The following is a 209,119-nucleotide window of genomic DNA, read 5'->3' as shown; positions in this document are numbered from 1 at the left end:
CCCCCAAATGTTGCTGATAACAATTGTATTTTCACATAAAAATTGACAGTTGACACAACTCGTGCTGTACGAAAAAAAGTTAACTTGTAAACAAAAAATTAACTTGTAGTGGATTATAGACCTAAATATAAAAGCTAAAACCATAAAACTTCTAGAAGATAATATTGGATAAAATATTCACAAACTTGGAGTGGGCAAAGATTTCTTAAAACACAAAAATCACTAACCATTAAAAAATCCCAAACCTCAGCATCACACCATATACCCAAGTAAAAAAGCTGCACATGTACCCACTTAATCTAAAATAAAAGTTGAAAAAAATAATAATTTAAAAAATTTGAAAAATAAAAGTAAAATAAAATAGACATTTGAGTCTTGAAGGACGGCATTAAGAAACTGTAAAGGCAAACTATATTAATAAAGAAAGTATTAATAATGCATATGGAACAGGAGAGTTTCCTGACCTCTTCTTGGGACTTGTGACAAGAGTGTGGCTTGCTTGCTCTGCCACCACACATTCAAACACCTTACAGGAAGGGGAGCATACAGATGGGCAGGTGCAGGAGCTGGGGTGAGCGCTTTTGGGCTCCTGCCCCATGGTAGCATCTAGGAGTATGTTATGATTAATGCTCTTTTAGCAGTTACCATCTGTGTATGGCTAAATGTTAAACCAGCTCAGTGGAGTGTCAGGGTGACAGTCTTTTACACATTGCCCTCTTGGTACCCGGATCGTTTTCTGGCATCCAGGAAGAATCAGGTCACATGGACTTGATGAGTGGTAAGTGTGGGGATTTTATTGAGTGGTAGAAGTGGCCCTCAGTGAGATAGATGGGGAACTGGAAAGGGGTGGGAGTGGGAAGATGATCTTACCCTGGAGTTCAGCTGTCCTGCAGCTGACTCCTCTCTGATCGTCCCCAGCCAAACTCCTCTTGATATTCAGATGCTCCTTTCCTTCTCTCCCTCTCTGCCATGTTGCTCTGCTGCTCTTCTGCTCTTCTGTTGGTCTCCTCATAGATCCTGGGGTTTGGGGTTTATATGGGTACATGATAGCAGGCATGGAGGGTCAAAAGGCAAGAGTTGGGTACAAAAACAGGAATGTCTGTTCCCATTTAGGGCTGTGTGTTTCCAGGCTTGAGGGTGGGGCCTTTGCTGGGGATTCACCTTCTTCTACCCAGTGTTTCTCTGCCTCCTGTCTGTATCACATACATCTAACAAAAAGTTTGTGTACAGAATATGTGTGTGTATCCATGTGTGTATATTACAATATACATATATGTATCATGTGTCTGTGTGTATACACATACATTAATAATGCATATATACTTTTATATATATACACATATTCACATGTTCTGGACACAAACTTTTTGTCAGATGCATGCATTGCTAAAACTTTCTTTTTGTATTATAAATATATAATATAAATCTTTGATAATCTATAATTTAGATTAAATTTTTAATCTATTATAATAATTATAATTATTAAATTTTAGATTATAATCTATACTTTAATCTACTTATTATTTACAATATTATAATCTATTTATCCATGTAAAAATCTCATAAAAATGGGGAAAAGATGGAAATAGATGCTTTACAAAAGAAGATACATGATTGGCTAAAAATCACATAAAAATATTACCTTTTGTCAATAGGTAAATGCAAATTAAAATCATAAGGAGATACCACTACAAATCCACTACAATGGCTAAAATTTTTAATGCCAAATATTGGTGAATTTGTGGAGAAATTGGAACTACCATGCTGAAGCCCTAACCCCCATGTGATAGTATTTGGAGATGGGGCTTTTCAGATGTAGTTGGGTTTCAATGGGGTCATCAGGGTAACGACTCATGGTAGGATTGGTGCCTTTGTAAAAGAGACATTAGAAAGTTCTGCTTTCTCTCTAATCATGTGCACACACTGAGGAAAGGCTATGTGAGGACATAGCAAGAGAAGGTAGCCATCTGCAAGCCAGGAAGAGAGCTCTCACCAGAACCAGACCATGCTGGCACTGATTTCAACTTTCAGCCTCCAGAACTGTGATAAAATAAATTTCTGTTATTTAAATCCCCCAGTCCATGGTATTTTGTTACGGTTGCCCAAGCAGACTAATACAGTTCTCACTGCTTCCACAGTTTGCTAACACTTTTAGAAATATATTTTTTGCAATTTATTTGGCCTTTTCCAGTTGTTGCAGTAGGAGGATTGGCATGACATGACCTGATTTGTTGAACTTTTAAACCAGGCTTTTATATTGCTTTCAATAAGTAAATTATTTCATTGGTTTTACTACACACTTACTGTTGTCTCCCAATATCCATTCTTCTCTTCTTCCATATTAACAGAAATATCATCTGTTAGCTGGGTATGTGGTTGCCCAGAATAAAGTACATTCTCCAGTATGCTCTGCAGGTAGGTGTGGATATTTTACTCCCATTAGGATGTGGGCAGTAATTATGTGGACAGCTGCCTGGTGATGATGCAGGATTTTTTGCTCCTTAGCTCAGCTAATCTGGGTTCTCGTCTCATGACCAGGAAGAATTAGGCACATGAACACATTGAAGGATGAGGACAGCAGAATTTATTAAGCAAAAAGAAACTTCTCAGTGAAGAGAGGGGGTCCTGAGAGCAGATTTCCACCTCCCCCATTGAATACCAGGGCCACCATACTGAAGCTGAAGAGGCCAGCTTCCTCCCCTGCATAAGGTGTGAATTCCTGGTGGCTCCACCCCATTGTCCCAGTGCCTGTGGGCCTCTAGTCTGCTGCAGGCATGCCCAGGCAAGCAGCATGTGTAAAGGCCCAGAGGAATGAAACTATATGGTAGGCCCAAGTAGCTCACCATGGCTATCGTGTCAGGCACATATGAAAAAGAGGCAAAGAACAGATCATGAAGAATTGTTGGGACCAAACTAAAAATGTTGGATTTAAAATTTAAATTTTTTAAATTTAAATCTTTTTAAAAATACCATAGGGCACAATGATGCCTTTTAAGCTGAGAAGAAAGGCAAGGAAATTTGCATTTTATAAGGATCACTTGGGACCAATGCATAGTAAATAAATTGGAGAACAACAAGAGTTGAGTCAGGAGAAAATTAGGAGGTTATTACAGGATTCTAAAAGTTTAACGAGGGCCTGAACTGAAATGTTGTCAGTAGAGATGGAGAAGCTATAGGATTTAAGTATAATTTAAAAAGTAGAATCAATAGGAAATAGAGATATATTTGTTGTGGATGTGACAAGAGTTGGAAGGATAAGATGTCTCTCAGATTTCCGACTTAGGGAGGTAGTAGATATTCGTGCTGAATATGGAGATAGGAAATACAGAAGAGTATAACTTGGGGAAAAGATGGAGAATTCCATGGTGTACCTGTTGAATTTGGGGGTAAGATAATCTCTAACATTTTGGATATGTTTACATTATAGATATCTATCAGAATCTATTGAATAAGCCTTTGAATATGTGGGTCTGAAATTTAGGAAACATGTTGCAACTATAGATATAGATTTTATTATTATTTTGAATCCCCTTTGAAGATCCCATTTTATTAATTCATCTTACCGGCTCAAAATCTTTCCCCATACAATAAGATAAAGATTCATGTTTATTAACTTGCCAGGATGACAGGGCAGTAGGATATTATTCTTTATGTATGTAATAATGTTGTGATAGACGCATTATTATCAGGTAATGAAAATAAACCAACACTTCACTCCTGTTCCTCTTCCTACTTTACAAATACTAATTAACATTCAAATCACTCATGCACGGTGAATAAGAGCATCACAGAGATTATTAATATACTTCCTGGTTGTTGGGGATCTAATTTATCTCCATAGTAGATTGAGCACACAGGAAGTGACTAACACATGTATTAAGTTGCATGATAAAATAAGCAAACCAAGCACAATTCCCTGAGTTGAAAACTTATAAGAGAGGGAAAAAAATATCTCCCTCTGGAATAGGTGTTCAGATAAAGTCCAGAGCTTGATTATCTAGTTTGTGGCTTCTCTGATATATATGTCTCATTTTTCTTCTTGTTCCAACTTTGTGGCTATTTGCAAAAAAAGACAGATTCTGTGATGTCATTCATTTATTCAGGTGTTGTGCTACTACATATAATCTGTACCTCCTTGTTTCCTGCGTCCTAGACATAAAAAGTGAGGGAAAATTTTAAGCACACCATGCTCTTTCTGAACTCAAGAACATCCTAGAAATATTTTCATCACCACCTCCAATTGTCCTAGATCTAGACTAGGTCTTTCTCATCCTTGGATTGGGGAAACTTTCCTCCCACCATGCTATCTTTATTCATTCACCTAAGTTATTTTTTCATCATAGAATCCTGTTTGCTTCCTTCTTAGAACTGAGGAAAATCTGTCATTATCTATTTATTTTTTCTTAATAAAACTAAATAGGAGTTTAATTTTAGTGATATTTTCCACTTGGATTTTCTTATCTTTTGATTTTTTAGCTTTACATTTAGTAATTGTTGCTTTTCTGTCTTAAGATTTCATCTTTCTAGCTCTGTTAGTTTATTTTGTTGAGCCTTTTCAATGTTCTTAAGATTTATACTAAACACTCCCTCCTTTTTTATTATTTCTTCTTTAATAATTGAAGTGTTTAAGACTAACGCTTAACTTCTTTGGTATAGCTTTTGCAGCAGTGTATTACTTTCTAGATAGTTTGTAATTTGCTTTGAATTTATTTTCAATGCAATAGTTATCTAGTAATATATTTTCCAGTGTCTAAGTAGACTTTAAACACATTTTATTATGTAATATTTGATGCTCTCAAAAGACTATATGTAAAAATTGGCACCCATCAACCAAACTAAAAAAGAGGAACATAATATCATTGAAGCCCATCTGTGTGCTTTCTCTTCTTGTCTATTCATCAGCTTCACTAACTGTAAAACAAACCACACTATGTTATTATACTAGCTTCACAACTTTTAATGACTGTTATATTAAGTCCACCATATTTCTATTTCTTAAAACATGTCTGAGAAATAGCAGGAAAAACAGCAAAGAAGGGAACTTCAAGAGCCTGTCCCTTCACAAAAGCACTGAAAAACTGGCAAAAAGTGTTAGAATCAATTTTATCAGAACTTTGGAAAGCAGTCAATGGTTTATAGCAACCAAGCAAATACAATCAAGAAAAGGGAAACTGAAACTTGGTAGTAAAAATTTGTGGTGCTTTAACTTACCCTTGTCCTATTACTCTCTCTCCCAGCTTGGTAATCTGGAAAATGACAGCTTTTGGAGGGAGCAGAGCTGATCTTGTTTTCAAAGACTTATGGTTAATTGTTTGGACCTGTCTGGTCACTCCCTGAAGGACTAATGCAAAGAGCTTCCCCATTTTTAATCTAACTTGGAACTCTTTTAAGACATAGGAGCTGCTATGTAGAGAGACTTTACAAAAACCTTTCAAGGCAAATGAATTACTTGCTACCAGCAGTGTCTAAGTGTACCAGTTGACTAAAACAATAGACACTTTTAAAAGCCTTTGAGAAAGATTAGGAAGTGAGATATTGTGGGAAATAAGAGCTTTGAAAATCCTTTACTTATATTTGGCAATCTAGAGGGCTACATGCATGTCCCAGATAGGGGGCATGCTCAGAAAACACCTCAGAAGGTCCTCTGGATGGCCTTTCAGTTCTTCACATGAAGGAAGTGAGACAAAGGAAGAGTTTCAAACTGCCCAGCGAAGTGTTAAAATCATGCCTCAACACACACACACACACAGAGTCCGGCTGCAAAGACTGCAAGATGTTTTGGCTCTGGGCATTTAAGGAAATCTCTGTGAAATCACTATCTTACCACTAGGCTAGTGGAACAGAGACTTCAGATACCACATATAACAAATAATACAGACTTTATGCAAGTAGTTTAGAAAAGTCACTGTACAAATAACCAAAGTCCACAAAAAGCACCAGCAAAAAATTTCTGGGAGAAGGGAAAATGCAATTTTCAGAGTTATCAAATTACAATATTCCAAATGTATCCCTAATTTTCAACAAAAATGATGAGGCATGCAAAAAATACACACACACATGAACACAAGAAATTATAGTCATTACCATGAAAAAAAAATGGACTAAAATTGTCCCTGAAGAAGTTTGGCTATTAGACTGACTAGAAAACGACTTTAAGTCAACTGTCTTTAAAACATGCAAAGAGGAAACCAGGAAAATTATATCTCACCAATTAAAGAATATTAATGAACAAATAGAACTTATAAATAAAGACCCATATAGACATTCTGGAGCTTCAAAGTACAATAACAACAATAAAAAATTTAACAAAGAGGCTGAATGCCAGATTTGAGTAGGCAAAAGAACAAACCAGCAAACTTGGAGATAGGTCAATTGAAATCATCCAGTCTGAGAAGCAGAAATAAAAAAGAATAAAGAAAAAATGAACAGAGTCTAAGAGACCTGTGGGACACCATCAAGCATATGAACATACACATTATGGAAGTCCCAGAAAGAGAAGAAAGAATGAAAACAGAACAAAAATGATGTTAAAAGAAATGATGGACAAAACCTTCCCAAATTTGATAAAAGACACTAATCTATGCATCCAAGCAGATCAATAAACTCTAAGTAGAATACACTCAAAGAGGTACACACCAAAACACACTGTAATCAAACTGTTAAAAGACAAAGGCAAGAAGAGATTTCTGGAAGTAGCAAGAGAGAAGTGACCTGCCATACAAAAGAGATCTTCAATAACATTAACCACTGATTTCTTGTCAGAAACCATAGAAGGCAGAAGGCAATGGAACATCATATTTAAAGTGCCTAAAACAAAACAAACAACAACAACAACAAAAAACTACCAACTGAATCTGCCAAAACTATTCTTCAAAAATGAAGAAAAAACTAAGGTATTTCCAGATAAACAAAAGCTGACAAAGTTTATTGCTAGTAGACCTACTTACCCAACAAAAAATGCTAAATGGAGTCCTTCAGGCAGAAATAAAAACATACTAGACAGAAAACTGAAGCCATACAAATAAATTTTTAAAAGCTGGTTAAATTAACTACTTAGACAAATATAAATGCAAGTATTATTGCATTTTAGTATTGTAACTAATCCTTTTTTCTATATGATTTAAAAGAAAATGCATTTTAAAAATTTATAATTCTATGTTAATTGGTATGCAATTTATAAAGATGTAATTTGTAACAATAACAATATAAAAGGGGAGAAACGAAGTTATATTACAAGCAGAATTCTTGTATACTTTCAAAGTTAAATTCGTTTTACTTCCAACTAGAATCTTATAAATTTAAGATATTACTTATAATCCACAGGTTAAACACTAAGAAAATGACTAAAAAATATTCAAAAAAGGAAGCAAGATGTGAATCAAAATAGTACACTAAAAGAAAACTAAACAGAGAGAAGACATTAATGGCATGACTGAAAAACATAAAAGACGTAAAACAAACAGAAAAAAAATTAAGGCAGAAGTGTATCATTCCTTATTGATAATGACTTTAAATGTAAATGCATTGCACTTCAATTAAAAGGCAGGTACCGGCATAATGGATTTTTAAAAAAACATGATCTAGCTATATTCTGTCCACAAGAAACTTGCATGAGATTGAAAGACGAAGATTGAGTTGTGAGGTGGAAAAAGCCATTACCTGCAAATAGTAACAGAAAGAGAGTAGAGATGGCTATATCAGACAAAATAAGCTTTAAAACGGAAATTATAATAAGAAACTAAGAAGGACATTATATATTTTGAATGAGTCATTCCATCAAGGTGATATAACAATTATAAATACATTACCTATATTTTTATTTTATGTATTTTTTGTTTTTTTAAATAAGTAGTGTACACACCTAACAGTAGAACCATAACATACATGAAATAAAAGGTGACAGAATTAAATGGAGAAATAGTTTTATAGTGATAGTCAAAGACTTAAATATCCCACTTTTGAAAATGGATGGAACAAGTAGACAGAAGACAAAAAAGAAAATAGAAAATTTGAACAATATAAACCATTTAGATCTAAGATATACACAGAACATTTCTCTCAACAGCAGTAGAATACGCATTTTCCTCAGCTGCAAAGTGATCATTCTCCAAAATAGACCATATGTTAGGCTACCAAACAAGTCTCAGTAAATTTAAGAAGACTAAAATTATACAAAGTATGTTCTGTAACCACAATGGAGTGAAACTAGAAATAAATAACAGAAGGAAATTTCCAGTATCTTGAAGTATTTTTTATTTTTTCCTAGTGGTTTCTTCTTTAATCTATTGGTTGTTTAAGAGTGTCATTTAATTTCAAATTTTAAAAAAGTTAATCAACATACTCTTAAATCACTAATGAGTTAAAGAAGAACTCACCAGGGAAAAGGAGAAAGTATTTTAAGACAAATTAAAATGAACAATTTTCAAACTTTTGGCATGAAGAGAAAGCAGCACTTGGGGAAAATTTACAGCTGTAAATAATTACATTAAAAAATAAGAAAGATCTTCAACCAAAAACCTAACTTTATATCTTGAAGAACTAGAAAAAAAAAGCAAACTAAGCTCAAAGCTAGCAGAAATAAATAAATAATGATTAGAAGGGAGATGAATTAAAAAGAGATAGAAAAATAGTAGAATCAACAAAACCAAAAGTTGTTATCTGTAAAGATCAACAAAATTGACAAACTTTAGCTAGACTAAGAAAGAAAGAAGACTCAAATGAGTAAAATCAGACATGAAAGTGGATCATTACTGTATTAGTTTACTAGGGTTTCTATAAAAAAAAAACACAGATGGGTGTTTAAACAATAAAAATTTATTTTCTCAGAGTTTCAAAGACTAGAAGTTCAAGACCCAGGTGTCAGCAGACTTGGTTTCTCCTGAGGCCTCTTTCCTTGGTTTACAGAAAGAGATCACTATCTTGCTGCCTCTTCCATGGTTGTCTCTGTACATGTGCATCCCTGATTTCTCTCTGTGTATCCTCATCTGCTCTTTTTATAAGGACATCAGACAGATTGGATTAGGTACACCATAAAAGCCTCATTTTAACTTAATCACATCTTTAAAAGCCGTGTCTACAAATATAGTCACATTCTGAGGTACTGAGTGTTAAGGCTTCAACACATGAATCTGAGTGAAAGGGGGGATTACTATTACTATTACATTACAGAAATAAACATGATTATAAGAGAATACCATAAACAATTGTATGCCAACAAATTAGGTAACTTAAATAAAATGAACAAATTCCTGGAAACGTACAAATTGCCAAAGCTGACTCAAGCAGAAAGGAAAAATGTGAACAGACTTATAAGAAGTAAAAAGATTGAATCAGAAAAACAAACAAATATTAAACACTTAAAAATTTTCTCAGTAAGAAAAGCTCAGGAGCGGTTGACTTACTGATGAATTCTACCAAATTTTTATTTAAAAATTGACACTAATCCTCAAACTCTTTGACAAAATAGAAGAGGAGATAACATTCTCACCTCATTCTGAGTCCAGCATTATCTTACAATAGTATTTAAAAAAATATAAAATCCTTAAGAATAAATTTAACCAAGAAGGTGCAAAACCTACACCTAGAAAACTACAAAACACTGCTGAAAGAAGAAGACCCAAATAAGTAAAAGACACCCAATGTTTAAGGTCAGAAGACTTAATATTGTTAAGATGGCAATACTTCCCAAAGTAATCTACAGGGTCAATTCAATCCCTATCAAAATCCCAACAACCTATTTTGCAGAAATGAAAAAGTGGATTCTAAAATTCATATGGTATTGCAAGTCACCCTCAATAGCTAAAACAATTTTGAAAAAGAGCAAAGTTGGAAGACACACTTCCCAATTCCAAAACATATTACAAAGCTACAGTTATTAAGTCAGATGGTATAGTATAAGAGTAGACATACAGATCATTGGAATAAATTGAAAGGTCAGAAATAAACCCATAAATCTGTGGTCAGCGGATTTTCAACACAGGTGCCCAAATCATTAAATGGGGAAAGAATAGTTTATTCAGCAAATGGTGCTAGGAAGTTTGACCCTCATCTCACACCATATACAAAAATTAACACAAAATGGGTCAAAGACGTAAATACAAGAGCTAAAACTTGCAAGAAAGGGGTTGTTGTGGGTTGAATTATGCCCCTCATAAAACATACAGAAATGCTAACCCTAAATACCTCAAAATATAACCTTATTTAGAAATAGAATCTTTACAAAGGTAATCAAGTTAAAATGAGGTCATTAAGGTGGGCCCTAATTCAATATGACTGGTATCTTTGTAAAAAGGGAAATTGTGGACATAAAGACAAGCACGCACAGAGAGAATATGATGTGACTACACAGAAAGAAGATGGCTACATGACTGAAGTGATGCATCTGCAAGCCATGGAATGACAAGAATTGCCAGCAAACACCAGAAGCTGGTAGAGGTAAGGAAGGATTTTCTCCTAAGCTGCCAGAAAGAGCATGGCCTGGCCATGCTGACATCTTTGAATCCGTAGCCTCCAGGACCATGAGGCAATAAATTTATTTTGTTTAAGCCACCCAATTTGGTACCTCATTACAGCAGCCTGGGAAAGTAATACAGGGGTAATTCTTCATGACCTTGGATTTGGAAATACTTTCCTAGTGATGACACCAACAGCACAAGCCATAACAGAAAAATATAGATATATTGAACTTCATCAAAATTTAAAACTTCTGTGCATCAAGGACACTATCCAGAGAATAAAAATCAAACTCACAAAATAGGAGAAAATATTTGAATTCATACTTCTGATAAGAATCTAGTATCCAGAATATATAAAGAACTCTTACACCTCAGCAACAAAAGGATGAACAGTCCAATTTTTAAAATAGGCAAAGAACTTAAATAGACGTTTCTACAAAGTATACAAATGGTGAAACAAGATATACAAATGGTCAACAGCACATGAAAAGATATTCAATATCACTAGTCACTAGGGAAATGCAAATAACAAACACAATGAGATAATGAGATACCACTTTACACACACTAGAATGACTATATATTTTTTAAAAGAGAATAAGTGTTAATGAGAATATACAGAAACTAGAGCTTTCATACGTTGCTGGTAGGAATGTAAAATGGTGCAGCCACTGTGGAAGACAGTTTGGCAGTTCTTTAATAAGTTAAACATAGACTTATCATGATCCAGCAGTTTCACTCCTAGATATATACCACGAAGAATTGAAAACATGTGTTCAAACAAAACTTTGTACAGAATCTTCATGGCAACACTGTTCACAATAACCAAAATGTGGTAACACCCCAGCAACTGATGAGTAGACAAACAAATATGGCATAGCCCTACAATGGAATATCATTTAGCCACAAGAAGTAACAAACTACTGTGATGGTTGGTCAACATTGTGAATGCAATAAGTGCAACTGAATTGTTAATTTTAAAATGGCTAAAATGGTAAATTTTTTGTTGCGTATATTTTACTAAAATAAAAAATAAGTGAAACAATTGTATCTGGGTTCATTTTAGGTCATTGCTCCTTCACATAAAATTTTTGGATGGAACTATACATATCCTTGACATCGCTATAGTATTGAATCTTTCTGTCTATTTACACAGTTTATTAAATTATACATTCAGGTTATTATATTCCAGATACTACAATTGTGACTTCTTCTTTGATTCATAAACTATGTAAATATATCTGCTTAATCTCCAAAGATTTGGGGTGCTTTCTAGTTTTCTTTTTATTATTGATTTCTAGTTTAATCCCATTATGATCAAAAGGCATATTCTGTTTGTTTTTAATCCTGTCAAATTTGTAGAGATGTGTGATCAATTGTTTGCTCCATGTACCCCTGAAAAACATGTCACATACATACAAATACAGCACATAGATCTTGTTTGGACTCTGATTCAACAATATGTTTTACAACATCAGAGACATTTGAACATAGGCTAAGCTTTGAATAGGATGATATTAAGTAATCATTAAATTTGTTGAATGTGTTAATAATATCTACTAGAAACACAGACTAAAGAGTTAATGGTTAAATTTTATTATATTTTACACAATTTGTTCATAGAGTAAATTGAAAAGACTGAGAAGTATATTTCCTTTAAGACTTTTATACTAGATACCTTTTCATACTCACAAAATATACATGATAAATAAACCAAGCTGACTGGCTTCACATGGAAAGCTGGTCTGGTATTTTTCAGAGGACTTAATTAAGCACAGATAGAGTCCCTTTTACTGCTAACAGATTATTTTTTTTTCTATTACTATACAAAAATATTTGAACCAACCAATATTTTTGGACACAAGCATCTAGTATACACAGTTGTAGATCTGTGGAAATATTTATAGAGTGTAATTAGAAAACCCATAATAAAAATTTTTATTCAAATTATTATTTTTTTAATGTAGCAAGACTGAGTTGTGGTTTCTGATCAAAATAAATTTGCTAGGACGTCAATTGTCATTACTGCCCAGGGACATGAGTTGGTAGTCTTCAATATAAGAATCAACTAAGGTTTTGAGCAACGAGCCATAAAGGAGAATGCCATTGGGAATGCATTCAACTAGAATTGACCTTTGTAGGCTGATCACGGAGGGGATTTAATGAAAAGAAATAGTTTTCCTCTATTCCATGGGTTTAAAACTACCTCCACATATAGTTTTTGGGAAATTTGGAGAGACACATGAAAAATACCATTTGCTAACTCCCTGAGCTCAACTCCTTGCAGTCAATATGACAGAAACTAATTTTTTTCTGCTATCTGATGCAGAAACTGAAGTTGAGAGATGCTGAAACTTTCCCAAGTCTACACAGCTTGTATAGTGTAATGAGTACAGCCAACAATTTATTGAACATCCACTGTGAGGTGCACAGTAAGCCAAGTATTTTACTATCATCAGCATTCTCATGATGAGCCTGTAAGAAATGTATGATTATATCTATTTGACACATGTGAAAAGTAGGTTTCAGAAAGCTTACATGACCTGCCCAGAGCTTTACACTAAGTGCTGCGCTATTGGGATTTAATCTTGGATCTGTCTGGCTCCAAACCCTGTAATTCTTCCCCATGCATTATAAAGCCATTGACTGCCATGTGTTTCACATTAAAATGATCATTTAACTACATTCATATAGAGTTGTTTTAGAACATATTATCTTCAATTTTTTCCCTTTTTTGCCAATTGTTTTGTCATTAGTTTCTTAAAATGTATAAAAATAATGCTTCTTGTAGTTTTTTTAAGTTTAAATAATAAGAAAGGTATAGAAAAATTTCCCCCTTTCCCATTCCAAATTCTTCCCAGAAATGACTGTTAGATTTCTTACATAGGCTGTTTTATAAAGCTTCTATTTATATTCAAACACACACAAACACACATTTTCTGTTTACTCAGATGAATACATATTTTGCATACTCTTCTGCACATTTCTTTTTTCACTTAGCATATCTTGGATATCTTTCTGTACAAGTATATATAGTTCCATAGTTTCAATTTAATGGCTACATGTATTCATATTTCTTTGTCATATAAGTACTGAGCTCTAACTGATTATACTACTGGAGCTCCTATTCATATTTCTTTGTATGGATTTACACAATCCATGTAACCAAGCCCTACTATGGTTATTTCCCTTTTTAAATTAAATTTAATTTTTTAACTTTTACCTTAGGTTCAGGGGTACATGGACCGGTTTATTATTTAGGTAAACTTGTGTTATGTGGCTTTGTTGTACAGATTATTTTGTCACCCAAGTACTAGCCTAGTATCCAATAGTTATTTTTTTCTGCTCCTCTCCCTCCTCCCACCCTCCATACTCCCATAGGCCCCAGTGTCTATTGTTCCCCTCTCTGTGCCCATGTGTTTTCATCATTTAGCTCCCACTTGTGTGAACACACGGTATTTGGTTTTCTGTTCCTGCATTAGTTTGCTAAAGATAATAGCCTCCAACTCCATCCATGTTCCTGCAAAGGGCATGATCTCATTCTGTTTTATGGCTGCTTAGTATTCCACGGTGTATATATACCACATTTTCTTTAACCTGTCTACCATTGCTGGGCATTTAGGTTGACTCCATGTCTTTGCTATTGTGAATAGTGCTGCGGTGAACATATGTGTGCATATGCCTTTATGGTAGAACGATTTATCTTCCTTTGGGTATATAGTCAGTAATAAGATTACTAGGTCAAATGGTAGTTCTGTGTTTAGCTCTTTGAGGAGTTGCCACACTGCTTTCCACAATGATTGAACTAATTTACGCTGTCATCAACAGTATGTAAACGTTCCCTGTTCTCCGCAACCTCAGCAGCATCTGTTATCTTTTGACTTTTTAATAATAGCCATTCTGACTGGCATGAAATAGTATCTCATTGTGGTTTTGATTTGCATTTCTTGAATTATCAGTGATGTTGAGCATGTTTTCATATGCTTTTTGGGTGCATGTATGTCTTCTTTTGAAAGGTATCTGTTCATGTCTTTCACCCACTTTTTAATGAGGTTGTTTGTTGCTTGTAAATTTGAGTTATTTATAGATTCTGGATATTAGACCTTCGTCAGATGCACAGTTTGCAAATATTTTATCCCATTCTGTAGGTTGTCTGTTTAGCCTGTTAACAGTTTCCTTTGCTGTGCAAAAGTTCTTAAGTTTAATTGGAACTCATTTGTCAATTTTTGCTTTTGTTGAGATAGCTTTTGGCATCTTTGTCATGAAGTCTTTGCACATTTCTACGGCCAGAATGGTACTGCCTAGGTTGTCTTCCAGGGTTTTTATAGTCTTGGATTTTACATTTACGTCTTTAATCCATCATGAGTTGATTTTTGTACATGGTGTAAGGAAGGGGTCCAGTTTCAATCTTTTGCATATGGCTAGCCAGTTATCCTAGTGCCATGTATTGAATAGGGAGTCTTTCCCCATTGCTTGTTTTTGTCGGCTTTGTTGAAGATCAGATGGCTGTAGGTGTATGGCCTTATTTCTGGGCTCTCTATTCTGTTCCATTGGTCAATGTGTCTGTTTTTGTACCAGTACCATGCTGTTTTGGTTACTGTAGCCCTGTAGTGTAGTTTTAAATCCAGTAATGTGAGGCCTCCAGCTTTGTTCTTTTTACTTGAGATTGCCTTGGCTATTTGGGCTCTTTTTTTGTTCCATATAAATTTTAAGATAGTTTTTTCTAGTTCTGTGAAGAACATCATTGGTAGTTTGATAGGAATAGCATTGAATCTGTAAATTCCTTTGGGCAGTATGGCCATTTTAATGATATTGAGTCTTCTAATTCATGAGCATGGAATGTTTTTCCACTTGTTTGTGTCATCTCTGATTTATTTGAGCAATGTTTTGTAATTCTTATTGTAGAGATCTTTCACCTCCGTGGTTATCTGTATTCCTAGGTATTTTATTGTTTTGTAACAACTGTGAATGAGATTACATTCCTGATTTGGCTCTTGGCTTGGCTGGTGTTGGTGTAAAGGAATGCTAGCAATTTTTGTATGTTGATTTTGCATCCCAAAACTTTGCCAAACTTGTTTACCAGCTGAAGGAGCTTTCGGGCTGAGACTACAGGGTTTTCTAGATATAGAAGCATGTCATCTGCAAACAGGGATAGGTTGACTTCCTTTCTTCTTATTTGGATGTCCTTTATTTCTTTCTCTTGCCTGATTTACCTAGCCAGGGCTTCCAGTACTATGTTGAATAGTAGTGGTGAGAGGTGGCATTCTTGTCTTGTGCCAGTTTTCAAGGGGAATGCTTCTAGTTTTCACCTATTAAGTATGATGGTGACTTTGAGTTTGTCATAGATGGCTCTTATTATTTTGAGATATGTTCCTTCTATACCTAGCTTATTGATAATTTTTAACATGAAAGAATGTTGAATTTTATTGAAAGCCTTTTTTGAGAGAATTATGTGATTTTTATCTTTAGTTCTATATATGTGATGAATCACATTTATTGATTTGCATATGTTTGAACCAACCTTGCATCCCAGGGATAAAGCCTACTTGATCATGGTAGGTTAGCTTTTCGATGTGCTGCTAGATTCAGTTTGCAAGTATTTTATTGAGAATTTTTACATTAGTGTTCATCAAGGATATTGGCCTGAAGTTCTCTTTTTTTGTTGTGTCTCTGCCAGGTTTTGATATCAAGATGATGCTGACTTCCTAGAATGAATTGAGGAGGAGTCCCTCTTTGGTTTTTTGGAATAGTTTCAGTAAGAATAGTACCAGCTCTTCTTTGTACATCTGGTAGAATTCGGCTGCAAATTCATCTGATCCTGGGCTTTTTTTGGTGGGTAGGTTGTTTATTACTGATTCAATTTTGGAGCTCATTATTGGTCCAAATCAATTTCTTCCTGATTTCTTCTTGAGAGGGTGTATGTGTCCAGGAATTTATCCATCTTTTCTATGTTTTCTAGATTGTGTGCATGGAGCTGTTTTTAATATTATCTGATGGTTATTTGTATTTCAGTGGGATCAGCGGTAACATCCCCTTTATCATTTCTGATTGTGTTTATTTGGATCTCTTTTCTTTTCTTCTTTATTAGTCTAGTTTGTGGCCTAATTATTTTTCTCAAAAAACCAACTCCTGGATTCATTGATCCTTTGAATGGTTTTTCATGTCTTAATCTCCTTCAGTTCAGCTCTGAATTTGGTTACTTCTTGTCTTCTGCTTCCTTTGCAGTGGTTTTCGCTTGCTTCTCTAGTTCTTTTAATTGTAATGTTAGGTTGTTAATTTGAGATCTTTCTAACTTTTTGATGCGGGCATTTAGTGCTATACATTTTCCCACTTAACACTGCGTTAGCTGTGTCCCAGAGATTCTAGTATGTTGTTATTTTTGCTCACATTAGTTTCAAAGAACTTCTTGATTTCTGCCTAATTTCATTATTTACCCAAAAGGCATTCAGGAGCAAGTTGTTTAATTTGCATGTATTTGTATGGTTTTGAGTGATTTTTTAAGTCTTGATTTCTATTTTTATTGTGCTGTGGTCTGATACTGTATTTGGTATAATTTTGATTCTTTTGTATTTGCTGAGGATTATTTTATGTCTGATTGTGTGGTCAGTTTTAGAGTATGAACATGTGGTGATGAGAAGAATGTATATTCTGTTTGTTTTGGGTGGAGAGTTCTGTAAAGGTTTATCGGATCCATTTGGTCCAATGTTGAGTTCAGGTCCTGAATATTTTTGTTAATTTTCTGCCTTGATGACCTGTCTAATACTGTCAGTGGAGTTTTGCAATTTCTCACTATTCTTGTGTGGGAGTCTAAGTCTTTTTGTAGGTCTCTAAGAACTTGCTTTATGAATCTGGGTGCTTTTGTGTTGGGTGCATATATATTTAGGATAGTTAGATCTTCTTGTTGAATTGAACCCTTTACCACTATGTAATGCCCTTCTTTGTCTTTCTTAATCTTTGTTAGTTTAACATCTGTTTTGTTATTTCCCTTTTTTATTGCACACAAAAATTGAATTAGGTGCTTGCAAAATCAAGGATTAGCCCTTTAAGCAAATTTTGGTTATAGTAAGTAATGGGACAGAAATTTCAGGGACCCAAGAGACTAAGAAACCAGTTTTTAAAATGTATTGTACAATCTCTTTATTCTCTACTCAAGTGAATATCATCCAGAATTCAGATGTTATAACATTGGCTTCTGTTCATTGCTGGTGAGCAGAAGTCTTTCAAACATCTGAGCTCTCTGGACTCACCATGTTTTACCAACATGATCATGGGGGGTTTTGCCTACTGTGAGTGACATCTTCAAAGGGAGAGTACGTTCTGGCTCTTTTGATTAAGGTGGAAATCTTTGTGAGTGCCCCTTTGAGAACTGTTCTAAGAGAAAGTACCTATTGCTAATTTGGTAAAGTGATATTAAACAACGTGCTGGAATAGTTTTTTGAATATAGATTTTCCATAAACTCTGCAATCATTCCATGTTCAGTTTGTAGCAATCATGTGAAGTCATTCTTTTCAGAAAGGAGCATGCAGATCTTGATGTGACTTACTTGAGAATGATTGTTATCTCACACTTTGGTATTTCTGTGTTTCCTTAAGACACACACACACAAAATCAGTAAATAGAGTACCTTAAAAAGGGGAAAGTTCACTAAGGATTTATTGGAATAATGGTGAACTCTCAAAAGTGGAATTGTTTACTTAAATGACATGCCTTTTCAATTTTGTAAATATTGTCAAAATATTTTCTGAAAATATCTTTAAATTTATATTCTTACATGTTTATACTACTCTCACTCCCTCAACACACACAAATGTGCATGCACACACACATACACACATTTTTATCCTGGGCAATATCAGGGTTCTAATTGTGGATAATATAATTTGTAAAATATGGTATCTTGGTTTTCAATTGCATGCTTAAATTATGAATGGGTTTTAGCATCACATATTCTTTTACTTATGACTTCCCTGCCTAATAATTTCTTTTAAGAATTTCAAAACAAAATGGGGAAATCATTTCATGACAGATAAATATGAATGAAGACAAGCCCAAATTCCCTTTGGAAAAAAAATTATCTTTTCTGCAGAACTGCTCAGATTTTTACTACACTTATGTGCACTGTAATTTTTCAAGAGAGAAATGGAAGAGAAAGGTTTGAAGGAAAATCTTCATTTCACACTCTTCTTCCCCTACCTTTCTTACCTCAACAGCTTATAATGATTCCACCTCTGGTTCCTAGATGCTGTAGACAATATTATTTATGAGTATATATTACTGTGTGTAAAAATTATAGAGTGAATTGTTATTGCTATATATAGAGTGAATGGTTATTGCTATATAACTATAGTTAAATATATTTAAGTGAATATATTTAACTATACAGTTATAGTATGTACCATTAAGAACTGTCTTAGATGATGACAAAAGGGGGTTTAGATAAACTACAAAAAAGTATAGAAACTTGCAAAGATGACTACCAAAAATCCATCCCTTCCCAACACCAGCAAGCTGCTCCTCCCATCAACAGTGAAGACCATTTCACCTCCTTTTAACTCCCATTGACACTGTGATTTGCAGCAACTTATAGAATATGATGGAAGTGGTGCTGTGCAAATGCCCAGCCCTTAAGAGATCTGGCAACTTCTGCTTTTACTTGATTATGGAGTGAAACCTGGGGTTGGCCGTAATGTAAGAGAGAGAAAAACAGGCCCATCCAGCTTGCAGCCAACCTAGGTGAAGTGCCCAACATGTGCGAGAAGCCATCTTGGACATTCCAGCCCAAGCCAAGCTCCCAGCAGATTGTAATCACATGAGGGATCCTAGCCAATATCATATGAAGAGGAAGAACCCCAACTGAGCCCAGCCAACCCACAAGACCATGAAAAATTGAATAAATAACAAAGGGAAGGATTGTAACAGTACCTAAATGTTAAAGTAGAGCTGACAATAGTACTGAGAGACAAAATCACGTGAATTGTAGAATGAAAACCAATTGTCAAGACACACGAGCTCAGTGTAGATGGATGGGAGAGGCCCCAGACCAATGAGACAGTACAAAACTCTAATCCTGAGTTAGACTTCAACAGCTAGGACTGATATTTTACAACTGTGTTTCCAGTGGAATTTTCTATGATGATGAAAAAAAATATGTAGCTACTGAGTACTTGAAATGTGACTAGTGTATCTTTGGAGCTGAATTTTTAATTGTATTTAATTTTGCTTAACTATCATTTAAATTTAAATAACCACATGTGGCCAGTGACTACAATATTGGATAGTGCAGATACTACATCACATGCAGGACTTTACTCTGATGAAGGGATAAAAATCTCCAACAACTCACCCCAAAATTGTGTCTTTCCCATGTGCATATCCCTCAGAATTCTGAGAGGAACCTTACTACTTAGACCTTGATCTACTTGAGCTGCTTAGAGTTACCAAATTACCTGTCAATATCTCCATACGCAAACCCAAGAATCAGAAAGCATAAGTAAGACACTCCTCCTTGTGTTCTCCGAGTAAACAGAGATGGGGCTGAAAGTAACGACTTAAATAAAGTCTGTCTCTACCTTTTATACTAAGTCTATAAATAGCCTCGAGGTAAAATCATCTATTATAAAGGGAATTTCTAAGAACTTTAATTAGGGTATTTAAAATTTAAATTCATATATATATAGTGTGCTCCCCAAGCGTCTTTCAGTATAGAAATATTTTGTCTATATGACTGCTATTAACCTCTTGCAGTGGCGGTAAGACACATTTTGGGAAAGCTCTGCTAGAAAACTGCAGAAGAATTTCTATTAAGCTAGGCTAAATGTCATAGTGAAATATTGAAAACTTCAACCATGAATACTACATAACTTTCCAAAATCAATTCCATTTCCTTAATTAGAAAATTAATCATTTGAGATTATTAAACAAATATGAGACAAGATTAAAATGATGATTTTCATTTCCTTATAGGTTAATTTTTAAATATTTAACAAAAATAGAGTAATACCCTTCTCAAAGAAGGCAAAATTGTAGCTGAGACTTAATTTAATTATATGGTAACTAGGCTCCAAAATTTTCAAACACTGATTTTAACATTTTTACCTAATGAAGGCAATATTGACATTTACATGAATAAAATTACCATTTTTCTGTACCTATCTGGCAATGAGCCATGATTTTCCAAAGAGCCAAGGACAAATAACTATTTCAAGGACTCTTTGCTAGAGAGAAATGCTTGTATTCTTAGGAGAATAGAATTTGTTCTGCTTCACTGTCTAATTTAACACCACTGAAATTGAAAATGAAATGTATTATTTCTACTTCCTATGAGTCCTCAAAAATCCTTCTGCCTTCTAGAGTTTGTTCCAATTGGATCATCAAACTAAGGTAAACCAGGAAATTGTTCCAGTCACTTAAAGATTTGGCTAAAATATGAGATGTCTCTTCTCCCAAATTCCTATTCCTGGCATTTTATTTTTGATAGCAGTCCTCAAAGTTCATCTTCCTCCAAGATTCTCATCCTGGATGCATACTGGAATAACTGGGTCTGGGGGTAGCCTTTTGAAAATGTAGATTCCTGGGCCCCACCCCAGACTAATCTCAGCATGGGGAGGAGAGAGTTGGAGGGCCAAGCAAAGACATCCTTAAAACCACTCAGTAGATTCTCATGACAATCACACCATTGGGCTTGTCTATTCTGCTCATTTTACGGACTTGGGAGCCGAGGGCCGGCCAGCTAAGTGAGCTGTTACCATTTCATTTATTCTTCCCAAGACAATCAGGACTGGAGCCGTCTAAATACTTGGTGATTTCCAAGCTTGGGCATGAGCCACCGGGGTTACAAAGGATGTCTCCAGGGTCTCCTTAGAGGGTGAAAGGGGACATGAGGAAGGAGCAGATTCTCATCTCTCACCAGAGAACCAGTCCTAACTGTATACTGGGGTTCTTCATATTTTGTTTGAAAAGAGGGTTCCACTACTAAAATATGCCAAGTCTGAGAAATCACTCCACTAAAACTGTGAACGTGATGTTAATAATGTCCATGTCTGAGATGTTTATCAAAGAATCTTAGGAGCCAGACACCAGTTCAACTAATAATGAAATGTAAAAACACTTCAAAGAACAGAGGAGTGTTTATTCTCAAGTCACATTTTTTTTTCAGGTGTTTGGTGAGCTCTAAGGAGATATGTGAGTTCAAATATTAGCACCCATGAAAAATATGTGTCACAGGTAAGAATCCCAGGTCACAGGTGCAAGTTTATTAAATTAAAAACAATTTTTTTTTTTTGCAACTGACAATTTCTAGTTCATATCTCATTACTCTGATACGTAATATTAAGGGTACTGTTCCTGCCCGTGGTTGGGCCTAATTTGGGGAGGTTAGGCAGTTCCAAGGCATCAGGGAAGGGCTCTGGTCCCTGGTGCTTGTCTGACCTCACTGGCATCCTCTGGGATACCCTCCGTCTCACCGAGCCTCAGGGCATGAGTACACACAGAGCCCTTTCATTCCTAACTATAAAGCCTCTTGGGTCCAGCTTTCTATCAATGGCCTTTGCCTATCGCTGGGTCTCTCTAGAAAGCATCCTACTGCTCCCCCAGCCGTCTGGGTTTTGGGGACCTTGTGAGGGTGTCTCAGGCTCCTCTGTTCAGACACCCCTTTCACCATTTCTACGCCATTGCTTCCCCGCCATACTGCCAAACGGGCATCTGTGAAGCTTGCTGCCTCTCCTAGCTCCACACTGGAAGCAAGGCACAGACCTTCCCTGCTGCTGGATCCCCAAAGCTTTCTCAAAGGAACAGCCCCAGCAGTGGGGACCCAGGCATAGGGTCTCTCTGTGGGAACCATCAGTGTCTATGTATCACCAACTCTCCTTTCTTAAGGAGATTGCATTCAAAGGGGAGGAAAAACTCTAGAACTGAGAACATTGTCTTCTAAAACTATTATTCTGTTCTGGAGCCTTAAGAATCCAGGCTTTTGCAACTCAAAACACTTTTTTTTTTTCTCAAGGCAATTGTTTACAACGGCCTATTTTAAAGCCAAATACAAAGAATTGCCTGCTCGTTCTTCCCTTCTGTTCTATCATTTCTTCCCAGGAGCTGCCCCAGTGGAGTTGAGGAGAGTCACAGGAGACAAAGGAGGATGGGGGAATAAACAAGTTAGTTAATACATCAATATTCTAACTTCCTACACATGCATATTGATCAGGTTCTGTACAAAATAAGGTATAAAATAAAATGTACAAAATAAAAGTGTGAGGCTCCTTGTTCAAAAATTATTAGGTTAGTGCAAAAGTAATTGAGGTTTTTGCCATCACTTAAAAAAAAAAAAGGCAAAACTGCAATTACTTTTGCCCTAACCTGATACAATGAATTTCAAGACGGCTATAGCAGAATGTTAAACCACACACGGGGCCTTCCTTTCTGAATACAATTGCCCTGTATGACCGCATATGTCCACACCCACAAAGCTGGCCCTGTCTTTAGCTCTTAAAACATATTTTTCTTTGATTTTCGTTGGAGTGTTATTGGTACTGTCATCCCTCGGCATTCTTGGGAGATTGATTCTGATCCTCCCCTCATCCCCAGATACTAAAATCTGTGGATGCTTAAGTCCTTGATATAAAATGGTGTAGTGTTTGCATATAACCTATGAACATCCTCCTGTATACTTTAAATCGTATCTAGGTTACTTATAACACCTAATACAATGTAAATGCTATGTAAATAGTTGTTAAAACTTTATATTATACAATTTATATTATTTTCATTATTGTTAAATGTAAACATAGTATTATTTTTATTTTTGTATTGTCATTGTTTATTGGGTTTTCCAAATATTTTTGATCCAAATCCACAGATGCAGAAAATTATCAAAATAATTTGGAGGATAATTTAAGTAGCAATGGGAATTCATAATATAAACTATAAAATATGATAGATGACTATGCAGTTTTTTATAATCATGTGTGGATATTAAATGGCATGGAAAATTATTGCCATGATTCTGTATGTTGGAAATGTTAATATTTCTGCCCTGACTACACCACATTTCCAGAGAAACAGCCCTACCCACCACTCTGGAAGCAGGGCCCTTATTTCACCGCTTGGCTTCTCCCTCCTCCCTCCTCTATCGCTGATTGGCTCAGGTGTGAGTAACAGATCCAAAAGCAACCAATCAGTAGACTTGCCAGAAAGCTCTTATCTATGTGGACATGATGGAAAAATGAAAAGGGCAAAGTTTGAAATGTAGACTAAAAACTCAGAATGTATCAGACAGTAAGGGTAAGGGCTCAGTTATAAAGTCACAAGGTAGAGTTGAAGCTTGAGGAGCCACTGTAAGTAGTAAACTGAAAGTATGGGGGAGCAGAAATTAAGAATAAGTAGAGAAAGCTTGTAGGAAACAGGGCAAGAAGTAGATAGAGGCTAGCCAGCCTTGTTGTCCGCAGGGAGGACTTGGAGCTCCTGTTGCTGAGGTGTTGAGAGCTGCTTCAGTTTCAGACTCACACTCTAGCCCAGCTCCCCCAAGGGACTTATCCTAACCTGAGATCTGTTCTTGGATTTCCAAGACATGTCCTTGTCATTTCTTGTAAATCCTTTCAGTAAGCCCTTTGAATGGACTGCCTTCAGTGAGTCTCCATATTGCAACTGTTATGAAAGACTGTGTAGATTGCAAGCCCAATTTTATATTTTCAGTGTGTGCTTACACATATGCATGGTTATAAAACAGTGTCACATAATTGCCAATAGCATTTTTCAGTGTACCAAGATTAGGTGGCTTCTTTATTTCTCCACTAACTGATCTGATCACCTAAAAGACACTTCCCACTGGCTCCCTGGGACAATTAGACTTGGCAATGTTCCAATCTTCTGTGGCATAAACGTCTCCATTCAGTTCACACATTTATTTAAAGTTTGGCTGGGCATGGTGGCTCATGCCTGTAATCCCAGTACTTTGGGAGGCTGAGGTGGGAGGATTACTTGAGCCCAGGAGTTTGAGATCAGCCTGGGCAACACAGTGAGACTTTGTCTCTACTAAAAACTTTTAAAATTAGCTGGATGTGATGGTGCATGCCTGTAGTCCCAGCTATTAATACTTGAGAGGCTGAGGCGAGAGGATGGATACCTTGCGCCTGGGAGATTGAAGCCGCAGTGAGTCATGGATCATGCCACTGCACTCCAGACTGGGCAACAGAGTGAGACCTTGTCTCAGTCAATCAATCAATCAATAAAAAGTTCAACCCCCTAGGTTATTGTTAAATATATACTTGCATGTGCAGAAAATAACATATTTGTAAGGCTATTCATCACAGTATTATTTGTAACAGCAAAACTTAATCTCTGTCTGTTGATAAGGAAAGAATTAAATAAATTATGAAGCAGCCTTACAATGAAATTACTTTCCGAAAATCAACAAGCAAAATAATGAGTACACTATATACTGATATGGAAATCCCAGTGATATATTTTAAATAGAAATATATTTAAAAGGTCAAAAATACTTATGTTACCATTTACTTAAGAAAAGAAAAAAATAAGAATAAGATTACATGCTCACATTTTTTAGTAATAGCATAAAGAAACTCTGGAAAGATACACAAGAAGCCAATTAAAATGGCATCCTTTGGGAGGCATGGCACTAGGGGACTAGTAATGAGGTGGATGGGAAGAAAGACTCTTCCTGTAAGTCTTTGTTTTGTTCCACTTTATGGACCACATGAATATATTACTATAAAAATGAAGCATGGCCGGGCACGGTGGCTCACAACTGTAATCCTAGCACTTTGGGAGGCCAAGGTGGGCAGATCACAAGGTCAGAGGTTTGAGACCAGCCTGGCCAGCATGGTGAAACCCCGTCTCTACTAAAAATACAAAAAAATTAGCTGGACATGGTGGTGCACGCCTGTAGTCCCAGCTACTTGGGAGGCTGAGGCAGGAGAATCGCTTGAACCCGAGAGGTGGAGGTTGCAGTGAGCTGAGATCATGCCACTGCACTCCAGCCTGAGTGACAGGTGAAACTCTGTCTCAAAAAAAATAAAAATGAAGCATATTTTCAAGTATAATAATCTCTTCTGAGAGTGATTTAAATAGTATCTTTTGTGTGACTCTGGGCAAAATCATCAGTCCCTCAAACTTACCCTAAGTCCCCCTATATAGCATCTGATTAGAAATAAATTAAGTTATCTCATGATGGTAGAGTGAAGGGAACTCTGATCCCTGCTGGTGACCTCTCTTCTCTACCTGGTCATGCTTCATGCTTTCCCTGCTAGCATCCGTAGCTGAAGCTAGCAACTGATATACGTAGTTTACTGTCTGGCTTTTTTTTTTTTTTTTTTTTTTTTTGAAACAAGGTTTCTCTCTGTCACTCAGGCTGAAGTACAAAGGCAAGATCATAGCTCAAGAGATCCTCCTGCCTCAGCCTCCCAAGTAGCTGGGTCTACAAGAGTATACCACTACACCTGGCTAGTTGTTACTTGTTTTAGATATGGGGTCTCACTATGTGTCCCAGGCTGGTCTCAAACTTCTGACCTTGGGCAGTTCTTCTACCTTGGCCTCCCTAATTGGTGGGCTTACAGACATGAGCCACCACACCTGGCTGTCTGGCCTTTCTTAATGGAGTCAGGCCAAGTGGTCCTACCAGGCTGACATGGCTTTATCTTAGCACCTGTTGATGCTCAAGACCTCCTGGGTCTCTTCTATATCCTCCCTCTGGCTCTGCTTTAAGTCCCATCCCGTACCTTCTGCTATACAATCATCCTGCCCAGGCCTGCTGACTGCCACTAAACAATCTCCTGATGTGACTCAAGCCCACCCACCCCCACTCTCCTTTCCCCCAGTTATAGGAACCCCTGGCCCAAGCCCTGGCACATAAGAATTAGAAGAACGCTGGAAAGCTAAACCAGAGTCCTCCTTGTATCTACGTTGGAGAGAATCTCCAAGTTCACACTGATGTGGCCAGTCCCCAGGTTTCTACGGTATGCGGAAAACTTGCAATGCTATCTCCAACCAGAGATCCAAATGTAAAACTAGGCAAAGCCCCTGCCCTTAGCATTCCCCTCCACTTTTTTTACATACTTGGGTTTGGCCCAGAGGGGAAGGACTTTGTTTTATAATTTTTATTTTTAAAATGAGCAAATACTTTCAAGATGCTAATTTTCTATTATCATTGGTGGGAACATGAGAGTTTTATGTACTGTCCTTTGTACTTTTCTAAATTTTTTTCTTATTTTATTTTTAAAATATTTGAAGACAAAAAATTTAATTCAGTCCCAGTTTTAATGATGTTTCAGGACCATTTTTAGAACTATTTTGGGGGAACAAGCTGGGATTTAATTCAACATCATGATGGGTTTAGTTTGTGGGCTCACAACTAGTAAGAAGAAAATTTTAAATGGAAGATAAAATTCTCATCGATACCACCACCAATAGCTCAGTGATGGTTTCTTTTTCTTCTAATAACCAGATAATTGTCTTGGATCACTAGTTTATTCAGCTAGTTCAGACTCAGTCTAGCAAACAGGTAAGAAGGGATAACTTATGTGGCTCCTCTATAACTATCTTTTCTCAGGTCTCAAAATTTAGTCTTTGAAGTCCATACTGCCTGTTCGAGAGAATGCTGACCTTCCTCCATAGCAATAACAGATTTTATTCAAGGTAACAATGTACACAGAAACCACTTCCCCATCTCCTTTGTGGATAATTATGTCCATGTGGCTAAATTCTGGCCAAAAAGATATGAGTTAATGTCATATGGGACTTCCAGTAGAACAACTCAGAGAAAGCTAACTCTCCTTCCCCTTTTCTTTGTCTCATTTCTTGAAATGTGGATACAATATCTGGAGATCTGGCAGCTGTAAAAGGAAAATAAATCTTGGGACCCCAAAATCACTAGGCCAAGGGAAAAGTCAAGCTGGGAACTATGTCAGACAAACCTGCTTTCCATTTTATAAGATAGCTACAAAGACAAAAAGCTATATACCTCCCTCACAATTTGCCCACAAGGAAGTTCCTTGTGGACAAAGGACAGATAGAACTCAAAGTCATCTCTCCAAGGCTCACCTGAGACAAATGTGTATCTGATTGCTTCCTCTGCCTTTTGTTTATGTAAAAATGAAGATTCACTGAGCCAGACTAAATTGTGCATTCAGTGGAAGGCTGATCAAGGACTCAAAAGAATACAACCTTTTGTTTTGTATCTACTTATAACCTGGAAGCCCCCACCTCAAATTGTCAGAAACCAATGTATATCTTAGACATATTGACCAATGTCTTATGTCTCCCTAGAATGTATAAAAGCAAGCTGTACCCTGACCACCTCGGACACATGTCGTCAGGACCTCCTGAGGCTGTGTCACAGGCAAATCGTTAATCTTGGCAGAATAAACTTTCTAAATTGATTGAGACCTGTCTCAGATACCTTTTGGTTTACACAACCATCTTGGATCATAAGATGCATCTTCAAGGACTGTAAGACCTCAAGGTTGAAAGCCACCCCAGAGAAATAGAAAGAAGGAAAGAACCAGGGACCAGGGTCCCTTATGACTTAATGGATGCTCTGTATCAGTTTTCAGTCCTGAAAGTCTGCCTCCAGATTTCTTTCTTGTTTGTTTGTTTGTTTGTTTGTTTCTTTCTTTCTTTCTTTCTTTCTTTCTTATTTTTCTTTCTTTCTCTTTTTTTTTTCAGGGTCTTAGTCTGTCACCCATGCTGGAATGCAATGGTACAATCACAGCTCACTGCAGCCTCAACCTCCCCTGGGTTAGGAGATCCTCCCAACTCAGCCTCCTAAGTAGTTGAGACTATATGCGTGCACCTGGCTAAACTTTGTATTTTCTGTAGAGACAGGGTTTCACCATGTTGACCAAGCTGGCAGATTTCTTTTATGTAGAAACTAACCCTTGTGTTTTTTTAAACAACTTATACTTCGGCATCTTTTAATATCAACCTGGTTTAATGTCTAATGGATATTTAACTGAGTACCTTCATTTTTCTACAAGATAGTTTAATTATTTTTCTCTCCCTTATTTTCTCTTTCCTCCTTTTCTTCACTTCCTACTTAGCTCTTTAGAGATGCAATTATAGCCTTTTACCTCCTCTTCACCAGACACTTCCTACAGGACAAGTTCATCTATGTGCTTAGAACCTCCAGAGCGGATCTCTCACCCACTAGAAGGTTGCCTTGACAAATAACAGTCAATTTATAACCCAAAGTATATCCATGAGAGTTTTTAGCCACCTTTACAACCTATTTCTGCCTATGAAGATGCTAACATTACTGCCCAGTAGATAAGTCACCAAAGTAAGTATGCAGACCCCGCACCTGCTTACTTCCACCTCGGTGCAGGTCTCCCCCTTTAAAAGCACCCACATTCTCTCCAGAAGCAAAGTAATACCCTTAAGGCAGGAATCCTGTACTTCTTCCCATAAGTTATCTTTGCAATACAAAGTCACTTTCTTTGTATTAGCTCTTGCTTTTGTTAATTGGACTCTGCAAGTGGTGAACATTTTGCATTACAGATGCAATCGTGGACAGGAATTTGTTCATTCGTTCAACAGATTATTATTGCACATCCAGGCTCCAGACATTATGCTAAGCATTCAGTATTCTGGTGCCAGGTGCTGGAATAATAAAAATAAAAATAGTAATTATTGTTACTATTATGGATACTGTGTTAGCTTCCTTTTCCACTTGCCCCTCCAAATCCAATCTCCACACACCCCATTTTGTGCCCCTAGGAGGCTGACCTATATGGATACCACGAGTGGGCTTCCTTACCCTTTAGCTCCAGTTGGATGTGGTCAGTGAAGAGAACCAGTGGGAGCTAAAAGGAGAGAGGAGGAAGAGGTTGGAGTGTTTATTCCCCCAGCTCTTGTATTAGTCCATTTTCATGCTGCCGATAAAGACATGTCTGCGACTGCCTAATTTATAAAGAAAAAGAGGTTTAACGGATTCACAGTTCCACGTGGCTGGGGAGGCCTCACAATCATGGCAGAAGGCTAAAGGCACTTCTTACATGGCAGCAGCAAGAGAGAATGAGAACCAAGCAAAAGGGGTTTCCCCTAATAAAACCATTAGATCTCATGAGACTTACAAGAACAGTATGGGAGAAACTACCACGTGATTCAATTATCTCCTACTGGGTCCCTCCCACTGGGAGCTACCTGTGGGAATTATGGGAGCTACAGCTCAAGAGGAGATCTGGATGGGGATACAACCACACCATATCAGCTCCCCACTGCAGGGTTGCTGTAAACTGGCTTTGTCTGGCTTCCAGTCAGGCAGCTCGCTTCACACTATTCTCTGTCTCCAGGTTCTCACAACTGCCCCTTTTCTTCCGTCTGTGGGCCTCAGGTAGTCATTGTGGCCAGCTGTACTGAGCTTGAGTTTTCACTATATTCTATCCATGTCTTTTTTATAAAAAGTCCCTTTTCAAAACACTCTTAAATTAATTCATTGCAATGTGCCATCTGTTTCTTTCTGGGAACTGAAGAACTTCTTATGAAGTGTTTCTTTTTTGGCAGATACTGCTAGGTATACCATTTCATCAAATCTTTACAATCCTGTCTATAGTTTGCCTAGTAAGGCTGAAAAATAGAGAGGCTGAGTGAATCATAACCAAGGTGTTGACTAGGTTCTTTTATTTTCCTAAACTGGACACATATAGAGATAGGCTGGACCTTATACAAAACAATACAAGCAGGATTTATCATGGTGTACCCTTCCATCTTGCTCTCCATCCCAGCTTTTCTCTCTGTGTCTCTTGCTTGCAATATCCTGTTGCTACCCCTTGGAGTTCAAGGATCCCTGTTGTGGTGTCTCTGGTCTGTCATCCCAGCAGTGCTCCTTGCTGTGGTTATCTTCCCTGTGCTACAAGCTCTCAGAACACTGTCCTCCCTTCTCTTCAGTGATGCCAAGTTACCCAGATAATAATACTGAGCTCTGCAGCACTTGCTGATAATTATTCATTGTTACCTCTCCAAGGGTAGCAAGAACTCTAATTGACCAGTTACCTTAATTTAAACAAAGGACTTAACCTGTACTGGTAGTTTTAGAGACTGCTGTGGTGACTAAAGAGACATTTTGGTGGTTATATCGTCATTGACTGCAGACCCACTTGGTATAAGGTGGTCTTGTGCAAGACACAAGAAAAATAATTCATATTTAGTTCTACGAAAAATTCTATGGCAATTCTCCATCAAAGTATTCTGATTTGATTCCCAATATTGTTTTCCCTAATGTATCTTTTAAAATTCTTAGTTATATATTCCACACAAGGAGAAGAATTCTCCAGGAGATATGTGGAATTAGTAGAAGTAAAAAAAAAAATGACTTTCGGTGGTGGAACGAGACTCCTTGATACCGTTCATCTGTTTAGGAAAAGTCCAGCCAAGTCCATTTTATCGGTATCAAAGACAACATATAACTTAGCCTCCTAAACACTTTTAAATTATCTTTCCACATAATAGCACATTTTTTTAAAAGAGTAAGCTGTGTCCAAAAGTGTGTTCAATATATTTCTCCAGACAACAAACATTCTAGAATTTTAACTTATTTGTTTCTGGTATAACTGGAGGCAAGAACAAAAATTCAAATGATTCTAGTTGCATAACAAAGTCTACATACCAGGAACTGTAAGAGTCATTCCCAAAAGCAGCTTTAAACAATGCTTGAGTGAGTTAGCACTTTCTTACTAGAAAAGCCTTGTTTATATTGAAGGATACTGATGGCAAATAATTCTGCCAAAAACATTCTATAGCACAGGTGAAAGTCTTGCCTGAAGGATAGCACTCAAGAGACCCCTGGCATTTGGTTCAGCATGGTACATTTAATCATAATATAAAATTTGCAAGAAAGTGTGGACCCTTGCAATATTCTCTTCCTATGACAGTGGAGAGAATTCTATTACTCTTATCAATTTTTCTTGACTTACGCAGTAAGAGGCAGATTCTAAAGATTATAATAACTTTGATAGTTTTAAAACATGGCTGCAAATTCTGTGACATTCTTCCCATTGAGAGGTGTGGTCTCCATTCCTCCCTCTTGAACCTTGTCAAGCTTGTGAAATCTTAGGCCAGTAGAGTATGGCAGAAGGAATGCTAAGTGATTTCCAGAGCTGGGGCATAAAGGGCCATACAGCTTCTGCCCCATTTGCTGGAAAATTATTCTTGGAGACTTCGGCCTGAGTCTGTCATGCTGGAAAGAACTGGGGTAGGCACTCCTGTTGCCAGTCTCGACTGAGTCCAGGCTTCCAGTCATCCATCCATCCCTAATGATAGGGACAAGAGGCACGGAAATTCTGGGCAGAAGAGGATGGGTCCCCAGCGAGGGCCCTACCCTCAAGCCTGGAACCACAGCCCAAGGTAAGAACATACATCCCTGTTTTCCCACTCAAATGTTGACATTTCCAAAACCACCCATGGCTCACCCCACCCCTCATTGTGTGTCCATAAAAATCCTAGGCTCTGCCAGCAGAGAGAGAAGAGGAAAAACAGTTGGACATCAGAGACTATGTTTGAACGTTGGAGAGAAGCATTTGACTTCAGAGGGACAGCTTGACGGGGTAGCTTCAGAGAGGAGTCCAACCTAGACAACTGGACTCCAGGGGAAGATCACCTTCCTGCTCCATCACCTATTCAGCTCCCCTTCCCACTGAGAGCCACTTTCACCAGCAATAAAATCCCCCACCTTTACCATCTTCAACTCACTTATGTGAGCTAATTCCTCCTGAATGCTAGACAAGAACTTGGGTGCCAAGAGGGTGCATGCAAAAGGTGTCACACTGACCCTACACTGAGCTGCTAACACATAAGCCGTCTGCAGACAGCAATGGTAAAGGATTGCTGACTGTAACACTTCTTTTTGGGCTTAAGGGGGAGTGCCCCCCACTAGATGCTGCTGCAGGCCCCGCATGGAGTTGTGCTCCTGCTGGTGCCCAGAAGCAGTTGCCCCGGCTCCTGCACCCACATGCTCCTTCCCGCGAGGGGTTGAGCACAGTAGGTTCCAGTGAGTGAAGTTTGCCCCTGCTGTTGCTGAAGCAGCTAGCTAGCTCCAGTGCCGGCACTCTAGTTCCTGCCCGCGAAGCAGTCAGGGTAAATTTCCTGTTTCACTGCCAAGAATACAGACATGTGAGTGAAACTCACGTGGACAATCCTAACCAGCCCATTTTCCAGCTGAATACCTTCAAGCAAACAGAAAATTCCTCTAAGGAAACGCTTTGGAAATCCTGACCCACACAATCTTGAGGTGCTATTTCAACCACAAAAGTTTTAGGAAATTTGCTTTCTAGCAATAATCAGAACAATTACTTCCTAAGTTATATAGTCATTGATCAGTACACCACTATTAGGCAGGGTAGTTCTATCTGACAGACAAGAAATGACTTACAAAGTCACGGAGTAATGTAGGGTGTTTTAGTCCATTTTGTGCTGCTATAGCAGAATATCTGAGACTGAGTAATTCATAAAGAACAGAAACTTACTATCTCATATTTCTGGATACTGGGAAGTCCAAGAGGAAGATACCAGCAATTGGTCTGGTGAGGACTTTCTTGCTACATCTTCATATGGCAGAAGACAAAAGGCAAGAGAGAGTGAACCCACTCGTGAAGCCTTTTTAATAACAGTATTAATCCATTCATGAGGATGCAGCCCTCATAACGTAAACACTTCCTGGTAACCATTACCTCCTAACACTGCTGCATTGGAGATTAAGTTTCCAATATATAAATTTTGGGAACATATTCCAACCATAGCTCAGGGGTAGAGCCTGATTCCAACTATCATTGAGAACTGTGTGTTTTTTCTTCACTATGCCATCTTTTCTTGTTGGTCATAAAATTTTCAAACAAGCATCTTAAAATAACTAAGCCCATTGGCTTTCAAACTGTGTTCTCTGGAGCTTGAGAGTTCAAAAAAAGGTCACTGAAGACTCATGCTAGGAGAGGAAGCAGTGCAGGATAGTCAACAAAGAGTAGGAGGGTTTCTGATCTTGTTTGAAACCAAATGTGTTCTCCTTCTAATAGTTGTATAAAGATGCTGATATTCCACGTAAGATATCTTGTTAATATAATGCCCCCTTACTAAAACAAAAACAAACAGATAAAAATATTTTTGAAGTAGTATTCCAGTCCAAGAGACTCATTTTAAAATTTAAAAGCCATGACCTGATAAACAAAGCATCTTGTCCAGTGTTATATTGTTGACCAATTCGGTCTTATGATTAATATTCCAGTGATTTTGCCATGTTTATACAATCTGCCTTTGTCATGCATATTAGCAAGACTCAGGACTGATAGGAGTCATTTTATCCAACCAATATTTATTGAACACCATGCCAGTCTCCACACCAGGTGCAGTATTGAGCATGATGGTCATGGTCATCGATGTGATTGGGGTTATAACTTGATAGGTAATAATTTTCAACCAATAATCCATTTGTTTCCTTTCTGTAAGTAGCTTCAGCTTCTGTCCCCATCTTATTCCTAACAGGAACTATCAACAGAGAAAACATCAAAAGTCATATGATTTAGTCTCTTGCAGAGCACAGGAGTTAAGTTGTGATAGAGGAATAGGAAGGAACTAGGGAACAATAACAATCCAGAAGCAGGAACAATTAGGTACCAAATAAGTGGAGTAGTACTGTTTCTATAAGAGCACCAGTAACATAGACTTTTGAAATTGCTACAAAAAAGCCAAAATGATTTTTAAAGAAGTTTACTCACTTCTTCATGTTATTTTATTTTGTTTAAGAATATTGCTTTAATTATTCCATGAATTTTTTTCAAGCACTACAGTTTTCAAGAAGCATTTTATATAACATTCTATTTAAAGATCAAACTAAACACAAGTAGGAATGTGAGAAAGGTTTTGAAAAATAAGCCACTTGAGAGAGTATATTGACGTGGGTAATTTCTGAGGTTCTTTAGGTATAGAGATAATTGATCAAAATAGGTCATTAATTCAGTTACAAAAATTCAGTCCCTTCAGACAAATCACTTGTAGAACTTGTGAACCAAAGGACTCTAATGATTGAATGAACACAGTGGAGTCTTTATTTTTAAAGGTGCAAGAGGGATATTTTAAACTTTCTATTTTCACTTTAATTTAAATATATAAAGGCTCTGCTTCAACTCTTGAGAAATTCTAGCTGTAGGAACAACCTTTCCAAATCATTTTCTTCTTTAAAAAATTCTAGTTTTGGCAAAAGCATCTTCAGTTTATCCACAAACCATTTACTTTTCATAATCCATAATTTAAACCAGAAAGTGCTTTTCTTTTTTAATAGAGAAAGCTAATTTATCTGACATTGTCATCATGGAATAGTGTGTTGCAAACAAGCTAGAATTCTAGAAAGTGCGATTTTTTTTTTTTTTTTTTTTTTTTTTTTTTTTTTTTTTTTTTTTTTTGTGATGGAGTCTTGCTCTGTCTCCCAGGCTGGAGTGCAGTGGCGCGATCTCAGGTCACTGCAAGCTCCGCCTCTGGGGTTCACCCATTCTCCTGCCTCAGCCTTCCGAGTAGCTGGGACTACAGGCACCTGTCACCACGCCCGGCTAATTTTTTGTATTTTTAGTAGAGACGGGGTTTCACCATGTTAGCCAGGATGGTCTCGGTCTCCGGACCACATGATCCGCCCACATCGGCCTCCCAAAGGGCTGGGATTACAGGCGTGAGCCACTGCGCCCAGCCAATCATTTTTATTATAGATGAATTATTTGTTTTTACATCTATAAAATACAAGCAAAAATATGTCACACAAATGTATACTGATGATTATTTAATCTTTGGTGATTCACATAGCATAGCTGCATCACCTTGTAAACATTTATTCTCATTGTCTGCAATAATAGATACAAATGATGACAAATATTGGGCTGGATCTCTAATAATGCACTGACAAAACTTTGAGGAAGCTTTTAAAATCAATCTTTTAAATGAGATTTTACTTTCGTTTGTCCAAAACACATCTTAAAAACAACAACACACACACACATAGTTACATATACAGTCTCTTACTTTTGACGGTTTGGCTTACAATTTTTTGACTTTACAGTGGGTTTGTTAGTACACAACCTCACCCTAAGTACTTATTTATCTCTCCAAATCAGAGCTGAATTCTTTGTGACTATGGCCTGAAGCTTGACTTCTTGAAGCTCTGTATGACAAGCTACTAACACAGGAGACCAACTGAAAGACAGCACTCAATAAATGTTTATCAAGAAAACATATAATAGACAGTGTTTCATAGCAGTTTACTCATATTGATTAGTTTTGCTTTGTTTTTCACAACAACCTTATGAATGAGGAAAGTCAGCCAAAAAATTGAGGCTTAGAATATGTGTCACTTCTACAGCCATGGTATTATGTGGAGGAACCAGAACTCAGCTCTTCTGACTGAATCCTGTCTTCTTTTCACTCCTCGACCCTATTCCTTTCACAGAAGGAGAAAAAAAAGAAAAAAAAAGGCTTTGAGCAGTTTTGTTGTGTGGTTACTCTGGTGAATTAAACATGTGTTAGAGTGTGTTAGTTCATTCTTACATTCATTTATTCTCCAGCACTGTGCCTTTTTCATTTGCTTCACAATATTTATTACACTTTGCAATTTCATACCTATGTGCATATTTATTTGTTGTCTGTTTCTCCTACTAGACTGTAAGTCCACAGGGGTAGGGAGCAGGTTGGTTTAACTGACAGTGTGTGTTACCCAGAGCCCAGCCCAGTGCCCTACACATAGTGGATATAGGGAAGTTGAAATTTTTCCCTCTGAAGGTTCAAGTCAAAATCTACTGAAGCGAATTGATAATAGATCAACAGGAGAAAAGACATACAAATTTATTAATGCACATATGGACACAGGAATATTTCAAATATGAGACTCAAAGAAGAGCCAGATGATTGAAGTTTTTATACCAATACAGGAAGTAATACAAGCTGGTAGCAGGTTATGGGAGGCAGAGGGGAGAAAAGGCGTGGTGAGCAAAAGCTGTCATGGTATGCAGATGAAACCTCACAGGTAGCAGCCATCAGAAAGAATAGATGGTAGTCTGTGATAGCAGTTTCTCTGTTGGAACTTTTAAAAGTGTCAGACACTTAGTCTTCTTTTTCTGCGATTTAAACTTTCCTAGATCTGGATAAGAAAACCCCGCAGAAAGCCTCTGTCTCTGCTGTTTACTTCACTAATATAGATTTTCTCTACAGATGCAAACCTGCCTTACAAAGGACTGTTTTTAGAGCTGTTTCTTTGTGTGCAACTCATCTGAATATCCATCTCAAAATGTGCAAAATAACTATATTTTGGAGTAGCATATTTTGGTTTCCTTCCTGGGCATTTGTTAAATATTTTTTGAGTATTTGTTGAATGTTACAGAAATCATATCCATTCCATCCTTCATCTCTAAGCTGCAATAGTATTAGGGAGCACATTTCTCCTCAGGAGGAGGGGGAACTGAGTAAAGGGCACAGCCAGCACCAGAACCAAGTCCCTAGGGTTCTACCCTGTATACTAACCATATTCTCAGAGCCAAGTCACTGACATTCAGTCTCAAATATTCACTTTTTACCTCATTAAGATGTTGAATATGACATTTCCTTCCACAATTGACTTCCTAAATAGGAAAAATAAAGTTTAGAATTCTTATTAATTCATAGATGCTTCCTTTAATTGTCTTAAACTTTTTATTTAATTTTGAAAGTAAAACGTACAGTGATACAAAACTCATACAAATAATATATAAAATATAACTTTTCCCCAAACCTGGGCCCATTTCCAAAGCAATTCTCTTTTCAGTTTGTTTTGTTTTGTTTTGTTTTGTTTTTGAGATGGAGTCTCGCTCTGTCGCCCAGGCTGGAGTGCAGTGGTGCTGTCTTGGCTCACTGCAAGCTCTGCCTCCTGGGTTCACACCATTCTCCTGCCTCAGCCTCCTGAGTAGCTGGGACTACAGGCACCCGCCACCTTGCCCGGCTAATTTTTTGTATTTATAGTAGAGACGGGGTTTCACCGTGTTAGCCAGCATGGTCTCGATCTCCTGACCTCGTGATCCACCCGCCTTGGCCTCCCTAAGAGCTGGCATTACAGGCGTGAGCCACCGTGCCCGGCCTCTTTTCAGTTTTTGTACATATTTTCAGAAACATTTTATTTATTTACTTCCATGTGTATATGGGGAGGAGGTGTGTGGTGTGTGTGTGTGTGTGTGTGTTTTCAAGGTAAGTGCTTTTAAAGTGTAATGTAAGTATGTATCTTTTAAACATCAAATTTTAGTATATAGCTACAAAATATGGCAGAAATCTAAGAGGTTGTTACTAGATACCATTCCCAAGCTTTTCTCTCAATTACTTTAGTAAGATAAATCTAAGCAACCTTCACAAACAAAATAAAAACTATTATCTTAAGATAAAAAACCCTGAAGCATTACTTTAAAAGTTTTTATTTTCCTTACTTGCAGTTACCTTCTGTATTAGTCCATTCTCATGCTGTTAATAGAGACATTCCTGAGACTGGGTAATTAAGAGGTTTAATTGACTCACAGTTCAGCATGGCTGGGGAGGTGTCAGGAAACTTACAATCATGGCAGAAGGGGAAGCAAACATGTCCTTCTTCACATGGCAGGAGGAAGGAGAAGTGCTGAGCTAAAGGTGGGAAAGCCCCTTATAAAACCATCAGATCTTGTGAGAACTCACTCACTGTCATGAGAATAGCAGCATGGGGGTAGCCACCCCCATGATTCAACCACCTCCCACCGGGTCCCTCCCACAACATGTGGGGATTATGGGAACCACAATAAAAGATGAAATTTGTGTGGGACACAGTCAAACAATATCACCTTCCCTTCATTTCAGTCCTTTCCACTCACTTGAATAAAGTATTCTCCAAAATACCTGCAAGTGAAAAACTACATGATGTAGTGGAAAGAAGAGTGAAGTTAAAGTCCAATTTGGGCTGATCCTAAAACAGGATTGAGAAGTTATTGTAACACTCTCTTGTGAAAGTCACTGAACTTCTCTCCACTTTCATATTCTTGTCTATAAAGTGAGAATAAGAATTTCTTCTCTACATACCTTATGAGATATTGTGGAAATCAAATCAGACTATACAGTTTTTGTGCTTGGAATATAGAACATGTATTCAAAGAATTTTCAAGACCAGCTTATGACCTCTTTAGTTCCAGCATTCATATCAAGTTCATGCTGGTGTCCTTTACAAGGTGACATTTGGGAAGGGATGCATGAAAAATGTCTTAGAGTTCACATACTATTTTGGTAAAGTGTGTTGCCTTAAGCATTTACAAAGACCAAGTGCAACCTGCCAATTTTACTGAGGATCATCGATTCTTGTATAGCTCTCCCTAAGATTTTTGAGAAATGAATAAATTTCTAAACAATTCCTAAAAAAGAAAATGTTTACATGAAGAAAACCAATAATTGTACAGTAACACCTTTAAGTAGGGTGATGTTATAACTTATTATCCAAACCAAGACATTCTTGATGGTGAAAGAAGATATACTACAGGACAGCAAGTGTAAACCAGGACTGTCCTGAGAAAACCTTAACATAGGGTCACCCAACCTGAAATGCTACCCTCCCTCTAGTAGAGTGAGTCTAGTTCATAACCACCATTGAAGGACCTGATTTGCTGACCTGTCCAGCTGCTCCTTCCTTAAGATTTAGAGCTTAGTCTGTGCAAGCTTTTCAGTGCTCCCTGAGGATATGAGAAGAATTAGGAAACGATTATGAGATTTTTATAAAACTAAACTGATTCCATTTAAATATTTGTATCTTTTATTCTGAGAATATGTCTCTTCCACTTTTGGTACTTAAATATAATTTCAAGTGTGCATAGTCACTTTTTTTTATTTTTATTTTTCAACGTCAGTTCCAGTTTAGAATGTATTCAACTACAAGGAACAACAACCTGCTAAAATAGGTCTAATAAAAAGTTTGGAAGTAGAAGATCAAGGGCTGCTATAAGTGTTCAGTGATGTTATCAAAGACCCAGGCTCCATCTATATGTCTAGTCTACCATCCACAGCACGATGCCTTTCTCCCTCTTGGTAGCAAGACAGCTGCTACAAGTCCAAGCATCACATCAAAGCTCCAGACAGAAAGAAGCAGGGAAAGGCAAGTGCCTTCTATTCATAATGTTTAGTTTAGTTTAGTTTAGTTTTAATTTGACAACAGAAGACTTCCACAGTAAATGGACAGAACAGGGTCAGATGACAATCTTTAGACCAATCACTGACCAGGGGACATCATGACGGCCAAAGAGCTCTTTTTAAAACAAATTGCAAATCATGTCTTCAAATCCTCCAGCAGTTTCCCATTGTAGGTAGGGTAAAAGCCAAAGTGTAGTGGGCCTACACAATCTGACCTCCTCCTACTCATCTTCTGTGTTCCCTGTCTGATTGGGTCTCTTTCTGTTTTCCCCCTCTCTGTTCCAAACCTCCTGGCTTCTTTGCTGGTCTTTGAACACACCCAGGCTGACTTTTCCTCAAGGCCTTCCAGCCTCCAGATACTGGCATGACTCACTCCCTTCTCCTACGGGTCCCCTCTAACCATCCTATGTAAAAGAACCACCATCCCTGACCTCTCAATACATCATTTCCTAGCTCACCTTGCTTAATTGTTCTCCCTAGCCCACCTTCTGACATAGTCTCTTGGCTTATGTACTTAGTTATCGTTCATCTCCTCTCACTAAAATATAAGCTCCTTGAGGGCAAGAACTTTATCTGTTTCATTCAGAGCTGTATCCTTAATGATTACAATTATGCCTGATTCATAGTAAGTACTCAATTAACAATTGTTGAATAAATGAATGAATTACCGCACTAGTCTAAAGTCTCATGATTCACCCTTAGGGTTGAAGAAGAGGCCAATCTTTCCTATGGTCAGGGATCTGTCCTGTCTAACTGAACAAGTCTGACTATTAGCAAGGAAGAGAAGGAGGGAATGGCTACTGACTAGGTAGCTTGTAGTGGCTGCCACAACATTCTTACTTGGGAAGTTGAAACAGTAGAAACATTCTGTTGGTTCCACCCCATTTTTAAAACAACTAAAACCAAAATTATAGTATCTAGAAAACTTCCTGGTAACCAACATTATTGCCACTCTATCTTTTCACCTTTGCCCTTCAACAGGACTAGTGACCTTAGTCCTCTCCCCTTCTGCACTGGATGGTCCTTCCAGGTACATGACACTTCTTAGCTGTCAGCCTTCTCTGCGTTGACTCCCTGAAAGCTTCCACTTCCCAGAGCTACCCTGTGGGCAGTTCCTTTTCCACACCCCAATTCCCACCAGATGTGGAAGATGGAACCCAAAAAATAAGGGGCTCTCCTGTATGTCTTGATCATAAATTCCTAAGAAGCAAACCATTAATAATGGCTTATAGCATGGACTTGAAACAAAATATATTAGAAGGCACATGCAAGAAAACGTTTAGTAACAAAATAATTTCAAAATTATTTAAGTAGAATTCCTAGAAGATAAATTCTCATTCTCTTTATTTACTGATTAGAATCAAGATATCAAGATTTTAGTCCTTGGTCAGCAACTGCCGCTGGAAATGTAATTAGATTCGAAATAACACATTCTAAATTTATCTTTTAACTCTCACAAATTGTATTCTGCCTCTAAACTTTATCCCTGAGCCTCCACTCCTTCTCCCTGGGTTGTTCCAAACTTTCATTTACCTTTATGATTAACCTCAAAAACTTCTCTTTTTAAAGCAAAATGGTGATCTAATGCCAAGAAACTGGGAGCATGGTTCCTGATTCTGTGTTGCATAATTCGAAGAGTGGATGTACCCACAATGTGGAGAACAGTCAGCGGGGTTGTGGGTGGGAAACAAGAGAAAGGAGGACAGATTCCCCTGTCCCCAGCATGCACGGAACATCTGTTCGTTTATATTAAATGGAAAGTCAGGCTCACCACAGCATGGCAACCCAACTTCTGAGGTATAATTGCGTAGTTAATATTCAAAAGAAATAGTATGCTCTGTAAAAACCAACAATTTTCTCTTGGCAAGTGGGACTTTACTTTTGAAATTTTATGTAAGATTAAATAACCACTTATCATCATTTCAGCACTGAATTTCAAAACAGACCTAAAGGTGTTTTGTACTCATTCGGTATTAATAATTAACAGGGAGATGGCCTTCTCATCCCCCGTTCCCTGCTTGGTGCATGTATGCATGGACATGTGTGGTGGACATACATTCATTAAACTAAGAATTGAGTGCCTATGAGTGGGCACTCTAGGTGGAGATGATGGTGTTCAAGATCCATGGGGCCCCTGCTTTCCGAGAGTTTACATTGTGGTGGGAAGTGACAGTAAATAACCATCATACAGGCAGAAAAGTGTCAGATATAGATGAATGACAGGTTCTACAATAAAGGGATATATGTACACTCCCTTGCATGCACATACTCCCCAGCCCCTAACACATGCTATGTTTAGATGTTCAGATAATATGTCTAGGGTTTGATAACACTTTTTCCCCACTTTAATGCATGTTCTTTCTTGAAATTTGGAGGAAAAAAAAAAACCTATAATGAAAAAAAAAAAATCATCACCACTAATCCCACCATACAGATATACTGGATGCCGCCCATGTGCCCCTGCAAATCCACTCTCCTGCTTTCTTCACCCTGTGTTGTCCCCTCGGAGCCTGATCTGTAGGGGCTGCATCAACCAGCTTCCTTGCCTTGTGCCTTCCAGTTGGGCTTGGACAATGGGAGGCACCAGCAGGAGAGTGGAGGGGTGGAGGAGAGAGACTGGGGTATTTACTCTCCTTGTTCACTCCCTACTGCATCTGTCTATGAAAGGGCTCCTGTCAGACAGCCCACTGCACACAGCCACCCACTTGGGTTCTGGCAATCTCTCTCTTTAAATCCTTCTCACATCTTTGTAAAATGTTCCTTTATTAAATGCTTTTCAAAATACCTAGTCTGAGTGTGCTAACCATATCCTGTCAGGAATCTGACTCAAAGACCAGAGATAATATCTTGTATATTTATTTTCTAATATGTTTCTAGTAACAAATATTTATAGTTTAGCTCATGCTTTTGTCACTTAATGTTATATTGCAAACATTTTGCCATATTATTAAATATTATTTTAAAAGATTACTTACATGGTAATATTTATTCCATTCATAATTTAAGCCTTTATGATTATTGAACACTTGGATTATTTCTATTTATTATATAAACAACTGTGATGAATAGCCTTATTTGTATTTTTATTCTGTTTAAATAGATATTTCCCCACACTGAGGCTATGAATACATTCTTCCATATTGTCTTCCAAAAGCTTTATTGTTTTGTCTTTCATATTTAGACCTACAATATAACTTGTAGTTGATCTTTCTTCTGTATAGGCACTCAGGCTGTCCCAGCACCATCTATTTAAATGACCATCCTTTGTCCATTGCTCTGTAATGCCACCTTTTTCATAAATTAGATATCTGTCTATGCATAGATCTATTTCTGGGCTTCAGTCTATTTCATTGGTCTGTCTAATCTTGTGAAAATACCATACCATTTTAATTAATATAACTTTACAATAAGTCTTGATATCTAACAAAATAGAACCTTTCACCAAGTTCTTTCTTTTCAAAATTGTCTTGACTATTCTTTTATTTCTTTAGGAGCATAGGGAGTGCTGGGAGGGTTTTTCTATTTTGTTTTTAATTTTTTAAAAATAAACATGATAATATTGATTTTTTGAAAGAGTATAGTTCTGTGAATTTTGACACAAATATAGATTCATATAACCACCACCACCAAAGTCAGGATATAGACAGTCCCGCAACACCAAAAAAAAAGTCTCATGCTACCCCTTTGTAGTCATATTCTCCCTCAACCCCAACCCCTGGCAAACACTGGACTGTTCTCCATTGACATAACTCTTTCTTCTTAAAAAGATCATCTACATGGAATCATATAGCATGTAACATTTTGAAATTGGCTTCTTTAACTCAGCACAATGTCTTTGATATACACTCAAGCGGCTGTGTGTATCAATAGTTTGGTTCCTTTTTGTTACTGAGTAGTATTCAATTGGATGTTTGTACCACTGTCCTGTTTACACATTCACTTTTTGAAAGGTGAACCACAGTTTTGTTTACCTATTGACCCTTTGGGTGGTTTCCAATTTTAGCTATTATGAAGAGAACTGCTATAAACATTTGTATATAGATTTTTACTGGAACATAGGTTTTCATTTCACTTGGGTAAATACCTAGGAGTGAGATTGCTGGACCATAAATGTATGTTTAATTTTATGAGAAACTGCCAAACTCTTTTCCACAGTGGTTGTACCATTCTGTATTCACACTGGCAATGTTTGAGAGTTTCCGTGGCAGAACATTTAGAGTTTCAGTGGCAGAACATTTGATATTACCTTTTTTTAAACTTCTAATAGCCTTAAAGTGATATCTCATTTGTTTTAATTGGCATTTCCTATGTGTCTAACAATGTTGAGCATCTTTTCATGTGCATATTTGCCTTTTGTATATTTTTTGTGATGAAGTGTCTAGTCAAGTCTTTTGCTCATTTTTTAACTTAGGGAGTTTGCTTTCGTATTGTTGAATTTTATGTATACTGGATACAGGTCTTTTTTGTAGAATATGCGATTTGAAAATATTTTATCTTACTCTTTAACTTCTCTTTTCATTCTCTTAAGTGTCCTTCACAGAGAAAATATCTTTTAATTTTGATAAATAATCATTTATAAATATTTCCTTTATGAATTATGCTTTTGGTATTATATATATATATAATCCATTTTATATATATATATATATATTAAATGGAAAGACAGGCTCACCACAGCATGATAAACCAACTTCTGAGGTATATATATATATACACATATATATACCTATATATATATATACACACACGTATATATACCTATATATATATACACATATATACCTATATATATATACACACACACATATATATGCCTGAGGTATATATATAAAATATAGATATATATTTTTTCCCTACTCCCAAGTCGTGAAGATTGTTAACCTACGTTTCATTCTAAAAGTGTTAGGTTAAATTATTCATTTAAAATTAATTTTTGAATAAAGTGAGAGGTTTAGGTCAAAATTATTTTGCATGATTTTGTTTTATTTTGTTTTTGCCTATAGATCAAATTGCTGCAGCCCCTTTTGTTGAAAAGACTATCCTTTCATCAATGAATTTATTTTGCACCTATGTCAAAAGTGTTATCTGCCTGAATATTCATGAATGGGAGACTACTGAGTAAATTATGCCACCACCACAAAATTGACTACTATGAGGTCATTGAAAGCAGAGTAAGAGGAGAAGGAGGAGCTGGAGGAAGAAGAGGAAGAGATGGAGGAGGAGGAGGAAGGAAGAGAAAGGAGGAAGAATAATATACATATAAAGTTATCTACACAGAAAATACCTGTGAAATTGGTTTTCTCTGGGGAAAGGAACTATCTGGGAAATGAGGTGGAAGGAAGATTTTCACTACATTCCTTTCAGTGCCTTTTGAATTTCATATCACATGCATGTATTACCCATATGAAAAACAGAATAACTTTTAAAAGTTATAGTGCCCTTCATTTTATAATCACAGGCTATTGACGCCTGTTCATGGTGTTTATCCCTTCCATATCTTGCTTTCTTGATTCTCAGAACAAGAAGACAGTGGGCCAAGTCCTCAGGACGAGTGATGCTTGGTTGTTTTAATTGTTGCCTTTTTGTCAAAAGCAGAAAAGCAGGTGAGAAGTTTTGAGCCACCCCAAAGAGAAGTTTGATTCTGCTGGTGCTGTCAAAGATGACTGCAATGATAGTTTTGGCCAAAGCTCCAAAAAGTTCCCTGAGAGACTCAGAGACTTGTGTGTCTGTGGTTGCAAGGGGTTAGCAAAGGGAGCCCTGTATGATGAGAACTGGCCACCCTAAAGGTTTTACCTTCCAAGTGCAGCCCATGCACACCAACAGCATAGAGCTGCAGCCAAGACAGTCTGTGATGAGCAGATTGGAGCAACACTGTCTGGAATTGATACTCTCAACAGAAATTCCCTTAATAGTGTGGGATTCCAAGGAGGGAAGACCCCTTTTGTTCAGAGTGATAAATCAAGGTGAGCTCTTTTATCCCAATATATATTAAATTGTAGTAATTTCTCTTTTTCCTGTCCTGGGTGTTCCACATCACTAACTGAAGCAAGGTGAATATCCAGTTAACTCAGTCCAACCTAAGAACGCTCTGTCTTCCAAAATAATCACTTGAGTTCATCTACAAAAGGTTGAAACTTTCTAATAAGAGCAAATACAAAGACCTGCTTTAACTAACTGTGTGTGCCTTCTCATAGTTTCCTATGTCGGATTCCCAGAGAAAGCACATAATTCCTCCAAATGAGTTTTCTGATCACTTAAACCAATGGAGCATTCCGTTCCTCTCATTACTTGTCATAATGAATATTTTCAAATTAATGTATCACACAGTTAATATGTATGACATTGTTGTTTTCTTATCAATTTGCTGTCAAACTTTGAAATAAACAGTCCCATAACAGCAGAATAACTCTATATAGTTTCAAATGCTTCTAAAGCTCATTCTATTTCTCCCATTCTAATTTCAGAAAGAATAACAGAGGCATAATAACTGCCTCCTTTCTTGAGTATAATTTCTTGAATCTGATAAAAAATACAAGACACAAAAAATCCTAAGCCTCAAGACTGAAATCTTTTAATGTTTATCCCACAAATATTAACTTCTCTCTTATGTTCAAATGTTGACTTTAATAGACATTAGAATTTTGTATAGCCGTTGATGTTGTTTTGGATTATTTAAAAGAGGGGGTCAAGAAAAAGATTAGAATCTTTTTTATTCCTACAGAGGAAGATGTTTTCTAAGAGGAAGTTCAAGATAGGTTTATTCCAAGTTAATGTGAATATTAGGACAGATTTTAGAATAATAGAAGTTTTTAAGGTGGGAGTTATTTTGCAAAAGTAATTTGATAGCATGGCCAAAGTCAAAAGTCAAGATGAAGAATAAATCAGTATTCATTAAATAAAAGATATTAAGAGAAAAAGTGATTAGGCGCCGAGTTCAGGATGAACAGTAACCTGACTCATGTTCTTCACATTTCACCATAGGATCTGTCCCAGAAGACATTTTCTCTCATCAATTTTAACCTTCCTGGGGAATTTCTGTTCCCTTCCTTTCTTCCTCTTCACTTTCTGAACTTTACTGTAGTATATAGAGGGCTACAATGGGGGCTCAGTAATTCAGATTTTCACAATAATTATATTAAATATGTTCTAGCCAATGAGAACACATTGACACAGGGAGGGGAACAACACACAATGGGGCCTGTCGGGGAAGGGCTGGGGTGGGTGGGGGAGAGCATCAGGATAAATTGCCGGGCCTAATACCTAGGTGATGGGTTGACAGGTGCAGCAAACCACTATGGCACACGTTTACCTATGTAACAAGCCTGCACATGTACCACAGAACTTAAAATCAATTTTTAAAAAAGAATGCACTTTTGCTATTAAAATAAAATTTTAATTATTTAAAAATACATATATATATATATATATTATATATATATATATATATATAATATATATATATATATATGTTCCAACATATGGGTAACTGAGTGTGAATGGGCTGTTGAAGCCTCAAAGATCCAAGCTTCAAAGGCAGGTCTAGATAATTTTAGCTTTAAGATGACTTAAGTGTTATCAAAATATATGTCAGCTAAACAAAACAGAACAAAGCAACTCAGAAAGTACCAACTGAACTTTTAACTTTAACAGTGCAGCTTCCTGGAGAACTCACTGAGAGGAAAATAGTAAAATGTTATCTCTAGAAAATAGGCTATTAACTTTAAGAGAGTTAATTTTAAGGGAACATGATTTAAACATTATGACTTTGTTATTCAGTGGTTAGACTGAAGTACAAGAAGTTGTAATAGAATAATCAGATTCTAAATCTATAAAAAAAACCTTAGAACACATTTAAAAGTCCAATCCTGACTACCCTTTCTTTACTTCTCAACCCACCCACTGTTTATTTTGTTTTGTATAGACAAGGTCTCAGTATGTTGTCCAGATTGGTCTCAAACTCTTGGCCTCTAGCAATCTTCCCACGTTGGCCCTCAGAGTGCTGGGATTACAGGTGTGAACCATTGTGCCCAGCCCTGTTTATTTTTGATGAGAAAACAGAGAGGCTAGAAAGCTTGTTCAAGTCCAAGAGTTGGAATTAGCCGATAATTAGCCAAATACACCAAAAGTTCACCTGCCCATCTGATTTTGCTCATGGTGTCCTCACTAACACAACTTTCTAAAACTCAGTAGTCCTCTCACCCACTCTTGGAAGGTTTCATGAAAACTTTCACTCACCCCTAGACTGAGGTAGATGCCCCTCTTCTTCCTTTCCTTTGCAAAACCACGACACACAGTGCACATGCATTCATCTGCTGCATTGTAATTACGGATTTCCCTCTATCTCCCTTGTTAGACTAGAAGAGCAGGTGCTCTGTGTTTTCATGTCTGTATCTGCAGCACTTACCTAATACTCAGAATACATTAGAGTTTAACGATGGATGTCTTTAAAAGACTCAGTAAACAGAACCAATGTCTCTCTACCACAATTCTGCTTTTTTCACTCTGTGTCCTATACTTAGGCAACGTAAACATTTATTTGTTTATTTTTATTATTGCACTGAACATCTGGGACTTTGTTTGCTGATTTGTTTTATCTACAGAGCATCTGCCTTCATTTTTCAGTTAATGACATTGGGAAATAACTCCACTCTCTGTGTGGTTTGGGTAGGATGGGCCCCCACCTCTAGCTCTGGGAGTGATCTGGAGACCCAGTCATTATATTTTGTGTATGTGGCCAGAGGGATAGTTTCAAGATCTCAAGTATGGAACTGAAATTGGATGAACTGACTAAATCCTAAAACTGCTCTAGAAATATTTTTGGAGGAAGAAGCTCTCTTTAGGCTGACACTGATATCAGTAAATAGGATATTATTAATAGTTTGAACCTGCCTGGGGCCACTAACTAGGGCCTAATAATGAAGCCAGCTCTGAGGAATACAGAGTTGACAGGAAGAGAAAAGATTTGGTAATATCCGTTAAGCTTCTGAACCTAGCTATGCCTCAAGTCAACAATATTAGAATTCATTTGGCTGCGAATAACAAGACATTCCATTAAAAGTGAACATTTATTTTGCTCATATAACAAAGAGTTCATCAGATAGGGTTTTCCAGCACTGATTCAGTAGAACAAATCAAGGCTTTCAGCACACACCTCTTATCCAATTACTGCAGCATCATAGCCTCATGTAATCATCTCCAAAGACAGGAAAGAAAAGTGAATTTTCTTAAGGCCTTTCTCTTTTAATCAAGTAGGAATGTCTTTTCCAAGGGTCCCAAATTGACTTCTTATGTTTCCTTGGCCAGGATTGGGTCGCATATCCATACCCTAGCTGCAAGGGAGGCTGGAAAAGTGCAGATCTGTCATTTTCCATCTCCAGAGTGAGAGGCAGGTTGTTCCAGCAAGGAAAAAGGTGGTAGGAGGGGAAGTCGACCATTAGCAGGATCCATTACATTGATTTTCAATGGATTTTTTTGGTACATAAAGAAAAGTAGTTCACTTATTCAAGACACTTTGAGCCAGGTTTCCACCCCTCACAACCAATTGTGTACAATAAAATATTTTATTTTAAAAAATGTATCTTCTATTAAAAATTTTAAAATGTTTTAAGGGGCCAGGCATGGTGGCTTACACCTGTAATCCCAGCACTTTGGGAGGCCAAGGCAGGTGAATCACCTGAGGTCAGGAGTTTGAGACCAGCCTGGCCAACATGGTGAAATCCCGTCTCTACTAAAAATACAAAAATTAGCCAGGCATGGTGACGCATGCCTGTAATCCCAGCTACTCAGGAGGCTGAGGCAGGAAGAATCGCTGGAACTTGGGAGGCGAAGGTTGCAGTGAGCTGAGATCACGCCACTGCACTCTAGCCTGGACAACAGAGTGAGACTTTATCTCAATAAATAAATAAATATAATAAAATGTTTTAAGGGAAATTTCTTAGAAATCAGTGTACTACTACCAAAGAAGTAAATATTTAGAAAAGTTCTTTTGTTTTAGAATATGAGTTTGACTTCTTTATTTTCATATAGCTTGACCCAGATAATCATGCATTTTAAGCAGAGCCATTCATGCTGAATAATTGAGCCATTATCTCACAAACAGGGCTTTGGTACAATGTCAACATAAAATCACTTACTATTTTGTAGAGTCCTTCATCTTTATCTTGTTTTCAATCTTTGAGATAAAAATATTTTTGGAGTTTAACATTAATATGCTCTTGTATCCACCACACATTCTCCAAACGCATGTCATTTCATCGTTCACTGTTTCAAAAAAGATAATTTATAGAGGATAAAGACATAAAAACTGCACTTAGTTGATTGGGAGAATTGAAACTAAGACATTTTCTTCTCTTCAGCAAAAGATGGAAGAAAAACCTAGCCTACTTCCAGTAAAAAATATATTTCTTTAGTGCACTTTTTCTTTTTTCTTTTCTTTTTTTGAAACAGAGTCCTGCTCTGCTTCCTAGGCTGGAGTGTAATGGTGCGATCTCGACTCACTGCAACCTCTGCCTCCCAGGTTCCAGCTATTCTCCCACCTCAGCCTCCCAAGTAGCTGGGATTATAGGCAAGTGCCACCACACCTGGCTAATTTTTTGCATTTTAAGTAGAGACAGGGTTTCACCATGTTGGCCAGGCTGATCTAGAACTCCTGACCTCAGGTGTTCTGCCCGCCTCGGCCTCCCAAAGTGCTGGGATTACAGACATAAGGCACTGTCCCTGGCTGTGTGGAACATATTTTGATCCTGGCTCATACAAACAAAGTATTATAAACTATGCAACAACAAGAGAACTATGAACACACTGAGTGGATATTTGATGACAGTAAGGAATATTGGAATTATAGGAGTATGGTTATGTTCTTAAAGAAAACTCTTTCATCTTTTAGAACACCTATGAAATACTTTGAGAAGAAAAGATATGCTGTTTGAGATTTGCTTCAAATTGATCCATGGCTTGGATCAATTTGGCTTGGGCTGGGAGGAGGGGAGTAATTTAGATAAAACAAGATTGGTTATGGGTTCACAGTCTTGAAACCAGATGATGGGTTTATGAGAATTTATTTTAATCAGTCTTTTTACTTTGGATTATATTTTACATTTGCCATAATACAAATTTTAAAAATATTTAGACATGTCTTTTTAAATAATTTTAGGGTCATACACTATCCCTATATTAATGGCTTAATTTTTTCAGAAAGAGTGATTTATTAATTACTAAGTTAATTGCCCAAAGGAAAACACAATGCATTTGTTTTAACTTAAGTTGGCTGACTCTGTTTATCAACTTTAAAAAGTGCTGCTAAATTGCTGTCTTATATTAAGTAGACAGCAAAATATGGCACGGTGCCCAGTGCAGCAGTGTTCTAGTAGTGCCCACCACCAACCCTGGGCTTCCACAAATATTTGATTCACATTTCACCTTTTACATATTTTCTAATTATGTTTAAAACTGTCATTTTAGGCTGGGAGCGATGGCTCTCGCCTATAATCCCAGCACTTTGGAAGGCCGAGGCTGGTGGATTACTTGAGGCCAGGAGTTCAAGACCAGACTGGCTAACATGGCGAAATCCCATCTCTACTAAAAATACAAAAATTAGCCTGGTGTGGTGGTGCCCGCCTGTAATCCCAGGCTACTTGGGAGGCTGGGGCATGAGAATCGCTTGAACCCAGGAGGCGGAGGTTGCAGTGAGCCGAGATTGCATCACTGCACTCCAGCCTGGGCAACAGAGTGGACTGTCTCAAAAAAACAAAACAAAACAAAACAAAACAAAAACCGTCATTTAAAAAACCCAGCTCGAAGAATTACCTGCCTGTTACCATGTATGCAGGTTAACTCAATTTTCCTGACTAAGAAGTAAGTTTATTTCTGTCATCACTGTTTAATTGAATAAAGAACATCCTGAGATTGCAAGGTGAGTGGTTGGAAAGTAGTACACAATTCGTCTTAACTAGTTTATGTGAATCTGAGTTTTCTCAACATTTTATAACCCTCCAAAATTTTGAATGTTTTAAGTGCTTTATGACTATAACTTACAACCATAATATCCAAATATTAATTTTTTGTTGTTATCTTTGAGCAACATAATAGCTATGGTCTGAATCTTGGTGTTCCCACCCTCCACTCCAAATTCATGTTGGAACCTAATATCCAATATCCAGTATGATAGCATTAAGAGATGGGAACTTTGGGGAAGTGATTAGGTCATGCAGGCTGTATCCTACTGAATGACGTTAGTGTCATTATAAAAGAGGTTGCAGGGAGCTGCCTTGCCCCTTCTGCCATGTGAGGATACATAGAAGGTGCCATCTACGAAGAACAAACAGATCCTCACCAGACACCAAACCTGCTAGTACCTTGATCTTGGACTTCCCAGTCTCTAGAACTGGGAGTGCTAAATTCATATTGTTCATAAATTACCCAGTCTAAGATATTTTGTCCTACAACCTGAACAGACTAAAACAGAAATTGGTAACAACAGGTGGGTTGTTGCTATATAACAAATACCTAAAAATGTGGAAGCAGCTTTGCAACTGGGTAATGAATAGAGGCTGGAAAAATTTGGAGGTACATGCTGGAAAAAGCCTGGCTTGCCATGAATGGACCATAAAGGTGATTCTGGTGAGAGCTCAGAAGAGGAGAGCTGTAGAGAAAAGCCGTGATATTCTTAGAGATTACCTAAATGCTTGTGAAATAAGAAACATGTTGTTGGAAACTGGAGGAAAAGCTATCCTTGTTATAAAGGTGCAAACAACTTGGCTGAATTGTATTGTGTCCAAGAGTTTTGTGGAAGGCAGAACTTGCCAGTGATGAAATACAAAATCTGGTAGAAGAAATCCATTCTATTTTATTCTATTCTATTAATTAAAAAGGTAGTGCAGTACGTTCTAGAATCAAACAGATCTGGTTTAAGTCCCAGCCAGGTTGGTCACTTGCAGCTGTTTGAGTTGAGCAAGTTTTTTTAAACTTTTGAGTCTTTGTGGCTTCCTTTTCTGTATTTACCTGCCTCAGGGTTGTAAGGATTAAATTAGATAGAACATATCTAACCACCATGACAGCAAAATAAAAAAAAAACTAAATATTAACTGTTTCTGCTATTGTTATTACATGTAAATTCTCTAATTCATACTTTATATCATACTAAAAAGATTTAGTTACCTAAGTGAATAGACTCCAATTCCATTTTCAAATGAGAATATTTAAGAGGTGAAGAAAATACTTCGAAGGTGGATATGCTTTTGGCTTATCTCTACTAAGATCCATAGAAATAATTTAAGAGAGGTTGCATAAGCTATGAAATCAAAACCATTAGGACAAAAATACTACTTTTTAGTAATGTAGGTAAAAAAGGAATTGAGTCCAACTGAGTTACATGATAAACTTTTTAAATTTTTTTTTGAATTTTATTTTAAGTTCCGGGGTACATCTGTAGGTTTGTTACATAGGTAAACGTGTGCCATGGCGGTTTGCTGCACAGATCAACCCATCACCTAGGTATTAAAATCAGCATCCATTAACTATTCTTCCTGATGCACAGTAAGAATTGACTGGCAGAATTTTTTAAAAAAGGATTGAATTTTCAGGATAATAACTTTGCTTTATCTTTGTTCTGTAGTTATTTTCAGTTGTTTGACATTTTAACATTCACCTGTGACTTAACAATTGCAAAATGAAGTGTTAAATTCTACAAATGCAAAAGGGGAATGACTTTTCTCAAATATAGTAACCACGGAAGAAGCTTAACCCTTTGTCAGAAACCCAGCATCTTTTCAATACACCTAAGATTCAAAGGTTTAATTTATACTCAACATTGTTTTAATCATATTCCTTTTATTCATTTTATTTTACTTTATTTTCATAGAGACAAGGTTTCCCTTTGTTGCCCAGGCTTGTTTTGAACCCCTGACTTCAAGCAATCCTCTGGCATTGGCCTCCCAAAGTTCTGGGATTACAGGCATGAGCCACTGCGCTTGGCCCATACTCAACATTTCAAATCTGTATTCTTTACTATAGCTTCCTAGATAATATGACTCTTGCTCATATATCCTCTGCTAAATAAAAATCAAGGAGTTTGATTCTTAATCTCTTGGATTCTTGCTTAAATCAATGAGAAATTTGTGTACCTAATATTGAGTCGCAAAGATCCAAATCAGGAACAAAATGATTACAAAGTTAAAGACATGAATGTTCCCTTTCTATACTTTTAGCTAAACATCTTGAAAAAGAGCTTCTCCTAACCAGTAGTGTAATAATGAGAGGGATGTTTGTACTATGAAGTCAAATATGATTAATTTGAGAATAAATCCATTTTTACAAAATGTATTAGAACTAATAAAATTACTGCAGTACTATTATATTAGTATATTATAATTAAAAAGAAAATGAGCATATCAAATTTAAGGGATGGAAACATGATTTATAATATCCATAAAGATTAATAACTTATAAGAGAATAACTAATTCTTTTAACCATTTTGATTTATTAAAAAATAGAAGTGTGAAATCACTAGGACTCATTTCATATTGACCTATTTTAGAAAAAAAGTAGGTTGATTATTAGGAAAGCAAATGAGAGCCAAGATAAATAATCCATAATAATTGATCATTAATTAATTTTGAGTGGTTATTCTTGCTAGACATTTGTATGGAATTATTAATACTGAAAGTACTTCAATCAATTTAGCCAAGTATTTGACATAAGTTATTTTAATGACACATGAAAGATATCTTGTTAACATTCTGGATGAATAATTTTATTCAAACAAGCATAAATATGATGATCATAATAACAGAATCAGATTTGTAGTCTTATTTTTTAAATTGATGACTATGGTATCAAACACTTACTGTTGTGTCATCTTTTGGCATTAATCTTGTTAATTTGAAGTTTGCAATGCAATGCAGCCACAGAAATAAATAATGGTGATCATGGAAATTATTTAATTCAACATATAGAACTTTACAAAGTATATGTAAGTATGAGGCTGAGAATGGAGATGGTAGGACTTTTCATTGCACTTTTCATTTGAAAAATTTAAGACTCACAATTCAGCAGATGATATCATTTGTTTGGTTATACTACTAACAGTAACCTTCCTCTAAAGAAAGCTGAAAATGAACTTAGCAACATTGAGACTGACTCTTGGCTTTAAAGAGATAGATGTGACTATTGTTCAAGAGCTGTATCTTAAGAGATTTTGCTTTATTTTTGAAGAGAAAAATTGCTGCTACTGCAAGGAAGAAACAAATGACTTTATCAGTGGACAAATGAATATATTTGTTCTGTGGTGGGTGCAGCTGTACCATACTGCAGACATGGCATCATCAAGGAAGCATTTTATTTAAAAGACATTGCAGCTGTCATGACCACTGAGTTCCCAGTTGGTTAATGAATTTCATATAAATGGTGACAATTGGGTATGGGAGGCAGAAAAACAAGTAGCACACCAGGATCCTCAGCACTGGGCATCTTTCTTTCTCAGTCTCTTTTCTTCCCATTTAACTGTCTGTTCCTCCAATAGCACTTACAGCTTTTAGGCTCACAGCTGGAAAGACAAACTGCACCAAGAGTCTTTCAAATGTTGCTGCTGTTGAGAGAGGAATATAAGGGGATGGGCCTTGAGGACATAATGTACCTGGGCAAAGTTTTTGCCAATACTGTGAGCAGTCATTTTTAAACAATGGAAAAATATAGTGGTCGGCAGCCATTAATAACCAATTCATGTCCTTTAATAAATGCTGTCATGGAAAACACCACATCAGAAAACCACTTTGTGAAATGTTCTTTTATCAGATACAGAAATCGTACCTGAAGATGCCATAGAGTATACATCAACAATTACAGGAATACCATAGTAAGTGGAAGCTAACAATTTATCACATTACTAAAAATATTTTGTAATTATTTGTTGATTATCACCATGCCCCTGCAGCAGACTAAAGGTACTTAATAAATAGCAAATTATTTTGTTATTTTAAATAACATTTTATAATGATTACATTATATCTACTCTCTTCTAGAAAAGTGTGGTATAGAAGTAGGTAAATACTCTCCAAGGCTTGTTCTAATTTATAAATACTATGATTGAATCTTTTTTGCTTTGAAAGTCCTGTAATACATTTTCCCATGAGTCCTAAAATTCTGATCTAATTAAGCCATAAAGAAATGACATCAAACTAGATCTTTTATGCTAAAATTGTTGCACAGTAGGTTTTATTTTGTACCTTAGAAAAACAGCATAACATCCACTTTGTACATGATAATAATTACTAAACCATTCTCATATTCAAAATATATATAGCAAAATCTTGTATTTATTTAACAAATCTAACCAGTCATTATATTAAAATGAATTTTCTAGTACAACCTAAATTTGCAATTTTCCCTAAAAGTTTTTAGGGGAAAATATTTTGTTTGACTAATGAAAGGTGATAAACAACATTAGTTTCTCCTTTTGTTTCCCATATTGATTTATTAAGAAATAGAAAAAAAATCAGTAAAATATACTAAGGGATCTTAAGAATTGTATTATTCCTTTCCACAGACAATTTCAATTTATAAACTCATTCTTATTAAAACAGCATTATGTTAAAAAGTGATTTATGAATATCATGATTTCTTTAACCATCCTTTTATTTTATTAATTTTATGAATTTAAAACACCAGTAATTAAAAAAAATTAGTTTCAGTAAATAAATAAGTAATATCCGAAAAGGGGAAACTAATTTTATTTTAGATAATAAAATATATATCATTTTGTATATAATTTCTATAATGAGCTTGAACATAAGAAACTATTAAGTAAAGAAATTCCAAGTAGAATTCAGTTAAATAAAAACTATAGAGAAAAATGTAATATTGGACATTGAAGAGAAAATTTTTTAGAAGTGAGATGACCTGGTCTTTTCTATTAGAAGAGATCGTCAATATGCCCCAGTAGTGTGCTTTTACTACTTAATAAACAGTATTTTGTTACTTTTATAACATTTTATAACAATTACACTATATCTACCCTCTAATATTTATTAAGTAGTAGTTGTTTCTGGGCATAGCAACATTTTAAAAGCATGTTTTGCTTCAACACTTTTCACATATGAATCAAGTACATGATTAATATACACAATTCTTCAAAATATTTAAAACTACACATTAAGCAACATACATTGAACCTGCAGATAAAATCTCATCTTTTATTTATATACTATGCTAGAAAGGAGTGATGTTGTTAAATAAACTTCCACGAATTCATATAAATGAAACAAATTCATATAAATGAAAGCAAAGAAATGAAACGCCAAAAGATGAAGAAATTGTTAGGACACAAAAAATAAAGGCATATATGTGATGATACATTCTCTGACATGCACAAATGTCCTTTGAAATAATTAAAGCCAGCCTGGCACAGCGGCTCACACCTCTAATCCCAGCACTTTGGGAGGCCGAGGTGGGAGGATCCTTTGAAGCCAGGAGTTCCAGACCAGTCTGGAAAACGTGAGACCTCCCTTATCTCTACAAAAAAGTTAAAAAATCAGCCGGGTGTGTGTGGTGGCAAACACTTGTAGTCCCAGCTCCTCAAGAGGTGAGTGTGGGGGATTGCTAGAGCCCCAGAGGTCAAGGTTGCAGTGAGCCATGATCATGCCACTGCACTCCAACCTGGATGACAGAGTGAGACCCTGTCTTTAAAAAAAAAAAAAAAAAAAGTGAGAGCCACATTATTTGGGTAACGGCTGGCAAAAAACTCTTTGTTGATAGTATAAGCTATTTTACACTCTATTTCAACTAAAGAATTTATTGGGTATTTCAGAAATGAATGATTGCGTTTTCTAAGTGACAGAAAAATGGTTTGATGAAATTATATTCATGGCGGATTTCATAGATGGAAAAAATTAGAACAGTGACCAGCAAAAAGCAAGCTTTCCTTTAGCATTAGAAATTATTTAACACCAGGCTCGTCGCAGTGGCTCATGCCTGTAAACCTAGTGTCTCCGGAATTGGTGGGTTCTTGGTCTCACTGACTTCAAGAATGAAGCCGTGGACCCTCGCGGTGAGTGTTACAGCTCTTAAGGTGGCGCGTCTGGAGTCTGTCCCTTCTGATGTTCAGATGTGTCCGGAGTTTCTTCCTTCTGGTGGGTTCGCCGTCTCGCTGGCTCACGAGGGAAGCTGCAGACCTTGGCAGTGAGTGTTACAGCTCTTAAGGCAGCGCGTCGGAGTTGTTCGTTCCTCTCGCTGGGCTTAGGAGTGAAACTGCAGATCTTCGCGGTTAGTGTTACAGCTCATAAAAGCAGCGTAGACCCAAAGAGTGAGCAGTAGCAAGATTTATTGCAAACAGCGAAAGAACAAAGCTTCCACCGCGAGGAACGTGACCCGAGCGAGTTGCCAATGCCGGCTAGGGCAGCCTGCTTTTATTCTCTTATCTGGCCCCACCCACATCCTGCTGATTGGTAGAGCCGAGTGGCCTGTTTTGTCAGGGCACTGATTGGTGCGTTTACAATCCCTGAGCTAGATACAAAGGTTCTCCACGTCCCCATCAGATTAGTTAGATACAGAGTTTTGACACACAGGTTCTCCAAGGCCCCACCAGAGCAGCTAGATACAGAGTGTCGATATGTGCATTCACAAACCTTGAGCTAAACACAGGGTGCTGATTGGTGTGTTTACAAACCTTGAGCTAGATACAGAGTGCCAATTGGTGTATTTACAATCCCTGAGCTAGACATAAAGGTTCTCCACGTCCTCACCAGAGCAGCTAGATACAGAGTGTCCACTGGTGTATTTACAAGCCCTGAGCTAGACATAAAGGTTCTCCACATCCTCACCAGAGCAGCTAGATACAGAGTGTCCATTGGTGCACTCACAAACCTTGAGCTAAACACAGGGTGCTGATTGGTGTATTTACAATCCCTGAGCTAGATATAAAGACTCTCCACGTCCCCACCAGACTCAGGAGCCCAGCTGGCTTCACCTAGTGGATCCCACACCAGGGCTGCAGGTGGAGCTGCCTGCCAGTCCCGCGCCGTGCGCTCACATTCCCCAGCCCTTGGGTGGTCGATGGGACTGGGTGCGGTGGAGCAGGGGGTGGTGCTCGTTGGGGAGGCTCGGGCTGCACAGGAGCCCATGGAGTGGGTGGGAGGCTCAGGCATGGCGGGCTGCAGGTCCCGAGCCCTGCCCCGAGGGAAGGCAGCTAAGGCTGGGTGAGAAATCGAGTGCAGCGCCGGTGGGCTGCCACTGCTGGGGGACCCAGTACACCCTCCGCAGCCACTGTCCCGGGTGCTAAGTCCCTCTTTGCCCGGGGCCAGCAGGGCTGGCCGGCTGCTCCGAGTGCGGGGCCCGCCAAGCCCACGCCCACCCGGAACTCCAGCTGGCCCGCAAGCGCCGCACGCAGCCCCGGTTCCCGCTCGTGCCTCTCCCTCCACACGTCCCTGCAAGCTGAGGAAGTGGGCTCCAGCCTTGGCCAGCCCAAAAAGGGGCTCCCACAGTGCAGTGGGGGCGCTGAAGGGCTCCTCAAATGCCACCAAAGTGGGAGCCCAGGCAGGAGAGGTGCTGAGAGCAAGCGAGGGCTCTGAGGACTGCCAGCACGCTGTCACCTCTCACTAGCACTTTGGGAGGCTGAGGCGGGTGGATTGCCTGAGGTCAGGAGCTCGAGACCAGCCTGGCCAACAAGGTGAAACCCTGTCTCCACTAAAAATAAAAAAAAATTAGCTGGGCGCAGTGGCGGGCACCTGTAATCCCAGCTACTCAGGAGGATGAGGTAGGAGAATCACCTGAATCTGGGAGGCGGAGGTTTCAGTGAGCCGAGATCTGGCCATTGCACTCCAGCCTGGGCAAAAAAAAAGTGAAACTCCATCTCAAAAAATAAAATATAAAAAAAAAAAGAAAGAAAAAAATTATTTAACACCTATAATCAGTAAAATTTGTACAGCTCAAAATGAAACCCGAATATTTTAGGCCTCCCAATGCAAAACTAGAAAGGACAGAGATAAGTAATTCATTCCAGGTGTCTAATACGAGAAGGAACTCAGAGTTTCGTGTGTAATTATTCATTACACATCATCATCTTTACTGTGATAGCACCAGTAAATGTAGCACTTCATAGCATCACTGTGGGGGCCTGCCCTACCTGCCTGGACATTCATAACAGCAAATGGCAAGCCAAAAACAACATTCCGTAAGGCGCAGAGTTCCTTCTCACTGACAGCTTCAGTGATCAGTGTATATTCTTCATCAACCGATGCAGAACTACTAACAGGCTCACATACTCTGGAAAGTCATCATAGAATGTTCTCCTGCCTTTAGGTTTTCAGAAAATAATAGGAAGGGCACGCTACAAGAGTCTATGATTTGTTCTTTCTTCTTCTGTTTTTTTTCGAGAGGAAGTCTCAACTCTGTCGCCCAGGCTGGAGTGCAGTAGCGCGATCTCGGCTCACTGCAAGCTCCGCCTCCCGGGTTCACACCATTCTCCTGCCTCAGCCTCCCGAGTAGCTGGGACTACAGGCGCCTGCCACCACGCCCGGCTAATTTTATTTTTAGTAGAGACGGGGTTTCACCATGTTTGTTAGCCAGGATGGTCTCGATCTCCTTGCCTCGTAATCCTCCCGCCTCGGCCTCCCAAAGTGCTGGGATTACAGGCATGAGCCCCCGCGCCCGGCCTATGATTTGTTCTTTCTAATGTGGTGATTTCACTGGAAGGCGAGGATCAACCCCTAGGTGCTCAGAATTTGGGGGTGAGAGAAAGACAGATGGAGTTTGAAAACATAGCAGTTTAGTAGATTTGACTCTGGAATGTGTAGTAAGCAAGCCAACTCAATCAAGCTTCACTTTGATATCACACAAAAGAAAAATACAGTATTTTCTAAGTCCAAAATAAACTTTTTTTCTTCTAAAAATACCTTTGGTTTTGGCTTTGTTAGTCATAACTTTTAACTTACAATAGGATTTCAAAAACATTAATGACTCTTTAAAGAAATTTATGGTTATAAAATAGGGTGTGCATAGTCATTGAAATATTTTAGATGGAAATATCTCTACTTCATGCTGAACTTATCAAGTCTTTCATTCCACCGTTATCTGATTTAAATCTTTAGTTTTCATAACTTCTCTAATGTTTTCTTTTTGGGGATTGGCATTACACAGATGGAATAAACCAATTCAATGTTAATGACACTGCTGGCAGATATTTGTACATGCCCTACATTTTTCAAATACTTTCATATACGCTGGATACCCAAGACAAGCCTATGAAGCAGACAGAGGAAGGATTATTAGTTGTATATTACAGATTAAGAAACTCAGCTTTACAGATGTCAAGTGACTTGCCAAATGGCTATCAGATGGCAGGACTGAGACTATAATTTAAGTCCTCTGTCTTCCAGTTTGGTGCTTGCATCAAACCAGAACAAACTAAGTAACACTGTAGCATCAAACAATTCCCAGATTCAGAGGCTCAAAATAATGCTAAAAATAACAAAGATTATTTAATGCTCAAAATAACAAAGATATGTTTATTGCTGTTAATGTGTGTTCAGCACAAGACAGGTGGGTGCTCTCTTTAGTTATCTCACTCTGAACCATGCAATATTATACCATCTACAATCTGGAAAGTTGCCTGTCACTGGGACAGAGGGGGAAGAAATGACAGCAAGTCAAACACTTGCTCTTACAGCTGCTTCACAGACCCTTCTGCTCATGGTTCAGCAAAGAAAGCAAGTCTCATGGTCAAGGCTGACCTCAAACAGGCAAACCTATGAGGAAGTAAACCGAACCAGAACTATGTTGTGTCACTGATTACAATAGTCTTCCTAGGCACTAAGTATTCAGTCCACTCTCTTTCCTGTTGGAAATATGCACTCCTGGAAGGAGAAAACCCAAAAGTCCCATGTGGTAAGGGCATCAAGCTCAAAAAGAAGGATCTTTGGTAATACACTGTAGTCCTTACCTCAGGGAGCAATGTGCTTCATGTGAGGATGGGAGTCCTCTTGAACCGGAAACCTCTGAACAAAAAGGGCAAGTTATCTGCCCCACATACATCCAATACATACTGGGGATACATGTTCAGGATAACCTCCATATAACTCTTCCCATTTAGAAAGGAGAAGAAGGGGAGACACAGCAGTGCTGGTCTGTAGTAACTGAAATCTCAGCAAGTAGAAATTTTAACGATCCTCTATCCCAAAGGGAAAGAAAGGTTTCTTGATTAGACCTTGGAGAACACTCCCCAGTCCATTGTTCTTCATAGCACTTTGTTCTACCATCTGAAAAATTCTTCCTTTTCCATTTTCCTCAAAATGGAATATATTCAAAGTGACCATTAAGGAATCTGACCCTGTTGGGACACTGACCAGCTTTTTTAGGCAGCTACATCTGCAGGAGAAAAATATAACGTGGTGAGTTTCCCTTAAAACCAAATGAGTGCAATTTAAAGGACAGTTCTTTATTCTTACATTTTATGTATAATTATGTACTTATTATATTTTGGTATTAAACTATCCTTTCTTGTGAATTTCTGTATTAGCAGTTTCTATGGACTTCTTTTCTTTGGGGGGCGGTGGCGGGGGGCAGTGCAGAGTCTCGCTCTGTCACCCAGGCTGGAGTGCAATGGTGTGATCTCAGCTCACTGCAACCTCCGCCTCCCGGGTTCATGCCATCCTCCTGCCTCAGCCTCCTGCGTAACTGGGATTACAGGTGCACACCACCACACCTGGCTAATTTTTTGTATTTTTAGTAGAGACGGGGTTTCACTATGTTGGCCAGACTGGTCTTGAACTCCTGACCTCATGATCCGCCCGCCTCGGCCTCCAAAGTGCTGGGATTACAAGCGTGAGCCACCGCCCCTAGCCTTCTGTGGACTTCTGTATTACAGGTTCAGTGGACTTTATGAATAATGTTTCCTCTCACTGATGAATAATTTTTGTAAAATAGATATGTTTCACATAAATATAACTTTTATAGCATTGCTGGGATCTCAGGAAAAAATAAACACCTTTAAGGAACTAGAAATAGAGTAACAACAAAAACAACCAATCAAAAAACTTGAGTGAAAACCACAGTTGGAAGTTACTAGTGCACAAATGCATGTGCACACACACAAATGGTTTTTGCTCTGCCAATGGCAAGTGGAAGGACCTGCATCTGAGATTCTTATATTATGCTTAGAAACCTGAGTTAACTGGTCTCAGGCATCTAGAGCCTATGATTCCCAGTAAAAGCATATGTAAATCCCCCCTGTAAGAAAGCTTGGATTAGGTAAAAATGAACACCCAGTCAATGATTACAAATCTCAAGGAAATCAATCAACGTGAGTAAATGTCGGTGGAAATAACATCAAATTAATATCCTTAAGCACTACAAATATTATAATGATTAGAAACAGAATGTAGAACAATTGTGAAAAAGACCTAAAAAAATAGAAGAATCACAGAAATGAACAGGTAACAAAAGATTATTCAAAATGACCAGGGAGATTTGTAAAAGTCATTACAACAGCACTGTTATAAATGAAAAAATTAATGGTTGAAATAAAAAACTCAGTGGGTGGATTTAAGAGAAAATTGGACACAGATAAAAGAAAAAAATGAGAAGATGGAAAAATACTCCGAATTCAGCACGAAGAGTCCAGAAAGTAGAGAATATAAAAGAAAAGTTAGGAGATAAAGGCAATAGATTAAGAAAGGCTTAAACCCAAAGCTGCAAGGTAAACGATGTGTACTTAGTGAGATAAAGATTAAAATCAGGAATAAAACAAGAATGCCACCTCCATTTAATATTGTATTGGCTGCCTTAGCCAATGTAGTAAGTCAAGTAAAAAGAAATATGAGAATCAGAAAAGAAACAAAAGTGTTATTATTCACACTTGATTTCATACAGAATATACCTAAAAAACCTATAGATGATTTATTAGAAATAATGAGCAAATTTAGCAAGGCACTTGGATATAAGACCAACAGATAAAAATCAGTTTTATTTCTATACACCAGCCACAAACAGAAGATATGTTTTTTAAGTATTATTTACAATAGCAAGAAGAGATATAAGGAACCCAAGAATACATGGAACTAAAGATATGCATAGGCCTATGTGGAAAAAACTGCAAAACTTCATCAAAAGACCTCAAATGAAAATCTAAATTTGCAACATACATGATGTTCATGGATTGGAATACCCAATATCCTAAATAAACAATTTCTCTCTAAATTCAATGCAATTCATACAAAAACTCCAACACGCTTCTGTTTTGTTCCTTCAAACTTGAGGAGCTGAATCAAAATTTCATGTGAAAGAGCAAAAGCACAATAATAGCCAAGATACTCCTCAGGAGAAAAAGGTAGTAAATATCTACAAAAAGAACATTTCCAGAACTAAAGCAGGAAAAGAGGAATCTGTCCTTAGCCTAATTCATAATATTAATCCATCTAAAGAAAAAAAATTACCTAAGAAAGGAGCTGAGACTGGCTTGGAAACTAGAGGGGCATGTGAGAGAATATGAGGGATTGCAGACTGTGGAGGAAATGGTCAGAGGGGAATTTGAGGAAGGAGGTCTGGCTCCATCTGCAAGTGGACCTTCTGCTGTATATCAATGCATCTGGGTATTGTTGTGGGTGCCATCAGATAATTAAATCAGCACTTTTCAAACATTTTTATGCAAATACCCCTAAAATATTTTCTCTTCTATTCATATGTAATATTTTCATATATATGAGGTACATGTAAATATTTTCTATATGCATAGAATTTGTAATAATCAAGTCAGGGTATTTGGGGTCTCCATCACCTGAGCATTATCATTTCTATGTGTTGGTATCATTTCAAGTCCTCTTTTCTAGTTACTTTGAAATATACATAATATTATTACTAAGTACAGTCATCCTAGCCTGCTATCAAACATTAGAACTTATTTCTTCTGTTTAACTGTATCTTTGTACCCATTCACCAATCTCTTTTCATTCCCCCTTCCTACTGTTTTCTATCCTCACATCCTTCCCAGCCTCTGATATCTCTCTCTCCCTCTTTCTGTCTCTGTCTCTGTCTCATGTATATATATTTTATATATATATAAATACTTTTGTGACACAACGTCTCACTCTGTGGCCCAGGCTGAAGTGCAGTCGTATGATCATGGCTCACTGCAGCCTCAACCTCCCAGGTTCAAGCAATCCTCCTACCTCAGCCTGCTGAGTAGCTGGGACCACAGGTGTGTGCCATCACAACCAACTAATTTCTTTACTTTTTTTTTTTTTCTAGAGACGGAGTTTTGTTTTGTTGTCAGAACTGGTCTGGAACTCCTGGGCTCAAGTGATTCTCCTGTCTCAGCCTCCCAAAGCACTGGGATTACAGGAATGAGCCATCCCACCTGGCTATCATTCTACTCTCTATATCTCCATGAGATAGTTTCTTAGCTCCAGCATATGAGAACATGCAGTATTTGTCTTTCTGTGACTGGCTTATTTCACTTAACAGAACGACTTCCTGTTCCATCCATGTTGCTGCTACAAATGACATGATTTCATTATTTTAAAATAATTTTAAAAATCTTTTTACCCTTTACATATTTTTAAGGTGGCATTTGTCATGTTTTACCATACATTTAAATAGTTACAAAGGATGTAATTGTGGGTATATTGAAAATAATTAAAATTTCAAATTTCAAAAATTCTATTTATTAAATGTATCCAGTGGAATCTAAAATGTTAACAGTTGATATCCATCCGGCATCATCCATGTATCCATGTAAAAAATATATAAGCAATTTTATGCTGGAAATTGTACATTATTTCTTTTCCTACTTGAACTTGTATTTTTATTCCACTTCCCCCACAGAATTTTATGCTAAAATAAAATATTTTTATGCAAGAGAAGTCTTTACTGCTCATCTTATAATATTTCTCTGCAACAAACATATGTATATAAATTGAAATTTTATACATCTTCACATATCATGTGGTGGATGAACCCTTTTTCCTCCAATTAGTTATGTATTCATAGGTAACTATTACTTAATGTAGAATCAATACCAATATATATATATACGTATATTTGAGATAGGGTCTTACTCTGTCACCCAGGCTGGAGTGCAGTGGCGTGATCTTGGCTCACTGCAACCTCCACCTCCCGGGTTCAAGCAATTCTCATGCCTCAGCCTCCCGAGTAGCTGGGATTACAGGCACCTGCCACCGCACCCAGCTAATTTTTGTATTTTTAGTGGAGATGGGATTTCACCATGGTGGCCAGGCTGGCCTTGAACTCCTGACCTCAGGTGATCCATCCCCTCAGCCTCCCAAAGTGCAGGATTACAGGCCTGAGCCACTAATCCCGGCCCAATACCAATAATTTTAACGGTCCCTTTGACCTCCAGATGGTTTTTATATTCCAGGACAATGCAATGGGTGGAAGTGATGGCTTTCTTTTGTCAAATGGGAAAAGGTGATTGTGAAAGGGGGACCAAGGGGAGGCCTAGACAGCAAGGTAAGTTGTTAGGCCAATCAATTTCAGAATGAGGGAACCTAAGTTGAAAATCTTAACAATGCGTTCCTTTAAACAGTCAGACCTTTACATATACTCAGGCCTTGCAAAGTCTTTGTGTCCCCCAATTTAAGAACCACCGATTCAAGTTATACAACTAATTCCTGTGACTGATTTGCTTGGTGAGTAAAGAGCATTCTGATTATAATGTCACTTGAATTTCCTCAGGATTGTATGTAATATGTAGGTCACACTGACAGTAATAACTTAAATTGCACTTAATTTTGTTCCCGTCTGCTGACAAGAGCTCTCATCCCTTGCAAATTCTGCCAGACTCCTACCCCTTACTTCTCCCAAGCAGTGGTTCTTAAGTGTGCACAAATAAATCTACATAGCCAATTCTTCAGCATCTTTTTTCTGGTTATAGGTACCAATGCATTACAGCTGTGTTTTCCATGCTTTCACATAATAAAAATACAAAGGTAATGGATCAAATGTCAAGTCAAATTCTGTAAGCCAAAATATGTTTGATTAGTTTTAAAACATGTATTATTATATTATAATAATATGTATTATTAGTTTTATAAAAAACCCACACGTTATCACTATTGTTTAACATTTACAAGGACCTTTTTACATATTAAAAATTTCTTATTATGAAAAGTTTGATGCATACTAAATATATGTTATATATGTAAGTTACCAGGTAAACATTACAATTAATACTGGTGAACCCATCACCCAACTTAAGAACTAAAACATGACAAGTAAGTAGCTCTATATCTGCAGGCTCTGTGACTATCCTGTTCTCCTGCCTTCCTTCCAAAGCTGGCCATTAGCCTGAATTTTGTTTTTAGCATTCCTTTACTGTTAAGAATAAACTTTTATCACACACCTGTTTCCTTAAACAATGTGTTGTTTAGAGTCTCTTGTTATTCAAGTTTACAAATATTATATATTCTGCGTACTCTTCTGCAACTAGTTCTCTTCATTCAGTATTTCTAAGATTTAGTTATGTGTATGTTACTAAACATAATTATGGCTTATTTTTTAAAAGATACGTGACATTCTACTGGGTAAATCACCACAATTTATTAATCCATGCTCCTGAAATGAGCATTTGGATTTTAAAAATACTTTTGCTATGATAAGCAATGTTGCCTATACAAATTTGCAAGAATTTCCCACAGGATACATACCAAGGAGCAGAATTGCTAGGTAAACACATTTTCAACTTTACAAGACTGTTCTAAATTTGTTTTTTCCAAAGTGATTGGACATATTTCTATCTCCTCCACCAGCATATAATATCTCTTGGACCTGCATCTTTGCCAACCCCTAGTATTATCAGATTTCTTAATATTTCTCAATCTAGTGACTGTAAAATATCTCTTTGGGATCTTAATCTGCAGTTCACAGACTAATAATAAGGTTAAGCAACCTTTCCTATTTTATTTGTCACTTGGATTTACTCTCCTATAATATGCCTACCATACCTTTTGACCATTTTCCAGTTGAATTTTTATTGATTTATAGGAGTTCTTTATATATAGCATATTATTTAGCAGTGGTAGGTGATATATCTTGAATATATCCAATTCACATACATTTTTCTCATTCAGTTCTCATAGTTCTATAGGTACTTTACAGTTGCCTTTCGGTACTCATGTTTTCTTCCTACAGTAGTAACAACTCCTGTTTTTGTGGGACAGTTTACAAAGCACTCTCAAAAATCTTATCTGAGTCTCCCAACAACTTTAAAAAACAAGATGGGTATTATATACTTGTTTTATAGATAAGAAAACTGAGTGGCTTGCCCAAGGTAATCGGGCTAATAAATCCTCAGACTCCACATTCCATAGCCTCCTTCTGATTATGTGATGCTTCAGCTATTCATAGACATTCATTTAAGAAAATGCTGCACTTCTGCTTAGCACCTTGACCTCAGTTCCTTCTTTCTCTCTGTTTCTTCCATATATAATTCAAAATATAACTTTAATTTATTCAGTTCAACCTAAACAGATTATCTACAAGATGAACAGATGAGTAAAAGAAAGCACCAAGAGAATTTTTAAGAGGACTTTTTTTTTATAAGAGAGGCTAGGAGGATATTCAAAATCACAAGTTATCTGTTCTGTGTCAAACCACATTTTTCAAAATAATGGATCTGTTGTGTAACAGAGAGCTGATTTTAAGTTCAGTGTTTTCCTTTAGCCTCTTAGTTTAAAACAAGAATACAGAAAATAAGAGAAGAAAAATATACTTTGGCATCTATTGGTATTATCTAGATTGGCTTCTGTAGTTTTTAATTTATTATAATACTATCTGCTATATTAGGGATAACTAATATACGTATATTTTTAATTAGTATTAAATATTGACCTTATAGTGAGAAGTAATATTGGTAGGACAGTAATTCCATCACTCATCCTCTAGCTGAAGCTACTACATCTGGGCAGTTCGGTGGATATCGACCTTCTGTAAGAGCCCAGGGATGATGGGTTAAGAGATGCCCAAATGTTCTCTCTCAGATATTTGAGATGGTAAAACGTAGTACTTCTCACTTTCTGGGAACTGTAAAATAAATAGATTGATAGAGAAATCCTCAAGCTAATGAAGCCACTGCATATGAACTCTTTAAATTTTGTAGTTTCCATGGATGAGTATATTTTATGTGCATTACATACACCAGAGAAAACTGGCTGATGAAATTAGCAGTAACAAGTAAGGACTTGAGGATAAATAAGGAAACATAAGTCCTACTCCAAGGTATTTTAATCATCATATAATAATTAAGTACTTAAGCAATTCCTGGGGACCTCTCCCGGTGTATAATAAAAACAGGACCACATCATAACTTCTTCTCCCAAGAGAAAGGTCTCTTGTAACAACTGTATTCTACAGATAATTACTAAATATGATCTTGCCTAATCTCTTTCTTCTAGTATCATAAATAAATGTATCTCCAGTTAAATATCTGGTTTTAACTCATCAAATACTCCTCTATCAGTGTCCAATTCTAAACTGGTTGACTCACCTCTGTTTTAATGAAGTGCTGGCTTCTACATGTATTTTGATCTGCAACTGAGAGCTGTATGTGTTGTAAGTACTATGTGTCTGATGATGGGCTCGCGGTGTGTTTTTCTTTTGAGTCAGGTACTACAGCTAGGCTCATGCAGCCTCATACTGAGTAGGAGATAATTATACCACAAAGTGGTAGCATAAGACAGAGATGTGCATTGGAGGAAAGGGCACATAATGATTCTGAAATTCAGACCTGTGTTTGTAGAAAACGAGGTGAGCTCCGTGTTGATAATTTTGAACACATATTTTATTGTTGTAAGGATATGGGTCATTCATAATGCAAGGGGACCATCATTCCCAACTGGGAAGCTTCTAGTATCACCTAGTCCAAAAGGTCTTAAAGAGGCATTTTACCTATTTGAGGAAGGGTATCCATTATATTTTTAAAGTACATTCTCAAACCAACTGCTTTTAAAAGGGTCTTGCAGTTAAAATGACCACATAATATCCACTACGGGATAAGTGCAAGATTGGTGCAACATTGGGACAACAGACCCAGACAGGGTCTGTCCCAGGCAAATGAAAAAACATGGGCACCTATTTATGGAGGAAAAATGCCCAAGGGTTTCTAGGCGATGAGGGCTGGAGGGTTGATTTGGTAGACTCTTCAAGAAGAGGCTTCCTCTTGCCTTTTCAAGGGGGAAATAAAGATAAACTAGGGACAATGAATTTTAAGGACTTTTCAAGGGTGTGATATCTTTGCTGCTTTCATTTTGATTTTTAAAAATCCCATGTTTCCCTTTATAATTAACAAAATCCATGAATTAAAATGGGTCTTTGTGCTAATCTTTAGGGCAGCAAGAAATGAGGCTCTTGAGAAATAGTACCCCATTTTGCTATCACCTTAGATGTTGGAGAGGGAAAGAGAGGGCGAGAGAGCTGAAAGAAATCCTTCGCAAGAAAACAAAGTAAGTGGACAGAGTAGTTGGCGGGGAACATCTGGGATTATAAACACTGGGGGCAAAGACAAGACCTTGTGAAATGCCTGACATAGTATCTCACGAACCTGATGAATAAAACCATGATATCTGGGTGACCCTGGTGACAACGCTGGGAAAGGTGAGAGGAAACAGAGAGCGCTGTGTTTGAGAGTAATGTTATTGGTTCTTTAGGAACGAGACCGTGGGCTCTTAGTGACGCTGTGGGTTCCTGAGTTGTCTGGGAGTACAGGGACTGCAGCCTCGAGTCTGTCCAGCTACGATCACTTTGGAAGGCCTTCGGTGGGATGCGGGCAGAAAGCTCCCAGTGCAAAGGGCGTGCCACGAAAACCACCAGCCAGAAACCTGAGCTGGGACAGGTGCGCTCCGCCGCCGAAGCTTTCCCCGCGGCCCCTCCCACTCCCGTCCCAGGCCCGCCCACATCCCTGTCCGGGACTTAAGTCCGGCACCGCCGCCCTCTCCCCCGCCCCGCCGCGCTAGAGCCTGGGGTCTCGGCAACTTCCGGCGGCGGGAGCTGCAGAGCGCAAGGCGCGCCCACTGCGCGTGCGCTTCGGCCCGGCTCCTCCTGCGCCCCCGGCCCCTGCGACTGGGACTTGGTACGGCCGGGCGGTTGGCGTCCTCTGCGGCTCCTGCCAGGGGCGGGCTTTTCAAATCTTCCCTTTGAAGGAGTGGCGACGGCCCGGACAGTTCGCGTTGGAGATGGAGGGGCCGAGCCTGAGGGGTCCTGCGCTCCGCCTGGCGGGGCTTCCCACCCAGCAGGTGAGTTGCGGGAGGGACCCTGCCGCGGAAGGTGAGGGAGCCGGGGTTCTGTTCCTCGCGCATTTGCTTTGTGGAGGAGTCGGGAAAGCCTCTCCCCCGCTCCTCTATTTCAGCGGTGGCCAGAAACAAAGGGAGGGATTAGGAGACTGCGCTCTTGGGGCTCTAAAGGGCCTGGACATCGGAACCCCCGAGTTTCTCAGGCAGCTGAGGTCCGGATTGGGAAGGCGGTGCCGGGGTCCAGGCGCGCGTTTGCGGGCGCACCTGTCCGCTGCCCTCCCCAGGCTTTGGACGCCTGTCTTTTTGCAGGTGTAGGTGATGCCGGGGAAATGGGAGCCCCTCGATTCCCAAGAAACCCAGCGAGGCCAGTGGACAGCTGGCTTATTACGGATTTAATGGGAAGCACAGTAATGGAGCGATGTCTACACACAACACAGAACTGGTTGGGGGGAGGGGGTTCGGAGCGGAGTAGAGGCAAACAGCAACCTCTGCACTTTAGAAAAAGTTGAAGGTTTGATACTGGGTTCTTTCTCAAATCATTTGAAAGGAAAGAGGGAGTACACGTGACATTGGATAGAAGTTTGATGTTTGCTTTTGAGCCATGTAAAATGCGTTAGAAACCTTTTTATTTTACTTTTTACTAAACCAACATTATTTCTTGGCAGCATCAGTTATTAAAATGTTACCACTTTTCACTCTTAACCATAACTTTAGGGTCTTAAAAGAAAACTCTGATGTCTTTAAGCTGGACCTTCACTTCTATTTTAATCTCTACCTTCTTTTACCTACTTCAGAAATAGGTTAAGCCATATGAAATTGCCAGTTTTGTAGGTCAAAATTGGTAGAATATTTGCAATTTCATTCATATGGAGGCACCTGATATCTTTGTTTAAAAATCTGGGATTTCCTTAGCAGACACAAAATTATTAGTTTTCAATAATACTGTGAAAAATAAAGCAAGACATTAAGATTCATTATGCAAAAGAAGTCCAGTGTCTTTATCAGTAATACTTATGCTGTTTTATGCCAGCATTTTCAAAAATTTCAAAGATTTTGATGTACTTTTTTTCAGTCCTGTCCTGTTATGTACTTTGGCTGTCCTGATTGCTAACAAAATCTTGATTTATAGTGAATTGCCATTCTATTGATGTTCTTGCACCTATCATATAGGTGTAGGTGTAGCTGTCCAGGTGTATTTATTGAGCTGCAGGCTGCAAGAATAGGAATGGTACAGAAGCGACAAGAGGATAAAATCATGAAGTTTAGTTGCATGGAATGAAAATAAATGTTTAAATATACATAAAGCCTGGGTTATTTACATGTGGGAAGATACAATACTTAATTTCTTAGGCAGGACAAAATCAAAATGATTGAAATGTGGAATTACTTCCTCAGTTTGGATTTGAAGAAAAAACACAAAATAGTAGTAGGTTGCAACCTAACAGGAATATTGAGAGTCAGATAATTTTATACTTGACTAACACTGAATTTTTATTTGGTATTTCCTTTGATACATGAATGAAGCTGCCACGTAATCGAGATAAGGCCAAAGATTTTGAGGTGGTCACACACTGGTCAAACACCTCTGCTGAAACCCTGGAGTCCTCTGCGACTCCTCACAGCATAGAGTATTGGCTTTGGAGTCAGATTCAGGTCAAACCAAACTCTTCTTGTTGTGCAACCTTGAATAAGTTATCTCTGTTTTCTAAGTTTCAGTTTCCACCGTTGTAGCTTGGGTATTCCGCCTATCCCAGACAGCTGTTGGAATTGGAGAACCTCTCTAAAGTACTTATCACAGCACCTAGCACTCAGGATGTGCTTCAGAGATGACTATTGTTGTTATTATCCTTTGTCCTATTCATCTGAGTGGTTAGGGCAGTCCCCTACTTTTCTTACAAATGTTTAAGCTTTTGGCATCTTAATAAAAATAAAATTCAAAAAGTAATACTATCTCATTGCAGAAAAGTCAACATATACAGAAACATGAATTTAAGAATTCGGTCTCCAGTTCCATTCCCCAGAATGGCCGCTGTTAACAATTTCCAGACTTTTTTCTGTACATAAACAATTCTTAAAATCCACACAGTTTCTTTTAGCAAAATGAGAACGTACTGTATTTACTCTTTTCTTCTTCACCTTGGTCTTTGTTAACATGGCTTAACTATATCCATTAGGTGAATCATAGTTTCTGTCTTGATTACTGCGGTTGTCTTACCGGGAGTTCAACTTCAGGTTTTTTTAGTCAGTTTTTAATACCAACAATAAAGCCATTTTCTTTGCACTTCCTTCATGCTAGGCTAGCTCTTAAAACCTAGTAGGTTTCTGTTTCCTACTTAACCTAAATTTCTGTTTTTAAGGTATGCTCCTATTTCATTCATAGCCTTGTCCATATATTTTTATCAGCCTGACTTTAACTACTTATAGCGTCAGGACAGTGACACAGGCTTCTGTTTGACTTGATTAGAGGCAAGCCCTTACTCAGAAAATTGGAAAAGAAATAAGAGTATGATGGCCTTACCTCATTCTCTGCTGTTCCTGGAGACTGGCATTCAAACAATCCTAAAAGGAATGGTTACAGAGAGACCAGCTTTTGTCTTTGGTCCTAATCAGCCTTGACTCTACCTGGCCAAGCCATTATGGCTGAGGGAGCGACACTGATGATTTTCCATTCCCTACTCATCTTCTTTGAGGTTAATAAACATCACTATTGAATGCCCAATCGGTACCCTTATTACATGATCATTATTCTTGCTGGGGATAGCACTAGACATGAACCCTTACCCCTGATGCATTGTATACCCTTAGTAACTAAAGACAACTCTAAAGAGTTTTGGTTCCATAAACCCTTCCTTGCTAGAGCTAGCACTGCTTAACCAGAGAGGCTTTTTCTGCATGTAAAATGTAGATGTGTACTAAAAGAAGTTGCATGGGAAATACAAAACTGGCTAAAACAGTAGCCTTAAGAAAAAAAAAAAAACCAACAGCTCAGAATACATTGAAAACCATATGTACACTTAACAATTCATCCTGCTTATGTTAGCCTTCTGGGATCCACTTAACTGACATTTGCCTGAGACCTGCCTCAGCGAGGGAGGTAAGATTATAGTTTACTGTGTATGTTAATTTGGCTGGATTATGGGTCAGTAAACTATTTCTATAAAGGGGCAAACAGTAAGTATTTTCAGCTTTGCAGGCCACTCAGTCTCTGTTGAAGTTGCTCAACTCTGCCCTTGTAGCTTAAAGGAGCCATAGACAATATGAATGAGTGTGTCTGTGCTCCAGTGTAACTTTATTTACAAAACCAGGTCCCAGCCAGGCCATAGTTTTCTGACCCTTGCTCTAAAGGAAAAAATCTTAATAGTAGTATCTGTTAGATACACCTCATTTCCTTAATAAATAGTACTTTAATCTTACATCATCTTCAAACTTTTTACACGTACATTTTTTTTTTAATCCTGACTTTACATTTTCTTTCTCTACTATTTCCCAAGCTTCTATAGTTTTATGGAGTCTTCATTATAAGTGATGGTGAGAAGATACTCTTCATTTATGTGATAGAAACACAAACTGATTCCTTAATGTGGCTGTAGCCACCTGCTGGTTCTTTAAGGTTGTTGCAAGTTTCAAGATTGCTGTGGAATTTCAAATAGTCCAGCTGTGCTTCTCTACCCTAGCTGACCATTGAATCACCAGAGGAACTGTAAAAAAAAAAAAAAATGCTCAAGCCCCACCTCCAGAGAGCCTGATTGGTTTGGGGTAGGTCACAGGTTTAGGTACTTCTATAAGGCCCTTCCTCTCTGCCTCAGATGATTCTAATATGCAGCCAGCTTTGAGAACCACTGTGCTAGTTCAACTGCCTGTTTCATTGTATCATTTAAAACTAAAGTTGAATTTAGTGGCACCAGATGGTATTTGTTTATATTTGAGTTGTGGGGTAAAGCTATTCATCCCAGCTTTAGGTTGCTCCCTATGTGCACTCCCCAATATAGTCAGTCTGCCAGAGTTTATTTCTATAGACATATGGGTCACATAGATAATTCTTATAATTAATTGCTAATTACATTGAAGAAGAATTTACTTTGGGGCTAGTAAGTCATAAAAAGATGAAATGGAGTTGTTGAAATTCAGTCATGTGTAATGAAGGAAAACCAGCAAATGACTACATTTATATAGTACACCAGTTTTGAGTTACAACACTATATGAGAAGGTTTTTATGTGGTGATTACATGATGTAATTACAGAAGGTAATTAAACAGCTGTTTTCTGTGTGTAAATAGTACAGTTGATTGATTTGGATAGTCAAGTTAAATCATCTACTGTAGTTTGTCTTTTGGGGTAGTCTTCAAAAACTATTAGCTCTCCTAACTTTCATCTTTTCTTTTTGAAAAGGTTGTATAGACCTTTTGGTATTAGATTTCATTTACATTTTTAAATTTACATTTTGATCCATTCAGAAGGTAAATTATAGTCTTTATTTTTTTGCCATAGAAACTAGGATGGTCACTTTATGTTTTAGAAATAGACATACCAGAAACATTACATGTTTGTGATATAATAAAGAGTACCTTTGATTTATAATTTTTATAAAGTCATTGTGAATTAAATCAGAACTGTACATTCAGTTTGTAGAATTTTAATGTTGCGTGTGAAACTTATATGTAGAATCAGGCCATTAAAAGATAATTATATGGAATAAAAGACTTTCAGCAATAAAATACTTAGTAGTTTCATGGTGAACCCTAAAACTAAAATAAATGGTATGTCCAGAATTGTATTCTAAAGCTCTGTTCCAGATAGCTAAGGCTTCTGACATTTTCAGTGTACAGCGCTTTCACTCTCTTGCTTCTGAGATTGTATTTACACTGCCTACTGTTACAAATAGCCTGTTTCCTCCCTGCTACTAAACCTTGGCTCCTTTACTCAGTATCTGCTTTTTTCAGAATGTTTTTCTTGGTTAATTCACTGTCATCAACCACACTGCCATCTCTTAATACAATGTATATAATATATATGTGTGATATATTGTTCACATTAGTTATTGTATGTTTTCTAAGGCTGCTATAACAAATGACCAAGACTGAGTGGCTGAAAACAAGAGAAATTTATTCTCAAACTTATGGAGGCCAGACGTCTGAAATCAAGGAATTGGCAGGGTCATGCTCCTCTGCAGGCCCTAGGAAAGAATTCCTTTCTTGCCTTTTCCAGCTTCTGATTGTTGCCATCAATCCTTGGTATTTTTTTGGCTTATAGACATATTAGTCTCTGTCTTCACATGTCATTCTCTCTGTATGTGACTGTGTCTTCATGGGACCTTTCTTTAAGGACACTAGTCATTAGATTTAGGACCCACTCTAATCCAGTATGTTCTCATTTTACCTAATTACATCTGCAAAACCCTGTATCCAAATAAGGCTACATTCTGAGGTTCTGGATGGACATAAATTTTGGAGGGATGCTATTAAACTTCGTATAGTTATAAGAACACATAATGTTTCTCACCTTTGTTTATGTTCGTTTATTCCGTTTCTTTAGATTGTAAAGACTTCCTAATGAAGCAAGAAGTTTAGAATTGCAAAGAGCATTTTAAAATAGCTATTTTTACACTACATATATTAAAACTTTGTTGCTTTCTCAATATGGTATACAATTATGATACCTATTTTCGATCTATTATGGGTTAAGATGTAATTTTGGGTTTTTGCTATATTTTCAAGATGCATTTTTTTTTTAGGACTGCAACATTCAAGAAAAAATAGACTTAGAAATTCGAATGCGAGAAGGAATATGGAAACTCCTTTCTCTGAGCACTCAGAAAGATCAAGTTTTACATGCAGTTAAGAATCTCATGGTGTGCAATGCTCGACTAATGGCCTATACATCGGAGCTACAGAAATTAGAAGAACAGATTGCAAATCAGACTGGAAGATGGTTAGTAACATAGTTTACCTGTGGCTTTTAATGTACTTAAATATGTAAATTTAAAACACAGTATAATTTAAGCTTAAGTACCAATGTCAAATCACCAAACTGTTTTAAAAAACAAATACACTGAAGTAGCAGCTGACATCATAAACAGTTTGCCGACACAGCTCAGAGTGAACTTAGGCAGCAGCTTTTATTGGGCTGTTGTGTTCAATATGTAATTATAAAATGAAAATTATCCAGAAGCAATGACTGAGGGAGCATTTTAAGAAGAAAGTACCAATATTGATAGAAATGTAGAGTAAGAAAATTAATTGCTTAGAAATATGCTAATATAAAGGTACTAGCTGTGAGACATGGAAACTCAAGTATAGAAATTGAGATGAGTGAGCAGCAAAATTATAAAGAGATAAAACCTTATGAATGGAAAGGAACTTAAAAATCTGCTAGCCCATCTCTTGATATGGTGAACATAAGTCCCAGAGAGGCAAAAAACCTCAAGGACATTCATGCAACAAGTGATGGAAGCTAATGAGATTTAAGATTTGCTAAGTATTAATAACTTCTGCTCATGTGTTCTGTCATCTCATGCTGTTCTTTTAGATTAGATCTATGATTTGTATATGAAATTTATATCCTAACTTTTTACAATGCCAAATCTTACTTGAACCTAAGAATTGGTTCAATTTAGAGGCTGGATTTTGGTGTATTTTAAATAAAAACAGTCTTACATTCCCCTTTGTTGATTCACAGCTCTGACACAAGGGAAGAGTTTCTTGTTAGACAATAGTGACTGTTGGGCTCAGCATAGCATCATTAAATTCTTGAAAAGTAAGTTAAAAACACCAGTCAGAGTCTGAGATTTCTGTAAAAGTAAAATTTTGATGAGGATGTAATGTAATAGAGACCTGGATACAAAGTAGCCAACCTTATTAGCTATATTGCCATGGGATAGCTTTTATTTATTTATTTATTTTTTAAAGACAGAGTCTCGCTCTGTCACCCAGGCTGGAGTGCAGTGGTGTGATCTCAGCTCACTGCAACCTCTGCCTCCCGGGTTCAAGCGATTCTCCTGCCTCAGCCTCCCGAGTAACTGGGACTATAGGCGTGTGCCACCACACCCAGCTGATTTTTTTTTTGTATTTGTATTTTTAGTAGAGATGGGGTTTCACCATGTTAGCCAGGATGGTTTCAATCTCCTGACCTCGTGATTTGGCCACCTCGGCCTCCCAGAGCGCTGGGATTACAGGCATGAGCCACTGTGCCCTGCCGGGATAGCTATTTTAATCTCCTTGTGCCTCAGTTCCTTCCTTACAGTGGGCATGATAATATTTACATTTTGAAAATTGAGATTTTATATATACAAAAACCTAATGTAATGCCTTTTACATACTTAGTACTCAACAAATGTCAGTTTTCATTCTTATATGCCTCCAGCATTATACAATGAAATTGTTCCATTAGCATAATGTAGGAAAATGTTTTTCAGATAGGCATACATTGGTTTAAGTGAGTGCTTCTCAAAGTTGGTAACTTGTAGCACTGAGAGTACATGATGCAAAGTCATAGAATAAATATGGCATGTCTTCTTAGAGCATGAATTTTTAAGATTAAGCATGAGAAGTTTAGAATAGTGGAGTATTTGGAGGTTCTGCTTTCTTATTCCTGGGGATAGGGGATATATGTTCCCTCTCAGCCTTTTTATTAGGATATTTTGTCAAGAGGGGCAGTTTCAATGGAAAAGTTTGAGAAGCCCTGATTTTAGAAAGTATGGGACTAAACATTATATTATGTCATCTATCACAATATCTGGAATATTATTTTTGGGACCATATCTGCCTCCATATTTAATGCTCTTTAAATATTTATAATGAGTTATGAATTGACTGTTTCTTAAATTCGGCAGTGTGGCTTTTCTGAAGTTGCTGATGTATAAAAACTATTAAATAAGCCTAATGCCTGTTCAATTTATATAGCAGTGATGGGGAAAAATTAGGATCCCTAACTGGAAATGTGTATGATTTTCAGTTTCTTTACTAATTATCTGTGATAGATGAGAATATCTTTGTCATTATACACACACACACACACACACATATATTTGTTCATCATTCATGTAAAAACAGTGTTTCCCTTAATTATTGCTGGAATTTAAAAAAATCTTGTATAGTCTATATGTATTCTTTGTTTATAGCTTCATTTTGTATGTGAAGATATAACCTGAGGTGACTGATCAGATATAACTAGAAATTATAATTGCTTTGTTATTACACAAAAATGACTTGAAGATTAATGATTTAGTTCCTTGAAGAAAGTTATGTAAATTATGCAGATATACTGAATATCTACCGCTTGCAGAACACTTATTAAGCCCTGTGCTAGGGTGTCTATGTTAAAAGAACAGAATTTGTCAAAATATGACAATATTGTATATTCAGCAAATATTTTGCCTTTAGAGACTTAGCAGTCTGTACCTTAGTTTGGTTAGTCCTTAAGGTGGAAAAATGCTCAGTTTTATATTGCTGCCAGAGTTAAAACAAATAGCATTTTAATGAGAACACTAGTCTACCTTCTCTAAATTTTATGATAAGATGTCAAAAAATAAGTATAGACACTAAATCTAGACTTTTTCAAAGAAGAATCCAATAAGTGTGAAATGGTGGAATTGACGAATATCTAATAGAACAATTGGGTTTGGATCTTCTAGATTGTGAAGGATGGATAGAGTCCAGGTAGGTGAGCAGGAGGAAGGCAGCATTCCGAGAAAAATTACAAAAGAGGCCGGGTGAAGTGGTTCACACCTGTAATCTCAACAGTTTGAGAGGCCAAGGTGGTCAGATTGCTTGAGCTCAGGAGTTCGAGATCAGCTTAGGCAACATGGCAAAAACCTGTCTCTACAAAAAAGACAAAAATTAGCCAGGCATGGTGGCATGTGCCTGTACTCCCAGCTACTCAAGAGACTGAGGCGGGAGGATTGCTCAAGCTTGGGATATCAAGGCTGGAGTGAGCTGTGATTGCACCACAGCACTCCAGCCAGCGCAAAAGAGTGAGATTCTGTCTCAAAAAGAAATAGCAAAAGAAAAATTTACTTTGAAAAATAAATATGAATTATTCAGGAGCAGGGAAAAGATCTGTTGTGTTGAGTCTGAAGATCAAGGCAAAGATGAAAAGGAAGGAGGAAGCAAGATTCAAGAAAGCCTGGAATGCTACAGAGTTCTTTGGTATTAATTAACAGCCTTTCCAGGTGCCAGGCATTGTGTAAGATGTTCACAAATATCACATTAAAAATGGAGAAAGATATTGTATTAGTTCATTTTCACACTGTTAATACAGATATACCCGAGACTGAGTATTAAGAAAAAGAGGTTTAATGCACTCACGGTTCACATGACTGGGGAGGCCTCATAGTCATGGCAGAAGGCGAAGGAGAAGCAAAGTCATCTCTTACATGTCAGCAGGCAAGAGATCATGTGCAGGGGAACTGCCCTTTATAAAACCATCAGATCTTGGGAGACTTACTCACTATCATGAGAACAGTGCAGGAAAAACCTGCCCCTATGATTCAGTTACCTCCTGATGGTCCCTCCCATGACACATGGGGATTATGGGAGCTGCAATTCAAGATGAGATTTGGGTGGGGAGACAGCCAAACCATATCAGATATAAACCTCTTTTAAAGGCTGTAACTCTTTAAGGATACACAGTGCCTTTGTGGCTAGGTCATGAATCCAGGTGACTTAAAAACCCATGTACCTCCATCTCCCACTCCGTCCAAAAAAGAACCTGTGCTTTTTTTTAACTATTGCTCCAAGCTGCCATGGTGAGCTATTACAGGGCTTTATATATATATTTGCTTACCCGTGAAAATATCTTTTATGTTACATATACACATGTATATTTCTTCATCATTCATATAAAAACATTGTTTCTCTTAATTATTGAATTCTGGAATTAAAAAAATCTTGAATATTCTATATCCTGTTATGTTTTATCATTTTATTTTAAGCAAGGAAGAAGTATGATAAAAACAAGTATTTGGGGAAGGTTATTTGGCAGCAGGGTATTAAAAAGATGAGAGTAAATAATTGAAATAACCAGTTTTTAGGGAAAATATTTAAGAATAGGCAGACATAGAAATGATCATATAAAGAAGTAAGCTTTTATTAGAGAAATGAGGAAATCAAAACTGTGTGTGGATTTCTTTAGGGCTTTTCTAATAGATCTTCACTCAAAGTGCTCTCTGTACATAATCATTCTGCAAGAAGTTTTAAGTTATTTCTCAATCCAGTGAAATTATTTAAGAAGTCAAATAATCTTACTTCATTCTAAAGCCTTTTAAAACTCGGGTTCCAGGAAAGAATTAAGTCCTAATGTCCTAAGAAGTTCATTGTATGCATTGACTTAACTGCTGCATATAGAATAGTGCTACTTTTGTACCACCCTTGGAAGAATTCAATCAATGGTTACTCTGCTTTAGATGAGGAACCACAGTTAAGAAATCACTAATATCATTTGTTGTTTTTTTAAAACCACACAATCCTGAGAATATTGGCAACTGGTTAAATGTTCTATTACCATACTGTTCCAATAATATAACAAAAACTTTTTTCTAAGTTGTGTTTGGGTATGAAATACCTAGTACATTGCCTGTTCTTTATGCTTGAACAAGCCAAAATACCCAGGCTTCTGTACAGTTCCCAATGGAGTCAGGATGTAAAAACCTTTCTGGATTGGGTAGGCAGTAGGTCGTTAGGATGAGGTGCATAGGTTGCTTACTGCCTCAATTTAGAGGTATCGTGGCTTGGTTATAGCAGTCTGTTAATTTGCTGGACTTTTGACTAGTAAACTATCATTGTACCTTTTTTTCTGCATGCTGTGGCTGGATATGGCTACTTAAAAGATGGTTTATTTCAGTCTACTTTCAAAAAATAGCTATTGGTTTCCATTTACTGAAATAGGCATTCCAGAATCCTTGTGGTCTGATCCCAAACTCCTTGCACTCTTATCTTTCAATTTCTGCTTTACAAATTTATTGCAGCCAAATGCTTGATTGGTATCCCGAAAATAGTTCTTGGATTTTCACATCTCCAGTGTGTTTGCTTACACTGAAGTGCCATATCTTTCATTCTCACTTGATAAAACCCACTTGTTCTGGGACACCACACCTGCCTCAAAGTTTCCTTGATAATTGTATTCAGAAAATAATTATTCCTTTATGTCCATGGTAAGGACCCAAAAAATGACTATTTACCTCCTTTTACTTCTAGTACCATCCAAATCATGAATACCTCACTATAACATACTAAATTCTAATAGAGCTATTTATAAGCAACATATCTTTTCATAAATTATAAGCTTTTGGAAACAGGGACAATGTCTGATTCTTCTTATCAGTGAAATAGAATTGATATCACCATTAATTTCACAGGATTACTGTGAGGATTTGGTGCCTGGAGCTTAGAGGCAACTCATAGCTGAGGTAACTCTTGGTTCTCTCCTTCTTTCTACCTTATATCCCGCAGAACACCAACAGTGTTGTGTACTTACTTAAGAACAATTTAATGTATGCTTCATAAATAAAGTTTTGCCTTGTATCCCCTTAATGTGTATGATGAGCAAATAGGGCTTAGAATTTAATAGGAGTTAATTATATACCAGTTACTTTTTTTTTTGTCACCTTCTTTTATGTTCTTAGGTTCTTACTGTCATTTGTTGGTCTAAGTGTCTGTTCATCATGTTCCAGATTGTCATTTATTCCTAACTATGTTTGCTTTTTAATCAACTTTTTATTATGAAATTTACATACGTAAAAATTACAAGAATAGTACAATCAACATCATGTATATTCTCCCCCTAGGTTGTCCAGTTAATAGCTTGCTATATATATTCACTTCATCTACTCTACCATTTTTTCTATACACACACAGACACACACACGCATACACAAATACACATACTAGCATGTGTATACATGCACACATTTTTCTTTTTTGTTGTTGAACCATTTAAAAATAAGTTGCAGACAACATGGCACACACACCACAATAATTTGGCATGGATCTTTTAAAAATAACATTCTTCTACATAATCAAAATATTATATACAAAATATTAGTAATTCCATAATAATCTAATATCCCGTCCATATTCAATTTTACCAAGTTGTCAGAAGAAAACTGTTTATCTTTTTTTCCCCCAAACCAGAATTCAGTCAAGATCTATGCAGTACATTTGGTTATAACTCCAGTTTCTTTTAATTACTCTGCCTATTTCTAAAAACCCCTTGTCATTTATACTTAGAAGAGCCTCGGCAAGGAATGGTGGCTCACGCCTGTAATCCCAAGACTTTGGGAGGCTGAGGTGGGAGGATGGCTGTAGCCCAGGAGTTCAAGACCAGCCTGGGCAACATAATAAGACCTCGTTTCTACAAAAAAATACAGAAAGATTTAGCCAGGTGTGATGGTGTGTGCCTATGATCTCAGCTACACAAGAGGCTGAGGCAGGAGGATCACTTGCATCCAGAAGCTTGAGATTGCAGTGAGCGACAATCATGCCACTGCACTCCAGCCTGGGCGTCAGAGTAAGACCCTGTCTCAAAAAAAAAAAAAAGAGTCTAGATTTTAAAAATATAGCCTTTAAAGTATCCTGCATTCTGCATTTGCCTGGTTGTTTCCCTGAAGTATCATTGAACCTTTTCTCATATTCTGTGTTTTTGCCATAGATGGACATTGAGTCTAAAGGCTTTATCAGACTCAAGTTAAACATTTTTTTCTAGGTGAGGCTGGGGACCATTATATGCTCCCAATTGATGCAATATGATATCTGGTCTTACCACCAGGTAATGCTGAGTTTAAACCCTTGCTTTAGATGGCAGTTGCCAGCTTTCTTCTTCATGATAAAATGGTTTTCCCTTTGCAGTTCATAAATAATCTGTGGGGTGTTGGAATTGGGTGACTATTCTGTTATCCAATGAGCTTTAACTTAATGGCTTTATCATCCATTTATGATTCTTCCCTAAATCAATTACATTTATAATGGGGTTTGTAAAACTGTGATTATCTAATTCTAGTATTCCTTCTACACTTATTGGCTGATACTCTTCTATAAAGAAGGACAATCCTCTCTTTAGTCTCTCCATTCCTGGATTTTTATTCAATGTTTTATTATCATTTATAGTCACTAAGAATCTCTTGCTTCCTGACACAAAAAGACGATCCATTCTTGCTTTATATTTTCCCTGCCCCATGCCTAGAGTCAGCCATTTCTCTGACACCTGGCTCCCTTTACTGGTGAATCATATTTTGAATGCCAAACCTGGGCACTAGGTATGCTCACGGTTCCTGGGGTATCACTGCTTCTAGGCTTTTTCAGTGGACATAGTGATGAAAGAGATGAAAAAATCATGAGTTTATATCAATATTTATAGGTTTTTGATTACAGTACCAATATTATTACTGACAATAAACCTACTTAGGCAAGTTCAAGATTTCCTTACAATTCTTTTTTAACATACAGAAATTATGAAAATTTTCCAACATACAGAAAAGTTGAAAGAATTATACAGTGAATACCCATATACCTACCACTAAGGTTCTACAGTTAATATTTGTTTTATCCCTCTGTCCAGTCCATTTTATTTCATTTTTATTTTTTAATTTTTTTAGAGACAGGGTCTCACTGTGTCTCCCAGGCTAGAGTGCAGTGACACAATGATAGCTTGCCGTAGCCTCAAACTTCTGGGTTCAAGTGATCTTCCTGCCTCAGCCTCCCAAGTACCTAGGACTACAGGTTCATGCCAACACACCCAGCTAACTTATTTATTTTTTGTCTCTCAGCTTGCTTATTTTTTTATTTTGTAGAAACAGGGTCTTGCTATCTTGCCCAGGCTGATCTTGAACTCCTGGCCTCAAGCAGTCCTCCCACCTCAGCCTCCCAAAACACTGGGATTACAGGCGTGAGCCACCATGTTCAGCCTAATCTATTTTATTTCTTTATGACACAATTTAAAATAAGTTCTTTGCAGTTCTTTGTGTGTGTATACGTATATATACACATATATGTACATCCCTGTGGATATAGGTGGAGAGTACTCAAAAATTACTTGAAATAATTGTATTACTTTGTTCTCACAATGCTATAAAGGACCACCTGAGATTGGGTAATTTAAGAAGAAAAGAGGTTTAATTGACTCACAGTTCTGCATGCTATACAGGAAGCATGGCTTGGAGGCCTGAGGAAACTTACAGTCATGGCAAAAGGGTGAAGGGAAAGCAAGCATTTCCTTCACATGGCGACGGAAGAGCGAGCGAACTAATGGGGAAATGCTACACACTTTTAAACAACCAGATCTCTTGAGAACTCACTATCATGAGAATAGCAAGGGGGAAATCCGCCCCCATGATTCAATCACCTCCCACCAGGTCTCTCCCCCAGCACTGGGGATTACAATTCAACATGAGATTTGGGTGGGACACAGAGCCAAACCATATCAATGAACTTTTTCTTATGGTCTTGTTATTAAATCATAAACAGACTTATTTGTTTCTGTTTGCTTTTTTTCTCTTTGAATTAATTACTTTTTTGGATAGATAGTGTTTCTGTGTCCTCCTTCCCAGTTTCCAATTAGTAGCTCTTGTCACGGTTCCCACCCCAAGAATCAGCCACTATTCTGACTTTTTTTTCCACTGTAGGTTAATTTTGCCTGTTCTGGAACTTAGTATAAATAGAACTATACAGTGGAGGTTTCTTTCTTTCAGCATAATGCTTTTGAGATTCATCATGTATCAATTATTTTTTTTCCACTGTATCACTTTTTCCAGTGTTGATTCTTTTCAAATTTCTGTATAGTTTTGGTCACATGCCAGTCACTTCAGGTAGATGTTTTTAAAATAGTTTTTCTATATTTTTTATTGTTTTCTGTGGGAAGATTTCTCCAGCATGAGCTACTCTGCCATTACCAAAAGAGGAATTTTAATTGATTAAAATTGCATTTTAATCAAATAAATTTTTATTTTTTCTACTTTATGGAACATGTTGAGGTTTTCTTTATGACTTAATATGGTCTGTTTTCATGACTGTCACATTGGCTTTTGAAGTTACATTTCTTTTTATAAGGGTGTAAAGTTAGCCAAAGGAGTTCGAAAGATCTGTGTTAATGACTGTGTTAGGTTTTCTGTAACCTTCCTTATTTTTTGACCCATTGAACTGTCTTGTACTGAAACAGATAGGTTAAGATTTTTTATTATTAAAGCTTGTCTTCATCCTTGTATCTTCTGTACATTGTGCTTTAGGAAGATGCTCTGTAACATTTGGTACATTCGGTACTTGCGATATATTCATTGTTAGCTGCAGCCTTTTGCATTATAAAGTGTCCTTCTGTTGTTGTCTCAGGTAATGTTTTTGAACCTGAATTTTGCCTGGTAACAAAATCACATCCTCTGTTTTCTTATTTGTATTTGTTTCATACATCTTTGTCCATCTCCTTATTTTTAGCCTTTCTGACTCACCTTTGAAGACTTGTTTCTTGTGTTCATCCTAGAGTTGGGTTTTATATTACAAGCCAATCTGGAAATCCTTTTAATGGGAAAATTAAGACATTTTATATTTACTGATATAACTGATATATCTGGTTTCAGCCACTGTAATATTCTTTTATATTATGTTAACTGTGTGTATTATAATTAGTCTTTTACTATGTGGTCTGTTTTCTTAAATTTTGGAAGCATTTTATAAGTCATAGTAGTTACTATAATTTTATATAAAAAAACTTTATATACCGATAACTATATAATGCCCTTAGTTCTTATAAGTTTTTTTATGTATTTCCCTTAGCTCCACGAGCCAACTAAACCTCTTCTTAATTTACCTAGCCTTAGGTATTCCTTTATAGCAATGCAAGAATGGCCTAACTCAGGCTTCTGCTATTTTGATTTTTTGCTTTTAGTAATATCATTTTTTTCCAGCTACTATCTATGTCAAGATCAATGAGCTTATTGTATTTCCCCTACTCCACTTTTTTTTTCAAGTTGTGTTATTTCTACTTTGGTGGAATGGATAATATTTACATAATAATCTTATAGTCATATCTTCACCTTTGTTTTAGTCTTTGATATGCAATTAAATAGGTATAATTTTCACTTCTTGTTCTTCCGTTGTACTTTCCAAAATCATCCTTTTGGAAGAAGTTCATCAGCTAGAAGATTCTTCCACATGAGTACGGTTTCCTTCACTTTCTTGCATGTTTAAGGTGTTTTTCTTTAGTGTTTCTACTTTTAGGGTGACTTTGCTAGTTATAAATTCCTTAGCCAACACATTCTTTCCTTGAGTTTTGTGAAGACTTTGCTCCATTGTATTGTTATTAAGAAATCTAATCTTTCATTTTCTTTCCTTTGTAAATGAGTTTGACTTTTTGCCTGGAGACTGAAAGTACTTTTCTTTATCTTAAAGTCTGATTATTTTACTGGAATGTGTGTAAGGCTGACCATTTGGCACATTTTGGGGCTCTTTTGATATGTAGATTGTTCTTTTTTATTTTCAGAACATCTTTCTGAATTATATAAAAATATTATTTCTATCTCATTGTTTTGTTTTTCCTGTTTAAGAATTCTGATTACATATACGTTGGCTCTTCTTTGCCTGTCCTCTGTGTCTATCACTTTCTGATCTTTTTTAATACTTTATTTCATTTTTGTTCTTTTGGTTCTTTTCATTCCCATTTACTATGTCTCTTTGTGTACTTTTGCTTCTATATATTTATCATTGGACACCTTATATTTTAATGTTCATTTCAGAAATGATTTTATTTTTCCAGTTTCTCTCCTTGTTCTTTCCTCTCATTCTCTCCTCTCTTTGCATATCTGCCTATTGTTTATTCTTTACTAGTCTCAAATTTTGGATTTTAGATTCCTGGTTTCTTTCATATTTGCAATAATTTGTATAAATGCACTTAATTCATTTTGGAGTATTGTGTTATGGTTTTTGTTACTTTATATTTTTTGGAGGTGGAGTTGGTAGAGGATTTTAATCAAATGAAGAGTTTTGATTATCTACTTTTATTTATAGTAGTTTTCTATGGGTAATTGGAGTCCATTTTTGTCCCTAATGAAATATGTAGGATTTTTCTGAGCCAAGTGATTAGAAGTCAGGTGGGAGGTTACTAGAAGGGATCACAGGACACCTTACCCTTGAGGGGGTATGTTCCATCATCCTTCCTGGATTCCTGAAACCACAGATAATACTAAGCCCTATGCACACTATGTTTTTTCCTATACATACACCCCTATGATAAAGTTTAATTTGTAAATTAGGCACAGTAAGAGATGAACAACAATAACTAATAATAAAATAGAACAATTATAACAATATACTGTAATAAAAGCTATGCAAATGTGTTCCCTCTTTCAAAATATTTACCCTTTTTGTGATGATGTGAGGTGATAAATTGCTTTTGTGATGAGTTTAAATGAGATGAATGTCATAGGCATTGTGGTATAGCATTAGGCTACTGTGGACCTTGAGCACAAGCACTGTGATACCTTGAGAGTTACTCTGATAATCTAGATGGCAGCTAAGTGACTAATGAGCAGGTGATGTGTACAGCATGGATACACTGGACAAAGGGATGATTCACATCCCACAGGGCAGTGTGAGGTTTCATTACACTACTCAGAATGGTGTGCAGTTTAAAACTTATGAATTGTTAGGCCAGGCACAGTGGCTCATGACTATAATCCCAGCCCTTTGGGAGGCCGAGGTGGGTGGATCACTTGAATCCAGGAGTTCGAGACCAGCTTGGGCAACATCGTATAACACTGTCTCTACCAAATAACATAAACATTAGCTGGGCATGGTGGCATGTGCCTGTAGTCCCAGCTACTCAGGAAGCTGAGGTGGCAGGATTGCTTCAACCCAGGAGGCGGAGGTTGCAGTGAGCCGAGATCATGCCACTGCACTTCAGCCTGGGCAACAGAGTGAGACCCTTCCTCAAAAATAAATAAAAATAATAAAACTTATGAATTATTTATTTCTGGAATTTTTCATTTAATATTTTCAGACTGCAGTTTACTCTGGACAACTGAAACCATGGAAAGCAAAACCATGGCTAAGAAGAGAATACTGTATTTGGTTTCTTAGTTCAAGAATGTTTTTTATTATTGGAACTGTGAAGAGTAGTTTCCTTAATAAATGATGTCTTTTGGGATGCTGGTTGGTTAATTTTCTGTTCTTTGATACTAATGTTTGAAACTAGTGTTTCTTGGAATATTAAACTTCGTCTACTTTCTTCCTTCTTTTTCTTCGTAGCCAAGGCTCCAAAGGACACCTCACTCATTCTTGTGTATCTTACAGGACTTAACTTTTGAATCAAAGTACTTTTGGAGCCCTTTCTTTTACCTCTCCTGGAACCAGTGCTCTGGTATCCACTAGGTCTTAGACCCATTCACACTTCTTCTAGGGGAAATCCCAAGTTGATATTGCTTGTGTTTTGCAATGCCCACCTCATTCTTATATGCAAGGCTTCTACAAGCTGGTTTTGACGGTTTCAGATGTTAGTTTCCCCATTTACGGTAAATTAAAATTTGTAGAAGTCTCTGTTTTCTAGCTATGCTGTTGGTGTGGACTGTAGGTCATTTTATTTGCTTTCCTTGTTGATCTGAAGGCTTTTGTAGAATGTGTGAAAATAATCTGATTTAGATGGCTACTACTGTTTTACAGGAACTGGTAAGTCATTCCCTGATCACTTTAACAAATGGTTTAGTGCCTCTTCTATGTGAGCCCCAACCTAAATACTGAGGCCAAAAATATAAATACTCAGAAAGTAATCCTTGTATTTGTGTAACATTTTGAAGAATGACATAGGATACATTTAAAATATTAATTCATTTAGTATCTCTGTGAGATAGTGAATCTTTTTGCCACTTTACAGATAAAGATGCTGAGGTTAAAAGATTAATAGCAACCCACTTATGTAATTAGTTAATAATGAGTAAAATCCAATTCTAAGACTTTAGAATCCCTATCTACTGCCTGTTCCATCAAAATGAACGTATCCTTACTTCATTTCATTTAACAGTCCCTAAACATTCATTGAGTTCTTTAGAATGTACTGAGCTGAATACCAAGCACTGGTGATAGAGCACTGAACAAAGTAGACGCCCCACCCCCACCCCCACGCACAAAAAAAGTACACACGGAGCTTATATTTCAGCAATATCCTCCATCTGTGCCCTTCCCACTGCCCCCACCACCCCCCAACCCCGCAACCCCTGCTCAACCCAGTTCATTCTTCTTGACCTACTTCTGAAATGCTTTATTTGGCTTTGTAAAAACAATACTAATCAGTGTCATTTATAGCACTGAATTATGTGTGTCATTCAACATAATTGTGATTTTTAATATTGCCAAAATAATTTTGTGAGCTTTGTATGATTATTATCCTACTCTCTCATCCTCCAGTGTTTTTGTTCATTGCTCAGGTACTGTATCTCAAAAAAGAAAACGTATAGGTTGGAAGTGAAAATTGTGTACTCTTAGTTCTATAATAAAACTTGTATTTAAAGACATTACCGATTTTATTTTTAAGATATTTATGAAGCTATAAATTTTATAGCATAGTTTTAGGATGGGTTAAAATTTCATGCTAAACGTTTGAGTGTTTTAATTTTTACTTATTTGTATCAGAGGTAAAGGATTTTATAACCTGCTTTCAAATAATAGACTCCCATTTAGAATTATTTTAGTACTTCGTTAAGAAAATGTAAAATGCTTTCATCATTGGGCTATTTCTCATTATAACTTGTTAATTTTGGCAAAGAAATGCTGTTTTAAATTCCCGCTTGGAACAATATAAGGTAGGATAATCTGTATTTACTCAGTCAATTTTAATACAAATTTTTGAGCAACAATGTGGCAGATTGGCACCCTCTTTTGGTCATTTTATTTACCTACAGGCAGAAATATAAGTAATAAAAATTAAGTTTGTCTTTTATATGTTTATCTCTGTCTTTTAAATTAGCATTTACAAATCTCAGCCAAAATAATTCTCTAGACTGGGTTCATATGGATAAGGTCCACTATTATCTAGCTGTGCTTTGTTTTGGTAATTTTGTGGTTATTTGCTATTTCCTCAGGCTGGCTCTCTAATTCTAGCATTCAGAATTAGAATTAATATTGCAGATTTTTGAACAAGTATTTATATTAAGCAAACTGTTAGCTACAGTAGCACATTATTAGACAGATAGTGTTTAACAATTTCATTGTCAATTTGGATTAATTAGAAAAACATCACATTTTAGTACCCTAAATAGCAGTTTTGTTATTTGAATTGAAAGTAATTCAAGCTTCAGAAAATTGAGGCTGAATTACTTCAGTTTTTCTCCTCTCATTTTTTAAAAGACAGACTTAATTCTCTAAGATTATATGGTTAATTGAATTTATATTATAGTTTGACAATATTTGTGTATACTAAGTTTGCTTACCAGTCCTGGAAATGCCTATGCAAATAATTTATAATTGCAGGGGAGAAAGCTATACTCTGCCAGGTAGTTGAGTAGTTTGGAAGGGGGAAATTTTTCTTGGTAAATATTCAGCAAGTTTGCTTTTGGTAGTTCTAGTATTTCAGAATTTCATTCGCCTGCCAAAGCCTCAAATTTAATCCAATTTAATAATACCTAATGGATCTCAACTTTAGAATAATCTGTGACCTATTCCATAATACTTAAGTTATTCACTATATTTGAGCTTCCTTGTACTTTTTCACTGAAATAAGTATTTTAAGAATTTATATTATGCATTGCTCATATAGGCATTTTCAGAAATATTACTTTCAAATGCCAACCAATTATGTTTGTATTGTATTTCTTGCACAAGTTTGAAGAAATTGAGATTTGTGTTTGATTTCTAGTGGGCCTTTCAATATATTATTTCACCAAAATAGATAATAAACTGTTCAATTGAACTGTTGAATTGAACTTTTTATTCTGTGAGGAAGTAATAAGCAAGATAATCTTCTCTGACATTACAAACTAATATAAAATGTTGAACTTCACTCTTTTTAAAATTTATGATTCAATGAAACTTTATTTTGAAATAAACAATGAGTATTTGTATGTTTCACTGAGTGAATTCCCTAGTTTTAATACCAGATATGGCCATAAAGTAATTAGGTAGAATTCTGAGAATATATGGCTTTAAATATACTGCATTATTTTAGTCATACCTAATGTATAATTCTATAAATACTATGTAAATATCTCATATAAACGTATGAACTTTACATCAGTAAATTATTTTAGCTCATTCAAAATATATGTCACCTATATATTTATGAGTTTCATCCAGTAAAGGGGCAAAAAAGCAGGATGATATATTTGTTTTCAAATTTGGATGCATTATAATGAATATATTGGCAGTCTTTTTAACAGACCTACTGAAAGCAGTGTGTTGCTGTCATCCTCTTCCAAAAATTACTTAGATAAAGTCCCATTTCAAACTCCCATCAGTCTTTCTCCAGAAGCCTTCTTAGAATCAAACAATATCCAAATGGAAAATTTCCATCTTATCACTTATTTGAAGTAACAAATTAAATTAGCTGGTAGTTAATTAGCTGACCAAATTAAATAGGAATGAAAAATACAAAGAATACTCTTAGAAATATTGCCCTGTAAATGGAATGCTAATCTCTAAATGCAGTTTATTAGGAAAATAGGATATTAGGGAAATAGTCAAAGATTGGATTGTTTCTATCTTTTTAAAGTTTTCATGGTAATAAAATATTCCAACTTCAGATTTGGAAGTGTCTTATATCCCCAGAATTTCCTTTGAATCGTAATATTTAGGATATTAGGGAAATAGTCAAAGATTGGATTGTTTCTATCTTCTTAAAGTTTTCATGGTAATAAAATATTCCAACTTCAGATTTGGAAGTGTCTTATATCCCCAGAATTTCCTTTGAATCGTAATATTTTTCTCTCTAAATTTTATTCTGTCTACAGAGCTACTCTGTTTCTCATCTTAGTTTGTTAATTTATTATTTTAACATACACTTAGTTCTTTGGAATCTTGGGGAAATTAAATATGATATTAAATATGATTATACAGCAGAGGGTACTTTTTTGGATATTTATCAGATTCTATAAGGATAAGATACTCCTGGACAGTAAATTGCATGATTGGGAAGTTCATTAACTTTTCCAGGCCACTGTATCTGATAAGTTAGAAATGTAATATATGAAATTGTGATCTAAGGTATTATACTTCTGGGGACATGGACAAATATTGTACATCTTGTTTACAGATATAAATGATCACAAAAGTCTTTCATTGTAAAGTAACCAGTATACAGTCATCAAGGAATATAAAGTTTATATGAAAAATCGGGAGTGGCTCCAGATATTTCTTTTAACTTGCTAACTTGACTAAACATCTTAAAGTTTGAGTCAAATAGTTTACATTAACTGGAAGTCATTATTATTCACGGATATGCATTTGCTTTTAATATTTTGACATTTGTGAAACACTGTTAAAATAATTGCTTATTAGAAAAGATCTTTTTTCCATAAGTTTTTTTGTTTTGACAGTGATGTGAAATTTGAAAGTAAAGAACGAACAGCATGTAAAGGAAAGATTGCCATATCAGGTATGCTATAAATGAATCTTTTATATTGCTGAATAAATTCTATAACGTAACTACATGGTGGATTTTGTTTTATGCCCTGTCTCCATTCTCTTCATTTTGTTTTTCATACCTCTATCAGAATATTTGTTCTAAAACACTGTTTTTAGCATTATATGCTACATTGATATAGAACTTTAGAGTTTAAGAAAACTGTTTCATATGTTACATACTCTACAGTTTTCTCCCTAGTGCAGTCTTGTAAAATAGGTAGAGTAATTGTTATTTTCTACAGACTCAGAGGCTAAGTGACTGAGCTAGGCCAAACCCAAGTCTTTTGACTCTGTTCCTTTCCTGCTCAGAAGCTATAATAATGTTTTTAATGTTTTGTCTAGGTCAGAAGTTCCATGAGGTTTTGGTACCATGTTTATTTTGGTCATCACTTTACACCCAGAAGCTAGCATGGTGCTTGGCTCATAGTAATTGCTCAGTGACTCTTGGATGGATGGCTGCTCTTCATTGCCTGTAGTGTAAAGACCAAACATTTTTCTCCAGTCTTCCATTTTGACCCAATTTTTTTTCTAGTCATATCTTCTATTACTCCTAAACATAAGCTGTCGCCTTTAGCAGACATTTCTCTCCTTGTCCTGGCAACATAACCCATGCTTCTGACACCCAATTAGCTTGTGAAATAACTACATTCTCTTAAATATCTGTTTGTTTATCTATATATAATATAATCTCTGTTACCGTTCCAACTAGAAAGGATGTTTCCTTTCTCTCAATTCCTAATGCAGTTAGGAGACCCTTCACCACTAGATGGCACTTATGCTGTGCAGTCTCAGTTTCTCCAAAGTGTTCAGGAAGCTAAAGACAATGGCTTGGAGATGCCACAGATTGAAATGAATACATGGCTGACTCGTGTGTACACTAGTCAGATAATGCACTTTTACAAATATTTTCTTATCAGTACATTTTTGAAACAATAGTATATACCTCCATTGGTCCTTAAGTAATCACTAGGTTATTGGCTAAAAGTCTTGTACTAGAGAGCCTGCTGCTACATTTGAGGTACTGTCACCTAAGGAACTGTTTCTAGTAATATTTTTCTGGATAAACAAAATTATCACACAGGACGGTAGACCTACATTTTACAAAGTACGTAAATGGCCAAAATCTGAAGAATTGCATTCAGCTAAGCAAAATATTCTTCAGAAAATAACTGGAATATGTAAAAATTTGTTGCTTGTTTTATAGTTATTTATATTTGTTTTTATCTTTATAATACAAAACAAAACATGTTTTATCCTTGTATTCTTTTGCTATCAAACATGTATTTTTATGTGGTATTGTTCATTATGTGCAATAAATTTTTTGTGAATAAATTACTATAGATCTTTGAGATTTTATAAAAACTAAACATATCCTTCATTTCTTGCTTCTAATATAGTGTCACTCAGTATATAAATGACATATGTTAAGTTGCTGTTAAACACTCAAATGCCATGATAGTCAACATCTATTGTCATTTCATAACAGTTTATTGATTGTAGCAATTCATAATATTAGAAATAACTGTACATTTAGAAGGAGGCTCAAGTAAAAGTATTTAAAATAAAATAAAAAACTATTTCCTGCCCACAATTACTCAAGTGTAAAAATTGAACTTATTTCTGCATGTGTTTCTTCTTTCCAAAAGATAATTTTAAATTAAGGAACGGAAACTCTGAGAAAATCGGATACTTACGTAATGTCTTTTCATCTTTGCCTAGACTTAATTATATCTTGTATGTGTTTGTAAAAACAAAATAAAAAATGAATTCACCTTTATAAATCCATTTTTTCTTGATATTGGGATGAAAATGTGACCTTTGTTTTGGTAAAGATGAATATTTGCAACAAAGTGTCATAATGTTTTGAGATTACATTGATAGCCAGAAAATACCTGGGTTTTCTGTTTCCAGCTACATCACTCCCTGGCCAGGTCTTTATGAAACTAAATCACAAATTTATTATTTCTGCTGAACATCAAATATTTACCATATGTAAATGTAGTATTTACCGTAATTATATTGTGGTAATTAGCTTAGTCACCGACTACTAATTTAATGAATAAACCAAATCAGTTCACCAAGTACCTTAGTTTTCACTTTTGAAAATGATAGACAGACTTCTGGGACTTGATAGCATCAAGTCAGCTGTCTTATTATGACTCTCCCAGTTTACCATTAAAATGGCAATGAAGACATAAAACAAGACAAAAGTTAGAGTACTGTAAACTGAAACTGAGCCATTTGCAAGAATCTGGAAGGAAGTTCTATCATTGGAAGCTGAATTCAGAAATAGAGTTGATGGGTTACAAATCCATTGCTATCTGAAGAGCACAAGACTACCTGGAAAATCGGTATCCAGCTTCTCCTCTTGTGGAGCTGATATCTACCCTCCTCTCTTCGGCATGGGATAGAAGAAGGCTGACCCACAGGTTGTGGGTGTACAGCAAAGGAAGTCAGGATCCATGTCCCTCCCATGATAGTGTAAATAGTTAATGCTCTGTTAATCCTAACAGAGCAAGAACAGCTGTGAATAAGTACAGTTGTGAAATGAAATGAGTCAGCAGCTGTGGTCAAGCAAGAAGAAGTGGACTTTTTGGCAGGATATCAGCCAAGTCATAATTACAAAACAATAAAGCATTCTCATAAAAATCAAAAACAAAATTACAATGTCTGTTATGCCAATATAATTTAACAATTTTAGAAGTTCTAGCTAAAATAATAAGAATAAAAGATGAAACTATTGAAAATAAATTCATAGGTGGGAATTGAGCAATGAGAACACATGGACACAGGAAGGGGAACATCACACACTGGGGACTGTTGTGGGGTGGGGGGAGGGGGGAGGGATAGCATTAGGAGATATATCTAATGCTAAATGATGAGTTAATGGGTGCAGCATACCAGCATGGCACATGTATACATATGTAACAAACCTGCACGTCGTGCACATGTACCCTAAAACTTAAAGTATAATAATAATAAAATTTAAAAAGTAAATAAATAGATAAATTGAATACTGTTTGAAGATAATAGATTGTAGGCCCAGCACAGTGGCTCATGCCTGTAATCCCAGCACACTGAGAGGCCAAAGCAGGCAGATCACTTGAGGTCAGGAGTTCGAGACCAACCTGGCCTACATGGTGAACCCCTTGTCTCTACTGAAAATCAAAAAATTAGCCGGGTGTGGTGGTGCATGCCCGTAAACCCAGCTACTCCAGAGGCTGAGGCAGGAGAATCACTTGAACCCCGGGGGCAGGGGTGGTAGGGGAGGATGGAGGTTGCAGTGAGATCGCACGATTGCACTCCAGCCTGGGTGGTAGAGCAAGACGCTGTCTCAAAAAAAAAAAGGTAATAGATTGTAGACTTACAAAACTTAAGAGAATTTACTGCAACACTATTTGAATGAATAAAGAATTCAGTAAAAGTGGCTGGATTCAAGATAAATATACAAAAAGTGGTAGTTTATCTTAAAATCAACAATAACTAATTAGAAAATATAATAGCAAAAAGATACCCTTTACAAGAAAACCTCCAAAAAACAAAAATATTAATTATTCAAGAATAACCTTAATAAAAATGTAAAGACAAATTATTATGCTATTCTGTGTAAAGATAGAATATTATAAAGTTATCAGTTCCCAAATTAATTTGGATAATGGAATACTAATAAAACACTTGGGAAAGGGAAATTTTGACAAAATTTGTTCTAAAATTTATATAAAGAAATTAGCAAGTAAGAGTAAGGTGTTTTCAAAAAAGAAATATATCTAACAAATTAGTAAGTATATTATAAAGGTACAATAGTTAACAGTAGTATAGTGTTGCCAGGCATGGTGGCTCATGCCTGTAATCCCAGCACTTGGGGAGGCCAAGGAGGGCAGATTGCTTGAGCCCAGAAGTTGAAGAACAGCCTAGCAAACATAGTGAACTCTGTCTCTACAAAAAAAAAAAAAAAAGTATAATAATTAGGCAGCCAGGCACAGTGGCTCACGCCTGTAATCCCAGCACTTTGGGAGGCCTAGGCAGGCGGATCACGAGGTCAGGAGATCAAGACCATCCTGGCTAACACGGTAAAACCCCATCTCTCCTAAAAATAGAAAAAAATTAGCCAGGCGTGGTGGCACATGCCTGTAGTCCCAGCTACTCGGGAGGCTGAGGCTGGAGAATCACTTAAACCCAGGAGGCGGAGGTTGCAGTGAGCTGAGATTGTGCCACTGCACTCCAGCCTGGGCAACAGATGGCACACACCTGTAATCTCAGCTACATGGGAGGCTTAGGTGGGAGGTTTGCTTGAGCCCTAGAGTTCAAGGCTGCAGTGAGCCATGATGGCACCACTGCACTCCAGCCTGAGCAACAGAGCAAGACCCTGTCAAAAAACAAAAAAAAGAAAAATAGTATGGTGTTGGTATTTAGCTAGACAGTAATTAATAAATGATTCAAATTCATAAAAGTATAGCCAAGGAACAGACATTTACTCAGAATGGCATATATGATAAAGATGTCATAATTAATCAGTAAGGAAGAAACAGATATATATGGAGTTAGAACAGTTATTTTTATAAGAAGAATATATTTTTACCTCACAAAAATTTGACAGATTAACTTTTTAAAAGTACAAACTATAAACAATGTCTAGAAAATGTGCTGTTAAATAATAACACTTTATTTTAGCTATAGTAGTCAGAATTATTATGGAATGCAGAGGTTCAGGTCACTGTAAAGAATAAAACTTACCAAAATTATTACTTGTCATTTCTTTTTCCCTTCTTTATAGATATTCGAATACCACTAATGTGGAAAGACTCTGATCACTTCAGCAATAAAGAACGTATGTATGATTTTAATTTGTAATTGAAATGTTTTCTTTAGTATGTAGTGTATCTGATTATTGAGAAAAAAGACTGCTTCCTTGCTGAAATAAATTGATGTCATTTGAAAGAATAAGCAGCATCTTGAACTGTTTTCTGATTTTTAATATAAATATGTTGCAGTCACTTGATACTAATTAATATAGTGCATATGTAGTGTACTTTTAGTTGTTGATAGGAACCAGTGCTAGGACAGTAAGTACCGGGTTCAGAGTGGGAACGGGGGAAGGGAAATATGGAACAAAAGAAAATGTTTAGCGAATAAAGGTAAAGCCAACATTTCTTGTATTTGACCAGAATCTGGAAGATTTTTCTGCCTTATTTCATTACTTCAGGTTATTTAACAGGATGAAATAGGGAAAGATTTTTAGCTTGATCTGATTTTTTTTCCTTCAATATTTTATGGTTTTATACAGTCTTTACAAATCCGTGTATTGCTTAGGTCATGGAAATTAACCTCGAATGATTTCTAGCTATTAGAGGCAAAGCAGGAAAGATATGATAATACTTTATCTTTCTTGTCTATTGTGATAGCTTTGTTCCTTGTACTTTAAAAACTGAATCATATTAAGCACAATTAGTTTTATATGAAGAATTTAAAATCAGGTTAGTATTTATTATTCAATTAGGAAATATAATTTACTTTACAAAGGAATACATGTGGGAATTAAGTAAAGCTTTCTGATTACTAAAGAGAGTAAGTTTTTCTGAAGAGCTACATTTTCTCAATAATGAGGATTTAGCCTTTTAATCACCTAATACTTTTTAAAACATCACCAAATCAAAAGGCCCAGCAGCTATGTTTTTTGTGTTCTCATGTCTATTTTATTGTTTTGTTTTTTTTTTTCTTGTGGTTTCCTCCCTTGCTGTTAGTTTGGTGGAAAATATTTTGCTGTCGTTAATGTGCCTACTCTTAACCTCTTCTAATAAAAAACATCTTTTTCTTAAATAGACTTGGAAACCAAAATGACAGCGGTAGTAGTAGTGTGTGTGTGCACGCTTGCATGCCCGCGCATGTGTGTATATAAAGTTTACTATTAATTAAAGCTTAAGAAGTTTAATAGGAATAAAATTTATGAGTTTGGTGGTTTCTTTAGGCTGCTGAGAGGCCTGTATATTTAACTTTATTTTTTGCTTCCTTGTTTAATTGTGTTCTAGTTGAGTAAGGTATTCCTATATACTGGGAGAACAGTCACTGTAAGACTTAAGGGTTACAGTATACAATGTATGAAAAGAATCTATTAATAATATTTAACCTAATATTTATTTTCAAGTAGATTTTAACAATGATTTATTACATGGATTGTTGCTTAATATGTTGTTATTTTTCCTCCAGGATCACGACGCTATGCCATTTTTTGTTTATTCAAAATGGGAGCTAATGTGTTTGATACTGATGTGGTGAATGTGGATAAAACAATCACAGATATATGTTTTGAAAATGTAACCATATTGTAAGTATTTTTTAATCTTCAGAGAATAAAAATAATTTAAAATTCTTCTTTTTTAAAAGAAAGTTCTTATTATTGGTTCTTTGGATTCATTTTATGTTTAAATGTTTAAGTGATCTTTAAATGTTTAATATGATTTTAAAAATCATTTTGTTCAGAAGAAGTCCATTTCTCTATCTGCAGTTTTCTGATGTGAAATAAAAATGGAAATCTTGTAATTACTATTAGCAGTAAATATTTGACTTATTAGATATGACCCATTTTTAAATTGTTAATAAATATAGTTCAGTTATTAACAAAGCTATGCATACAACAGAATATCCTGTAATGTTATTTGATATAGAGAGAATTTAAGCATAAAACAGGATTTTTATCTCATGTAGGATATTTGGTTGCAGAAATACTAAAATAGTATAGCAACTTTATTTACAAGATAGTCCTGAAGTACATGCTATATAGGAAGAGCACTTTGAAATTTTGGGGTGTTCTTTTTCTTATGGTGCACTTCTTTCATGTACTTCAAAGCAATAAAAAAAAATGGGTGATCTCAGGGCTGTTTTTATTGTCCCTGCTCTTTTACAGGCTCATTTTATTGTGGTCATAATACAGAACAAGAAGGAACTCCTTGGGTAGCCATAGAAATCATTTTTAACTAACATAGTTTTTCCTGCCCTCCTTCAAAGGTTCTATGTGCCTAAATCAGTGTGGGATTTGTATTTTAGACTTTTAAAGACACGATCTTTAGATCTAAATGTTAATAGCTACTAACTATTAATATAAAAATCCATGTGCATGGTTTTTGCCATTTTCAGCTATGGAGCTAGACAGGTGAGATTTTAGAGGCCTAGTTTTGCCACTCACATAACATTAAAAAAACCTATAGTAAACCATATTTTGTAGCTTCTGGTCCAGTGTCTCATAGTAATAGTATAGCCTGGAAAAATAAAATGCATTGTTCTGAGTTATAAGTAGTAATTCAGGCCTTCTTACAAGCTGTATTGAACCAAAGGAATTTATTTAGGATCCAAAACATATCCCCAAATGCTTATATAATTGAGGCTAAAAAAATTACTTTTTTCTTGGTTATCTGAATACATTTATTTCCATTATCAACTATTGCTAGTGAACTTTTTTTTCTGCCAAAATTACCAGTTGATGGGCCCTTTTCTTCACATCATTTTGCTATTGTTTGTTTTGATCATGGAGACAAAAATCAGACTTTTTTTTCCAGGGAAAGAACAATAGAAGTTACTGAGGAAGACAACACATGATTTATAATTTTTTGAGAATTCTGTAAATATTTTAAATTGTACTAAAAATAACTGCTGACAAATGTTCTACATGTTGAAAAATGTGCTTTTTGTTATGATGATTGTTTTTAATAAGTATTCAATATTTATGAATCTCTGGTTTTTCTCTAAATATTGACATTTGTTAGTCATTACCAGGAATACTGCATGTTTAAAAGTTGCCAAATAATAAACTATAAAAATAGCTGGAAGTTATTCCTGGGATTTTTTCAAACTATAGATTGGCCATTTATATCTTTAAAAGTCTGTGCTCCATTTTTTAAATCTCTGAAACTGATGGATCTTCCATCTGCAAGTAACATCTGCTGCTGATGGACCTCTTTTGCAGTCTTAAGTATATTTTATTGTTAGTAACACCACCACAGTCTTTAATGCTAAAGGTAGTTCAAAGGTAGTTCGTTGTGTCTGAAAAAGGGTAAAGCCAATCTTAACATTTGCTAAAATTGCAGAATTTTGCGTATTTATTTGATAAATATATATCTAATACCTCCTACATTCCAGGCCAATACTAGATTAAGAACACAAAGATCACCCAGACAGCACCCATTCTCAAGGAGTTCATGCTTTGAAGTACATTTTTCCCCTGTATAACCAGATAGTAAAATGTTATTTATAGTTATTAGGTACAAAAGTGGGGGAGGGTCAGGGGACACAGTGACGAGTGCACTATAAGTGACTCTTTATAAAGAAGAAATGAAAACTAAAGGTTTAGCAGATTTTTTTTGGAAGAACAGTCATTTCAGAAAATTACACATATAAATACCTTAAAAATGTATTAAAGGAATGACAAGGAGAAATAGTATTGGCAACAAAATGACCAGGGTATTTTATGCTTTCTTTAACATGCCTATGTATATATTGGTTAAATTGAGTTAAGATTGCCCTAGTTTTGAAGCTGATATCTGTGAAAGTTGCGGTAACTCTCTCAGGCCATTTAGATGCTAAATAAACACTGAGAGATTCTGTCTCATTAACATACATTAACATAAACTTATTCCAAATTCTTATTTTTTTTCCCATAAACCTTGCACTTATTGAGGAGATTTTGCAATCTTCTCTTGGCTCCCCTGCAGTCTTTTATTTATTTTAAAAAGAAATTTTATTGTGTATATTTGAGGTTTATAACACGATGTTACAGGATACATATAAATAGTAAAATGTTACTATAATCAAACAGATTAACATCTATCATCTCACATAGTTACTTTTTGTGACAAAAGCAGCTAAAATCTATTTAACAAAAATCTCTAACATGATTTGATTAACATTCACCTCATGTTTTTACAGTACATTATATCTCTAAACTTATTCATCCTACATATCTGCTATTTTGTGTCCTTTGACCTATATCTCCCCATTTCCTCTCCCCCAGTCCTTGCCCATGGTAACCACTGTTTTTTTCTCTATTTCTATGGTTTTGAGCTCTTTTTTTTTTAATATTCCACATATAATTGAGAACACACAATATTTTCATTTCTATGCTTGGCTTATTTAACTTAATATCCTCCAAGTTCATCCGTGTTGTAGCAAATGGCAAGATCTCCTTTTTTAAGGCAGAATGGTTGTCCGTTGTGTGTGTGTATACACACGTAGCTTATTTTCTTTATCTGTTTTACCATTGATGGACATACCTTGGCGATTGTGAATAATGCTGCATTCTTATAGTTTCTTCAATATCTTGGCTATTGTGAATAATGCTGCAATGAACAGGGGAGTGCAGATAACTTCACAAGGTAATGATTTTACTCCTTCCAGTATAAACCCAGAAGAAGGACTGCTGGATCATGTAGTAGTTTCCCTTTTAATTTCTTTAGGAACCTCTATACTGCTTTCCATAATGACTCCGCCAGCAGTGTACTAGGGTTCCCTTTTCTCCATACCCTCGTCAACAATTTATCTCATGCCTTTTTGATAATAGCCATCCTTATGGGTGTGAAGTAGTATCTCATAGTGGTTTTAATTTGCATTTTCCTGATGTTAAATGCTGATTTTAAATGTTACATAAACATAAAAGAATGGTATAATTTTATTTTCTACTGAGTTAAATTTCCAACATTATGAATGCCCTTGTTTTTAGTAATGAAGCAGGGCCAGACTTTCAGATAAAGGTGGAAGTGTATAGTTGCTGTACAGAAGAATCTTCTATAACCAACACACCAAAAAAGCTAGCTAAGAAACTCAAGACATCTATAAGTAAAGCTACAGGAAAGAAAATAAGTTCAGTGCTTCAAGAAGAGGATGATGAAATGTGCTTGCTCCTCAGCTCTGCTGTTTTGTAAGTTTTTAATACTGTATTTATGGTGACATAATTATACATTTGTGATATTTTAAAGTATTATATGTGAAGTGTATGTTTACTTTATAAATGGAAAAACATCAGGAAACAAAAACAAAACTTAGTTGTTTGACATTTACTCAACTGAGGTATCCTTAATACCCTCCTTTAAAGGTAGGAAGTTGGGTGAGAGTGTTTTTAGTGATTTGGAATTCTAATACAAGTTGAATATCCCTTATCTGAAAGCCTTCAGACCAGAAGTGTTTTAGATTTGGACTTTTTCAGATTTTGGAATATTTGTATATACATAATTAGATACCTTAGGGATGGCACCCAGGACTAAACATTACATTAATTTTTATATACATACATGTATACACACACACACACACACACACACCTTATACATATAGCCTGAAGGTAATTTTCCATGATATTTTTAATAATTTTGTTCATAAAACAAAGTTTTGACTGAGTTTTGACTTCAAACATCACATGAAGTCAGGTGTAGAATTTTCCACTTGTGGTGTCATATAGGCATTCAAAAAGTTTCAGATTTTGGAGCATTTCAGATTTTCAGAGCAGAGATGCTCAGCTTGTATCTACCAAAAAAATGAAATGTTGTTGGAAAGGAACTATGTATATGTCAAAGTATTTCTTTACATATTAATCTACTAATTAAATTGCTGTATGTATGTCATGCTTTATTCTTATAGAAAATATTTTATCTCTTTTTAACAAAACCACATTATCATTATCATACTTAACTAAATAAAAAATAAGTCATTAATATCCAGTCTGTATTCATATTGCCCAATTCTGGAAAAAATACTGTTTTGATTTGTTCAAATCGGAATCCAAACAAGGTCTACAATATTACATTAAAGTGAGTCTTTTAAGTTTCTTTTAGCCTACTACAATTTCCTGTCCTCTTTTTTTCTTGTCATTATTTATTGAAGAGACTAGGTCTTGTAGAATTTTCCATATTTTGAATTTAGTTGATTGCATCTTTGTGGTCTTTTTTTACATTTTTTTCTGGCCCTTGTATTTCCTATAACCTCGCAGTTAGATCTAGAGGACTGATTAGATTCAGTTCTCTTTTAGGGGAATAATATTCATATTATTAGATGTACTTCCTACTAGCTTCTAGTAGGAGGCTTTGTCCCACTTTCAGTAATGTTAAAATTGATGATGTTAAAATGTTAGGTGTTGCCAGCCTAACCCATCCAATATAAAGTTCTCTATCAGTCTTTTATCTATGGTTTTTAACAGCCAAGGATAATCATTTATTATTTCATTATGGATTATAATTTGGTGACTTTGTATATCTGTCCTGCATTCTTTTCTTCCAAACTGGAATTCTTGCAAAGAACGTGTCCTTGTAAACTCTCTGGATACAACTACAATAACATTGGTGGAGGAAACAGAAGAAAAAAATGCCTGATTCTTCCGTTTACTAGATTTTAGAATATTAAGTTGAAACCCTAGCAATCATGGAGGTGATCAGTGTTGTTTTATTTGAACTCTTGAATTTTCTTTTCTTTTCTTTTTCTTTTTCTTTTTTTTTTTTTAAGACAAGTCTGGATCTGTTGCCCAGTCTGGAGTGCAGTGGAGCTCTCAGCTCCCTGCAGCCTCAGCCTCCTGAGTAGCTAGGACTACTGGCACATGCTACCATGCCTGGTGGCTAATTTTTGTATTTTTCTTGTAGAGATAGGGTTTCACCACATTGCTCAGGCTGATCTCAACCTCATGGGCTCAAGCAATCCGCTTGCCTCAGCTTCCCAAAGTGCTGGGATTACAGGTATGAGGCCACCACACCCAGCCTTGAATTTTTATAATGTTTGTGTTTCAATCTGCCATTCTCTTTGATGCCCAAGTTGTTCATCTTTGATCAGTGGGAAACCGTTAAGCTGACTTCTACATCCTTTGACACAACCTAATCTTTGATAGCTTTTTTGCTTTCTGACACAGTAAGATGTTCCCCTTTCACCTTGTATTTTTCTGCCAAGACTTGGAAACACCATTTCTCCAAGGAGCGTGGTTTCCTTCAGATACCTTCTTTAAACATTGTATTTGTTTCTTCACAAATAGTTTTATGTTGATGTTTCTTTGGAACACTGTTGATCAAGCTGCATTCCTAGAATTTCTTTGCATGTTTCGTCGAGTTGGCTCTTCAGCATGTCAGTAATTTTACTGTAATTATAAAAAGCAAAATATTTTAGGTATAGATCCTAGAAATGCCAGTCATCAGAATTTAATGAAATTACTCTTTTCATGTGATATATATTACATGCAAAATATACTTTGGCACTCTAGCATAGTGTCTTTCAATCTCTTTGGATTGATGCTCATGCTAAAAAAATACATTTTACATCGTGACTGAGTGCACAGTTATGTAAGCAGATAGATTTTATGAAGTAATTCTTAACCCTTACTATTTACAATATAATTATCAGGCATTTTCTTATTCTTTTGCTTTCAGTTTTTTTTAATGCTGTTTGTAAATCATTAAATTGATTTCATGACCCGTGAATCAGTCCCAGTCTACATTCTGAAAAACAGTCATAGAAGATGTCTTTCCAATGTAAATGTCATTTAAAAGGAGGCAAGAGACCTTTAATTTTCTTCTCTTAGATCTAAGACCATCTTTAAAACTTTTCTGCATTAATATTATATCAAGGATTTGCTGGAAGGTACTTTAATTCAGTCATAAGGTGGTGGAATTAATTCTTTTTAATGATTAGATAAACAATTCTATTTCCAGGTTTAAGCAGGTTTTAGTGCAGAAAGAGATCTTAGAGATAATTACCCAGTTCAATAAGTTTTACATTTTTTAAGTAGCAAAGCTCCTATTTTAAAAATGACAGGACCAGTAGTGTCTTTTATCCAACTACACTATATGGTAGAAAAGTTACATTTTCCCCTCACTTTCTCATATGAAAGGCAAAGATGTTCATACACAATCACTTCTTTTTAGAAAGCTTTTCAGAAACATTTTTGGAGTTTCATGCACCTTTACAGCATGTAAAAACAATGAATGTGCTTCTTAAACAGTTTAAAACTTCATTGTTTGTCCATGAATACTCAATTTTTAATTTCTGTAATTTATTACTTCTGTGACCCAAGAGAGATTAATTTACTCTGAGTTTTTGTTTTTCCTTCTGTAATAATAATACATAATAATATCTCAACTCCATAGGATAATTACGAGATTTAATAAGATAATTCATGGATTTGGTTTATAAAGGAAGCATTTTGTAGTAAGCTCTGTTACCATTATGGTTACTATTTTTACTGTTCCCAGACCAGTGCTTTTTCTAGGGCTTTTTTTTTTAAACTCATGCTAAAACTTCACAGTTTAGAAACTTGACATAGGATTATAAAATGTAGCCACATTTTTTCATTTAAACTACATTTATAATTTTATAGGAGGTCATTTAAATGATGTTAGAAACTATATTTAAGGCTGGGGGCAGTGGCTCATACCTGTAATCCCAACATTTTGGGAGGCCGAGGCAGGCAAATTGCTTGAGCCCAGGAGTTCGTGACCAGCCTGGGCACCATGGTGAAACCCCTTCTCTACTAAAAATACAAAAACCCAGCCCCAGCTGTAGTCCCAACTACCCAGGAGGCTGAAGTAGGAGGATCACCTGAGCCTGGGAGGTTGAGGCTAAAGTGAGCTGTGATCATGCCACTGCACTCCAGCCTGGATGACAGAGTGAGACCCTGTCTCAAAAAAAAAAAAAAAAAGAAAGAAAGAAATTATATTTAATCTATATTTCTTTTTGAAGCCTAGAGGAATTTTTGAGAATAAATTATTGTGCATTAAGTTCTTTTTAATAGACAGCCATATAGATCTTGGAGTGTCTGTTTTCCTGTTCAGAATTTTTCATTCTATTTGGTTTATTCTGAGTTCAAACACGAATTTTCTTTATAAACATTTCCCCCTTGAATCTTGCGTGCCATTTGTTTATTTGATACCATTAAAGTGGGTCAAAAGATACAATAAAACCTTTTACAACATTTCACAAATCATGTCCTTGTAATACCAGCATTCTGTTGACACTGTAGTGTGAACCCAGAGTCTACTAGGTTAACTCATAGCCCGGGACTACTCTTACCTGATGCTTCCTTAACTGACCACTTCAGCACCATGGTAGGAGTTTAAAAATCAGGATGCATAAGGGGATCAATTTTGTATATTTAAGTGATCTAGGTCAATGCGAAGATTTCTAATACAGCTTTTAGTCTTTAACCAAAATGGACACATATAAAATGATAAAATTTTCCCTAGTAATATGATATGTGACCAAATATAGCCGTTCTTCCTGACAAGAGTGCATTTTTTAGACTACCATTTAAGCCATTTTTTTTTAATAACATTCCCCTTCCTCCAAAAAAATGTTGTAACAATTGCCCTATTTGATAGAAAAAAAAATGTAGCTGATTAAACTTTTGGGAACTCAAAATTAGGGTTGGCTAAAAGGAATGAGTGTGATGTTTTAGAAAGAAAATGTTATCCTGACAAGAATGTTTTAAAAGTGAGGTCACTGTTGGTTTTGGAAGCACTGGCATTGTAGTTAGTCATGTTTTAAAAATGAAGCAACTTGAAATATCATAAAGTATTGTTTGATCTGAAAGAAGACAGTGAACATTTTTGGTAATTTTTAGTAAGCTCCCTGATAAGATTCATCTATTCATTTTATTGTGGAATTTAGCTTACTAAAATTCCTTTAGCCAGATTTTCCCAGTGCATCTAATAGCTGAATTAACTATTTTATGTTCCTTGATAACTATTTAGTACATTATTCTTTAAATATACATCATTTTAAGCAATCATCGTGTGAAAACTGGTAAAATTCAGCATGATTATTTACTTGACAAAAGATGTATTGTTTCTTAAAAATAAGCCACTAATACTACATTTTATAATACTACATTTTAAATATGATTAAAGTTATAAAACATGCATCCAAACACTTGTTCAGAATACATGGATTATTTATGTTTTGAGGAACGAGACTGTTAAAGATTTGGTGATGTGACAGATGATACAGTTTGTAAACATAACTAAGAAGTTACTCAACTATTATATATAATTAATTAAATCATTGTAGAAATGATTATTCAGCAATTATGTCATTTGGTAAATTCAAAGGTTAATAGGTCCCTGCACTCAAAATTCTTCCAGTTTAGTAAAATGTAGTCATTATTTGTTTTAAAGGAAAAAGTATCTTAAACTATTTATTAATGAGTTATAAAGCCAATATAATACACTGGGGCTCAGTGAGTTATAAAGCCAATACGATACACTGGGGCTCTCTTTCCAGTATACCTCTTGCAAGCTACAGGCAAGTCAGTTACATTCTCTGAACATCAGTTTCTTCATCTGAAAATGTGGAACAAAATATCTGCCCTGCCTACCTCGAGCAGTTTTTTTGAACCTTAAAAAAGATGTTGCTTGTCAAAGTGCCTTAAACTGCACATAGAGATGAAGTATGACAATGCTTTGCATGCAGTTGATTCCTAGGGGTGGTTTTCATCCTGTTACCACTTAACCACATTAATCATTTGGTTAGAAAAATAATAGGCCCAGTGCAGTTGCTCATGCCTGTAATCTCAGCACTTTGGGAGGCCGAGGTGGGTGGATCACCTGAAGTCAGGAGTTTGAGACCAGCCTGGCCAACATGGTGAAACTCTGTCTCTACTAAAAAAAAATACAAAAAATTAACCAGGCGTGGTGGTGAGCGCCTGTAATCCTAGCTACTTGGGAGGCTGAGGCAGGAGAATCGCTTGAACGCAGGAGGCAGAGGTTGCAGTGAGCTGAGATTGAGCCATTGCACACCAACCTGGGCAACAAGAGAGAGACTCCGTCTCAAAATACAAAAAGAAAAAGAAAAAAAGAAAAATAATAGAAACTTGGAAATAGAACCTAGAAGGAAAAAGTTACTCGTAGTTTCTAAACCAAATAATTTTTATCATTTCAAGCTGATATTTTACTTTCAGGTTTTTAAATGTCTAGCTTTGGGGGATATTTAGACAATAATTATACTGCACATTCAACTTTCTTCAGAATTTATTACAGAGTCTTTACATAATTATTTTGATGGCCACATTATCTGTTAGTGGGCTATATCATAGTTTAACTGTTTTTAGAGGAGGCTATCAATAATTTTTTTCATATTGTTATGTGTCATTCATTGGAAATAGAGGTAAATATCTTACATATTAACCTTAAAGTAGTTAAAAGATGTCTTAGTCACAATCATTTCTTAAGGCCCAAGAAAAAAATTTAAACATATAGTTTGGTTATCACATAATTTTAGTCAATTCTGCCACACAAATTGCCTTCTAAACATGCCATCTCTCCAGTGCACCCAGTACAGATGCAATGAATAACATAGTTTCTTCCTGTGCACACTAATAGTGTTTAACATTCTACAGTATATTGAAATGACTCTTCCTAAAGTGAAGACTACTCAAATGTTTTTAGTGGCCAATAAGAATAAATTACAGTGTCAGTCCTAAAAATAAAACCCAAAAGTGTCTTCATTGTCTTTATTTCTGTATCCTACCATTTCAGATATTTTTCTTGATAGACTTAACATACGTGTGTTAAGAATAATACAAGTATTAGCCCATCTAATACCTTGACCTCTCAGTTTCATGACCTTGCACCAGTAATCTTGTCCTCTTTCAATTCAACCATCTACCCCGTGATTGTATTCTAGATCTTGTCATTACTAGTAATTGCATGTCCTCTGTAATCTTTGTAGTAGGTATCCCACTCTCTCCACCATATCCCACATTTCCAGGTTCTTCCCTTCAGTACTCTGACTCCAACTTAGCTTAGAATACATAATTTACTGTTTTATCCTTTCCTAGCATCTCTCTTCTTTTGTCATACTTGCCTTGGAAAAACTCCAACCTTGGTTAACTCCTACTTTTAGTTCCTTTGCACTCGTACTCATGAGGAATAGATGAAGAAGCAAGAGAAAAACAGTTATACTTCCTGGTCTCACTTGAGATACATAATCCCTAACCTTAAGTGGGTTCCCAGTATGACCGAGCAATTCTACTGTTTCTATAGTCTTCTACTTTACCTCTCTTCAAGGTAAGTATTTCACATGTTCTCCTCTCTAACTGCCAATATCCTCTCTCTGCCCCTCATTCATAGCTGATAACTTTGTTTCATATGTCATTGGTATTACTGAAGTAATTGGAAGAGAAAAATATCCTCCATCCACCAAATCTGCCAGCCTACCCACATCTGCCTCAGTGTTTGCTGTTTCCTTTCTTGTGAACTACCTTCACCTCATCTAAGGCCTGTCTACTTGTGCGCTAGAGCCCACTTCTCAGTTACTCACAGTAGGCTCCTGCATGTTTCCTCCCCACCTATCCTACATCACCAACTTTAGTACGGCATCATTTCTGTATACTTATAAACATGCTGAAATACCTTCAATTTCATAACTATCCTTCATGGAAAATAATTTTTTATTTCATAACTATCCTTCATGGAAAATAATTTTTTATATTCCTATCTACTTCCTCTTCTGCCATTCTCTATTGAACCATTTCAGTTGGCTTACCTCATGTTACCTCCATCCCATCCTACAGAAACTAGTCTCGTCAAGGTCAACAGTGATCTAATGTTGCCACATTTGATTGTCAGTTATTGGAGTTCCTCTTCCTGGACCTTTTGGTATTAACACAATTGATCACTCTCCTTGAAATACTATTTTTATATGGCGTCTAGAATACCACTTTCTTGATTTTTCTTCCACCTCAGTAACCATTTATTCATTGCTTGTCTCCTTTGTTCATTGCTCTTCATTTAATGGAGTGCTTGTGTCCCAGTATTTGGTCCTTGGACTTCACCTAACTAACTTTCATTAAATTTCATGTATATACTGATAACTCCCAAATTTATATCTCCAATACCTATTTCTCTTCTAACTCCAGACTCATATATCCAGTTGCCTGGATGCATCTAGATACTGAAAACAATCTCAAATAATGCACCTAGATATCAAAAACAGTCTTAAACTTATTTGCCCCAAACTGAATTCTTACCTCCTTTATCTGTTTCTCAGTCAGCCTCATTTCAGTTCATAACAATTCCATTTTTCTAGTTGCTTGGACCAGAAGCCTTGGAGATGTCTTTAATTCTCTCCCTGCTTTCACATCCTGTCTTTGCACTGAAACTTAGAGAATATATCAGGAATCTCAACCATTTCTCACCACCCCACCACCACCGTTCTATTCCAGGCCTGCAACAGCTCTTGCCTGGTCAGTTGCAGTAGCCTTTTAGTTGGTGTCTTCATTTTTCACTCCTGGCCTCTGTAGTCTGTTCTCCACACAGCAGCCAGAGGAATCATTTAATTTTGATACAAGTCAGATCATAGCACATGACTCTGCTCGGAACCTACCATTTGCTGCACATCTCACTCCAAATCCAGTGTTCCTTACCGTGCCCCACCAGGACTGTGGTATTGTCTGTCTGTCTGCCCCCTACTTACCTTTTGGACATCTCAAATCACTCTGCCTCCCTCACTATACTCCAGTCACAGTGACCTCCTTGTTTGTCAAACACACCTAGCATGTACTCACCTTAGCCTTTATATGTATTGTCCTCTGCCTGAAATACTCTTCCTTCTGTTCTTCTTGTGGCTCCTTTCTTCCTTTCAGGTCTTCACTCAAGTGTTACTTTTGCAGATAGGCCTTCTTCTCCTTTGGCCATCTGAAATAGCACTCTCCCCTGACCTTAATCCCTTCACCATGCTTTACTTAGCTTCATGGGCTTGATACAATTATATATTTTTCTATCTATTTTTCTTCCTGTATAAGAGAGGAAAAATAGATAAATATATAAATGTATGTTTACATATTTATACATTCTCCTCCCCTATTTCGTTGATTGTTGTCGTTTTAACACCTGGAACAGTGCCTGGCAAATGAAGGCACCCCACTTATTGTCGATAATCTTTTCTTGAAAATAACATATTCTGCCCTAAAGTGCTCACAGTGAGTCTACTTCCCATTATTTTAAGTGGGAAACGTTATAATGTGTTATCAATTTAAAACCCCCTTCTAGTTATTTTTTTGAGACAGTCTCATTCTGTCACTCAGGCTGGAGTGCAGTGGCACGATCTTGGCTCACTGCAGCCTCCGCCTCCCGGGTTCAAGCAATTCTCCTGCCTCACCCTCCCAAAGTTCTGGCATTATAGGCGTGAGCCACCATGCCCAGCCTACTTTGATTCTTTCTCCACAGTTTTCTTTAATACTTCAACTTTTTGGGGATTCATTATGTGAACAATAGGGAAAAATAAGAGCTTATTGTGAAAGGCACTGTAGAAACTTGTTCAGAATAAATGAATAATAGCAGAGAATGGCCACTTGTCCCTCTCTTAGTTCTAGCAGCAGTTAAGATTTGTTGATATATAGTGAACTTTTGAAAAGCCTAAGTGTGAGTCTGACATTATACCAATTCAGAATGTAACTCGAAAATGTACTCATGCATTGTTTTGTTTAAAATGTTATGTTGAAATTTGGAGACAGAAACATAAATTTTCCTATATAAACATTGACCAGAAACACTGGGTATAGAGAGTTATCTTTGGTCTGTAATGACTATATAGTAAAAGCCAAGAGGCATTCTCCAAGGGAGTAGTATTCTATGAAGTATGCTATTATTTATTGAAGTGCATGCATACATTGCATACTTACTAAGTGTATGCATATGTATTTTTGTAATAGAGACTTTATTAAGGATTTAGTAAGAAACAAAGGAGGTTTATGAAACATAACACCTAGCATAATTAATATAAATTCCCATCAGACATCACTGTCTTCTATATCTCTCTTTGTCTCTCTCTTTTAATATACTCGTTGATGTTTTGAGATTTTACTGATTTGGAAAAAAAATAAAATCAAGAAAATCATGAAAAAAATTAGGATTGCTAGCATAGAAAATACAGTTGTTGCCGGGCGCAGTGGCTCACACCTGTAATCCCAGCACTTTGGGAGGCCAAGGCAGGTGGATCATGAGGTCAGGAGATCGAGACCATTCCTGGCTAACACGGTGAAACCCCGTCTCTACTAAAAATACGAAAAATAAGCTGGGCATGGTGGCGGGCGCCTGTAGTCCCAGCTACTCGGGAGGCTGAGGGAGGAGAATGGCATGAACCCGGAAGGCGGAGCTTGCAGTGAGTCGAGATTGTGCCACTGCACTCCAGCCTGGGTGACAGAGTGAGACTCCGTCTCAAAAAAAAAAAAAAAGAAAAGAAAATACAGTTGTTACTGAACATAAATTCACTTTTTATCACCACGAAGTGCCAGGATATGAAATTCATCACGAGAAATTCTAGGTATTTTGGTAAGAGTGCTATTTTAACGTAAGTACCACAAAGGGAACTATAATGAAAAAAATGGAATGAGTGTAATGAAGTCATCCATGTTCTCACACTATAGATAAAACCCTCAAATCTCTGATGTAGATAACCAGAAGAAGGAGATTCATTCTGTGAAAAATAAAAAAAGTTGGATGCTAAAGTGGTAAGGACAGATTTGAATCAGTAATGTGCTATTACAATAAGAAGAGTCACACATGAATTGCACTCAACTTTGATTTGTGTAGAGACAACTGGTCATTTTAAAGGAAAGTGAGGAAACTGGGAGAGGTTGAGTGAGGCTCAGAGTTAGCTAAGTGAAAAGTTCCAGATAGTGGGAAGGGGGGATTGGTCCATGTGGAACCCACCTGGGTGCTCTAGCTGGTATTTATCAAAATTAGTCTCCTACCTTCTCACAGAGACTGAAAGACTGAAAGGCCCTGTTTTCAGCTCTTGGTTGGAACAAACAATAAATTATTTTGTCAGCCTCGAGTTTTCTCAAGCAGGCACTTTAAGAAGACATCTTAGGGATGCAGGTTAGAGCTGCTAGAAACAATGCTAGTGTTTGTTCAGGTCCTTAGAGGCCAAGGTTGAGGCCTAGTTGAGTAAAGGACTCAGAGGATCATGGCTAGAGTTTGGTCAAAAAGACAGCCTTTGTCCCTGGGAAATTAATATAAATCAGACCCTATCATTCCACTTTTTATCAACTTTCCTATTACACTTAGAATTAAATCCACTCCTCTTCCAGGGCTCACAGAGCCTCCAGGTGAGCTCATCACTCCCTGTATTTCCAGCCTTGCGTTGCACCATGCTTGCTGCTTGCTTGCTGTGCACTAGCCACACTGGTTTTCCTTCAGCCCTCCCTTTGCAGATACTCACTCTGCTTGGAATGTTTTCCTGCATTCTTTGCTTGGCTAGATTCTTTTATGACTGGATAACTGTTAACTCCTCAGAAAGTCCTTCCCCAGTTCACCTACCTACCACAGGTCCTCAGTTTTCTCATCTCCTTTGTTTCTTTCATAGAAAAAGTTGCATTCCAACTTGCAAATGCTGGTATTTGGTTTATTCCTCTGCCTACTTTTTTTTTCATTCTGCCTGCATCAGAATGTAATGCTGGATCTTGTTTACCATTGAATGCCCATCACCTAGCATTGGACTTGGCACATTTTAAGTGTTCAGTAAATATTTATTAAATGAACGGGGACCCTTCAGAGAAACATTTGTGTGAATTAAAACAAATAATTTGCAGATTTTTATTGACAAAGTATAGAGATAAACTTGCTAAGTTAATAACTTGCATCGTTGAAAAATGTCATCTATTATATCTAAATTTTTTCTTTTTTGTAGTAAAGCATTCTTGAATATACATTCAGAGGCATTAAGTACATTCATGTTGTACAAGCATCACCACCCTCCATCTCCAGAAGTTTTTCATCTTCTCAAGCTGAAATTCTGTACCTATTGAACACTAATTCCTCCTTCTATCCTCCTGGCAGCCACCATTCTAGATTCCATCTCTATGAATTTCACTACTCTAGGTACCTCTTATAAGTGAAATCATATATAGTGTTTGTCCTTTTATGACTGGCTTATTTCACTTAGCATAATGTCTTCAAGATTCATCCATGTCGTAGTATGTCAGAATTTTCTTCTTTTTTAAGGCTGAATAATATTCCATTATGCATATGTATGTGTATATATACACACACACACACACCTACCCCACATTTTGTTGATTCCTTCATCCCTGGATAGACACTTGGGTTTCTTCTACCTTTAGGCTATTGTCAATAATGCTGCTGTGAACTTAGGTGTACAAATATCTGAGTCTCTGCTCTCAGTTCTTTTGGGTATATATCAGAGTAGAATTGCTGGATCAGTAATTTTATTTCTTATTTTTTGAGGAACCACCAAAATGTTTTCCACAGAGGTGGTATCATTTTACATTCCGACCAGCAATGTACAAAGGTTTTAGTTTCTCCACATACCAGCTAACATGTGTTACTGTTTTTTTGTTTGTTTTACTAATCTTAATGAGTGTGAACTGATATCTCATTGTGGTTTTGATTTACATTTCCCCAATGACTGATGATACTGAGCATCTTTTTATGTTTTGTTGACCATTTGTCAACAAAAGAGAAATAGACATTTCTCTCTTTGGAGAAATGTAATGTGTCAGAATGTAATGCTGGATCTTGTCCTCTCTTTGGAGAAATGTCTATTCACGTCCTTTGCTTATCTTTAAATCAGGTTGTTTATTATTTGTTGTTGAACATACAAATATTTTGTGTAGTAGTAGAAATACAAAAATACTTAAAACATGTCTTCTTTCTTACTATTAGTGGTGTAAAGTATAATTTGCTAGCTCACACTACCCTAACCTTGGAAAGTGCTGAGGATAGTTTCAAGACCCATAATCTGTCTATTAATGGAAATGGTAAGTACAGTATATATTTTACTTATTACATATATTCTGTCTATATTTCTAATTATAGTATGTTCCCCTCAAGTGGATATCGGCTTAAATAATGGAGACATGAGTGATTCTGTTGGTTCTTTAAAATATATCTGTCCCTCTTCCCCAAAGGAGAAAAGTTTATTTTCCTTTCTCTACACTGAGATTTGCTTGCAAGGCTTAGTGGGAAAAGAAGGGTCTCAGGTATGCTCAATCCTTGTTTTTGACTTGGAATTTATGACTTTACCACTCTTCTAGCTGGAAATTAAAGACCTGACTTATTTTTAAATTTGAAATCAAGGAAGCCAGCTTTTCTGTTAGTAGGAAGCAGAGAATGTAAGAAAGAGAAAGGGTTAAATTATCTTAACTTTTTTCTCTTTGGATGGCGGTGGTATTTAGAGTTTACCTTTTTCTCTTTGGATGGCAGTGGTAGTTATAGTTTATCCAAAATAAAGATACAGGAAACTGAAGAAGGGGTTTAGGTCATTAGGAAGATTTGTAAAACTTAGCATGAGCACTTGCTACTCTCCCAGGTTATTTTACTTGTGATGAAAAAATATGGAGCAGTGCTGGTAAGGCAGTTTGGAAGTATGATTTGGGTTATTTACTTTTGTTCATTTTCTCCAAGCAAAATAAATAAAAATATGTGGTAAAGTCCTAATTATACTTACTGTTGTAAGGATTGTGGCTCTGTACTGATAAGATTGATAATGTTATACCAATTTTTTTTGTTTCACAATGAGAAATTATGTTAAAAATAGGGAAAAGTTCATGAAATGTAAATATGTAGTTTAAAAAATAATTATGAGGCTAGGTGTGGTGGCTCATGCCTGTAATCCCAGTTCTTTGGGAGGACGAGATGGGAGGATCACATGAGCCCAGGAGTTTGAGACCTGCCTGGGTAACATAGTGAGACCCTATCTCTACAAAAATAAAAAAAAAAAGTAGCTGGCCATGGTCGTGCATGCATGTAATCCCAGCTACTCAGGATACTGAGGTAGGAGGATCGCCTGACCCCAGAAGTTCAAGGCTGCAGTGAGGTATGATTGTACCATTGTTCGCCAGCCTGGGCTACAGAGTGAGACCCTGTCTCAAGAAATAGAACATGTCAAGAAATAGAACGTTACTACCCCTCCTTTCCCTCAGTTACCCTAGCTGTACATATGTCTCCATTTATCTCTTAGACTGATTTAATTATTCTTAATAGTTACAGGGTTCTTCAGCTTTTCTATTTCTTGGGTCAGTTTCAATAAGTTATGTTTTTATAGATATCTACCTATTTGATCTAAACTTTGAGATTTATAGGCATTAAATTTTCTATAATGTCCTTATATCTATTGAATTTCTGCAGCCTCTGTAGCATTGTTCCCTCTTTTCCATTCTGATATTTGCTTTCTGTACCATCTCTGTTTTTTAATTCTCATTCTTGTAATAGATTAGTCAGTTTTATTCACCCGTGTGTTCCATATTTGCTAATTATTTGTTAGGAGTAATGATTGTAGTCTATATACTTCATATTACTACAAGAGGTATGATAAAATCTCCTTCTGTGATTGTGGATTTTTCGACCCATAGTTATATCTATTTTTACTGTATATAATTTGAACCTTTGTTATTTGATGCATGTGTTTAAATTGTGTATTTTCTTCTTTTACCTCAAACTGTACTTATTTTTATGTTACAAACATGCCTCTTCAAACAGCATTATATTGGATTTTAATTTTTCTCTAATTTGACAATCTTTTTTTTACCGAAGCTTTTAGTCCTTTCGTATTTAATATCAAATAGCTGTGTATTTAGGTTTAAATCTATGATAACCTGTGTTTTCTGTTTGTCTCACCTATTCCGTGGTTATTTTTTCTTGCCTTTTAAGGCAATTTTTCCTTGTTTGAATTAAGGTTATACATCCTTTTTCTCATTTTTTAGAATTTACCCCTAAAAATTTCATTAATCATACTTATTAAAAACTAAACTTAAAAGATAGTTTTGTGCTTTTCTCAGACAATGCAAGGACTTTAGAACAATTAAACTCTTTTCCCTAACCTATGTGCTATTGTTATATATTGTAATTCTTTTTTTTTTTAGTACTTATTTAGATTTAATATTTATTTAGATTTACCTACATGTTTCTGTGCACTACTTGTATCTTATGCCTTGCATCTGGGATACTTTTCCCTCTGCTTGAATTATAAGCCTTAGAATTTCTTTTAGTGAGTTATGCTGATATCAGACTTCTTGTTCTTTTTGTTTATCTGAAGATGGCTTTATTTTGCCTCATTATTGAAGATATTTCTTAATTCTGCAGTTTTAATTTTTTCTTGTTGAATATTGAACATATAATTCCAACATTTTTGGCTTTTATTATTTTACTATAAATGTTGTAAATCATTTGCCAGTATGTCACCACTATGAGTGTAATCTTTTTATTTATTTTTGCCTTTGGTTTTCTAAAATTTTACCATGGTATAATTAGGTGTAGAGTTTATTTATGCTGCTTGGGGTTTCTTGAGCTTCTTTACATTGTTGATATGTTTCATCAGTTTGGACAAAATCTCTCCTACCTGTTTGAAACTGCCTCTGCTGTTGTGTAGCTTTTGTTCTTTTTGCATGCCTGTTAAACCTATGTTAGTCTTTTTCATTGTATCCTTCGTGTTTCTTACTCTTTATGATGTACTTTTCAACTAACTTACAGATTTTTAGAACATAAGCTATTCATAAATCTGAGATTGCCTATATAAAGAAATTTGCTTTCAAACTTCTAAATTTACAAATCACAAAGTTGATTTCAGATGTATTACTGAAATACATGCTTTTACAGAATTTTCATTTCATTTGCTGCCTGTTTTAGGAAAGATAACTTTTGTTTATTTGTGTTTGCATTTTGGAATTGTATGTATTATGCTCGTGCATTTATTTTTCCCAGATTAAGCCCCTTATTTCTAAAATATAGCAGCTTTAAAATGTATTAATGAAAAAGATTTGAATAGTCTCAGAACATTGTTGTGTACTATTCTATAGTAGAATCTTGGGTAGGTAAATTTAAAACTTTTTGGTTTTACTACAAACCTTTGCTGCCTTGCATGTATATATTAACTATTTTTACAAAAAAAATTCTGGGGTAATTAAAACTTTTTGGTGAATAATAGTTACGGCCAGTAGCTAGCGATTTTGTAGGCACTACCAACAGGGCACAGCCAAAACTTTAAAAATCATTTTTATGTGATCCAGTGTGAACTAAGGGCCATATGTTTGGTTTTTATTTATACTCTGATGTCTAGAATAAATTATTTAATGCTTTCCTCCATATAGATAGGTAGTACACAGGTAGGTATCTTCATTAAAGGACTATCTTAATGTTTTTTGAAGTAACTTTTTTAAACAATGTCAAACTTACAGAAAAGTTGCAAGTTGAATGTCAAGATTTTTTTTTTTTAATTAGAGATGGGTATCGGTATATTACCTAGTCTGGCCTCAAACTCCTGGGTGCAAGCACTCCTCCCACCTTGGCCTCTGGAGTAGCTGGGACTACAGGCAGACACCACCACACTCAGCTTAAATGTCAAGATCTTTTTTTTCTCAAAAAAATTATGACAGCAAGTTGCTTACATGATAGTCTGTACCCCAAAATGTATTAATACATATTTCCTACTATCAGGACATTCAGCTACATCATCATCACTCTTGAAGTCAAGAAATGAATACTAATACATTACCACCATATAATCCTCAGAGTCCATTCAAGATGTTGCCCATTGTCACAATAATGTTCTTTATGGCAGAGGGATACAATGCAGAATCATACATTTCATTTAATTATCATGCTTTTTAATTGTCCTTCAATCTGGGCTACTTCTTCATTCATTGGGCTCTAATGTTCGATGTCAGGCTCCTCTTCCCAGGCATATCTCTTTTACCCTGCTTGCTCAAGACAGAGTCCCAAATCTAGGCTGCGCCCCAGTGTCATCACCCTCTCAGGCCCTTCAGGTGCTGATACCTCCTGCAGGCAGCCCCTGCTACTCACCATTCTCATTCTGCCTGTCTCCATCATCCATTTCTAGCACACCACAGCTCCTTCTCCAGTCCTGGCACAGATGTTCATGTTGGGGGCTCTATCTAATGGCTTATGACTGAATTGTTCAGCAAAAGAAGGGGAGGAGGAAGGGCCAAAAATGTTGATGAAGTTATCTTAAGTTCTCTGAAATAATGTTTTTTGTTTTTGTTTTGCTTTGTTTTTGAGATGGAGTCTTGCTTTGTTGCCCAGGCTGAAGTGCAGTGGTGCAGTCTGAGTTCACTGCAACCTCCGCCTCCTGGGCTCAAGCGATTCTTCGGCCTCAGCCTCCCAAGCAGCTGGGACTACAAGCATGCACCACCATGCCCAGCTAATTTTTGTATTTTTAGTAGAGACAGGGTTTCACCATATTGGCCAGGCTGATCTCAAACTCCTGACCTCAAGTGATCCGCCTGCCTCGGCCTCGCAAAGTGAAATAATGTTTTATTCAGAGGATCACTTTTCTAATTATTATAATGAAAATCAGAACAAAAAGTAGAATTTGACAAACATAAATTACTTTATTAGAATGTTTTTATATTAAATGAGATCACTTATATTCTCTGAACAACTTTCATTGAATAATTAAAATCAAACAAGAGACTAAACAGTTCATTTTTATTCAGGTGATAGCATGCTATAAACTGTCAGTTTAATATTATCCTGTCCTTTCTATTCTCATATTTGATTTTCTCACTTAATATGGCACTGGTATTTGGGTAGGATGAATCTTTACATGAAACTAATTCTAAAATATGTTCTGTACAAAGCAAAACAAAATTGTAAAAAGAGAAAAATCAAAATGTATGATGACCTTAAATAAACTTATATTTATAACTTGATTTTTTTTTTTCTTTCTCCTTTAAATAGAGGAGTCTTCATTTTGGCTTCCCCTGTATGGCAACATGTGCTGCCGACTAGTTGCCCAGCCAGCTTGTATGGCTGAGGATGCATTTGCAGGATTTCTTAATCAGCAGGTTAGAGGACTTTAAATATCCTACAACAATTGTAGCTCTACTTTAAATCTTAATATACAGGCAGTTGTTTCACCTTCTGATATTGAGAAGTATTTTTTAAGTCTTTTTTTAAATGTCAGTTTTCTAAATGTTATCAGATATAAACTGTAGGGGGTGCGGGGTGAAAAGAATGACAAGGTAGGGAGGGATCTACTGCGATGTTGATGGCTAAGGCGCTACCTCTCCATGCTCCTCTGCTTCATTAATAGCAGCAACAGGATAATCAGCAACAGAGGGCTCCGTGTGGAAACTGATGAGGGCTGCTCAACACCTTTCACATAAAGGTCTTTCTGGCAGACAGCGTTTGGCACGGTTTAGGACTCTGAGCTTCCAAAGCTGCCTGCCTCTGTGCCACCTACTGCTGATTTATTTATAACCATAGTTATTTATATTCAGTAAATAATTAATTGTGAACTTCAATGAATCAATAGCTTTTTCTAAAAGATTCCATTAGGAGGAAAGAAAATTTGCATTCTTAAAGGGTAGTTGACATTTTCCGATGCTCTGAGAACAGTAAGGGAAAATAATATTTTGAACATACAGAATTGTTTTTATAATTTTCCTGAGTCATTTGATGAATTGCTATAGAATTCTAAGCACTAATTTTTAATCGACTAGCTTTTCTAAAACACCATTGATCTATGGTTTTATGTGTGTAAAAGTTAGGTGGTAATCGTTGCCTCCATTTCACTTAATGCCTTTAAGAATTCCAAACTTTTCTTCTCTGATATTAACATACTCTTGGATTTGGGGCAATTAACCTTTTGTATATCAAATTAATGGATAATTCCATCACATTTTAAAAATTCTAAATAACTAATTTAACCTTGATAAGTATTTTGATGTATTTAAAGTGATAATAACTTAAAATTGATAGTCTCTTGATTTTTTTTTTTTTTTTTTCAGCAAATGGTAGAAGGTCTGATTAGTTGGAGAAGGTTGTATTGTGTTTTGCGAGGAGGTAAACTCTATTGTTTTTACAGTCCAGAGGAAATTGAAGCTAAAGTGGAACCAGCTTTGGTAGTACCCATTAACAAGGTAAAGGAAATGCTATTTTGAGAAAAAAATATACATCTTAGGAAGTTTGTTTTTGTCTGTGCAGTTTACATTGTTGTTGTCTTATAAATAAAAGAGAAGTACTGGTAAAAACAGGTTACTTCATAAATATGATTTAATCTGTTTCTGTTTTTCTATTAGAGCTTATCTGTTATAAGAAAATGTATATTTCCTAAGAAAACATAGTAATGGACATCTATACCAGTAAATAGGTTTTAAGGCAGAGAATGTAACTCCACATTAGCAGTATATTTAAATTTTTTATGAATTTACTTAAGAGATTAAACATAAATTGTTAGCTCATGTTATTATAGTGATGCTGTTTCTAGTTAGCATTCAAATGAAGCCATAAAAAGACATTCTTGACTATACTTTCTGATTTCTTATGGGATTGATAGGCAATTGTCCAGTCTTCTGACAGAACAGAAAAGCCTGACAGTCCATTTAGAATAGTTGAGTGCTTATACTGCATTTAAAAAGTAGTACCACACTACCTAGAAAATTTGTCAAGTATATATATACTGGTTTGTTACAAAGGAGACTATTGAAATCTAGCTACAATTTTTTCATCTAGAATCCTATAGGAAAACTTCAATATAAGGCAAACTTAGTTTCTTCTACCTCACGGTCTTAAATTTAGCTTTGTCTGTTATTCAAGTCTAGTGTTGATTAGAGGATTTTTCTTTCCTCATTTTTTAGAGCATTCCTACTCTAAAATAATTGCATTTCTAAACCAAAATATCATGGTTTTTGCCTGTGGGCTGCCCCTAATTGTTTCTAGTTGTTCTACTTTGCTTGTCTTTGGTGTAGTTGAAGTGTGTGATAAAACATGAGCCATCACATTTGTTCTCCTTGTCTTTGAAATTATCCTTTAAAGAAGAATGTAAAGTTGTACGTCCTTTTATATAATAGTTGTATTCCTGAAAACGCGTGGGTACCAGTCTACTGATCTATAAAGACTTGAGTTTAGTTTCATGATCTTTTCCAATAATAACATTTTTGTCTGTTTCTATTCCACTTTTAGAAATTACACTGCTTTTTACTTACAGAAAGTCTTTTAGTGAGACCTTTTATTATATAAATTCACCTAATTTAACTGTTTTGTTTAAACTGTTTTGTTTTGACAAATCAAGGACATAATACATCAGTATTATAATGAATCTATTTTGGCTTAGAAAATTAAGTTTTTGAAATATATAATTTTATTAATGAAAAATTGACATGCTTTTTTCATTACTTGCCAACTTTTTATTTTGTTTGGTTTATGCAGTGTTGTATTTCCTGTCGCTTTTTCATACTTTAGTCTTTTGAAAATTTCAGATGGAAAAATTGAAACAGAATAATGAACACCTGTATACCATTCATCTAGACTTTTCAGCTGTTGTTAACATTTTGCCACATTTGCTTTCTTTCTAGTTAAAATTTTTTTCTGAACCATTTTAAAATCAGTTGCAAACAACGTAACATTTCTTCTCTGAATATGTTAGCATATTTCTCCTAAAACCAAGGACACTTTTTCATAACCATAATATTATTGTCATGCTCAAAATGTTTATTGTTGATACAATATTATCTAATATACAGAAGAAATTGCTCTAATTGTCCCCAAAATATCATTTCTAATTTTTATTTAGTGTCTGATCCAGGACCTCATCAAGGATCCTATAGTGCATCTGGTCAGCATTTCCTTTGATTCCTTTCATCTAAATTGTGCCCTTCACCTCCTGCCTTTATTTATTTATGCCTTTCATTACATTGACATTTTTTAAAAGTCCAGGCCAGTTTTCTTCTTAGAATCTCTCCAAATCTATATGTAACTAATTATTTCACTAGATTCAGCTTAAATAATTTTGGTAAAAGTTCTGTGTATATGATTATGTCTACTTTGGCTTTTACTAAATAGCTGAGGAGTAAAAATGAAATCCTACTAATTTTTTTCTTATATTTTATACCATAGAATATTCAGTCATAAAATAAAATGTAATCTAAACAAATGATATTTTTGAAGTCATTAGTTTTATTTGAAGACAGTCTCGAAGGAATTCAACTCGCCATATCTCAGTCCTTTAAGGTAGGCAAAGCAGGGATGACAGCCCTGTTTTACAGGTATATTATTTCTTTTACAAGTGAAGAAATAGTCTCAGAGATCAGATAGAACTTTCCAAACTAGTAAGGAAAATTATATGGCTCACCCTTTTCCTAATGAGTAGGAAAAAATAGATAAAAATTCATGGACTGTTTTTGCTATTTCCTCATAGGCGTACTGCTAGACCAGATTTGGAAGGCAAAATTAGACTTTTTCCTCTCTTCATATCACTGTAAATCAATTTTGAAAGTTAAAAAGTAGCTATAAAATGAGGTTCTGAGCATGAAACCACAGCAGACTTATAGGCGATGGCTTAGGCATGTGTGTGGAAACTTTACGATTTAAATTTAAGAGAACATTTATAATAAAACTGTGTTATTGTAGTCAGTGTGTCTGTATTTTCAGTCTGATGACAAGGATCTAATTCCAGAAAAGTGGTGACAATGTTTATATGGCCTGACTGAATTGACCTATTTTAATTGATTTACTTTTCCTTGTGGTAATAAAGGCTGATGGCCAGGTGACTAATGAGATTTTGTAGTCAATCAGTGGCATTGTAAGATGACTGAAGTCAGCAGACTTGCAAATTCCAGTGTTTCTTCCACAATTGGCCATTACATATCACAGGAAAATTATTAATTTAGTAATTTGTATAGATTTAGCCTTATACTTGAAGACAATGTGAGCTACATTTGACCTTGAGGACTGGTGACTTAATTATCTCTTCCGTTGTACATAACTTCTGTCTAAAGTACAAAAGAGCATTTTAAAATTAGACATAAAATAAGAGTTAAGGTTGGAAAGATATATTTATTATTATTATAGAATATAAATAAATATAATTTAATTGTTAATCTCAAAGATGAAACTGGTGACAAAGTATTCTGTTTTCCTTCTTTGCAATATTGCCATCTTAATTTTCTCCAGTGTTGGTTTCCTGTGTTTTTCTCTTTAGAAGCCTTTTTCTCTTTGTAGTTCTTCTACTTCAGGCTTCCTTTGAATTTTTCCATTCACCTGAAAACTTCCCTCTTAATAGTGAATTCACTGATCTCCTTATTGAAAAAATCAAGCACTATCCCAGTCAAGAAATATATTTGTTACTTCCTAAAACATGACTGTTATATAATTATTTTTCCTTTTAAAGTAATTTTTGTTTTTTCTTAACTTACAAAATGATTCAAATGTACAGAAAAGTTGAAACAAAAAAAACCATACTGATGGCCCATATACATACCACCTAGACTCAGCAGTTAACATTTTGTCATATTTACATTATCTCTTTGATTAAATCTATATTTTTTGATGACCCATTTGAACATAAGACTTTGATATCATGATACTTCATTCCTGAATACTTCAACATGTAACTCCTATTAATAAAAATAGGGACCTTTCATATATATACATAATCATAATACCATTATCACAGCTAAGAAAATTAAAAATAACTCTTATGTCACCTAATATTCAGTCCATATTCAGATTTCCCATTTTCCCAAAATGGCCTTTTAGCTCAGGTCTTCAGTCCAGGATTATTCAGGGATTATGCATCCTCGACAATTCTTCTAATTTGTAAATGAGGTCTAGAGGCTTGATTGTATTTATGTAAAATATTTTTATTAGAATATTTTATGGTCGATCAGACAAGTACGTTATAGAGCCTCCCGTTAGGAGGCTCATGATGTCAGGTTGTCGCCACTACTGGTGATGCCCTCTCTCCAACATAATCTTCCCTCTTTACTATTAGCAAGTAGTCAGTGAGGAGACACTTTGGCACTGTGTGACTGTGTTTGTTTTCTAACAATCTTTCACATAATGGTTTTAGCCACCTGTGATTGTCTTTGCCTAAATCACTTATTACACGGAAGATTCTGGGTGATTTTCTCATACTACTTTCCTTCTACATATGTCCTTCCTTTTGGCATTCTTTTTGTAAAGAAGTTTTTCTTATCAACTAGGGATGAATTACAGTCTCTTGTGAAAAGGCAGGATAAATACTTGGTATCTTAATTGCCAATTTTCAGGGTAAGAAGTTGGTGTCATGTATTGGTATAGCATTGGTATTGGTAATATATATTGGAGTTGATATTACTCCCTCCAGGGGTAGCAGATGAGTGTTATCTTCCTCCCTGCCCTACCTTCACTGTCTCATATAGTGATAAATTAATAGGTTTTTATCTATTCAGTGTTTTAAATTACTTGGTTTTTAAATCTAATGTAGATATTTTGATTGTTTTTCTTACCTTGCAGATTTGTAAGGGAGACATGCTATTAGCGTTTTCTTTTTGGTTTTTTGTTTGTTTGTTTGTTTGAGACAGGGTCTGGCCCTGTCTCTCAGGCTGGAGTGCAATGGTGCCATCACAGCTCACTGCAGCCTCCACCTCCCAGACACAAGGGATCCTCCCACCTTAACCTCCCTAGTAGCTGGGACTACAGGTACGTGCCACCACACCTGGCTAATTTTTGTATTTTTTGTAGAGACAGGGTTTCACCATGTTACCCAGGCTGGTCTCAAACTCCTCGGCTCAAGCAATTCTGCCTGCCTCAGCCTCCCAAAGTGCTGGGATTGCAAGTATGAGCCACCATACCCAGTCTCTTAGTATATTCTTTTTTTTTCCTATTTATTTATTTATTTATTTATTTTTGAGACAGAGTCTTACTCTGTTGCCCAGGCTGGATTGCAGTGGTGCCATCTTGGCTCACTGCAACCTCCACCTCCCAGGTTCCAGCTATTCTCCTGCCTCAGCCTCCTGAGTAGCTGGGATTATAGGCACCTACCACCATGCCCGGCTAATTTTTGAAGTTTTCGCTGTGCCCTGTTGGTAGTGCCTACAAAACAGCTAGCTACTGGCCATAACTATTATTTACCTAAAAGTTTTAATTACCCCATATATATATATTTTTTTTTTAAGTAGAGATGGAGTTTCACCATGTTGCCCAGGGTGGTCTCGAACAATGTATTCTTAAATAAACAAAGGATAAAAACCAGTTTGGTATTTTCTGATACAGCAGGTAAGGATCAAGTAAAACTTTTAAGAATAGTGTTCCTCGGCTGGGTGCGGTAGCTCACGCCTGTAATCCCAGCACTTTGGGAGGTCAGCACGGGCGGATCAGGAGATCAGGAGATCAAGACCATCCTGGATAACAGGGTGAAACCTCATCTCTACTAAAAACACAAAAAATTAGCCAGGCATGGGGGCACACGCCTGTAGTCCCAGTTACTCGGGAGGCTAAGTAAGGCAGGATAATTGCTTGAACTTGGGAGGTGGAGGTTGCAGTGAGCCGAGATTGTGCCACTGCACTCCAGCCTGGGTGACAGAGTGAGACTCCATCTCAAGAAAAAAGAATAGTGTTTCTCTTTTAGTTTTTAGTATATTTCTAATGGTCTCTAAGATCTTTAAGCTTAATAATGTTAAACATTAAATACAAATCAGAGTTTTTTGTCTTTTGATTGTCTTTCTTCTTTTCTCATGAAAATAATTTTCCTTAATGCTACTTAAAAATTATTTGAAAACATAAATTTCACAATTGCTAAGGTATATAAATAATAGTTCTGTTATTTAGATCACAGGATCTGTTCTCAAGCTATAATTCTTGTCCTTCTAAATGGCATTTCTTGTAAGGCTAAGTTAGTTCATTAATTTTCATAGGGAGCCATCTGTGGAAATAGTCACATTAAGGGAAGAAAAGCCTAAGAGCTATTCCCCTCCCATTGTCAATCCAAATTTGAAAGGGTGATTTACTTCAAAGTGATTGCTTCAAATTCAGAAAACTTCACAAGAATGTTCTTGAGCAAGACATTCTCAATAACAGGTACTTAACTGAATTTCCTACACATTATAGAAAGCATTTTGTTAACTAAAGCTTTATCCATTGTCAATATGGTGAGGGGTGTGACGGTTAAAAAAAAGTGTGAGTCTTTGAGATCAAGCCTTTTCTTGTTTTAAATATTATATACATCATTCATTTTAATAAAATCTGTACTAAACAAGTCAATAACACTATTTAGTGTAGTAGACTTTGGATAAATTGTTTTGAAAATACTTTTAACTATTATATTTATCATAGAACCTAGAAAGCAAAATTATTATGAAGCACATGGGATTTTAATCCAATTATATTAGTTTCCTTAATATCTAATCATATCAACTATTCAGATTTTTAAAAGTAAATATAGCAAAAATAATTTTTCAAACATTTTCCTGTAGGAGTTTACATCTGATTTAATTAATATAAATTTAAAATAATTATATTAAACTGATACTAATCATACCTCATGGTTGGTTTAACTTACAGCTATGCATTACATATTTCAAACATTCCTTGTCGTATACATGAAGATATCCTTTTTTGTCATTAGAGTATATATAAAGTCTAAAGCTTGTTTTTAGCACCAACATTTTGTCTTCATTGCTGATTAACAGGACTTCAGACGAAGCACTTTTCAAATAACTCATTTATCTTTACAGCATGTTTGTAAGGAAGATGTGAGATATCTGCATTACAGCCAAGAAAGAGGCATTAATAATAGACTGACTTTGGTTTTTGTGTTTGTATTTTATTTTTTAATTATTTTCTTTGGAAAAAAATTCAAGGTAATTTATACATAGAATAGTATAAATGAACCCATGTGTACTCTCACACATTGCCCCCACATTAGATATATTTTGAAGCAAATCCTAGAGACCATATCATTTTACTTGTAAATATTCCAATTGTCACACTTAAGAAAATTTATGGTTTTATATATAAGTTGTCATATGTAGATATAATTATATGTAGTTAATATATCGTTAAAAATCCAGGCAGTCTTTAAGATCCCTAGTCTCAATTTTTGTAAGTTTTTGAGTTAGGATCCAAATAAGGGCCACATATTATGGTTGATTGATTAGGTCTTTTAAGTCTCTTTAGAAAAAGGAATGCTCATACATTGTTGGTGGGGGTGTAAATTAGTTCAGCCATTGTGAAAGACAGTGTGTTGATTCCTCAAAGACCTAAAGACAGATACCATTCGACCCAGCAATCCCATTACTGGGTATATACCCAAAAGAATATAAATCATTCTATTATAAAGACACATGCACACATATTTTCATTGCAGCACCATTCACAGTAGCAAAGACATGGAATCAACCTAAATGCCCATCAGTGGTGGGCTGGATCAAGAAAATGTGGTACACATACACCATGGAATGCTCTGCAGCCATAAAAATGAACTAGATCATGTCCTTTGCAAGGACATAGATGGAGCTGGAGGACATTATCCTTAGCAAACTAACACAGGAACAGAAAACCAAATACCACATTTTCTCACTTATAAGTGAGAGCTAAATGATGAGAACACATGGACATATAGAGGGTAACAACACACTCTGAGGCCTATCGGAGAGTGTGGAGGGTGGGAAGAGGGAGATCAGGAAAAATAACTAATAGTTACTAGGCTTAATACCTGGGTGATTAAGTAATCTTTACAGTAGACCCCCATGACACAAGTTTACCTATGTAACAAACCTGCACTTGTACCCCTGAACTTAAAAGTTTAACAATAATAATAATAATAATGAATATGTTGGCTTATGCTCACTCACACCTCTAACTCCCCACTTCAAACACACACACACACACACCATAGACAATTTATTTGCTGAAGAAATTGATCTTTTATCCTGCAGGGTTTTTCCATAGTCTGGATTTTTCTAGTTGCATACCTGGGTTGCCATTTTTCTTTTCTTCTTCTTTTTTTTTGAGATGGAGTTTCGCTCGTGTTGCCCAGGCTGGAGAGCAGTGGAGCAATCTCGGCTTATTGCAACCTCTGCCTCCCAAGTTTAAGCGATTCTCCTGCCTCAGCCTCCCGGGTAGCTGGGATTACAGGCATGCGCCACCACGCCCAGCTAATTTTGTATTTTTAGTAGAGATGGGTTTCTCCGCGTTGGTTAGGCTGGTCTCGAACTCCCGACCTCAAGTGATCCACCTGCCTCTTCCTCCCAAAGTGCTGGGATTACTGGCATGAGCCACCGCACCCAGCCTGCCTTTTTTCTTATATTTTTGGATCATATTCAGATTTGTTGGTTGGTTAGTAAGAATACATTTTAGGAAGGGTCATATACTTTCATCAAGAAGCATATCATATATCTAGGTCTTCCACTCATCTTAACAACCACTGATGAGCATTGTTTTAGATCCTTTATTTCATTAAGGATTACAAACTGGTAGTATTTTTACATTCGTTATAGCTGGAATGCCTCTACTTCATCAGCTATTTGGTTACCCTGAAGTACAATTCTTATAGGGAAGACAGGAAAAGTGCTTGGGGTTTTTTTTGTTTTTTTGTTTGTTTGTTTGCTTGTTTGTTTTTTCCCATTTATATGTCAGTTACCAAAACAATGAGATGGTTTCCTACCATCTTTCACAGGTGACCAATGAGTTCATTTTTAAATATCGTTTTGAATTTTTGGATTTAAATACATGTCATGTGTCTGTCCATTGCCATTGCTATTCTAGTCAATGTTCTAATCAATGTCCAATGTTTGACTAGTAGAAGCCCCTTCGAGTTGACTCTTGAATCCTTTTGACATAACCCTAGGAATCTTAGATTTCTGATAGGACAAGATGTTCCAGAATCATCTTATACATTTCCTGGCCCAGGCTGAGAGTCAGCCATTTATTTGAAAAGCTCTGATGTTTTTAGTAAAGAGTATTTAGAGACCATAATCTGGGTGCATTTTTTATGGTCGTATAGTCAAAAGTAACATATATAATTTATAAATCTAGTCCTGATCTAGTAATTTTCCACGTATATGGAAATGAAGAGGAGGAAGTACAGTTTTAATTCAAAATAATAATTTTTAAAAACCTAAATGAAACTTTCCTGTGACTTTAGAGTTTATATTTTATTACAAAATTGACTTCCCAGTTTATGTTTTTATTGACTTCACTTGGCATTCTCTAGGTAACAACACCATCTCATGGAGTGAAAAATTGCAGACTGACGAAAAGCAAATCCAGCTACAGATTAAAATTACACAGTGAATAATCTCAAATCTATTTACAAATCAAGAAAAGTTGACTATAAAACCTCCTAGGTAATTGAAGTTTTGAGATTAGCAAAAACAATACAGGAAACGCTGGGCTTAATAGAATAATTCTCACAGAACATGTTTCCTCATAAAGAATTGGATTGGAGATTATTTCTAGGATCTGGGTCTATCAATACAAAACTTTTTAATCATTATTTGAGTTGTTCTTTTCCTGTTTCATTTGTTTATTCTTTAAATATTTTTTAGCCATTTACTGAGTACTAGGCAATATTTTAGGTGGCAGAAATATGGGGGGGAGGCAGGGAATTACCAAGTTCCTTGTTTTCATACCCTAAGAGGAGTCACTTATATAAACACATAAGCCCATAAATAACAGTCCTAAAATTCACCTTAGTGTTTTCTAATCACTTCCTTTTTTGAGAATTGAAGACGTGAGAACTATTGTTGATATTTTTCCACAGTGAAAAAACAGCTTGCATGAACTTTCTGACACTCTAAGAAACTTTACTTGTATTAATCACTTTTTCTTCAACACGCATTTTTTTGATTAAAAGTTTTCCATTAAATTATTTTGGATGATAACATATAGAAGTTAATTCAAATTCTGCATTTCATTTGCACCTTTCAGAAACCTCTGATGTTTTAAAAATGTAGTGATATTTATGGCTACCAGAATTAATGGAGTATATACAGTAGTATTTATATATTTTTGCATTATATTCTCTTAGAAGGATATAAATGATTGAGTTCATCAGATTTTCTATGTAGTGGTTTCATATGAAATGATACCTTGGTAAAAATATCCAAATTCATCTATAAAAATCAAATTTCCCTTATTTAAAGATTGAATCCACTTTAATCCTTTATACAAAAAGTAGTCAGAAATGTTTATTAAAATGGAATTGGTGGAGGGAAGCACAATTTCAGTAACAAGAATACTTTTTATTTTATTTTATTTTGTAACACAATAGAGGGTTTTTCCCCTACTATGATTTAACCTTCAATTAGTCTGATAAGAGTAGCATATCAAAGATTCTTCCTAGAGCTTAAGTCATTCTCTGCTTGTGATTATAAGCTTTATATTTACAGTGGATGATTAGGTGCATCGTTGAGCTCCAAGGATACCATTTAGGGCAAAATTTGTTACATAATAAAAATAATTACTTAAAAGAACTAATTCACAAAGTTTATTACCAAGACATAGAAGTGTAAAAAGACTCTATTATGATAAAATTAAGATACTGGGCGTATAGTCAAAAGTAACATATATAATGTATAATTTTATACTCTATTATGATAAAATTAAGATTACAGTCCTCTAAAGACACTCACATTCCTAGATTTCTACTGTGACAGGATAGACTGTCTCTAAGATGGTTAATGATTGTTATATTTTGTGATACTCTAAAGGTTCAAAGTTATGTTGCTGCTTTATACAACATACATTTTTCCCCTGCGGTGTTTGAATAAGAATTTATTCCTTCAGAAGGGAATTCCTTGTGTAGTATATATGGTGTTCACCTGCCTGTATTTATCCATTTTTCAGGGAATGGATAGCTTTTCTTCCTAACCCTGCTACTTCTGTAATGACTACATAATATCCATATTGTATGTATATGTGGGTTTTGGTGTGTGACTGTATAGCCTCTCTTCACACTTTACTCAGTGAAGAATTTCTTTCTATTCTTAATCAGCCTTTATTACTACCAGCCAAAATATTATTGTCACACATTACAGTAGGCTTAACCATGATTCTCTTGAACCACTATGTACAGTGCAGTAGCCACTATCCTGGAGTGACTGTTAGACACTTACAATATGGCTGGTCCAGATCGAGATGTGCTGTAAGTGTAAAATACAAACTGGATTTTGAAGGCTTAGTATGAAAGCCTTCAACATATTTCAGATATGCTGAGTTACATGAAATACATCGTTAAATTAATTTCAGGAGTTTCTTTTTACTTATTGTGGTTTTTAGAAAATTTTCAATTACATATGTGGCTCACATTGTACTTATACTGGACAGCATTGCCCTAGAATAGTGTAAGTGAGTCATTATCTAGGCATCAAATCTCTATCTTTGTGTAATAGATAGTTCTAGTACAGACTTTATCCCCCAATATTCCTTGGTCAAAGCCACATGTAGTTGCCAGCTTACCATGTGGCATGGCTGTGCCTGTGTGTGACTTGGGAATAGACTTCTCAGAATCTTCTAAGTATAGAATCAATAAGTGTCATCATAATAGCATTCTAGTATCACTCAGAAAAAAGGTTTAGACTATCAGCGTGAATGAAACCATTGTCCTTGTGGTAGTGTTGTACTTAGCACTTTAAAAATAATTTAAACATTTTAAAGATTATATTATTTTATGGATCTTTAGCTATGAACTTTGTAAATGAACGTTACGTACAAAATAAATGTTAATGAGGAAAACCTGTTTTGCTACAGTAAACACTAAGTTACGGTTTTACTGCTTTAACTGATAGCACTAGATATTATGCATGAATATTAGAATAAGAAAGATACTTTACTGATTCTTCTGTTTTATTAATTTGAAATATGGTTAACATGTAATCCACATTACAGCTATGACATGCTGTACTTGTTTTATTGGAAATTTTAAGATGTATATAAAAGACAGTAAACTTCCACTTAAACTGAGATGGATCAAAACAGGGGTTATGTTTTAATCTCATGTAATTTAGCATAAGTGCTATATATAGCATAATTTAAGACATTATTCAGTATTTTATATAAAGCATTCTTTTTTAAAAACCTAGATTGGAGTTTGAATATAAAAAATTCTCAAAATTACATGTTTTAAATTTCAAATGATCAGCAATAAGATTATGGTTACATCAGGTATAAATATGGTAGCTAAGCAATAAAACATTTGTTTGATCATTACAGAAATTTTCTCATGCAAAACCCCAATTTTTTTCTTAATTTTTAGGAAACCAGAATCCGGGCAATGGATAAGGATGCCAAGAAAAGAATCCATAATTTCTCTGTCATCAATCCTGTTCCTGGACAAGCTATAACTCAGATTTTTGCAGTTGACAATAGAGAAGATCTTCAGAAGTGGATGGAAGCCTTCTGGCAGCATTTCTTTGATCTTAGTAAATAGATATTTGGATTTTTTTAGTTGTGTATTTATGTAGCCTAAAAGGATGTGCACAGCAATCTTAAAATTGTAATCTTAGAGTTTGTAGCAAAAATTTTTTATGTTCTTGAAAGAATGGTAGTATATCATCAATGCACTGATGCTTCTTTCTGTCAATCTCTTTCCAGTGCCTGACTATTGTATAGTATACGTTTGGATTCTAGCATCTCTACCTCCTACTTTTTGAAGCTCCCTCTGGTCACTAAAACAACCAGACCATATTCTCTCAAAATGTTAGGATTTAACTGTTGAAGGCAATGTGTTTGATCCAAGGGATAAGAAGCCATTTGAGGAACAAAAAACTTTTCCAGGATAATGATGATCCTAAAATATTGAAACATTCAGGAGTCTCACTTTGTAGCCTTCCCTTAACTCCAGATTCGTTATCATCTTCTTGGACATCATCCAGACAGGTTTCTTTTTAAACCACACACATAGGATTTTCTCATCTCAATAATACAGTCCAATGACATGGACATAAAAACAATGTATGGTAATGTAATAGGGCTCTAGTGTATAAAATATATGAGGTTCTAATATTTCTCGAGGAATTTTATCAACAGGAAAATACTGAAATCGTAACAGTTCTTTGTGTTTACTGACAATAAGTCAAACAGCATATTATCATTATATTGAAAATGTAGAATGTTGATAATGTCTGTTTCTGATCAAACAAAGCCTACTGATAGATACTACCAGTATTTTGTCTACTGAATCCTATTCCATAGAAAGTTGAGACATTTCCAAAAAAGGAAAATTATTTCTGCAACTCATGGAAATAATCCTAGGGACAGACATTTTAGGAATTCTGTTTTCTGGAGCACTATGAGGAAGAGTTAATACTTGCAGCCCTCAAGTTAGAAGTTGGGTAAGAGGCAAGAAAGGGATCTAAATTTATGGATTATTTCCCGTATAACAGATTATTTCATTTATTTCTCATAACACTCCTGCGAGGTAGAAATTATTTCCCTTTGCTCTGAAGATGAGAAAACTTAGGCCTGAAGAGGTTTCTGTTTCACAGCATCGAACTAGAGGGTTCCCTCCATGGCCTTCTTGTATTGTTTAGGACTTGTTTTCCTTAAGTATCATCCCTAGACACTCAATAAATGTTCAAATATTCATTTCATGCTTATCAGCGTGTACCACATTTATTTAGTTAAAATTTTCAGGCCAGGCACGGTGGCTCACGCCTGTAATCCCAGCACTCTGGGAGGCCGAGGCAGGCGGATCACCTGAAGTCAGGAGTTTGAGACCAGCCTGACCAACATGGTAAAACCCCGTATCTACTAAAAATACAAAAATTAGCCAGGCGTGATGGCACGTGCCTGTAGTCCCAGCTACTTGGGAGGCTGAGGCAGGAGAATTGCTTGAAGCCAGGAGGTGGAGGTTGCAGTGAGCCAAGATCTCACCTGTATACTCCAACCTGGGCGATAGAGCAAGACTCTTGTCTTTAAAAAAAAAAAAAAAAAATTCAGCAGATCTCAGGTGTATAACTTAAAAGACAAGAACTTCCTTGCTTTTGCTAATCATAGCTAAAACTTTAACCATTTTACTAAATGTTCTGTCTTAGAGAATCCGTCTTATAAATGACTATCTTATTTTTAGAAATGATTTTGGTATTTTTATTTGTTTTATTTTTATTTTTATTTTTTGAGATGGAGTTTCGCTCTTCTTGCCCAGGCTGGAGTGCAATGGCGCAATCTTGGCTCACCGCAACCTCTGCCTCCCGGGTTCAAGTGATTCTCCTGCCTCAGTCTCCCTAGTAGCTGGGATTACAGGCATGTGCCACCACGCCCAACTAATATTGTATTTTTAGTAGAGACGGGATTTCTCCATGTTGGTCAGGCTGGTCTCAAACTCCAGACCTCAGGTGATCCGCCCACCTCAGCCCCCCAAAGTGCTGGGATTACAGGTGTGAGCCACCGCACCCAGCTATTGTATAATTGTTATGTGCATAAAAACAGGAGGAGAGGTAAATGAAGGTGATAATACCAGAATCTTGTAGTCTAGATATCAACTACTATTAGATGATCATCTCATGCTTTCATTCTCTAGATTATGTGAAATAATTTATCATGCTGAAATGGAGATTTGAAAGAATAAGAACCTCATGACATTTTTGTACTGTCAACATAATAAGGAAGTGATGACAACTTGGTTCTCGGGTCTGGTTACATTTTTGGTATTTAATGCTTTTTTGCATAAAAACTGCCAACCTATGTAATTTTTAAAGTACAAATTCTATTACATTTATACTTCAAAATTCAGAATTCATTGTGTATGGATATATGAAGCAAAGATGGAGGTATTTATACCATACTAAAAATTTGACTTGTACTTTAAAATTTTAACTTTCCTAGTGACAGGTGCAACCTCTTGTGATCCTGGTTGAAGTATGGTATGTAGAACAAAGTACAGGATAGGTATTCAGGGCAGAATAAAGTAAGAGAAATTTAATATTGAGAGCAAATTTCAATTATTTGACTCTATTTAAGAATAGAAAACCAGGAAGGTGAGATAATTAGAACTCAGGAGGAAACACTTACGGAAGTAGATCTGTTTAGCCCAGGGAAGAATAGCCTCGGGTGGATGTTGGTGGGCAAGGGGGATGTAATAGCTATTTTTAACATTTGTGAGTTAACAGTCATGTAAAAGAGGAGTGACCCATGTTCTGGATGGTCAATAGGAGTGGAGCAGAGAATGGTAGGTCAAAGATAGAGAAAATTAAGGTAGATTTGGAACATTAAATTTTTAAAAAATATTTAACAATATAAATATTGAGTTACATTAGGAGCTTAGCATAAAAAATTATTTTGACTGGGAACACTATAACAGTAAATGGTATTTTAGGAAACATCTTCAATATATAAATTGTTATGTGAACAAAACATACCCATTTAATATTTCATATTGCGCCCTTGTTTTCATGTTAGCATATTGGCTATCATGTATAGCTATGCATAGAGATTTATTTGCTGGCAAAATAAATGTTTCAGTCGTAAAGTCTTGACCCATGAACACGTTTATACCTCTGACTTTAGTAACACGTGAAATAATGTGGCATTATATTCCAGTTTTCATTGTAACTCATATTCTGCTACTAGTTTAACAATGAAATGCTTTCATTTATCGATATAGAGGAAATACTGTACTTTATAATAGTTTTTCTAAGAATGTGACAGAAAAGTGTGCCAGTTTGAAGTGTTTCATTATTTTTCCATTAGATATGGGTTTTTTTCCTGCCCCTAAGAAGAAAAAAACTGGCTCTTATATATTTATCTATAAAAGGAAGTGTGGGGAGGAATAAGTTATCAGATCTCAGATCCTACTAGATGTACATTCTAGAGATCAACCTTTGAAGCCTTGTACTCAAGAATTTATTCCCTTTATCAGTTGCTGTGTGGCTTATTTTGAAATTTTTATCATATTCTGTGCTTAGCATCATAATAAAACATACTGAAAGGCTTTTTTTATGTTTCTTAACTAATGGTGGTGGATTTTTAATTTATGCATATATTATCATATTACTATGAGAGTATATTCAACTACAAACAACAAAAATGAGTAATTTTACTAAACATGAAGTGTCCTTAGTTTTTAAGTCACAGAAAATAATCAAGTTGGGTATGAAATACGGATATACAACATAAGTGTATTACATTTACTTTTCTATTGGTATAAGATAGGCTATAAGAAGGTGAACCTCAGTAACTAACTCTTATAAAATTAATATACAGATACGTAGGAACTAGCATAGTTGCTATCCAGCATGCAGGTGCACAATAAGTATGAAAAGATTAAATTTTTAGACATCACTCAGGAGAAATCTAAAAAATTTAAGATTAAAATAGTGTGAAACATAATTAAAATAAAAATTAATGTCCACACTCAAATTTTAACTTAATAGTTGAAAGATTTTATTCAAGACTATTTTTTTCTTATTCCAAATGCCTTTATTTAATGTGTCCTTCCTAAAACAAATTAGACTCAGAATTTTATTGGGTGATATGACTTTATAATAATAGGTTTTTATATACCTTTTAAAACCTAAAAGAAAATACAGTGTTTTTCTAGAGTTAAATGATTTTGAAAAGCATGATAATCATCTTAAAGGGACAGTTGTTAAATAAATAATTTTTATTTCTTAATCAAAATTTTCATAGTTAAAACCATTTTTGAAAACCTCACTCCTTTATGTTTTTTTCTATTTCCTTCTAGGTAACTATATTTCAGTTGATTGTTTAACCTTTCAACATCTTGAATACTTAATGTTTACTATTCAAAAGAAGAAAACCCTTCCCAAACTTTTGCAATAAATAGAAATTTTAAAGTAGTTATTAACCATTTAGTGAAATAGGATAGTATTTAATAGCCTAGAGATTTTAGCCTAATGTCTTTGCATAGAAGTACTTCTTTTTCTTTTTTCTTTTTTTTTTTTTTTTTTTTTTTTGAGACGGAGTCTCTCTCTGTTGCCCAGTCTGGAGTGCAGTGGTGCAATCTCGGCTCATTGTAACCTCTGCCTCCCAAGTTCAAGTGATCCTCCTGCCTCAGCCTCCCAAGTAGCGGGGACTACAGCCACCTGCCACCATACCCAGCTAATTTTTGTATTTTTAGTAGAGAAGGGGTTTCCCCATGTTGGCCAGGCTGGTCAAGACTCCTGACCTCAGGTGATCTGCCCACCTAGGCCTTCCAACTTGCTGGGATTACAGGCATGAGCCACCGTGCCCGGCCAAACTTTATTTTTTAAATAGATTACTTTTATGTTCAGAACTGGACTTTGAAATTATGGATAGTATTAGGTTTTTCTGCAAGCCTCCCTTAACGCAGTGCTTTATGTATAAATTCACTGATTTTTATTCAAAGCAAAAATGTATTGCTATCTATTAAAAATGAAATATATATCTTCACATTTATGTTTTAAACTAGTCTACCTTTTTTCTGTCTGTCTTAGGCCAATGGAAGCACTGTTGTGAAGAACTTATGAAAATTGAGATTATGTCACCACGGAAACCACCTTTGTTCTTGACAAAAGAGGCAACCTCAGTCTACCATGATATGAGTAAGTGGGGTTTGTCTTTTCTAAGCTGCAGGATAACAAAAACAACATTGTCCATACTGAAGCAGCTTATTCTATTGACATTAAAATGCTAAAATTTTCAGGGCACAATCAAAATAAATGAAAAAAGACTGATTATAGACTAAGGAACTCATGTTTAATAGATGAATTAATACAAAATAATGAATACACGTTTTTTCATAGTCTGAATGCTTAAGATCAGACAAAAAATTTAAGGCTTAAAATGAGTAAAGGTGCACTGAAAATAAATATTAGCTGAGTAGCTGATGAAAATTCTGAAAATAAACATTTGCACATTCTAAAATGTAATCATGTTCAGTAATTTTTTTTCTGTATTTTATTAAATTTGTTTCCAAGTAGTGTTGATAGATGCATACTAATGAATGGAAGCTTTCATCTCTAGCCAGAAAAAAGAAATTGGTTAAGTTTAATACTTTGGAAAATTTTAAATTTCTAGACCCACTAATATTCAATTTCCCACACCTTGAAGGGTGTTTATTTTTGTGCTGTTGCCTCAGTAAATAATGTTGTGAACAAGTGCAAGTCAGTCTAAATTCTGTTTAATTTGCCACTAATGTACCTGTACTTACATTCACTTTAAAATGTCAGGTTAAAAATGATACATTTGGGTTCACACATTTTAAAATACCAGTAATTTATTTAATAGAGATTTATCTCTGTTCTTTTATTTTTGCCAAGGAAAGTTTCACCCACCACCCTTATTACCAAAGTGGTATGAGGGCTTTACTCTGTTTTCCTGGGTTTTTGGTTTTAAGCATTTTCCCTTTTAACAGAGACTTTGCTGGTCTACAGGAAAGAATACTCATCCAAATGCAGTCATCCTAATATATATCTAGCTTTTGTAAAAAAGGAAATCTCTTACCTAGCAGTCAGAATAAGGTTTTAAATCCAGGAAATGTTATCTCATAAATACTTAATCTATAGAATTTTTTAGAAAACTCATATAACTCCACTTCTTTGAAAGATGGATTTTGCTAATTTATATAGGAATATATTTATACATGTGTATGTATTATGTAAATTATATGTATGTTATATATGTTTTATATACTATGTATTATGTGTATGTTTACATATATAATGTATGATTAGTGCAGCGCATGATCTTTTTAGTTCTGATGGTGTGGTTATTTTTACAAGTGAACGTTTTCCTTATCATAGTCTTTGATGACCATTGTATATAGCATACTAGTTTGGAAAAGAACTTATTTAGATAAAGTACATACTGCTTTTGAATTTTTTCATGTTTTTTTTTCTTAAAATTATTATAGGCATTGATTCACCTATGAAACTTGAAAGTTTAACGGATATAATACAAAAAAAAATTGAAGAGACAAATGGGCAGTTCCTTATTGGTCAGCATGAAGAATCCTTACCACCTCCTTGGGCCACACTCTTTGATGGTAACCATCAAATGGTCATCCAGAAAAAGGTACTGTATCCTGCAAGTGAGCCATTACATGATGAAAAAGGGAAAAAGAGACAAGCTCCCCTTCCTCCTTCTGATAAACTTCCATTCAGCTTAAAATCACAGAGTAACACAGATCAATTGGTTAAGGACAACTGGGGAAAAACAAGTGTATCTCAGACATCGTCTTTGGATACCAAACTATCAACTCTAATGCATCACTTACAGAAACCAATGGCTGCTCCTCGAAAACTTCTGCCTGCCAGGAGAAATAGATTAAGTGATGGTGAGCACACAGACACTAAAACCAATTTTGAAGCCAAGCCAGTGCCAGCTCCAAGGCAGAAATCCATCAAAGACATTCTGGACCCTAGATCATGGCTGCAGGCACAAGTATAGAAAACTCTTAATGATAAAACATTTAACAAAATCTATAACTGTGAAGCTTAATTCAGAGGCATTATAGAATAATGTGTAATTATATAGGTAAATATAGTGATTTATACCAATAATTAATAAGCTATTAGGTATAGAAAAACATTTTATAATGAAGAAGTGGATTTCTCTTTTACTCCTGATTTGCAGAATGTAAGTGATTTCTCCAGCAGTGTGCAAGAGGCAGTTTCTAGACAATATCCTAATTGTTGGAAGGGTTAATTTATTCCTGAATTAGTACCAGGCAGTGAATAAGCCCTAGGCAGAATAAAGCATTAAAATTTCTTTTGGGGAGAGACTGTCTAGTAATTTAAAATGTGTTAAATATGAACCATATTCTCATTGTGAGAATTTTAATACTAATGGAATGTTTCAAAGGTTTTATTCAAACCACAAATTATAGAATCCACCCAAGAAAATTTTCTTAGCATTCTGGAATTCTCATCTAATGGTTCACTGGCTCTCATCTATTGTTTAACTCACTAGTTTATAGGCCTGACCTTTTAAATTCCTGGGATAAATTTTAGAATATTAAATTCTTCATCTTTAAAGGGAATTTGTAATGTGCTATTCAAACTTGTTTCCTTGATGAGCCCTGAAATACTGTTGACATTAACTTTCATAAATGAAGCATAACACTTACTAGTTTAGAGAAATGGTAGATGAAATGCTCTTTACATTCAATTTTCTGTGTGTGGTGCTAATTTCCATTGTGACTTTGGAATTTAGGGAAGTGAGTAGCTGATCAACACCTTAAAATTCATTTAATACTTATTTAAAAAGAAGATGAGAGATTCAAAAATATCAGAAAAGTTGGCCATGGTAAATAATTTTCAGAATTCTTTTTTAAAATTTTAATTAGATTTCCTTTTCCTAGTAAGAGTTGATGTCTGCTAGTGGTATTTTTCATTAAATGTCATATTCTTACAACAGTGACATTGGAATCATTTCCATAGGAGGTAATTTCCATAGCAACTAATCATAGTGACCCAAACAGGATTATAAAGTCAAGTGAGGAATAAATAGCAGAAAAATACCTTAAAGGAACAAAAAATCCATTTTTTATAATAATGCTTTTTGTAAACAAGAGCAGAACAGTTTTAAAAATCTAATTAGAATTTCCAAATAAAACAGTTTCCATAAGGTGTCAGCAACAGCACTAAAAATCTCAAATCACACTGAACCCTAAATGTCATTGCAAGAAATAAAAATTTAAGAATTAAATTGCTGCCCTGTGTATAATCTCTTGAGATCTTTTTAAAGCTAGCAAGAACTCTATTTGGATCAGAACTACATTATTACAAAACAAAATGAACACTTGACCAAAAAACCACATTAATTTAAATGGAGCCTTTCATTATTTTCAGATAGCGGGGTCTTTTCCATTTATAGAGAATGATGTAACTGCCAGGACACTTTTGTGTTTGCCCAGGACTCCTAGTAAGAATTGAATCTTGAGGGAGTAATGATAACAAAAGGTTTCTTGTGACTGGTAACATCAGGACAGACAGAGTTTTTGGTGAGAAGAAAGTACTATATGCCTGCTTGATAGCATGTAGAGATCATCACATGTATGGAAACCTTAAAAAGTAAACTTATTTTTTCTAACTAGAAGGCTCTCATAAGTTTCTGTTATGATTGCCATTTCAATAAATGACATTAAAAATCTAAAGGATATTATTGTTTGAATTTTTGGGTTATTTTTTAAAACTTCATTGCTGTTTTTGACAGCATTTGTGACTGTCATTGCCACTAAATTATTGAGCTAGAAGATGCTGCAGGGAAAATTGTTTTGAAGCTGGCATCTAAGCATTCTTTTTTTTTTCCTAGTTGATGCCTTCCTTTATTACAAATCAGTATTAAAACTTCCAGATTATATTCTTGTCATTTTTCCTCATGCAGATAACAGCAGGAAGGACTTAAGGTGTATAAGAAAAAGAAAGTATTCATACAGAAATTACCTAGCAGTTGTGCCCTCAGAGTAGAACTTTGAAACAGGACTGAAGCCCTTTTTACCTAGAACCATTTAAAAGCCTGAGCAAGGACCACCACCCCCTCCCCACCAAATTATTCGGTCTCTTTCTGGGGGGCCCAGCTTACTGTATGTTACAAGTCTTTGAAATGGGTCTGGTGTCTTCAGCTCCTGAAATGCTAATTTACCCCTTACCTAAGGAGTGTAGTTATAATACAGAGTTGGTTTCCTTCCTTCCTTCCTTCCTTCCTTCCTTCCTTCCTTCCTTCCTTCCTTCCTTCCTTCCTTCCTTCATTCCCTCTGTCCGTCTCTCCTTCCCTCCTTCCCTCCTTCCTTCCTTTTTGTCTTTGTTTCTTTCTCTGGCCCCCTGTCCTCTCTCTCTGTCTCATCCCCTTTTCCCACTTTCCTTCTGTCTCTCCTTCCTCCCTTCCTTTACAGTTTAAAAAAAAAATCTAAAAATAGTTAAGCACTGTGTCAAAGAGTGTTTCAAAAGAATTGTTTGTTTTCTCATTTCTTAAACCAGAAGTTTATGACAAATAAATATGCCATGTAATATGAAAGCTGCTTCAGCTTTTTATGAGCTTTCACATTCCTTGTTTGTCCTTTTAATTTGTTTCTTGATATATGAAGACTATAAACTTGAAACAAAGAGTTAGCTGTCAGCTCTTGATAATATAATTGGGGAAACAGAATAGATATTTTATGATATGATAATTCTGATGATCTAAAGATAATGTCTTAGACAATTACCTTTACATTTCAAGCTCTGGGATATAAATTACGTAGTCAGCATTAAGATAGTATTATTTTTAATTGCTACTAAGTGGTAACTTTTGTATTTTAATATCTTGCAAGGGCAAAGAAGGCATTTTTAAAATTCTAAATGCACACCTCCTAAGGTAAATAGTCTTTCAAAAATATCAGGCGTGCCAACTCTTGCTGAGTTTTGTTAAATCCTCCTTAACTGTCTGCAGTGCCCCCTGACTTCTTTTAAATGGATGTGAATATATGTGGAAAACTAAATCCATTTATTATAAATGCCTTATCTTTACCCTTTGGGATCTTACTAAATGCATTTTACCTGCTACTATTTATTAAAAATGGAAGCTGTCTTGAATTAGAGATACCTCACGTAAGGTAGGTTAAGCAGTCAAGTATTTCTTTAGGCTTATGTTCAGCACCTCAGCCCCCTACTGAGAAGTTAATTAATTCAGTCCAAAATGAAATTATAGGGCAGTTTGGTGCAATTTATGTTAAATGCCATTTGAATGTAATCACCTGTGTTACCACGAATGAGGCACAACTATACTACATGGACAGAGTACTGCATTGCACCATGAGCAAGAACTGCTCTGCAAGAAAAATATCTGTCCCTGTGGTCTGAATTTATCAAAACTCATTTTCTTGTTAAAGAGTGAATTATTGAATAGTAATTAAACTTTAACTGATGACCATTTATATTCTAGTAGCCATCTTCACTGTTAGTCTTAAATTATAATGTAAAGTTGACATTTTCCCCTTACATTTCAAAGGCATCACTATTTTTAAATGTTTACATATGTTTACATGTTTGTGTGCAACTGCTTCATTGCTATTAATAGTTAAATGAAATCTGCATATTCTGGATCATAGATGTTCTTAGTTAACTCTGGGAAAGATGTTACCTTTGGGTTTTTAAAAGACAAGTCATCATTTGAAAATATATTAGGGTGTGTTGATTTTCTGACATGCTTGTGTAATTGGCTTTGTTTATAATTTTTATTTTTTAATATGGGTCAGACTTTTGGATTAAAAAGTATTATATCATGGACATACATTTTTTAAAGTACCAAAGGTATTTGGTAAGCGAGCCCAAGTCATGTAATTGAAACTTCTGTACATTAAAAGAACTGATTCATGAAGACGTTTTCTAACTTTTTCTCTTTAAGTGCTCCTCTAGACTAGACTGATTGAAGTAGACAGTGTGGTGGAATCAGTTTAATCAGAAAAAGACATACCAAGTAGCTGGTGCTAATTATTATAAGACTAACATTCTGATAAGCCATGGTATAATTAACATTATTAAAATGTTTACATATAATCCTTCTTAAAGTATACTCTTTTAAAAATCCATTGACATAACCTTACTTTTAGTTTAGTGATCCAGAATTTCCCCAGAGCTTAAGCCACTGCAGTAAATTAGGTACGTAGGATATTCAGTCGCTACTAGCCACAAGGAGTCTCCTTATTTTAATGTACCTCCCTCAGTACTTTATTCCTGCAGAGCGCCTCAGAGTGGGGGAGAGAAATGAGCAATCCTGGCTCAGTTGGATTATTTCAGCATTTTATTTCTAAATCTGTAGTGTGATCAGAAATATTTAAAATTAAAAAAATACTTTACAGAGAGAGGCCTACTAATCAATGTGCTTAGAGAAACAAACTACCTTTACATTCAATTAACAACAAAAAAAGTTACAGAAATTTTAACAAACATTTTTCTTTATCTGAGTATGGGAGAAAATACTAATGCTGACACGTTTAATAATTAGAAAAGATCATTCCAGATCTTATGGAAAATTGTGTTTTAAATTCCAGCAGTTTGCTCTTGAGACATGGTAATCTCTTAATGTAACTACTAAAGGAGAGGTAGATTGAAAAGATCTTGTATATACATAATTATGTCAGATGGTTCAAGATATCAAAATAAATTGTTTTGTTGAAAATGAATACTTTTTGGTGTCTTGCTTAAAAATATTTTTATATTTTGTTTATCTACTCAAAATTATGAATGGATGCATTTTTGTAGAACTTAATCTTAATAAACATTTAACTGAATTAGTTGTAGCAATTTTATAATTTTATATTAACAGGGAGAATAGTAGTAAGAGGAATTATTCACTTACCTCAAATATTAAAATGTGTGTTTTATGTATATAAAATATAATACTATAGATATAACATACATACATACATACTCATACACATAGTGTGTTAGATTCTTCAGGTATTTTCAGTTAGTTTTAAAAAATTCTTTTAAAATATGCTTCCAATGGAGCAGAATAAAAATTTCAAATCCCCTTCCATAGTTTACAGAAACCATTACAACCCAGCTCCAACCTGCCATGCCCTACTAGGTACTTCACTCTCAGTTCCTGTGCTTGTAGGACTAGCTGTTGGCTAGGGGTCACTCTTAGCTCCTAGAAACTGTGCTCCGGCCCTTGCTAGTAGCCCCTTCGGTCTTCAAAGTCAGCAACAGTGCATCAAGCCTCCCTCATGCTTCAAATCTCTGACTATTTCAGCTGCTCCCAATTGAAGAAAGTGCTTTGCTTTTAAAGGGCTCATATGATTAAATGAGGAATGCCCACCACGATAATTTCCCTTTTGAGTAATTCCAGGTCAGCTGATTCGGAAATCACTTTTGCATGCAATGTAATGATGGGTGTGATATCTCATCGTCTTCATGGGTAAAGAGCCATTGAATTAGAGCCACTGGAGTGCTATTTTAGCAGGCTACCCACCACATCTTATCAGATTTTTCAAGGGCAGAAAGCATGTTTTATTGACATTTAACCCTGTCATAGTATACTGTAATGAGAGTGAGTACAGCTTATTGGGTAATATGTGTAAGATACTATACTGTGTTAAATATTTTATATAAATTAATCATTACCATATTCTCTCAGTAGCCCCCCTTAACACACACAAGAGTGGAAGACTTGCTCTGGGTCATATACTGCATGGTAGTTGACTACGGACTCTGGAGTTAGACTTGGGTTAAATTCTAGCTCTGTCATGACTTAGCTATATGATTTGGGGCTTTTTTTTTTTAACCTCATTTGGGTTTTTTATTTTAATGTTTAAGATAAAAAAAAACCTTATAATATAGTTGTGTTTATTAAATAAGGTAATGCATGTAACACATAGTCTAGGACCTAATACTTAAGTTCCTGCCTTGTTTCTATAGGTTGACATATAGTATGTAACACGTGTATGAAGAGGGAAGAGGATACAGCTGATAGAGACCCAACACACACACAGTAACTTAGTCACTTATAACCCCTCTCCTATTTTCATTTCTTGCTTGATGTGAACATGTTAGGCTCACAGTGCATAAAAGTTTAGGAAATACCTAAAAGTGTATCCAAATACTTATTGTTCATTGTCTCTTGAACTCTATATTTGGCACTATTGGGGCTTATAAATTAAAAGACAGCCTATTCTTAAGCTCACGTGAATTCCGGTGAGTAGAACCAATCATTAGAGACTATGGAGATGAAGCATGGTTTGACCTGCCTCCCATATATCTAACATAAATCTGTCTGGATACAAGCAATCCCTACCTGCCACTGGGAAACTTAGGTTATAAAGATTAAAAAATACATAAAACACTGTGGGCAGTATGAAAGAGTAATCAGTATTACACAATTTAGCATCTCATTTTAAGTGCTGTGAAAGATCTGTGACGGATTGAGTTAAGGCTGGGCACGGTGGCTCATGCCTATAATCCCAGTACTTTGGGAAGCCAAGGCAGGCAGATTGCTGGAGCCCAGGAGTTCAAGAGCAGCTTGGGCAATGTAGTGAAACCTTGTCTCTACAAAAAATAATAATAATTAAAACATAGCCATGTGTGGTGGCACATGCCTGCAGTCCCAGCTACTTGGGAAGCTGAGGTGGGAGGATAACTTGTAACTTGAGCCGAGAGTTCCAGCTGCGATGAACTGTGATCGAGTCACTGTACTCCAGCCTGGGCAGAGTGAGACCCTGCCTCAAAAAACTAACGAGTTAAGAAGTGCAAAAGTATATACTATGAATATCTTGCAAAGATATAAGGATTAATAATAATAGGGTTTTCAAATCTAGAAGGGATGAGTAAAATAGAAGATAATTCATCCAATGGGTTCCTGGAGGAGTTTCATTTTGCAGCATTCAAAGGGAGGTTAGTAGTCATAGAAGTGGAAAGGAATGAATGGATAAGGCAGTTGGCTGGGCAGAAATGGAATGAGCGTATTGTGAAGTAAATTGTAGGTAAAACAAGTAGGCATGATTGAAGCAAATGTGGCAGTAGGTGAGAGATGGGATATGCTGGACCACATAAAGGACCTTGAATGCTAGTTCAAGAAAGTAAGACGGGTTAAGCTGGAATAGTTGGCATCAGAACTAGAGCTGACGGAGTTAGGAGAATGAGCACTCAGCCCCTGGCTACCATTAACTAGCCACGTTGTCTTGGACAAGGTATTTACTCACCTGTTCAACTTCCTTATTAACATTAAACAGGTGAGTAAATACTTTGTTCTAGACAACATGGCTAGTTAACAACTGGGATGGCTACTGGTGTTTGTCTCAAATTGATCTAGACAGCCCTAAGTCCCTGAGTTGATGCCTTTGGAGGTGGCAACCAGTAGGGTGATGCCAGGCGAGGGAGTCTCTGGATCTCTCCTAATTCGGCCAAAGCAGCTCTAAGTTTATCTGTTTTATGTTTTAACCCCATGAGGTAGTATTTTAACAATCCCCATTTTACAGATTAGTAATTGGAGGCACAAAACAATTAAGTAACTTGCTCACAGTCTCCCAGTAAGTGGAGACAGGATTTGAACCTAATCAGTTATTGAAGAAAGTGCTCTCATCCTCAGTATACCAACAGCCTCTGATAAACGTGAAATAGCAAAAAAGCATTGAGACCAAGGTTTGCCAGACTAGCCTCCAAACTCTTTTTTCCCCAATAATGTGGTCACTTGATGTATTCCTTTGCATTAAAGCCCTAAATGAAAATCCATTTCCTTCGCAATTAGATCCAGCCTATATTATTCTGTGCATAATGCTTGGCCCTGGGTTGAAGGAACATTTGAGCATATGTAAACCTAGATAGACTCCACTGTCAGGCTGCAGAAAGCACTAAAAAAAATATGAATGAGAGGAAAAGATAAATTCTATCCAGAGACATCTGGGACAACTAGAAGAAGTGGTATTTGAACCAGACCTTGAAGTATGAGTTGGTTTTCATTAATTACATTTCTTTAGGTAGAAGGCAACAGAAACTAACTTAAGCTGAAAATGAAGAAAAAAAAAAAGGTGGGTGAATTTATTTATTTTAAGAAAAAAAAAAAATCTCTGTTGCCCAGCCTGGACTACAGTGGCGTGATCTTGGCTCACTGCAACCTCCCCTTCAAGCCAGGTTCAAGCCATTCTCCTCCCTCAGCCTCCCGAGTAGCTGGGACAACAGGCATGTGCCTCCATGCCCAGCTAATTTTTGTATTTTTAGTAGAGATGGGGTTTCACCATGTTAGCCAGGCTGGTCTTGAACTCCTGACCTCAGGTGATCTGCCCGCCTCAGCCTTCCAAAGTGCTGGGATTACAGACGTTTGCCACTGCACCTGGTGGGTGAATTTATTGATAGGCTATTGGAATCACTCAGAAGACTGAAGAATGCCTAGGAAAGGTTGACAGGAAAACTCAGGGGTCCTCAGCAACATCAAGATTGAAAGAATACAGTCTGTTCCTCTCCTAGCTTGTTAGAATGGCCTTTCAGAGTCATGAGTTGGACATTCAAAATGAATCACAGAACATAATTGCCTAGAACTATGATCTCAACCAGGGGTGATTTTTTTTGCCCACTACAAAACATTTGACTATGTCTGAGGACATTTTTTATCGTTGCAACTAGGGGCAGAAGTTGCTGCTTGTGTTTGGTGGGAAGAGAGCAGGGATGCTGCTAAACATCCTGTAATACACAGGACAAGATCCCCACAACAAATAATTATCTAGCCCAAAGCATTGGTAATGCCAGAGTTGACAAACCCTGGCTTGGAATACCAAATAATTACCATCTAAAATAACAAGTGTAGTTAAAAAAAAAAAAAAAAAAGTAGGAAATATGGCCGGGCGCAGTGGCTCACGCCTGTAATCCCAGCACTTTGGGAGGCCGACGTGGGCGGATCACAAGGTCAGGAGATCGAGATCATCCTGGCTAGCATGGTGAATCCCCCGTCTCTACTAAAAATACAAAAAATTAGCCAGGCGTGGTGGCAAGCGCCTGTAGTCCCAGCTACTCAGGAGGCTGAGGCAAGAGAATGGTGTGAACCCGGGAGGCGGAGCTTGCAGTGAGCCAAGATCGCGTCACTGCACTCCAGCCTGGGCGACAGAGGGAGACTCAGTCTCAAAAAAATAAAAAAATTTAAAAAATTTAAATATATATATAGAAAATATAGTGGGAATGAAAAGAAAGGAAAGCTCTTAGGAGACATTTGGGAAGGATTTTTGGAGGAAGTAACAGTTGAACTGGGTCTCGAAAGACGTAAGATTGATTGGGCTCCGCGGATATGGGAAAAAGCATTCTGAGCAGCAGGAACAGAATGAGCAAAGGGGTGAGAGCAGGATGGTGATTTAGAATACGTTCACGAACTCTCTGACACTCTTCCCTTCAAAGGTGGAGCTTAGTTCTCCTCCTATTGATTGTGGGCTGGACTTAGTGATTCATTTCTAACTCAGAGAATATAATGGAAGTGATACTCTGTGACACATGAGGCTAGGTCATAAGAAGATAGCACACCCTTGCTGTTTCCCTCTCTTGGATCACTCACTTAGGGGGAAGACAGTAGCTATACTCAGACAGTCCCGGGAGAGATCCATGTGGAAAGAAACTGAGGCCTCTCACCAATAACCAGCCCCAACTTACTAGTGAGACACCTTGACAGCAGACCCTCAAGTCTAGGCATGACTGCGACCTTCTGAGAAATTCCAAGCCAGAAACGCATGGCTAAGCCGCTCCTAAATTCTTGACCTGTAGTAACTGATAATAGGAAAATGAATGCATATTGTTTTAACCACTAAGTTTTGGGGTTGTTTCCATTGTAATTGATACCTTAAAAAGCATGAAAATATAGGGTCTACCTAAAAACTTGAAACTGTTTCATTTGTATATGGTTAGGGATTACTGAGAAATAAGGTTAATAAGGCAGATGTGGTCAGATCATGGATGGCCTTGAATGTCAGTCTAAAGTTTGCTTTTTTTCTGGTATGCTGAAGAAATTTGCCATATGGGCTTTAGTGGATTCAGATCACATCTCTGACAGATTCTCTCTGAGTAGTTGGGGCAGGGATAGCTACAGATAGTATTGGGGAGCATCCTCATAAATTGTATCTAGAAGAAGAAAAGCAGCCTGTAAATGCCACCACTACACGTTAAGTTCACCGAGGGCACAGGCCAGTTTTTTAGGCATGCTTTGTCAATATAAGTATGCTGAGAGAATCACACCTCACCTGACTTGATTTAAAAATTTCTAAAAAGGAAAAAAAAGTGGTTCACATATATCCAGGTCACTAATGTGACACTATTGACTTGATTTTTCTTGCCTAGCAGCTCTTTTGCAAGGGGAGGGTGACACATTAAATTGCATCCACCTGTGACATCTTAAGGTGACTGAATGTGTGTAATTCTCTTCAGTACACAAAAGGAAAGGAGAGGCCTGAGGGCTCTGAAGGGTGACACAGAGGGGTGAACAGATTGAAGGGAGGAAACTTTAGGGGCTTCAGGCAAACCTCATTTACATGTGTCCAAGGACTTTGAATGGAGTCCCTGATTTCTGCTTCCCTCTGAGGACTATTCAACTGAACTTTTTCCCTATGTTTTTTCTTTTTTTTTTTTTTGTGATTTGTGATGCCAAAAGTGTTCCTTAAATAGTCACTTACAAGAACAAAGCTGCCGTCATCTCTGAATCAGTCACTCAAAGGTTATCTGGGAAATCAGAATAGTGTGCCTGGTATACTTCAACATCTTTGTTGTATTAGGCAGCAAAGCAGCCCAAGAAATTAAGTTTAGTAAAACTTTGGAATAATTTGGAGATAATAATTCCACTTTAGACCGATTTCAACCCAGATCAATTACTAAAATAAAATGCTTAGGGTGGAGAACCCAGAAAGCTTTGGACTAAATGAACCACAAGTCTTATCAACACCAGTGAAAATAGTATGTTTAATTTTTTTGCCATAAACTTCCTGGGACGCAATCAATAACTTGTACTATTAATAAAATATTTTGGGAAAAATGTACTCAACCAACTTATTGCTAGTCCTCATCATATACAGGACTCTGCTAGTTGCCTGGGCATCTGAGGATGGAGGATGAAATTAGTTGGATTTATTCATAGGGTTTAGTTCCAGTGTCAGAAAAAAAAAATGTTTTTCTGACCAGTAACCAGCAGTAAAATAACCATTGTACAATGTCATACTTTTAGCAGCAGAATTGTATTTCCAAACAATAGTTTATGTAGACTTTTAATACATAAGACAGAGCCAAGTGGAACTACTTGAGAGCGGGAAGGGGTTGAGGAGCACTTGGCCTCCCACCATGCCTCTACCCCACCCCCACCCCAGCACTCTGAGAAGCTTCTCTATAGGACACACGTCTTCTGTCAAGGGGCAGAAAGCTACTTTCCTTATTGCTTTAATCTCCTTTTCATTCCGCTACTGCGTTCTGTCTTCCTCCGTGGTTGAAAAGTCTCCATATTTGTCATCTTCAAAACGAGATAAGGTTCCCTCATCAATCTTATTTTTAGTAAATCACCAGTTTAACTCACCTTTCTTTAGCAAAACCTAACTACATATACAGAAAGGAAACTTTTTTGGAACTTCTCACTCTCTGAATGCATTAAGTAGAAACATTAGCTGAATTGTAAAAAATGCCCCTAATGTAAAACAAAACAAGATGAAATGAAAGCATATACGTTAAGAATATGCAAGACTGAGAGCTCCAGGGCAGGGGAGCCAAGGCATGGAGCAAACAAAGGCAAAGGCACGATAGCCCAGCTCCCTCCCACGGCCCACACCATACAGTCTCCAGCCATTGCAGTGCTGAAAGCACACTGTCCTGGGTTCAAATCCTAGCCTTGCTACTTTCACCGACTGGCCTTTGGCAGTTCAACTTAACTCTTCTAAGGCCCAGGCCCTGTAAAATGGTAATCATAGGACCACTGCAAGAATTCAATAAGAGGTTATATATAAAACCGTAAAATTCCAAGAAAACAGCAAATAATCAATACATGTTAGCTACTGTGGCTATTACTATTATCCCAACCCCAGAGGTTGTTCTGGGCACAAGAAGCACCTGATATACTGTTTTGGAGACTCCCCAAATTGGGGTGGCTGCAAGGTGAGGAGTCAGCAGTCACATGTAACTGTGCCATGAATTCAGATGTCAGGTTAACCGGGTCTCTTCCTAAAGGAACCAAACCAAGAATTTTTTCCTTTGATGTCTCACCATGATTTGAAACTGAGTCAATGTCTTTGCTAAAAGCAATCTTTTTTTTTTGAGACGGAGTCTTGCTCTGTTGCCAGGCTGGAGTGCAGTGGCACGATCTCCATTCACTACTGCAACCTCCACCTCCCGGGTTCAAGCGGTTCTCCTGCCTCAGCCTCCTGAGTAGCTGGGATTACAGGTGCCCGCCACCACACCCAGCTAATTTTTGTATTTTTAGTAGAGACGGGGTTTCACCAACTTGGCCAGGCTGGTCTCGAACTCCTGACCTCATGATCTGCCCACTTCGGCCACCCAAAGCACTGGGATTACAGGCCTGAGCCACCGTGCCCAGCCTGCCAAAAGCAATCTTTGAATCAAAGCTGGAAGAACTGATGCAATCAATATTCCTTAGTTTGGGACTGACTTGGTGCCTGAGTACCAGTCAACTTGGAGGATCTGCCATACAAATTATGAGGGTTTTTTTTTTTTTAACTGTGGAGGTCCTATTTTTGATAGATTATAGAAATAAGGAGTGACAAGTCAAGCTGTCATGAGAGGAGAGTCATCTAAAGTTAGTACTGAAAACAGAAATTTGGCTGGCAAATTAGTTAGAAAAGGGAGGCAGAACAATGGGAAAATTTTTTGCAAGATTTCCTGGGAGTTGGGGATGGTGATGATGGCAGGGGCCCTGGAGTGACCGCTTACCAATTAGTGGTTTACCTGTTAACTTTGGCAGATGTTTTACCAGTGAATGGTAAGATTTCTAATTGAGCTTCAGGCAAGACTGTCTAGTGAAAACTATACTTCTATTTACTCTTCAGTAACTAACAAGGCCTGTTTTTTTCTTTACTTAGTTCTTATTTGAGATCTTGGTTAAGAAATTATAAAATATAAATAGAATATTAGCGACTTGGGTTATTTGGTTGTTGAGAAAGGGTTCTCTAGAGAAAATATAATTTCATAACTGCAGTACTTATTCAATTAGACTAGGAAGGCTCCTCAGAGGTAATCTACTTCAACCTCTTTCTGTAGGCGGAAGCCATGCTCCCAACCAATCATATTCATGAATATCCAGCCTCTGTTTGACATTATTCTTTAAGGTTGTTTGCTTTTAGAATTTTCAGCCCATTTCTTGTAAGTTCCAGTTCTAAGAAAGGCTTTTTTACATATTAAGACAACTCATTTTTCCTGAAACTTGCAATCTTTTCCACTGACTGCCTTTTGTGATTCTGATTGGTGGTGACTTTCTGGTTTTCTCTTTACCTCTGTGGGTGACTAAAGGTGATTTTTTTTGTTTTTCAGAATAATAGTAATCAACTACATAATCTCCAGAAACTGCCAGCAACTTCCAAATTCCTCTTCACATAGCTTCTCAAATACTTCATTAGAACCAGTGTGAAAAATTTAAAATACAATGTGACATTTCTCTAGTAGAATGTAAGCTTCATGAGGGAAAAGACAACGCGTCTCCTTCCTGTATTCCTAGCACCCAGTACGGCACCTGACACATAATAGTGACCTTAGAAGAATATTTAAGAGTCATTGAGTAAACATTTTGTAGAGCTGTCCATGTTTATTTTCCATTCAGTGTTTACCAGGTGTCTGCTATTTGGACAGTCACTTCATTGTTCATTAGTACATGACTTTGGTAAATATATCTCCTGTGAAGAGAAATATTATAACTACTATGGCATTCAACACTGGTATTTCAGTTACTCAACTAATCCACCCACTGATGGAGTGAACCTTGAATTAAATGCTTTGAAGAATAAAGTGAATCTTGATAAAAATCAAAGGCTGAAGAAATCTTGTTTGACAGAAGGCATGAACAAAAATGCTAAAATTAATACTGTTTGTGGAGAAACACTCATTCCACCGCAGACTAAATGGAGTTCATGAGTATCAAAATGCCTATGTGATCAAAAGGCAGAAACAGCTTCTTTTTACTAGGTCTGTTAATATTCCAGGACTCATAATATTGTGCCTACATGAGCACCTGTGTTTGTGGTAACTCAAAGTATTTGAACACCTTATCTCATCCAACCTCAAATTTCCTGTGAGGTATTTAAGCACCGAGAGCTCTTGGTACTGTTTTCAAGATGAAGCAGATGAATTAGAGAGGCTGTTCACACACCAAATTTCACAGAAGCCTATGGAGGAAATGACGGGGAGACTTACCAGTTAACACCCAGTTGCAGAAATCAATGTCAGAGCTTGAAAGGACCTTATAAACCCCTGATCCAATGTGGACTTTCCTAGTAAGACTTCTGTTTGCAGTGACTTGGTTCATTTCACCAACCACAAGAATTTTAAGTAATTTTTAATCATAAAAGTAACATAGAACATAGTAATACATATATACGTACATACATGATACAGAAAGGTATCAAAAAACAAAAACATATATTACTTCCTCCTCTAACATTCCAGTGCCAGTTTCCAAAGATTCCTATTACCCAGAGGTAACCACTGTTAATAATTTTTAATGTATATTTCCAAAAATTTTTTATGCATTTAGAAATGTGTGCATGTGGGTGATGGGTGCACCAAAATCTCAGAAATCACCACTAAAGAACTTACTCATGTAACCAAACACCATGTGGTCCCCCAAAAACCTATTGAAATAAATAAATAATAACATAATAAAGACTTAATAAAAAGTAAAATAAAAATGTGTACATGTATACATACACGCAATGACAGTTGGTCCTCAAATAACATCATTCCATTCAGTGTCATTTCATTATACTGTTGATTGGAAAAAAATTGATTTCTGCCCGGGGCCCCTGTCTGTGTGGAGTTCCCATGTTCTCCCCATGTCTGTGTGGGTTTTCTCTGGGTATTCTGGTTTCCTCCCACATCCCAAAGATGTGCATGTCAGGTGAATTGGTGTGTCTACATTGTCCCAGCCTGTGTGGGTGTGTGTGTGAGGTGCCCCCTGCTAGGGTATGGCGTCCTGGCCAGGGTGGCTTCCGCTTTGCACCCTGAGCTGCTGGGGTGGACTCTGGCCACCCTCAACCCTCATCTGGAATAATTGGGTAATAATTATCTTGTTTTTATTAATCTTTCTTAAAAGTATATATAGTTCGCATTTATTTCAGTGTTTAATATTAGAAGTGTTTTACTCTTTAGAAGTTTGGTGATGTTTTTGTGACCAGAAATATGCCATAGGAACTTAGCTCTTGTTTATATCAATTAGCCTGCAGTAATTTGGTTCCATTGTGTGTTTCCTTAAAGCTGAAGTTTCCAAGTACCTACTGATGACGTTAAGTGAGGACTTAACTTGTGTGTTGCAGCTCCTATTAAATTGCTGCACTTGGAAGCATAGTAGTCATTTCAAACTTTAAAAAGATCTTCTGCTATTCTGTTCCAATTCTGACCTTCTCACAGTTTTATTCATCTAGTAAACACCAACTCGATCCTTCCAGTTGCTCAGGTCAAAACCTTTAAGTCATCTTTGGTTCCTCTCTATCCAAAACACCATCTATCTAATTCACCAGCAAATCTTATTGAGTATATGTTAAAAATATCTCCAGAATCCAACCACTTATCACCATCTCCATTGCTTCCACCCTAACTCAAGCCACTAGCATCTGTTGCCTGAATTATTACAATAGCCTTCTAACTGGTCTCCCTACTACTACATAGCTTTCTACTGTCTATACTCAGGATAGCAGACAGAAGGATCCTGTGAAAACACAAGTCAGGTCGTATACCTTCCATGCGCAAAAAACATTCAAATGCTCCCCAGTTAATTCAGAGTAAAAGCTGAAGTAAAAGACTGTCCACAGTCTGCTGACCCCATTACCTATATGACTTAATCTCCTGCTACTCTAGAGAAACTTCACTCTCTTTGTTCCACATATACTGGCTTTTGCGCTGTCCTGAACATGCCTGGCATGCTCTTGCCTCAGGGCCTTGCACTTGCTGTTTCCTCTTCCTGGAATGCTCTTACACCAACTATCATCACTTCATTCAAGTCTTTTTTTTTTTTTTTTTTTTTTTTTTTGAGACGAAGTCTCACTCTTTCGCCCAGGCCAGACTGCTGTGGCGGTATCCCCACTCACTGCAAGCTCCGCCTCCCAGGTTCTCGCCATTCTTTTGCCTCAGCCTCCCAAGTAGCTGGGATTACAGGCGCCCACCACCGTGCCCGGCTGATTTTTTGTATTTTTAGTAGAGACGGGGTTTCACCGTGTTAGCCAGGATGGTCTCGATCTCCTGACCTCGTGATCCGCCCTCCTCAGCCTCCCAAAGTGCTGGGATTACAGGCGTGAGCCACCACGCCCGGCCTCAAGTCTTAATTTAAATGTAACTTTCTCAATCAGTCCTTCTCTAGCCCCTCTTAAAATTGCAACTCCATCCCCAAACTCACTCTGTATTCCCTTTCCTGCTTTTGTTTTCTCCTTAAAATTCATTTTTACTCATTTGTCTTTTTAGTTGTCTGTCTCTCTAAGGTAGATTATGTTTCTAAAGATGACTACAACATTAACTTTCATCCCACATGTTGTTTTCTAATGTGACATTGTCATTCTCCATCAAGAAATGGAGCCTATTTTGCCCTCACTTGAATCTGGGCTTCTGCCTTCCATCCTTGGGGTGCCTCCTCTTGGAAGTTCACAGCCATATTAGAAGAACAAATGCCCTGAGACCACCATGCTGTAAGGGGGCCCAAACTAGCCAGGTGAAGAAGAGGCCATGTACCAAAGCTCTGGACATGTGACTAAAGCCTTCTGGAACCGTCTGTGCCAACATCACCCATCAGCTGAAGGGAGTCAAGGAAGAGATCCAGTCAATACTAGATGGAACAGAAGAACTGCCAAGCTGAGCCCTGAATTCCTGACTCATAGAATTGTGATGAAATAAAGGTTGTTGTTTGAGGACACTATGTTTTGGAATAGTTCGTTAAGCAGCAATAGATTCTTGAAATATTCCTATACTATAATGCAAGCTCCACGAGGATAAAGATTTTTTATCGTTTTTGTTTTATTTTTTTGCCTGCTGCATCCCTGGTGCCTGCTGTAGTGCTCAGAACGAGGTAGGTGCTTGGTAAACATCTGTTGAATGAATGAATATATGAATGAAAGAGAGAGAGAACATAATGAAGAGAACATTACTAGTGGATCCATGTTTCTTTCCAGTGCCATGAAAAAATAGGATATGGAACCTAACTATGGCAGTAATAAGAGAAATTAGTGGCCATGGGCATGCTGCCTTGCAGGGCCAGCTTCCCAGGCTGGCCAGGATGCAGAGAACATTTGGCAATATATCTCAGGAAAACCAGTTTCACAGACATTGTCTTCAAACCTTTTCTTTTTGAGACATTAAATCAACCTTTTAATAAGCCAAATCATTGTCCTTTTAAGTATAAAGTAACACAGGCGCATGGTAAAATTTTATACAACACAGAAAGTTGTAGAAGGAAAAGAGTTTCATTTTACCCTGATGTTAACAGTTCCTTTGGTAGTAGTTAGAAAATGTCTAGGCATGATTGAGGCCTTAAGATTCATTCTATTTTGTTCTCTCTTTTTTCACTCTACATAGTATCTTAAAGAGAGTTTCCTAAAGGCATCTACAACAACAATTAGCTTTTACTTATTGAATGCTTACTATAGCTACTCTTGTTAGTCTGTGTAGTGTTACTATACACTACACAGGCCAGGCATGGTGGCTCACGCCTGTAATCCCAGCACTTTGGGGAGGCTGAGACAGGTGGATCACCTGAGGTCACAGGTTCAAGACCAACCTAGCCAACATGGAAAACCCCGTCTCTACTAAAAATACAAAAATTAGCCAGGTGTGCTGGCATATGCCTGTAATCCCAGCTACTCAGGAGGCTGAGGCAAAAGAATCTCTTGAATCCAGGAGGGGGAGGTTGCAGTGAGCAGAGATGGCACCACTGTATTCCAGCCTGGGCGACACAGTGAGACTCTGTCTCAAAAAATAAAACAAAACAAAAATAAAAAAATAAATACCTGAGGCTGGGTAATTTCTAAATAAAAGGGCTTTATTTGGTTTACAATTCTGCAGACTGTACAAGAAGCATGGTGCCAGCATCTGCATCTGGTGAGGGCCTCGGACTGCTTCCACTCATGGCAGAAGTTGAAGGGGAGACAGTGTGAGCAGAGATCACATAGCAAGAGCAGAAGCAAGGGACTGGGGGAGGTGCAAGGTGGGAAGGGCTGGGCACAGTGGCTCAAGCCTGTAATCCCAGCACTTTGGGAGGCTGAGGCGGGTGGATCACAAGATAAGGAGATTGAGACCATCATGGCCAACATGGTGAAACCCCGTCTCTACTAAAAATACAAAAATTAGTAGGGCGTGGTGGCATGCACCTGTAATCCCAGCTACTCGGGAGGCTGAGGCAGGAGAACTGCTTGAACCCGGGAGGTGGAGGTAGCAGTGAGTGGAGATAGTGCCACTGCACTCCAGCCTGGGCGACACAGCAAGACTCCATCTCAAAAAAAAAACAAAAAACAAAAAAACAAACAAACAAACAAAAAAAAAACCATCTCTGGCAGGAACTAATAAAGCCAGAACTCACTCACACACCCCTGGGGTGAGGACATTAATCTATTCATGAGGGACCCACCCCCATGACCCAAACACCTCCCATTAAGCCCGCCTCCAACATTGGGGATCAAATTTCAACATAAGATTTGGAGGAACAAATATCCAAAATATAGCAGCCACCATACAATAGACGATTTCATCTTCACAACAACCCAGTGAAGTCGATATCATCATTATTCCCATTTTATAGATGAGGAAACTGATACTTGAGGGGCAACGTAACTTGCCCAAAGTCAAACACTTTGAAAATGACAGATTCAAATTCTGACTCCACAGCTATGCTCTTAACTTTCTTTCTCTACTGCCTCTGTTACAGAAAGTGAACTCCTTATCTCTAAGTGCTGCATTGTTGTATTCCATAGCAATGACTGGACTAGCAACTCTGAAACAATCTTTTGTGCAATCTAGACTTGATAAATGAGTATATATATTGAGAATAGTGGAAGCCAGGTTTCTTACTGTTGGTAATGGAACTTGCATGTATGGAAAGGGGAAGACTAGAACATACACTGTAGTGTTGGGTTACAGTTGGAAGTATCACTATGGGCTAATTTTTTTTTTTACATATCTATCCTAGCTCTGTCCATCGAGAAGGCCTAGAAATAATGACATACCAGTAGCCATAAACATACTGAGCCCCCAGATCTTGGTTCTAAATACTATTCTCCAGTAAAAGGAACCAGAGATCCTTGACTGATTCTGGTTCTGGGATAGGGACAGCACATGATGAGCCTGGAATATCTTGTTGCTCCAAAAAATACCCTCAATAACCAAAGCTGGAAACACTTGAGCAACAAAATAAAGTATTATTGGATGATAACACAGAATGTAAAAAACTATTTTTTATCCATACTGATATAAATTGTTGAATAGGTAAATAATAGGAAAGAAGAATTCAAAATATGCAGATTCTCTACTATCAAGGAGGTGAAGCATAACTTCACTTCTTAAGCCAGTGCTTCACTTGGTGACTTCCTTTCAAAGAGTACAGTATGAAAAGGTAGGAAAAAAACCCAGTAGCTTCAGAATAGAAGAAGCTGACAAACACCATGTCAGGCTGGTGGGAGCTTTCAGTTGGCTCCTCTGTTCCTTTGACATGCCTCCATCAATGTGTTTTTATTTGAGCACTTCTTTTCTTTTTGGTAAAACAAAATACTCCAGGCTCCTCCTGTATATTTCCTCCCCCAATCCTAGAACCAGCCATTTCTCCAAAGAGCCCTAGTTTATTTTATTTCAAGAATGGTATTAGAAACCAAGATCTTGTAGTTTAGTGTGCTCATTTTTACTGGGATTTCATTGCTTCTAGCCTCTGCAGACAGAAGAAAATATATGTGTATATATGAATGTATATATTCATATCTATAAATACTTCTATCTATATTAAGCTAAACATGAGTTTAAACTGATGTCTTCAACTCTAAACCGTGACCACAAAGATCAGTCTAGCCCCCTCCCCTTGATCATCTGTAACCTCTCACTGGAACAGTGAAACACCTGGCTCCTACCATCCATTATCCATTTATGTAAAATTTCACTATATATGTATAGTGGTAGCCAACTTTTTTATTTTAGCCATTCTAATTGGTAGATAGTAGTATCTTCTAAAGGTTTCAGTTTCCATTTTCCTTGTGATTAAATATGTAGAACATCTTTTCATGTGCATTCTTCCCATCGGTATATCTTCTTTGGTTATATATCTGTTCAAATCTTTTGCTCATTTAAAATTAGATTTTTTCTTCTCATTATGTTTCAGAAGTTACTTGTGTACTTTGGATTCATGTCCTTTATCAGATATGTGGTTTGCAAGTATTTCCTCCCAGACTTTCGCTTATTTGTTCACTCTCTGACCAGTGCTTTTAATTCTGATGAGATCAGATTTATCAGAATCTTGGTTTTTATTTTATTATTTTACGAACCATGTTTTTGTTGTCATGTCTAAGAAGTGTTTGCCTAACCCAGTGTCACTGATATTTCTCATACATTTTTTACTTCCAAAAATTGTACAGTTTTGGTCTGCGATCTGTTTTATAGTTTATTTTGTATATGGTGTGATATATCGATTAATTTTTTTGCATATGAATATCCAATTACTCTAGCACCCTTTATTTAAAAGACTACTTTCTCTTCACTGAATTGCCTTTACAGTTGTAGAGTTTGTAGAGTTAATTGTTCATGTATTTGTGAGCAATTTTTTTATTCAGACACTCCCTATTTTGTTCCATTGATTTGTTGTTCTATCTTTACACCAATACTACATTGTCTTAATTACTTCAGCTTTCTGATAAGTGTTAAAACCAGGTTATTGTTTCTAAAACTTTATCATTTTTCAAAATTGTTTTGGCTATTTGAGATTCTTTGCATTTCCATATGAATTTTAGAATTGTCTTGTTGATTTCTACAAAACTCCTGCTGTCATTTTGACTGGGATTATATTTAATCTATAGATTCATTTGGGAAAAGTTACATTTTTTTTTTCTTTTTTTGTGACAGGGTCTTACTCTGTAACCCAGGCTGGGGTGCAGTACACAATCACAGCTCACTGCAGCCTTGACCTCCTGGTCTCAAGTTTTCCTCCCTCCTTAACCTCCCAAGTCTCTGGGACTACAGGCATGCACCACCACGCCTAGCTAAGTTTTTGGTTTTTTGTAGTGATGGGGTCTCACTGTGTTGCCCAGGCTGGTCTCGAACTTCTGGGCTCAAGTGATCCTCCTGCCTCAGCCTCACAAATTACTGGGATTACAGGCATGAGCCACCATTCCCAGCCAAAACTGATATCTTAACTGTCATCTGGCCAAGGAACACAGGATATTTTTCCATTTGTTTAAGTCTTCCTTAATTTCTCTCAGAAATATTTTATAGTTATTAGGGTACAGATCTTGCACATCATTTGTCAAATTTATTCCTAACTAGTTCATTTTTGTGGTGCTATTGTAAATCATATTTTTGAATTCAATATCTTCTTTCATTGCCAACATATAGAAATGCAGTAGATATTTGTATATTAATCTTGTATCATGCAACCTTGCTAAGCTCACTTATTAGTCCCAATAGGTTTTTTATGGAATCCATTGGATTTTAACATAGATGATTATGTCATCTCTAAATACAGTTTTACTTTTTTTCATTGCAATCTGAATTTATTTTTTTTCTTTTTCTTGCCTTACTGCACTAATTAAAACTTCCACTATAATGCTGAATAGAAGTGGTGAGAGCAGAAATTCTTGTATTATTTCTGACCTTAGCAGGAACATCCAGTTCTTCATCACTAAGTGAGATGTTATCTATAGATCTTTCATAGATGTTCTTTATTAGGTTAAGGAATTCTCTTGCATTCCTAGATTGCTGAGAATTTTTATCAGGAATAGTGTTATATTTTGTCAATGGCGTTTTCTGCATCTATTGAGATAATCACGTTTTTTCTTTTTTAGTTTGCTAATGTAGTGAATTACATTGGTGACTTATATATGGTGATTTTAAAAAGTTAAACTTATATTCATGGGATAAATGACCACTTCATCATTATCCTTTCTATATATTGGTACAATCAATTTGCTAAAATTTTATTCAGCGTTTTTGCTTACATGTTCACGAGGGATTTGAGTTTGTAGTTTCTTTTCTTGTATGTTTTTGTCAGATTTCAGAATCAGGCTAATGCTGACCTCAAAGAATGAGTTGCAAAATATTTCATCCTCTTCAATTTCCTGGAAGAGCTTGCCTAAACTTGGTATTATTTTCTCTTTAAATGTTTGATAGCATTCATTAGTAAAGCCATCTGGGCCTGAATTTTTCTTTCTTTGAAAGTTTAAACAAAAAATTTAATTCCTTTAATAGGTGTAGAGCTATTTAGTTTATCTATTTATTCTTGAGAAATCTTTAGCCGTTTGTATCTTCCAAGGAATTTATACATCTCTTCTGGGTTTTCAAATTTACTAGCATAACATTGTTTGTAATATTCCTTTATTACCTTTTTAATATCTGTAGACACTATTGTAGTGTCACCTCTCTATCCTTATATTGGTAATTTCTTCTCATTTTTTTCCTGACTATTCTGGCTAGAGGTTTATTAATTTTATTGATCTAAAATATCAGTTTTGATTTTATCAACTTTCTTTATTTCTTTGTTTTCAAGTTCGCAGATTTCTACTTGCTTTCTATGCTTTCTCTTCTGTATACATTGGATTTCATTTGTTTTATGTTTTCTAGTTTTTTAAGATGGAAGCTGATTTGAGACTGCTCTTCTTACCTACTACAGGCACTTAGTGCATCAGTTCTCTCCTGTGTTCAACTTTAGCATCATCCTACGAATTTTATTCCTCTGTGTTTTCATTTTTATTCCATTCAAAACACATTTTGGGGTTTTTTTGTTTGTTTTTTTGAGATGGAATCTCACTCTGTCACGCAGGCTGGAGTGCAGTGGCACAATCTCGGCTCACTGCAACCTCTGCCTCCCAGGGTCAAGCGATTCTCCTGCCTCGGCCTCCTGAGTAGCTGGAATTACAGGCACATGCCACCACGCCCAGCTAATTTTTGTATTTTTAGTAGAGGTGGGGAGTCATCATGTCGACCAGGCTGGCCTTGAACTCCTGACCTCAAGTGATCCACTCACCTCAGCCTCCTAAAGTGCTGGGATTACAGGCGTGAGCCACCGCACGTATCCTCAAAACACTTTTAAATTTTCCTTTCGGCCAGGCGTGGTGGCAATCCCAGCACTTTAGGAGGCTTAGGTGGGCAGATCACGAGGTCAAGACATTGAGACCATCCTGGCCAACATGGTGAAACTCCGTCTCTACTAAAAATACAAAAATTAGCTTGGCATGGTGGCACAAGCCTGTAGTCCTAGCTACTTGGGAGGCTGAGGCAGGAGAATCACTTGAACCCAGGAGGCGGAGGTGGCAGTGAGCCGAGATTGTGCCACTGCACTTCAGCCTGGCATCAGAGCGACACTCCATGGTGAAAAAAAAAAAACCAATTTCTTTTTTTTTTTCATTATACTTTAAGTTTTAGAGTACATGTGCACAACGTGCAGGTTTGTTACATATGTATACATGTGCCATGTTGATGAGCTGCACCCATTAACTCGTCATTTAACATTAGGTATATCTCCTAATGCTATCCCTCCCCGCTCACCCCACCCCAAAACAGGCCCCAGTGTGTGATGTTCCCCTTCCTGTGTCCATGTGTTCTTATTGTTCAATTCCCACCTATGAGTGAGAACATGCGGTGTTTGGTTTTTTTGTCCTTGCGATAGTTTGCTGAGAATGATGGTTTCCAGCTTCATCCATGTCCCTACAAAGGACATGAACTCATCATTTTGTATGGCTGCATAGTATTCCATGGTGTATATGTGCCACATTTTCTTAATGCAGTCTATCATTGTTGGACATTTGGGTTAAGCAATGGCAACAAAAGCCAAAATTGACAAATGGGATCTAATTAAACTAAAGAGCTTCTGCACAGCAAAAGAAACTACCATCAGAGTGAACAGGCAACCTACAGAATGGGAGAAAATTTTTGCAATCTACTCATCTGACAAAGGGCTAATATCCAGAATCTACAATGAACTCAAACAAATTTACAAGAAACAAACAACCCCATCAAAAAGTGGGCAAAGCATATGAACAGACACTTCTCAAAAGAAGACATTTATGAAGCCAAAAGACACATGAAAAATGCTCATCATCACTGGCCATCAGAGAAATGCAAATCAAGAAAAATTTCTTTCATCCCTTCTTTTATCATGAGTTATTTAGAAGAGTGTTATTTAATTTCTAAATATTTGTAGATTTTCTAAAGATCTTCCCGGTATTGATTTCTAATTTAATACTGTTGTGTTAGAAAACATACTATCTGTGGCTTGAATTCTTTTCAAAATATTCAGATCTGTTTTATGGCCCAGAACGTGGTTGTCCTTGTAAATATTTCATGTGCACTTGAAAAAAATGTCTAATTTGCTGTTATTAGGTGGAGTGTTCTTTAAGTATCAATTAAATTCAGTTGACAGATTGTGTTGTTCAAGTCTTCTATATACCTACTGAATTTTATCTACCTGTTTATTATTGAGAGAGAGGCATTAAAATCACCTCGAATTATAGATTTATTTTTCCTTGCAGTTCTATCTGTTTTTACTTAATGTCTTTTGAAAATCTGTTACTAGTTCATTAGTATTTAGGATTTTTATGTTCTCCTGATGGACCAATCTCTTCATCATCATGAAATGACCTTCTTTCTCCCTGGCACTATTCTTTGCTCTGAACTACTTCCTCTGATACTAACATAGCCTCTCCAGCTTTCTTTTTCTTTCTTTTCCATGTAATACCATGGTTATCTCTTTTCATCCTTTTACATTTAACCCCATTTGTTCTTTGTATTTAATGCAAGTTTTTTGTAGGCATTATACAGCTAAGGTCTTGTTTTTTAATATGACAGTCTCTGCTTTTTAATTGAGCTGTTTAGATCATTTATGTTTAATGTGATTATTGATGTGATTAGGTTTAAATCTATCATCTTGCTGTTTTCTATTTGTCCCATCAGTTCATTGTTCTTCTTTTTCTGCCTTTTTCTGGATTAACTAGGCTTTTAAAATTATTTCATGTATCACCCTTATTGCCTTTTTAAGATCCAACTCTGTTGTTTTAGTGGTTTCTTTAGGGTGTACAGTAAAGGCCATCTTGTTAGATAAGCTTTGCGGTTTCTCTATTGTGTTACTACCTACCTCCTAAAACTTTCACAGGAACATTTTTACTGTCTACTCTGTACCACGTACTTTTCAACACTTTAAATACATCAGGTCATGTAATATAACAATACTACGAGGATGGACTGTTACTCCTATCTTACACATGTGAAAACTGAGACCTAACAGGTATACTGACACTTGCTCGTGGTTACACAGCTAGTAAATGGTTGAGTTTGGATTAAACTCCTCTTTCCTTAGCCCTGGATCTCTGAGTGTTAGTAAGTTTATACTGGTGATGACAAATCAGTACTATATGTGGTAACTGCCTCCTCTGAAAATTTAGTTTTGTGTTATTGCTTTTATTGTTATTGTTTTAATTCACAAACCTGTTTGTGGTAACTTAAGCATTAAGGATTTCCTTGCATTTTTAATTTTATGTGATTTGGAAAATTGCCATACCACATGGCTCATTGCATGGCCCTCTCAGTTCCTGCAAAGTAATCCATCAAACAGAAACCACGGCATTTATTGTTCTAAATAGTCTTCCACTGGGTATAACATTGAACTCCACCAGCTCTGAGGGTTGTTTTCGTTTGTTTGCTTTTTTTTTAACCAACTTTACCAGTCTGAGTGTTTTAATTCTCCCCTAGAACTGATTACTAAAAAGTTATAATTTATCGTTTTTAAAATGTGATGTTTTCCCACTTAATATGGATGTATATTTCCTTTTTTTGTCAAGAAGATAATATACCAAAATAATAAATTGCTCTAAATTGCTCAGTGATTTCAGTTAATGTGAATCCATGTTTAGCAGGTTGGCATATAACAGTGGTTATCAAAGCGTGGTCCACAAATCTCTGGTGGTAGGGGCAGGTAAGGGGTGTGTCTCTGACACCTTTGGATGATCTGAGAGGGCAAAACTATTTTTATAAAAGCACTAAAAAGATTGGGAGGCCGAGGCGGGTGGATCACGAGGTCAGGAGATCGAGACCATCCTGGCTAACACGCTGAAACCCCGTCTCTACTAAAAAATACAAAAAATTATCCGGGCATGGTGGCAGGCACCTGTAGTCCCAGCTACTCAGGAGTCTGAGGCAGGAGAGTGGTGTGAACCCGGGAGGCGGAGCTTGCGGTGAGTGGAGATCGCGGCACTGCACCCCAACCTGGGCGACAGAGCGAGACTCCGTATCAAAAAAAAAAAAAAAGTCACTTGCATTCTTCATTATGTTGACATTTGCACTGATGATAAAAAGGCTATATTGGATAAAACTTTTGGTGCCTTAGCAGAAACGCCAAGGCTATATTAGTAGTCATATTCTTCACTGAAGTGCACTCAAAGGGAAAGAAAAAGACAGTTTTATTTAATATCCTTGATGGAACAGTTAAAAATCATTAATTTTATTGAACAGTAACCCTTGATTACATGTTTTTAATATTCTGTGTGGTGAAAGAGGAAGTATGCATAAGTATTTCTTCTGCATACCAAAGAACAATTGTTTCAAGGAGAAGCACTTGTGTGGTTGCCTGAGTTGTGAGCGCAACTAACCTCCTTTAAAAAAAAAAATAGAAACTTACTTTTACTTGAAGGTGCAACTGACAGACAACTTATGGCTATTTATACTTGGATATTTGGCAGACATTTTTTAAAAAATGAATGAAGTCAGCCTGTCATAAGACATAAAATTGACAGTATTTGTTGCCAATGCTAAAATGTATTCTTTCAAGTGAAAATTAGAACTTTAGAAAACTTGTATCTGTCACCATGAATGTGACAGCTTCCTAATACTTAAAAACTCTTCTGATAAATTGATAGTGATATTAGAAAATATGATTTTTTACGTCGCATAATAAAATGTATCAACATTTGGAAAATCTCTATAACTCAGTCAGCCAATATTTTCCAAATGGCCAGTGCATGATCATGCCTGAATAAAAGTGCAAGATAAACCAATGGATACTACTGTAACAGAGTACAAAATGTTAGTTGATATGATCTCAGATTCTGTATTACAACTATTATTTGTCAGACTTTGGTATAGTAACAAAAAAGAATATCTATGATTATATGAAAAGGCTACTAAAATACTCCTCCCTTTCCCAAATGCATATCTGTGTAAAACCAGTTTTCTAAATATATTCAGCCAAAATAACATATCACAACAGAGTAAATGCAAAAGCAGATATGAGAGTACAGCTATTTCTTATCAAGCCACTCATTAAAGAAACTTGCAAAACTGTAAAACAGTGCTACTTTTCTCACTAATTTCTTTTTATTTTGGAAAATATTTATGTTTATTATATATATATATATATATATATATATATATATATATATATTTTATTTTTATTTTTTTCCTGAAACGGAGTCTTGCTCTGTTGCCCATTCTAGAGTGCAGTGGCAAGATCTAGGCTCACTGCAACCTCCGCCTCCTAGGTTCAAGTGATTCTCTTGCCTCAGCCTCCCAAGCAGCTGAGATTACAGGCATGCACCACCACACCCTGCTAATTTTTGTATTTTTAGTAGAGACAGGGTTTCACCATGTTGGCCATGTTGGTCTCGAACTCCTAACCTTAGGTGATCCACCCACCTCGGCCTCCCAAAGTGCTGGGATTATAGGCATAAGCCATCACACCCAGCCAAATATATTTATTTTAAATAAAATTTATATCAAGCCAGGCGCAGTGGCTCACGCCTGTAATCCCAGCATTTGGGAGGCCGAGGTGGGCGGATCATGAGGTCAGGAGGTCAAGACCATCCTGGCTAACATGGTGAAACTCCGTCTCTACTAAAAATACAAAAAATTAGCCAGACATGGTGGCGCGTGCCTGTAGTCCCAGCTACTCAGGAGGCTGAGGCAGGAGAATCGCTTGAACCCTGGTGTTGCAATGAGCTGAGATCGCGCCACTGCACTCCAGACTGGGTGACAGAGCGAGACCCCATCTCAAAAAATAAAAAATTATCTCAGTATTAACATCATGGGTTTATTATTTTTAATGGATTAAAATTAAATGGTTTTAAATTTCTCAGTTTTAATTTCTAATATGGTAAATGTTGGTAACTATAACCCCATGCTTTTCAGGGTCCTCAGTAATTTTTAAGACTATAAAGGGATTCCGAGAAAAACAAGTGTGAGAACTGTTGGTAGATTCTCAGCTCACACTGATTCCTTTTCTCTGATAACTGCTCTTTCTCCCTCTATCCATGAAGGATATTGGAGGATAGCCTAGGTTATTGTTTTACCTAGGCTATCATCCTTCCTCTCCTCCCTGGATCAGTGTATTGAGGGATAGAAGGGTTAATGGGTAGCGGTATGGGGTGTGGATTTTGACCCCAGCAGGGCCTATCTTACTCTCCCCTTACAATTCAAGTAGGGTCAAAAGCGTGTTAATGTCTATCTAAAGCCTGACCCCATAGTGTATGATGTAAATTACATAAAGGGTCCAACTTCCCACGTAGTGGAGAGAACAAGAGGGGAAGTTGGTTTGAAGACTGTGAAGAGAATAAAGCAGATACACGAAGAGGGGAAAAGATGAGAGACAGACAGAAAAGCACAAATTTCTAGGGTTTCCCAGATCTCCATTCTTTGGTTCTAGTTTATGCCTGAAGATGGGCTTGAGTTCTATAAAAGAGCCCAGTGTCACGTTACTAAATATTATCTTTTCCTTTAGCCAGTTTGAGTGGGTTTCTTTTACTTGCAACCACATTGAATCACTTATAGTTAGGTACCACCTGCCTGCCTGCTGCCGTTGCTCACACCCGTAATCGCAGACCTTTGGGAGACCATGCCAGGAGGATCGCTTAAGTCTAGGAGTTTAAGACCGGACTTGGCCACATAGCAGAAAAAAAAAAAATAGCCTGGCTTGGTGGCACTCATCTCTAATCTCAGCTACTTGGGAAGCTGAGGTAGGAGGATCCTTTGATCCCGGGCAGTCGCGGCTGCAGTGAGCTATCATGCCACTGCGCTTCAGCCTGGGCAACAGAGCATGACCCTATCTCTAAAAAACATAAAAATAAACTAAAATATGGTAAGGTAGGACATATGTGATCTGTTCTCAACCTTTGTAAGGTTTATGATGTGCCATACATTTTAGGGTCTTATCAGCTAGAAATACAAGACCAAGGTTTTCTGGAAATGCAAAGATACTATTTTTATATTGAAGTTAAAAAAGAATTACCATAGGCTACACATGGATTAATTACTATCTTCAAAGAATTAGAACTCTATCAAACATTCTTACCAGAAAATTATGCTGAACAAAATTTAATCTTTCTGTGACTGTTCAAAGGAATTTAGAATCTTGTAATGCTCCAGGGACATTACCATTTTATAAATTGTACAAAAAATTCTCATTATTTCAGCTTTCTGGTAGTTTGGATTCAGAATAAATGAGAATTTACTGTAATACTTTGAATTATTAAGTTCTGGGGAGTTCAAAGTACTACTTCAAATATACATGCATTATATCACTTATCTTTTTTAACAGAATAATGAAATTTACAAATGGAAACAGTAGTGGGTGGATTCAGGATACAAAGTCATGTTTCTCGATGTTCTAATGAATAATTCTTACATTTGGCTATTTTGAACTGATCTCTCTTTTCCATTTCAAAATATAGTCTCTTTTAAGCTAAAGACCAAATAGGGCTAAGGCCAGCAACAAAGAATTCAAGCTATAATTGTATTGTATTATTATTTATGTATTGATTTGATTATAGGTTTCAGCTCATACATTTTCAGGTGAACCTAGATCCTCAATTTATTTTCACGAAAGAGAAAAACTCAAACATAATGGTAAAAAAAAATCAGATGCATTTACATATGCTTCTGGCTTTCATCAAGCAAAAAATATAGTTTAAAATGTATAGAAAAAAAGAAACTTTTAAATTAAAATCCTTTTTGCTCTAGCAATCAGCCTCGACATCAGTATAGTATATTTTGACTTCCTAATTATGGATTATCTACGACCAAATATAATATGTTTAATGTATAAATGACACTCTTGCCACACAAACTTCCTTGTATCTCTCTCCCTTAAAATGTAATTAGTTTCTTTTTGCTACTAAAAAATTTAATGCTTTCAGAAGCCAAAGCTTATTTCTGTATCTCCTGCTGTTTTGGAGTGTCTGTACCTTTCCTCCTGCCAGTTAGCATGGATAATCAAAAGTGAACTGTAAGGAGAAATCTTCCATTTAGGAAACATCAATTTGTACTAAGTCTAATCTAAAAGACTAATATGGAGCATGTGGTACATTCAATAGGAAAATGGCATTTAAATATTAATACTAGATAAATACACTCTTGCTGCTCTCTTTGATAATTTATAAGTCATACTCTTCCAGAAGGAAGTAAATCAGTTTTTTTTCTTTTATGCTGCTGCTCAGTAACATTATAAGGCAATATGTAAATCAAGGAACCATTTTCTTAGTCAGAACTGACAAGGGGAAGTGAAAATGTTGGGTCCAATTTCAACCTCATTTCCTTACAGCCTAGATTTGTGTTACATGCTTGATCCTGACTGGTGCTTTCCAAATTAAATGTATATTTCTCAAACCAATATCTTAAGTGGTAATGTTCCAACAGTCCAAATGTCGATTACCAAAACAAACATTTGTTTCTCTAGCAAGTGTTTTCACACAAAAGCATTTGATTCTCGTACTGCAGCAAACAAACATTTGCTTTAGGCGGTTAAGGCAGCCAAAAGTTCTTGCAGAAACATTTCACAGGCTGGCTGGCATCCCTCTTTGGAGCAGGGCTTGCTGATGTCCGAGATTGCATGTGAAGCCAGCTGCTGACCAAGAGAATCCTTTGCAAGACATTGAGACCATTAAAATGATTTAGCATTTTTCAAAACACATCTTTTGGGAAAATGTGCTTCTGGTTATGATGTTTCCATTAGAAAATGTCTTCATGTCTTCACAATGCTTCATTTGCTAATATAAATTCAGCCTTTGATATAATCACATAACCAAAGTCTTATGAAAGTTCACAAAGGCACATAAAAACATTCACACAACCCAGGAATCATGATTTATGCAAGAGCCCATGAGAGTTCATTACATAAATAGTCCTATTACTACATTAAAGTCTATTTTCTCTCTTGAACAAGATGTAGATTATCTGTGTAAATATATTTTCTTAAGTGCACATCTACTTTACTGTCAAGATACAGCTTCCACATAAAAACCCTCTTGTTTTTCATATTATTTAAATGCTTTTGGAATGAATCAATATTTCTGAGGAAGTAATTTACTTAAATACATGTTCTTTAAAGCATGGGGAAATTGATTCTTAACTTCTTTCCAAAGACAGGGTTTCCTAGCAACTGGGTCAAGATTGATTCTTTGGCTAGTTCTAAACTGAGAATAGTCACTAGCCCACTTAAAGGCAAAGAAGAGTTCTTCTTAGTTAAATGAATGAATGAATGAATGAATGAATGAGTGAAAACACACACACACGTGCACCACACACACAAAATGTCATTTAAAGCGTATTTGATAGAATGCGTGACAATTTGGACCTCTAGCTGATCAACTTCCAATAAGAGTTTGCTGAATACTTTCCATGAGTTTGATTCTATTTTGGCATTGATGGGACTGGGGAACCATGATACAGAGAGCAGGTAAACGGCTGTAATCATCCTAGTAACAATGCATTTAGCAGGTATTATGGGCTAGTGCCTACAGGTGAAATAACTAACCATCAGTAGAAAAAGGCATATCAGGCCCGGCATGGTTGCTCACGCCTGTAATCCCAGCACTTTGGGAGGCCAAGGCGGGCGGATCACGAGGTCAGGAGATCGAGACCATCCTGGCTAATATGGTGAAACCCCCGTCTTTACTAAAAATACAAAAAATTAGCCGGGCGTGGTGGCGGGCGCCTGTAGTCCCAGCTACTCCGGAGGCTGAGACAGGAGAATGGCGTGAACCTGGGAGGCGGAGCTTGCAGTGAGCGGAGGTCGCGCCACTGCACTCCAGCCTGGGCAACAGAGCGAGACTCCGTCTCAAAAAAAAAAAAAAAAAAAAGGAAAGAAAAAGGCAGATCGAGGGACAACCAAGGTCTGTGTGATGTTAAAGCTCTGGAAACTATACTGTCTTTACATGGAAAGCCCAAAGTATTTCTTGTCTTCAAGAAACTTTCAACCTAATTGTAAAGAAAACATACCCCAAAGAATTAGGGAGCAACCTGAGAGAGTAAATGTGTAAGTGTTAGTAATATTAAAGTAACAAAATATTGCGTTTATTGAGTCCTTACTTAATATCAGGGACTGTGCTAAGGACCTGGCATCCTGGTGGAGATGGAGCTTGGGCTGGGCCTTGAAGCAGGTAGGGAGACGTGAAAAGCAAGGAGGGAAGGTCCTTCGAGAAGATGAAACAGCATGAGCAAAGGCCTGGGGGTGGGAGGTGTGCTGTTTGGGACCTGACAGGCTTGGGGTGACAGGTTGGTGTGGGGAAGTTGCACTGAACGAGTAGGTGGGCCTGTGTTATGGTGGAGTCTGAATACCAGACTGACATGCAGAATTGACCCAGCGGGGAAATGTGTACTCGTTCTAGGTTCTTGAATATTGGGGACATGATAACTCCCCCTGTAATTTCTAGAACAAATGGAATATGCATTTGCTGTTAGAATAGCTACTGCCAGAGTTCTCTCCCAAAAAGCTTAACGTTTACACTACCATCCATATGCCAATAATATCTTGAGTTTTCTCACTTGACATTTTTTCAAACATTTTAATATTTGCTAATTTCTTCTTTAAATGTGATATTCCCTATTTTTTGAAGTGTTATAGATACATAGTTGTACATATTTGTGGGGTACATGTCATGTTTTGATACAGGCATACAATGCGTAATGATCAAAAAATCAGGGTAATTAGGGTATCCATCACCTTAGGCATGTATCATTTCTTTGTGTTAGGAACATTCCAATTCCACTGTTTTACTCATTTTAAAATATACAATAAATTATTCTTAACTATAGTCACCCTATGGTGCTATTGAATACTATATCTTATTCATTCTATCTAACTGTATTTTTCTTTTTTTTGAGATGGAGTCTCGCGCTGTTGCCCAGGCTGGGTTAATACCATTAACCATCCCCTCTTTATCCCTACCGAGTCCCACCCTTCCTAGTCTCTGGCAACCATGTTTCTACTCCTATCTCTATGAGTTTAATTTTTTTAGCCGTTGTTTTTTAATTTGTACACCTTTGGCTTTGAGTGTGATTGTGCAGTGATTTATTTGTTCATTTCCATTTGCATTTATTTTTCTGTGAATTGCATATTTGTATCTCTTTTCTTATTCTAATTGGTAGTTTGGCATTTTTGTTAATTTACAGAAATTTCAAAAATATATTATGAGGGCTAGGCATGGTGGCTCACGCCTGTAATCCCAGCCCTTTGGGAGGCCAAGGTGGGCGGATCATTTGAGGTCAGGAGTTCGAGACCAGCCTGACAAACACAGTGAAACCCCGTCTCTATTAAAAATACAAAAATTAGCTGGGTTTGGTGGTACAAGCCTGTAATCCCAGCTACTTGGGAGGCTGCGGTAGGAGAATAGCTTGAACCCGGGAGGTGGAGGTTGCAATGAGCCGAGATCATGCCACTGCACTCAAGCATGGGCGAAAAAGCGAGACCCTTTCTCAAAACTAAATAAATGTTATATATATATATATATCAGGTTTGGTCTTTTTGTTTATCATATATTTGCAATATTTTTTCAGAGTATTATTTGTCTTACAGCTTAGATTAAAGTGTTTTTTCAATTTTTCATATTTATGTAGAAAAAGATACTAATCTTCTTTTTTAAATAAAAATTCCAGGCATCATCTGCCTAGAAGGAAATGCCAAAATTACAAAAATATTCCAATATTTTCTCCTAGTACTTAAGATTTTTGATACATTTACATTTATATACATTCGATCCATCTGGAATATAATTCAGTTTAGGTGTAAAGTAGAAATTTATTTTCATTTTTGCTACTGATTTGAAATGCCTAATTATCATATGCTAATTTTCTACATGTGGGTCTACTTTTGGTCTCTCTCCTATTTCCTTACTGTATGATGAAAAGGCATAACACTGGTTTAATTACTATTGTTTGGTTTTTTAAAATCCTAGCATAGCACAGCACAGTTGTTATTAAGACCTTAGATACTACATAGTAGATAAGAGCATTGGACTCCGGGGCCAGGGGACAGTTTACCACTTACTTGAACTGAGACAATTTGCTTAGTCATTCTGTACCTCAGTTGTCCCATCTTTGAGATGGGGATAATAATAATGTGATTGTGAGGATTTAATGCATTTCTGTATGTAAAGTGCTTAAAACAGTGCCTACCACACAGCAGGCATTTATAAAGTTATTGGCTGTTATTTGTCATAATTTTTCCCCGGATTTTCTTGCTTTTCTAACTCATCTTCTGAATAATTGTTAGAATCAGTCCCTAAGAGGGCTTATTCAAGGGATTCCCCAAACATAGTTCCCTTCCTATGAAGAATCCTGATGCCAGCTGTTAAGAGAATTCTTTTTTTTAACCTGGCACAAAGTAAGCATTCAATAAATGGCAGTCATTATTTTGGTTATAATTATTGTTTTGGAAGGCACGTCAATATGCAAAGTGAATACATTCTCCTCTGATGTCTCATTCTCCTCCACCCCTAATAGAGCCTACAGGAGAGGGGAAAGAGAGAAAGCCGGTGGTAGTGGCAGGAGGGCATGGGGGAGTGCAGAAGGAGCAGCTTCTCTTAAATTCTTTTGGGGGAATTTGTAAGTGTGTCTTTCTCTTGCCCCTCAGAGCATTCTCCTGTGGCCCTTGCCTTCAGATAACCTTGGTGGGAATTAGAAAAATCTTCCCCATTTCTGTATTTCAGCCATGAATCTTAAATGATTGAAAAAATTAAAGCTCCCAAGAACTGCACTAAAGTGTTAACATGTGCTTTAGCACAGAGGTATTTAGTAGTTTAGCTAAAGCCCTCAGGGGCCAGCAGGCAACACAAATCAGTGGTCATCGAACTTTTTGCTCATGAACCTCCTAAAAATGTTTTGCAAAACTATGTAACCCTTATCAGATTTTTAAGTTAACATCTAAATTTTTTAATAATAAGTTTAATAGTTATTTTTAAGATGGTAATTAGAGGTGTATGGTAAATGGCAACATTTTAAAATACAAGTTTAAGCCCGGCACAGTGGCTCACGCCTGTAATCCCAGCACTTTGGGGGGCGGAGGCGGGCGGATCACCTGAGGTCAGGAGTTCAGCCTGGCCAACGTGGTGAAACCCTGTTTCTACTAAAAATACAAAAATAATGGCAGGGGCCTGTAATCCCAGCTACTCGGGAGTTTGAGGCAGAAGAATCGCTTGAACCCAGGAGGCAGAGGTGAGGTTGCAGTGAGACGAGATCGTGCCATTGCACTCCAGCCTGGGCGACAAGAACGAAACTCCATCTCAAAAAAAAATAAATACATAAATAAATAAAAACATAAAAGTTTACATCCCTCTAGTAAAATGTAAACCCCATAGCAATTTGATATCATCAACTATAAATTAAAAACACAAGTTCTTTTTGACATACAGAAATTTTACTTCTTTTCTCTCCTTGAATTCATATTTTAAATTCTATTACCCCACAAAATTTCATTCTAATATGGTAAGTTTGTTTTCAAGTGTTTTATGCATCACCCTATCAGGCTTCTTGATAATATAAATAAAAATACAAACTGAAATTTTATTTCCTGCTACCATAAGGCCATAGGTGTTCAGGAAATTTATCATCTGGAAAAATTGATCAAAACAATATAAATATACTTTAAACATTTTTATGAATGATTATTAAACATGAAATTAAAAATTTATTAAAAGTGCATAGCTATATAAGATGCATGGGGTTTTATTTGTTCCAATTAGTTCATGTATGCATGGATGGCTATTATTTAATGCTAGAATGAGATAGGGTTCAGCATCAAGTCTGTTCCTATTTTTGGCATTTATAGCTATAAAGGCTGAGAAACCTGGTTGACAAAAATAAGTAAATGTGAATAGGAACTGTTTTGTTACTTCCATATGAATATTTTGAATTGCCTCATTGTCATGGAGAAAGTTCTAACACCCTGAGGCAGTGTGCCACAGTCGGATTTGAGATGGGCAAAAGGTGTGCATTTCCTTTGCAGGGCAGGTTAGGATCTCAGGAAGCAGAACATGGGGCAAGATGTTTATCAGGGATCAGTATCTGTGAAAGGAAGTAGGCCTGGGCACAGACGAAATCTGCGAAGCCTTGGCCAACCTGGCTAGGAGCTCTGAAGTGAGTGCTGCCCATTAGAGTTGTCTTGGAGACAGGTCTTTATACCACTAGAGGCTTGGTCACCAGGATGGGTGTAATCCCTGCAGCTGAGGCCAACCCTGAAAGAGCTGGGTCTGTCTGCTGGGGGGCTGTCTGCTGGCTGCACTCTCCACAGATGGACAGTGGATTGGATTCCTAGGGCCGCCATAGCCAATTACCACAAACTTGTAACTAAGAGTAACAGAAATTTATTCTCTCACAATTCTGGAGACCAGAAGTCCAAAATCAAGGTGTATATAGGGCTGGTTCCTCCTGGAGGTTCTGAGGGAGAAGCATCCCATGCCTCTCTCAGCTTCTGTGGCACCTGGCCATCCCTGGATTCCCTTGGCATGCACATGCGTTCCTCCAGTCTCTGTCTCTGTCTGTACATGGCCTTCCCCTCTGTGTCTCCCTGTCTGCTTTCTCCTTTTCAGTCTTTTATAAGGATCCTTATCATTGGATTTAGGGCCCACCCTAATCCAGGACAATCTCATCTCAAGATCTTTACCTTAATTACATCTGCAAAGACCCTTACTCCAATGTAAGGTAACATCCTGAGGTTTCAGGTAGACGTATCTTTTGGGGGTCACCGTTAGCCCCACTACAGGCAGCAAGTCCTGTGCTGAAGGGATAGCTGGGCAGCCTGTCTTCATATCTATATTTTATCAGGTAGGAAAAGAGTGATTGGAAAGGGGAGCTGAGAGAAAAACAGGACAAATGTGAGGCTCAGAAGGCAAGCAGGTTGCCAAGCAGATCAGCTTTAGAAATGAGAACATATGGAAGACGAGCGTCTGGAAATTGATACTCCTTGGAAAGCCTTTGTGTACCCTAGGGTGACAAGTAACCCAGTTTGAGGATTTAGTTCAAGCTGATTATTTCCTTGCAGGAATAGAGATCTTAGGTTGCTAGGTCTCTAATTATTGAAGAGAATTAGAAATTCATAATTTAAGTAATATCTCCTTGTTTTTAAATATTAGCTAGTTCAAAACAAACAATGTAGGCAGAAGGAAAAAAAAAAAGTCTGTGGGCTGAATATGGCCCCTGAGGTAACCTGCACTTTGCAATGTTTCTAAAACTATTCCTACCACAGCAAGTAGAAGAAAGGCATCTTCCTTTGATGACCACAGATTTACCATCTCATTTAGAGGGCTGTATCAGTCAGGGTTCTCTAGAGAAACAGAACCAACAGGATATATATTTATATAAAGAGATTTATTTTAAGGAATTGGCTCACACAATTGTGGGGGCTGGCAGGTCCAAAATCCATAGGGCAGGCTGGCAAGTCAGAAACTCTGGCAGGAGTTAATGCTGCAGACTCAAGGCAGAATTTTTTCTTCTGCAAACCACAGTTTGTGTTCTTAGGAACTTCCAACTGATTGGACAAGGCCTGGCCAATTTTGAGGGTAATCTCCTTTACTTGAAGCCAACTTATGATAGATGTCAACCACATCTGCGAAATAGCCTTCCCGGCAACACCTAGATTACTGTTTAATTACGTAACTGAGTACCATAGCATAGCCAGGTTGACACATAAAAGTGACCATCCCAAGAGCCATTACTCACCATGCTGACATGTTAGCTGCCTCAGTCACACTCATTGGTGCAGAGGAGGAAAGGAAGGCCCAGGAAGGGGAAGTGACCTGTCCAAGGCCACATAGCTGGCCAGGAGAATGAAAATGCAAAGCCATGCTCTGAACTCTCAGGCCAGTACCATTTCCACTATTCTACTCTCATGCAGCTCAGTGTCTCAAGACCAAATCACAGCATTTTAGAGAACAAAAGCCCCTAAGGTCATATGGGCCAAACCCCTCATTTTATCATAAGGTTTAGAGACATTAACTCATGAGAATTTTGATTCCCAGGGAAGAGCATTTTCCACCCACTGCATTGCCTTTCACACAGATGGAGATGATTGTACTCAAAGTCAACTGATCTTGGTTAATTTTTTTCTTTCAGAACATCTCTCTGAAGAAGATGTTCTGAAAACATCTCACTGATAAGAAAACTTGCTACGTTCAGGTAACATTCTGAGGTTTAGGGTGGATGTATCTTTTTGGGGTCATCATTTACCCCACTACAGGCAGCAAGTCCTTTGTTGAGGGATGGCTGGGCAGTCGATCTTCATATCTACTGCATTTTATAAAGTGGGAAAAACTGATTGTAAAGGGGAGCTGAAAAAAAAAGACAAATATAAGGCTCAGAAGGCATGTGTGACGGTCAACAAAACAAAACAAAAAGGTCACTAGTCTTATTAATCGAAAGTTCAAGTTGTTGGGTGCCAATCAATGTTTTTTCACAAAAATTTTGTGGACATTCACTGATTATATTTCTAGAGCAGCAAAACTAAGAATTAAGCAGTTCCTTGATGGATTCACTTTTGAACTCTCTTTCTGTTACACTTGTGGTTCTCTCAGAAGACCATAGGAGTGGCTCCATTTTTGTAGCTCACAACAAAGTGAACTCCAACTTTAATCAGTTATATATTACATTACATCCATTCCTCTGACTTATTCAGTCATAAGTCATATTTCCAAATCACTTTCTCCCATCATGTGCCCCAAACTCAGCTCATCTCAGTCACAGAGCAGAGGGCGTGAGCCTTATCATTACATTTTTCTGAGTGTGCCTGTAACTAAGCCTAACGTGCATGTTGGCAATCCCAACATGGTCAGAGACACTAAAGGGCAAATTAGGGTGATGAAGGGTGGTCAGCATGAAGCTCTCTAAGAGGTGAGGGCCAGAGATGTTTCTGATTTCTGACGTCTAGATGTGAGAGGCCAGGGGTTTCTCAATGTGTCTCTGGGAGCTGTACTGGTAAGCAAGTCCTTCCTCTTCCTAACTGCTCTTCTGTGACAAAGCTCTGACTTTTATTTCCAACAGGGTCTTGGTATTTCTCCTACATTTTGTGTATTATTTGAGGGAGGTTTAAAAGCAGAAGAGTTTTTTTGTTTGTTGGAAAGAATGGAAAAAAATTGATTTATAGGGCTTAGCTGAAGAAAATGAAAATCCCTAAAACTGCATAATCTCCTTTTCTCTCTGTCCTTTCTCCACCTCTAATTATTTTTTAAAAAATTTAAGGGAGGCAGAAGAATGAATAAAAATTAACAGTAACATGGAGTTTACTGTTTGTCTAGGAGGGGAGGGAAGAATCAAGTCTCTGGATACCACATGTCCTCTGAAATAGCAGTGAAAGAAAAATAATTAGCAAATTCTATTTATTTTCAGAGCCAAAGTCACGATTCACTTCCCACAGAATCAAAACCTAGAATCCTGATATCAAATTTAACAATACGAAATTCTTTATTTTCCAAGATAAATAGGTTTGGGAAATGACCAGTGGAATTTTCCACTTCAATTAGCCACAATGGGAGTTTACATTATTACACAATTGCAAAGAAATTTAGTAATGAGCATCACAATGGAAAATTAATAAAAGCTCAGTATAGCCTGGCCCATTCAAGTAATTGTCAATTAAGGCTACAATCAATACCGAGCTAATAGCTCATGAACAAGGATAGTTGGGTACTTACTTCATTAACGTTGCAAATCGATGTCAACCATTTGGGAATAAGTGCAGAGAAATGAGCTCATATATTGGAGGTAATCATAGTTGGGGAACTTGCTGGATAAAAGGAGACTAAGGATTCAGAGTCTGCAAATAGATGAATGTCAGGGAGAAGCCCGATCTGGTTAATTAGTGTTCTGGTTAGCAGAAGGCAAAGCTTTTGTTTCAACCCTTGATGTTGAAATCCTTTGGAAGTACCTTAGCTTCTTTTCCTATACTTGGGATACTAGCAATTTGCATTTATTTCCCCTTCCTGTTTGACTTAAGCCATTCATAGTTCTTCCTCTGCCATTAAAAAAAAAAAGACTATTAATATTTCTTCCATAGTCCGTTGTAACATCCGGCAACCCATCCTAAGGTGCATCTTTTCATTCATCAGGTAGGCCTTCGGAAGGCATTTACTTAGAGAATAATCTCTTTAGGATCAGTATTGGTGGGCACTGGGCATCATCCTTCCTCCCCTGCTCCCCCTCCCCCGCACTGAAACAAATATGTACATAATACAAAGTCAGAATGTATTTTGGAAATAATTTTAAAATTCTATGCCTAATGGAAGGAAAATGATCATATGGAGAATACCCCAAGCACTGTATTGTTGTTGACTTTCCAGTCTAAACAGTACAAATCCAGCACTATGTAATCATACTCATAAATTTCACCACCTCCCTATTGTCATCCAAAGAATTTATTTCCCAGACCTTATTGTCTGAGAATTTATGGACTTCTTTCTTGCCTCATCTCCTTCACCAGAATGTACAACCTGTGGTCTGCACGGACACTCCCATCCTCTGTTTCTACTCTTCTTGTGGAAGCTCATAGCTCCATCCTGTTTGATATTTCTCCCTATCCCTCTGTTCAAATGTGAGCACTCCCAAAACGCGTGGTAACCGTAAAGCCATGTGGAAAAGAAAGACATGGGGACAGGTCTGGGGTCACAGACTCAGTGACAAGCCTGAGTTAGAAGGCTAAGAGGGGATTCTTTTGCCGACCTTATGGATCTGAGACTTGACAACCTTCTACATTTTAGTTGGTCTCTGTATTTTATTAAGAACACATGTTTAGAGCATTCCACTTGGGACTCAAAGAAAAGCACGTATCTCCACAAAGTGGGAAAAGCAGGTAGACCGATGGGGGGAGTTACACCTTATCCTTCAATCTATGAGTATCTCTTTAGTAGAAAAGTAGAAAAGAGGAAGTTTGGAAGCAGGGTAAATGAATAATCACTGGGCTTCTGCTGCTAGTGCCAGGCACTGGGCTGGACGCTTCATCAACATCATGTCATGTAAAGAGCTATTGACTAGGAGTTAGGAAACTAGGATTTAGGAATAACTTTTTGTGGCCTTGAAGAGACATCACTTAACCCTCACTGGGCCTCCATTTTCCCATCTATGAGCGATGTCAGGATCCAACAAGACAATGAGCTTGGCAAGAGATAAATCTCTCTTGGCTGGGTGCGATGGCTCATGTCTTTATCCCTGCAGTTTAGGAGGCCAAGGTGGGTGGATCACCTGAGGTCAGGAGTTTGAGACCAGACTGGCCAACGTGGTGGAACCCCGTCTCTACTAAAAATACAGAAAAATTAGCTGGGTGTGGTGGTGGGTGCCTGTAATCCCAGCTACTTGGGAGGCTGAGGCAGGAAGAATTGCTGGAACCCCAGAGGCAGAGGTTGCAGTGAGCCGAGATCACGCTATTGCACTCCAGCCCTTCAGCCTGGGTGACAGCAAGACTCTGTCTAAAAAACAAACAAACAAACAAAAACAAAAGAAAATCCAGTTAATTTAAAGAGTGCTTACATATATTCAATAATAACGACAATGATAAAAAGATGTTACTTTTTTGTATTGAATTCACCATGATTTTCTTTTCAAAACCAAGTGTTCTCCTTTATGAAGAAGCCATTGGAAGTCCATAATTGTTCAATAGCATCTGCCCTTGCTAATTCCAGAGGAGCTGTAAATTAGGATACACACATGTGGCCAAAGGAAACCATTTCCTTGCCTGTCACCTCGTATGTCAACGATCAGTCAGGAGCTGGCTTTTATGGCCCCCGTAAGAGCCAGGAAATGGGGCACCCTGATGGAGCCGCAGACAGGCCCTGGACGACCCCGCCACTAACTGCACACATTTTGTAAGCTTGCCTGCCAGGAGATGCTTTCTTCACAGAGTTAATATATGAAGTGTTTACTATAGCACTTCATGAAGATTCCCTTCTCCACAAATCCCTCCTCTATGGAGGCCCCTCCCCCTAATTTTAGGAAGAGGGCCTAAGAATGCTCCATACAGGTTGTAAGAAGAAGGTACTTCCCGCATTACAAGTTGCTCCCTGCCATAAGTGTGTAAGAGGCACACATGCACCTGCCTCCAGCAAGTGCAGTAACCACTGGGTCAGTCAGCTTAATCCTCCACTCTCTCCAGCACCCATCAAGGTTTCTCTACCATTCTACATTACAGTCACCAGCAAGCTGTTGATCAGAATTGTGTGCTCTACCCTCTCCTCCCTGGCCAAGTCTCCTTGATGGAGTTATGCTCAGATGTGCCTGGGTAATGCTCCCAGGGGGTCTTTCAAGAAATGTCCATTTGAAACCCACAACTGTATTTGTTCTAAGGATGTTGTTATTTACTGTCTCACAGAAAATCCCTTCATGAAGACCATAAAAAAAGTCTTTGATTCAACATTAGAAAGAGCTAGGCTCTTCCTGAGGCGCTGGCTTCTTGTTATTGCTCCTAATTTTGTTTCTGTGAATACAGCAACTGGCCTTTGCTCTCTTTTCACTGGCTGCTAGAAGACTTTGTAGTTCACCTCTACTCAAAACTGCTCATTAAGGATTTTTAACCACTGACTTTATCCCTGGTTTTATCTTATTTCCCTAACTTCCCATTCCCTTGATCCATTTCATCATTTATTTTTGTTATTTAATAATGTATGGAGCTCTGTACACAACTTTAAAACTTTCTGGAACTGGGTATAGCATAAATACCTAAAAAGCAGAATATCCATTCCAACATGTATTGAGCACCTACTCTATGCCATGCCCTGTGCTTGGTCCTGAGGCCCTTAGATAAAAATAATACAGATCGCTGCTCCTGGGGAGTTTACAACCTGGGTGTGCTGTAGTGCCCTATGGACCTCAGCGACTGGGAACCACTACCAGGCACACTTTGCTCACATTGAACCCTGGATATGCAGGAGCTGAACCATGACAAGGAAGGGCCAGTTCTGACTATGTAGCTTAGTGGTCATTCTTTCTTCCCACACTTCCTGCAATGTACTGGGATTGGTCTTCTGCATGGGGCTATTTGTGTCTATATTTCCTCCAGAATGCTAAATCTGCAGTGCAGTTTATACCCATACATTCCAGGCAAGAGAAAGGTCTCAATTAGTATTCATTGACTGGATGGACAGATGAAGGGATGTTACTTTCTTGCTTAAATACTCCAGTGTAAAAAATCATATTTAGCATAAAATTTAAATTCCTTACATTGGCCTGTAATGAACTACACTATCTGCCATGCACCCCTACCTCTCTGACCTCCTTTGCTTTACTATCAATCTTCCTTTTGTTACTTTCACACCTGTAAGTTTTTGTCCTCGGGATATGACCAGACCAGATCCTTTCTTCATTTAGGTCTCAGCTCAAATGTTAACCATTTTTAAGAGGTTTCATCCACATGAAAGTATTGTCACCACCAGCCCCACCTCCATCACTGTGGATTGAATGTTTCTGCATCTTTGACTTTAGACCATTCATGTTGACTGCTGAATCGCACACAGCCTACTGAAATAACCTGCTGATTGCACAAGGTCAAGTTTATTCCCCAGTGCAGTAAGAGATACGGCTCCTTTGATGGAATCTTAGAAGCATCTTAGAAGGGGGTGGTCAAGGATGGAATATTGATAAGATTTTGAGGAACTAGTTTAGGTGGGTCTTTTAATGTAGAGACTAATTAGAATTGTTCAAAGTTGTGATATAATAGTTTGGGACTGATGAATATAGTGAAGTGAGGTTTTCACACAGCACCTCGACAGGTATGCAAACCCCTTGGGTTGTTCTGAGAAGGGGCCAGCTACTCTGATGAGGACTAGTGAAGAGTCTATTGGTCAGACAAATGCATTTCCAGGAACTTCCTGAAACAAACAATAACATTATTTGCAGCTTCATCATTTTAGGGCTAGCATTTTGTGGAGTTGTGCAATCATGTTAATGCTGAGTCAAATAGTTGGATCATGTTAGGATGTACAGTAAGCTGTGTGCTTATAATGGTTTCAGTTCTCATTCATCACTATAAAATTATTATGTTTATTTAATTACTCTTTTATTATCTGTTTCTTCATTATCACCACATACAAATATAATTTCATGTGTATGTCATTCCTCCTGTTCATTTCTGTGTTGAGTACTTACAATAGGGCCTGACACCAAATGGATGCTGAGTATTTATGAAATTTAAAGTAAAATCACAACTTTGCCTGTATTCAACATCAAAGGTCAGAATGCTACATTATCAACTTCTTGCTGAAGTCCAAACAGCACCTGTTTCTTTCATCGGGAACCTGTACAATGGAAATGTGGATATTGTGTTTGGATTAGAGTGCTCCCAGAGTCTAAAGGAATTTATTCTCTCATTTATAATGAATACTTATTCTCTCATTATAATGAGAGAATATTTTATTCACTTAATCCACAAGCGTTTTATGAACCCCTCCTATGGGTCTAGCATGGTGCTGGATGTTTGCTATATCAAGCATCTGATTGCTAATTGCCATCTGCAAAAATTGAGGGGTCTGAACAAATCTGTTCTTCTCATTCCCCTACATGTCTGAGTTGAAATAACATTGAGCATTTTTAGGCATTAAAAAGACCTGCTCATAAAGAGATGACACATCTCTTTAAGGAAAATGGAAAAACATTCCTTGCTTATGAATAGGAAGAATCAATATCGTTAAAATGGCCATACTGCCGAGAGAAATTTACAGATTCAATGCTATTCCTATCAAACTACCAATGACATTCTTCAAAGAACTAGAAAAAAACTATTTTGAAATTGATATGAAACTAAAAAAGAGCCCAAATAGGCAAGGCAATCCTAAGCAAAAAGAACAAAGCTGGAGGCATCATGTTACCCGACCTCAAACTGTAGTGCAGGGCTACAGTAACCAAAACAGCATGGTACTGGTACGGAAACTGACACACAGACCAATGCAACAGAATAGAGAGCCCAGAAATAAAGCCATACACCTGCAACCATCTGATCTTTGACAAAGCTGACAAAAACAAGCAATGGGGAAAGGACTCCCTATTTAATAAATGATGCTGGGATAACTGGCCAGCCATATGCAGAAGATTGAAACCGGACTCCTTCCTTACACCATATACAAAAATCAACTCAAGGTGGATTAAAGACTTAAATATAAACCCAAAACTATAAAAACTCTGGAATATGGCCTAGGAAATACCATGGTAGACATAGGAACTGGCAAAGATTTCATGATGAAGATGCCAAAAGCAATGGCAACAAAAGCAAAAATTGACAAATGAGATCTAATTAAACAGAAGGCCTGCATAGCAAAAGAAACTATCAACAGATCTGGCAAAATAAACAGACAGTCTACAGAATGAAAGAAAATATTTGTAAATTATGCATTTGACAAAGGTCTAACATCTAGCATCTATAAGGAACTTAAACAAATCTACAAGAAAAAAACAACCCCATTGAAAAGTGGGCAAAGGACATGAACAGACACTTTTCAAAAGAAAACATACATGTAGACAACAAGCATATGGAAAAAAAGCTCCATATCACTGATCATTAGAGAAATGCAATACAAAACCAAAATGAGATACCATCTCACACCAGTCAGAATGGCTATTATTAAAAAGTCAAAAAAAAAAAAAAACCAGATGCTGACAAGGTTGCAGAAAACAGGGAATGCTTACACAATTCTGGTGGGAATGTAAATTAGTTCAGCCATTGTGGAAGGCAGTTTGGTGATTTCTCAGAGAACCCAAAGCAGAGTTACCATTCGACCCAGTGATCTCATTAATTGTGTGTATTAGTCAATTCTTGCCCTGCTACAAAGAGATACCAGAGAGTGGATAATTTATAAAGAAAAGGGGTTTGATTAGTTCATGGTTTCATAGGCTGTACAGGAAGCATGATGCTGGGATCTGCTCAGCTTCTGGGGACACCTCAGGAAACTTGTAATCATGGTCAAAGGCAAAGGGGAAAACCAGTACTTCACATGGCCAGAGCAGGAGGAAGGGGATGGGGGAAGGTGCATACACTTTTAAATGACCAGAACTCAGGAGAACTCACTCTCTATCAGGAGAACAGCACCGAGGGGGAAATCCGCCCCCATGATGCAATCACCTCCCACTGGGCCCCATCTCCAACACTGGGGATTACAATTCAACATGAGATTTGTGTGGGGACACAGATCCAAACCATATCATTGGGTATATAACCAAAGGCATATAAATTGTTCTACCCTAAAGACACATGCATGTATATGTTCATTGCAGCACTATTCACAATAGCAAAGACATGGAATCAACCTAAATGTCCGTCAGTGATAGACTGGATAAAGAAAATACCTATACACCATGAAATACTATGCAGCAACCAAAAAACAGAATGATATCATGTCCTTTGCAGGAACATGGATGGAGCTGGAGTCCATTATCCTTCGCAAACTAACTCTGGAACAGAAAACCAAATACCACATGTTTTCACTTGTAAGTGGGAACTAAATGATGAGAACATATGAACACAGAGAGGAGAAGAACACACACTGGGTCCACTTGAAGGGACAGGGTAGGAGGAGGGAGAGGATCAGAAATAGTAACTATCAGGTAGTATGCTTATTATCTATGTGATGAAATAATATGTACACCAAACCCCCATGACATGAGTTTACCTATATGACAAACATGCACATGTGTCCCGGGAACTTAAAGTAAATTTTAAAAAGACATGCTCATAAAGGATATTTAAAGACATAAGAAAATATGTAACATTAAATATATATAATGATATGTGACATAAAGATATATATAACATATATTCTTAGGTTTAATGCTATATATTATATATAAGAAAATTTGTTATACATTATATGTAAGAAAATATGTTATATATTTTCATATGTAATTTTTTTATTATTTTTTTTTTGAGATGGAGTCTCGCTCTGTCGCCCAGGCTGGAGTGCAGTGGCGCAATCTTGGCTCACTGCAAGCTCCACCTCCTGGGTTCATGCCATTCTCCTGCCTCAGCCTCTCGAGTAGCTGGGACTACAGGTGCCTGCCCACCACGCCCAGCTAATTTTTTGTATTTTTAGTAGAGATGGGGTTTCACGGTGTTAGCCAGGATAGTCTCGATCTCCTGACCTCGTGATCCGCCCGCCTCGGCCTCCTAAAGTGCTGGGATTACAGGTGTGAGCCACCGTGACTGGTCTTTATATATATAATTTTATAGAGGAAAAGAATAACATAAAACTATGTTTGGTGTAATCCAAATTTTATAAATAAATACATGGTTGACAATAAACCTCTGACAGACACACACAGACTGACAAGGAATAGACCAAAATGATAGCAGTGCTTAACAACTCTGGATGGTAAAATTATGCCTGGTTTTTATTTTTATTTTTTATACTTCTCTACTTTTTGACAGTTAGTGTATTTTTTTTAGAATGGTATTTTAAAATGTCACTTTCCTGTTTGAGGGTGGGGAAGGTGGGAGAGTTGCCAGATAAAATACAATGATGCCCTGTTAAAACTGAGTTTCAGATAAACAGTTTTTTTTTAGTATAAGTATTCTCCCAATATCACATAGGACACATTTAAATTAAAAACTATTCATTGTTTATCTAAATTCAGATTAACTAGGTGTCCTGTCTTTTGTTTGTTTGTTTTTGTTTTTCTTTGAGACAGAGTCTTGCTCTGTCGGCCAGGCTGGAGTGCAGTGGCACGATCTCTGCTCACTGCAACCTCCGCCTGCTAGGCTCAAGCAATTCTCCTGCCTCAGCCTCCCAAGTAGCTGGGATTACAGGCGTGTGCCACCATGCCTGGCTAATTTTTGTATTTTTAGTAGAGATGGGGTTTCACCATGTTGACCAGGCTGGTCTGGAACTCCTGACCTCAGGTAATCCGCCCGCGTCAGCCTTCCAAAGTGCTGGGATTACAGGTGTGACCCACCGCACCCGGCCAGTGTCCTGTGTTTTTATTTGCTAAGTCTGGCAAACCGAGACAGAGGGAGAATTCGTCAGAATAAGCTGGGGAACTTTTCAAACCTGTCTTGTGTTCCCCACACCCAACCAGATTCTGATGTGTCTATCCACCCACCTGCCATCACTCAGACTTTGATATCTTCTCCCAGGGGTATCCTAGAAGCTGGGGGCTGAGGGTGGCATTGAAGTGGGGGCTGTGCAGTGAAGCACTCTGGGGTTGAGGAGGCGCCAAGAGTATTTCAGTCACATCTCTCCTGTTTTCCCTGGTAGGACTTAATGCATTTGACACTGCGAGAACAACTCTTTGGGAAGCTGCAGGACGCTCCTGACAATGTTCTGGTTGGTCTGTTTTCATAATTTTTGTCCCCAAGACCACTGGTGGCCTGTCACACTCTGGAAAGGCTATGGTGCAGAAATGGGCTAGCTGGCTGGTGAGGAAGCAGAGCTCTAGGCTGCTGGAGGCCTCTGGCCTTGAAGACCCAACTCTGGATCTCTAAATTTGCAACAGAGCCTGGGGTTAGACAGAGGGAGAGCTGTCTCCCCAGAGCACAAGTGTCTGGCAAAGTCAGCAGCCACTAAAGGCCAGGAAGCTGATTGGACTGTCCCAGCTTATGTAAAACTCTCTCCTCCAGCCTCACCACCTTGACCATGGCAGAATGCATTTAGGCCAGAGGACAAATGCGTCCAGAGAGAACAATCTTCTCTCAGGAAGGAAGTATCTAGAACCAATGGCCTGTGGCCGAGTACTGACTTGACACCCTTAGGGGGCTCTGAAGAATTGACAGCATTTTCCTTTTGGGGGACCATAGCGAAAGACCTGAAATAACCCCTCATGGCCACACCTCACAAAATAATACTGCAAGCGCAAATAGCTAAACATTCACCAGGATTTGTAAACATGGACTTCAAAAAGGTGATAATTAACAAGGTGTAGGGCAAGGGGTAATAGAGGAGAAACAGCAGGCTTTGAACAAAGCCCTGAATCCTCTAGGCCTCAATTTTATCACCTGCAAAATGGGTGGGTTAGACAAGGTGACATGAAAATTACCTTCTGATTTCAAAGTTCCAAAATGTTAATTTGGGGGATTAATTGTGGGGCGAGGGAGGCATGTTCAGTCTTTATAAAGCTGAATGATGACTCAGATAAACCTAGTGTCATTTACTAAACCTTGCTGTATGGGAGGATAGGAATTGCTATTTCTCAGGTATTTACTTGGTGCCAACCATTGCACATGTTTGATCTCATTTCTATGCTTCAGAACAACTCTTGGAGGTCACTATCATTATCTTCATTTTCTATCCAGGGAAATGGAGCCACAGAGAGGTTCAGTGATTTTCTTATAGCCACATAGCTCACAAGTGTAGAGCCAGGATTTGAATCAAGCTTGTCTTCTGCTGAACTTGAGGCCTCGCCCACCACACCATGTAGACTTCCCGTAGCCACCTGTGTTGCTGACCTGAAACCCAAGTAACCTGTATTCTTGAGCTCTCACCAGCACCAGGTGAGGTACAGAGATGGGGACAAGGGGCAGCACACCCCTCTCTCACGAGGATTAATCTACAAACTGTGAATACGGAATAGCCTACAACCAGCAACTGTGTACTGGGGACAAATGCCAGAGGGTATCTTCAAAGGCCCCTGTGTTCCAGAATTCTCCTCATACTGATTGTCTGATCTCTGAAATGTCTTGAGCACCATCTAGTGCTTTTCATTACTTATCCTGACCTTCCCCCACCGTCTCTTACCAAGTGAAGAAAAGTAGAAACCATGCCTTTCGCCACTAACTGGTTTAATCATTTCCATGCATAGGCCTTGACTGGGCAAGACAGGGGACATATGGGTGTCAGTTTTACCTGAATAAAGGCACTAGGAGAAAAAAAAAAGGAGAGGTTGGGAAAGGAGGCATCAGAAAGTCTTTGACTTCAGAGTAAATACTCAAGCAAGTTTCCTGAATATGATGATCAGTCAAGTGAATTATTTGGTGACTGTGGACCTTGGCCATTTTCAAGCCTCTTAGGGATAATCACAAGAAAAATAATAAGTAAAAATATTGGAGCAACCAATAGAAAAGAGTTTTCTTGGGCAGAAATAGAGAATTTCATTTATTTGTATGAGTAGCTACCATTTCAACGGTGTTTGCCATTCCACTTGGAGGAAACAAATCCTTCTGGAGCACACTGAGGGACCCTCTTGGCTATGAAAATGTAAGACTAGATGGCATTCACTGCCGGCCGGGCGTGGTGGCTCATGCCTGTAATCCCAGCACTTTGGGAGGCTGAGGCAGGTGGATCACTTGAGGTTAGGAGTTCAAGACCAGCCTGGCCAACATGGTGAAACCCCATCTCTACTAAAAATACAAAAATTATCTGGGCATGGTGGCACATGCCTGTAATCCCAGCAACTCGGGAGGCTGAGGCAGGAGAATCACTTGAACCCAGGAGGCGGAGGTTGCAGTGAGCTGAGATAGCATCACTGCACTCCAGCCTGGACAACAGAGCGAGACTCCATCTCAAATACATACATACATACATCCATACAATAGAAGGCATTCACTGCCTTGACCTCATTAGATGGTTTCTTGAGTTGAGTTCCCCAAGAGCAGACCCCGAGATGAGGATCATGAGAAGCGATTGATTAGGGAAGTGCTTCCAAGGGAGTTCAGTGAGCAGGTGAAGAAAGCAGAACAAGGAAAGGAAAGAAACTGAACAAGGAGATGAAGTTGCTTCACCGCCATTCCCACAGAGAAACTTTGGAGCGCTAGTTACACCTCACAGTTGTCCAACCGGAGGTAAGGGAGCTAGCTGGGTTTTCTACGTTGGTGAAGGACCACATTTGCTGGGGGATGCTGGAAGTGAAGTCTCAGTCACTGACATATCTGAGCTTGAATATATGACAGTAGAAACCTCCATGCAAATGCAAGCAAAGTGGCTCCAGCTTCATGGGACACCACTGAAGACCCACAGGTGCCTTAACAATGTTACCTCTCTCTATACCCCTGGGCATATAGGACTAGTTTCTGAACAACCAGTGGGTAAATCAAATAGATCTAGTGTGGGAACCCTCCCATTTTTGAAGGCCTGATGAACTGAGGTGGTCCTGAGTGAGTCCTACTTACAAGAAAGGAAGGTCAAGTGAGAAGGAATTCACCATTAACTTAGGGGAATTGGAGTTTGAAGATGCGCCTATTAATTCATCTACCTAGCATGGTGGGTTCACTTTGGGACACTGGCTGAATGTATGAGGATGGATTATAACCTCAGGAGCCCAAGGTTGGAGCATCATAGACAAGCATGACACTAAGCTAACAAGGCCATCCTTCCTCAAAAATCTACTGCAGTCTGAACTGTGTGTGGCATTATGGAAGTAGTGGGCAAGGATGCATCTGGCTGGGAAGGCCATGTCTTTTCCATGGTGACATAGTCTAATGTAGTCATTGCAATAACAGAAACAACTAGGGATAAAAAGGGAAATCTGTTAGTGGACTGGTCAGATTTTGCAATTCCTCCCAGAGGGATGTCTGAAAACTCCACCGACTAGACTAAGTGCTCTGGTTCTAGGACAGTGTAGCCAGGGGGTTCCAAGATAAAGACACTACTTCCTACTCATATAGACATACAGTGACTCTATATTAATTTAAGTATCAGAAACAGACCTGGTAAACTGCTGATGTCTGTCAACATGTAAAGAGCTTGGAAGTCATCACTCCTATCCTCATGACAAGAAAAAAGCTGAACTAACTGAAAATCAATAATTCTTCCTAGATCCATCAGAGAATTGAGGTTACAGGGCAACTGCTGCCCTGAAAACTACAGAGACAAACAGGTGGATTCAGAAAACCACAGCTTACATGGAGCAGAAGCCCTTCGCCACATCTAATATCCATAGGAATGTTTTAAGCTAATATGGATGAATTGCTGAAGGCTCCATGTGGACAAACATGAGAATTTTAAAACTCTAAGGGAACCTGATTTTATGGAGCCTCTCACACATTGAAGAGGTTTATCTCCAGTACTCTCTCCAGGTTCTCATTGTGAGGACTGGAGAAAAATCCCCCTATGCAGAGGGAGGGGAAAAGTAACCTTTTGAACAACACTGAGAGCTCTCTCTTCTCCTTAACAAGGCCCAACTTCAAGGGAAACTAATTTCCAAGTTCCTGACATACTGCAGTTTAACCAGAGCCTAACCAACCTGGAAGAAGGGGAATACCCAATTCAGGATTTCTAAAACACTGAGACCTCACTGTAGGATTATAGAAAACGTCTCCTCTGTCCACACCTCACCACCATATCAGTCCAGCTCCTGAATAATAGCACGATTACAGCTAACAGAACTGCAAGTCTCAGTCCCTATTTAATAGGTCTCTAAGAAAACTCAAAAAACGGGCGAGACAAAAGAATGCTAGAGGCAACTTTTGCCCCTGATGTCACAGATGCAGCAAAAAGTAAACACAACCTAAGTAGCCAAACATGAAACTTCATGCTAAAATCCTATTTAACTCAGTTCCTTTGACCTAATCATTTCAGGCTTTCAACTAAAAATTACAAGGCATGCACAAAGGCAAAATGAACAACGACAACAAAAAACACAGTCTGATGGGACAAAGCAAGCCTCAGAACCAGACTCAGATACAGCAGAGATTTTGAAATTAAAATAACTCTTAATTAATATACTAAGAGCTCTAATAGAAAAAAATGGACAACCTACAAGAACAGATGGGCAATGTAAGCAGAATGATTTTTCTTTTTTGGTAAGAACTAAAATTGGGTGTGTTTATTTCTTTTTTAAAAAACTTTTTAGGTTTAGGGTACATGTGCAGGTTTGTTATATAGGTAAACTTGTGTCACAGGGGTTTGGTGTACAGATTATTTTGTCAGCCAGCTACTAAGCATAGTGCCCAATAGTTATTTTTTCTGATCCTCTCCTTCCCCCCACCCTCCACCTTCTGATGGGCCCCAGTGTCTGTTCTTTCCCTCTTTGTGTTCATATGTTCTCATCATTTAGCTCCCACTTTTAATTGAGAACATGCGTTACTTGGTTTTCAGTTCCTGCATTAGTTTGCTAAGGATAATAGCCTCCAGCTCCATCCATATTCTTGCAAAGAACATGATCTTGTTCTATTTTTTTTGTCACTGCATATTATTCCATGGTATTTGTGTACCACATTTTCTTTACCCAGTCTACCACTGATGGGCATTTAGGTTGATTCCATGTCTTTACTATTGAGAATAGTGCTATGATGAACATACACATGTGTCTTTATGGTAGAACAATTTATATTCCTTTGGATATACACCCAGTAATGGGATTGCTAGGTCAAATGGTAGTTCTGTATTTAGTTCTTTGAGAAATCACCACACTGGTTTCCACAATGGTTGAACTAATTAACACCCCCAACAGCAGTGTATAAGCATTCCTTTTTCTCCATAACCTTATCAGCATCTGTTATTTTTTGACTTTTTAATAGTAGCCATTCTGACTGGTGTGTGATGGTATCTTATTGTGGTTTTGATTTGCATTTTTCTAACGATCAGTGATGTTGAACGTTGGCTACAGGTATGTCTTCTTTTGAAAAGTGTCTGTTCATGTCCTTTGCCCACTTTTTAATGGGGCTGCTTGGTTTTTTTCCTTGTAAATATGTTTAAGTTCCTTATAGATGGATATTAGACTTTTGTCAGATGCACAGTTTGCAAAAATTTTCTCCCATTCTGTAGGTTGCCTGTTTACTCTGTTGGTAGTTTCTTTTGCTGTGCAGAGATTCTTCTATTTAATTAGATCCCACTTGCTAATTTTTGCTATTGTTGCAATTGCTTTTAGCATCTTCATCATGAAACCTTTGTCAGTTCCTGTGTCCAGCATGGTATTTCCTAGGGTATATTCCAGAGTTTTTATAGTTTTGGGTTTTAAATTTAAGTCTTTAATCCACCTTGAGTTGATTTTTTTATATGGCGTAAGAAGGAGTCCAGTTTCAATCTTCTGCATATGGTTACCCAGTTATCCCAGCTCCATTTATTGTATAGGGAATCCTTTCATCATTGCTTGTTTTTGTCACCTTTGTCGATGATCAGGTGTTTGCAGGTGCGTAGCCTTATTCCTGGGCTCTCTATTCTGTTCCATTGGTCTGTGTGTCAGTTTCTGTACCAGTACCACACTGTTTTAGTTACCATAGCCTTGTAGTATAGTTTTTAAGTAGGGTAATGTGATGCTTCCAGCTTTTTTCTTTTTGCTTAGGATGGCCTTGGCTATTTGGGATCTTTTTTGGTTCCATATGAATTTTAAAATAATTTTTTCTAGTTCTGTGAAGAATGTCATTGGTAGTTTGACAGGAATAGTATTGAATCTTTAAATTGCTTTAGGCAGTATGGCCATTTTAATGATATTGATTCTTCCTATCCATGAGCAAGGACTATTTTCCCATTTGTTTGTGTCATCTCTGATTTCTTTGAACAGTGTTTTGTGATTCTCATTGTAGACGTCTTTCTCCTATGTGGTTAGTGTATTTTTAGGTATTTTATTCTTTTTATGGCAATTGTGAATGGGATTGTGTTCCTGATTTGGCTGTTGTTTTGGTGCTTTCTGGTTTATGGGAATGCTACTGATTTTTGTACATTGGTTTTGTATCCTGAAACTTTGCTGAAGTTGTTTATCAGTTCAAGGAGCTTTTGGGCAGAAACTATGGGGTTTTCTAGCTATAAAATCATGTGGCTGGGTGCGGTGGCTCACAACTGTAATCCCAGCACTGGGAGGCCGAGGCAGGTGGATCACAAGATCAGGAGATCAAGACTATCCTGGCTAACACAGTGAAACCCCGTCTCTACTAAAAATACAAAAAAAATTAGCCGGGTGTTGTGGTGGGCGCCTATAGTCTCAGCTACTTGGGAGGCTGAGGGAGGAGAATGGTGTGAATTCAGGAGGCGGAGCTTTCAGTGAGCCAAGATTGTGCCACTGCACTCCAGCCTGGGCGACAGAGCAAGACTCTGTCTCAAAAAACAAATAAATAAATAAATAAAATAAAAAATAGAAAAAAATCATGTTATCAAGCAGAAAGACTAGAGCTCTAACAATCTAACAATCTAAAGTAAATGCTAGAAATCAAAAATTCTGTAACAGAAATGAAGAAGGCCTTTGACGGGCACATCAATAGAGTAGATAAGGCCAAGGAGAGAATCAGTGAGCTTCAAGATAAGTCAATATCCTCAAAAATTAGGCCAGGCACGGTGGTTCACACCTATAATCCCAGCACTTTGGGAGACCATGGCGAGTGGATCAGTTGAGGCCAGGAGTTTGAGACCAGCCTGGCCAACATGGTGAAACCATGTTGTCTCTACTAAAAATACAAAAATTAGCCAGGTGTGGTGGCGTATGCCTGTAATCCCAGCTACTCAGGAGGCTGAGGCACAGGAATCACTTGAACCCAGAAGGCAGAGGTTGCAGTGAGCAGAGATTGTGCCTCTGCACTCCAACCTGGGTGACAGAGTGACACCTTGTCAAAAGAAAGAAAGAAACAAACAAACAAAGAAGGAAGGAAGGAAGGAGAGAGAAAGAGAGAGAGAGAAAGAGAGAGAGAGAGAGAGGAAGGAGAAGAAACCTCGAAGACTAAAATTCAAGGAAAAAAATTTTTAATAGGACAGAATTCAAGAAATAAGAAATGATTAATATCATTAATATGTAATGATTAATATGTAGTAAGAATATAAATAAAGAGAACAAAGAGAGACAGGATCACAAGAAATATTTGAAATAATAATGGCAAGAATTTTTCAAAATTAACAACAGACATCAAACCATAGATCCAAGAAGCTCAGAGAACACCAGGCAGGATTAATACTAGAAGAATTTATACCTAAGCATGGCCGAGCACGGTGGCTCACATCTGTAATCCCAGCACTTTGGGAGGCCGAGGCGTGCAGATCATGAGGTCAGGAGTTCAAGACCAGCCTGACCAAGATGGTGAAACCCTGTCTCTACTAAAAATACAAAAAAATTAGCCAGGCAAGGTGGCAGGCACCTGTAAGCCCAGCTACTCGGGAGGCTGAGGCAGGAGAATGGCATGAACCCAGGAAGTGGTGATTGCAGTGAGCCGAGACCACGTCACTGCACTCCAGCCTGGCGACAGAGCGAGACTCCATCTCAAATAAATAAATAAATAAATAAAAGAAAAATGAAAAAAAGAATTTATACCTAGGCATATCGTATTCAAGCTACCAAAAGTCAAAGATCAAGAGAAAATCCTTAAAGAAGCCAGAGAAGAAAAATAGAGCTTATGTACAGAGAAACAATGGTAAGAATTACATCCAACTTCTCTTTAGAAATCATGCAAGCAAGAGGCAGGGCATGGTGGCTCACACCTGTAATCCTAGCATTTTGGGAGGCCGAGGCAGGCAGATCACGAGGTCAGGAGATAGAGACCATCCTGGTTAACAAGGTGAAACTCCGTCTCTACTAAAAATACAAAAAATGAGCTGGGTGTGGTGGCGGGTGCCTGTAGTCCCAGCTACTCAGGAGGCTGAGGCAGGAGAATGGTGTGAACCCGGGAGGTGGAGCTTGCAGTGAGCAGGGATTGCGCCACTACACTCCAGCCTGGGCAACAGAGTGAGACTGCATCTCAAAAAAAAAAAAAAAAATCATACAAGCAAGAAAAGAGTGTGCTAAAGAAAATTAATGTGTTGAAATAGAACCAAAAACCTAGAATTTCATATCCCAATAAAATTATGTGGTTGGGCATGGTGCCTCATGCCTGTAATCCCAATGCTTGGGGAGGTTGAGGCAGGAGGATCACTTAGGCCAGGAGCTCAAGACCAGCCCGGGCAACATAGGGAGACCTTGTCTCTACTAAAAATAAAAATAAAATAGCTGGGTGTTGTGGCACATGCCTGTAGTCCCAGCTACTCAGGAGCCTGAGGTGGAAGGATTGTTTGAGCGTAGAAATTTGAGAGTGCAGTGAGCTGTGATACCACCACTGCACTCCAAGCTGGAGCAACAGAGCAAGATTCTGTCTCTTAAAAAAAAAAAAATCCTTAAAAAGTGAAGGAGTAATAAAGCCTTCCTCCCATAAATAAAAATTGAGAGAATTTGTCACCGGTAGGCCTGACTTCTAAGAAGTGTTAAAAGAAGTTCTTCAGAGAGAAGAAAAATGATACAGGTAAAAAACTCAGATCTGCATGAAGAAAGGAAGAGCTTTAGAGAGGGAATAAATGAAGATGATATCTTTTCTTTTTCTTGATCTTAATTTATCTAATGAATAACAGTATGTTCAAAATAATAATGGCAACAGCATAGTGGGTGATTATCCCTTATGGATAAGTGAAATGAACAACAGTGACACTAAAAAGAACAAGAGGGCTGGGCGCAGTGGCTCATGCCTGTAATCTCACCACTTTGGTAGGCCAAAGCGGACGGATCACAAGGTCAGGAGTTCGAGACCAGCCTGGCCAACATAGTGAAACCCTGTCTGTACTAAAAATACAAAAATTAACCAGCTGTGGTTAAAATGGGAATATTCTGTTATAAGGTACTTGAACTGTCTGTGAAGTAATACTATGTTATTTGAAAATTGTCTGGCTTCAGTTGAAAATGTATATTGCAAACTCTAGGGCAATCATTAACAATTATAAAAAATTTTTTTTTGAGACAGAGTCTCGCTGTGTCACCCAGGCTGGAGTACAGTGGTCTGCAGCCTCCGCCTCCTGAGTTCAAGTGATTCTTCTGCCTCAGCCTCCCAAGTAGCTGGGATTACAGGCACCCGCCACCATGCCTGGCTAATTTTTGTATTTTTAGTGTAGGCAGGGCTTCACCATGTTGGCCAGGCTGGTCTCGAACTCCTGACCTCAAATGATCCGCCTACACCGGCCTCCCAAAGTGCTGGGATTACAGTCATGAGCCACCATGCCCAACCTAAAAACATTTTTTGAAGAAATATAATTAATATGCTATGACAGGAGAGAAAATGGAATGATATAAAATGTGCAATTAAAACCAGAGAAGGCAGGGCTGGGTGGGGTAGTTACATCTATAATCACAGCACTTTTGGAGGCTGAGGTGGGAGAGTCACTTGAGCCCAGGAGTTCGAGACCAGCCTGGGCAACATAGAGAGACCTCATCTCTACAAAAAAGAAAAACAAAATTAGCCTGGCATGACTATGCTACTGGTAGTCTCAGCTACTCAAGAGGAGGTGGGAGGATGACTTTAGCCCAAGAGGTAGAGGCTGTAGGAAGCCAAGAGCATACTACTCCACTGCAGCCTGGGTGACAGAGCAAGACCCTGTCACAAGAAACAAAACAAACAACAACAACAACAACAAACAAACAAAAAAAAGAGAAGGCAGAAAAAGAATGGAAGATAAAAATCAATCGATTGATCAGTTAATCAAGGGCAAATATAGTATGTATTAATCCAACTACATCAATAATCACTTTAAATATCATTGGTCCAAATACACAATTAGAGGACTGAGATTCTAAGTGGATAAGAAAATTAACAGCCAACTATATGCTGACAAAAATAATCCTACTTTCAATTTAAAAATACAGATACATTAAAAAGAAAGGAATGGAGAAAGAGCATGCTAACACTAATCAAAATAAATCTAGAATAGCTATTATTAATTTCAGAAAAAATCATGCATAAAAGCAAGAAATATTATCAGCGATAAAGAGGAACATGACATAATGATAAAGGGGTAAGTTATTCAAGAGACATTACAGTCCTTAATATGTCCACACCTGCAATGTATTTCTGATGCTGACTTAACAGGTTAAGGGCTCAGTCCTCCACAAATCTCTTCTCACTTCAGATACTAGCTGCAAGCTCCCAGTTTCCAGGCTACCCACACTTCTGATCAAATGGCTACAGATTTGGGGTTCCCACTATCCTCTTAGGCCTGATCATTCACTAGAATGACTTACAGAACTCAGCCAGGCGTGGTGGCTTACGCCTGTAATCCCAGCACTTTGGGAGGCCAAGGCAGGTGGATCATGAGGTCAGGAGATCAAGAACAGTCTGTCCAAGGTGGTGAAACCCCCTGTCTCCACTAAAAATGCAAAAATTAGCCAGGCATGGTGGCAGGCGCCTGTAATCCCAGCTACTCAGGAGGCTGGGGCAGGAGACTCGCTTGAACCTGCGGGGGCGGAGGTTGCAGCGAGCCGGGATTATGCCACTGCACTCCAGCCTGGGTGAAAGATTAAGACTCCATCTCAAAAACAAACAAACGAAAAGAATGACTTACTGAACTCATGAAAGTGTTTTACTTTTGATTACAATTGTATTATAAAGGATACAAACCAAGAACAACCAAATGAAGATGCATATGGGTGAGGTCAGGAAGCGCCTTATCCTCAGGACACATCACCTACCCAGCATATCAATGGGATGGAAAGTGCTTACTCAAGCTCCGTGTCCAGAGTTTTTATTGGGTTTCACTATATGGGCATGGATGATTGAATCACTGGTCATGTGACTGAACTCAATCTCCAGCCCTCCTTCTCTGCATAGAATATTACTATAAAGTTACAGTAATTATGGCAATGTGATATTGGTACAAGGCTAGATGTGAAGTGATAGAACATAATAGAGAGGTCATAAATAGACCCACTCATATATAGTCATTGGATTTATAGAAAAGGTACCCCTTTATTCAGTGGAGAAGGGTTGGCCTTTTTAATAAATGGTGCTGGAAGACATATTCATATATATTTTAAAGTTTCTTACTCATTATTCATGCCATGTGCAAAAATTGATGCAAAATGGATATAGAGCTAAAGCTAAAATTTTCTAGAAGAAAAATATGTGAATTCATGTTAATGATCTAGGAGTAGGCAAAGAATTTTTAAATAGGACACAAAAAGTATTAATCATAAAATGTTAATAAATTGGAATTGATTAAAATTAAGAACTTATGTTTATCAAAAGACTTCATCAAGAAAGTAAATATATGAATCCAGATTATATAAAGATTTTCTAAAAATATTAAGAAGACCCCCAAATTATACTGAAAAACTAGCAAAAGATTTGAACAGATAATTTACAAAAGAGGATATCCAAATGACTAATAAGCATACGGACAAGTACTCAACATTATTATTCTTCAAGAAAATGTAAACTAAAAACCCACTAAAATGCTTGTGTATATCCATTAGAATGACTAATATTATAAAAACTGGAAACACCATATGTTGTTGAGGATGTGAAACATCTAGAATGTTTAAACATTGATGGGAATGGAGATTATCACTTAATAAAACCATTTGGTAATAACCACTAAAGATAAATGTACATCTACCCGATGAACTAGAAATTCTACTCCTAAACATGTACCTAAAAGAACTAAGTAAATATGTCCACAAATAGTCATATAAAAGAATGTTTGGGCTGGGCACCGTGGCTCACACCTGTAATCCCAGGAATTTGGGAGGCCAAGGCGGGCAGATCACAAGGTCAGGAGATCGAGACCATCCTGACTAACACGGTGAAACCCCGTCTCCACTAAAAATACAAAAAAAAAAAAAAAAATTAGCCAGGCCAGGTGGCTGGCACCTGCAATCCCAGCTACTCAGGAGGCTGAGGCAGAAAAATGGCGTGAACCCGGGAGGTGGAGCTTGCAGTGAGCCAAGATCACAGCACTGCACTCCAGCCTGGGCGACAGAGCGAGACTCCGTCTCAAATAAATAAATAAATAAACAAAAACTTAGCCGGGCATGGTGGCTTGCCTGTAGTCCCAGCTACTCAGGAGGCTGAGGCAGGTGACTCTCTTGAACCCAGGAGGCAGAGGTTGCAGTGAGCCGAGATTGCACCACCGCACTCCAGCCTGGCGACAGAGCAAGATTCCTTCTCAAAAAAAAAAAAAAAAAAAAAAAAGAATATTTAGGCGAGGTATGGTAGCCCACGCCTGTAATCCCAGTGCTTTGAAATGCTGAGGGGGGAGAATCACATGAGGCTAGGAGTTTGCAACCAATGTGGGCAACAAAGAGAGAACCTCTCTCTACAAAAAAGTAATTTAAAAAATTGGCTGGCATGGTGGCTCACATCTGTAGCCCTAACTACTTGAGAGGCTGAGGTGGAAGGATGGCTTGAACCCAGGAGTCTGAGACTACGGAGCCATGATCATACCACTGCACTCCAGCCTGGATGACAGAGCAAGAACCTGTCTCTTTAAAAAAAAAAAAATGTTTGTAGCACTTTATTCATATTCATCATGGCCTAAACCTAGAAATCACCCAACGTCTATCAAGAGGTGAATGGATAAATCTTGTGTGGTCAATTTCCATATTCTAGAATATCGTTCATCAATAAAAAAGAACAAACTATGGATACATGTAACACCATGGATAAATATTAAAGAATTATATTGAAAGAAAGAAGTAGATATAAAATAGTACTACACTTTCATTTCATATTTGAAGTTCAAGAACAGGAAAAACTAATCAGTGACAGTAAGAGTCAGAAGAGTGACTAGCTCTGGGACAGGGGAGATGACTAGGAAATGACTCTGAGGGAAACTTCTAGTGACAAAACATTGTATATATTTTGGGTGTGTTTCAAGTTTGTAGAAACATGTAAAAATTTGTCAGCCTTACACTTAAGATTTGTCTACTATGGCCGGGCGCGGTGGCTCACGCCTGTAATCCCAGCACTTTGGGATACCGAGGTGGGTGGATCACGAGGTCAGGAGATCGAGACCATCCTGGCTAACACGGTGAAACCCCGTCTCTACTAAAAATACAAAAAATTAGCCGGGCGTTGTGGCACGCGCCTGTAGTCCCAGCTACTAGGGAGGCTGAGGCAGGAGGATGGCGTGAACCCAGCAGGTGGAGCTTGCAGTGAGCTGAGATTGTGCCACTGCACTCTAGCCTGGGCGACAGAGCCAGAATCCATCTCAAAAAAAAAAAAGATTTATCTACTATATGATATATAAGTTACACTTTTTTTTTTTAGAGACAGGGTCTCACTATGTTGCTCAGGCTGGAGTGCAGTGGTATGACCATAGCTTCTGCAGCTTCGACCCCCCTGGGCTCAAGCCATCCTCCCACCTCATCCTCCTAAGTAGCTGGGACTATAGGAATGTGCCATCATGCCGAGCTAATTTTAAAAAATTTTTCTTGGAGACAGGGTCTTGCTAAGTTGCCCAGGTTGGTCTTGAACTCCTGGGCTGAAGCAACTCTCTCACAAAGAATTGCCTCCCAAAGTGCTGGGATTATGGGAGTGAGCCACCAGGCTTTGTCAATACCTCAATTTTAACAGAAAAAAACAATTAAACCTGAATGTACTTGTACCTCAAGCTAATAAAGCTTTTCATACCAGTTATAAAGTCAAAGGTAACTATCATCAGAGTGAACAGGCAACCTAGAGAATGAGGGAAAATTTTCTCCATCTATCCATCTGACAAAGGGCTAATATCCAGAATCTACAAGGGACTTAAACAACTTTACAATAAAAAAAAAAAAACCCATCAAAAAGTGGGCAAAGGATATGAACAGACACTCCTCAAAAGAAGACATTTATGCAGCCAACAAACATATGAAAAAAAGCTCATCATCACTGGTCATTAGAGAAATGCAAATCAAAACCACAATGACATACCATTTCATGCTAGTTAGAATGGCGATCATTAAAAAGTCAGAAAACAACAGATGCTGGAGAGGATGTGGAAAAATAGGAATGCTTTTACACTGTTGCTGGGAGTGTAAATTAGTTCAACCATTGTGGAAGACAGTATGGCGATTCCTCAAGGATCTAGAACCAGCAATACCACTTGACCCAGCAATCCCATTACCGGGTACATATCCAAAGGATTATAAATCATTCAACTACAAAGACATGTGCACACATATGTTTATTGCAGCACTATTCACAATAGCAAAGACTTGGAACCAACCCAAATGCCCATCAATGATAGACTGGATAAACAAAATGTGGCACATATACACCATGGAATACTATGCAGCCATAAAAAAAAGGATGAATTCATGTCCTTTGCAGGGACATGGATGAAGCTGGAAACCGTCATTCTCAGCAAACTAACACAGGAACAGAAAACCAAACACCACCTGTTCTCACTCATAAGTGGGAGTTGAACAATGAGAATATATGGACACAGGGAGGAGAACATCACACACTGGGGCCTATCGGGGGGTGGGGGACTAGGGGAGGGATAGCATTAGGAGAAATACCTAATGTAAATGACGGGTTGATGGGTGCAGCAAACCACCATGGCATGTGTATACCCATGTAACAAACCCAAAACTTAAAGTATTGGGTACAAAGTTCTGTACCCAAAACTTAAAGTATAATAATAATAAAAAAAACTGATAAGAAAGAAACCACAATGTTAATGGCAGTTGTATTTGGTTGGTGGGATTAGAGATTATAGCAGTTTCAAAATGTAGTTGCAAATTCTGTCACACTCTTCACAGCTACAGAAAGCATCTGTGCCCCTTCTTTTTGTATGTGGTTAGTCTTGAGACTGCTTTGACCAAAGAGTGTTGTGGAAATGACTCTATGTGAGTGCTAATGCTGGTTAATAAAAGCACTTGCACCATCTGCCTTGGTCTCTGGAACCACTCACTCTTGGAGTCCTCAACTACCCTAACACTACCTACCATGCTGTGAGAAAGCCCAAACTACATTGACAGGGTCTCCAGTAAACAGCCCCAACACAGCCCAGCCTTTCAGTCATCTGGGCCCAGGTGCCAAGCATGTGAGTGAAGAGGCTTCCACCTGAAGATGGTTCCAACTCCCAGATGTTCAGTCTTTCTACCTGAAGTTCCAGATATCTTGGAGCAGAAACAAGACATTCCCGTATCACCCTGCCTGAATTCCAAAGAATCTATGAGCATAACAAAATGGTTGTTTTATGCCACTAATTTTGGGATGGTTTGTTATTCATCAGTGGAAAACTGGAACAGATGTGATGTTTATTCTTTTTATAAGTAAGGAAAAAGTAAACAAAATTTTTAAAAAGCAGGACACATTTTGGGAGGCCAAGGTGGGCGGATCATAAAGTCAGGAGTTTGAGACCAGCCTGGCCAATATGGTGAAACCCCATCTCTACTAAAAATACAAAAATTAGCTAGGCGTGGTGGCGGGCACCTGTAGTCCCAGCTACTCAGGAGGCTGAGGCAGAATTGCTTGAACCTGGAAGGTGGAGGTTGCAGTGAGCCAAGATCATGCCACTGCACTCTAGCCTGGGCTGTCTCAAAAAAAAAAAAAAAAAAGGCACACAGTGTCAGCTGCTTCCCTCAGTAGAACTTTCATTAGATGGGAAGAAAGAAGAAATAGATTGTCTCACCCCTAATGGTCTTTCATATAAGATGTGTCTAATACCTCCTACCTGCCATCATATAAGAGACACCTAAATGTACAGGTTCCAAGGTAGAAAGTGTGTACAGGTTCCAAGGTAGAAAGTGCTTGAAGTAGTGGGGGCATGATTTCCTGCTCTGTCTTTGTAGGGCTAGCCAAGGATATGATGCATTTTCCAGTTGGAAGACAGCTTTAAAAAGCCTGGAGTTGACTTCACAATACACTGAGTATGTAGCACACTGCCCCAAAAAGTCATAACTCCCTCCAAAACACAACCACAGTTAATCAGAATGTTTGAAAAAGTCAGTTCTACTTAATAAAAACTTATTAATCCAGGGTTAAACAAAAACCCTCTTTGCAGAAATCTTTCTAATATATATGAGTTTAATTGTTAGGATAATGGTAGCTGCTATAACAAACCCAACAATGTATAGTGACTTGAACCCAATAGAAGTGTCAGGCATTCTTACTCATGTAACTGTACTGACAGGGTGACCATTGTGGTGGGCCATCCTTCCTCCATTAAGTCATTTGAAGGCTGTATTACTCTGTTCTCACATTGCTATAAAGAACTACCTGAGACTGGGTAATTTATAAGAAAACAGGTTTAATCGACTCACAATTAGGCAGGCTGTACAGTAAGCATGGCTGAAGAGACCTTAGGAAACTTACAGTCATGATGGAAAATGAAGGGGAAGCAGGCACATCTTACATGGCCAGAGAAGGAGGAAGGGAGAAAAGGCAGAGGTGCTACACACTTTTAAACAACCGGATCTCACGAGAACTCACTCGCTATCACAAGAACAGCCAGGGGAAAATCTATCACCATGATCCAATCATCTCCCACCAGCCTCCTCCTCCAACACTGGGGATTACGATTCGACATGAGATTTGGGAGGTGATATAAATCCAAACCATAGCAGAGGCCTATGCTGACAAAGGCTATGCCATCTTCAGCACGTGTGGCTTCTAAAATCACTCCGGCAATTTTCTCCATTTCTGCCAATCGCAAGGGGAGGGAAGAGCACCTAAAAGGGCTTATGAGAGGTTTGACTGACCAAGGGAGGGAACAGAACACATTCCTTTCCATTGGCTAGGACTCGGTCACATGGCTTTCCCTCATTATTAGTGAGGCTTGGAGAATTCATCTATTTGTGAGCCCAGGAAGAAGAGAAAACAAATTGTGGTAAACATTTAGCAGTCTCTATGACAATAGTCTGTATGTTGACTGCAAAGGTGGATGAACAAAACCAAGCCTCCTTTAAAGCAATACAATCTGGCAGAGTCCCTGGGTTATCATTCTGAACATAGATGCTTATTGTTCAAGAGTTAAGAAAATTAGCATGACTGCATTCCAGTTCTATAAATTTAATCTTTATTCAGCATATTGTCATCCACATGTCTTAAAAAATAAAATAAAAAACAAAAAACCTAGTAACTACGTTTTATATAGCAAGGAACACTCATATATATCACTTCATTGTATCCTTACAACAATCCTGTGCAGTATATGTTTTACTCCCTTTCTTCTATGTTTTGTATATAAAGAAATGAGCCCCAGGGAGTTGAATGGCTTGCCCCAACTAGTGAAGCTAAAACTCCAATCCAGGTCTTTTTATTTCCAAATCCATAATCTACAACCATCTGTAGAGAGTTATAATTAAGAGATATGAATGGTCAGGGCCTTTCCATTTCAGTGCAAGTCTGCCCAGCTCCAACTACCAGCATCTGCCTCTCTTTGCTTGAGGACTTCCTCTTGCTGCTAGAGGAGCTAAGCCTCAATTAATAAGACAAGCGTTGTAGTATAAATATCTCAATTTCTTGACCTAGGGGTGAGCGTGACTAAAGTACATTTTTACACTGACTCCCAGAGTTCCCCAATAGAGTCTAGCTCCAGTTACCCTCAGTGGTGACTTGCTCGATAATGCACATTTTATTGGCTGCCTTCCCTTCCCTGACTCACTTTCCTGCTCCCTTGTTGGTATTTCCTTCACCTCCCAATAGACTTTTTTTGCACTTAAATGCTTGTCTTAGGGTCTATTTCTGGGGGAACTCTAAGACAATTGAGTTCCTTGGAAACAATGTTTCTTGCACTTCCTAGCACTCATTACCATTGCTAGTTTAGTCATTAGGTGTGATCTTAATATTGGAAAACCTTTTTCCTTGTCCACAAAGACATAAATTTTAAAAGATATTAGACCTTTGCCTTTTTGGTTTTCTTTGACATTGAATAGAAATTATTTTTACAATTGGTCTTTTTAAGTTCAAATATCATTCATATGCTACAAAACTCACCATTTTAAATCGTACAATTCAGTGGTCTTTAGTATTTTCACAGAGTTAATGTAACCATCACCATTGTCTTAGTCCATATTCTGCTGCTGTAACATATTACTACAGACTAAGTAATTTATAAAGAATAGAAGTTTATTTGCCTCACAGTTCTGGGGCCTAGTAAGTTCAAAGGGCCATATCTGGAGAGGGCCTTCTTGCTGCATCATACCATGGCAGAAGGCATGACATGGTGAGAGAGGGTGAGACTGTGTAAGACAGGGTGGAAATCAGGCTGAACTCATCCTTTTTAGCAGGAACTCATTCTTGGAATAATTAGCCCACTCTCATGATCTATTAGTGAGGCCAGAGCCCTCATGACCTAATTACATCTTAAAGGTCCCACATCTAAATACTGTTACATTGGAGATTAAATTTCTAACGAACTTTGGAGCAGCACATTCAAACCATAGCAACCACTACATAACTCCAGAATCTTTTCATTACACCAAAAGAAAACCCAC

At 37.1% G+C, this 209,119-nt stretch overlaps 1 protein-coding gene and 1 long non-coding RNA gene across 10 annotated transcripts, besides 6 other annotated features; one reads left to right on the top strand and one right to left on the bottom strand.

Annotated features, from left to right (window-relative positions):
- Nucleotides 1-35,301: 35,301 nt before the first annotated feature.
- Nucleotides 35,302-80,203, bottom strand: LINC02621 (long intergenic non-protein coding RNA 2621). The gene is made up of 4 exons (NR_186389.1): nucleotides 80,119-80,203; nucleotides 49,722-49,848; nucleotides 36,999-37,043; nucleotides 35,302-35,869 (listed from the first exon to the last, which is right to left on the bottom strand). It is a non-coding gene; the product is annotated as a long intergenic non-protein coding RNA 2621 (long non-coding RNA).
- Nucleotides 70,444-70,773: a silencer, noted in NCBI's record as "silent region_2397". NCBI's record gives its function as "represses an Ori minimal core promoter by ATAC-STARR-seq in GM12878 lymphoblastoid cells {active_cell/tissue: GM12878}" and the evidence as "EXISTENCE:reporter gene assay evidence [ECO:0000049][PMID:35858748]".
- On the top strand, nucleotides 70,525-155,469 carry RTKN2 (rhotekin 2). Of its 9 annotated transcripts, none has more exons than XM_011539457.4 (15): nucleotides 70,525-70,818; nucleotides 76,548-76,744; nucleotides 93,312-93,370; nucleotides 98,174-98,227; nucleotides 99,604-99,721; nucleotides 103,106-103,303; nucleotides 116,037-116,131; nucleotides 121,068-121,174; nucleotides 122,120-122,251; nucleotides 123,904-123,945; nucleotides 124,278-124,340; nucleotides 134,347-134,512; nucleotides 139,508-139,615; nucleotides 140,926-141,086; nucleotides 154,982-155,469. In XM_011539457.4, exons 1-15 carry the CDS (start codon nucleotides 70,759-70,761, stop codon nucleotides 155,045-155,047), a joined length of 1,626 nt encoding a protein of 541 aa, XP_011537759.1. In that variant the 5' UTR covers nucleotides 70,525-70,758; the 3' UTR covers nucleotides 155,048-155,469. The 9 variants fall into 9 exon arrangements, 8 of the variants coding, with proteins under 8 accessions (XP_011537759.1, XP_011537762.1, XP_011537758.1 ...); XM_011539460.3 differs by lacking the exon at nucleotides 154,982-155,469 and adding an exon at nucleotides 149,467-149,517; XM_011539456.3 differs by lacking the exon at nucleotides 154,982-155,469 and having other exon boundaries at nucleotides 140,926-146,283.
- Nucleotides 74,244-74,745: an enhancer, noted in NCBI's record as "NANOG hESC enhancer chr10:64024383-64024884 (GRCh37/hg19 assembly coordinates)". NCBI's record gives its function as "activates a minimal SCP1, AML or CMV promoter by ChIP-STARR-seq in primed H9 embryonic stem cells {active_cell/tissue: H9 hESC(primed)}" and the evidence as "EXISTENCE:reporter gene assay evidence [ECO:0000049][PMID:30033119]".
- Nucleotides 158,715-158,884: an enhancer, noted in NCBI's record as "experimental_13605 CRE fragment used in MPRA reporter constructs". NCBI's record gives its function as "activates a minimal promoter by MPRAs in K562 erythroleukemia cells, with activity observed for the introgressed 10:63940329 variant allele {active_cell/tissue: K562}" and the evidence as "EXISTENCE:reporter gene assay evidence [ECO:0000049][PMID:34662402]".
- Nucleotides 172,533-172,662: an enhancer, noted in NCBI's record as "active region_3415". NCBI's record gives its function as "activates an Ori minimal core promoter by ATAC-STARR-seq in GM12878 lymphoblastoid cells {active_cell/tissue: GM12878}" and the evidence as "EXISTENCE:reporter gene assay evidence [ECO:0000049][PMID:35858748]".
- Nucleotides 184,154-184,323: an enhancer, noted in NCBI's record as "experimental_13587 CRE fragment used in MPRA reporter constructs". NCBI's record gives its function as "activates a minimal promoter by MPRAs in K562 erythroleukemia cells, with activity observed for both the introgressed and non-introgressed 10:63914890 variant alleles {active_cell/tissue: K562}" and the evidence as "EXISTENCE:reporter gene assay evidence [ECO:0000049][PMID:34662402]".
- Nucleotides 205,424-205,493: a silencer, noted in NCBI's record as "silent region_2396". NCBI's record gives its function as "represses an Ori minimal core promoter by ATAC-STARR-seq in GM12878 lymphoblastoid cells {active_cell/tissue: GM12878}" and the evidence as "EXISTENCE:reporter gene assay evidence [ECO:0000049][PMID:35858748]".

This window comes from Homo sapiens, chromosome 10 (genome assembly GCF_000001405.40).
Source record: "Homo sapiens chromosome 10, GRCh38.p14 Primary Assembly".
Classification (NCBI taxonomy): Eukaryota; Metazoa; Chordata; class Mammalia; order Primates; family Hominidae; genus Homo; species Homo sapiens.
This window is presented reverse-complemented; position numbering and strand designations above follow the sequence as displayed.

Bases quoted from the DNA above. Each gene is read 5' to 3' on its own strand.
- RTKN2 (XM_011539456.3), top strand. From the start codon at position 70,759: ATGGAGGGGCCGAGCCTGAGGGGTCCTGCGCTCCGCCTGGCGGGGCTT. The intron at 98,228-99,603 runs GTATGTATGATT...TTTTTCCTCCAG, and splicing joins TCACTTCAGCAATAAAGAAC to GATCACGACGCTATGCCATT. The intron at 121,175-122,119 runs GTTAGAGGACTT...TTTTTTTTTCAG, and splicing joins CAGGATTTCTTAATCAGCAG to CAAATGGTAGAAGGTCTGAT.